Source organism: Centroberyx gerrardi, chromosome 1, assembly GCF_048128805.1.
Source record: "Centroberyx gerrardi isolate f3 chromosome 1, fCenGer3.hap1.cur.20231027, whole genome shotgun sequence".
NCBI lineage: Eukaryota > Metazoa > Chordata > Actinopteri > Beryciformes > Berycidae > Centroberyx > Centroberyx gerrardi.
Window position 1 is genome coordinate 16683530 of NC_135997.1, and position 276676 is coordinate 16960205.

General features: G+C 41.7%; 11 protein-coding genes across 25 annotated transcripts; 3 read left to right on the forward strand and 8 right to left on the reverse strand.

Annotated features, from left to right (window-relative positions):
• Positions 1-881: 881 nt before the first annotated feature.
• Positions 882-33973, reverse strand: rnf111 (ring finger protein 111). 3 transcript variants are annotated; one of them, XM_071903658.2, is made up of 15 exons: positions 33899-33973; positions 29529-30491; positions 26016-26148; positions 15469-15623; positions 11475-11669; positions 10295-10689; positions 8300-8558; positions 7115-7487; positions 6879-7004; positions 6574-6691; positions 5961-6041; positions 4726-4821; positions 4336-4422; positions 3798-3901; positions 882-2437 (listed from the first exon to the last, which is right to left on the reverse strand). In XM_071903658.2, the coding sequence occupies exons 2-15, from the start codon at positions 30406-30408 to the stop codon at positions 2320-2322; spliced, it is 3120 nt and encodes a 1039-aa protein (XP_071759759.2). In that variant the 5' UTR covers positions 30409-30491; positions 33899-33973; the 3' UTR covers positions 882-2319. The 3 variants fall into 3 exon arrangements, with proteins under 3 accessions (XP_071759759.2, XP_071759760.2, XP_071759761.2); XM_071903659.2 differs by lacking the exon at positions 33899-33973 and adding an exon at positions 33503-33605; XM_071903660.2 differs by lacking the exon at positions 4336-4422.
• Positions 33974-38040: 4067 nt separating this feature from the next.
• sltm (SAFB-like, transcription modulator) lies at positions 38041-52825 on the forward strand. Of its 4 annotated transcripts, none has more exons than XM_071903644.2 (20): positions 38041-38177; positions 40677-40764; positions 40865-40920; positions 43212-43239; positions 44297-44960; positions 45564-45607; positions 45783-45889; positions 46568-46717; positions 46925-47037; positions 47117-47280; positions 47376-47476; positions 47594-47653; positions 47742-47887; positions 47971-48178; positions 48558-48682; positions 50090-50263; positions 50988-51302; positions 51423-51561; positions 51916-52127; positions 52340-52825. In XM_071903644.2, exons 1-20 carry the CDS (start codon positions 38043-38045, stop codon positions 52449-52451), a joined length of 3141 nt encoding a protein of 1046 aa, XP_071759745.1. In that variant the 5' UTR covers positions 38041-38042; the 3' UTR covers positions 52452-52825. The 4 variants fall into 4 exon arrangements, with proteins under 4 accessions (XP_071759745.1, XP_071759747.1, XP_071759746.1 ...); XM_071903646.2 differs by having other exon boundaries at positions 51970-52127; XM_071903645.2 differs by having other exon boundaries at positions 47998-48178.
• A 2362-nt stretch (positions 52826-55187) lies between these two features.
• Positions 55188-76329, reverse strand: mindy2 (MINDY lysine 48 deubiquitinase 2). 6 transcript variants are annotated; one of them, XM_071903656.2, is made up of 9 exons: positions 75340-76329; positions 74688-74745; positions 72214-72278; positions 66242-66400; positions 65796-65898; positions 63859-64001; positions 62746-62919; positions 61198-61380; positions 55188-60208 (listed from the first exon to the last, which is right to left on the reverse strand). In XM_071903656.2, exons 1-9 carry the CDS (start codon positions 76249-76251, stop codon positions 60020-60022), a joined length of 1986 nt encoding a protein of 661 aa, XP_071759757.1. In that variant the 5' UTR covers positions 76252-76329; the 3' UTR covers positions 55188-60019. The 6 variants fall into 6 exon arrangements, with proteins under 6 accessions (XP_071759757.1, XP_071759755.1, XP_071759756.1 ...); XM_071903654.2 differs by having other exon boundaries at positions 61192-61380; XM_071903655.2 differs by having other exon boundaries at positions 55188-60196; positions 61186-61380.
• Positions 76330-78629: 2300 nt separating this feature from the next.
• Positions 78630-131078, forward strand: adam10a (ADAM metallopeptidase domain 10a). Its single transcript, XM_071903661.2, has 16 exons — positions 78630-78986; positions 88974-89124; positions 106775-106893; positions 110243-110401; positions 118773-118873; positions 120284-120442; positions 121625-121717; positions 122155-122338; positions 125723-125886; positions 126054-126237; positions 126366-126516; positions 126642-126825; positions 126967-127078; positions 127525-127745; positions 127939-128065; positions 129063-131078. The coding sequence occupies exons 1-16, from the start codon at positions 78935-78937 to the stop codon at positions 129167-129169; spliced, it is 2268 nt and encodes a 755-aa protein (XP_071759762.2). The 5' UTR covers positions 78630-78934; the 3' UTR covers positions 129170-131078.
• Positions 115013-116821, reverse strand: LOC139915160 (E3 ubiquitin-protein ligase TRIM39-like). The gene has a single exon (XM_071903664.2). It carries the CDS (start codon positions 116656-116658, stop codon positions 115261-115263), a length of 1398 nt encoding a protein of 465 aa, XP_071759765.2. The 5' UTR covers positions 116659-116821; the 3' UTR covers positions 115013-115260.
• Positions 131079-134362: 3284 nt separating the features above from the next.
• On the reverse strand, positions 134363-142811 carry lipca (lipase, hepatic a). Its single transcript, XM_071903640.2, has 9 exons — positions 142730-142811; positions 140648-140835; positions 139648-139827; positions 139359-139476; positions 138982-139215; positions 137140-137382; positions 135881-135995; positions 135160-135378; positions 134363-134477 (listed from the first exon to the last, which is right to left on the reverse strand). Exons 1-9 carry the CDS (start codon positions 142809-142811, stop codon positions 134363-134365), a joined length of 1494 nt encoding a protein of 497 aa, XP_071759741.1.
• Positions 142812-148232: 5421 nt separating this feature from the next.
• aqp9b (aquaporin 9b) lies at positions 148233-159220 on the reverse strand. Of its 2 annotated transcripts, XM_071903637.2 has the most exons (7): positions 159201-159220; positions 158033-158114; positions 156961-157087; positions 154059-154196; positions 153656-153774; positions 152483-152700; positions 148233-148395 (listed from the first exon to the last, which is right to left on the reverse strand). In XM_071903637.2, exons 1-7 carry the CDS (start codon positions 159218-159220, stop codon positions 148233-148235), a joined length of 867 nt encoding a protein of 288 aa, XP_071759738.1. The 2 variants fall into 2 exon arrangements, with proteins under 2 accessions (XP_071759738.1, XP_071759737.1); XM_071903636.2 differs by lacking the exon at positions 159201-159220 and having other exon boundaries at positions 158033-158134.
• Positions 159221-161971: 2751 nt separating this feature from the next.
• Positions 161972-182371, forward strand: aldh1a2 (aldehyde dehydrogenase 1 family, member A2). The gene is made up of 13 exons (XM_071903638.2): positions 161972-162120; positions 171255-171359; positions 171749-171889; positions 172203-172332; positions 173890-173951; positions 174756-174884; positions 175825-175938; positions 178998-179100; positions 179907-180091; positions 180337-180501; positions 180655-180812; positions 181949-182023; positions 182256-182371. The coding sequence occupies exons 1-13, from the start codon at positions 162004-162006 to the stop codon at positions 182326-182328; spliced, it is 1557 nt and encodes a 518-aa protein (XP_071759739.1). The 5' UTR covers positions 161972-162003; the 3' UTR covers positions 182329-182371.
• Positions 182372-219842: 37471 nt separating this feature from the next.
• polr2m (RNA polymerase II subunit M) lies at positions 219843-225151 on the reverse strand. 2 transcript variants are annotated; one of them, XM_078283397.1, is made up of 4 exons: positions 224874-225151; positions 222124-222714; positions 221708-221945; positions 219843-220681 (listed from the first exon to the last, which is right to left on the reverse strand). In XM_078283397.1, the coding sequence occupies exons 1-4, from the start codon at positions 224981-224983 to the stop codon at positions 220538-220540; spliced, it is 1083 nt and encodes a 360-aa protein (XP_078139523.1). In that variant the 5' UTR covers positions 224984-225151; the 3' UTR covers positions 219843-220537. The 2 variants fall into 2 exon arrangements, with proteins under 2 accessions (XP_078139523.1, XP_078139525.1); XM_078283399.1 differs by having other exon boundaries at positions 221708-221930; positions 224874-225150.
• A 919-nt stretch (positions 225152-226070) lies between these two features.
• Positions 226071-237307, reverse strand: myzap (myocardial zonula adherens protein). Of its 3 annotated transcripts, none has more exons than XM_078283392.1 (14): positions 236824-237307; positions 235853-235933; positions 232323-232409; positions 231249-231413; positions 230957-231049; positions 230718-230831; positions 230463-230615; positions 229494-229619; positions 229048-229176; positions 228776-228870; positions 228548-228653; positions 227767-227850; positions 227452-227558; positions 226071-227347 (listed from the first exon to the last, which is right to left on the reverse strand). In XM_078283392.1, exons 1-14 carry the CDS (start codon positions 236887-236889, stop codon positions 226906-226908), a joined length of 1848 nt encoding a protein of 615 aa, XP_078139518.1. In that variant the 5' UTR covers positions 236890-237307; the 3' UTR covers positions 226071-226905. The 3 variants fall into 3 exon arrangements, with proteins under 3 accessions (XP_078139518.1, XP_078139520.1, XP_078139514.1); XM_078283394.1 differs by having other exon boundaries at positions 227452-227513; positions 230463-230627; XM_078283388.1 differs by having other exon boundaries at positions 230463-230627.
• Positions 237308-241077: 3770 nt separating this feature from the next.
• On the reverse strand, positions 241078-274613 carry cgnl1 (cingulin-like 1). The gene is made up of 19 exons (XM_078282626.1): positions 274492-274613; positions 270410-272150; positions 270045-270139; positions 267999-268104; positions 267562-267663; positions 267094-267236; positions 265085-265223; positions 263842-264054; positions 250848-251054; positions 250618-250722; positions 250347-250499; positions 249996-250166; positions 247083-247244; positions 246696-246785; positions 244322-244405; positions 243960-244084; positions 243120-243228; positions 242844-243007; positions 241078-242730 (listed from the first exon to the last, which is right to left on the reverse strand). Exons 2-19 carry the CDS (start codon positions 272096-272098, stop codon positions 242580-242582), a joined length of 4008 nt encoding a protein of 1335 aa, XP_078138752.1. The 5' UTR covers positions 272099-272150; positions 274492-274613; the 3' UTR covers positions 241078-242579.
• Between the last annotated feature and the right edge of the window lie 2063 nt (positions 274614-276676).

The following is a 276676-nucleotide window of genomic DNA, read 5'->3' on the forward strand; positions in this document are numbered from 1 at the left end:
AATTCCAAGATACTGTACTGTAATCTGATTGATATTACGTTCATGTTTCTTCCATTTTCTGTTAAGGTAATTTATTGAAAGCTATAGAGCTGAAGTCCCTGACACTTCACATGCCCTGAAATGTCATTATTCAGACTCCATCCTTATTTTAACCATTTCATTCTGCCTATTAATTTTCCTACTATAAAGACAGTGTACCTTTGGAGTAAACGTCCTTAATTATAAAGGTCACAATTTTTTTTTCCATTAATAACTCAGTTTTGCTCAAATCAAAGGATCAACAGTGGCAATCAAGGATTGCACCAGAAGAACCTACAGCTCCCCACCTTCCTGTAAGGCACCTATTGCTCTGTATGTCTGTTGTTTATTGTGCCTGTCTTATGGATTTACTGTATGTTTAATACTTGCTGCAAAACCAATTGCCTGTTGGGACAAATAAAAATGAAAACTGAACTTAAAGTAGGAGGAAACAGGATCTGAAATTGTGCACTTTCTTACAAATATAATCCAGAAGAGGCCAGTAGTATTACTGCAATACAGAATGCATCCTAAATCCAGGAATAGGTATTTGTCTGTGTAACCAGACAGTCAACTCTTTTGGGCCTTTACATTTTTCAAAATATTGCATTTCATATGGGCTGAACTGAATGCTCAGTCATTTACAATGCATACTTGAGCAAGCACAAGATGTTACAAGGTTGGGACTCTAATATACATTTTCACACTCTATATTCAATACTCAGCAAGGCTTTCAAAGCTCTAAAGGCACCACACTATGCTTGAACAGCAACAGCATGACAATTTCTTCAATTCAAGAAACCAACATTCACTCATTTTCAAACAGAACACCAAAGGAAAGGACTCAAGAAAGAGTTATCCAAGTTTATTAATATTATTTTTTAAAACTAATATAAATCCCACAGAATATGATCCTGGTGCCATTAAGTCAATGAATGCATGGATACCTGCTTTAAGTACTGCATTCCAACACTCCATTCAAAATGTTAGTTTTTTTTCTTCTTTTCTTTTTTAAATATTCATCAGAGTGGAAATACATGGCCTCAGCGCACTGTCGTATTCACAACTACACTCCTATCTTTTTCTCTCTTGTGCAAGTCTATGCAAGTGAGTTAGTCAAAGAGTATTAGTGTTATCCTTTCCCCAGCAGCACAAACGGAGACTGCTGCATAATTACAGAGAGACAAAAGAGAGGGTGGATAAAATGATGATTTGGATTGTGAGAATAAACAGCAAATTATTACCCCGAATTGAGCTGTGTATTTCCCTCTGAGCAAAGAAACAGGGATCAAATTAAAAAAAACAAGAATGAATAAAGCCAATGCCACTGTCAGTATCAAATCACAAATGATCTAAGGTTGCAGGCTCATGTGAAAATTGTTACACATGTTTGGGCCTGAGATCCCTTTGTAAGAACCCAGCTCACCATCTTGGGCCCCATCTGCAGGGATAAATCCCAACAAAACGCAGACAAGATTCACAGCAGACCCCAACAATCATTCAACTTTAGAAAGAACAGTCAAGAGAGGGATGTGACATTCATTTTTCTTTTTTCCTCTAAAATACATTAGATGACTTGTTAATGGTGTTTAGTCAAAATGAAGGTGCAGGAGGGAGGTGTAATGGTAGCCAAGCATGTGCATATTCTGGGAGTGAGGTGAACATTGGAGTTTATTTCCACTCTAGAAATACTGGGTGTGCACTAATACAGCAGCTGATCTGTTAACATATTTTCCTAGTTAGGAATGTCTTGATTTACTTAAAAAACATCTTTCACTAACAATCCACATCTTCTAAACATAAACTAATCAATACAATGACTGGTAAAATGAATCCTGCAATGTTTTTAAAATGGAGGTTGACATTCTATTCCAGTAAAGCAAGGCATTAGGTTTACAGAAATGCTTCTTTACTAGAGCAGCTATCCTCACCTGCAAGTTGTTAGGCCGTGTTAAGCCCACGTTATATGTGCAAAGAAATGCATTGCAAGGAAACATGCAGAAAACAAAACAAAAAAATGACATTTGAGGAAACAATCAAAAGCTACATAAAAGCTTTATAAATACAATAAAATTTTAAACCCTTAATGGAGAATTCTAGCTGTTGTAATAATACGTGATAGCTGGCACTCTAGGCTCAATGCTTTTTTGTCAGATGTTTTTTAATTTTTTGTTTTTCTCATAGTAGAGCTGCGCAGGTAATTCATGCCATCTTTGGTTGACTGCAGTACTGAAGAGAAAATTAAAATGATCAACAACAAAAAAGAAAATTTCAACAAAAGGGTTGTTAGAAAAAACAGCATCAACTCTCAGCAGACAACTGCGCCTCAATGTCCACTCTGCAGATGGGGCACTTCTTATTGGTGAGGAGCCACTGGTCCACACACAGCTGATGGAAGAGGTGCATACATGGTAGGCGTCTGGAGTGGGAAACAGAGAAGTATGAAAAACAGAGAAGGGACGTCGGTGTGCTTATAAACCGCTTGTCAGTCACATTTAAACAAAATCTGCATTTTTTCTTTTAGTATTTCACATATTTCTTCCCCATTTCCATCCCAAATAAATACAAAACAATTACTTCATGCTTTTATAACCAGCAGGCTAAGAATACTGCCAGGCCTTTTCCCTGGTCAACCAAAAAGTGCAATAAATCACTTCCACTAGAATAAAGCAGAAATAAACCACAAAGAGAGCAAGTTGTCCCTATGGTTGAGTTGCCCCCATTCCCCCAAAGCTGCTGCCTGTTAGTTTTACAACTGATTTACAGATTATATTATTAGTTATTTCTTGCCGTAATGGTTTACCCCCTGGCTATCCATGTGATTTATTTTTAACGCTCCTAGCAGGGCCCTCAAATCTTTTAGCTGTAAACTACTTTTCAGTCCTCATGGTCTTTGTCTCAGAATACCCTACAAACAGATCTGAGGGTAAGCATGGGCCAGAGTCAAATTTTATAAACTGTATTACCAGTCTTTTTTGCAAAGAACAGTTCTTCTTCAAAGAACAGAAAGATATACATTTTATGTTAAATGATTGTGAAACCCCAAGATACTGTGCTTCATTTTGATATCGAATTCTGAATGTGAGGACTTGAAATATGATCAAACGTCTATTTTGATGAGAAAGAAAAACAATCAGACTGAAAAAAATAAATATAGCCTATTTGTTACTGTTGAGACAGTAAAACACAATTTACCAACAAGCCAATCTTAATAAAGGATTTACAAATTCTAGATGTCAAAAAGTTGTCTTAGTGTTTCCCTATAATGGCCTTCACTCATATTACTTCAAGGTATAAACCATTTCTTTGTCAAGAAATACAGTCAGTTTGTTATAGATTGAAAATCCAAGGTCATACAAACTCAGTGAACTGTATACATACTGATATGTAAATTTATGAAAACCCTGCCTCATTTTGGTTTACTACACAAAATCAAGGGCAAAAATCAAACGTGCCATTCATAATTAATTTTGTACCAACAGAGGGCAGAAAATCCTCTTTAAGAAATATGAGTGAGTGAGTGAGTGCCAAAAGGTTTTCCATGAGTCCAGTAATTTTGAGCCACTTGGTAGATGGTTTTTCTGCTGATTACTATACTTTTGGGTTTTGAAAAATAATCTCTAGAGCCCATCAGGAGACGATGGCAAAGTAGAACAACCGTACGTGACATCCCACATGTCTGCGTTCACATGCTCACACTCACGCGCCCATGAAAGCATAATTGAACACACAACTGTAAGCAGCAATAAGTGCAAACACCCAGGAGATGGGCCATTTACCTGACATCCTCCCCTTCCTCCAATATTGACAGACAGATGGTACATTTTTCCTCTGTGTCTTCATCTGCCCCCTCATCCTCGTCTTGCTTACCATGCAGCTTTCTCTGTTTGTGAAAAACATAGAATACATCACTTCAGATATGCGGCATCAATCAGCAAAGTTGCCTCAGCAGATTCATCACATATGGGGGTTATTCCTAGAGCCCTAGAGCATTTATGATCATTTTCTGTAAAATACTAATAAAATTGCTAAACTAAAACACTGTGTTAACATTACAAATACACAATATGGCCTACAGGGGGGTTACTATGTATAGAACAAGCATTTCAACACAAACAAACATTATATTCCTTTATGGACAGAGAGAATGGTCATTTTGTCCTGGCAACAGAACAACTTTCTATCTGTTGTCTCTATACTATAGAAGCAAATGTTATTCTAGAGCCGAATTCCCTGGCCCCCACGACTAACGCTAACATCTACTGTACATGTGAGCAGAGACATGTTTCCAAATTGATTTGTTCATTTATTTCTCACCGATTCTGGGGTTGCGTGCATATTTTTCCCAATAGATGCCCATGCTTCAGGGGTTAACTGTTCGTCAATGTCTCTCTCCAACACCTTCTGTATTGGGTGGCAGGGTGTTAGATTGCTTATTTAGATACATTTGGAAATCTCTACGGAAATCTTTCCCCAACAATGTCTTTATAGCTGCAATTTCTGATAAAGACACTACAGTACTTGACTAAAAGCTGGCAATACATCAGGCTTTTGAAACGAGCACAAAAGACCACTGTGCACTCTGTCCCAGAATAAACTGTTACAGACATGCAAAAATATATATCTACAAACTCCGTAAAATAACATGGTCATGTACACCCACTTATGCAATCATAGCTACACACTTGCACACACCCATATTCTCACCTTTTTGTACTTGTGTGGGTAAGTGCACCTCTCTATGGTTCCCTGAGAGGCCCCTCGGTTCACAGTCCCCAATCGTTCCTCTAAATGCAGCAGATCCTGAATGGAAAGAGTAAAATAACAGACCCACTATGAGACTGACAACTAACACACACACGCACGCACACACACGCGCGCGCACACACACACACACACACACACACACACACACACACACACACACACACACACACACACACACACACACACACACACACACACACACACACACACACAGCTTTTGTTCTGTTGAGGATGCAATTACCCTTGCCCTGCACGAAGTTGCTGCACACCTGGACAGACGGCACACTTCTGCATGGATGCTTTTTAGAGACTACAGCTTAGCTTTTAATTCAGCAATCCCCTCTAATTTAGTGGTGAAACTCCATGACTCAATATGCAAATGGATTTTAGACTTTTTAACGAATAAACCACAAAAGGAGAAAATTAATGATCACAAGTCAGTCATGCCTGTTCTGAGTGCAGGCTCTGCCAAAGGTTGTGTATTCAGCCTTTGTATGTATGCTGCACTGCACTGCCTGATGTGACAAATTTAATCTACTTGCAAAATTTGTAAAAATTTAGATTACTTCCTCTCCAGGATGCACTTGTGCACCCTGGGGCTTGTGGTGATTCCACCCACTGAGCCAACAAGCTGTTGGCTGCTCTATGGTCGAGGAAATGAAGCAACCACAAGCAAAAGGGGGTCAAACAAGAGCTTTTTCCAGTGCACTGCAGTGTTTAACATGGCATTTTCTTTGTATGCACTTGCACTATGTTATATTGTGCTTCTGACAGCTTCTGGCAACTGCATTATGACTGTAAACAGAAGCTGAATGTTTTTTTTTTACCACTACTCTATGTTATGTTCTTATTGTACAGAATAGGCCTGTTCAGTCTTGTTATTGATGCTGCAGTTTTCTCCCTTCTTCTCTTTCCTCCCTCTCCCTCCTTATGAGCGCTGCATTCATCCAAATCCAATGTATGCATCTTTAATACCTGCAAGTGGCAAATCAACTTTAACTTTGGATGCAACCATAGGAGATTACTGTGCCTCTCACCTGATCAAAACAAGATCAAGACAATGATCAGTTATGTGGTGATGAAGACACAAATACGGTTTGTATTTGGTTTATTTGTCCTGGGACAGATACAAACACATTGGCAAACATGCCAGATGCCTTTTGAAAAAACCTTACCTCATAAGTTCTTCCAAAGCCAGTCATTCTAGATGAGATGTACCGAATGTGCGGGTAGGTCACTTCAGATATGCCAGTGTGCTGTGAGGGAGGATGCACAACATCAGACTTTATGTTTAGCCTCAGGAAGACATTTTCTCACAGGCCACCATTGACTCACTGACTTCATGTCCATTCATAATGGTGAGCTCTGGATGGTGAACTACAGACACTCTCAGGAGCTCAGAAGACACTTGGAAAAATCCAACAGCACCCTGACTCTATGTGCAGTATGTGTAGATGTGCTGGTGGCAGAGAACTGTTTTTAGAACACAACTAACGTTTGGATGCTTTGGGGGGCGGCCATGGAAAAAAGCAATAACGTCAGGAAACTGCCAACTATATGTGCATGGTTTGTCTCAAGGCTTCTGGATTTGTTGAGTGTGCACTTGAAATGCCTGATGAGCCACTATTAATTGCTAATGCATTATTCATATGGTTCACCAAACCATCCTTGAAATAACTGATGTTATAAATAAGGGCCTAACATCATTAATCTAAGCCAGACTTCAAATAAAAGTGATTCTTTCTCATTTATGCTAATATATGCATGTGTGCTCAGTGTTTCTCTCACCATGAAGGGGATGGGGAAGTGGTGCAGTCTGGGGGGAGGGTGGTAGTGGGGCAGGTGGGAGTGCAGGTGCCCTGAAGGGTACGGTGCCACAGTCACTCCAGCCTCTATGCCCAGCTCCCTATCGACAAAAACATAAATAGCAGTCATCATTAAAATATCAAATTTATTTCTACCGCAGGTGAAAACAACACCAAGAAACTGCAGCACCACACTGAAACTGATGTTTGATTTGCTGATATTCAACCAGGATTAGGTTAGGATTAAAAATTAGTCATCCACCAGGCCTCTCTGTTTTTGATACTGACCAAGCTGTCCTCTGCTCAGGCTGGCGAGGGTGGGATGACATAGTCTGTGGCACGTGGATGTGGTGTCCATGGCCGTAGTTTGGGTGCATTCTGTGGGGGTGTGGAGGAGGACGCTCATGTGCTCGTCTGAAAGGAAAAGAGAACAGCGACTCATCGAAGAGAAGGGATGCTGTCATTGTTTAGAACAGCTACTCAGGGTGGGGCAAGGAAACAAACGGGGCGATGGCAGTACTCACGTGGGGTGCTGCATCATCCTGCGCCTCTGGACCTCCATCCTCTGCAGTATCTCATGTTGATGGAGCCTCTGCACGGACGCCCCCAGCGCCGGCATATGGTGCGGCAGGGTCTGGTGATCCGTAGGCAGGTGCTGGGCCAGTGGGGCACTAGTGCTGGAGAGGTGGTGGGCAGGCAGAGGAGGGGGAGGGGCAGGGGGCACGGCGTGGCCCGAGGGGTGGGATGGCAGGGGCGCGTGGAAGGCGTGGACAGGGTGGGGGATGACGTAATCGCCCTGTGGAGGGGGCTGGGGTGGAGGTGGAGGTGGGGGGTTTCCATGGGAATGGGGACAGGCGGAGGGAGGCTGATGATGCAGCGAGCGTGCTAGAGAGCCATCTGGGTTGGAAGAAAGAGAGAAGAGGAGGAGAGGAAACATTTAGTAACCTCCTTTCTTGCACTACCCCAGGATTAAAGGGATGACTTGACATTTTGAAATTTAGTCTGTTATTTCTCTTCGTCTGGCACTTGTCAAAATGTGAGGGAAAAAGTTTCTACATTTGTCCTTAAGCTACCAGACAAACATCTTGGTATTTATTCCTCATGCAAACCAAATGTTGCTGCTAGCACCAAGCTTGTTTGTTAGCTCGTCATGCTGAGAATGCTTCAAAGACACTTTTTGACTAAATAAGTGTTGACACAGAAATGTTTCCTCAATGATGTGACAGGTTTCTGGCAAAGAAAAATATGAAAATTCGAGATATCCCATTCTTAAATAGTAACCTCATTTATTTAATGATGCTTCTCTGTGCAGACTTCCCTGCTACCTCTCCAACCACCAGCCGGGAAGAAGGGAGGAGGACAGGTAGGAATGAGTGAGGTGAGGTGAGGTGAGGTGAGGTGAGCACAGGCAGTTCTTCCAACCAGCTGCAACTAACTCTCTGACTACATCCCCACCAGGGAGCCTTGCCACACCGCTTCACTCTCCATACTGAGCTATTCTGGGTAGAATGAGCAATTAACCGCTCCTGCCTGGTGTAGTTCCCACAGCACTTGGCACATTAACCATCAGGCTCTGTTAATTACTATTAGCACTAGGTTTCAGGAGTGCAGCTGTCTGCATAATTTTGCAAGCATGGCTCTAATCAATGCATTTTCAAAATACAGCAGTAGATCTTTCAATGTTAAAAATGACGATGAGGTGTACTCACAGGAGGGGTGCATGTAATGTCTGCAGGAGGACAGCTGGGGCTGCGGCTGTGGCTGGGGCTGAGCCACCAGTGAGGAGTTGAACGAGTCCACCGCATTTGGCTGGCTGGGCCCAGGAGTGGCCTGGGAAACATAAGCAGGAGGCCGCGAGGTGGAGCCCGGGCAGCAAGGGTCAAAGGCCGAGTTGCTACCATGGAAACCAGCCCCGCTGTTTCCACTGCTCCGCACGCTGCTGTTACTCAGGTCCACTGGCAGAGTTTGCTATGGGAAGAGGACAGCGGTGTTAGAGAGGGAAGAGGGGCACACTGCTCCAATGGTGCGTTAAACCAATACGTCATTTTGAGAGCATGAGCTTTTAGAACATACGAGTTATGAGTTCATCAACAGTCAACCACAGATATCCGGGTATCTAATGTGATGTGCTAACTTGCTTTCATTTTGAAAATGTAGGTACAAAACTCATATACAATCCAGTCCTATACAATACAATACAATAATTTTGGATGAGGGCGTTACAACAAGTTAAATGTGTGAATGCTGCCAAGTTGTCGCAACAACACTGTCACCCTGTTCTTTCGCTTCTTCCAATATGACGTGAATGCAGCACAAGCCTGCGTTGGCCATTTGTTTCTTTAACGCCTGTGTTAGCTTTATGGTTGCCGGCTACCACAGCCTCAGGCTAAAGGCCATTTCAAGGTAGACAGCTCATCAAGATGAGTGACACGTGTTGGGGTGTGAACTTGACCAACTGAGGGGGAGAAGGGTGGGAGAGGGGTGGGACTAGCAATACACTTCCTGCCTCAAGGGAAAAACCTGCATATTGTAGTTTTGACGCATTAGAGGAGGAAGTTAGGAGAAATCATGGGGGCAACAGTTTTAACACTTTGATACATAAAACATGATCTTCTCACTTCATTCAGGCAGTATGCCTTACTGTAAGACATACCTGAGGGCATTTTCTGCATACAGTCACCCCTCATCAAAGGGCGAGGGATTTTGCCCTGTGCCTGCAACGTGTAAACCAATTCTTGATGACCCATTTTTGAATACTTGCCCCCAAACCCCCATAAATTATTGAGGATCCAGTGTACTGAGACAAAGAGGGGGAGTGAAGGCTGCTGAGAACGCCCCTAACCTGACCTGCAGATAGACGTCCCATTACCCCAACTAAACAGGATCACTCGCTACGTTTTAACAAGCCTGTTACCAACACACTGCTCCACTTTGATGGTAAATAACAAACTCTGTAGCTCTAACAATGTGAATTATTTAGTGCCAGATTTTGCTTGAAGGCAGGCTTCTAACAAGATCCTTCATAATCTTCATGCTAAGATCTCAGCTATTTGCAGGTTTATGGCCTATGGCAGGTTGGTTGTCGGCCTTTATATAAAATATATAGTATGACAGTGTATGGCTAGAGCTGCTGTGTCCGTGATAACAACAATATGCAGTACCTCTTCAAGAAGGAACATGGCTTGCAATATTAATACTACATAGGTAGTGAGTCCAATATAATTCAATTATAAAACAAAGTGATTAATGGAAATGTACTGTCTTCCTGTTTAAAGTGGAAAAAGAGGAAGCTAAACTTTAATGATCCACAAAGCATTGAAAACAAACTAGTGAGAACAGGTAACCATAAAAATATGTAATATAACTCATTGCGAAACATAAATTACTCTTAACTGGGAAGTGTGCCAGTTTGGGAGACCAAAACAGCAAGCAGAAGTGAACTAAGACAGCCACCATTCCAACAGACAACAACAGAAAATAAAACAATGAAAACGACAGGGGAAAAGTGGAGATTGGCAGTAATTCCCACAGAAATACATTCTCACAATTTCCCCTCTAGGACTTCGCCCATTATTCCTCACATAATTACTGTTTCCTTGACTCACCTGACACACAAAGGGTTCTGAAAAACATAAAAGCAAATGAGCACTGTGACCACTGTGCACATCATAACTTCTCTGGCGCTGAATGCAGCATAGGCATACCTGGTCGTGGTAGTGGGTTGTGGCGCTGCTACTACTGCTGTTGCTGCTGCTGCTGACTCCAGCGCAGGGCGCGGGCAGAGCAGTGGGTCGTTCCACAGGGCAGCTCGCCTCCTGGAAGGGCAGGGAGGGTGGGGGCTGCGGGGTCGGGTGGTGGAGGTGGTGGAGGAAGTGGTGAGCGTTGCTGTGGCTGTGACCGTGGCTGTGGCCGTGCTGGGAGCTGCCGGTTTGCTGGGAGGACGAGGCCTGCAAGCAGCTCGAATGGGAGTGGCTCAGGGACAGGTGACCAGGGGAGGGGCCTCCACACGGGGAGTGCTGCTGACAGCAGGACGGGAGTCTGGGCATGGCCGTGCCGGCATTCTCCCCCGCTGTACTTGACAAACTTGGCCTGCTGTCATCTGATGAGAGCAGGATAAACATACCAGGTCAGCATTTTAAAGCAATATTCCACTTAGTTTTAACATGGGAATTATTCGGCACTTGACCGCCATCAAAACCAGACTATAAACTACTCAACAAGAGCGGATGCAGATGGGACCAGTTTGTAGCATTCAGATTTTTACTTCCCATTAATTTGAATGAGAAAATACATTTAACACGTTGGTGAACAGATTCAACAACAGATCTCGCTATTGTGATTTTCAATGGACTGTGGGTCCAGTGTTTTAGAACATAATTTCACCGAACAGCATTTTTATTGATAGAAGAGAACATAGCGGAGGGATACCATTTAGGAGAGATAGTTCCTGTTTGGGAGACCGGATCAACTTTTATTTCTAAATACTAATTTTAGTGTAAACCAAGAATAGAAATGCTAAATGACGACGGACCCAGGATGCTTTGTTGTCTTAAAAGCGTGATCTGTTACTGAATGTTCACAAATGTGTTAAATGTAAGTTTTCAGGGTATTTCTGTGGCCTCATTCAAATTAATGGGAAGTAAAAATCTGAACACTACAAACTCGTCCCAGCTGCATCCGATCTTGGTGAGTAGTTTATATTATGGTTTTCATGGTGGCACATTCCTGCCGAATAACCCCCATATTAAAACTAAGTTGAATATTGCTTTAACTGACAAAAATATAAGAAAGCAAACACCAAGCAACAGTCTATGGTGAGATGAGACAGTGAACAGACACCAGACAACATAGCAGCTGGTATCACTATGCCGTGTCCTGCCTTACCCTCTGTGGCCGTGCGAGTCGAGCCACTTGACCTCTGTGCGTGCATACTGTCAGGGAGCGGGCCTGGGCAGCTAGTGGAAGGGCCTGGGGCATCATTGAGCTCTGAGGTAGAGGCATGATGGGAAGATGATGACGAGGACGACCTGACTGTCTGAGGGTGAATGCTGCCAGAGGTGGTTGGCACAACTGAGAGATCTGGGGGGAAAAAAAGAGAAAAAAGTTTAAACAAGTGCTAATTTGAGAGGGAGGAATGGTGACACTCACACCCAAGAAAAGAGCTGTGGATCTCACTCCTCTAAGCTTCTGTGCAATAGTAGGAGGGAAAGAATACACACGTGCACATGGGTGGGTGCCCAAACAATATTACAGTTTACTTTAATTTTCTCTTGAGTCACTGGTTGAAATGAAAATGTCTGTTTCTAGAAAAAAAAATACTTTTCATTTGCAATATTTCTGGACAAAATATCAGCTAACTAAAGTAATAGGGGTGGAGTTGATATGTTGGGGCTGTGAGGAGCCGACAGACCCTTCTCTGTCCTTGGGGACTGACTGCATGCCTGTGGGTGTCTTTCCATTTGTCCAATTCAATCTGTTATAATGGAAACTCCATTTCATCTACTTTGCATGCTACTTTAGTTTTCAAATATCATTCAACAGTGGGCAACAAAACCTCATTCATTCAATATTGCATTAATACATGTCTACATGTAAGCCTACTGTTTAACATATGAATGTATGCACTGGTATGTGTGAAATGGAATGCCATGAAATCAGATAATTTGTGTGACCAATTAAAATCCAACTGGACACTTTGTCTGGAAAAGAATAATCCTAGTGCGGACTGTGGCATGTGTGTGCTTGTCTACAGTGGCTTAGCAGCCAAGGAGAAGAGCAGACCTTATTAGCATTCCAGTGTGCGCTCCATCTGCTTTTCATATTCACAAATTAATTTCTCCTCCTTCTCCAAAGAAATGCAAATACTCTAATATCTCAGTGCTCTACTATTTTGCTATCAGTCATGGGCGTCGGCTGATAAAGAGAACCACATTGGACTTAAGTCGCACAAATGCCTCAGGTTAAAGAACACGCTTGTAAGAAAAAATAAAGTACTGGTGTACTGTGAAAAGAAATGCAAATAAACACGGCACTGCTTGACAAAAAGCTAACATACACCAAAGATCCCTTTATTCTTATCATTAATGAGTGATCATTTGATGCTTAGAAACTGATGCTTAAAGCCCAATAAGCTTAAAGCCCATTTTTATTTTGCCAGCTGGACATGAAGTACCCTTTGCTGGAGGCTGTCATTAGCTCACTTTGCAAGACTAAATTTCATGATTACACCATTTCTGGCAAATGTTTCATTAATAATTGCCATGTACCACATTGCTTCTTGTAGTTAACAATTTAATGTCATTTTGAATTATGGCTCACCACCCTTCAAGTCCCATTTAGCTTGAAAAAGTCCAGGATGTGAACAGTGACTAAAAAGAGAGAGCCCCATGTCGACCTTACTTCAGTAAGGTCGAGATGAATGTTTATAAGTTGTAAGCATTTCGTTGCCTTGGCACTCACATCTTGAATTTGATTATGAATATGAGGGCTAATGTTACAGATAACTTGGTATCAGCTTTTGAAGTTCCATCTTCAAGGCAGATATTTATGAATCTTCTGAGAAAAGGGATAGTGATCCAGGATAGCTGGTCCTGTCACAGAAGTCAATATGATCTTCATGAGTCTGCCCTAGCTTGCCAAAAAATGCAAAGCAAGGTTTCAAAGTAACAGAGAACCTTGCCGTGGGCCAGCTTTGGTGGAGCTGGACTCTTGTAGATATTTATCCTAAGCACTGCACTTTGACACCAGACCATCTATTTCTCCATATAATGTAGACATTTTTGATAGATGGAGTTTCTGTCCTCATAAAAATGCATCCCTTTACTGTTTATTGTTTTATGCTGAAATGCTTACAAATCATATTTAAATGTTTTTAGAATCCACAGAGAATGTAGCAGAAGGGCAAGAGTCAATACCTTTATTGAATTCATTAATTCAATTCGTTTGAACTGCCAATTCCGTCCATTTGTTTGTTAGATAAAAAAAATTATTCTTAGTATTCTTAGGAAAGACGAGCTGTGGTGTTCCCAGTCCTATCATTTTGTATTTCAAACATTCATGTATCTTTTTAAAGGGATGTATGATGTAGAATAAAACGTTAAAATTATGAAAACCAACATTATATACATATCATTAATAGGCAACTTAATAACAATGGTTGCACTGAATATGCTTTATTCCATGCGGCCATCAAGCACAATGGTGTAACCATCAGTCAAATATTTTGCATAGCAAAATGTCCCCCTATAGCTTCTGTATAATAATAATGATCAGTTCAATGTTTCCAGTACAGCTATAGATGAAGGTCACACTCATCTTCCAATCAATCAGTTTTATCTTACTGTATTTCATTCCTTCATGCATATTTTATTGGGATGTGTTGATTACATCTTACTTTCTGCGGGTTCGCAGAGATTAATAATTGTGGGTGTAATTATTTCAGTAAAACAGGATAATTGTTTGGACTGGACATGGAGATGATGTGCAAAAAGCCTACTGCCTTCACATAATATTCTCACGCTAATTTCACATGTCTGGCAGTCAGAAAGTGTATGGACAGCTGCTTAATCTGCAACAGCTGATTTGTGTGCAGGAATTGGCCTGTTAACAGTGTAAGTTGAAAGAATAACAGGGGAAACAACAAGTCTGTGCGCAAAAAGACATTCCAAGCATTTTACCAGTCCTATATGAAGCTAGGACCTGACTGTAGTCATTACAATTTGGTTGTAACTTTGTGAACAAATAATAAATTTAACTTGGAAAATCGAAATTGAGGTTAGACTATAACATTTGGGGAGCATTCAGGACCATTGCTCCATCTAAGATGATATTTTGGTGACATTTAATTCATCATATTGACCAAATAATTATCTTGTCAGTCATCAGTCATTGCTCCACTTGTCCACTGAAATATAATTGTGGGTTTGGAAGCTCTGGAGGCAAATTATATTAGATGCAGGGAGTTTGCCATATCTTAGCCAGCGGGGAACTGATTGTCGTTGATAAGGTTTTTGAAATTAATTACAATTTAAAATGAAATTTAACAAGAGGCACATATTAAACATAACTAGTTATGCTAAGTAGGGCATTAATTAAGCTAATTAATGATTTTGAATTAGTAAATATTTCTATGTCAACGTACTTGCCTTCACGTAACACATGGGCAGTATTAATATGAACTCTGTATCTTAAAGCATTAAGGAGTTAAAGAAGCTTCAAGAAAATTAGCTTTTCCTCATTAATATGGAAATTTATGCAGCAAGGAGCTCCAAAATCTAATCAGATCATCTGCTCTATAGGGGGAATCTGTAGTGTAAGTATGATGTTTCTATCATGTATTTTTCTTTGGTTATCGTGTTCACAGGCATGTGTCTACACACAGACAGACACACAGACGACATAATGTCCCGCCAAAACTGACCAATGCTTATTGCTGAACATTTAACTAAACTACATCTATGGTTGAGTTCCTGTATGGTGTCGCACATACATTTCATCTTCCAGCATGAAAATACCCAGACATGATATCCATTGCACTTTTGTGTGCCTTTTTTGCACAATTTAAACCTTATTTGTCTTGGTCATGTTTTGAATCTTTTTCTTAAACATTTTGTAAATAAAATCCCCATTGAAAGACAATTTTTACCTATAGGCCAGCCACTACCGGGCTCTGTAGCTGGCCTATAAAGGTTACTACCACAGGCAATTCAGAGACGAACAGTTCAACAAGGACCTGAAGAAAATCCTCAGCACATGTAGTTAAATAAAAAAAGATAACAAAAATAAAAGATTATAGCTGGAAGAAGGATTGGCATGACCTTAAACAGGGAGACAGTTAAACATAACTTAGATAAAGGACTTCTCCTAGGTTTAATCTTACCATCCTCATCGACAGTGAGGTCCACCACCTCCCCCGCGTTCTGGCGCAGTGGCTGGATGACAGTGGATAGCCGGTGGCGTCCGCGAGGCTCCTGGAGCCGGTTCTGGGAGCAACTAGTGGCCCAGATCCTGCCAAGACCCCCCACTGAGCGAGACCTGTGGACATACAGACATATAAACCATTATTGTCTTTTGCAGTAGGGGACCTATTTCCTCATTGGTCTGTGACTAGAGGCTGCTGGTACAAAACTAGGAGAAAAGGCAAGGGAGGGCAATTGTGTTGTGAGTATTTAGACCTGGTCTTACAACACAGCGAGCACAGTAACACACTTGTGAAGTCTCTAAAAACCAAGACAGTTGAAACTTGGACTGAGTGTGTGACGATGAGGTTATCTGTGACTGACCTTAACCTTTTGTGGTGGAAAAAATATTCAAATGCAAAGCAATACTTACTCTCAGCGCAATGATGAAAATCCTGCAATTAACTCTTTTAGGCATTTATTTCCACATTATGCAATATCAGCAGGTCCCTCCAACATATCTTAAAACCAGTGTGACTGGATGACAAGAGCGTTCAGTGTGTGTGATACAACATTCTGTGTGGGACTAAATGCAAACACCAATGAATCTGACAATTCATTAACGACTGTCATTAACGAAAACCTACAAAGCAACTGTGTTTTCTAATCATAGAAAGTTAACCAGTTTCTTCTTACGACAAATTAAGTCTAATTTTCACTGTGCCAGTGGGAAATGTGCAAAATATCATTCACAGCTGAACAACTGCAGATCTTAAATTGATTTCAAAATCACTAAGTCTTTCATGTTGAAGTTGAAAGGATCCTGCAACAACAGCAAGATCTTCCAAGGGGCAGCCATGCAGATGCATGGTACATCCTACGATAGAACCTGCTCAATGCAGCATGCTTTTTTATGCTGGTAAAACCCATTGTTTGACCATGACTCAGCTGGCTGTTGCAGAATTACACCTGTGACAGAGTAACCTAAGATTTTCATAGCTTTGATTAATTAAGGATTAACTTGTAAATACTAATAGTACTGTAAATACCATTATTTATCACAGTTTCATGTATTAGTGCAGGGTTCTAAAGTGCGACCATTTTATGACCAAATGTGACCAAACTTGAAATTGTGCAAGAGAGGGTGACCCCTCTCCTATTTTCTGTTCTGTTGTAGCCAATCAAATGTTGGCTTGTCTTTGTTTACCCCAAAACTCTTCTTTTAAGTGGTTTAGATCAAACCCTCTGAGGCTTTCTTTCATAAGAAACAATATTTTCCTCAAGCGCTGACTGCCAATAGCATAGCATAGCTGATAACTGGATTATTTTAGATTCAATTAATTTTTGTTTAGATTTTTTGTTTTACAGGTACCAATTCTATCTCCATACTTGGTTTTAGTGCTGTGCCGCAGCATGGCTTGAAGTTTCTGTTTATCTTATCGGCAAATAATGAAAAAAATTAAACCTAAAGAACAATAAAGCAACAGTAAGCTTGGGATTCTTAATTAGGTGTAAATGTACGTGAAAGTGCTTTACATTTTCTTTTTGTGCCGCAATTGATCATATAATTAATAAAAAAGCGAAAAAGCGCTGATGTTCTGCGGTGGTCTTCACTGCTTTTTCTGTAAAGTGAGCACCAAATCAGCCTCACTTTGGGAGCTGCTGGGAAACATGGCTGGAATGTAAATAAGATCCAGCTGACATGATGGCACAGCAGCTAACTCAAAGACACATACACACAAACACATTCACACACAAAATCACAAAAATACCAGATATACTGTTGTTGCAAAGAGGAAAATACAGCTAAACAACTAAGAATGGTTTCTGTAATTGAGTTAAGCTTCTTGTTGATCAAATCAAATTAATAATCCTCTGTCAGAGCTGTAAAAACAAAATGACCAAATAGTAGTGTGGACATCCTTTCATGTACATAACTCACAATTGCATTAAAGCTATGTTTAAACATATGTTACATCTATGAACAATCTGCTTTTACAGAAACTATGGTTAGCTTGTTCTCTCAGAGCTGCTATCATTGAGCTCTGCATCCACCCCACCCCCCTCCATTTAAATCTTTCCATTCTTTCCTTCCCCTTCCTCCTATATCTCTCTCGGATATTCTGTACTTCTCTCACCCTGCCTTCAACCCTCCCTCCTTTCCTCCTTTTAATTTTCTCTCTCAAAGGCTCCTGTCGCTCTCTGAGACCAGAGTGAGAGGCCAGGGAATAGCTGCATTTCCCCTCACAGTGCCGTAAAGCAAGATGAGCAGAGGGAGGAGGGATGAACCCGGGGGAACGGAGACAAGCGACTGTTTGGGTGCCGTAAAGCAGGATGCCATGGAGCAATGTGGCTAGGGGATAGCACCACTGTTCCCAGAGAGCTTTTAAAAAGAGAGACAGGAGTAGAGGGAAATGGCATCATATTTGAGTGCCCTGTAGCAGCCCTGTTAACCACAGCTTGATCATAACTATGGAGCTTATTATAAACTAGTTCAGTGATTAAAGGCCCATTCCACTGAAAAAAAAATTGTTCCACCTCTCTGAAGCATTTGGGCTATACATTGGCATGAATAAATATTGAAAATCAGGGTTTGTGATATTTTAAATACAAATTGCATGACCAAAACTTCAACTTGCTCCTCCTGGTTTCAAAATCAGCTTAGAATTGGGTGAAATTCTTGACATATTTTACGTCAAGAATTATGGTAAATGTCATTGGTTGCATTTTTAGTCCTGCCTTTCCTGGTCCCAGCAAACACACCACCCTCGTGCTCACTGTGTGGGAGTGTAACTGCATTCATTGACTACATTCTGAATTTGACAATCCATGGTGTTCAGCAAGTTTGTTAGGTTGACATCTGATGCCATTCCTTCAGTCAACTCAAATAAGAAACTATCTGCAAGAAGCCACTGCTGTTTATTAGGTAATGTTAGCTTTCATATGCTAGCATGAACAAAGCCCAGTTTCTGAAAAGGACCACAACCAATAATCATCAATAATTTACTCCACCACTGTTGGTCGGGTTGGAGGAGGATTGTGAGGAAGCACGGTCAGGCTGGCCTCCATCTGGCCTGCCAGACCCAGGAGAGAGTTGAGGGATCCCCAACCCGGACATTGTGGTGGCTTGTTAGCATTAGCAACATGCTATAGACTGTGCAGAGAGTGAGTGAGAATCCACAGGCCAACAGCTGGCCAAGGAGGGCTCCTTTTACTGTAGTGTCGGCTGGTCTTTGTATTATTTTTAGCATGGCACACTGGCTGCATGTCGTCTAATTAAAGAGTCATTTAATAATAAAGTGTGAAGAAAAGTGAGAAAGTGTAACAAGTGTAAATGGTAAAGCAGTAGACGAATTGTGAGATGGAAAATTAATAGTAAAACACATTAGTAAACAGAATAACAAGAAGTTAAATTGAATGCCTTTTTGAAAATAATTTTACAAATATTTTGTTTTATTAATTGTGTCATTTAAATGCAAATTTAAATACTCCCTTTATATCCAAACAAAAATGTTCAGGATCTTGCCAATAATCAATGAAGCCAGAGTGGGAGGACACATGGGTTGAATGACTGCAAGATTATATGGATATAAGGGCAAATGCACTCATATGAATAGTAATGAGCAGTAAATAGTATAGTCTGGTTAAATTATAGATCTATTCTGCATTAAGCAGAATGCTTAATTAGGCTTGCAAGAGTTTGACTTTGATCACATTCCTGACATGTGCTTCAACTCAGGAAATGCCATTCTCACTGCTGCTTGTGATAAGGGGGATTCCCATTAGCTCATACTGCGGTCCATCCAATTTCCTGTCGGACACGCTGCACAACAAAGTAAATGGAATAGAGGAGGAGGAAGCCTATTAACTTTCCTACTTCACGGGTTAGCAAATGCACACTCATGCCCACATGCATGCATATACACCCACACTTGTGAGAACACACAAACACACAGCTATGGGGGTGGTATGAAGAGGAGGGATATGGGGGTTGTGTTGGGGTCTAATTGGCCCAGGCTCCTCAGCTCTGGGCTGATCCCAGGGAGCAGGACTGCCCACTAGGGAGGGGTTCCTAATTACCCACAACTAGACCTGGGATTATTTTGTAAATATCTGTTTACCACCATGGCCCCCTGAGGGGGTTAGCTGAGAGGAAAACAGTACATAGTAAACATGAACACTATGGGAATGGGTGGCTTGGCAAAGCTGAGGTTCTGCCACCCCCGTGTGATGTGAGCCAAATACCTGAGTGCTCAGGGGAGGCTGAGGGCTGAGCACTGTGGTAATGTGGGGTGAACCGCTGGGACCAAAGCTATGGACAGCAACGGCTGGGAGTTGGGGAGTTGGAGGGGAGGAGTTAATACAATGCAGGAACTGCACTGCGTAAAAGTGGTAAACAGGTTTGGGCATCTGGCTTTACACTTAAGTATGAATTGAGTCTTCACAATATAGACAAAAAATCCCATTGTTATTATTTGATTATTAATGCAAATGGAATTTGCAATTTAAATTTCAACATGATAACATCAGAGTCAACATGTCATACTCCCTTGCGACAAGGCCAAAAGCGCACAGTTGGCAATCAAGTACGACAGATCATGAGTTGAAATGTATTTTTTAATTTTAAGTGTATTTGTGGTAACAAACTGAAGGCCTCAAAACATCCACTGAACACTACAGCCGTCTCATTTTGCAATTGGCTTCCTTCTTCTCTTGAAGCACTACAGGCCACAATGTCCTCTGCTCTGGTTCAACAATGCCTCTGATAATTGGCTTCAGATTGGTCAACAACTAAACATCTGATGCCCATGGTGAAAGTGCATACACCCTGTGAACCACAACTCCCCAACAGAAATGTACATGTCTAACAGGGTTGTTTAATTTATTGCACGTAAAAGGAACTGCCACTTAAGAAATTAGACTGGTTTAGATGTTGCATGTTAGTCATTTATTTATCAATTTATTTTTTGTTATTTTATTATTTGTGTAGTGCTAATATGAATTTGGTAAAACCATTTTTTTATTATTACACTGTATTAAACAGTATTGCACAGTAATAAATATACTGAATATGTTGCATAATCATTCAACTATAAGTATCATTGCAATTAGAATGCAATATCATTCTGCATTTGATAAGTTTCTTAAAGGACAATTCCAGTGTGACAGGAGTTACCCCTTACTGTTTTATATCATCACTTTGCAAAAAGCGATTGTCAGCTTCTCATTCATAGTAATGGTTTACCTTTACCGGCTGAATTAGAAGTGTCTGGAGTTGTTTTCTATGCTGTTGGAATGAAATGGGAGTCGATAAGACCAAGAAGTACAGCAAAACTGATTTAACAATCTCTTTAATTGTGGTGCGTTCATGTAACAATCCTGGCATGTGCTGTTTGAATGGAAATGATAACAGCTCTTACATGTGGCGCACTGTGCCTACATCATATGACTTGTTTTGATTGGTTTGAGCATTTAGTGTAATGCAAGGCGGCAATGCCTCCAAGTGAAATTGCTCTCAGGGAGATGCCAGACGCATCTCGCAGTGTGACCGACTCACAAGACTCATCTGGCTTGGAGGTAACCTTTCTCCTGCACTGGCACAATGCTAAAACAATGCTAAAGTGTGCTGATGTCTGTCTGATGTGTGACTACAAAGCTCCTAACATCAATGCGGTGATCAGCAAGCTAATAGTACATAAACATAAAATATAGGCCAAAAGAAAATGTTTGAGAATAAATTAATCTAGTAATTAGGGATGTAGATAACAAGTAGCCTAATTTAGTAAGCAATTTCTCTAAGCGAATACTATTTGATTACTCTTTTTTCTGGTGCGTGGGGTTTTAGTGAGTGAATGAGAGCACCAACGGCTGAGAGGACAGCTCCGTGCTAGCAACGGTAGGATGCTTTACTTTTAGGAGGTTACGCATAAAACTTAAAAATATACCACATAATTTGCACTTCACAGTGTCATTGGACTGTGTGAAATGACTGACTGATTGACTGCGTGGGTTTCTTTGCATCGTGTGCATGGTTAGTAGACAAACTAATGCTGGACTAGCTAACGTAGACGGCAATGATAGACATGACAGCCAGAGGTGCGGAAAGACTCTGGCCAAGCTTTGCTGGGTGAGTTTAGTTGTTTAATAAAGCCCTTGTGCATTCAAGAGGTGTAGCGTCACTTATTTTGTACAGTTTTAACACATAAGAATAATACATTTATGAAAATTATCAAACACAGACACAATGTCAGTATACTATGCATGGGTGGGGATCTACCCTGGAATCCAAATGACAGAAATCTGTGTTGTAGTAACAGAAAACTTTAATTTCTGTGCTAATGGCTGTTAAAAAGTTTAGTTACCCTAAAAAGGCTGGGGCCGTGGTGTGTGTGTGTGTATGCTGTGTCTATACTGACATAAGGCACGCAAGCACGCACAAATTAGACCCACGGCGCTGTAAACAAAGCTTTCATTGCTCATCCTGCTGACCTTTGACTCCCCACCCTCCCACCCTCCCGCTCCCCAGCTGCCCATCCCCCCTCTAGGAGAGGCACATCTCTACATTCTCCAGCGAGCCAGGACATCTTTGAAAGTCAGAAAAGCAAGCAGATAAGACAAGCACCATTCCAAGCTTGGCGTAGTGCTCTATCACTTCCTGGAAGTATTTTCAAATATTACGGCTAATATAAATGAGGGAAAGAGGAGGAGGGAGAGATACTGTGGTGGGAGAGATACAAAACGGGAGAGATAAAGGTAAACAGAGAGACAGAGACAGAGGTCTAGGGATTGAGCTGCATAATAGCCTACATGAAGAAAAAGAGGGATATTGAGAGGAAGTCTTATTAAGAGAATGGAAATAAGATTCTCAGATGGGAAAATGGAGTGGGCTGCAGAGAATGACGGTGAGAGCGATTCTTACGTAAATGTATTTCTATCACACTAAATATTTAGCACTTCTCCTGAGAAAGAGAGCGTCTTGTTCCATTTCTTAGGTCATTCACTCATCTATCCCCTTTATGCTTTGAAAGGCCAGAACAGACAAGCCTGTTCAACTTATCCTGTTCAACCAAGTCCTGGAATCTGAACGCAACTAAAGAGACAACAGCCAGGGAAGAAATTCATATTTCTTCACCAACCTGAACAGAAACCAGCAGCAGTTATACACTAAGACTTGAAATATGTGGGTTTAATATGCGAGTGGCACATGACAAAACAAGCTTCCAACCTCTGTGAATTGACTAGTTTGGCCCCACCACCCAAGTTGCCCATCCATGAGACAAACTAAGATTAATTAATTTAGAGTCAGACGAGCAGCTGGCTTTGTGTGTGGTGTTTCTAGAGAGAGTTAAGGGACAGGGGCAGTGAAAGGACTCAGAGAAGGCCCGTTTTGGTGGGACGTGGCTTCACTGCTATAAACAACCAGGCATGCAGCTCCACTATGCCTGCATTCTCTGGGCGATGTAAGTAGAGCTATGGAACCCATGAGCAAAGCAAATCCACTGGAGCACTACACTCAGCCCCCCCACCTGCTCTCCCATCATCAAACACAGGGTCACATCGTGAACATTAGCAATCAGCAACCTCCTCTTACTCCTTTTACTACTCCCCTTCATATTGGCTACAATTATATGCACAAGTACAGACAGAATATTTCTGTTCACCTGTAGTGTCTCACCCACAGATAAAATGGTGTGCCAGCAAAAAGCATGACAAGCTGTGGCCACCAGCTCCCCTCTTTAACAGTGGGTTACTTCCAATACAGGGGAAAGCAATGATAATTCCAATAGTAATAGTGTGTACTGCTTGCCACCATGTTTTTTTGTTGATACCAAATGTACCTATAACCCTGTGCAAGTCTGTGTTTTAAAATGAAAGGACTAAGATAATTACAAGCCACAGTAACCTTTTTAATATCGGAGTAAGCCAAGCATCTCAACTGGGTTCCTCATAATCTAAGAATGAGCCTAAACGTGTTATTCTAACCGAGTTATGCCATTTAAATGCGTCAAAAAAACCCTTAAGGTTAAGAACGTCATTCTCCATGCATGTGAACGTCCCTTCTCATCTGCATCTCGTCTCCTCTCATCTTCATGACCATGGAAACAGACTGTTCATTTTCTTGAAAACTTAGTGCTATTAGTCCCCTCCCACTATCAAGAAAATAAACACCTCTCCACCCCCAAGCCCTGGATTCCACACACGTACGCTCACACTCACAATTTAAGGATGAGTGACACTAATAGTCACAGCTAGAGAGAGCGAGTACCATTGACTAACATCAGATTTCACATAGAGCACTCCAGCCTGGGAAAAGCAGCCATCAGTAGTACAGTTTCAACTTACTGTTTTAGAGAACAAAAAGATAAATAAATGACTAGCCTAGCAAACAACACACAAAACAAAGCAAAACCAATATGATTTAGCAGTACTGGGAGAAGAAAGGGCTCTTCCTGCTCAAAAGAAGGGGAAGCAATGCCACATGACCGGTCATGCAAGAGATACTGAGAGGCTGCAAGAAGCTTCACCGCAGCCCCAGGCTCCAGCAGACCTGTTTACTCACTGGGGGAGATGGCTCTGGAGTCTGGACAATACAATACTGGCAGAGTGGAGGCCAAATTTACCCTTCAGTTTTTCTAAGGTGCTTTTTCTAGCGTGTTCCCACCGGACTACTCTGTGACAAATGCGCTTGAACATGTTTGTCTCAACTGCTGTGATATACTGAATAGTGCCAACATATTTGTTGGATTATAATACTCCTAATAGCAGATACAGTGCATCAAATTAAGGTATTTCTGCAGTTGCTCTGTCAGATCCTGAGGTGAGGGCAATGGTGGCAAAACAGACAAGTGACCCTTTTCATGACGGAAGCAAAGCAGGCTGAAATCCTACCAGAACAGCGACAAGACATCACAAACAGAGAGAAATTAATTTGGGTTGACAAAGTGACTTTGCTAGCAGGAGTGAAATTTATAGTCCTTGCTATATTTGGTAGCTGAGAGTGGGATAATCAAATCAAGCTGGTGGAAATGATTGCACCAAGCCACCTCCAATAATAATTGGGGTGGAGAAACTGACAGGAGAGGGGAGACAAAGGAAGAGTGTTGAGGACATGAGGGAGTACCAATAGTCCGACAGTAAACATCACTGATTGGTTGCAACGGTTATTTGACATTATTGAATCATCAATTAGTATTCCCTGATGTTGATTCTTTGTCAAAGATAATCAAGCCTACTTCCGCTCTCACTTTTCATTTGCATTTTGAAAAAGGCTGAAGCACACAGCAGTTCTGAGGATGACAAGCCATCAACACAAAGACTTAAAGTATAGCAAGTGTGGGAATGTAACGTAGTAACATGCACATTGTGCACCATTGACCTGCCTTACTACAGCAGTGCAACAAGTTTACTCCAGGTGTGTGAAGCAAGCTAGTATAAAAAAAATAGGACTTCTGGTCAGAATTTTAAATATGAAACCCATTCTGATGAATCAGAGAATCTTTAGAATCAGAGCTCTGGAACTAAGAGTGACAAATTTTACGCTATTATTTAGAAGGCAAAATGACCTTACTTGCGGTGTTATTTTGGCCATCTCTAGCTGGCTTGACGATTCTACTTTAGCGTTTGAAAAGAAAAGAGCAGAGCATCTTCACAGTAAGTAAAAATCTGTTACATTAGCACAGTGTTAACTTCTTTCAGAATGTAAAGGTTTATAGCAGTCTGATGCAACTTTCAAAACGCAATTGTTGGCTTCTCAATCACAGCGATGAATTACCTTTACCAACTAAATTAGAAGCCTCGGGAGTTTTCTATGCCGTTTGGAATTGGATGGGAGTGAATGAGCTCGAGAGATATGACAAAACTGATTTTAAAATATCCTTAATCGTGGTGCATTCATGTAAAATGGTCAGAATTAACATCAAATGGATGGAAAACATAAAAAATTTGCAAAAAAATCCAATCACACTGGAATAGACCTTTAATCTTTTAAACACTGTAGAGCTCTCAACTAGTATTAGCACAGTGCTATCTACAGCAAATGTTGGCTAAAGTGCAGCAATAGCACCGATAATGTAAGTTTCAGTTTCTATCACCAAAGGCTATACACTTAATTAGGTATTTGGGCAGCCACATACTGTCTAATGTTTTGGCTCTATAATTTTATTAGCCTACTTCACACAGGAAATGACACAGTGACTATGAGGTTAACATATAGACTGTCAACTGTGATTGCATACCTTCCTATAATGTTTCTTTCTTTCTGTTTGTGTATTATGTGCTACACTGTTGTTGTCAAGGTCCCTCTATACAATGACAACCACTGCTGCCTGCCTGCCTGCCTGTCTGCTATCTGTCCATCCGTCCATCCAAACACGCAGATGTAAATCGTATTCAGTTTCATTCCATTAGCATTACCTTAGATCAACAAAATCCTTTTGTTTTCAACATAGCCCCGATCCATACGTCCTATGAGTCCGTGACAACATCAAACATAGTCTTTCAATGCTTGCTGACAAGTCAAGGTGCCTACCTGAAGCCATCTCCTACAGTGACGATCTCCACCTCACTGTCTGTGGAGGTGACGTTGATCTCCTCACTGGCGGGGACAGGGGGAGCTGGAGCTGGAGTCGCCTCAATCACCACCACATCCTCATCCAGAGCACCTGAAGATGCCACAAGAATTCAATGTTATGCCTATACATAACATACAAGCAGAAAACATTCTAATACAGTTTTTAATCAACAGAGAATACATACTTAGAATGAAACCCCTTAACTCACATCCTTTACAATCTTTTTTGTGTTCCATAAGAACCAACACACATGATAAATGACAAACATAATAGATACAAGTGTGTGCATGTTGTCATACGTGTTTATTCACACACACAGCACGTAAGATGTACTCCCCTCTTGTCCTGCTTTCATTTTCCAATCTGACTCAAAAAGCCTCTCCCCTCAATGGTTTCGTCTTAAACCAAGAACGTTGTGGAAGTAGATAGACAGTGTTTCTCCAATATCATCATGCAGGCTAACAGTCTAAGCACTGGGCCTAGGAGAAATGTAGGTCAGCAAATCCTGCTCCACACTGTTTGCAGTGGGACTGGCTTTTTTTTCAGCACCATTACCAAATCTGCCCTGTGATTGGTCCCCTATGGTACAGCTCTCACTCCAGCCCCGCCTGGCCTTGATGTCAAGAGAGGGCCCTCGGGTGTGTTCAATAAGCCTGAACGTTTTAAAATGTTGCAATCAGAAGGGAAAGAGGAGGCTAGTTATTTTCTCACCAACAACCATAAAAAAGACATTTCTTCTAATCATGGATCTCATTTCTCAGTGTAAATGACAAATTTGCTGACTCATGCATCTGCTGTACGAGTCAAGGTTTCAACCTCTATCTCACATTCTTAAGCCTCCCATGTAAATCTCAAGCCAAATGTTCATGGCAGATAGCAGATGTCATCTAAATAATCTAAATAATTGTAATCTTAACCAAGAACAGACACAGTTCGGATACATTAATTCAGTGTTAACGATTGGGTAAATGAGTAGTCAATGTGCCCCACACTTGTTTATCAATTTAGAACAACATGTGCACAGTTTTCACTTTGGCTGAAATGAAGGTGGAAATCTCATGCTTTACAGCTGGCAAGAGCTGGTCAAAAATGCTTTCGATAAAATAATTGCTACATTAGTCATGCGACTGAATAACAAACAAGTTTAACTGTGCGACATTACGCTATAATGGTGTAACAGGTTGTGTGTTTGTGTGCAGTGACAAGTGACTTGCCATGCTCCTGAACTCCATAATTCCCCAGAGTGATTTCTATTCTAATGGTCTCCTGAGAGCTGCTGCTTAGCACCCTCTCCAAGCCTACCTGACACTCTGGTGAGCCTTCATGCTGTTACACAAACAAAAACACCTTAAGACCTGGTAGAGAACTTGAAAAAACATGTGTAGTGTTGCATAAGGTGATCAACAGATACTAAATTAAATACTACGAACACAATTATAGAACAAGTATTTAACCAAAATGTAAAAGGTCCTGAGTGACCACTTTTTAAAGTTCAATCTAGGTGGCAACTTGATCAGGTACTAAGTGGCTATGCGATTTGTTTGAGACTGAACACGTGTATATAATCTTTTTTATATCTGCTATTGATGACAACCCAGGTGATGTGTGCATAAGAAAACTCATTCTGCATTCAAGGCTCAACGTGAATTTGAATATGAGATGTGCCCATCTTAAAAATTTTTTAGCTTAATAAATGTTAAAACATTGAGTTCAATCTCCTGTTGATCTCAAGTCAGTGGTGCAAAATGAGTCTTAACAAATGTAAACAGTTCATGCTCCAACTCTGGCCAATTAGAAGGCTGTTGCCTCTTCCCTCTCTGTTGTAAACAAAGGTCTTGTTTTCCCTCCGAGACCCGTTGTTTCCATGTGAAGACTGTAGCACAGAGCTCAAGAGTGTCTGAGTTTTCTCAACCCACCTGCCTCCCATGATAGAGGCACAACAGCAGCCTTTCCCCTGAACCCCTCTATCCCTCCTTAGGGCCACACTAGCAGAAATACTGGTATGGCTACATGGCTGCATGAAGAAGACAATGAACTGTGGCAGAGGTGAGCCTTATCCAAGGATAGAAGTAAACATTCAGTCCTCTTGTGAATGCTGCACCATTTCAGCTCAGGAAACAGAAGGTGGTTAACATATGCACACTGGGCTTGTGCCACTTCCCTGAGGATGGGAGAAGCAAGCTAGGGTGCAGATTTGAGGAAACCTGCTGTTTGACCAGGTAGAGGGCTGTGGTTTCCACTACAGCCTGCTAGGTGTGGGTCCCTGAAAAGTGGAGGGGAGCTGTAGACATTTACCTACCAGCTAGCCCATCAGCAGTGCCTTCACACTAATGATCCTCATGGACCCACACCTGCCCAACCCATTCCAAACCCCAACAACGTAACATATACAGAAAATATTCCTGTTTTTCATGTTGTCACCTGGTGTAGTGTTTGGTTGGAATAAAAACTGTAGACTTGTGGCCCTCCATGGCACATGGTTGCCTATCCTTGCACAAAAGGATGATCGGGTTGATTTACACCAGATTTGCCCATCCCAACAATGAGTTCATCAGTCCAGATCCAACGCTTGGTTGGGACTGACAGGACCAACAACTAATTTACATGAAATAATTTGTATTTGATTTGATCAATTGATTAAAAAAATGGGAGGCTTTTAAGGTGGAGGTGGTCTCAATGTTTTCTAGGGTATGGGGGAGTTAGTGATAGCACCTGAACTGTTAACAAACATAGCTTGTAGCATAATATACATGTAAGTAGTGCTTATACAACAGAGTGAATTATAAAATGCTAGAAAATGTATTGTCTTACTATCATAAAAAGATTTAGCTAAACACAGACAGACATATATTACCATACAGCAGTCCATGCAAAGTACTGACTAAAAACCCAGAAATAAGTTTTGCCGTCATGTGACATGATGGAAATTCATTTGCATATAACAAGAGGCTTAGTGGAGTTGTGAGAAAAATCACTGCTTAGATGAAGTTACAGTTAACTTTTCACAATAATACAACTTACTGTATACTTCCTTTTATTAACTGAATATTGCTCAATAAGGAACAGATTTGATTTGTAGAAAAAGGTTTTGACTACACCAAAACAAAGTTTGATAGCACTCAAGTATAGAGGAATGAAGTGTGTCACCCAGACTGAGTGACCTTTATTTGGCTGTTGAAGACCACAGCGTCATGGTGACCACGCTGTGGTAAAAAGGTGTCTTCTAAAACATAGCATTTTGGCATGAGCATTCCCTGTTGTTTTACAATGCCCTCAACCATACGATATAGCCTACATAAATCATATCTCATGCTGTGAAAGAAAATATAAGAGTTAAGAGTTAAGAATTAAGAATTAAGAGTGCTCTATATGTGAGGCACCGTTTTCCCCTTGGCAGGCACGTCACTCTGGATAATATCGTCAGCTAAATGCCTAACACGTAAAATATAGAATAAAGGCTTGTAATTTACCTGTGGCTACAGCAGCACTGTTGGGCTGGCTGCTGGTGCTGCTGACATCTACATATAGCTCATCTTCTGCTTCTGTAGAGGAGGGGGAGGACGACTCGCTGCTCAGCTCCTCACTGGAGCTACTGGTGCTGTGGAGCAGCGCGTACTTCCTACGTGCAATCACTTCACGTTTCTTCCTCTGGAGAAGCAGTCGCTCCTTTTGCTTCTGAGTCCGCGGGGCCCCTCCAGGTGCCGTTTTCACAAAGCGTTTCCTATGCAGAGGCCGCCGGCTGCTCAGACATGGCCGCTTCAGCAGCACTGGCTCAGCCTCTGACCGCACCCACTTATGCGAGCGACTGCCCCGAGTTCGACCCAGAATGGGGCGCAGCCCAACGCCGGTCCCCCCTCCCGTTGTCAGGGCAGGGGCCTTGTGTTGGCCCCCTGTTGCTCCAGCTTCCCCCTCGTCCTCCGAGCTGAGAGTGTCCGAGTCTCCGAATCGCAGGCTGGAGGAAGGGGAGGAAGCGCAGTCACTGAAAGAGGACTCGTGATTGTGTTCATCTTCACTGGGGTGCTCTAAGAGTTCTACCCTGGGTCGCTGAGGGGCCAGTGAACTCTCACTGATGTGGCCCTCCTTCAGGGAGCAGTCTGAAGGCCCTGCCTGTTGGCTCTTGCGTTTTTTGCGCCCAGGGAGGCTCCTTTCTGAGTCTCTGTGTGTCCCTGTGTCCCTCAGGGACCGATGCCTGGACTCGGCACACAGCGTTGCAAATTCACTACCTGCCTTGCCAATCACCTCCATGTTACCAGGGAAGCTCTTGGCTGCCTCCATGGGCTCTGGGTTGACCAGTGGCTCCTTCAGATGGTCCTGTCTGCCTGGGGCCTCAGATGGCACCTCACTCTTCATGGTGGCAGTTCCGTCCTCACAGAACAAACACCAAGAACACTCGCATCAGTTCCTAGGCGTCTATCAGTGGCATCTCACTAAACCTAAAGTAGGGTGGAGTGGGGTAGAAGAAAAAAAAGAAGAAAGGAAAAGAGTTACACCTCAGCGGCACAAGCCACAACGTCATGCATGAAAGGAAATGAGCGATAGATTATTTTGTCACTGGCAGGGTTCAGCTAGTCAAATTTTCAAGATATTTTAGTTGTTAACACAGTAGATTTTTGTTTGCAATTGGTTCCACTAATAAAATGTCAGTACATCATTTTACTTCAGTTGTGGAATTTATTCTATGACTGTGGTCGACAGTTTGATGACAATTGTTGACCTGCTAACTGCAATCACCAACTTTGTACAGCTTTTATTTGCCTGGTCTATGTTCATGTAGGCTACTGAAACTATGAAACTAAAATATGTTTTCAAACTTAGTGTAATCTCTTCTGAAATTGTTAGAAAACTGATTACTCTTCCATCATTTCACAACTTTGATGGTAATAAAATCACTCACTTTATGAAACAAATATTAAGTATAAGTTATGACTACTTACATCTAAGTTCAAAATTATTTCTGTCATATTATAAAAATTAATCAGCACTTTTCAAAACAGTTACAAAGCACTTTAAAAAGACTAAAGAAAACTGATAAAAATCAACAGCAAAAGCAATAAAAGCAAGGTAAGAAATATCAGAAAAAACAGAAGAATCACAAAAGAGAAGCCACAAACAATTAACATAAGGGCATTACAAAAAAGCAAGTCTATAAAAATGTGTGGTCTCTCTCTCATTCACATTGCCTTTCCTTTGATCAAGCTCCAGGTTTCTTGCTAAGATGCAAATAATGTGGTCACTGTAGTTCTTCTCTTCTGTAGTTCTGTCTGCACTTGAATATGTTTAACATCCCTCCCTTTTGAAAACAACTTCCTGCAATGCATATCAGATTTATTTTATTGCTAAAATTTTAACTCTGATTATATACATTTTTAAGACTTTTTAAAACCTACCAACTTGTACACAGGCCTCTAAATAAACATGAATACACGTCATTATTTCATGATGTTTAAAGTGTGGCAAGTTGGCAACACATTTATTCACTGCTAGCCATTATCTGCGTGAGCACAAATTAAGACAGAGCGATCCAGGGTTGATTTGAGATAGAAAATAAATAGCCTAACCGCAGCCTGAGTCAAATGTGAGGGCTGAGTCAACTGTGACGCGTTTGCTTTATTGTCGATTCCAGGCATTGCATGAATCAGACTGAAAGATAATCTGGATCTCAAAGGAAAAATCCACCATAAAACTAAATTCACATGTTATTGTTATGATTTTGGGACAGTTCAGTCTAGTTTTGAACACCAACAGCCTACCCTACCTCCCAAATATAGAAGTAAGAGAGTCACACTTCTTCACATGATGTAATCAAGAAACAAAATCCTGGTGCTACTCGATTCCCAAGGAATGGGAAGCTACATCAACTATTATGTTTTAGGGACATATTGTACTAACCCTGTCCTGCATGTGACCAACTGGAGGTGCAAGTGATATAATATAACATAAGAAAATAAAACCAACGTTATTGCTGGTCCCATTCGCAGCTTTTGGTGAAACTACACAAATCATGGCATTTGCCTTATTTTGTTTGCCTTACTTTCCAACTCTGCTTCAATATCACTGTAAAGAATCTGTGAACACCACTATTTAATTTCATAACTGCAACAAAATGAATCTTAATTAAAAAATAAAACCTGCATGACATCATTAAAAAAACAGACACCAAATTACTGCATTTAAGACATTTTAATGCTTTTTAAGCGCTTAAATTTAGCTAATTCATGTCTTTTTAAGGGCGTGTGGATACCCTCTAATAATAGTGTACTCCCTGTCATATTTGCATATAGGGATTAAAAACAAATAGTTCAATAGTTCAATAGTTCAATCAATAGAGATGCACCAAGTGATCAGTAACAAATGACTATCAGTAGTTCTTTAATCCAAATAGGCCTGTGATTGGCTTACAGGTGATTGCCTACTGTGACACACAAATTCAGTTTTATGAAGTGGAAAATGCAAGCTGTTCGCATCATCACTTTGTCAACAAGCAGTATGTTGCACTGCATTACATTTGCTACAAGAGATAAACTAGGGACTACCACTATCAGTAAGCACTCATTTATTGATTCACATAATTTCATTTCAAAATAACATACCAGTTCTGTCACTTGAGCTGAAATAGGCTAGGTGTCAGAAGGACAACTTTTGTGAAACATGTCTGATGCAGTTGGCAGAGTCTGAGGATGCTTTTCTCAAGCAATACGTGAAGATATGAACTCAAGCCCCAACCTATTCTCCACTGAGACTTTATCTACAACCCACTGATGAGTGTTTAGACCTTCAGATGCCACAGAGCAAGCTGCGCAATGACATGCATGAATACAGGGGCCTCAAAGGACAGCCCTGAAGGCAAGCTCCCTGTGCACCAAGGATGGATGCAGATTTCTAAGGAAGAGGAGAAAATGACGATGATGGGTTGCAGATAATAGAGCTAGTTACAGCTGAACTAGTTGTAGGTAGTTACACGAGATAAGACATGGTGCTATGGAAATGGTAGCAATAAACCAATCTAAGATGTACGACTCAGGACTGCTGAGCTGCTGGTAACGACACCCGCTGTGCTTTCTGTCTATGCAACGGTATCAGCCGTCCTGACTAGGCAAGCAAAAAGAGAGCAGGATAGAATTATTCTGCTTAAGAGTATCGAGCCAGAAACCGAAGGCAGTAAGCATAGTTTACTATTTTCCTTCAACAACGCTTACAGTTAGCTCGGGTACTGCCTGCCTGTTCCCCTCAAACGCTAAAATTGTGTAGTGACCAAGTGACTAAGGTCATGGAACGTAAAAACTAGTGTTAGTGTAGAAGCACTAAAATACGGATAGCTAATGCTACATAGCTTATCATTACTATTATAGCCAGCAGATGAAGAAAGAAGGAAATGGCAAACTGGACAGTTAGCCACCTAGCCTAACACATACTCTTGAGAGAAGACAACAAAGACAAAACATACCTGGGTCTAGTCCTTTTCAAAATTTGTCACCGGCCTTTTTGTAACATGTAAGGTTAATCCCAGCGGGAAATTATGATAAACGTTTAAAACAGACGGTTATCCAAATGTTAACCCCAACTATTAAACTAGCCTGGCCTGCGTACAAATCGCGATCCGAGGACGTTAGTAGCTGGGATTGTGAAACTGACAACACAGTCCCGAGCTGAGCCGAGAAGCAAAATCGAAGGCAACGGGCCCTGGTTGGCGACGAGCTAAGCTAACGTTAGCTACACTTCACTGATCAAAGACCCGATTGCACTCAATAATTTTTGATGTTCAAAGGAATCCTATAAAATCTTAACAAACAGTATGATCTCTCTAGTATGTTTTCGATATGACAAGATAAAAATGTCTCACTATTAGCCCTCGACGAAGTTCCCATTCCTGGTCTTCCGAGGCATCCACTGTTGTTTACCCAGCAGGTCGTCTATTCGCTGGCTACTGCTACAACACAAAAATTCTGCTCAGATCCACACAGCGGCGCCAGACCGCTGCCACTGCTTCACGACACTTTGCGACAGTATGATTCCATGTTAATTTATTTTAACATTTTCTAAGTGGAGAGTGTAGATATCTCCCTCTCTTATTCCTGGTTCATCGTGAGACAAGATCATCCGTGCAGTCTTATACATCTGCTCTGACGAGCTGATAATGTAAGGTGGTAGGCTACATAATAATTTTGCATGTATAATTTCCATAAATCATCATTCCAAATACGAGCGCGCCCACTAGCGGATTCAGCGGGGCCGTGTGGAAACTAGAGCCCCTGTTGGTTGTGTTCATTCCTGATAAAGTCATTCCTTTTCCCTCTGACAAATACAATTTCTCATGAATACTTAATTGCACAAACGTTAGCAGAGCAGTCGTTTTCGAATAGATAAGGTTGTAAAATATAACCCACGATAAAGGTCATAGCATTGTAAAACTCAATTTCATCTTTAGTATCCTGCAAGAAATTGCAATCAATAAAAGGTTGTTTTCTCTGTAAATTGCATCACTGTCATGTTTAATTCAGTGTCATTGACATTACACACAATATCCCAACCCAGAATGTCCAGAATGCAGGGAATCCACATCTGCTGCCCAAAACAGCAACCCAGATTAGAGCAACGACCTCTGATTTACTATTTGATTGTGTTCTTTTAATGCAATTAATTTTGTTTTAATTGCATATTCTTACCTTTCTATTTTTACTTGTTTTTATTCTTTTAATGCAATGCATTTTGCTTGTTTTTTTTAAAAAAAATTTTATTTGTTTGCCTTCTATTGATGTAAAACTCTTTGAGTTACATGTTGTGTATGAACGGTGCCATACAAGTAAAGGTTATTATAATTATTATTATTATTATTATTATTATTATTATGGCTAATGCATCAACCCAGATAGCTGAACATCAAACACTTCACCTGTTCACTGATCTGTGCTACAACCCAGAATACATTAACCACACCATGTGGAAATATGGGAGGTTAAATTGGCCAACTAAGACAAGGAGCATCTTTTGCACAGTTTTTTTTTTTTTTTACCACTATGATATACATTCAGACAGATGAGGTGAAGAAGTTTCGATACTCTGAGCTAGCCAGCCAAACTTCAACAGCAAGGCTGGAAAGCCTGTGAAAGTTGGTTGTTGTGAATTTGTAGTTGCATCAACTGCAGGTGGAAGTAAGGGAGATGTTATTGCAGATTACAAGAGAACAGTTTCCCACAATTTATTGGGTTAATCTACCAAGGCACAGTGATACTTTTCCCATGAAAAGAGCTTTAGCTTCTACAAGGATGCTGTAAACATGAACACTCAGAATGGAAGTGTGGATGGATGGGAAATGACCTGGCTGTAGAGACAGGTCTGCTGTCCTGCAGTACTGATCCTTAGATGTTTGCACCATGGTTGTTTGCTTATGCAGGTGTTGACTTTTATATGTTGGGACTAAAATGGAGAGACATGAAATGTATTTGGCACATCCTTTCTGTAATAATGTTGACAGAATAACCTGATTACATATATTATTAGCCTATACAGATGGATCTGATCTTTGTAGTAATGCTTTAATATGATCAGATATATATTCAGCATTGATGAGTTGTCGAGATTTATTGTACAACATTGTTCAAATGTGCTCAAGACTGCTTCAATTTGGTGTTCATGTGAGATTTATTTCCCTTCACAGCTCATGTTGGGGTGTGAAGGGTCTCAAAATTGAGCACATTTCGCACTCTTTTGTGTCTTTGACAGGCCTCAACCACGGCTCGCTCACTCAGTGTCCTGAGCTATTCTTAATATTCTCAGTACTGTGCACACAAGCTGTCCTGATACGTTAAAGGACAAGTAGGGCAGAGCATCTGTTACATCATAAATTATCTTATCCAGTGAACATCAACACTTTTCTCTTGTGTAAGTAGAGAAAAAAACATGTAGCTATAGCTGAGTCAATCACCTGCTCCCCTGCATATCTGCATCCTGATATAGTGAATAACAGCCGTACAAACTGTTTTTCTCTGACCTTCTTACATTGTCAACATTAGTCAGAATCATTATTCCAAGCAGAATCACTGCAGATGGTCTTTTGCTTTGAGGACCCACACATGCGAGCTTGTGTGATTGAACTCTACCAACTGCTGTCTGCCTCTCTGCCTCATTCTTGACTGGAGTCTACTGTTCCTTGTCCAGGTGGAGAGCATCTAGTCTTCTGATCCATTGTCAGGTGTTAAGGCTCAGAAAGGAATATGGCTGTCCGTGAAGGAAAATCAGCGATGTTTTGTAGGCTGCATCTGACACAGAAGGGTTGACGATGGGCTGAAGAAAGGAGGAAACTCTGCAAAGCCCAGTTTGATCTGTACATTTTTCGATATTTTGCTAAAGATAATGTCGCACACCGTTAACCACAAAGTCTTTTTTTAACTGTTTTTGTAAGCTTTTCAATGTAAGGCTAAATGTCAGGTATGAAGCAAGCTTCTCAGTAGGTCGAAGATGTTTTGCTTAGACTTAGTAACCGCAGGATATGTTGTCTACTTGAAGTGATAGCCACAGTTGTCAGTTTGGTGTTCGCGTGAGGTTTATTTCCCTTCACACCCTAAGACAGGACAAGACGTGCATGTAGCTCTCATGTATGCATAGTGCACAATGTGTGTAGAGTGACCGAGGGCCTGTTAATGGGATCTGAGTTGTTTTCGAGGGTATATTTGGTCAGTGAGTCTGGTCACAGTTGTGTTATCAGTCACCTTGTCTGTTTCCTACCATCAGCCAGTCACAACAGGTTACAGCTGTGGTCTGTGTATCAGAAGTAGCCCGCGGAAATGGTTGTTTGGTGGTTATCTGACAAGATTGTGAAAATGTGTCAGGTTGCAACATCCTGCAGATTTGGTAGTAGCTTGGGTATAGATGTGCAAAGTGCAACTAGGTTGATATATCAAAAGATGCATAAATTACAGTTGTGCAGAATACAACTTTGATAAATATTGATTGACAAGATTGATAAATAGCCTGAAAGGCTTATATTTGTTGCTATGTTGAGATGAGGAATGTTCAGTCAGACTGTCAGTTCATGGTGGTGTGTGAGAACACCAGGGCCGTACACAGACATTTAGAAGCTAGGGCTCAAGTCAACAACAAAAAAAGACACCTATTTACCCCCTCTTCTGTTTCTTCCCCTGCTCCTTTTGTACCAATTGTATATGCAAATGTCTTCCCTTAGTCTCTCCATCCCAATATTCCTTCCACTTCAGATTTACTCTTTATAGTAATTGTAGCATAGCCTATAAGAGTAAGTCAGCTTGGTACAAAGGCTAGTCTACTTTTATTTGGATATCAGTCCATATTGGAATAAATGGAAATGAGATGGTAGATGCTTCAGCAAACACACTTTAAAGAGACATGTGATTGACGTTAACATAAAACATAGTAAAGTGGAAGCAAGTCTGGAGGACACAGGACAGCAAATCAGAAGTGAACATTGGGATGGAGAGACTAAAGGAAGTCATTTGCATACCATACAAAATACAGTTGGAAGAAGGACTAAGAAACAGAAATGAAGAGATTGTATTTCAAGGTTATGGATAGGACATAGTAGGGCTACATTAAATAAAACGTTGTAGGCCTATATCATGGGGAAACATCCAACAGGCCAATGCGAATATTGTCAAGAAGAGTCAGCAGAACATGCTGTTGTTAGATGTCGTAGGTAAAGGGCACGGATGGTTACAGATTTAAGACAGGCTGGCATGCAGGACATTACATTAAAATGGATACTGTATTTTACAGAGAGCACTTTAGGATGCAGAATTGTATTTTAATTTTTAAGGGAAACTCGTTTCGTGCATAGGTTTGTAGGCTGTAATATCTGGTCGTAGAACTTGGTTGTACCACGATTCAGAAGGTGGCGGTAATGGGATGCCGAAACCCTTTAAACTTCACGAAGAAGAAGAAGAAACAGAAGAAGAAGAAGAAAAAGAAGCAAAACTGCGCGCGCACGTCCCAACTCCCAACGATTGTGAGGTAAAATGGCGTCGGGTGCCATTTCCACGGAGTGTAAGAAAATAGCAGAATTGCGAGTTATTGATCTTAAATCCGAGCTCAAACGAAGAAATTTGGATGCGTCCGGTGTAAAGAGTGTTCTTATTGCCAGATTGAAACAGGTAACTAACTAAGCTTTCTATTTGTGCAAGACTTTGGGGAAGGATCTGGGGAATGCGATGCAATGGAAGCTAGCTAACATTGTTATGGGCTCAGACTATTTCCTGTTAGCCAGCTAGCTAGATTGACAGCTATATCGTCGAAAGGTTTCGATTCATTTATTTGGGAAGGTAACTACCCGTCAAACACATCGGGGACGTTACTTACGTTAGGTCAATGTTATTTTCTGCGTGATGTTATTAAGCTGGACCAGGTGCAAGGATTTGTTTACACGCATTTGTCCTGATATTTATCGAATAGCTAGACGGGCTTGCATCGTGAATGTGATTGCAGTGGGGTTTGTAAATTGTTGCTAGGTGCAAAATTTGCAAGATGGGAGGTGGGGCGCCCAAACGGGTCTTGGCAAATCTAGCGTCAGTCAAGAAGACTTGTGTGCACGGGCTGTCTCTGTGTTCCCTGTGCATGCGAAAGGGCAGAGCATGGCAGCAGCACTGGAAAAATCCGGGGTTAGATTCCCAGCGAGCGTCGGCCATGCTGAGAATGTATGCATTCACGAGCAAGGCGCTACGCAGGAACGCGTCCACCAAATGGCTTCTGGTATTATCGTGGTCACAAGCTCGCGTTATTTACTTATGCGTAGCTGGATTCAGTAGGGCCTTCGAGTTTGTCTAGTTTGATCATAGAACGGGGAACAAACATGTAGGCCACTCGTGAAAAATGCGTCTAAACCGGGATATACTCGAGCCCCGATACGTGCCCTTCTTTACTACACTAGCGACATAGAGCTCCCATCCAGCTGTACGTGACAGGCTGGTTAGGACTAGGCAAGGGATTTTGTAGGACTGTGAGTGAATGCACAGCATCGAACATAGGAGCTGTCAACTTAAAAAAAAACAGTTGTGTAGTTACAAAATTGTTAATGCATCATGGGAAATCTGAATTTATCAATTACCACGACGTTTCTCAAATCTGAATTCACAGTTAAGATATCAACATGCGCGTTTAAATGGGAATACTGGTGTGATTTAGAGCAGTGGTTCTCATCCTGGGATGGGACGCGTGATTTTTTTTGGGGGGGGGGGGCGGGGGGGTCGCGAGATGGTTCATGTGATAGGAAAACAAATTTCTACTACACAAATTTGGGTCATGAGCATCATTGCTTTGTTTAAAGGGGTCACAAGCAAAAAAGGTTTAAAACTATTGATTTGGAGCTGTAGCCCATTTACTACTGTCATTGTAGTTTACATTTCATCTGAGTGATTATCATGAACATAAAATAACAAAATGCAGATTTCAAATGAGTTTACAAGAATGAAGTAAAAATTTGCACAGGGAATGACATTTTTTCTTAATGAATGAAAATCCATCCATTTATTTAATTGAACCTGCTGTGCTGAACACACTTGATTGACCTAAATTGCTTTGGTTGAACAATTAGTTTCCCTCTTTCTGGCCAAAAAATGAAAGCTCACCATTCATGCCCCTGAGCAAACAAATTCATCAACTGAAATGATTATCTCCGTCTCAGCTCATGGATCAAAAGCTGCCAAGCTTAGCCTACCAAGAAAATTACTTATCTCTAAAGTCAGTGAAGTCTGAAGGTTTGGAGCTGCGAGTAATAGCCTGTTTTACAATCTTTGGATGGGTACAGATCATAACAAGTCAGCCAAGATATCCTTATAAGCCAAAGGTGTTTCATAGTATCGGTATCATTATTTATGTTGTGTATATGTTTAATATCTTGGGCTGCCGACATTGGTGGATTCCCTTACTATGTTTACGCTTGTGTTGAGACACTATTGCAATTCATGATGCCAGATGGCGCCGTAAAAATTTCCCACATATCTTACCTCTAATTACCACTGAGAAGTTGAAGTTGTTCTATTTTTCCCAGTCGGCAGTTTGTATTTACAGAAGATCTGATATGACATGAACGCAGCGTCAGAGTACCTGAATGGTCTAGGCTACTTGTTCTTGGTAGTTAAAATAACATGCCCGCAATATATTCAAATTTCAGGTGAATAATCGGAAATTGGTTGTAGGCAGGTGCCATTTCAATGTGAGTGTTATTGTGTTGAAAGGTGGCGTTTTAAGCACTTTTTGGGTATGACTGTTAGAGATTGCGTTGGCCCTCTGGGTGTGTATTGGAGAGCTAGATGTAGGCAAAGCTCTACAGTGAAGTAAGTGACGGAGTTTTGAACACAATCGTCATCATGATGGAAACAGAAACTAGGAACATAAGGCCTAGTTTGAAAATAACCAGAATTATCCTTTAATGTTGGCTCCATCCTCTCTGGCTCAGTAACAAATGTCCACTCAACAGCACAACTTAATCCATCTAGCTTAATAGGTAGATAAGCTCGCGGACGTTTGCTGGACAATCAGAGGCAAATGAAACAAGCCATTTGGGACATTGTGTGAAGACTGGTCATGTAATGTTAGCTGAAGTTACTATTCTTGCCATGCATTCACTTCTCTCAATTCTGTTACTTTTTTTAAAGGCTGTTGAGGATGAAGGCGGTGACCCAGAAAACATTCAAATCCAACTTTCTGCTGACACGCCCACTCGGAAAAATGCAAAAGCTAAAGGTAATCTTTTGATTATGTTGGAGTGGTCACGAGGAAGGTTGGCTTAGTACGTCTATTTGTTTTTCTAACTGTTGCTTTATGTACCTTTTTTACTTTTTAGGGAAAAAGATGGATTCAGACGCTGATAACACGGCGGAAGAAGACACATTTTCCAAGGTGATTGTGGCATGTGCTTTTTGTTTGTCACAGCTCTGTCCCTGTTTTTTGGTCTTTGCCTTAGCTGAAATGTTTAGACACCTCTACCCAATTTCATTACAGGGATCATTAATTAGTTTCATCTTATGAAATCTCCACGTCCAGAGAGTCCCTGGGTACAAACAGTGTTTATCACCTCAGGAATCTAATTGCTGTTTATTTGTCAGTGATGTGAAATTAGCAAGTGAATTGTTTTTGCACTAATCTTTTTAGTGAATTGTGCGTGAGGATGATCAGTTGCTCCTCCTGATAGGGCTGCACAGGTGCACACACAGCAGTACACCTTTTATATGAACCGGGTCCTTTGATACTGTTAGACAATTAGTGCTGTTGATTATTTTTTTTTCTCCAAAAACACAATTTAAAGAATTACCACTGTCAAAATACCACTCAGATAATGAGCTCAAAATTAAGTTATTAAACCTGTAGTGTGCTTGCCTACCTGACTATTTTTTATTTTGATGGAAAATAAACAGACCTTTTACAAAGCAGCGTTTGTAGCTAAGGCTGCTGCAGTAATTGAATAATAGAGCCATTGTGATTATGGGAGGCAACCGCAATTATTTTGCATAACCACGATCATTGTATTGTTTTCCTCTTCCATATTATTATGTTTTTTTAAAAAGCAAATATGTTTGCAAATTGGTCAAAATTTATATCCCGTTGCCCACTTCAGAACAGTAGTGTGTTGAGGCACACAGAGTTCCTGGACACAAAACGTGGGCTATGTCAGTGGATGAACTGAAAGCATTCATTGTGCTTCCATATTTCCGTGTAATATATGTGGTAAAAACATGAATATCGACAGCTACTGGTCAGAAAAGTTTGAACAGACCCGTTTCAGACAAACCATGCCAAGGAACCACCAGAGAAATCCTGCGAGGATGTGTGTCAGAGGAATAAGAGGAGAGGAGTGTGTGTGTGTGTGTGTGTGTGTGTGTGTGTAAAACCGCTTTCAAAGAAGGATTAAATGGGCTGAGCTGATTATATATGGATCTATATTTGACATTAAGCAAATCTCATAATACTGCAAGGTATAACAGGATATGTGAAACAAGTGCGTATGTAAATCCCATGCCTGTGCAGGTTTTCTAAATACAGTACCAGGCAGTTTTTTTAATACCTTATATTTCGTTGCTGTTTATCATTTAACTACTTGGTTCTATGTGTTTTACTCACTCCAGCACTTTTGGCGATGTGCCTCTAACATATTATATAATCAAGTAATGGCTATGCCTACTCTTTTTCCCTGTATATTGTCATATTTTAGAAATGAAAATGGATGGTTTGGATGTGTTTTATTTCAAAGAGTTAAGTTTTACAGAATGACATTTTATTTCTTGTGTACATTAGGTTATCAGATTGCTGCAGATGCAGATATCAGCTGTAATGCTGTGTGGTCTGTTGGCATCTTTGCTGGTGATTCAAATCAGCGTTTTTATCTTGTGTGCGCAAACAGTTTGAAGTTTACCAATGCTGTTTTCCCTATCATTGTAATGTTGCACAGTGACCAACATGGATCTTGTTGCAAAGCCACATATGACTTCACCTATCAACACGTTGCTTATTTTTACTATTGTGACCTATTTATTTATTTATTTGATGTGCTCAGTTTATTACTCACTCTCCTTGGCGGAAAAAAGACTGTTAAAATTGTTAATCGCAATTATTTGTGAGACAATCGTCATTACAAAATTTTATGATCGACAGTCCTGTTTGTAGCCACCCAAAGCAGGTCCCACATCCATCAAAAATGTAGTGTAGCCTAACTCACGTTACTAATCAATCATTTCAATAAAGTAGAAATGTTTTACAAGAACTTGCAGCTAATGTCAACATAATAGGCTTCCTGATTATGGGGCATGCAGATTGCATTACATAAATGGTTTCTGATTTAGAAGGAAATTATTTACAATGGCACTTTGTTTAATCATCACATTGATGAAGCTTAATCTGCTTACTGCTGACAGGTGTTAACCAGAAAATATGCCCACATCTGTCTAAAATAATCCTGGGCTCTGTCACCTATTCATTGTCAGAGGAGCATCTTTGGAATTCAAAACAGAGTTGAAATTAAAACTGTCAAATTCTGCATCAGGCTATTTTTAAGAATATGCATACAGTTATTGGTAAAGCCGCTGATATACTAAAAGTTGATTGGTTGTATAAACTTAGTCAGAACTAGCTTTCCATGCTCTGTCTTTTGCTTTGAAATCGTTGTTGGCTTCATCTCAGTGTTTTCTTTTTTTCAGGACATCGAAGAGGATGAATCAGAAAAAGGTATGTTTGTAGTCACACCGATGTAAATTGCTAACTTTAAGGTTTTTTTTTACAGGTAGCAATTTTAATATGATGGCAAGAAACTCTTCCTGAGTAGAAGGCATATCATGCATCTGGTGCTATTTCAAGCTTCTGCTGGCTACTTCACCATCTAGGTCGCAAAACATTAAAGGGAGCGCAAAGGACATGTTTAAGATCATTAAGCACAACACTGGTTTCTGAAGACTCCCTTTTTGTAATTGACATGCTACATGAATCATTGAGGTGAAGTGGGTAGCTCAAGGACTGCTTGACTCCTCGGAACATTTTCCTAAAGATGCAGAGTCCTGGGTGGTCATTTCAAGCTCAAGAAAAGGGATGGATTCACTGCAGAAGGCACCCATTGACGTTCCACATCTTGCTGCCACCTGACTGCAGCCCCAGCATGATGAGCATGATGAGCACGGTGAAGAACTCGACACGGAGCACGGCCCAGAGACTTGGCAAGCGATGGCCGTTTTTATACAGATGATTGGGCAGGATGCAGCAGTGTGGATTTGATGATGAAAGAGGTTTTTCCCCCTCCAAATGCTGAAATCTGCTGATAAGGCAGACATTGATGACATTGATGACATTGATTACCGATGAAGTGAAGATATGGAAGATTTTCATGAACTCTGAGAGGACTTTCCAGATGATTAGACTGACCAACTGGGGATGCATTTTCCATAATGGAAGAAATTGACTGATGGATGAACTGATGACATTTTTCATCGTTTGAACTTGAGCCTTCGGTTCCCCCTGAAGAAATTCCAGGCCTTTGAGAAGTCATCTGGAATTGCACATTCAGTATGGATTGTGACTCAAGTATTGGTGGTAACAAGACATGAAGAATACTGAATCATCCACCAGTTTCAATGAGGATTGTGTGTTTTGTGTCTTCCTGTGGTGTCTACGCCCTCGATGACGACTAATATTTAATTTGCTTTCTATTCTACTTTCTAGGTCAAGTAACATGCGACATGTCAATGTTAAAAGTTGTGTTTTTTGCCATGTTTATCCTTATTAAATCCCTCAGATGTAACTGATACAGATGATGGTACTCACGAAAATTCAAAGCCTCCGCCCTGTGAGGACAGCCTCGCTGAGCCTGAGGCAGAGGCCCTGGCTGAGGCTGAGCTGGAGTCAGACGCTGTGATGGTGGCTGAGGCTGATTCAGAGCCTGAGCCCGAGCCCGAGCCTGAGTCCGAGGTGGATGCTGAGCCAGAGGCTGAGGTGGATGCTGAACCAGAGGCTGAGGAGGAGGCTGAACCAGAGGCTGAGGAGGAGGCTGAGCCAGAGGAGGATGCCGAAGAGGCCGAGATGGACGCTGAAGCCATGAATTCCTCTAAAGAAGCCGAGGACGATCACCTATCCGTCTCAATCCCCAACGAAGATGCCATCACACTAGATGTCGATGGCGACGATCTCCTGGAAACAGGTAAACATGTGAAACTTCCAGATCCAGAGGCCGAGAAGGGCATTGACGAGCCAGAGGCCTCTGCTGAGACGGGCCCAGAGGATGACATGAAGGCGCAAGAGACAGAGGGCCATAAAGATGGTAAGAAAGATGATGGACCCAAGGTTGACCCCATGAAGAAAGACAGCAGAGAGGCCTTGAAGAAAGCCGAAACGGGAGACAAAGAAAAGGATTCTGGGAAGAAAGGCCCCTCCGCTACTGGGGCGTCAGGTCAAGCAAAGAGGTTTGTCTTTCTATGTCAGTTCTTTGATACTACTACCAAGTTCCAGCTCACTAAGAACGCAGCATTGTGGGTAGCGTCAAGATTTTTTATTTTTGTTTTTTTTCCTTAAGGGGAATGTTCACTGATGTACCTAATCCTGCCATTTACTACTTTAATTTATTTTTCTGAAGTTGGTTAAATTGTGGCATTAACCAGGAGCCGAAAAACACCTGTTACTTTCACCTTTCCAGCAGTTGTAATGCCTTTTCCAGTTCCTACGCAAGGCATTGTAAAAGAGCATTAGTCCCCGTGATGGCAGTTTTTTTTTTTGGTCAGAAATGATTCGCTGTGAAGTTGATCACACTTCTGAAGATTTCATTGGTCCAGGGATTAAATTGGCTGACAACCTCACCCATCTCACCAGTGGAAAAGCAATGAATGAAAGAAGCCTTTGAGAGATTTGTTCAGATCCACGCCTTGCCTACGGGGATTTTTTTTTCTGAAAAGTATTAAATATGATGTTTTATTCCATAAGATGTGTGTCTTTATCACTTTATACCAGGGTTTTCGTATACTGGCACTCATTTCATCTGTCTGTTTATTGTTGCAACATTTGCTTTGTAGCTCTTCAAGAGACAGAGATGGAAAAGCTGCAAAAGATGAAAAGGGTAAGAATTTTTAGGTCCCATGTGTTTTCACAAATGGGAAACTCAAGAAGGCATTTTTGCTCAGTTTATGCAACTTGATTCAGGGTTTTAGTAGTTTTCTCACCTTTTTGCAGTACCTGTTTTTTTGACACCCAATGACTGCTAAATTTGTATGTTTTGGAAACCTCATTCTCAGGAGGCAGTAGCAGCATCAGCAGCTCTTCTCGTAACATATGGGTGAGCGGCCTGTCTTCTAACACCAAAGCAGCTGATCTAAAGAACCTGTTTGGCAAATATGGGAAGGTAAATATCTTTTGAGGTTTTGTTGGAATGAGTTGTTACCTTTTTAAAATGTGTGGAAAATGTTCTCTTTTGCCTCAATGTAAAAGGAAAGTGCAGCAAAGTACCGATGGTTGACATTTTCATCTTCACCCACCCCTATCATACTTAAGCCTCACTATGTTTGCTGTGTAGGCAATGCTGGGCGATGTGTGTATGTTTATCAATCTTAAAGACGATGCTGAAAAAGAGCATGTTCAGCAGAACCTTTTTCCTCGATAATGGTTAAAGTAGCAAACCACAGTGACCAAACAAATTTATAGCTGATGGAAAAAAAAACGCACTGTATTTTAATGATATTTGAGCAGATTTACACCAGACATTATCTGCTGACCACTCGTAACCCAGCTGAGCATAATAGATGGCAAACCGTTTAACCAGCAGCGAAGGCAATGGTTCGCACTCCAAATCATAAAACATTAATCTTTTTGATTAAAAAAAGAACTTTTCATATGCAGCTCTGTGGCAAAAAATGTGGTGTAGTGCTGATTGTAGTCAAGGATGAAATCTGAATGTTCTATGGCATTTTAACTGGAGGAGCTTCACAACTTTGAAGGAAATTTCAGTTTCCCCTCACATTTGCCCCTTAATGGTGAATGGACAAGAACTTGCTGCATCACACTTCTGTTTTCTTGCCAACAGGTTTTCAGTGCCAAAGTGGTTACAAATGCTCGCAGTCCTGGTTCAAAGTGTTACGGCTTGGTGACAATGTCCTCCAGTGCAGAAGTGACGCGGTGCATCTCCCACCTTGACCGCACCGAGCTCCACGGACAGCAGATATATGTTGAAAGGGTAAGCTGGGAAGCAAAAGTTAAGAATTCTCAAATAGAATATGAGAATATGTTTCCAGTTTTTCTGGAGAGAATCAGTAACCAGAATTATTTTCAGAGACCTTGAGTAGTCTCATGCTACCTTCGTTTAGGGAAAAAGTTTTGTGGGCTTTTGTTAAATTTTATTATGTCCCAAAATGTGACAGAGACTTGCTGTATTTCTTTATAGGCGAAAAGTGATCCATTCAAAAAAGAACCCTCAAAGAAGGAAGTGGAGGACAAAATGAGTTCCAGCAAATCAAGTGACAAACGCAGTACCACAGGAATAAAGATGACTAACAAGTGGGTGAGGAAGAAGTTGATAATTTCACCCATAATTGTTAAATGAAAGCAGGTTTAACTTTTTTCCCCCCTTGTGTAGAGCCCCGCCATCCTCCAAAAAAGAGGACAAGAAGTCGGACAAACCATCAGAGAAAGACAATAAAGATTCATCCAAGAAACTGGAGTCTAAAAGTGGAAAATCTGAGGCAGCTTCATCTAGCTCAGGCCAAGATTGTTCCAAGAAAGATGACAAAAAGCATGGCAGTAGGTTTTATTCCTCTTCGGATTCAGCAAATTTTCTGAAGTTAATGGAGTTAAGAGATGCCAAGCATATGACTTTTGTGTGTTTTTTCCTGTAGGGGCAAAGAGCCCTGGGAAGATGGTGGTGATAGATCATGCCAAAGGAGATCCTAACTTCGGCAAAATGAGACCTTTTAGGAGGGGAAGGCATTTCGAAAAGGTAATGTGGAACCAGGCCTTTGACAGCTGTGTGTTTTTGTATTTGATTTAAGTATGTATTCAAATATCCTTTGTCATCACAGGGTGTTAAATGTGATTCTATATGATCCTTTTTCAGCCTGGTTTCTTCAACATGAATATGCAGCGCCGGCCCAGATGGTTGATTCCTCCTGAAGAGGTCTGAAACTCTTTATATTTTGGACATATCACATAGAAGCATTTTGTTTAAAACACTTCACCTAAAAGCTTTTATTTTTTTCCACCAGCTGGAGATGATGAAAGACAAGGGGCGACCTTTCCCCAACAAGGGAGGCAGCAAAGACATCCTGCCTTTTGAGAAGATGAAGGAGCAGAGAATGCGTGAGCGTCTGGCTCGTCTGGAGCGTGTCCGCAGAGCCATGGAGTTGCGCAGGTAGTTCTCTAGAACAGAACAATACTCAAACATATATGAGCAGAGTCAAAATGGTGAGGTGCATTTATGTGTAATTTCCGTAGTTCTGAGACCAGTGATTCCTGTCTTAGGCGGCGGGAGATCGCGGAACGAGAACGTCGGGAGCGTGAGCGTATCCGTCTGTTACGGGAGCGTGAAGAACGGGAGAACCTGCTCCGGGAACGCCAGAGGCTGGAGATGGAAAGACAAAAACTGGAAAGGGAGCGCCTGGAGAGGGAGAGGCTTGAAAGAGAGAGGATCCGTATAGAGCAGGTACCATGGGCATGATTTTGAATCACCATATTAAAGGCCTCCAGTAAACACATCACCCCATTCAAATCTCTAGGCATCTCTGAACAACAGAGTCGCGATCCCAGACAAAATTTGTGTTGAATTTCAGGTCCGCAGCAGGGAAATCAAAGAGGGATACACAGTTGTGTCTGTTTCAGTTGGCAGGAATCAGTTGTTTGTCGTACGTTGCCTTGTAAATTGCTTCCAAGTCTTGTTTTGAAACTTTTCCAAATTGTTTCTTTTGAGGGGGGCTTTAAAGCAACCGTAGAAGATCAGATTAGCAAAAGTTTCGTTGTATAATTATATGCAGATCTTTGAATAATTGAGTTTACTCAGTGCATGTTAATGTCGCCTCTTTCAGGAACGGCGTAAAGAGGCAGAGCGACTGGCACGTGAGCGCGAGGAGCTGCGGAGGCAGCAGGAGCAGCTGCGTTACGAGCAGGAGAAGAGAAACAACCTTAAAAGAGGCCGTGATGTGGAACACAGGTATACACACACTTTGTGTCTGCAAGCATATCCCGCCACAGTTTTATGGTGTTTGTATGATTAGTATGACCAAAAATGCTTGCATTTGTGGCGGCTTGTCTGGAAAAATTGCAATATTTTCTTTCTGTGAGGAATCCTGCTGAAGAAAGCCATTGTGATTAACAACAATGCTAAGCCATGGTTTAGCATGGGACTCGGGATCCAAAGTAAAGTCAAGTAACAGGCCCGCAGGCAGGGAAATGGAGGGAGCTGCCTGGCCAATAGCCAGCTCATTAAGGCCATCAGAGCTGCCAAACCACAAAGCAGAACTGTGTTGGAGTGCCAGATTGCCAACAGTGACTTGGACATTATGACAATCATTTCTCCCACTCAACAGCTTGAAGAAACACATCTGTTAGACATCGCCCTACCACCAACAGTTTTCAGATGATGTAGCCCAGTGCCCCCCCCCCCCCCCCCCCCCCCCTTTGAAGTCATCGTCAGAAGAGAAACTACACTCAGACACTGTGTTGAACAGCTGGCTCTAGTGTTCAGCAGTATATTAGACCGTTCCCTGTCCGGTACCTTCCTCAAATCAACTAGTGTTCCTGTCCCCTAAAACAAGGTTACCTGCCTCTGACTACAGACCACTGGCACTGACCTCAGTCATACTGAAGATCAATGTAAATGGTCGATTAAACCGAAACATTTGCACTCGGCATCTAGCACATTTCTGCACTGCATTAAATGAGGACATGATCTTGCACTAACCAACTGGTCTGGATGCTCCAGGTTTTTTTTTTTTTGCTAGTGTGGGGGTCTCTATATTGTCTAATTGATATCACTTGACCTACACACCTATCAGTCTAGTGAGTTGGACTTCTATAAAGGCATGGGGAGTTAAGGTTGTATATATAATGAAACAACATGAACTTCATGAAATTTGTCTGCAGACTTGAGCGGTGTCAGTGATGTTGGTGCTAGAGAGTAAGGGTCACAACAAGGACTTCAATCTTTTGTATAATCTGTGGTTATAATGGAAGGCAGTATGGCAGTGTCAACAAAACACTGACGTCAGTACAAATCATGAATAGCCATAAATGATAGAAGACCGTGCTGCAATTTTCCCCGCAATCAAAAACGTGCTTCCTGCTTTCTGGCTATGTCACGCCTGTCCCCAGCCTCTCTATGTTAAGATGAAAACAATTACGTTCTTGTAGGGTAATAAATAGCAAGCATAATGTTGTATTTAGTAGAAAACGGAACGTTAATGATATGGTGGTACTGAATATATCTTCAACATTTTCAAATACCCTGGTATACGATAATGTTGGAATACTGCCCAACCCTAGCCTCAGATGTAAACATCCAAAGAGAGATTCACTGGTAAACTCATCACATGAATTATGTCTGTATTTAATGTTTCAGTCGGAGGGATGATCCCTACTGGAATGGCAACAAGAAGATGCAGACTGAGTCTGATGTCCGTCTGAGCCAAGGCTCCGACTACAACCGGCAGCAGAACCGCTTTTCAAACTTCAGCCCACGAGAGAGGGGTCGCTTCCCAGAAGCTGCAGCTGAGCAGCCCAACACCTATGACAGGTAACTGTTTGCACTGTAGGAATTCAAGCTAGCCCACTGCGGCGATGTCGCCCACTGCAGAAAGGACATTTTTGGAACACAATATTTCTGCCATAAGGCACTGTCAACTGTTCCCAGTCTAAAGCATTATAATAGTTTTTTTATAGGATTTCTAGATTGTCAATTTTGAGGCTGAACTTTGAGGGTAAGCAATGAATAATGCTTGTGCTCAAGAACTAAGTGCAGTGCACATGGGCACTTTTTGGAAGGTGTGAGGTAAAACTGGCTTATTGAAGTTGCCTCTTGCCTTTCTTTGGCGTATTGTTGAGCAGTCTGCTCTTATAAGGCGGCTCCACCCTGTTTCCAGTGTCTCCATTATGAAAGTGTCTCCACCTGTTACATGTGTACAGTAATAGGTTTTTGGATCTTAAAAAATAACTCAAATGAAAACTTCAAGAATTGATCAAGATGAACTGGACCAGATAAAAGGTGTTTTATGAATTTGAGAGAAAATGATTCAAACCTGCCATGGCGAAAGATCAATCATTGGGGGAAAAAAAAAAATGTTTACACTTATGGTATTGAGTATCAAGTAAAACGTTGTAGCCAGCAAGGGTCCACCTTACTCTTAAATCTAAACTGAAATGTATTTGATTGTTGCTGGCTGCATAGTTCAGTTTTCTTGATGGGGGTGACCTCACCTTTTTGTCCTTGATTTGATTTATTTTTTTTGTTCTGTCTCTAGACGTAACCGGTTTGACAATGAGCCAGAAGTAAAGAAGAATCGCCCTGCTCCTCACAGGGAGAGTTCAGGGTTTGAGCGCTACCCCAAGACCTTTGACACAGTCCGCAGAGCGGAGCCCCCCCCTCCTCCACGGGCCGACCTCCGAGACACCGACCGCAGGGACAGAGACGAGAGACGGCCTGTGCCCATGCCGGAGCGTCCTGTAGGAGCCAGAGCAGCAATGCCTGGCATGTCACACAACCGCTCGCCCAGAGACGGAGGGCATGGGGGATGGAAGAATGATGGCGGCATCAATGCCAACAAGGGAGATATACGGTAAAAATATTCATGGAATGCTTGAGCGAGTAACATTGTCAATTGGCTGTTGTTTCCCTACAAGTGAAAGCTAACTTGTTATTTTTAATCTCTTACCTGCTGTCATGCTGGGTTGAGCAGCGGAGCTGTGCGTATGCGTCCAGAGCGCTCAGGCAGAGACGGGCCAGGCCCCGCCCTCAGAGGGGGGTCCTCAGCCAGCCGGGGGAGGAGCAGCTTTGGCGACCGAGAGGGAGGAAGACCCATGGTGATGGGAGACCAGGTCAGCATACCTCCTGAATTACAGCTGTCTATGCATCGTCTTAGGTCCTCGCTATAGCGTCTCACCGGGGTGTTTGCATGTCCTGGAAAAAGTCTTAAAATCTCTTAAATTATCTGAACTTGAGGCCTTAAAAAGTCTTGTACAGTTAAATATAGCATTTAAGTCTTGCGCTCAGTTTTAGAGGTCTCAAAAAGATTCATTTCTTGGTGTGCTGTTTTACTGGTGAGACATCGGCCCAGTCTCAGAGATATATAATTTGCTAGGTCTACAATTTAAAATTTTATCTTTTGTTTTTTCACCTGCAAAATTTGTGTTCTGTCATTCTAACCGGAAAGTCTTGTGTTTAACTTGCAGCTAACAGCTCATAGAAGAATGGCCCCTGGCTCTAAGTCTCTAATGTCTCCGCAGCCATTTGGCTCTGGCCGCCAGGTGGTGGTGGAGCGGCACGGCAGGGACCAGGGTCCGAGGAAGGAGTGGCACGGTGGAGCGGGTTCCCAGGGCGGGGGCTTCCCTGATAACCGCAGGATGGGAGACAGCCGGGGCAGCATGATGGCTCCACACTCGAGGTAATACCACAATTGCATATAATTGATGAGAAAACCCTTTAGTTGAGAAAACCCCTTGTTTTTATCTTGTTATCTATTGCTGCTGGTCACTGAGAGTTACCAAACATAATTTCGTTGTATGCCTACAATGACTAATAAAGTGTCTTATCTTATCTTAGTGTGTCCCAATTGCTCAGCAATCTAAGATTTGGGCTTTGTTTCTCTCTCTTCAGCCATTCCTCGTCTGGTATGAACCGAATTGTACAGATCACCAACAACTCCATTTCCAGCGGTGGCAACGTTGGAGGATTCAAGCCCTTCAAAGGAGCGCCGCGGCGGTTCTAACTGCACCCAGATTCGACCAGTCTAAGCCACCTGACAAATTTGCAGACTTTTCCGAACTTTTTATTTTTGGAATATCACCTGTTTTAGTTGGCGAATTTCTGGCCACGAGGTTGATATGAAATGTTTTTATTTTGTATAGATGAGTGTTTACCTCAGTGTAGGGTTTTCCTGACAGTTCTGCTGTGACGTTAAACAACCCTGTGCACATATGTTTTACTTAAATTTAGGAGGATACTGTACAGCCCTAGTTCTTTGTAACAAGTTTTCATGTGACGTTACTTATCAGCTCCTCCTGTATTTGAAAGTGTTGTATGTAAATTTTCAGTAAATTAGTGTAGACTTCATTCTTCTGAAGGTAAATAATGTCACGCTCCAATTTCCTGTTTCACTTGTCTTTTTTTCCAGTGTATTTTAGAGCTTATAAGGTGATGAGAGGGTTAATGCACTCAAATTTGAATGTTTCCTCAGTGAAAAGGATGGGGCAGGGGACATTTTTGAAAGTACACAGTTGGGGTGGAGGTCCTGTTTTGCAAAAATATATATCGGTCTGTTCTATCTGTTTTTGTTTTGCTAAAATTGATGTCAAACTGTAACAGCCTGCATAGTAGCAAAATACTTTATCTCATGGCCCAGGAGCTTGTTAACAGGCCTATCTCTCCTAAAATAGCTTTTGAAGTTCAATCTCCCATAATTGCAGGGCATTCAGTGGTATCTCTTCAGACAAGGATTAGGTCTAGTCCTAGACTTAATGCCCCATTTGAAGTGACCCCAGGCTGTTTGGTTTTCAGAGCCCCTGAAAAGACCAGACCAAATAGTTTTCATATTTGCTCATTGTCATTCATGTGTGCACCATGTGAGATGGTCAATGACAACGATTCTGGTATTTATGACTACATCTGATAATGCTTGAATCAAATTCTGTCAGTCATTTTTTTCCCATCATTCCACAGCTTGAAGTGGCAATGTTAGACTTTCCACAATTGGATTTCATAAGAGACATGCTATTAGATGCATGCATCCATGCATGAAGTACATTGATGGCATTATCTAGAATCTCTGAGTCTGCATGAAAATATGCTGACTGAACATGAAATCTGCACCTTCCTTATTAAGCAGCAGCAAGGAAGTTTGAGGCAGCAGAGCATGCATTGTAATGTAATGCATCAGCTGTGACTAGATTGCTCCAAGCACCTTTGCACTGTCATTGCTTGCTTGGTAATTTCAGGTTTTTTTGTTTTTTTTTATTGTAGTCTAAGGTCACCTTCAGTTGGACCAAATAATATTTCACATACAGTTTGAGAGTTCTCATTTTAGCTCATCTGAATTTAACTAAAGTCTGTTTTTTCATGGAGAAAGCTTGGAGCTACCATCTGACTAAATAAGGGATTGAGTTAAGTCTTGTTTAGTTTGCCAGATTAATCCATCCTTCAGGAACTTAAATATTTTCGATAGCATATTTTTTTCTAAATTAAATATTCCTGAAAAAACATCTTTCATTTGGGACACTTAAGGACACAACCCGGTAGTCTGGTTGAAAGACTTTTAGCACATAGCTTGAATAATTGGCTTCTAAAGCCCTTTTTAGTTAATTTTTGGTTAAATATGGGGGGGCACTAAATGGCGAAGTTTTGAGAAAACTTCACAACATGAGTTTGACACTTTTTTGGGTATCACAGAGAGACTTTAGATTTCTGCACTCTTCCAAATGTAAGCAGTGATCATGAACGTCATACAGGGCCTTAGGAAAGAAGTCAACCCCCTTTTCTCATGTTTTGTGGTGTTGCAGCCCAAATTCAAAATGCATTAAATAGTTTTTTGTCCACAATCTACAGAAAATACCTCATAACAAAGTGAAAACATGTTTAGAAAAATGTGTAAATTTACTTAAAATGAAGTTCAGAAATCTCAAATAAGTATTCAACCCCCTAAGTCAACACTGTTGACTTAGGGGAAGCTGTAATCGCACCTTTGGAGCGATTACAGCTTCATGTTTTCTTTGATACGTCTCTATCAGCTTGGCACATCTGGATTTGGGGATTTTTTTCCATTCTTGCTTGCGAATTTGCTCAAGCAAGGTCAAGTTGGGCTGAAAGTGTCTGAACAGCTATCTTCAAGCCATTCCACAGATTTTCAAAGGGATTCAAGTCTGGGCTTTTGGCCGGGCCACTCAAGGACTCTTGACTTTGATCATTGTCCCGTTGGAGCTTAATTCACCGCCCCAGACTCAGGTCTTCGGCACTCTGAGGCAGGGTCTCCAATAACTTGCCTGTGTTCGGCACCAGTCATTGTTCCCTCTATCCAGGCCGTGCTGCCATGCTGCTACCACTGTGCCTCGCAGCAGGGACGGTGTCAGATGGGTGATGAGCTGAGCCCGGCTTCTGCCAGATATTACGCTTTTTCATCACAGCTGAAGACTTCAATTATGTTTTATCAGACCACAGAATCTTTTGCCTCATGCTTTCAATTTTTCACATGACTTTTTGCAAACTCCTGGCATGCTGTCACAGAATTGGATTCAATGGGCTTCACATTGTAGGAAAAAAACAATTAGTGCTATATACCTATAAAAATGTATGCTCCAATATAAATTTCAAATAAGTCACACACAACATTAACCATTGATATAAATGTATGAATCAGGTTTTTGGTCAAATTTGTCTTGAGTGTGATTCTGTGATATATGCCTTACCACAAACAATGACAACAAAGCAACTATTGATTTTAGTCTTTTATTATCCTGGTACTTCTAATCAGGTTGAATGTCCCTCGTCTATAAGGCATTTTGTTATATATATCACCATATACATTTTGCGACTGTACTGTGAAAGGCTACATACATTATTTGGTCATTTATGTAAATAGATGAACATTTAAACCAACACAAAAGATTTATCCTCCCATATTCACAACTAAACAGGTTCCTTTTGCTTGTATTTTTATATAAGTGAAATATAAACATAATGGGCCATACAACGAAACTGATATTCTTGGGGTAGCTAATGAGATTTTACTCTGCCTTATGTTTCATTCAGCACTATACATGCACCACAAAATAACATCTGGGAGTTGATATTGCATTCAAGAAAACTTCTCACTTCAGATTGTTTAGCAGTCTGGATGCACATGTCTCATACAACAAGAATAAACATCCTCTCCCTACTACACAGATGACAACACTCAAGCCTTAGAAAACAGCCTTTTCCTCTTTTATGTCAAAGTATGAGCATATCACATTACATTTGTGAAAAGCTATGCAATTAAACAGACTTTGACTGGACTGGAAAATAGCTACCTGAATTAGGGATGCACCTATACCATTTTTTTTGCTGATCAAGTAGAGTACCATTTGAGCCATTTTCTTTATTGCAGTTTTGTCCAATCTACACATTTTCTGTCAAATTGTGCAGAGAAACTTTACATAGCATAGACTTATGTAATCAAATTACACCCACCTATCTTTTTTTTTTGTAAAGTAATTGATAAAAAACCTCTCAGCATCATCAAATTAACTGTGTGCTGGTACTCAGGATTTGTATTGATAGCCTTCTGCCTGGTATAGATGCACCACTAACCTGAATATATCAAATTGCAGCAAGTTCTATTGAAATGGTTATATACTTTGTCAACAAATACACTCCTTAATTTTAAGCCAAAACAGTTTAACAGCCCTTTCATACTTTTACAAATTAATATTTTATTCAACTGGCTTGAGAGCAACGGCTACGAAGTCGAGATAATTCTTTTGGCCATTACTTTTAAAAGGTACCCAAAGAACAATAGCACTCTCGCACAATTTCTGTTCTGTATAAAATGAGGTATGTTTCTTTTCTCTTAGTGCATATCAATGTAACAGTGCAAAACCAATTACAATGACTACATGTTCAAAGACCACCTTGTCAAAATACTAATTTTACAGCATTTACCCCACGATCACTTTTACAAGGCATACAAGTAATCACTTGAGACATTGAACACACAATATCCTTCTGATCAATTAATCTTAGGAACAAGGGTGAAACTGAAATGCACATTACAACAAAAAGATCAAATTCTGGTAATAAGTGTAATGAATATGAATAGCAAGATAATGCACAGTAGTAAATCTGAAAAAAAAAAGAGAAAAAGGTGTGTGGCATGCCTCTACCTCTCGCTCATACAAACACCGACAAACAATCTTTCAGATTGATGAAACTGCCCTAACTGAGGTTCCATTTTTAAACTTCCTTTGGAATGTTTAATCAGCATGATCACTTTATGGGCCGAGACATGAAGGAGGTAAAACTTGGGAATTCGGGTCCCAATGATACCCTAATCTGAATTTAGTCATGAAAGGTTCTACAAAAAATAGCACATTGCTGCAGACTGTTGCCGAGGAACCCTCTCCTCTCTCCTTACTGCTTCAAGCTATTTTTGAGGATCAGATTTATGGTTCCTCTCTTACTATCTTCTTCTAAGTGTGTATTTAAAAAAAAAAAAAAAAAGCTGCATGGAGAGAATTGACAAGGAGTCTAGGAAAGACCAGAGACTAAAAGGATGTATTGTAGACCATTTCCCCTCTTTGACTTAACTACTACGGTAGTCATCACTAGTATAAAGGACAAAGCACACCATACAATCTGTACATACTTAACATAGTGTTCCTTTTTTGGGGGGGTAGTCCAAGTGAACACAAGCGGAGCAGCTTCATCTATTGTCCTTTAGTGTGGACTTCAACAATGAGGGTCTTAAATATTATAGTGTTAAGTCCTCTTACATGTCAAAATATTCCATTGACTTCCAAAGCTATGCACAAGTTTCTTCAAACTATAAAGTTGGCCTATAATCTGTTGTGTGTGTATACTACTGTGTATACATACACACTTGTGATTGTGACTGACAAAGTGACTACAGGCCAAGGTACTGCCGATACAAAGCATACCATTTGAAAAAGATACTCGAGGATATGTCCCTTCAGAAAAGGCCTGAGAGTATTTCTGATGTGTGTTAAAATGCATGGATTGTCTCATTCTGGTAATACGCCTGTTTCCTTTTGTCCTATAAAATACTTTGAAATGTTGTAAGGCGTTTTATATACAAAGTATAGCCTTGTGAGGGCCAAACAAACAGGGAGATCAAAGTCCAGCCTCCAAATCAAGCCCATCAGAGAGGCGTCCCATAGGTAGCCTGCTGCCCCCATCACATCATCTTGCCAGGTAGGAAGCAGTCCTTACAACAGTAGGCTTGTTCTTGTTGAACAAAAACGGTAACAGACAAACATGGAGACCACTTAACAAGCACTGGAAGGAACTCCTACTACAACTGTCTTTCTTGATCTGACAAATAAAAGGCTTGAGTCAAGGCATCCAGCTGGAATGTATAGATACAAAAGTTTCTCAGGAGGCAGTCCCATGGTAGGATAATGGCACAAACTACCAGCCAACTCCACTGTAAGTGTGCATAAATCTGTACATAGTGTATTTGTCTGTTGCGGTGAGGAGCGCACAAGTTAAAAGGTCATACTACGGAATTTCAGTATTCAAAAATGTTTTTCCTTTGCCCTAGGACAGCTCAATTTGTGAACGAACTTCCACTATTATCCCCTGTATTCCACAAATGAGTGACGAGTTTGTCCCTCCCTGAATTTGAGATGTCACACTGATGTGCAGTTCTACTAAGAACGGGCTAGAAAAGGTGACAGTGAGGTTACCCAGGGGAAAACTGCTAAAAAAACGAAGCTTGTTTGGGTTTACAGCTCAAGCAAGTCAGTTTCACATCACTGCAACTGGAACGGATTCAAGTTGTAAATCTTGATGTCACAGATTAGAGGTGTGGATTCAGGCTTTAAGAGGGAATTCACAAATATTAATTGAACTTTCCTAGACCAGAGGAATGGTGAACTCCTGAATTGCGTGGTATTCCTCTTCAACACCTAGCCACAATAGGAAATCCTACACCCAGAATGCAACAGGGGAGGTCACGGTGGCGTCTGCACACACACTACATCTCTTTAGCGAGTGGCCAGAAGAGACTGACAGTGAGAATGGGGCGAGGCGCTGGGCCTCTCAGAGTGTTTGTATGGGATACTGCCATAGCCTTTAAACTGGTAGCAATCTAAACTGTTTCCCACAAGCGGCTTAGTGCTAAGATCATCTTAGTGCCATTCTAAGTGTTAAGATGCTTTTTGAAAACATGGTGAACTGCATCCTGCAACCCACTCCACCACTGCATCCAGTTCTTTCTCACTCAAACACAAGGTCAGACTCTTTAGTTAAGATCAGCCACACCGTCCTGCTGGACTGTCAGTGTAACGGTCCAGAAACTAAGCAGTTGTAGTGAAGAATATAAATGACATTAGGATTGTGACATAAAAACATTAAATGTCCCATAAGTGTAGCTTAACTAATACAATTTAAAATATTTGGCTATTTCCAAATTTAAATTGTTACATCAGCAATGCTCAGCAAATGAGACATGTATACCATACACATGATTATACCATATACATAGCATATGTGTATATACCATACACATGAAAACAAACACACATTCACATTCAAACAGAGCAGAATACAACACTGCCATACTCTGGTAAGGCAAATCTGAACAGGGCAAGTAGTGATGAGGATTAGTATGTAGCTACAGTATCTGGCAGCTATCTGGCATTAGTAACCCTTTAGAAATCCACATGATTTGGGTACATAGTGTTTAGAAGGGGGACACAAATGTTGTTACATTAATTTCCAACAGGCAATATTATGAGAAAATCCCTTTCAATTTACACAAAAATAAAACCTCTCCCAAAAGCTATCTTTCACACAGATACATAAATAAAATGTGTAACTTGGCATCATTTAGAGAGGTGTAAATATTTCACACAATGATGTTCTTGTTACCTCATCTCCAAAAAAAACAAAATCGCATGGCCAAACTCTTGATTATTTCAAACCAAAAAGGCCTAAACAGGCTCCACCAACCAATAGCTAACTGAACAAATCCTAAGATGATTTATGCATCTCTCGCTCAAAATATCTTCAAAAACTCAAATAAAACAAAAGCCGGTTTTATCTATATATGTTCTGTAAATACGAATACAAAAAATAGCTTATAAACTGCAATAATGAAAAATGAATGACAATGGTTTTCTTGGAAAAAATACGGTGAGAGGGTGACATTTTGTTTCTGTAGATTTTGTCTTTTGCTATAAAATATACCACCCCGAATAAACTTGACCCCACATCACAAATATAGTGCACTGTGCGACTTGTAACAAAGTTTGGCCAACTCTACGAAAGATAAGGGGTAGTTGTGTCCCTTCCTCTGATGTCCGGGTTCCACTGAGGATAGAGGATAGCAGGCACCAGTGGTTTGGGAACGGCAAATCCTCTGTTAGTCTTGTCGCGTCTCTCCTCCAGCTGTCTCCCTCCCTTCTTGCCTCTCTTTGTCGTCAAGTGGGGGCTGTGCGTTGTGTGTCAAATCCATGGAGAAACAAATGCTGTCCCCTTTCTCACATAAGCAAATGCACAAAACACACGCACACACACACACACGCTCTCTCTCACACACACACACGCACACACACACACTGTATGTTACAAAATAACACATTTGTCTTTATCCTTCGGTTCTTTCTTGGGTTTGCGCTCCCCAGCAGAGGGCTGTTTCCCCGGGCTGGGCGTGGCTCCGGCTGCTGTTCCCGTCCCGGCCCCAGCTGCCGCTCCGGCTGCTCCCACCCCGCCTCTGTCTGCCTCGTCTCCCCCCGCAGGCTCCTGCTGACCCTGCTGCACAGACGGGACAGAGGAGAACGGGACAATCAGAGAAGCTGCCTGGGGGCTCGTTACAAACCGCAACGTGACACTGCGTCTGAGACGTAAAATACGCTCAACTCCTTCTGATCGGGTCATCTACGGGAATTGTGTCATCAGTGTACTGTGCAGGGTTGGGGTCAATTCATGAATGAGCTCATCAATTCATCAATCAATTCATTTCAACTGAGGAATTGGAATTGGAATTTGAAAAAACCTACAGGAAACAGAATTGGAATTGAATTGCAATTTCAGGAAGTTTAATTAAATTCAATAAAATTCTATGACATTTTTGTTTTTTTCTTACCACATATCTGAGATTACACATAGTGTTATACTGTATATTATCAATACTGAATATCATAAAATGTTAGAAGTACCTTTCAGGTGTTTTTTAAAACATAACATGTAATCGTAATACATACATTATGATTGAATGTATTTGATTTGTTTAACTGTCTTTTATTTGATTCATTGTGTTTGATTTATAATGTTTAGCAAGTCAACACAACCTCTCTTAGAAGTGATTCTGTTTCCTGTCATTCCAATTCCATTCCAATTCTGTTTCCTTAGAGCTGGGTGACATTCCAATTCCAATTCCAACTCCAGGAATTGAATTGGAATTTACCATGCATTCTCAATTCAATTCATGAATGGCCGCACCCTGGTACTGTGTATCGGACTTCTATCTGCAGCTGGAGGCGCAGTAAGTGGGGAGACTGTCCTTCAGTAAATCCCTACTAGTATCACAAAAATAAGAATAACCCTTTTCCCACTTAATTCCTCAATTAATTGCTCAATGTGGACATCCTGTTAAATCCTCCATCTCATTCTGAAGGACAACATTTTCCACCTCGCGTTACATGAAATGCCCCACATTGGTTTTCAGTCTTACTTCTCCTCCCTTTCCCCACCTAACCCCCCCTATCTCCCTTCACACACCCCCTCCCCACCTGTGCCTGTGCCGCTGCGGCTGCGGCGGCCGCCTGCTCCTGCTCCTGCTCCTGGTAGTACTGGGAGGCGCGTCGGTCCTCCTCCTCCTGAAGCTTTTTAGCCAGCTCTAGGTCACTGATGCCCTCGGGGAGCTGCTCCCACTGTAGGTCCTGGCTCTGCTGCTCCTGCTGCAGCGACAGCGCCATCAGATAGTCCTAGATACACACACACACACACACGTGCACAGAGAGAGAGGGGGAGAGAGAGAGAGAGAGAGAGAGAGAGAGGGAGAGAGAGAGGGAGAGTGAGAGAGAGCGAGATAGTTGCTTTTTTGGTGTTTTACGAGCACACCTGTCAGTGTGACGACTACTTACATGCTGTATTCTGATATGCAATAGATGAAATCTTTTTCAGTCCTTAACAAATACTGCACACACATCCAAGCACACACACACACACACACACACATTTTAACCCACACACAACCACAGCTGCACCAGCTCTTAGTAACTCAGCCATCTGTGTCTTTATCTTCAATATTTTCCATTTGTTGTGTTATCTTCAACATGTTCTTTTTGTAGTAATTATGTGTTCTATTATCTTCAATATGTTCTATTTGTTCTATTCTTTTCTACATTATATTCTTTACCACTGCAGTGCAATGACCCAAATTCCCCACGGGGATCATTAGAAGTTTCATCTAATCTAATCGAATTGATCATGAGTGTAGAAAATTGTCTCAGCTGATTTCCACGATAAAGCTCTCTCACTGATAAGAGAGACTGGGCTTGTGCAAACGAGGAGATTAAGAAGTGATGTCCTCCATATTCTTATGTGTGTGTGTACGTGCGTGTGTGTGCGAGCAAGGCAGACAATGTGTCGGCCAGCCTGTGTTTGGACCAAACTGGCCAACCAATGAGCAGACAGCTGTGAAACCAGTAAAATGCCTAGGAGACCAAAACCCCATGCATTATTAAAGAGGCCGTTGAGGAGAGTGTGCTACAGCTATGCATGGGACAGAACGGAGGGGGGCGCCATGCATCCCTGCTATCTGCTTTACAGGCTTTCAAGTGTCTAACCAGTGGGGTGTTATGTGTGTGTGTGTGTGTGTCCGTGTGTGTTTGTCTCTGTGTCTGCTTAAAATGCACGTATGGGGAGCTTTTACACATCTATTATTGAGGAACTTTCCCTTACAATTTTGTCAGCCTGGGATGGTGTGCAGTTGAAGCAGAGAAGTACAGACGGCCACTCTCAAATTCACTTGATTTCCCTTCCTCATTATTTATGCATTTTGATGACTTTGTGCCATTCCCCTTCTTCTCGGGTTTTGATGTCTCTTGTGTTGTTCTTTTGTCTCACCCACATACACACATACTCCTCCTTCTCTCCCCTTTCCCCCCAGTGTTTATATGATTTCTGCAAAATAACTACAACTAAAAAAAAACACGGAGCAGCAAGCCTGAGGAGAGTACAGCCGGGGCACTGAAGATCTGTGTAACATTACCAGGCACAACATGCTAAAGTGTTTCAGGGTGGGTAAATGCTGGGTCTGCCAGCCTTGCCTTCATCAGTGTTCAGACCTGGTCTATCTGGTCCTGCTGTCCGCGGTACACCGTCTCTGGATCAGAAGGAGGCCGCAACCGGAACTCCGAATCGCAGAAGTTGCCGTCTCCGTCCACATTGTGGAGGCTCTCCCACACCACCTTCTCCTCCGTCAGGAAGCCTTGGTCTGTGACCAGGAGGTACAGCTGGCCCTAGGAGACACACACATACTTAACGCATTACACATACACACCTTATCAGTGTCAAACCGCATGTAAACGTCATCGCAACTTTACAGATTTTACCGTTAGTACACAACCGGGTCTTTTAGGTGACTGGTGGTTTATCATGACAGTGCTAACAGGATTGTATGTGTGTATCCATGTGGATGTCTTGGGTACTCATAGGCCTTTATCTAAGGGTTACAGGTGTTACACACAGCTTTGCTTACATTGGCAACCATACTGTACTATTCAAAACGAATGTACGCAGGCTCCACTTCCCCTCCTGTAGATAACAGGAAAGGTCTGTCCCGGCTGCAGTGACACGGCACGGCAGCGCTGGGCGGGAGCTGTTGGAGATAGGATGCAGACCTGTAGGTGCTCAACAGGACCTCCTTAAAAGATCACCATGACTTGTCTTGGTACGCTGCATAGCCGTTACAATTAAATAGGGAGTTTTCATCAGTTTTAAGAGCATGATGTAGGAACGCTGTGCAGTGAACACTCTTAAGGGACTGAAGTGTGAGGATGTTTGACAGTTGGGAGGGAAGAGAAGCAGAAAGAGGAGGCCGCTGAAGTAATTCAGCTGTTAACAGAAAGATTATAACACTGGATAGTAGCAAGGTCCCTGTCTTTATCCACTGGACATAATGATTAGACATCTTAAAATATTGTGTTATTTTAATCAAATATCAATTAAATGCTTTGTCTTTTGTGTGAAAATCAACAATCCATCAAAAGCACAATTTCTTACTGAGTAGCCCAGAGAGAGGAGTTTGATTAATGCAGAGTTTGTAGTGGTTAGTTCACAGACGAAAGAGAAGGCAACTTGTTTTCGAGGGTGAACCTAGTTTTGCTGATGTTTGCATGGACATTAGCAGAGAACGAGACAGTCCTGGTACTGGTGTAGTCAGTACGGTGTGTTTTTACCTTGTATTTGATCATGGTGCTGAAGTGGTTATTCCTGAAGAAGACGCAGAGCTCTCCCTCCTGTACAGTGGATGTGAGCTCACACAAGCCGTGGTACGTCAGCTGAGTGGCTGTGCTGCTCAGAAACTGCTCCGCCACGATGCCTACCGGTGGCAGAAGAAGAAACATGCAGGGAAAAAGAGGGAGAGGTTGACCTTGTGAGTCCATAGCAAATGCAGCAACGTGGACCCATAACCTGTTAAGTGATACTGTAGGAGCCGTTTTGTTAATATTGACAAGGTTAATTTTTGCATGTGTTGTTGGTTTTGTCCTTAGTTCATGTAATTCATTTACAGAAAATGAACTTCTGAGAGTGGATTCATGTTATGGATTTGTTCACGTTATGATGGTGCTCTTATTTTGAAAAGTCTTACCTATCACTTACCTATTGACCTGTGCATAGTTAATATGGCGTCAAAGGTAGCTAATTTATTAGCTCAGGAAGACGCCAGTGCATAGTTTTTCCTTGTGCTTTCATTTTCTAAGATTTGTTTGTCACTTGTAAATTACCTTTTTATTTGGATCATCAACACTTTCATCAGCCTGTCATCATCTAGTTGCCATGGGCTACTGGATGCATCACCTAAACTACAATCAACCATCAAACGGGGTAACTAAGTCTGTACTTATTCAGGCATACCGGTCACGGCTTGGAAAGCATGTTGGAAACCCTGATGTGGCGTCTATAGTGGCTGTTTGAGAATTTTGATTCCTTGCATTTGGAAGCCACAGTTACAATAGTGGACTCAACATAAACGGACAGGCAGATGGTGAGTGACATTAGTGAGAAAGAGTGACAGTCAATTTGGAGTGAGTGTGAGAAACACCGACAAAATCAGTGTGAAAGACAAACAGATGGAAGAATAGACAAAGGCTGCCCTAGAAACGCTGGAATCGGCACTTAGGAGGCGAACATAACAATTTTAGCTCTTTGATTGGTGTTTGTCCCACACAGTGAAAATATTTAATAATTAAGCCCATTAAAAAGTTACAATGACAAATACAAAGAAGGTTTATGAGAGTTTTATAAGTGGAATAAGACAGCTGAAATGATGTCAGTCCATTTAAAGGCTGCTCCATTTCAACATGGTGTAAAGTGCTATTTTATCTCTTAAAGCAGTGATGGGCAACTGATGGCCAGCCAGCAGCATCAAACCGCTTAAATCTAGTCCTCACATCAATTTCTAGGCTATACAGTTCATGCTGTAAAAAAGCCTCTCAAGCCAGGAGAGAAAAAAACATCTAACAAGTTTACACTGTCCAACAGAAAGGGGTGAATGCAAGGTATCATCATGGGCTAAGACGGAGATCTTGATGGGTAGAACTGGCAGCTCCCCAGCTGACAACTAATTAGGAAGCATGATGTTGAATGAGAGAGTATTTACAGAGGAGAAGTTACACACAGCTGGTAGGGCTACTGTGAGCTGTGGAAGCAGCTCATTTGTTGAGTAGCCACATGTACTTGGCTTTATTTGGACTGGGTCAGTGGTTTTGTGCAGAATGTGTTTGCACTGGGCAGTCCAATACACACACCCCATGTAATGGATGTGCCGCTGAATGAATGTTATGCTGTAAAATCTCATTACTCTGCAAAGCTGTACTTGTACCATTAGATGTAAACAATGAAGAACTCGATACTTGACTGCAATGTGCAAACTTAAGAGAAAGAGGACATTATCAAAATGTCAGTCTCTTGTGTTTAGGCCATGAAATGAGGTTTATTATTTTTGTCACTTTATTCTTTTGCTCTTTTATATCACCTTTAACTACACAGGGAGCAAACTGAGAAACAGAGTAGTGAAATGTGGGCCTTAATAAGCAACAAAGATGTAGGAGAAGGGAGAGGCAGGGAATAGGGAAGGACAGAGGGAAAGCAATGAAATGACTAAAGCACTCACCTTCCCCTGCCAGCTCACTGCTGTCTGACTGTTTGCAGGATATTATCTTCTCTACCAGCTGGTTGTAGCTGCAGTTGCCCACTGCCTTGACAATGTCACGCATCTGAAAACAAAGATAAAAAATAATTAGGGAAAAGAGCATTCACCAAGCTTTTGTCCTATTGTATTATAAATAGAAGAACAAGCTACAATATCATGCTATAAAATTCACAACGGAGAAAAAATACAGCTAGTAACAGGGTGTTCATATTTACGCTATCACCACTGTGCAGACTTGATTTCAGAAAAACAACAAGAGGTGGTGGCTAACAGAGTATCAGAATATCAATATATAACGGTGGAAGATGAGAGAGAGAGATGCGCAGGGAGAGAGAGGAGAGGCCAAGAAAATAAGTTGGGTTGAAGAGAGGGGAAGGCAGCGCAGCAGTGAGGAAGGTCAGTCTCACCTGGGGGTCAACCAGCCAGCCGTGGTAGAGGGGGATGTCCAGCAGATCAAACACAATGCATTCTGGGGTGTACTCAAAGACGCGCACCCCTGTGAACTTCACATTCACATCCAGACCCGTCTGCAGCTTGTGCAGCACCGCCATGGCATCACTCATGTTCTGGGGAACAAGGAGAACAAGGTCTTGAATTCAGGGCATGATGATGTTTGCTTCCATATTTACACATATTATGGAAACGTTCTACAGTATGAAACACAATTTCTACACACATGAAAATTGTCCGAGTTAGATAATCCATCACAGTAAACATGAAGCCTTAATTTGGTTTTGCCAAAGTTTCTGTTTTATGATTATTTCACTGTGCTTGAGTTGAGCGTGTTCATATCAGTGCGCACATTATGTTAAACTCTGCTTACTGTCAATCACCTGACACCCACAGAAAGAAATGCAAGTTTCCGCCAGTAAATACTCCCTCAAAAACATGTCGCCTAACACGCTTTGTCACATCCATGTCTTTTTACTTGGGCCGTCGTAGGTTTGACACCGTAATGTTTGTATTTTGAAATGATGAAAAACGAGTAAATGTAAATGACTGGGGCAAAATGTAAACTAGACGTAGACAGTAGACAGGCTGTACCTCTAAATGACACCCGCCTTCTCCTTTAACTGCAAGGAAATGAATCTAAGTTCACTATTTAGCTACATCACTTGACACACAACTTCTGTGTAAACTTTAAGTCTCATCAACATCACTAGATGAGTGATACTTTCCTTTGATATAATCTAGCAAGCCCTAAATGCTGCCTCTTGCATTTCAATGGAATTTCAGTTGCAGGATGAAATATATTACTATGTTTCTGGTTGTAACTGTGTAACTTGAGGCAGGGAAATGGGTGAGCAATGCTTATGGTTGATATACTATTTCAGGGCTTAAACATTGAGCCTGAGAATTAGCTATTTATTCCACATTGTAACAGAGGACTATAGGGCAGAGTCCATCCTGTAGCTGAAATCCCACTGAGATGTACAGTGAATAATAATTATACAAGAAGCTGCTTTTTTTTTTTTGTTTGGCTTAGTAGACCTTCTCAAAGGAAGATATCTGGTGAAGTGATGGGTCATAAACTTCATGCAGTTATTTTAGTGAGTTACCAAATATCAACTTTAAATGACTTTAATTTATTCTGTTAACTTGTCCTAATACTTATGTCATATATATTCTCTAATATGTTGTACCATGTAAGGAAATATTCTAGTTCAGGGTTTTCCCAGGTTTAAAAGGGATCTTATGACGTTGCCCTGTCATGAGGACTGGATGACATCATGTGGTTAATTTGCATGGCTGGCATCAGTCATACCAATTTCAGGGTCTATACAGGTTTCATCAAAACAAATCTAATGCTATGTGCACAACACAGGCCTTCATGCTCATATCTGATTTTTTTGGACGATTGTTCATATCTATTCTAAGATGTTTTTCTATATTATGAAATTTCATAATATATTCATTGATAATATGGTATTTATTTTTATGTATTTTGTAAACACTGTATTATGAAATTTAACAATGTATTATTCAGTATGCTGTATTTGAATATGACGATTTATACACTATGAATGGTGGTGTTTTTTTGACCAGGTGACCTATCATGTGACCTGTCTAAAAGGCTTTTAATGGAGGCGGTGTTCATTGTCTTTCATGTCCGATGAAGAGCATAATGGCTCGAAGCGTCACACAGCCAGTAACTGGCAAATAACTTTGCAGATGGGAGTAGAGCAGTGTGCGGACTCTATTTTTAATTTTACAGTGGAGATGTGTTCCACGAGCAGTGAGCTCCTCCAGCTCTGACGCTTAGCGAGGAGTGGTGAGGTGAAAAGCCTTTAGCTGGCCCGTCTGAGTGTGTGGATTAGAACGCTTATGAGCAGTGATGGCAGGATTAGCAGGACCCATGTAATGGACCACATCTCTTTACTTCAGGGCAGAAGGCTTCAGTCGAATAACAGCAGATGAGCGCTTTGAGATCTGCTGATTAGCACGCCATCACTCAGATCTGTCTGTGTTTGTGTTGGAGTCACTGCCACAGTGTAACATTAGCACAGAACAGACTCTGCTCTGGACTGTATTTGCACTTTCATTCTTCAGAGTAAACATGTCCAAGCTAGGCTGCTCTGCCTCTCTCACTCTCTGTTAACTTTTCCCATAATTGAGTTAAAATAAAATCATAAGTAGAACAAATGAACTGTGCTCCGATGTAGTTGGTACAGCATGGTGTTACAGTGCCAGAATGAGGGATTTGATTCTCACATGGGCCACCCATATAAGAAAATGTACGAACCCATGGTAGCATAAGGCACTTGGGGCGAAATCACTCAAATCAATCAATCTAATTCATTCATAACTCACCCAGGTAAAAAACATTAAAAGAATCGGCTTTCATTTCTTAACATTGTTAATGACAAGATGCACCCAGCAGTGCCTGCTGACACGTGGGAGTTCCCACATTAAAACATAATGTGGCCTATAAATCGAACTATCATCGAGCCTCAAACTGTTGGAAATAATAACTAAATAGGCCATGTTCTCTAGCATTGGGGAATTAACCGCTTACACAATCTAGCATTCTGATTTTAAATCTAAAAACTACCAGTGTTCTGCCAAGCAAGGCACTTGAGCAATACACTCTTTCACCACCGCTGTGCTAGACACAAGTTACAATATAAATGCTCTTTTTTTTGTTGATATCTTGATCACATTATTTTTATGTCTGTTGTTCAAAGAAAATCACGCTAGGGGGATGAGATTGTACAGGCTGACATGAGGCTCTGTCAACAATAAACACTGTAATCTGCATCCTCTCAGATGTTTGCTGTGTGTGTGTGTGTGTGTTTTGTGTCTGTCCACCAATATATCTTCAAAATTATTAACAGAACCATGAACCAAAAAAACCTCCAAATCAATCAGTGAGACTGGGGGACAAAAGTAAACCATTACATTAAGTCATTTTCCCTGTAGTTAATGATCAGTTTACAAGGCTATAAGTCCCACAGTGAGCGTGAGGTCCTACTATCATGAAACCAGGTATATATAAACAGCTGTCACTGTTCTACAAATTTGTCAGATGGACCGTCAAGGTAGTTTGAAAGATTTTTTGAATTACAATCTGTAACTCCACATGTTTACTTCCATGTGAAAAGATAAACCTGAGGATTTGGTCCTTTTCAAGGCTCTACATAACTTGGAGGTTGTGCTCCTGTTTTCATGTGATGGTGACAGCATCAAATAAAAAGGTCCACCATAATGCCAACTAGTTTTACTCTAGGTTTTATGAGGGAAAGAGAGGAGCCTCTGAATGGATCTAGACAGTCCTTCCTCCTGTTACATTATCTCAGATCAATACTCCATTCTCACATGCCTGCAAGCGAGCTGCATAAAGCAGTGATCTGTCTGTTTTAATCAACAGGTTACACTTGGGAAAGCACAAACAAATGACCTGATGGAGAAACACACAAGCCAACTGTCGGAAATACATGTCTGTTTTTGTTCCACTAGCACTCTGGATGTCCTTTATATTAGACTGGAAGGGCAACATTTCCACAAACATTTCGGCATTCATCATTTTTTTCTTACCTGAATTAGTTCTTTGGTACGATCAAAATCTATGTATGTTTGGAAACGTGAGAGGGCAGATAGGCTGAAGAGGTTTCTAATTTGAAAGGTTTATTTTTTATGCAAAGTCACTAAGTCACACAACAAAATGTGTGTCAATACATTTGTAAGCCTAATTAGGCTACTGATAATAACCATATTAACTGAACAAATTCATAGGCATAATAGGCCATTCTATTAAACTGGAAACATGTTTAGCTGATTTATTTTTAATTTCATCCAAAGTGCGAGTCTCTGATGTCACAGCACTGACAGTATCAGTATTTTCTTGGTTGTGGTCACTCCGATGCTGACACTTTTAAAAATTATATTTCTTTTTTCACTCATTCCCGACAACAACATTTCTATTTCAGAGTTTTTCTTCTCGAGTCTCTTTGCCATGGATGCTCCACCTTCCCATTAGTGCTTCCTACATTAGTGCTTCCTAAATGTGTGCTTCCTTAAGTCAGCACACATTTCATGGGGTTGTCAGGGGCATCTACCTATATGCTAATCAACATCAACAGACATGCGCATCCAATTCGTGAGCAATTGGCATTCATCATCAGTGACGCCTGAGCGCACGCACTAAAGGGGTTGTGCATGCATTTTCTAGGCACTTTTCTCAAGAACAAAAGTAAGAATAATTTAAGAAAACTTTTGTGAATGATGCCCATTGTTGGCTTCAGTCCATATTTTCACAGCAAATTAAATAGAAGAGGCATCTTAAGCGTAATAGTGTATTTCTTCCAATGCTTGAACACTGCCATCATGGATGAATGGTCCTGCAAAGCGTAAGAGCGCTTTAGAGCTGTGTCCATTGAGACTTTAACGCAGAACAAAACTACGCTCTCACTTCCACAGCTCCTCTGAGTAAATATTTAACAATAGCCAAAGAACATCCAAGCAATCGCTATTTTAATCCTCATATCCTCCTGTGACAGATGATGTTTTGAAGCTGAATTTATAAATAGAACTAGGCCTATCTATTATGAACTCATACAGCTCTCTTCAAAATCAGGGCAGCTTCAGATCAAATTTGTCACTATCCAAAACAAAGGCAAAAAGCAATGAAAGTACACCTCTCACGATGTGAAGAAGAGGAGCCTTTTTGTTTGACACGCACGTTAGCATACTAGAGACTCGCTCTCTCCTAGCATCCCAGATCCCTGCCCACTGTAGTCTCCTTCAAACTCCACATGCCAACCACAGCACCTAGAGCCACCAGCACAGACACACACAGGGACGTACAGACACATACAGACATCAGGACACCCATAGGAGAAAGAGCTCCGTGCTCTGGGCCAGCGTCCAGGATCAGACCACCATAATTACTATGCAACACAAACGCTAACCACTCCCTCAGTTTAACTCCGCGAGCCGAGGACGCCGCCGTTTCATTTAAGAGGATGTATTTCAGCTCGACTTAAATTTAGAAAGACCATGCCAGAGAGCAAGCTACGAGGAGGCCGCACATTATTTTTTCTCCTCTCTAAATGAGGGACAAGTGTGGATTGAAACCATTCACAGATGTGCTGCTGGTTCCCTGCCACACAAGAGTGTAGAGGAGGAGGAGAGGCAGGGCCCCTCCCACACTGTAGGCAGACAGCAGAGATGGGAAGAAGCAGGGGAGCTGGAGCTGGAGCTGGGCTTGGAGCTCCTTCTCTGAGTGCCTCTCTATGTGAGCCACACACACACACACACACACACACACACACACATACACATACACAGCCTCAGTGCTAGCCTGGAGCGGAACCCAGCCATGCATCTCTAAGCGTTCACAGCCATGTGAAACAACATGATCTGACACTGCTGACCCCTGTTGTTCCCTGGGCCTTGCAAGACACGTCTTATGTAACCTATATAGGAGTGGGGGGAAAAAAACGCTAAGCTGCAGTTTTATATGGCTTGCAATCAACCCAGTGCTGATTTCCATATTACCGAACATGCGCTGACCTCTGCAACCTCAATGCAAATGTTGTGCAAACCCACTGGCGTGTATGGACACAGCTATACTGCATATGAGCAGCACCTCACTTTGTATACTGCTGCACAGAGTCAGTAATGGCGGTGAGAACAGCAGTCACAAAATGGAAAAGCGGAGATATTTTGCGTGTGCAAGGGGAAAAAAAGGGGGACCTCGAGTTTAACTCTGCTGCTTCCACTCAATTAACGATCAGAGAGAGAGAGAGAGAGAGAGAGCGATAGAGAGCGAGAGAGAGAGAAGCCCTATGCTCCTTGAACTCCATGAACATGAACACTCAGCAGTCTGCTTACACACACATTTAATAACAATGGTCTGCAGTGATTAGGCGGGCCTTACCTGCTCATAGTTTAGCCGCTGGGCCTCAGAAATCTCTTTAGGCTTGGTGTCAAGGATGTAGTCGCCTGCAGAGGGAGAGAGAGAGAGAGAGAGAGAGAGAGAGAGAGAGAGAGAGAGAGATATGTCGCACGAGATACAAAATAAGGAAGCTAATTAAAGGAAGGCAGAGACATGGGCAGGGAAGATGATGGATGGAAACAATCCCCACCTTGATCAGCAGGGATATGCAGTGATTAACAAAATGGCTTCACAACTCAAGCGTTTGTACAGAACATGACACTACCGACGGCAGATGCTGTGAGACGTTTCTAATCCCCGGTCCCGCCGGACAGCTGTTTTTGCAGGAAGGGCGGGTCCCAACATGTGGGATCAGCCGAGTCCCTGTCCAGCGGGGTGTCACCTGAGAGTTGTGTCGACTCAGCGAAGACAGAACCGAGGGGCAGAGACCGTAAGCCGGCACCTGCCTGGCTCCTGGTCGCCCTCAGCCTGATCGGCACTACAGACGAAGGGTCACTGTGCTTACCGTCATATCATGTATACGGCAAACCAAAATCTAGGCTTTACAATAGATCAAGGGTAGGCAGTGATTTTTCAAGGCAGGCCACATACAGAATTGACCATGACACCTCAGGCTATTTTGAACACCATATTACTGATATGATTGTTTTGTTCCTTATACTGCAGGAACCATTTAAAGTAATTCACATAGTAAATAGAAATGTCATGAAAGTCCTCTACAAATATATTCTTCTTCTATTGTTGTTAATGTTCTATTGTAGTCTACTCCTGTATTTATGAAAGGAGAAAGGAGTCTTAATGTATTATGAACTGGTGAATGTGAATGTATGTATAAATCTCTCACGCAACTATCAGCAGAGCTTTCATTGAGAATTACGTAAAGGGACGCCATCGACCTGTTGTCAACATCAGACACATGAAGTTAAACAGCTGCAGAGGGAGAAAGATACAGACTGCCATGCTGCATCTTAGCTTGACTTGCAAACTGATTTCATTAAAGCAAATAGAATGAATGCAGTATATCCACAAAAAAAATTGCCTATTTTGGACGTTTTTTTCCCCCCTAAGTAGCACTTTACAAATAACATTGAGACTGAAGCAATATGATTATAATTGGCTGGCCCAGACAGGCAGGGCAATTTCTTTATCCGCCACGCTGTGAAAAATAACTGCCGACCTCTGGACTAGCCTGTCAATGCACAAAATAAAGCTAATGTTACCATGAGCAAGTAAACAAACGTGATTTTGCTCATTAAACGGTTGTTGTGTACAAAAAAACAAACTCCTCTGATTTGATCTCCACCCTCCATGCAGACTTCGGTGCAAGTGAAGAATGCTCCCAGCAGGGGGCCGACCAGCCGAATGGCTTTTCGCGGTCCACACCAGGGAAAACCCCTTCGCTCTGTCCTCCAGTGAACTGTGGTCCTCCTCCCTGACTGGGTCTCGCTCTCTCTCTCTCTCTCTGCTGCTGGATCGCCGGCATTGCTCCATGGTGAACTGCTGAAGAACCGCCACCATCCTCTTTCATACCGCATCTATCTCGCCCTCTACGCTTCATCACCCCTGGCGTTTGTATTAATGCGTTGTGAAGAGCAGGGTCGAGTTCAGGAGTTATCTAGCAGCTCCTGACCATTACACAAGATGAATCGCTTGAGCAGGAATCGAAAGAAAGCACGAGACGTCGCTTTGACTCTGAGAAATTCGTCCTCAGAAATGCAACACAGATGCCACGTTTGGAGAAAAAAGAAAAATGCGCGGAGAGTAAATACCGCCAAAGTCCTTCAAGAGCCGGGGTGGTCAACACACACAGACAAGTTCAACAATCACATAAAAAGGAAAAATCGACCCGAAAAACAAGAGTTCACATGTTATCTTGTGATCTGGAAGAGTTTAGTCTCCTCATGCCAAAGGACACTGACAGCTCAGATACTGCAGCCAAACAGAAAACTGCTGAGAGGAGACAGTAGTGGGGACTGGCTCTATCTCGGTGAGAGTGCCTGCCGTAATCAGACACTCCACTTTGATATCGTAGAGACGTTCGAGTTATGAGGGGCGGCAGGAGGCGCAGCATGCCGCGCAGGGAGAGGAGGTGGCTCCTGTTTCCTTGACAAAAGCAGAGGACTGGCGCACCGGGGATTCCCCTTCCTCTGTTGACTCTGGAATATATATCTGACCTTAAGCAAGTTTGAGGGGACATGAAACACAAGTCATGTTTACAAGTGAGGACTCATGGGCAGCGCTCAATCTACTAAACCTGTTATTTTCTGCAAGGTGGAAAACAGATCAGGAGGGGAGGTGTGAAGCGAGGTTAAAAAAAGCCAAGCAGAAAAAGGGCCAGATCCAGCGAGGCAACACGGTTTGTTATTGTTATTATAATGATTTTTTCCCCCCTTCATCAATGATGGTTGTTGGAGACACGCTCTCCTGTAACAGGTTTCACAGCTACAAACACTCACCGAGATATTCCATTAGTTGTTCAGCGGTTATAATTTCCATCATAGGTGGCATCTTAACCTGCAACAGAAACACATGAGCACCCATTCATCAAACAAAGTGCTACAATAAATGTTAACCAAAAATAGGGCCAAACAGACGTCTCCAATTACCGTTGGACCCAATGTCCTGCAGTATACAGGAAGGAGCAGTTTAACAGACAGAAATTCACTTTCACAGAAGGTGCTTAGGGATGCAGAGGCACCAAGTTTTAGTTTCAGATGTGCATCCATACCACCCATCTCTTATCTACCATTAGTAATTCTAAATGTTTTATCAATGATGCAAGTCATACAACAACAGGCTCACATCCAAGATTCAATTAGGGAGTGCAGACTCTTACAAGAGAGGGACTGGGCTATATCCACAAGCTTTATTTTCTAAGATTATACTCATAATCTGACAGGTAACCTCTAACCTAACTGAAAAAACACACACTTTGGAGAGATAGAGCACTTTGATAAAAACAAATTCGTTTTTATTTCATGATCTCACTGCCCTGATAGAGTTCAGGGAGCACTTATCACTTATCTAACTTATCCAAGATGCCTATTTGTGGTAAGTCAGTCCCTCTATCAGATTCCTATTGATTGACACTCATCTCAGAGCCTTTACCTTCCATGCGAGCAGAAGGACATTCATAATTGCCAGTAATGGACACGGGCCGTTCTCGTTCTGGGTGATGATCGGCGTGTTCTCATCCTTCCACTTGATCCACTTGATGTGGTATATGGACTGCCCGGCGGCCCGGTCCTTGGCGCACGAAACCTTACTCCCATCCACCCCGTACTCGCTCTGTAGAGCCAAGGCCAGCCCTCTGTCCTCCAGCCCCTCGCTGTTCAGGTCCGAGCTGGGGCAGGAGTTGAGGTTTGAGAAGGACTCCAGTGAATCTATGCTTCGAGATTCCCCAGCCAGGCTCGGATCAGGGTCACTCCCACTTGGCAATCCCTCGGATATGGTGTGATCACTGGGTAGCCCCGATTTGACGTTTCCCGTTATTGTATTGTCCGGACATAGATGTGTCGGTTTGGCAAGTTTCGTCTGTTCGATTTCTGCACAACCCGAAACCTCAGCATCCGCGTCTGTGTCCCTCGCACCCGATGCCCTGGGAAGAGATGAGGGCAGGCCATCCTTTTTGTTGTTTACTAACTTTGAGGTACCACCCTCGCTATTTCCTGTAGCCAGTACCACCGAGTCATGTCCCATCCCGTTACTGATCTGATCCCCCGACTCCGACCACGATCCGCCCGCCTCGGTGTCCTTTCCCTGCACCGGGAGGATTTCGATCATCTCCGGCATGTCAGATTTCTCAGCGCTGGAAATGACAGTAACGGCGCTGGGAACAGTAGCGGTGCTGTTATTACAACTAACGTTAACCAAAGTACTGAGAGGAGGCTCACTATTCTTGCATTTATCGGTTGCTCCTTTCATCCCACCAACAGCCGTAACATCGTCCATCTCTGCTGCAATGGTGGCACACAAAGAACTCCCCTCCATATCTCGATGCAGGTTTGCATTTTTCTCCATTTCGATTTACAAACTGTCGACAGATTTTAGCTAAATTGCAGCTCTAGCTTCAGTCCCGAAGACGCCATGACAACTCCGCGAGTGACGTCATCAGAGTGAATTGCTTTCAGACCGAGCAAGGGGGCGGTAGAAAACCAACGGCAAGCGGTGATGTGTTTACGTGTCCTCGTAACCCGTAAACTCTAGAACGTTGTTGCCTGTTGGTTGATTACATTTTAGAAGTCTCAGCAGTTAAATTAAAGCTGATGTTTTATGATGTTTCATACAAACATAAAGCCTTGTTTGCGATTTTCCCAGCCAAGCACAAAAGTCACGAATCATCGAGCTAGCCCAAGTTTCGCACTTATATTTACAACATCTGGCCTGGATCAACATGGGTGCAGCTTGATATGCAGAGCAGACACAAGCGCAGGTGTTGGCCCGTTTACGAGGACCATTGAATGCAGCATGAACCTGCCGTGTGTGCGTGCGTATGCATGCATGCGTATGTGTGCACGCGCATGTGTGAGGAGAGTCGAGTTGTTTTGACTGCTCAGAACAATCTACATGCACTGACTGGAAACAGCCACTTGGTGGCAGAAGCTACTCGAGCGAGCACAGAACAGCTAATTCAGAAACTTTCCTGTCTGAAAATGGGATCCCTGGAAATCCCAATCAAACTATAATTGTGCTATTATTTTGAAATGGAAAAGGTTCACAAACAGATGTTTGCATGGAAGTCACTGAGAAAGTCATGATTTTTCCCTTTATTGTACAATTATACACATGCAAAGAAGAATAGTAACACAGCCACGAGCAATATGAACAGGACACACATAAAACAGTGTAACTTTGTACAATGCCAGGGGTCTTATTTCAACAATTTATGTTCAGCAATCAGCAATTTGCAGGTCTTTGCCTTTTTATTACTGACATCATACATAATGCTCACGGGGTCACCTGATAAAAAATTGGGAACAGCCTGCCACAGGCATATTTGCAATAGATGGCTTTCAAAACAGAATATACAACTAAAAATATTTCCGTGTTTATTGTGAATTTAACATTTGATTTGTTTTCGATTTATTTTCAAATTTTAATTTGAAATGATGTCTGCTTTATAGCGCTGACAAGTCTAGTCAACATAACATTTGACTATAATTGGGGGGCACAAAAAGCCTACATGTGAGAGCAATTTGAAATTAGCAAATATTATCAGCTAACTTGATAGCTTGATCTAAAATCTTTAAACTTTGCAGATGGTTTGAGATGTGTGTCTTTTCTCTTCAACACTATGCTTTTTATATATTCTACTTTTTGCCTGTTCCTTTTGCATTCGGTTGAATGGTGTAAAGTTCAGGTGTGCTGAAAGACATTAGCTGGAGTGGTTATTGCTGTCTTCATTTACTCTAGCAGGAATTATAATATACATAGTGGGCAATGTGTTTCATAGACTTGCTTTATGTTTTTCTGAACTCAGTTTCATTTGAGTTGTTTCGACATTCAGTTTATCAACTACATTTTATTTTCCTCAAATCATGCCAATACTTGAGACCATGCCAACGCTCACTCTGTAAGCATCTGGATCAACATGGCAACATATTTGTCTGTCTCTGAGTACCAACTTTGTAATGCTAACAGACATTAACAGACTGGTTAACATTGCTTGCTTGTTAGCTGTACCTCACAATAAAGTGGATGCCCCATGAGTCTGTAGAACATTTTAGCAGAACAGAAAAAACAATAAAAAGCAAATTCAAAATAATACATTTTTAAACAGATTTAAAAAACAAAACAAAACTACATTGTAAATCTGACTTGTATTTTATTACTCATGCCATGGCTCCAAGCAAAGACCAAAGAGTACTAAGGAGTGAAGAGCAGACTGCATATTTTACTCTCAGTGGAAGTACTGTCACTTCAATTAAACTTCATTTACTCAAGTCAGAGTAATTAAAAAAAAAAAAAAAAAACAAGTCAGAGTAATTGTCAAGAAAAATACTGAAATAAACCAACTAAATTAATACTCAGGCAGGCACTACACAGTCACCTTTGGATGGAAATCATTATGATTTTGTACATCTCCCAAAAAGATATGCCCCAAAATGAACTGATTACTTCTCAGCTAAAAGTAGGAGTAAATACTTAAAATACTCAAGTTCCGGTAAAAGGACATACTTTTAGAAGTACCTAAAACGTAGTGTTACTCAAGCAATATACAAGTACCGTAGACTACTCCTAGGTTGGTAAACACGGAAGTTTACGCATTTACCAGTTTCTAATGAGCGGCCGAACGCACCATGACATGAGTCATGATTTGCGGAAGTAAACAATTCAAGGGCTGGTCGGGGAAAACATTGGTCCAAAAAGGGAGTTTGGTGCCAAGCACTGGTAGCAGTCAGTTACACTAAATGACTTGTCGTCGTGTAAGGCTGAATGATTTACATGAACACAGTGGGATAGGGATGGGCGTGACCAGTCCCTCTTGGCGAAAATAAAATCTCTGGCAGACACCGGAAGGGAGGGCCTGTCTGTCTGACCGTCTGACGTCAGGCTGTTGGAGACAGAACCGGTGTTGTGATGGTAGCTCACTAAGTACGGAGGGGCGACTGTACCTTTAAGTGAAAAACGAAACAAGAAAGCAAATTGCGCTATCAGTGTACCGCTTAGCTAGTTTATTTGGCTTTCAGGGAATTTAATCGATATGATATTGGTTAAACTCCTTCTCATGTTTTGCTGCCTACAAGATATTAAAGGTAAGTTTGTCATTGATTCACAGGGCAAGGAAAGTGTTCAGTGATCGCTAATGGAGCTAACGCTAATCGGATCTAGGAAATATTCCAAGCAGTTGTACTCTGTGTGGCTATCTAACTTAGCTAGCTAACGTTAACAGTAACTGTAACGTTAGTGTTAGTAGCTGCTAACCTGTGTAACGTTACACGGGTTACCTGGGCCGAGGTTTGCCAATGTTGATTGGATAGTTTGGTTGATACTGGTTGAGTCTGGTTGATTTGGTTGATATAAAAACAGCTTCTTGTAATTTCACCCTGTGTTTTGACAGCTTGCAAGCCGAGTTAACTAGCGAGACATTTGAATGGTGAAGAAGTACTAGACTCGGAAGTAACAAATGGTCTTTGATAACGTCAAAACAACTAAGCTTAGCTAACGTATTCAGTTGGACACCAACAGCGAAATGACCACGGACTGCTCACAGAAGTGATTAACAAGCGGAATACTGTTTTGATTGTCATGGGAACTAACGTTAACTGCTAGCTAGCTATACAGCGTAATCTGTCTGAATTTGGTAACAACAACGTTGTATGTATTCTAAGCTAGCTTGCTAACTAGGTATGGGACGCTGTGCTGCTGCAGCGATGGACAGCTATCAGCTTTTGCACCAAAGCATATTTTCAAGCTAAATTTAACTCCATCTCCCACCTGGCCTGTAATGAGTCTAACTTAAAACAAAGTTTTGTGTGCTAGGGGCGTTGTTTACAACAGCACCATGACCCCCAAGACCAGTGCTATTGGTTTAGGGGGTCTTGATCTGTGGGACAGACCAGTTTTCTTTAAGGGTTCTTGCCCGAGGGTGTATGACAAGCTGAGTTAATTACTTTGGCTTTACTTGAAATAAAGAAAATAAATTGTCATTGCCTATGTTACCTTACTAGTAACTAGTAATTACTGCTTCACAGTAAAATTGAGTACTTCTTAAGATATTCTCCGGGAACAATATTATTGCTGCTTGAAACCCTCTAGAGTTTCAGTGTTTTTGAGATTTTCAGATTGAGAACCCAGCATCACTTGTCACTTCAAAGTGCAGGGTGAGCTGAGGAAGTGTGCAAAAGCAGGGCATGAACAGCAAGCAGAATATTTTTTGTTAATGCATGTACTTTAACACTGGTGCAAAGCAGTTGCTGAAGTGCTGAGTGAGCCATGTCAAGCCAGGATCAGATGTCTCATTTGCATAACGTTAGTAAGACTGATGGTGAAGTTGGAAATCACTTGATTAGATGTTGTGGGCTAAGCATCAGTACAATGTCAGGGTCGTGTGGGTGAGCAGAAGCCTGATCACTTTACACAGCAGGTTCTTGGACACCAGAATTCAGAGTTGCATTTTGACTTTGTCCCCCAGGAAGAAGTACATTTCTTTCTGTGCAGTGTGTGCTGTGATTTTGTTTCTTGTTTTTACTGCTTATGCAGTAGGCCATATGTATTGATTTGTGCCCTGACAACCAAGGTGCATGCCAAATCTTTTTCTTTGTTCATATCAAACACTTTGTATTCAAAGTGCTCTATAGCAAGAGAACTAGGTCTTTTCTACAGTACTATCCCCCAGTTGTTATCGGTCACGATTTTTGTTGTCTGTGCTTTGTTAAATATGTAACGGAGTGGTGCACTTATAATGGAATGGAATTGTGTTGAACTATATGTACCAAAAATCTTAAATTATAGCTGGTTTCAGATGGGTTTCATGGTGCTTCCTTATGTTCATACACAAACTAACTGATCTCGTGTTTATACCTTCACTGGATAAGCCATGATTAATCCACAGCGCAGCAGCATTGCATTCTTACTGTGCTGCATGACTGACAGTCATAGGAAGTTCTTTATCTGCAGCTGTGTGGGTTGCAGTGTGAACCGTGCGTGACAGAGCCACTCCTTCCTCTCTACTTCTAACATCCACTTAGCAGACAGAGCAACATATCTGTGCCACAGTTGCAGGAAGTGGTAGCTGTGGGTATGTGCAGAAAAACAAAGAGAGACCTTTTGAGGTGATGTCAGTTGTCATTGGCATGTTGTAGACTTGCTGCCAGGGCTGTAGGAAATGACACAAGATTCTGCATCGACTCAAAATGGACCTTTTCCCTTATAAAGGACCAGCTTAGAATCTGTGGCACCTGTAAAACATGAATTCTAAAATATTTTATTACAGTGCACAAGTGCACTAGCGCTTTATAGGATATGCATGATTGGAGTGAGTGAAACTGCATTGACTTTAAAAACTCCACCTGTTAACACCAAAGTCCCGTGGTAGTGCAGTGTTGCTGTAACTAAGAGAATCACTGAACAAAATATTTTATTCATATAGGGTACGTTGACTTAGCCGCTACAGTTAGAAAACAAATTTGAATCCCAACCTGCCTGTCGAATGTGTCAAAAACCGCACCTCTATTTATTTATTTTTACAGTCGATTGACGTGAACGCATCACTTCCAAACCTTCCAGTACATTTTGGAATGGTAGAGGTGTTTAGACAGAGCTCTTTTTACTTTTACTCCCTTAATAATAAATGCAAATATTTATTAATTTGAATGACTTGGATGGTAAAGGAGAGTGTGCATATATACTGCATATAATCACCTGTCATTTGGTGGTGTGTGTATTTTTATACCACCAACAGATAGGAAAGGTGGGAAAGGAGGATGATGTCCAATCTGAAGCCAAATTGTTGCAAATACCTGCTGTACACCTCATTCCACTGAACCACAGAGTGCCCCCTAAATGAATGAAAAACTTGACAGGCACGCATACAATGCTCCATGGGGTTAAAATTGGATTGTAAATGGTTTTAGCCACATGCATCAAGAAGGAATTCCAGCAGTGGTACACAATCAATAGAATATGTTTTTTGCATTGCTATATATTTTTCTGAGGAAGTCAGGGGTTCAGATAAACGATGTCGCTTCTGCTATGCCCGTTATCACTAGGCCTAGCCTATTATGATGGTAAATTGCATAGAATCCACAGCGCTGTTTTCCTCGAGTAAACTAACCTGGATTTTTGTTATGGACGACCTTTGTCAGACTTGATGCATGCAGGTTACAGCAGCCCCGCTAGTGTTATTTTGATGCACAATGTGGAGGAGCGACATTTGCGTTACCCTGAGCTGTGAGATGTCTTGATGTGTCATGATGTCAGGCAGTTATATTAGTAATGTGAAGGTGGGATGAGTTGTGACCCGCGCTGTTACCACTTCCTCTGTTCCTGTCAGTGATTTCTTCTGTCAAGCATTGCACTTCACTGGGGCTGAAAAGCACCTCACTGAAATCATGTTGACGTAGCCCCTACAATGAAGCTGACTGCCAGTGTTTTCTCAGCTTGTCACTGTCAGCCCAAGAAATTTGAGCTACTAGCACTTCATGAGCTAGTCCGTTCAGGTCCAAATAGAGTTGTATGGACATTTCCTCTTGTAAATTGAGATGATGTTACTTAACTCTACCAGTGTTTTCATGTGCCTTGTCACAGTTTGTGGCTTTATCAGTTTAAATGGCAGGCAAACAGTATCCATGTATGCATAGTAGAGATGTGCAAAAATCGTTTTTTGAGAATCAACATTCTTTGTCTTTTACGAACGACCATTCCTCTCTGTCACCAACAACGCTGACACCACTAAAGTCTGCAGATAAACTCCCCAATCTGTCGTTTCATGATATACACACAACTTGTTACATCTTATTCACAAGCTGTCTCCATATTCCAGTGAAACCCTTAAGGCATCCACAAGTACCGATGTATTTAAGTATTTCACTTCAGGGTGGGTGAACTATCCAAAAGTACTTCATCTTAAAAAGGAAAATTTGCTCCTGATTACCGGGCAGTAAGATAACGTTACTTTTATAAATTGTTGCCACATGTTTCTCTCTTTATCAATGGACAAATGATGAAATTTCACCCCCCATCCCAAAATGATTTTTACAACTGACGGCACTATTTGTCCATATTAGACGGACATGCACACAGTGTGCATGGTGTAGATGTGATGACTTGGATTGAAACATAGTTTTTAAATGTGCAAGGAAGGGGCAAATACATTTTAAATTGTAGTGTACGTCCTCGTAATGAAGAAGAAAACTGCAGCAAGTACCAGGCCCCTGTGTATTCCCAATAGGAAGCAGTGGCACAAGATGCTCAAATGGGACAAAACCAGCCCCCCCTGAGGAAGGATTTGGGAAATGTTGGTTGTGGCTCTAAATCCATTCTAATTTAACCTGAGGATAATTTTTTGTCTGCTTCCACATTTCAGTGTCAGCATTTCCTGCAGGAAATGTGTTAGTCAAGGTGGAAGTAGCTGACTAACCTAAATAGATAACAGGCACACTTAATGTTTTCTATCTGCCATCTTTCTGGGTAAATAAAGTTGCTTACATTAGTTTGCACTGCGTTGAAAAGTCAAATTCGTATCAACTTACTTGTAGGCTAACAGAGGTAGGAACCTGTAAATGCAGGGGGGATTTGGTGGTTTGCAATGGCATGAGGGAAATAATTTAAAGTTTCTAATGTACTTACTTGCTAACAAATACCAGCATTTTAGACAGAGTATGCTGATCTTATGTACATGTCTTCAACATTGGCTTAAATTGTGACGATAAATTTTACTTACACGATGATATACTCCCAAAATAATATGGTCCTTATTGGTCACAATGTCGCTTTTGGCCAGCAGATGTTGCATTTGGAAACTATGTTCAACATGACTTTGGGCTCAAAGACAGTACACGCATAAATAATAAGGTTTGGATTCTTGTCAGGTTTTACAGTCACTATAAAGTGCTGTGGGAACCACTGAGTGTTCAAACATCAAGGTAATTTAAATCGATGACGGAAATTCCACCCTTCCCCATTCCCTCCCTGAAGTATTCTTCCAATTGCCCAACTCTAGTGACCAATCTGTTTGTTAAAGTGGTAATCTGTGAGGTTTTTTTTTGTTTTTATGTTGTTTTTTTTGGAGATGTCTTTGATGGTCATTTTACACTGCACTTCCCAGAGATCACTTTACTATGAAGGTAAATAACTCTAAATAAATTGTAGACTTGATGTGAGAACTTGTAAAATACCAATCAGAAATCGGAAGACGAAGCGCACTTTTGCTCTGCTCCATGTGCTGTCCTCAGGATGTCCTCCATGTCTGCAAAGTTAGATCCGGGGTGAGGGGGGGGGGGGGGGGGCTTACAATCCAACTGTCACCACTGTGTTGTGTTCTTTGTGTTTGTGTGTAATGCATACCACCAGCGCATGCAAGACCCCTGCTGTGGAAAACAGAGTGGCAAAAATGTGATATGAGCGACTTATGCTGTAACTGTGAGCAATAAGTTGCGGGGGGGGAAATGCTTTTGAGGTGTGAGGCTGTGCACCTGTTAAAAAATGGATTGCTGTTCACACATGCGCTGTCGAGTGGCTGCCTGCCTTTATGAGAGCTGCACTGGAAACAAAAAAATGTCCTGAAATTTTGCTTGGATTTTCATAACAAAAAGATTTCCAATGGGAGTAGACTTATGAAAATGTGGGGTGGAACCAAATCAAAACAAGATTATATAGCTGCCACATCCTTTTGTGACTTTTTTTGTTGTTTGTTTTTTGTTTTTTTGGAATGAATGGCGGTTAATGTGAGGTTTTGTGCGTGTTATCGCATGTCAGAAATCCCAGACCTCACTGCTAAGTTATTATGCAACTAACCATCTGTTAAGCAAATCAGTGACACAGCTTTGTGCTGCCACGTTATTGCATATTAATGGAGCTGTCACGTCCTTCTGAGGAGGCTGATCTGGGCAATCTGAGCTGGCAGTGTTTGTGTTCGTACAAAAGCACCATATTCCCTGATTAATTAAGCCCTCTCACATCAGAGCCCATCCTGTTGTTTTTCAGACCGGTTGTTACAGTTCAGTCTAGATGTCGCCCGTCACTGTGGAAATGGTAGCCTGGTAAGACCATCCTGATCACGTGACCTCACATTCTGTTTCGCTCCACGGATCAGTCTGGACTTCTAGCCGCCCACATCGATTTCCTGAAATTACAATGTAACCGGGCCAATCAGGGACTGCGTCGTAGTTGATGACGTGAAATACAGGCCGCCGCTGGCAAAACAGTAATGCCGTCTCCCGAAGCAATGAGCGGTAACGTTAACGTTAGTAGAGTAAACACAGCCATAAGTGCAGTTATTGCAGAAATAGACTCAATAACAACAATTAAACAAGAACAAGAGTATGCACTAGCGGAGGCAAGTACTCCCGCCCACTGAAATCGAGTGGGCGGGAGTACTTGCCTTGACAGACAAACTCCTTCAGCCAATCAGCGAATCCAAATTCAAATCCACACGGAAGAACGGCGAAAACGTCTTTTCCGCCGAGAAACTCCGCTAGTGCATACTCTTGTTCTTGTTTAATTGTTGTTATTGAGTCTATTTCTGCAATAACTGCACTTATGGCTGTGTTTACTCTACTAACGTTAACGTTACCGCTCATTGCTTCGGGAGACGGCATTACTGTTTTGCCAGCGGCGGCCTGTATTTCACGTCATCAACTACGATGCAGTCCCTGATTGGCCCGGTTACGTCATCAACTACGACGCAGTCCCTGATTGGCCCGGTTACATTGTAATTTCAGGAAATCGATGTGGGCGGCTAGAAGTCCGGACTGATCCGTAGAGCGAAACAGAATGTGCGGTCACGTGATCAGGATGGTCTTGCCAGGCTATGGAAATGGGGCTAGAGAAGCTGATTGTTAGAATATTTTCTCCCTGCATTCATGAACATGTTTCTGCTGGCCTGGTACAGCCTCTCCCTGTTTGGAGAGGTGTCACTCCCACCACACTGAGGCCTCACAGTAGGAACAAAACAGTGTAGCACATACAGGCAAAGTGCCGTGCCTGTGTGTGTGTGTGTGTGTGTGTGTGTGTGTGTGTGTGTGTGTGTGTGTGTGTGTGTGTGTGTGTGTGTGTGTGTGTGATCAGTCACTGTGTGGAACATTATCCCAGTTGGCCTGTGGGAGCCCCTTACTAATGTATTTTGTGCCGATTCTAAGGTCATTATCCCTAAAGCTCTGAAGCGCAGTGTCTCTCCCACCGTATCAAACAGAGCGTTTGCTAATGAACTTACTTTCCAAAGTTTTATTTTAGCTCATAGCAAAGCTTCTCCAGTTATAACCCAACACTTCAGACAGATGTAAGGGTATATAATAGCATTCAGTATTGCCATGGTATGTAGACTAGCTTTTAAACGGCCTGCAGCCAGTTAAGTCTTAAGTGAATACTAAGCTAGCATGATGACACACTACTGAAACAGAACCTCAGTGACCTGGTGTGGCCCACATGCTCCTCACTGACCACTTTCTTGTCTTTGTTCAAACAACAAAACTATCCCTTATGAAAGCGTGCTGGATTAACTGTGTGGGGTCGCGTTCATAATCTGTGTAAGCCTGTTAAGCATGGCTAGCGAGTGACAGATTGTACTATAGTTGGCCACTGTTGCAGAGATTCATCCCCGCTTCCCCATCCTGGCTCCACTGATCAGAGATGTGTACTTGCAGGTGGGCGGGTTGCCGGAGTAGGGCAGAGCGCAGCCCGGTGTTGAGAATCTGAAAAGGTTCCCATCACTGTCACACCGCTTTAATGAAACCGAGAGCGTATGTCTAAATCTCTACGTGTGCTTGTGCAGCGGACCGCCCTCCTCTCAGGATCAAAGCTTACATACTTGTCTTCATCAGGCTTCATACAGATTGGAGAAGATGAGCTCATTTCATTACTCATTGGAAGTTCTTTGAATTTTTTTCAGCTGTTTGTCCAAAACTAGTATTGACAAACAGACTTGACTTGTACAAGAGAGCATCCAGTTCACAACAAATATGTTTTTGATATCATTTTTTGGCCAGGTATAGGCCAAGGGTTTCTCCTATTGCCTTTGCAGAGGAGGACTGCTTTAATATTTGTAATGCAGCTAAGTCACCATAGGAACAGTGAGTCAGCAATTCCCAAGAGTATCCAATATTCCGCCCACCTTGATGATGGCTTTTTGTCATGTTGTTTACTAGACAAATGGGAGCCACTGCATCTGAAAACTCTTAGAAGTGTAGCATTTGTGCCCAGAAAGTCAAGTGGTTAAAGCTACGATATGCAACGTTTTTGAGATGACATTATTTAACAATATTATACCTTATCAGTCTCTGTGTGTCTGACCCTTTGTGCACATGCCCGTTTGCCTGAAATTGGCTTTTCAATGATGTCTGGGATGTTTTTTGCAACAATGGCAATCATAGCAACAATGGCGAAAAGCAGTTAGAAATGAAAGAACAGTGAAACTAAACGTGCGGCAGACAAGACCCGTTCAAAAACACGTTCCTAGTCTTCTTCAGTGCCTGTTGTGGCTTTATGGATGCCCGTTTCCTACCAAACATGCGCCCTCACTGGTCCAGGACCAAATCCCGTCAGATGTTTCCCCTCTCCTGTCAATACTTTCCTATTGTCTGAGTAAAGAACAAAATACAAAAAGCGTAAGGGGACCTCCCAGTCTTTCTCTCTTTTCTAAAGGCATTTTCATTGAGCCATCAGTCCTTTGGTTCACAGTGAACGGGGTTGGAACAGTAAAGATAGTGACAGGACTCTGGGAATAGGGGCGTCATCTGTGTGTCCCTTTATGAACAAGCAGTACCACTGTTGGTTCTCCCTCCACAACCAGATGAGGTTTATTGCAGACATGCAGGTGAAACCAGGGTCTGTCTCTCTGTCTCTCTCTGTCTCTCTCTCTCTCTCTCTGTTTCAAATGTATCCTCTGAAATCTCTTTGCTTGCTCACGGGGCATTGATAGCAGAAGAATTCAAAACAGAGTTTCCAGACAGAAAGATTTTCTTTTAGAAAGAATTTGTTAGGATAGGGCCTTTCAGTCATTTAAACCCCATTATTCAAAGAAAATGTATATTTATGTTCTGGTCTCTTACTGATGGCACGTATTTGCGAGGGCCTCTGCAAAGGGTTCAACATGAGGCTCTTGTGACGCAAGCATTGCCACCTATGTATGACAAATCAAGTTGTGGGTAGGCATGAATGATTAGTTATGACTTGGTAATCACACAAATGAGGGGAAAAATGGCAGGGAACACAGAAAAGAATTGTATGGCCTCAAATCATTGCATAAAGAGAGGCTTGTTCTCACCACAGTGTAGGCTATTCCACAACAATGCTGCCCCAGCAGTATTACTGTCAGATATAAAGGGCTTTTAAAAACATGGTGGGAAATATGCACTCATAAAACCTAGAGATAAAATATTGGTAGTCTCCTTAATATGTTAATACAGGTCTCTGCTTATGGGTCCAATTATTTTGACCAGTTGCATTTGGGAAATGTGCGTTATTTTTCTCAATTCAATTCCATGTCGCTGATGTCAAATAAGCAGCTCACAGTCTTGTTCCTTTAAATGAATTGCTTAATTACTTGCGTATGCTCTTGCATACCATAGCAATTTATCCAGTGTACCAGTGTACTTTTTGAGATGGAAGTTTCTTCAGGACGGTGTCAGTACGAGTCTATGATGATTGTCACTAACATCATCTGGCCCAGGGATTTGAAAACCTAGTTGAAAACCACATTTCTAATGCATACGCTCTATAAACTAGGACATTGTGAACCCTGATCATATTTTTTTTTCTCTCAGTGCCCACTCATACTTTTCAAGGGAACAGGATTAGAACAACACCTATATTTAGTTGTCACAGATTGTTTACATGCTGTGCATACGTACGTTTGACGTTGATGGCACAAAGCTACACAGTACAGAATGACTGAAGTTTCTCATGAGCTCTAATCATAGACCTAAAGTCACTCCTTTTATCATATCTATCATATTTCTATATAAGATGGATAGATATTGAGACTTACAATGAAATACCAAAGTAAAATGTTGCTTTCCTTCACTGCCTTGCAGCAAATGTTTGATTTCTAATTTGTTTTGATCAACCACTGAACTCTGTTTCAGGTCAGAGTGGGAAACCTTTGAACAAATACATCCGGCATTATGAGGGCCTGTCGTACGACACAGAAGCCCTGCACAGCAGCCACCAGAGAGCCAAGAGGGCGGTCTCTCCCCAGGACAGGACCCTGCAGCTGGACTTCCATGCTCATGGAAGGTCAGTTAAAGTGCAAACACAAACACACACACCTTCCTCCACACTCATTCACACTCCCATCCTGCTTTCTAACTTAACCTCACACCATGCAGCTTGATCTTTTTTTTTTTTTAATGAATTTGTGTTCACTGCTTACAATCTACTCAGCAATATTTTCTGTAAAAAAGCAGCAATCATTTTATTGAGTGGATCTAAGGATAAATATTGTACTTGTACTCTTACTCAAGTATATTCTCAGGAATAATGTAGAGTACTTTTTATTTCAATACAGTTTACCTGCACAGTTTTTACTTCCCATTTATGCTTGATTCCATTGCTCTGGGCAGAGTTGTGTTATTTAAACCCATTAGCTAATAATTTAGACCGTATTGCATGCTTAGCGGTGCCTTTTGTGATTACCCTGCCATGACAGTTTGTGATAATTGACCTGCATTTGCATAAACAATTAGCAGGTCAAGCAAAGCATGTGAATCTTATTAAGGAAAGGAAGTTCTCCCACTATTCTCCCAATAATAGCATAAATGATATTTTGGTTAGATGTGACATATCATTTATATTTATATGACTAGATTAGATTATTTCCTTGTTGGAAGCATCAGGTTATGGAAAGAACTGTAGCTTAGCCCAAGATACTGATAAACAGTGCTAGAACATTGAGCGGTTGCATAAATACTCAAAAGTAGAGCCTGTATGTCACAAGTGTTCCAGAAAGGCCTTCATGTGGAGAAAGTGCACACTGCTGTCTTGGCGCAGGACAGCGTGCAGGAGATGTGTGAGATTTTGGTCGTGGTGAGAAGTTGGAGGGAACATGGATGACCTTGTTGAGTGGCTTCTGTTACCTTGTGTAACAGACACCGGCCCTGACAGCACAGGCTCCTCTGGGAGACCCAGCGGCAGCACTGTGGTTATCTGAAGCTCTAGACAGACCAGACTAACCACATTACTGCAAGCTTTAACCAGAACTTTCCCTTTGCCTTTAATCCTACTTCTGACAGTGGAGCACCCTTGCGTCTTTTCCACCCTTTTCCGATTCCGTTTTTACAAACATGCAATTGGAGATGAGTTCTTGTCAAGGCCAAGTTAGTTTGAATATAGTGGCGCCATCCCTGTTTTGGAAACATTAGATTACTTCAGGCAGTAACACTTTTTAAACATCCTCAGATTTGCGTCTGTGGAGTTCTTGTCGCATGGTATAATGTGATAGCAGGCTGTAGCAGAAAGTGTGCAAGTAAAATGTCTTGAAGTGGTGAATTAAGAAAATAAAAGTTAATTTTGCGTTAGCTACCAGTGGTTTGTGTTCCTTTGCAGAATATTTAGGAAGTGAAAATATAGTTTACGAGGTCCAAGGCAAAACAAAATCTGATTTTGTGACAAAATAACTCGGTGAATAAACTGCTGCCCTGTTTAATCTCTCTCTTCCATGAATTCCTGCCATCCTGTGCTCCTGCAACCCATTGCCTTTTACACATGCTGCTTAACAATGCTTGCGAGGACATTGTCAGGCATTGTATACTTTTAGAAATGACTGTATTAACTTGGTCGTCAGAGAATGATGGTATTGCCAAACGACACCTAGGATGTTCTAACAACAGCCCCGTTTAAATTTCATCATGGCAAAGGACAAGCAGATGTTGTGAAATGTGGGCTAATAATTTGTGTATCAGGCTGCAAACAATGCTATTGCCTAATCGATCCTACTGAGTCAGACTAACTCAGAGTCTATTAAGTCTTAGATGGTTGAGTTTCCATGAGTGAGGTAAGATGTAAAGAAACAATTGATGTTTGGTGATTTTTGTGCATGAACTGCAAAGGAGGTTACTGCCCCTAAAATAAATAGTCTAGTGGTCTCTGAATAAAGTGAATGTACACAAACAGAGATGTCAATACAAAAATAGAATGTAAAAATGTAGGATAAGTCCACCACATATTCAGGCACCTAAACTTTTATACAAGCCTTTTTTTTTTTTCTCTTCTGGAGCCCAGGTGGATATCAGTCTCCTTCTCTTGGTTGTGCCAATTTTAAATGAGGCTTCCACATCTGCTGTCTGTGCTGGATAGGCAGGCTGGTCTTTATGTCAGTGACTGTAGCCCTCAGTCATCCCTCACAGTAGTCTGCCCTGCTGCACTAGACCAGAGCTTATAATTACACAGTGCCCCAGGACATGATGTAGAAAATGTAGCTTCTCTATAGCTGGCTTGTCTTGACTCACCTCCAATACATCCGTAGATTGCTGCTGCCTCTGATGTGTACATGTGCTTCACCATGTACACACTGTCTTGTGATCCCAGCGCAGCTCTGCGGCTGCAGGCAGTATCCCTACTAGCAGGGAAGGTCTTTCCCTCTATCCCCCTCTCTCTTGCTCTCATATCTACCTGCATTTGCCTTTCTCCCTTTGTCTTTATTTGCCCTGAAAATAGTTTATCCCAGCAGCCCTGTCATTTTCAGCAAGCTCCCTCTCCTTTCCCCTTCACCATCTATTGTGGGTTATCAAATCCCTGTCAAACTGATGCTTTTCTGTCCTTTTGTGCCCTTGTCACCGTCAGCCTCGTAGAAACAGCAGGTGCTGACTATGTTTGTGAGGTAATTACGAACAACTTTCAGCGTCTTATTTTATAAGCCGTCGGGTCTTTGTTGCATTTGTAAACAGTCCTCATAAGTCCCCAGTGTGACCTTTACAAAGAATGCCTTCCTGTGGTAATAATACATGGAGTGGTCTTGACATTAAGGGGTTTCCAAGGCCACATATGTTATTTATCTTAAGGCCCTGGGAAAGTGGGTTTTAATGGCCTTTATCTTCTCCTGAGGTGAAAGTTGAATATCTTTTTACCCATTCTCCAGATTTGAGAGACCAGAAAGGTGATTTATTGGATATAAACACTGTTTTTTGAAGAGGTAGCCGAAGTGTCCTTGGATCTAAATCAGGATGAGGAGGGTGTGGAACTCTTGACAAATCACAGATTTCAGTTTCCTGTTGCTTTAAGTTACTTCATCCAGCCATGGTATAATGAGGATCTTGTAGCAAGACACATTAATTGTTTTGTTCATTCATTCTTGCACAATGTCAGAATTTCCAGAATTTGTGTTTTCCATAATAGTAATATAATTGTTATTATCGGATTGTTGGTAGGTGTTTTCAGTTCCCCACCTTAGCCAACGAACCAGCACACCAACTTTAAAGCCATGACGTGGCTCATGTGGTGCTAGAGGCTGAATGACACTGTGGCTGTGAGTACAGACTTGCCAGCAACTTAAGTAACCAGGTTAACTGATTATGCCATGGAGATGAAGATATAAACTTGGTCAAATTTTTTAGTATGCCTCACAATTACATAATGTGGCTATTCTGTAATAACACATAAACACAAAACACAATGTAAGAACAGAAATGTAAATATCGTATAAATGTTCATCTATGGGTAAATTGCTAATTTATAGTGTTAAAGGTTTGCAAGTGCACATGGCCACTTCAGAGTTACTGTGGGAGTGAGATTACCCAGCAGCCAAGTTGCTCTGTGTTGCTGGCGGTCTGTAGACACAGAGAGAGGCTCAAGTTAGCCGGGCTTTGAGATGGATGGAAACCAGCCAGTGGCCATAAAGCTTTTATCTTACTCCTCAAATCCTTACTGACTTCAGTGGGTTTGCTTGTGACTTCCTCTCCACATGCGCATATGCACGGCCGCGCACATACTCACACGCACGCACACACACTCTCCCTCACACACACACACACACACGCACGCACACACACACACACACACACACACTCTCCCATCTGTGAAACCCAAGGCAGGGCTGTGTGGCACTATAGAGGTTTGTTGTAACAAGAGAAAAGCTTTCTTGTGTATTCCCACTCACATGAGTGTTTGTGGCTGGATCAGGTGACGACCGGACGAGGCAGGGCAGACGGTTCTCTCTATGGAGGGCCTTTTACAGAGAGAGATGCCAAAAACTAGTCAAGCAATGGCCAATACAATGGTGGTGTGAGTGACACAATGGAAGTTTCAGTTTAGTGTCTAGCTTTGCAGGAATCAGACTCATTTGTCAGACAGTCAAACTAACAAAGAAATGATGGATTACTTGGCAATGATAAGAGCACAGCAGTGTACAGTTTAGACCTAATAGCACAACAGTATTCATTTTAGAGCTAATAGCATTCTCCAGCTAGCTCTCAGTGCTAGCTTACAGCGGTTACAGTGGCAGGAGGCCCTTTCCTGGAGTCAATTTACTGTGTTATCCTAGGCCACTATTCATCCAGTGTTCATGTTTCTTTATATGTGTGAGGGTGAGTGTGTATTTCTGGCAATTCTCCTGTCCATCTATCCCAGGACAGGATTAACTTGATAAGCCAAAGTGATACCGCATGCCAGAGGTCAACCAACAGGAGTATGTGTAACTGCTGAGTGACAAAACAACAACAAATAACAAAAACAAAACTTGACAAAAAAGAGTCAGCAGCGTTGGCTGATTGAATAGAGCTGAGCGTTGGTCTCCATAAAGGACAAGTTCTCTGTTGTTTTCTTCTGGACAGGTCCTTCTAGGAGCAGTGAAGACAGGCATGTGTGTGATGAATTTGTGATGAGCCACTGTTTATTACAATAATGCACTGGTAGGTTTGAGTATTGAGAACCAGTGTCGAATTAGGTATTGGTTCCTGATTGTTCAGAACTGTAACACTCCTGGACAAATAGTTCTGCCGTATCTGCAGAATGAGATTGCAGATACAAGCAGCCAAAATGAGGTTTCATTTCTGGCCTCACTCTTTGTGATAGTGTGAGTCCAGCAATCTGGGAGGACCTTGGTGTTGAGCTGCTGCTCCTCTATATTGAGAGGAGCCAGTTGAGGTGGTTTGGTCACCCGATGAGGATGCCTCCCTGGGTGCCTCCCTTTGAAGGTGTACTGGTTACGACCGACTGGGAGGAGACCCTGGGCAGACCCAGGACGAGCTGGAAGGATTATATCTCCTAGCTGGCCTGGGAGCACCTGGGGATCCCCAGGAGGAGCTGGAAGAAGTTGCTGAGGAAAAGGAGATCTGGGCTGCTCTGCTTGCCCCGTTGCCACCGCATCTGACCCAGATAAGCAGTTAGAACATGGATGGATGAATAACTTCTCCGGCATTCCCTTTATAGCACAGCATAATGGTGCTTCCTAGCAAGCCCCTAGCAGTGATGGCGTGATCCACACTCTCCGTTTGTCTGTGCATTGAAAGTGTCCGCCAATTTTATTAAAGCAGACGGAAATACAGCTACATACAGTTTATGTTCCTTGCAATGGGGCAATACCAGCAATCTCATGAAACACGTGAAATTCCAGCGTTAATTTGAAGCAGTGCAGTGTTTTTCTGCTTGATGAGATTCCAGAGGGTGACTGACATTTCGACTAAGCGTCTTCTTAGTCGAAAGGTGCTCCAAATGATTGAATTCCACAGTACCTGGGCTGTAGGCCTAGAGATAATTAAAGGAAACAAGTAAGGCTTGGCTGGTCATTCACTCCATCAGTGTTAGCTGCATTGAGAGTGAAAATCCAAAGAGCTTCCCTACGTAGTAGTTTGCTTGTAATGTTGCCTCCTCTTGGGGGTGGCTTGACCTTTTCTATGCTTATGAATTTTAGGGAGGAGACAGAGCGAGCCATGGTTTGCTTCAACATAGTGTTGCGTCATAGCATAGTCAAGGTTTGTATTGTGTACGATGGTTTTGTATTCTGCAATTCTCACCTCTTTTTTTTTTTTTCGCGTGCACTCACCTTGCACGCTCAGTCTGACCCACATACACCAGGCCACAAGGGCATTTGAGCGTATATATATGTAACATGGATGGAACATCGATTAATGAATTAATTCATTTCTTGTACTTTGTTCCATTCAGAGGATGATGAAAGAATTTGAACAATGCGTGCAATAGCCACAACTGTAGAAACCAGCAGGTGGACCCGGTAGCCAAGTATGCAAAAAAATAAATAAATAAATAAATAAAACTGCATCAAATAATACACAACAATGAAAGCCTTGACTATGCTATGGTGCGACACTATGTTGAAGCAAACTATGGCTCGGTCTCCTCCTTAAAATTTGTGAGATTGGTCGTCAACTTGTCAATCAAAGCTCTGTTGTTAATGGAAATGACACACACACACACACAGTTATTGAGACAGTCGCTAGATATAGTGAAAATGCAGGTGCAAATTGTGAATTTTTGAAGGCAAGATGTTTTCAGTGAATTTATTGCACTTTTAAGGTAAGTTGCCAACAGGACAAACTGAATTTAAAGTCTCCAATATGGGTCTTTAATGATTTGAGGAACAAAATTATTTTACTGAACATTTTGACTAGTTTTTCACTATAACAGAAATTCTAAATGATATCCAATATTCTACTGTTTTTAATTGTGGAAACTTGGTAAAATTGCGATATGTGATTATATTTTATTAATTGTGCTGCTCTAGGATGCACCATAAATCCCCTCGCCCTGACCACTGTACCGTAGCTCTTATCTCTCCTAGGTAAGTTAGGACTTGTTCAGAGGAACTGACAGATTGGCAGGGATGATGTGTGTGTTCCTGAAGGTGCCTGTATGTGCACATCTTTGTCTTCTTCTGTTTGCTTTGAGGATTTGCGGGTTATGGACTGTCCTAGAGCCCATTTCAAAAGAAATCTACCTTCTTGTATTTTTAATTTAACCAGTTGATCTGTGAGAAGACAGGGGATGGAGAAAGGGAGACCTACAGAGAGAGAAAGAGAGAGAGAAACCTACTGATGGTCTAATTCTGAGCTTGAGCACTCCCCATTTCTTGAGGCTGGCCTGCTTACTGAGCAAGCTGTATGACTGTCAGAAGTCAGTGTGTTCAGCATTCAGGATAGGTCTGAATAATTTATCAGTCAGCTGCTGCCTTGAGTTGAGCAGCACTGCCTTGATCATAAACCTCTCCTCTTTCTCTCTGTTGCTAGCCCTGCTTATTTACCTGCATGTTTTTGTGTGGGACTGGCACCATCAAGCCATTTTCCAATTAGCGCAATATTCTCCTAGTTTTAATTCATTCTCTCGCCTTGCTCTGATTTGGTTGATTACGTTTTCATTTTGCCATAATGGTGCAGCCCTAATGTAGACATTTGAAAAAAACACTCTCTGTCTCATGAACAAAAACTCACAGGTTGGGTCCCTGTCAAAGTATCTGTGAGCAGAGCATGGAAGCTTACCTGCTTACTCATTTTAATATGATTCATGCAGAAACTAACACAGCGGAAGGCGCGTGGTCAGAGTGATGTAATTGCAGCTCAAGTAACTGGGCGTGTTGGCTGCATTTTGAGAGTGACACATGAGGTCGTGCGCCACCTGAAATCTAAAACGTGGATGGCATTACAGTTATGTAGATGTGCCTCCATCATTGGGTGAACGACGATGAACTGGAGCCACTGGATGAATCTTTGCTTTTGTTTTTTTCCCTGATTGAGGGTTAGGATAGCTGAATTTTCCTACAGCGTCACCAAATCAGTTTTTCAAATTATTTTCAGGTGAGCAGTCATGAAAGAGCAATGAGCATGAATGCCAAGGTACACGGAAAGCATGTCTGCATTCTTACGGAGCTCACACACATCAAGCCACTAAAAAGGCATGAACCAGGCATAAATCACTCAGGATAAGAGTCTGATAGATGCTCAGAAAACATAGGATACACTAAAAAAGATTAGTTTTCAGTGGCCATTTGATGACTAAATGGTCCTATAGAGAACCATTATTATTATTTGATATATAGCCACTACTGTTTGAGCCATTTGAATATATTACTTATTACCCTTCTCTGCTATTTGAAGAACTTAAAAAAAAGTTTGACTGTTTGTCAGGAAAAGTGCTAAATATTGTCAACTAGGCTACTTGTTACAAACTGGTTCCCATCTATTTTTAAAACTTTTAAAGCTATTGTATGACCCTTGCTGAAAAAGCCCACTCTGAACTCAAGCCCTTTGCTTCATTCATTTGGGCTAAACTGCCACATTAGCAAAAACTTGCTCAACATTTCTTATCATCTGTTACTCAGATGAACTCAGAAAAACCTAAAATTTGTCTTTCTTGCTAACACAGCTGAGACCGCTTAAACCACTTTTTTGAGTGGTTTAAGTACATAAAAGAGAATATCCCAATTATTCAGAAAGGAGTTACTCCTCTGGATGCATACACAAAACCATTCAAAGAGCAAAAAAACACTCCCTGAAGATCTCCTCTTGGACAAAACCAGAGAAAAAGATAAAAGTAAAGTTTCATCATCTAATATAATCATTGTGCCACAAAAATATGGGTAAAGATACGGGTAGTCAGAAAACATTGGCCAATTTTACAAGTGGAGCCATTGCTTGCCAACATACCTCCACCCTTTTTCCTGTGAAAACCCAAGAGTCAAACGAAACCACTTGGTTATCTACTGTTGGGATGCTTCACAGTTATGCCTTCTGTCCAATATATTGAACTGTTTCTAATCATATAGACTATGAAATTCATAGCACAACATCAGAAATTAATATGTGAACTGTCAGTGTTTATTAATAGTTGAAAATAGTGAATTAATACAATAACTCTCACATCACTCTCAGAATGCTGTGTTCAGAAAGGAGCAAAATTAAATTTGCATGTCTCTCTTTGTGCTGCGCTCCCGCCAATTCTGAAATTAAAAACAGCAAGGCCACTTAAGAACGCATGGGCCCGTTCTGTATTAAGAAATTAAAGACCAAATTCAATTACTGTCGAATGGCACATGAGCATAGACAACAAATGTACACCTACAATGTGATCAGTGAAATTAACTATTTAGAATGTCTATTGGCCAATTATGATGGGTGCATCCCTATTGTGTTAGGTTGCGTTTTGCCCTAACTGTTGATGGGTAAGAAGCCTATGAACAACATAGCATTACAAATCCAGGTAAGGTTAGGCCTGACCAATGATAACTCATATTACATCATATTTTAAGCATTTAGGTGACCCTCTTAAACAGAGCGACTTCCAATTAATGCAACAGACTAAACTTGAATCCTTATAGCTCCAAAATGATACACAATCAGTAGTAAGGAGTGCCTTGGCAGTATTCCTGTCACAACAGAAAAGTTGCATATTGTAGGGTTAAAGTAACAAGGGCAAATTTGTGTTATCTAAAATGCTTCTCAGTCAGTATTGCTTTTCTCTCAAAAACATTTTACTCAAATGCTTAGATTGTCTCTCACTCCAGCAGAGCAATGGCTGGCAGTCAATAATCAGAATGCTGTGCAGCTCCCTCATAATGCCGATTAGATTTCTAACTAAATGGCCTGCTTGTGGATTCAGCTGTGGCTGTGACCAGTGTGCCATGGTTGATGCATGGCAAGATCTAGCTTGTTATGAGGGGGAATAGATGAAGTCATGAGGTCATATTGATTGTTGCAGAGGCCATTAATAAGGCGGGGAGAGGCCAGGAACTGTAATGGGTGTGCCAGGATGAATAGCAAACAGAGGAAGTTATATTAAATCTATTCTCAGATCATCTCTGTGCTGCAATGCTGGCTTCAAAGAATAGGTCACACTGCGCTCTCTTTGTTCCACATTACGTGCAATGTTTCTCTCCTCCGCTCCTTTTGTTTTCTTTTTGCTCACTCATGCCCACATTGTCCTTTTCCTTTCACTGTTCTCCTTCTCTTGGCTTCATCTGCTATCTCACGCTCGCAAAGGTTTCTGTTCTTATCCTCCTCAAATTGTGCTGTCTCTCTCTTTCTCTCAATTTCTCTTTTCTTTCTTCTCTAGTTCATGTTCTCATCCCATCTCTGTACGTATGCCTTCAGTGTATTAGGCCTAAGTCTGTTTTCACTTCTTCAGCCCTTCTCGTCCTCTTAAACACACATGCCCATGCTAAGCATCCGTGGCTAAAGTAGATATTAATAGTGTGCTGAGTCCCTGAGTGGCTCAGGAGGAATTACCCCTCTCGTCCTGGCTCTTCCCCCATATTTCACATGGGCTGCTGTGACAGAACAGGTTAAAGGAGCGCACAGGCAGGGGCTAACTGATGGACTGGAGACGGCACTGGCCTTGACCAGTTGCTTTCAGTGAGTGCGTTCAAGTCACTGCACATGTTGGAGAGGACCAGACCATAAAACACATTTTACAGTTTAGCCATTCACATTCAGCCAGTATACCTCATCCATCCAGCCGTCAATAATATGATACATTATTGGTCAGAGCGCAGGGTCAGCGACAGAGCAGCACCCCTGCGGCTGGTTGGGATTCAAATGTTTTAGCCAACACTTAAGGAGAGGCCTGTCACTGCGTTGTTGAGATGTAGAGATACCAGAAAGAAACATGGCATGGGGCAGGAGGTAGGCCAAGGCCGGGCTAATCTGTCCAGAACAGCAGACACAACAGGCAGTTGAGTGACGTGTTGATGAGACATCGCTGAAGTTTGGAATCTCCACATATATATGTGGAGGGGATGACGATGAAAACAATGGAAGGAGTGGTGATGATTGCAGTAGTACTTACAAAGGCTCTTTCTTGCCTGGCTCACAGAAACTTTATGTGAAAATGGGGAGTTCTACTTCTGTTTCAGAGACAGTGGATGGCCAAAAAATATACTCAGTGGATGCTTTTTTTCGGTTTTAGGAAAGACAGAGACAGAAACAGAGTTTTGATAGCCTACACTAAAGGCAGTTGATTAAAAAAGGGAGCCAGATGTAGATTACTTCAAAGGAAATCATTCTAGACAACTGTCTTTCAAAGATTTAATCTGAAATTGTCCAATCATACTTGTAGTCAACATGAGAGACCTTGTTTTGGCCTGTTGTGGACTGAACAGCCATGGGAGGACAGGCGGATGTGGTACAATCAATAAATGGTTCATATTGAGTGAGTAATGTGAAGTGAACCTCATTTGAGTCATATCTGCGGAATGTTCCTCCAACCTGAGGTCAAGCCACGTGATGATCACACTGGAGATGCCTGGTAAAGAGCTTACCAATGAACTATTCATTCCATTCCCCTGGTTTTCTGGGAAGCTAGTAGGTCATATGCATCTCATGTGATGCCTTTTTTGTCTTTGACACCGTGCTTACAGTAACAAGAGGATTACAAAGAAAGCACAGCATGGGTGCACACATATTTTCATGTGCTTTTCCTCATGACATAATTCGTCCTCTAATTCACTGAGCAGAGCATTACACTCTTATGGGAGCCTGAGACACATTTGGAATACTCTCTTGTTTAAAGGCGGGGCCAGTAGAACTTCATTCCCGTATTTCAGAGTTTTATGTGACACCACCTGGCACGATGAGCGAGCGACTGGCATCGCATGACACTGTGCACCTTGAGCCAAAAAAGTAAATGACAAAGCATTATTACACACACGCTGAGGAAGCCATTGCCCGAAATGTCTGTGTCTTTCAGTGGACTGTTGCTTCAAAAATAATGATAAAAAGATAATTGAAGAGAACTGTGACTGCTCTCCCTACATATTTATTGTCTGAAAGCATTATTACGGTATTTTGAATCTTGATATATTACCTCTTCACTAGACGTTTCTGTTGGATATCTGCTCTAATTAACTAGCTCACGCATCTCTGCAGTGAAAATATGACTTTATTATTTGTGTCAATTACAGGCAACTGTATGCTGATCCAGAGACTCTGAAATATAAACATCATTACTTAAGGGTCCCACATTCAGTTTTCATGATTTTGTTGCCAAATATACCTTGGCTCAGGATAACGATAATGTTCTTCATCAGTTAAATTGAATGAATTTGAAGACTAAGTCCTCACAGGCAGAACAGTCACAATGCTGGACCCTGATTGGCCAACACTAGCTTCTTTAAGTCAAATGAGGTAAACCCACTTTCCAGTGGGTGTGTCAGTACAAATGCTGCAACCTTGCCTGAGGATTGCAGTAATTCTTAAATGAGAGGATCCAATCAAGACCATGTCGGGTTGTAATGTGTTTACTGCCCCTTTAATCACTACACACAATGAGTGCACAAACCAGAATGGGGACTAGGTACACCTAGTCTTGTTGTTTAGAGGGATTAGGTTCCTCGCTTTTGGTCTGAGTCTGCAGTTGATGTTTTGCATGGCAGCTGTATGGTTTGTGTTTGTTCAGGTTATCTGGCATGCACCTGCTCTGTGCCTGAATGATTAAAGATAATATTGTGTGTTGCCCCTCCCTCCACATCTACTAGACTGAGATGAGCTGAATTACTGCTGGGCCCAAAGGGATATGAGTTTTTCCAATCAATCCTTTTTCTGTCAAATTTCTATGTGTCTCAGCTTTCCAGTGTTTGTGGTCCTGTATAGCTCATTGGTTAGAGCATGGCATTAACACTGCTAGGGTTAAGGGTTCGATTCCCACTTGGGCCACCCAAGCTAGAAATATATGCAGTCATGTTACTGGATGGTGCTTTAGATCACCATCATAATTATCATAAGTGCAGGGACATCAGCGCCGTCTTGGTCCCCATGGACAACAACTACCACCAGAGGAGAGGAGGGACGAAGTGTCGGGACCACAAAGGACACTGATACTGCCCAGTGCCTGAAATGAAAAGATACGTAGATGGATTGATTGATAGATGCACCCATACATACAGCAGACAAACGGGTGCACACAGACACGCAAACTACACTCCCATCGGCAGGCATTAGGTAAACTGGAACACAGGACATAATCATGTCTCAACGATGCAAATGCACGTACTACAATTTCCGCGTCTGCCGTTGTTAATATAGGTTAAATTTTAACAATATTGCGAAGATGGTGAAACACAGTTTTAGTAATATCCTTCATATGCAACTTGAATGAGAGAGAAGGAAAGAGAAGAAAGAATTTTGATAGAAGGACTCTGGGAAATCACGCAATTATCAAAATTTAGCATTTAGTGTTCTCAAACAGATAGCTGTGCCCAGCTGGTCTAATAACCAACATCTGTTTTGTCGACACTGAGAAGAAGGATGTCCAGGGACATCCACTGTTTGACTTCAGATAGGCATGCCTCTAAGTTTAGGAATTGGGAGTGGTACAGAGACTGGGAGGAAAGAGCTGGTTAAGAGAGGAGGAAAAGCTCAGAGGTCAATATGGTTATGTTTTTGTAAGGTTGGGTGTGGACCCATAATGACTTATCCCATTTTTTTAACATGGTTCAATGGAGTTTAATTTAAAATTGTCGTAATAGCACAGTTTACACTATGATTCACTAGTGTAATCCGAATGAAATGGAAAAAAAAATGGATTAATTAATGTCTGGAGGAGGCCAGGCATGCACCTTGCTGCCTATTCAGATGAACATAACAAGATGGACAGGTAATTAAATCAGGGCATTTAAATGAATTTAAATGCCCTTTTACACACACACACACCACTACCAGACACTGTCACAAGGTGTGTGTGTTGCTGGGGCTCTAGAACGACATGTTTCAGTGTGTTGTATATGCAAGTCATTGGAGACAAATCTGTTCTTACCCCTGAGACCCTCTACCATACCTCCCTCTCTCACTCAGTCATTTTCTGTCTCTTTTTTTCTCTCACACACACACACACACATATACACACACACACACACGCACACACGCACGCACACATGCACACACACACACACACACACACACACACACAGATGGATAAGATCTGCAAAGCTGTGCTGGCCCACTTTGGTATTACAGGGATATCATTGCAAATTCCTTTGGCTCTCTGCCTTGTTCATAACTTGAATTTTTGTCCTGGGCCACACATACACACACACACACACACACACACACACACACCATTACCTAACCCTCTCATACCTACCTACCTTTTAGGTACTTGCGTGACTGTGACGATAGCTGTGCTGTTTGTAGGGTTTTCTCATACATAGTAATGAGCTGTTGGCTCAGAAAATTAGACTGCATTCACTGACTTTTTTTTTTTTTAAAGGGAACTGCCACCCATTTTAAGAATTCACTTTATTTCTGGGCCCCAGGATGGTTCAGTCAATATTTGTGAACTTGTACCACTCTTAAAGCTAGACATCAGAGAGGGAACCCCTTGAATTTTTGATGTCACTGGGATGTACAGTAAAATCAGGGGCTGCTCCATAGACAATGAATGGGGCAGTGACTTTGTAGAGCCATAAATTGCTGAGTTGAGTTGTCACACCAGAATTCTAGTACTGATAACAGGAATGTACCAGAACTTAAACCTCATTTGGGTGCAAGAACTCAAACACAAATCTTATGGCTCCACAAATTCAGTGCCTCGTTTATTGTCTGTGGATCAGTGCCAGATTTTACATCCCAGTGACATCACAAATTCAAAGGGCTAGTTCTCCAGTTTCTAGCTTTAGGAAAGAGTGGTGCACATTTACAAGTATTGATTGAACTGTTCTGGGGCCCAGGAATAACATGTGAATTCTTCAAATGGGTGGTATTCCCCTTTAAACCTACAAGCTATACCCTCTGTACATTCGGGTATCTTTGCGATAGCTGGCTTCACAAAATGTACCAATGGCAATCCCAGCTAACTGGTCTCATAAAAGGTGGTTATCAACTCGCTCTGTCAACTCACTATTTTCTAATCCAGCTATGAGCATGTTCACATAAAAAAGGGACGGTGTTGATAACAAATAGCCAATCACATGCAACATAGACAGCATGTTGTTACAGCAGCAAAAGTAATAGGATTCAGCAGGGAAAGAAAATGGAATATAAACACACAACTACAATATAAAAAAAAAAAGCTAGGAAAAATAAAATGATAAAAGTAATAAACTAGACTATAAATAATTGTGGGGTTATGTAAACATCTGCTGCCGACAATTCCAACACATTAAGCAGACTATTATAATGAATAAATATGAGCAATACAAAATCATAACAGCTAAAAGTAATGCTGCTGCCAAGGCTGGAGAGGATTGCTGGAGGAAAACTGCAGATAGTGTAAATGCGTAAGTAAACAGTCTCATCACTGCCCCGTCATTAAGGCACAGTGGGTATACTTTTCAGTGATACAATGTTGTGTTGTCACATTGAGGCTGTGAGAAGATTTTCTCTTCACAAAGTCCGCCTCAAGTTCCCTAGGGGTGTACTGATGGAAATATGGGTGCAGGCTACCGGTTAGGTGTGCAGCCTAAATTATCACGGTGATGTACCCCTCTTACAAGTGAGCCACCGTAAAAGCTGAGGGTTAAGCCCAAAGTTGGCTTGCAGACCCACTAATCTTGCTTCATGGGACAGGCCCGTGGAGGTTTGCATGATGAGATTCCACAATAGGCATGATTAAAGCTGACTCAGACTCAAAGGGGTGGTTCGTCTCAGGGAAAAGAACATTTGCTGCTATTTTTTGGATGATTTGAAAAATGTTTTTTTTTTGGTGTGCTGTACACTTTTGTACCTTTTTTCAACTTTTTCCAATCAATTCATTGGAAATTGGCCAGTTTGCACCAACCATTCACATCTGTTTGAATGTGTACATTCAGCTGCTTGAAAGAAGAGTCATTCTGTTCTTCAACTATAACTATTTTTCCAGTGATTGGACAAATCTTGGAAACCACTCATGTTTTAATCTCATGAAGAAAAATGCTATTGACATTTAAACCAAGGAAACCTTGTTTTTGTGCTGATGGATGATGGATGTGTCTGAATGACTGGCCACCTGTTTAAAACCAAATCAAATAAGCATGCGAATAAGGATGAGAATAAGGTGCCACGCCGCTGTTGTGGGGATTTAGTCACTTTGTTGACAATGTGAATAGCTGGAAGCCAAATCTTATTCAGTCTAATTCAATCTTTTACAGTGATTGCTATTCATTATCAGTCTCAACATCAAATGAAACCATACTTTTTGAGAAAGCAGTATGTTTTAGGTCTCTTTCCAAAGCTTCACCAAGATTGTAGAACCTACCTGTCCGTTGCACTGTTTTCAACTCATTTATTCAAGACTGTTTTGGCCGAACACACATACCTTTTCTACAATGCCCCGCTACCCATTCACACAAACATATTCCCAACTGGTAGCTGCTCAACACAACCATAATATTCTAATGTTGGAGCAATGCCAATGAAGCAGTTGGTGGTTAAGTGCATCGCTCAAGGGTATAATGATGGTATTTTTAAAGGAAGGAGAAGGCATTACTCATTCAATTCACCCACCTAGTTTCTCTCCAGCTGGTACCAGGATTTGAACTAGCAGCCTTCCAGTCACAAGCTGGAGTCGCTAACCTTTAAGCTACCGCTGCCCTCCACTCTGCAGCACTGTCCGTAATTACAAGCATCTGCCTTTGCTAGTTCACTTCAGAGAGGCTTGTTATGTGCTGTAGCCACCAGACCATATCTGTGACTGAAAAGGGGCACACCCATCGAGACAATCTGTTCTCTCCCTCTGTGTACGACCTCTTACTCCCTCTTCTCATCACCTTGTCCATCTCATTTGCTTTCTTATATGCTCATCTGTTTTCACCCATCCAACCCTGGACAGTTCCTCTCACGCTGTACTCTGTGCATGTTCACTTTGTCTCTGATTGCCAGGCAGTGAGGGATTCTGGTAAAAGCTCGCCTCGCACACAGCTGTCTTTCTGCCGTCAAAGCTCTAAAAATACTGTGCCACATTTAGAAATGAAAGTCTGAAAATCGGCCTAATTTTCCAACCAGCCGGGTGATCTCCGTCTGCTGTCTGTTGGGGTGTGTGTGTGTGTGTGTGTGTGAGAGAGAGGTGTGTGAGCAGATGCTGTAGCTTATGTATTGATCATATAAGTTGGTAGGTACAGAACCATGGGTAGATATTCTTGAATCTATGCTGCATTTCAGTTTGCTTTGTATTTCTTTCTCAAACCACAATGGATTCAAAACATTTTATGGCAGTGTTGAAGCTATGATTGGATGTGACCCAAGAAATCTGAGAATATTAGCTGTTGAAGTCAAAGTCCTGCTTTGCCCACTTATATGTACAATGGACCTACAGTATGTACCATGGATGGTCATCTTAGTGAGACTCTGAACGCTGTTGGCCTGACTGCATATTACCTGTGTAGCAGTGTGTATTGTGCTGTCCTGAAAATATTGTTTCATCCAGTCTTTGAAGCCAAATGCAACTTTGCACTTGGTGGCTAATGCTTATCTGGCTGGCAAACAGAAAGAGCATGTGAGCAGTTTAATTTGCATTCTATTTTGTTATTGCTCCACTTAATAAAATTATTTCATGATGTTTTTTGTGGAAGCAACTGAAAAAATGCCAAATTAAAAATGTATCATTATTAGGGCCTCCTACTGTTAATCTGATATTGTAAATGTTGAAACATGTATTGTGTATCAAACTGAACCATGAGCTCAGTGTTGCACCAAGAACCTGTCAATTCATTAAAAAATTCCTCCACACACACCTCCCCCTGTGAGAAAAGAATTAAGGTTGTTTCCCTGGCTTTTTCTTCCTGTTGCTGAAGGCCTCTGAAATGAAGAAAATCTCATCTGCTTGTGTTTGGAGACATTAGTTGTAAGGCTTTTTTGCTTGCTCTCATCTTTTGTTCTCTTTGTTCTCTTTTTTTCTTTTTTCTCTTTGTTGCTTTCTCATCTTTTTTTCCATATCTGCTGCATTGCTATTTACACAAGTATGAGGCAAAATGTTAGAGGTACTACATGGAATCTGAGGGCTTTACTAAGACATTTTTTTATGTTCTTCTCTTTAGGCATTTCAACTTGCGGATGAAGAGGGATACGACCCTGTTTTCCCCAGATCTCATCATAGAGGTATCAGGAGAGAAGACACCCGTTGATACCTCCCACATTTACACTGGAGAAATCTTTGGTAAGTCCAGCAGTTATTTTCAGAGCCGCAGAGGTGCAATGATCATTCTTACCAGAAAATGTCTCAAATCCAATTTTGGTAGTTTTCATTTTTCATTTGAATTGAAAGTCTGCATCATCCCTTATGAACCCGAGCGAGTTTCATGACCCTAGCAACCAAGGAGCAAGGTTTTCATCTAACAGCATTGCTATTTTTGTATGATCAAAGTGTGGGTGTGTACGCACAAGTGCATTATAGAATTGTGTGAGTATTTTTCATTTGTGGGTGTGTACACAATGCGGATACCTTTTATCCAGTTCCTCCTCCCACTGCTTATCCCTTCCCTTCCTGGACCTCTTCCTCCTCCCTGTCTCCAGCAGAGCTCAAACGAACAAGAGATTAAACAAGGCTGTTTGTCCTGTCATGTGATCTGTGTGTGTGTGTGTGTGTGTGTGTGTGTGTGTATGTGTGTGAATGAGAAAGCGTGAAACTGAGATGCCAGTGGGCTCTACTTCCCCTGCTTTTTCTTGGACATTGTGATCTCTGATGAAAAGACGCTGACGCTGTCCAAATGGTCCTAGTAGTAGCTACTGATCAGACTTTTTAGCATTCTGAATATTTTAGTATAATCAAAATGGTTAATAGGCAAATTTTCTCACAAGACACTAAATAGTTTGCTTTTATTCAATCCCTTGTAGCTATGTTTTGCATGTTATATCAATGCAGATTAATATCTTTATTGTCATCATTACTGACATCAAATCTGCCTTTTGCTCCTTTACTTGTGTAAGTGCTTAAACAGTTTGACTAAAGGACTGTTATGTTGTATTTTAGCTCTCAGATGTGATGTGTGATTTAGCATGTCGGTCTCTGGTGTGACAATGAACGAAGAGGCAGATCAAGTGGCCAGGAAATCCCTGCTAAATGTGGCTGCAGAGCGATAGCAGTCTGAGTTATATTGAGTAGTACTGTATTGTCATTACTGTCTATTTTTAAGTAAGTGCGGTTGCACATTTCTTGGATGTGCAAACTTTGCCATCAGGCTCTGTTAACACGACTGACTTTGACAGATGCAAACATTTCTAAAAAAATAGCTGCAAACAGAGATGCCGGGGTTTCGAGCCCATGTGAATAAGTGAAATATTGGTTACAGAGACGTAAACAGATGCAGTTATGCACCAAAACAATCATGAACAATCATAAATATAAAGACATCAATGCAACCAAGTCAGGCTGGTCTGTACGGACACACAGTACACTGGGTACTGGTTGTGGGGTTGGAGTGCAGAGAAAGGCTGAGCATGATCTCTCTGACCTTTATAACAGTGGTGTTTGGGACAGCAAGCTGCACCTGAGTTTGACAAGGAGATGCGCTTGGTTCATATAATGGGGTGTGCCAGTGCCAATGGAGTGTATCGCTTTCTATCTCTATCTCTCTCTAAAGGCCCTAGGTCAGTGGCTTCCAGCTCCAGTCCTCTGGACCCCAAAAACTGCTGGACAGATCCGTCAGAAAACGGACTGAATTCTTGACATATTGCAAACCTAGCTTGTGCCAAGTCCCACAGTGGAGAGTGAGATGAAAAAGAACAAATGAAAATCCCTATCACCCACAACACCCACCACAACATCCATCAGTTTGCGCTGCTGAGTCCCTCCGTGTAAATTGCTTAGCCTCCTCCACAGAACCAAACTTCTTTTCTTTTTTTCTCTCTTTTTTTTTTTTAAGATTATTTTTTGGCATTTTTGTCTTTATTAGGTTTTTTTTTATAGTGAAGAGAGACAGGAAAGCGTAGGGAGAGAGAAAGGGATGACATGCAACAAAGATCCCAGTCCGGATTCGAGCCAGGATGTCACGGTAACATGGTATGTTACCGTGACATCCTTTTTTTTTCAGTGGATGCAGTGGGCTTGGTCTGTCACTGGGCTGCCCTGCTGGAAAGCATCCTCTCCAGAACTTCATTGAGCATATCAGCAAAATCCCTTCCACGTCCTCTGCGATCCCAGAGTTTTGAATATTGTTCCTTCTGGATTTGTTTTGGAGGTCTCATTCAGAAGAGCACTCCCTACTCGTCTTCTCCAAACTGGTCAGGGACTTGTGTGCCCCGGGCCGGAACATGAAACCTCCTTGGAGGTGAACAGTGTTAGCTTCCTTAGCTAGGCTAGCTGTCTTACCATGAGTTGTTGTTTTTTCTTTCCCCTGAGTCGGAAGCTTCATATTTAATTATAGACTCAAAGCCAGTTGTGTTATCTCTCAATCCTCTATGCCACTTGTTTATTACTTACTTGCTTATTACTTATTACCTACGCATTGCCACTTCTTTTTATTACTTTTGCTGCTGCAGCAACCCAATTTCCCCACAGGGATCATTAAAGTTTCATCTCACCTTTATGCAATGTCTCTCAAAACCCTTTATTTCTGGCATGATGTTTTCTAGAAGATATATTTGTGGAAGAAACTGTTGTTGATCTTCCTAGTTGTTTTCACCACTGGTGTCAGTGATACTATTTCAAACTTCTACTTCAGTCTCTCAGTGTTTCCTAACTAAACCAGCTCAGACAGAAAATGATGAAAGCATGTTGCTCTGTGGGACAAATGTTTGCAAAGGTCTGCATTCTGCTGTTTTCATTATCTCCAGTGTAGGAAACAGTAATCACCCAGCAGAATGCACTGGGCTTTCTGCCTGTGGAAAGACAACCAAACTTGAGATATGCTGGCTGTGTTTCTCTGGCTGAGCTCAGTTCAAGTGGCCCCTCAGGAAAAGATACAGTATGTAGACAAAAGATGAAGTTTTGCCCAGCTGTTTCTCAGTATAGGAGATAGCAGCGGTTATGTTGTTTTCTCTACTGAAAGGAGAATATCTTTTTGTTATTCAACACTTCATTCAGTTATCCCCATTCTTTGAGTTGTCCATTATCATACTTTAGATTTTCTCAGAATTGCCTGTTGTGACAACAGGTTAGTTGTTTTTTCACTACGTATTACTGCAGTTGCTATCTCTGTTAAAACACCTGGATAATAAAGCATACCTTTTTAATGTGCTAGGCATTTTCTTCCTGTTTGTGGTTAGCTAAGAATATGTGGTAGTGAATCCCTTCTGTAACTTAAAGCTATGCCTCTCTTTATTGTTTCCTTAATTTCTTCAGAAGAAGTTGTGTAACTTACATGATCAAATATGGTTACCATTCTTTGAAATGCCTGTCTGTCAGGTCAAATTCTGGTGTTTGGGTTTTGCTTGAATATTTAGACCAGGAGCGTTTCATTGTGCATATTACAGTACAGGAGTATACTACTTTGAGGCCTATGATAGGAGTGTTGAATCTTCTCTAATCTGTCCCTCTCTCCTCCTCTTCCTCCTCCTTTGTGTTTCAGGTGAACGGGGCACCCTGACCCATGGCTCTGTGGTTGACGGGCGCTTCGAGGGCTTCATCCAAACCCACCAAGGAACATACTATGTCGAACCCTCTGAGAGGTACCTGAAAGACAACGATGTGCCCTTCCACTCCGTCATCTATCATGAGGATGACATTAGTAAGTATCTGCCGCCAAACTTACTTTAACAAAAACATTCCAAATATAAGAGTTAAGAGTTTTTTGGTTTTGGGCTGGTTTTTTTTGCAACTGTGTTCACAGTCGATAGCTTGTTATTTCCCCAAATATGTCCATGGTCATTTTTGATCTGTATTTCATGTAATACATTTTGGTTTTAACTGCTGTAAATAGCAGTACCAAAACTCTGACACGTGTACTTCCACACACTCAACCCCACACACCCTTATTATGTACATACACGCTCTCTAGTGACAGAAGAGTGATGCTATGCGGAGTCATGCATATGATGATGCAAGGGCAGAGGGTTGGACAGAGTGATGGATGGATATGAAGATGGATGAACAGACAAATCAGTGGGAAAGGTGTTGAATGGATTGGCATGTGTTGTGAACAAAGGGATAGATGGTTAAGCAGTACATAGGGAAGCCTCACAAGCTTGGAGTGAGCGTTATCTTTGACAGACTGGTACCAGCAGGATTTTGGCTCTGGGCCACGGACAAGGTGGTCAATATTTACACTGGAGGCAGGATTGCAGCGAGACCCTGCATAGGCATGGCCCACAGCCATAGGTAAGGTGGCCAACTGAGAGGTGCACAGTCGGGAGACAGCAAGCTTCCCAACCTTTTCCTCAAGACCAGACAAGTCTGGAAATCTTTGGAGCTAATTGCTCATTACAGACAGGTAAGGTGTGGTTGTGGGCTAAGATGTTGTGACTGTAGACTCATAGCTCCATTCCAAAGAACTGCATTTAGCTGGCAGACAGGCAGTAAGTCTGATAGGAGCCCCACCCTTGCTCTGGTGTGGCTGATCACTGCCAGGCACTCCTGGCTGCTGCTCTGTAAACATTCACACATTCACACATGCCGAGGAGGCTAAAAGTCAGGGTTTTTCCTGCTCTGTAAAATCTTGGGCCGCTGAAGGAAAATGTAGAAAATTGAATTTAAATAAAAGTCTATTTGAGAGGGGCCCAAGAGTGGATTGGGATACGATTAAATCTTCCACCCATAGAGGGCGAATGTCATCCTATTAGTTGTGACAGGAGAGGAAGCTGGTGGGAGCAGCAGGTGGCCGGCCAAGAAGCATACAATTTATGACTTCTTTCAACCTTTGAAGAAATTAATGGTGAATGATGGTGAAAAGCCAAGGTAATGTTGGAAGTGTGCAGTTAACATGTAACATTAGGGGCAGGGATCTTTCTCGCTGGTAGACCTTCCTGTGAAGTCAGACCGGCCGCACTGGAACACTCTTGAAATTCCTGCTTCTATCCCTTTTTTCACTTATCCCATGAAGTCAGTTCATCTTCCTTTTATCCCTCGACTCCCTTTAACACCTCTATATTTAGAGTTGTTTAGTGTTCACCCCGCTAGTTTAGTTCATTTGGGAAGGTGAGAACCTCTCAATCTGACTTGGGAGTGCATAAAAAAAAAAAAAACTTAGATCAGGTAAGATGAAACATTAATGATCCCTGAGTGGAAATTAGGCCATTACAGCAGCAAATAAAAATAGGATACAGGAAAGAAAAATAAAATATAGGAACACAGCAGACTGTTATATAAATATACATCATCAACACTTTCAGCACAAGAACATGCACCCAGGACGTCGCAGCTAGATGCATGCGCCCTAGACCCCTAGGTCACCAGGACGCCCCACATTTGACTTTTTAAGATTTATCTCATATCTGTCTTCCATTGGTGACGTCTCTTGAACAAACCTTGACATTCAGGCTTAATCACAGAAGTCTCCACCTGGCTTTTGATGCTAAGTGGGAGGAATGGTGGACAAAATTGAAAAGGCCTCGTTTCTGACTTTTGGCTTTTCTTGCAACTTTTTTCCTTTTTTCCCATTTGCAAAGGCCTTTCGATTTGCACTTGAATAAGAGGGCATTCACTGTAGGGACAATGAGGGCCTTCTCTGTCAAAATTGGAAACACATTGTCGGAGGTTGAATGCATTGTTTCAGTGCGTGTCCAGTCAGTTCAGTGACCGGCACAGGACTATTCTCTTTGCTGAATGACCAGTGTGCTACATAGGGGCCGCTGCTGAATCTCTTGCACCGCTGTTATGAGATCGTGGGTTTTGCAAACATAGGCTACTCAGAGTTAGATGACGCATTAGTTAAAAGCAGAAACCTGCATTATTACCACACCACATTCATTTATAGGCCCAGTTAAACAATTGCCCTAGACTTGCCCACTGCCCTAGAATCATATATGAATTGAATTAATATGAATTTTTCATATTGGGATTGGCATCATATTTTCATACTGGGTTTGCGCTGCCCATGTTTAATTTACTTTCACTATGAAGATCAACTCCTGTTGACAAAAAATAGTTTTCTCTCATTTAAAAGAATTTTTTTGGCATCTTTTGCCTTTATTAGGCAAATGAATTCAAGTGGAAAGAGACAGGAAAGATTAGGGTAGAGAGGGCCCAGGTCTGACCCAAATCCAGGACATTGCAGTCACATGGCACACACCCCAGACCATTGAGCCACCAATACACCCTAAAATCAATTTTTGTAGTCATGCCTTAGTACACTAGTGTGTGTTTTTTTTTTTGTATGTGTGTGCATGTGTGTGTGTGTGAAATTCTACGTAACACATACGCAACACAAACATTGACACTGACCCCCACCTCTGAGCCTCATGACTAGAGGTGTTTTGTACACATGAAATGACTCGTATATACTACATATGTAGAGCTGAATGCAAAGTTAGTTGGACATAGGCCACAGCTTGGCTGCTGTTTCAGGAAGGCTGTGCTGGCCCAGCATCATTTATGCCCACGACTTTGATGGAAAAGGTCTATACTATAGAATAAACTGTCAGAGAAACTGCTCCCCCGGCACTTCTCTGCTGTTGAGGAGTGTGAGTTGAGACAGCATTTCTTGGAAAATTACAGGGCAATTGACCTTGTCTTCTGTATGTATTTGTAGGAGGGAGTCCAAAGATGCAATGGCTATTCATTGGATTGAAATTCCAGTAATTTGTAAAAAATTATATCAGTGAAGGCTGACAGGGGTTTTATGACATAAAACTGTGGTGATTGATCAAAATTGGAATCCCTTGCAATATCTGCTGGGATCAGATAATTTTGGTCAAAATGCAAGCCCTGCTAAATATTTGCAAGGAACAATTAATATAATATAATATAATAAAATATATAGCGGGGGCAAATGATTTGATAGTATGAGAGTATAAGCTTGATTCATCATTTTGGAAAAGTGCTGGCCTACATCTCAGATAGAACATTTCAGTCAGATCCTGCAACTGCAGGTAAAATGGTGCCTGACACATATTGCCATTTGAAAAAAAATTGCCAATTTTGGCTTTATGGTGTGTGTGCAACCAAAAGTGGTGTGACACACCTTTTAAGCCCTTCGCAAAAAATTACATGAAGTTTGGTTGCTCGAACATTTAGGCATTAAGGAATAGTGCATCCCTTCCTGTTTGCATGTCTACGGTGTCATTTTTTTGTGTGTGTCACAGGGAAATGGTTACAAGTATCGCAATACTGTCATGCAAAGATAATGTAGGCAGTTGAAATATGCTGTGGTGGAGATTGACGAAACAGTGAATAAACCGTCATCAAAGTACAGTACGTTACACAAAAAATGAAGTCTCCATGGTTACGTTATCAGCAAGTCTCTCTTCCACCTTAACTGAAAACACCGTTAGACAGACTCGACTGCTTCCTGTTTGGCTGCCTCACATTCAGATCAATATCTCTTTATCTGTGAGAGGCTTATTTGTTTAAGGCAAAACGTGTAATGTCAAGGTCCTGGTAAGCTACGGATAGCTGTGTAAAATCCAGACGTGTCTTTGAATTAGTAAAAAAAAAGTTTTGTTTAGCAGGTGCTCCCATTCCGCACATGTGTAGTATGGTAATATTGTAATTTTAGACAGTTATACTTATTCCCTCTTGCTTATCTTTGTTATTAGTTCAGTGAAGGTTCGAGCCAAACATATTCAACTTATAGGCCAGAACTTTATTTTCAAATTAAATTGCGAAATGAAATATGTACATAGATTTATATTTAGTATATAAAATAACTTTTTACATGAAATGAAAAGATGCAGATGTGGTTTTTGTACTGTATTTTCATTATTTTATACATAGCTCTCTCATCCACCACTGAAAGTGATGCACGGGTTAGAGGTCATGCAGCAGCAATACATTGGCAATAGTGGTAGCATACATCCAGACTGAAGTCTTTGGTTGACACAATGATAACACTTCTACAGACAGGATCCTCTCTATGTTGGAGATGTTGAATGACAAACTATGAGATAATGTTTTATTTCCCTAAATTGATATATAGCGTTTTGCAAATGAACACTTCAGCTGAGCCTGGCTATGTTGCTGTAAAAATTACAAAGAGAAGACAAGTAACAGTGGAGAGAAACTCTTAACAACCTGGAATAAAGGAAGATAAATTTAACATTTCAGATGAAGAACCAAATAAATCAGGTTCACGTTTTACATGGAGTCTAGATATAGAGAAAATCCAGTTTTAAGACTTTATGTGTGTGAATAGAGAGAGAAGTCAGTTTGACTATATTTCTGAATGTAGGGAAAATTGAGTTTAGCACATAGGCTTGTCTACTTTATTCTTTTTTGATTATTTACTTTGTTTTATTTACTTCTTTTTACTTTATTCTTTTTACTAAAGCACTTTAAAGCTGCACTAGTCCAGGTTCTACTGTAAAACTGCCACCGTCTTATCAGCTAGTTACAGTGCAGCACCTAACCACCATCATCATCATCATCATCATCATCATCATCATCACCAATCATTATCAATCATCATCACTCATCAGTCATCAGTCATCATCATCAGTGCTGTTCCACTGTTACAGAGAGCTTCACTGGTAATACCTTCAGAGGGAGTTCATCCCAAGTCTCAATGTATGGAAACAGCCTGTCGGTGAAAGTGTGTGTGAAGGTGTGTATGTGTGTGTTGGTATCAGGATCGGAGAATGACAGCTTGCCTCTGTTCCAGTCCAGATGCACTCTGATCCTCTGGAGCTTCTCCCTGCCTGGGAGATCAGTGTCTGGATCTAGTGGGGAGAACGCTCTGTATTCACCACAGTAGTACCATATTCTCCATAATCCAGACCATATGTCCCCCTTCCTCTGGACAGACTCTGCTGCCACACCCAGTCCCCAGTCTGTACTGTGTCCAACCTCAACATCCCAGCTGTGAGTCCCCGAGTTAAAGCCCTCTGAGCCCAGGACAGAGCAATAGTAGTCAAACCTCTCTGGATTGTCAGGACGCTGCTGTCTCTCTCCACATCTCGCACTGGTCAGATCCTCAGACAGGAGGAGTTCTGGATGAGCGGTGCTTGGGTCCAGAATCACAGGAGTGTAGGAGACAGTGTCCTTCATCCGGTCCCAGACTGTGAAGCTCAGGTTGCCCAGGTGTTTGGCCACGTCTATCAGAGCTCCTGAGACCAGCTGTGGATCATCCAGCAATGGGCGCTGGACTGTATCCATTGTAGACTTGTAGTTTTGGAGGAATGAGACGTCTTCAGCTGTCAGCTCCTTCTCTATGGCTCTGATGGTGTCGGAAAGGGCTGCTATCGTTCTGCTCAGGCCCTCAGTCTTTTCCTTCATCAGTCGACTCTTCTGCTCCTCTTCCTCCCTCAGCGCAGTCATCCTGGCCTTCTTTTCCTTTTCTAGAAACTGGTGAAGCTTCTTAAACTCCTCCTTAATCTGCCTCTCTGTGTGTAGGACCTGGACCTTAATGTGTTCTGCTGTTAGATCAAAGCTTCCTTTAACGTGATTAAAGAGCTCCAGTTTGTCCTGTAAGAGATTCAGTGATTTCTGGACTTCCTCCTTGCGATCCAGTGCAGCTTCGTCAATCGTTCTGAATCTGTGGTTGGTGTGTTTTTTTGAATCTCGACAGACGACACACACCGGCTGCTGATGGTCCAGACAAAAGAGCTTGAGTTTCTCGGTGTGCAGACTGCAGAGAACCTCAGACCCTGCTGAAGCTCTCTGGTTTCTCGCCAGTAAGAAGGCTTCACACAGGTTCTTTAATGCCAAATTACGAGGTGTTTCACTCTTTGAAGATCTTCTCTTGCAAACTGGACACTCGTGTGCTTGTTTCTCTGTCCGCCATTTGTGCAGACAGGCTTTACAGAAGCTGTGGCCACATGCCAGGAGGACAGGATCTTTAAAGATGTCATGGCAGACAGGACAGGAGAGATCCTCCTTTGATCGGGAAGCCATTTTCTCTCTGAGTGTAGCTAAAAACACACTGGGCAGACCACTCAAACAGGAAGTCACTCAGTTAGTCACCGAACCACTCCCTTCTCTGGAAAGTTCCCGGAAAGTTGCTTTCACTTTGAGTAAAAAAAACTCCATTCAGTGTGTGGAGTCAGGAGCAGGTTGAAGTGGCAGTATCCCAGTATCCCAATATTCCCAGTATAGAAGAGGCGGGCTGTCCTCCCTCAGTGGAAGTCGTGGGTTTGATCTCAAGGTGAATCTTATCGTCTGTCTTTCAGTGTGTGCGTCTCTTCTCAGTGAGGAGCGGAAGAATGATGACCTCCGTTTCCTTGTTTCTCTCAGTTGAGTCAGATAACGGGTGGAGCATTATCAGGTCAAGAGTGAGTTTTATTCCAAAATAATACTCTCTCCTAAATGCTCAACTGTTAACTATAATAGACCAGCAGCCTGTTGCACCAGCTGCTTGGCTGAAACAACCAGTTGTATAATGTTCCATTAAAGTTGTAATATGTAACTTTTTCACATTAAATACCAGTAAATAAACAGGATATATTCTGCATCATCAGTCTGTGTGTTCATGCCTAGATCCCCTGTTTGCCTGAAGTTGCCTAAAGAGCATTCCAGAAATGGATAAAACCCACATACTTTAAATATGTTGATACATACACTACAGTGTGTGTGGTCCAAATAATGGCAGTAATTCAAAGACTCAGTTACAGATGCCACCTTTTCACTGCCAATCAAGAATACTAAACTTTACATATCATCCAGTACTACAAAACAATCCATTTCATTACACTTCACACGTATTTGTCTAGGTTTGATTTAGTTTTAGTCACACAGTGATAGAATGTTAAAGTGAAGTGATTAAAAAAAGTGATAAAATGATTATTGCAAAAAAGGGATGAAATGATCATTGGGAAAAAAAAACACACAAAGAAGAGATCAAACAACATGGTGGAAAAAAGTTGAACAACAATAAGATCCATAAAAATGACAAGGCAAATAAAAATAGATTTGACCACATGATTTGTGAAACCATCTCCCCAATGGATCTTTCCTCTCTCCATATCTCACACTAAATTGTTCCCAAAAAAACCCTTCAGTTCCTCCCCTGGTCTTACTTTATTTCTCTTTTTAGCACTCCTCTCTTAAATGATCATTCTATGGTCACATGAACATTGTCAGGACATAACAGCACTCACCCTTACACTACTTACTATTACTTATAAATTCAGTGATCTAGGAATTTTTAGCTTATTCCACTGTTGCACTTGTCATAAGCCCCGCTGTATAAGAGAGCCAGCTAAATGCCAGTGTGCTGTGTGGGGCAGCAGCAGAGGTGATGATGATGTGCCCTAAGACTGACCCCATCTTGTTACTGTGATCCCAGAAAGAGCAACGTCCCCATGAGACCACATGTTGTTGCTGGAGTGATGAGCATTGTTTCTATGAAGAGGGCAAGAGTGCAGTCATTGTGTACACACTGTACAGGCTAGATATGGATAGAGTGGAGATTGTTTGTGTTTTTAAACACTGCGGCAATTCCCTGAGGAGTCCATCACCTTAACGCTAGAGCACTGTTTGACATTTCTTGATCTGAATTGGTTATTCCAAAAAGGGATTGGAAGTCCCATTTATCCGCTCAATTTCTTGGAGGACTTTAAAATTGCCCTTTTAAAATTGTGTTGTGTTTGCAATGCAGACTGGACTGTTTTCCAGCCCATCTAGTGGAGTGCAAGGACTAGTTTAATGCGGTATGTGTATTGGCATGGACAGAGCTTTGTTACTCAGCAGTTGTAGAATAGAAGAAGGCTGGGTTGAACAAAGGCTAATTTTTTTTTCAGTTAGTGGAGGCATGTAATGGTTAAGACCTTGTTCTGCTGGGACCGAGAGTCGGAAGAAAGAGATAAAGGAGAGCGGGAGGGGAGACGACACTTTCGGATTAGTGGAAAATCCCTACCACTCAAGCATTTTATTAACTGCAGCTCTTCCCCCCCCTCTCTCTGACTGTGGGATCCACCCACCGCGGCCCATCAAACGTGACTCTAAAGAGATCCATAATGGGATGTAAGCTCTTTCCAATCATTCCTCCCCATCTCTCTCCTTTCTGCCAGATTATCCGCATAAGTATGGCTCAGAGGGCGGCTGTGCTGACCACTCAGTGTTTGAGAGGATGAGGAAGTACCAGACATCAGCAGCAGAGGAGCCAGTCAAGGTGAGTTCTTGCATCACACCAGAGCGCCTCCCCCACCCCCAATTCAACTCACAGTTGGACAAGGCCTGAAAAATTAATAAGACCCTATCCCACATCTAATGCACCTTACACTCCCATAAGTGCATATACATGTATATTTTTTTAGCATAGGTCGACACAGTGTGAATCAAACTCCTACCATTGGCAGTGTTAGTGTCACACACACATTAAGCTATACAGTACATGCAAAATTTCTGATGGACTGCTTTAGTGTGAAGCCCTGTCGGAGTGAATGATGTGCTTTAAAAGCCTGAGAGCTGTGTGGATTTCACATTGGGACTGGACTGTCAGGCTGTGTTCACTGGAACTGTAGTATGATATTATATGACTTTTTCAAGCTGTGAATCACATCATCTGATGCCCTTTCTCACTGGTACAATTGTGTGTTGTAGGTTATTTTAATATTTTTTCATTAAGCCTTTCATTCTGTGACAGATATTGACTCATATCTTGCTCATAGGTGGTTTGCGCACACACGCACGTGTATATACACCCACACATGACGACGACTGCCGTGCTTTCATGTGTGTAGCATGTGTGTTGGCTGTGACTTTGATTGCTTTACTGTTTACTGTATTCTGTTGTTTTTAATGTGTATGTTGTTGTTTCTACTGTCCATAAGCATAAGGCACTAAGCACATTGTGTATATGTGTACTAGATTACTATCTGTCTATAGGAGAAAGCCGGGGCACAAGCCTTTCATTGTATTGCCATATTGTTTTTTTAATGCACATGACAATAAAACTTGAACCTGAGCTTGATCTGTTCAGGGTTAAAATAACAGCAACATTATGCTAAAAAGGAAACATGGAAGTGATTTGGCTAGAATATGTATCCGCTCTGAGAGAGAGCTTTTTCGATTGCTCTTTTGTCTTAATCCTGCTAAATTATCAGCCACAAAGAAGAGGAGATGACTGAGTGTGAGTCATCCCTAGCATGAAACCTGGAGTTTTCCCTTCTGGAAAGTTCTGGAAGACTTATCTGTATTAAAATTCCCCCCCTTCTTCCAACATGACTAGACAATCATGGTCAAGCAGCTTGTTTTCATTCCTTTTGTGTTATCACATTCAGGGCAGGAAACTCAGCTTCTACACAGTGGCTGATGATTTCTAACATTCACCAGTCATTTCCCCCTATTTAACCAGACAAATGTGTTTTTTCAAATAAAAAAAAAAAAGAACTACCATGCAAGATGGTTGCCTACCTCCCTCAGAATAGAAAGAACTTACAAGACATATTCAGAAGTTACTAGCATTTGGCTGGTGGTTAGTGTTAATTTCCCACCCCAGCCTCCTCATTTCGTGACTACCTTGCCTTCCCTCTTCTATGTTCCTCCTGTTGGGTCCTGACGGTTGTTGTTGTTGGTGCAGGAGGTGAGCAGTGTGCTGGAGGAGGAGAGCTTCCACGGTCCAGTCATCCTGAGGAGGAAGAGGGCGGCGGGCATAGAGAAGAACACCTGCCAGCTCTTCATCCAGACTGACCACCTTTTCTTCAAATACTACGGCACAAGGGAGGCTGTCATTGCTCAGGTATACACCCATGCATAAACATTACTTCAGTCTGGATGCTTTTTTGCTGCCCGTTATATACACACACATATATATATTGGAGAACATATGCCAATCAGACCATTTTCTATTTCAGTTGCTAAAAAGATGTCACAATGTAATAGCAGTATTTGTAGAATGGCAGCATCTAGGAATGTTTTGCACTTTTTTGTTATTGTATCCTTTTCCTCAATTTACTGCATGTATTAAATTATTTTTTGCATCATAAGCCTCTGGTTCGACATTCTCCCTGTGCGACCTCTGATTCTCTTCTTGATATATTGCTTATTATTTTGGAATTTATGCACCATTAGTTGACCATTATATGGGCTTGGTTCTTAGAGCAGAGCAGACACATCTCATTTTTATTTGCATCTATGGACGGGCGAGAATGGAGCTTAACCTGCTGGGATTTCAGGGCTCTCTCTCTCTCTCTCTCTCTCTCTCTCTCTCTCTCTCTCTCTCTCTCTCTCTCTCTCTCTCTCTCTCTCTCTCTCTCTCTCTCTCTCTCTCTCTCTCTCTCTCTCTCTCTCTCTCTCTCTCTCTCTCTCTCTCTCTCTCTCTCTCTCTCTCTCTCTCTCTCTCTCTCTCTCTCTCTCTCTCACACCTCTCCACTTATTCAATAAGAGAAACTCTGGATTGAAAAAGCTCAGGCTATTCATTGCAGTGAAAATAGCAGAAGCTATAGTGTTTGTGCGTAGGTTTGATGAGCTGAGATTGGCTACACCAGTTTCCTGGCTGACAGAATGAATGAGTGTCATGGACTAATGATTCAGTGTAAGAAAGCCAGAGAGCAGCATATGCGGGGCCATTTAAAGAAAGATGAAATGGTCAAATTTCTGTTCTCTGGACAGATTAAACTATTCTTTAGACAATTGTTTCACCATGGGTTAGATAAATATTTTGTGAGGGATAGTTAAGTTTTAATAGTGTTTTCAAATTTGAGGAACATAGCTATGAAAGTATTACTGCAACTGTTTTAATTTGACAAGACAGACACAGTGTTGAGCTCATTCCCCCGCTATTCAATACCAAATGGATAAGGACTGTGTATTTAGAGAAATTGTTTGTGATAAAACTATTCTTGGTTAACAAGGCTGTGCTGTCAGGGTGTTCCTGTTTTATTTGCATTACTGCTAATCTAACAGCTTGCTTTCTCTGCAGATCTCCAGCCATGTAAAGGCTATTGACTCCATTTACCAGACCACAGACTTCCTGGGCATCCGAAACATCAGCTTCATGGTCAAAAGGATTAAGGTGAGTTAAAGCTCCATTAAGGGTTGATTTGAAGCTCAGGTGAGTTCCAGCTGCCATCTGAGTCTGGACCTGTGGGCCAAGTCGCTCTGTCAAAATCAATTTATGAAAACACCTTACCCAAAAGGGCTGAAGCTGGCAATATTTTAATTGGAATAGTTTCTAAATACCTTTCTCCTCAAATAGGAACTGCCATAGCTAACTTTGCAATGAACGTTGTGGTGTAGACACAGTGCAGTGTTTCCCACAGAATTTTGGCAAACTGTGGGGGGGTCACCAATGGGGGGGTGTTAATACCATTAGTAAAAAAAAAAAAGCTATGTTTTTTTGTGCCAAGGACCTCTTCGTTTAATTTTTCTACTCTCTCACTTTATCAGTTTGGGTATCTCTCCTTTCTCACTTCTCTTCTGTAATGGGCCAAATCTCTGTTCTCCGTTCAGATAAACACGACCCGCGACGAGAAGGACAAGTACAATCCTTTCCGCTTTGCCAACATTGGAGTGGAGAAGTTTTTGGAGCTTAACTCGGAGCAGAACCACGATGACTACTGCCTGGCCTACGTCTTCACTGACAGGGACTTTGATGATGGGGTGCTTGGCTTAGCTTGGGTCGGGGCTCCCTCAGGTCGGTACAATACACACACACACACCCACACACCAGAATGTGAGAGTATATAATAATAATAATGATGCTTCTATTGATCCCTGTAGGGAAACTCTCCGCCCCCCTCCACATGGCGGTCAGAGCACAGGGTCAGCTACAGAACAGCCCCCCTGCTGTTCCCATGTGCTAGGCATTTTCTGAGTAGTTTTTTGCTGACAGGCTCAGATCATTTCACCTGTACTTCTGACTTGTTCATTTCAGATGAGTTCAGTTTGGGCTCTCAGGTCTCAGCAGGTCTCAGTAGCAGAATTGTGGTTATGAGCAGAGGAACTTGAGACTGGACTGCTGGTTGCCTTGCTCAGCCGTCCGCATCCTGGTACTGATGTTCATTGGAATAACGATTCTCAGATAGGACTCTGTCTCCATTAACCCCGGCAGACCCTGATAAGCGTTATCATCCCGGTGACTGCATTAACCCCCCACCCCACCCCAACACACACACACACACACACCACATCAGTAAAAGTGTAATTTTATTTCCAAGGACAAGCCAAGCGAATGCATTTTTAAGTTGTGGGATTTTGTCCTGTCAGCGTTTCGCCTCTAGATTCCCACTCTGTCCGTAGGAGTTCGTCAGAGCTGCAGTGCTTCTCACACCAGGTTCACCCAGGGACAGACAGAGAGCCTCACTCGGAAAAGGATTTACTTCGAAAATGCAAGCGAAAGCCAAGATTTGTAAAGAATTGATCTTGATGCCCAAATCAACAGGTTATATTGATTTCATTTTTGTGAAGTGTCAAAGGCTTAAACTAATCTATATCATTATTCATAGTATGAACATAGATATAGCTATCTTTTTTTGTATCATATTCTTCTAAGTGATAATACAGTGGAATCTAGGACTGTGTCAAAAAGCATTTACAGAAATGAGGCCAGTAATCTTCTATAATAGGCCTGCGCCCCTCGATGGAGTTTCATAGAGGTAGAGGGAAGATACAGGCAGAGAGTCCATGCAGATAGAAGTATTTAAATATTCACTTCCTTTTTTTCCTGCAGTGCTCTGTCACTCTAATCTCGCCCATTCTCTCCCCTGTAGTGCCGGCCTGTTAGACTGCTGTCAGCCCGGAGGTTATAAGGACAAAGGGAATCAATGCAACAGCCGCTTGGCAAACAGGCAGCAGTGACCCAGTCAGGCACACTTACAGATACAGACACACAAACGCAGACTCACACACAGTTCATTTTTCATTTCAATAAATCTCTAAATAAACAAAACCAGTAGTGAGGCGACGGTGTTGCTACAGGAGTGTGACGCGGTAATTACCGAGCCCTGAAGCCCAAACTCTCACCTCTGAATGAATGTTCACACTTTTGAATAACATGACGATGCAGTGAGTGACTGGGGTATGAACCCAGCTCTCCTCAGTGGCAAGGAGAGCTTAGAGATTTGCTGTGGCTGTAGTTTGGATAATGCTTTAACTGCTTTTTGTGTATGCTTTGCTAAACCTGTCCTGACATATTAGTAGAAAACCCCTGAGAATACTAGATCTAACTGATCAACAATCAACCATAGAACAGAATGATGTAGGACAAACATCAGGAAGAGCAAGCAATGTGTATGTTGTATTTTTTTCCCCTCTGTCTGTATCTATCACAGAGTGAGTAGCAATAGTGTTGACGTATGATTAGCTAACAAGCAGTGTTTACTTGATGATGTTTGCAGCTGGTTATTTATGTCAGTGGCACTGCCTCAGGCTGTCCCCCATAGTCGAGTTCTGGGTGGTTTTGGTTGGCTCTCCTGCCTGTGTCTTTGATTAAGTTCAGACACCACACCCGCAACACGAAGAAAACAACAACAAACTCTCAGGCGATCAATATGGGCAAATTAGCAATGCTGTAAGCTGAATGAATCGATCCGGGACAAGAGATGGAGAAGGAGAGGGGAGGGACTGAGCTGTGTGCTGAATGCGTTAGCAGAGTCGAGGAGAAATGGGCATCAGGGATACTGGTCAAGCACAGCTAATGGTCTTCTTATTGGATTTGACTTGGCTTCAGCGCAGCGGCTACAGACACATATACAGTCATATACACTCACACACATAGTGCACACATCATTTATTGCCTTAAGTGCTTCGGTCTCATGTTTCTGTGTGGCTAGCAGCTGTCTCTGGTGTTGCCTGCTAATGACTGAACGTATGGCTGATGGGAAGTGAAAGCTGCCACCTTCCCTGCAGCCCGGCTCCGGGGCTCTGCTTCTTCCAGCCATGCTTCCTGGACTTGGATGCAAGTGGTTTCCGAATAGCAGCCCTGCCATAAATACCGGCTTTTGTTGACAGTGTGTTGGAAATGTTTATTCAATTCTGTGGTGATTTTTGAGGCCGTAGTTTTGTGGTGTTTCACAATTATCCTGTATGTGTCCATTTATCCTTGTCTGTGAGTTGCGCCTTGCGATTAGCGTTCCTCATTGCCGATGCAGTCGGTCTGTGTTCAGCGTATGTTATGATTCTTGACTGTTCCCTTTGCCTCATGAATTAATTTAGCATTTTTTGTGACCGATCCACCTGCAATTCAGGCACCAACTATTTAGCCTTTTTGGAGCTCTTAAGTTAAAGGGCCGACTTTCCCAAAAGAACATACTTACCCTGCTGACTTACAATAGCTTAAGTCGATCTTACTGATGAGATGCTTTTGAGAAACTGGGCCTTCTTTTGGTTGCCTCTTTGTGTTTCTGACATTAAAAAGACACTAGTAATGTTAGTAGTATTTAATTACTTATTGACACCACCAATTTTACACCTCTCCTCCAAACAGGTTTTTGAACTACTTTCCCTCTACATGCAGAGCAATATGTATCTTTTTTTTTTTATTTCAGGGAAACTGACACTGCAGAGACTTGGCTCATACATCTGTCCATTTTCTATGCAAGAGTAACTTGCTGCATCTGTCATTGTTAGTTTATGGTTCAGTGACTTTCTTTGAGTGTGGAAGTACATGAGTAGTGTTCTCTGTGACTTGTGGAGCAGCGACCCGTGGCCCCCTGCTGCGGCCGAGCTGTCCCTCTCCCCTGGAGAGGTTCAGCACCACCTGGCCACTCTTTTGCTGCTCTGTGTGTGTGTGTGTGTGTGTGTGTGCTCATGTGTGTGTTTAACCTGCAAGAGTACCTGGCTGAACGGTTCAACTGTCCAATCCTGCTATTCACACCTTGTCCCACAGGAGCAAGCATGTTTTGTTTTTTTGGTTGAGAATGTATATTACTTCCATTCGATTTTTTTCCCACTGCTTTGTTGTTGCCGTTGTTGCCAATTGTTAAAAATACAACTATAATTCAGTGTGTATGCATTTTTCTTTGCTTTTTGGGTAGTATGATATTCCAATGCTCTGTTGTTTTTTATTCTGCTTTCCCAGGAAGCTCCGGGGGAATCTGTGAGAAGAGTAAGCTGTACTCTGATGGGAAGAGGAAGTCTCTGAACACAGGCATCATCACTGTGCAGAACTACGCCTCCCATGTCCCTCCCAAGGTCTCACACATCACCTTCGCTCATGAAGTTGGCCACAACTTTGGCTCTCCTGTAAGTACTATGATCTGAACCTGGCCTTTACCAGTAGGCTTCTCTCTCTTGTGTGTAAAGTGTTTTTCTTACCAAGCCGTGCAACATATTATATGTAGCTCTCTCTCATATCTCTCAACCCTCTCTTTTCCTTTATTTCTTGACCTTATTCACCTGTTTTTTTACAGCATGACTCTGGGACAGAATGCACCCCAGGAGAGTCTAAGATGCAGGACAAGAAGGAGCAGGGCAACTACATCATGTACGCCAGAGCCACATCAGGGGACAAGCTCAACAATAACAAGTTCTCTATCTGCAGTATCCGCAATATCAGCCAGGTGCTGGAAAAGAAGAGGGGAAGCTGTTTTGTCGGTAAATGCTCTCTTATGATCAAACTATTCTGTGTGTGTGTGTGTGTGTGTGTGTGTGTGTGTGTGTGAGAGAGAGAGAGAGAGAGAGCGAGAGAGATACTGTCCTCACTGAATCATGTCTGTCTGCAGAGTCTGGCCAGCCTATCTGTGGTAATGGGCTAGTGGAGCCAGGGGAACAGTGTGACTGCGGCTACAGCGATCAGTGTAAAGACCAGTGCTGCTTTGACGCCAACGAGGCTGACGGCAAGAAGTGCAAACTCAAGCCTGGAAAAATCTGCAGGTCATTAGCATGCAGCGAGACAGTTAATCAGCACACATATTTTGTAGCATTTATTCAAAGTAAAAAAGTATTTTTTGTATAACATTTGGTTGACTGATTGCATATTTGTGAATCGTTCTTCACAGTCCCAGTCAAGGCCCATGTTGCACACCAGAGTGCAGCTATAAGGGCACCAATGAGAAATGCAGGCTGGAGTCGGAGTGTGCCCATGAGGGCACGTGCAATGGAGCCACTCCCCTCTGTCCCACCTCAGAACCAAAGGCCAACTTCACCGCCTGCCATGGAGAGACACAAGTCTGCCTCAATGGGGTAAGTTGGAATCAGTTGCATTCTTGAGTGAGCGTGCGCTTGTTTGTGTTTAAAATAAAAGGATTTGTAGAGCTGTAGATGTCTTGGCATGACTCATGACTTGACATATCTGATTTTGCCTGACCCGTCTGTTTTGCCCAGGGCTGCTCTGGTTCTATCTGTGAGAAATACGGTCTGGAGGTTTGCACCTGTGCTGTCCAGGAGGGCAAGGACGAGGCAGCTGAGCTGTGCCATGTCTGCTGCATGGAGAAAAGTGAGTGGCAGCCTACAACACTATCGCTGAATCAAAACACACAAACACATTTTATTCATCCCAGAAGGCAGTTCAGTTGTTACAGCAGCAACACACACTGGAAACAAAATAAACATCAGAACAAAATGCTATAATAAAGCTAAAACAATGCTTTATTTGTCCCACCATACAATCACCTGACCTACTGACATATCAAAATATGACACAGTGCTCACAGTAATTACTTGTTATTGTGCAGGACTTAATTGATGAGGTTGTTTCTCGATGTGTTCACATCCATGACTCATATTTTTCAGAAATATTTGCTGTGCTCTAAACTCTGTCAAACTTCTTCAAGTCTTTACAGATCAGTATTTTATTTTATCTGTTTGAGCGCAAAGCTCCAGTCTGACAGACTTAGTTATCATCAATATCAAAGAGATCACTCACTCTCCCTCTGCCTACAGTGAAACCCAACACCTGCAGCAGCACAGGCTCAGAGAGATGGGCCAGCTTTTTCAACAAGAAGATCACTACACTGCAGCCCGGCTCACCCTGCAATGACTTTAAGGGCTACTGTGATGTGTTCATGAAGTGTCGTCTGGTGGATGCTGACGGGCCTCTGGCCAGGCTAAAGAAGGCCATCTTCAATGCAGAACTCTACGAGAATATTGCGGAGTGGATAGTGGTGAGTGTCCCAGTACAAGAATTGCACTTGCAATTCTGTCCAGTGGAGCCAACACAGCCAAGATTGGTCAACACAATGACACACATACATGTATATATCCTGTACAGTCCTGTGCATTTCTGTAAGAAGTGTTTTTGAAATGGTTACAGGACCTTTATTTAGATGCCCTCTAATACACTTGTGTGTTTTACAGGCTCACTGGTGGGCAGTGCTGTTGATGGGTATTGCTCTCATCATGCTAATGGCTGGCTTCATCAAGATCTGCAGCGTCCACACCCCCAGCAGCAACCCCAAGCTGCCCCCACCAAAGCCACTGCCAGGTACATCTTCATATATGTGTGTATGTCTCTCTGTGAAGATCAGCAAACCTCTCCCCAAGTTAGAAACAACAGAGGCACGACATGATTCACAGAGTCCTGCACAGACTAACGTTGGAGCTGCTCCACTGATAGTGAAGTGGGCGAGCAGCTGTGTGGGCACAGTCACCTGACTCTGCAAACTCAGGCTCCAATTCATCGTTAATGTTGCTGCCCTGGTTTTCTGGTTTGTTGCTTTAGGAGAGAGTTGCTCCATGTTCACAGACGGTGATTGCAGGAAGACAGGATTAACATGAATTCTGTTTAAGTAAAACTTGTGCAGTTTGCCACATAATGCATTTGCAAAGCTAACCAAAACTATTTGTAAAGTTGTGAGGCAGCTTTTCAATGCTACGCACGGAGAACTCCCACTCTAAGTAAACTGTGATCCTTTGTGTTGGAGCTCTTGAAATCTGTGATCACAAGGCTTTCTCTGACTATTGCCAGCAATCCTAGCTCATCAGGATTATTGGCTATCCAGCTCACTTTTGTTGCTTTTTGATCTTCTTGATAAATGAGTTGTGTGTTTATAAGGCTGTGTTGGTGATCCTCATGGCATGAGGAACATTTTGTATGTGATCCCTGTCTTTGTCTCATCATCTGCTGTGTGCACCTTGCTGATGGTGTAACAAGAACGTGTGAAGAGAAAAATCATTGTGGAGTAACATTCGCTTTCACAGTTGTTGGACTTGAAAAGATCAGAATCAGAGTCAGAGTCAGAACTTTAATTGCCAAGTACAATGTAAAAGGAATTTCTCTTGTTACAGGTGTCAACATACAATCTAATAAGAAAAATGTACAATACAAATAAAAGATGTGCAGTTAGTTATGTACAGATATGTGCAATGAGTATAAGTACAGGTACATTATATGATCAGTGATATGTACAGTTAAAGTGCAGGTAATAATAGTAAAAGTAATAGTGTGTGTCCAGCCTTACTGAGATGTCTGTGTCCTTCAGGTACATTGAAGAGGAGAAGAGCCCAGAACGCAAACCCACAGTCCCAGGCGCAGCGCCACCACCGCCAGCCCAGAGAGAACTATCAGATGGGTCAGATGAGACGCTGAGACACTGGTCTTCTCTTTGCCTTGGTTCTTCCTAGTGCCTACAATGGGAGCACTTCACTCCAAAGAGTTACCTTTACCACCACCTATTGCAACATTCTGAAAACTGGCAACTGAACTGATTTCACTGGACAAAGCCCAAAGTTTCCTGGGCCTAACAAACTCACCCAGCACCTCTGCTCTGAGAGCCAGATTAGCAGTGGTTCACACAGCTTTTACAGGAAATAAATAAGATAACTTTTTCAAGGAGGGACAGGAGGAGAAAATCACTGATTTCTGTTATGTGGTCTTTATCTTTTCCATTTGAATGCTTTTTTTTTTTTACCGGAATGGAGGAGAGAGAGGAGGAGCCTTGTGGTAGAATCCTCTTCTTCTCTCCTCCATTCACGCTATCCTTTCTCCTGTTTTTCCTCTCTGAGGTGCTGCCATCATCAGCACGATAACAAGACTGCAAGTCCCATGAGTTTTTTGCTGCCAATCAAAACCAGGAATGAGACATTGTATTGGAAGAAAACTCTTTTTTGCCAATGTAATTAGATTGTTTTAAATCAAAACACAATGGAAAACTGAAGCTTTTATTTCTAAAGCATACATGTTCTTTCTGTGTGCAATTGTACAGACGTTGCAGTATAGTTTTTTTTTCCGTGTTTCATATGAATTTGATTTTCTGTCTGATGATTATTTACTGTTTTAATTCACTTTCTCAGGATTAATAAAACAACAGCAAACAAGTGTATGGGGCGGATCTGGGAAGATGGCTGCCTGTGTATTCCAGGGGCAAAGTCCCTCCTGGCCACTCCCTGTGGTTCACAGTCGCTGCCATGGGATGTAGATGGTGTCTGAGCAGCCTGGTAGAATGTAGCAACAAGCTGAATAAGATTATAGTGTCATCTGATAAAAGATTGAGGGTTGTGGAGGTGATGGATGTATATTTTCTGGTGTGGTATGGTTTTGCAGGTGGAAGGTGTTATGTGGCTACGTTTACATAAAGGTGCAGGCTGAAATGAATGGTAAAAGAATAGCTTTTTTTTTTTTTTTTTCAACTTTGATTGTATCACACCTTTATTGTATCACCGCTGTTTCCCCCTGACTGACCCTTGCTTTGGCACTGATTTGTGACACATTTGTAAAACAACCACTTTATACTACAGATGTGCTCGTCTGTTCATTCCAAGTGAATGATTGATGAGAATAGGGAGACAAAATGGGGGAATCTATTCTATTGCTTTAGTGCAGAAGGCTGTTGGCAGACTAGGCTGTTGGCCAAGATGTTGATAGATGTTCTCCTTCAAGGCAAAGGCTGTTGGCTGAAGTCTGGGGACACAGGTAGGCCATATGTAGGGAGTAATTGTAGGATAGAAAGCCACAATGTCCCAGTCTGATTGTCCTGGCTGTATTCTCACTTGTTCTGTTGTCCCCCTCTGAATTACAGACGCTTGGGGCTGTTCTTAAAAAAAAAAAAAGAAAGTTGTTTTAAAAACCACTCCAAGCCAGTTAGTGGAGTCTCCTGGGCTTCGGCCATGCATTACAAATGTAATGATGGTTTGCCAGATGAAGAACCAGGCTGGTTTTAATGTGATTGTGGATTTTGCTTTTAGTGATTTTACTTGCAGTTCAGATTATTTGTATATGTGGAAGAACTGAATCAATTGATGAAAACTAGAAATTCTAATTTTATTGTGGCTTCATTGCTGTGAGTGTCCAGCTGAGTTCAGCTGGTGTTAACTGAAATTTACTAGGGCAAACAATCAACTATCTCTGTGTGTCAGTCACCCACCGCTGTCCTGTCGTCTCTCTTCCTGATCCTGACCTTCATGATCAGGATTTACTCAAGGGATTTTCTTACCCACTAGAGACCTTTGTTTTTCCCCCATGGTTTGTGTAATGACATTAAAAAACGTGCCTACTCGGAGTAGAGTGTGATTGAAGTCGGTGTTTCATTGCCACTGATCTTTACCAAGGCAGAACCCGTAGTGAGGTGGCAGTTCATCCAAAGACTCTCCTCAGTCTGGACTGCTGAAATCTAAAGAGGGTTGAGGAAGCGTATTGGAAACAAAGTGATTCGACATAGGGCTGGGAGATAAGAACAATATGATAAGTTTGACAAGAAATTATTTTAATGTATGATATTTGTCAACTTGTTAAATTAGCAAATTGATGTTCTTCGCATTTAACTCTTTCAAATAATGATCCCTAAGTTGTTTCATATTTCATTTTGTGAGACATTTTAATTAGTATTTGCCTTTTATCATTAATTAGACAACAGAATTGTGTATCATGATAACTTTATTATTACTTCATCACAATATGATTCTATTGAAAGACATTAAACAATAATATTTTATTATTGCCCAGCCCTAATTTTGCTTGACTTGAGTTTCCAGCGACCTCCGGCCGGACGAATCCATAGGTCAACTTCACTGACAGTCGGGTGCGAATACAGGATACTCTCCTGAGTTGTGTTACTGGCAAAATATAGAAATATATGTATAGTTTCTTAAAATTGATTTGGGAGAGAACAAAACTTCTGGAGAGAAGACGGACTGAATATTTTTTTTCTAATCCTTGGAAAGAGTTGTATCCAGTATAGCTGCCGTTGTATTTCATAGCAAGGTGTGAGGATAATGTCTCATTATCCGTCAGATAGATTCTATGCAGTGTATCACAGAGCTCAACAGAGACATAAGTAAGCCTCCTCACAGAGAAATGCCTTCATTGTTTTCTCCCAAATGGGTACATGGGAAATTCTATTCTGTTTTCATAACAAAATAGTTCTCCATATCCATGTGCAACAACAAAGCTTCTGAAAAGAGAAAAATGTAATCCTCTTTTGGTTTTAAGAGATATTTGTTCTGTCTATTTGGTGCTAATGGTAATACTTTTTCCTGGGTGGGAATATAAAGAATGTTTGTCATTTTCTTTTGCAAATTGTAAAGCTTATTATAGTGTGAACTGCTTTGCTAAATCATCCTTCTGTCATTCTTATCTTTTTTCTGTTGGTATGGTCTGATCTGGGCAATAGTTGGGCGTTTAGGGTTAATCCTCTGGGATATGAAAATTCTTTCTTTCGCATTTCCTGCTATACGATGTTGAGAAAATCTGCACTGAAGTGTAAGTGATGTAAACAGAGAGAATCCAAAATGGTATAAGTCCAATACTACTGTCTGATTTTAATGTCTTCTGTGTTTTATACTGTGTCTTCAATGGTCTTTTGTTTTTATTGACTTTTCTTTCTTTTCTGTTGGTTCTATTTTCCCATTCTGCTCACTTTGAAAATTTTACTAAAATTGCAAAAGTATTGTGCAAAGATGTAATTTCTTTTGAAGTACTTGAAATGCATTAATAAAAATAGACTTGATCAAAATGTCTGTTGCCCTTGTTTGTACATAATGGCAAAAGGCGGGCTGACTGTGATCTCCTGGCTGATCTACTGACGGTTTCTCAGGTCAATGAATGCATCTTTAGGCTAATTTGTAAGTTTGTTTACATCTGAATTGTTTTTCAGTGTAGCATAAATCAGTGATTGGTCAGATTATGGTGCTGGTGACTCGCCAGGTTCAGCAGGACAGGGTTCAACTCTCAGCAGGTCTGGCTTTCCAGCTTTTCTGAGCTGACTGCTTATCTTTCCAGCTTTCTCACCGCTCTGCAGTTACAGCCTGCTTATTTCTCTCTGACTCCACAGCCTGCTGCCTGAGCTTGGTGCTTTCTGCACTCGCCACTTGTCAGCTGCTCTGAACTGCCTTATGTTTGTGGTTACTGCCTGCTTTCTGGACTTTCTGTTTTACCTTTTGAGCTTACTGCTTGCTCTCCTGCTGCCTGAGCTGTTGAACCTCGGAGCGGCTTTCTCATTCAGACACCTTTATTTTTGTTGCACATTTAGAACACTGTTTCCAAGCCAAGTCGCCAGTGTCAGTCCTTTCTTACTATCTTGGACTTTTTGGTGTCAATCTAGACATAATCTACAGATACTGCACACAACCAGCTGTACATGCATTGGGAAGAATCAGACCATAAAAAATAATAGAAAAGAAGAGAGTGTATCTTTATTGCTCTGATTTGATAAACAGAGGTGTATTTGTCTTCTTATTGGTAAGACTAATGTAACGTTTTAGTGCCAGTGGTGTCCAGAGGCATGCTCATTCAATTTTGTTTATTCAAAAACAGCATTTAGATACTTTTTTAAAAGGATGACATGGATAATGTTTTTTTTACGAGGACACACTGGATCTTACAGAGGGGGACTTGCTCCGTTACATTCCAGTTTGTGGAAAGCCACTGCATCTTCTGTTTCCATGAGACGCATTAAATTAAAATGCGTCTTAGCTTCACACATCCTGTGGAAATAAGGTAATCAAAAACTCGTTGAACTGCCCACTTGAAATTGTCTGGTTACATGATATAAACTAACTTTCAAAACATAGTGCCCATGTGCATAAAATTAAACCTCTGACTACATGTTCACTTTCTATGGTCAATATTTGCATTGGCAAACCTTCTGAAGTATTTAGAGCCCTAAAAGGCTTAAATCTGTAGTATCCAGAACACTGCTTCTGAAACAGCTATAATTTGTCAGGCCTTTGGAATCTGGCAGTAAAAATTTTTCCATGTGCCGCCTATAGTTTGGCCATTATTATGTTTATTCCATAATAATAAACTAGACAGAAATCTAAAAATAGGGTGGTTCTTAAAGCTGCACTGTGTAGTTCCAGTGAGAAAAAGTGACTGGTCCTAAAATCACAAATAAATGCTTCGAACTTATTTCAGATCTCATCACATAACCAAATAATAAAACTTTGAAGCAAAGTGATCCAACAGTAAATCTAAAGGAGACTTCTGTGTGTTGTAAATGTGATGGGAGTGTGGGAACGCCACAGCCACACGGTTGGTTTCCAGCTTCAAACAGTGTTCCAGGGATCCAATTTTCCTATTAAACTTTCACACTTTATTTATTCAGTACTAAAACTATACCATTAACTTGTTTGACAATTCATAGGTTCAAATTTCCTTCCTAAAACTGCACAGACTCGCTTTGAGGAGTTCATAGAATTTCATCCGGATGTGAACTTCACAAGTGTGAGGTAACATTTCATTGCCCTGCCATCAGAGATCTTCGATCTGTTGAACAGACACACAGCTGACATTGCAGCCTGTCTCCTGCAGCTGCTGATGCACAGACACAAAGGCTATCACAGTCCATTAGCTGTGCTTTCTCCGGCGCTGTTTCGGGCTGTCTTCTTTGCAGCGCACAAATACTTTATCTTCCGACACCTCGACATGCTGTCCGTCATTTGTCATGGCACAGAAGGTTGTCCTAAAAAACAGAAACCATGTGCGTTATTGATATGGCTTGCTTACTCTTTATTGGAACAGTGCTAAAGTTGGATGTGATTTGAATGGAGAAGAGCAGCAGAGAGCAGTCAGTCTGTGATGATAAATGTTTCAAATGATGTGTGTTGGGGAAATAATCCACTAGGTGGCGTTAAAAGTCTACTATGCTGTAGAGGGATTCTACTGGATGCTGTGAACAGGCGGTTGCTGTTGTTATTGGAAAACAGAGGCAATCCGGTGGTTTGTTTGAATTGTTGTGTATATGGGCATTTGAAATCATTAGTCATGATTTATGCCAGTAAATGTTAAAAAAGGGTGAGAGTGCTTCAAGTAGTTTCCAATCCTTTGTAGATCATTTGCAGGCCTTAATCCTTTGATATTTGGCTGCATAGCACAGTTTACTGTACAATATAGCACGATATGTGACAGCTGCTTTAGATAAAGCATTTAATGTTATGCATCTCCCTCTTGTGTTGCCTGCTGTCTCTAATTCTCCAGGTGGGTGGGCCGTTTAGGTATAATGAGAGGACCAGAGCCAAAAAGACATGTTAACAGAAATGGAGCTTCCTCTGTCTGGCTGCTGCCTTTTCACACTCTGAACTCTAACGCCCCTCTGTTGACTCTATCCATCTGCCCGAACAGCATTCAACCTCACATCAACGTACCTCTCTTGTGTCTCGCCTGCTTTGACGCTGATCTTGCCCACAGTGAGCAGAGGTTTGCTGCCCGAGCCGCCCCAGGGGATCATGGTCTGCATCCGGTTCCACATGCTCTTCCACAGAGCGAGTCCCTCCCAGTGGAATTTGAGCAACATCAGATCCCCGATGTCTCTGTCCAGGGTGATCAGGAAGGTGTAGGTCTTGTTGCCCCAAATCTCCTCAATGCTGGTGGTGGAGAGTTTAAAATGACAGAAAGCAAGAAGTAGAAAGAGAGGGTTAGTTTATTAGAGTGGGGGATTTCCACCAACAGGCCATCACAGCTTTTTGTTTCAAAGCAAAGACCCTCTGTTGTGATATACTGAACTAAAGTAGGACGGCACATGAGACTCTCTGCCTGTAATGCTCAGGCTGAGGCTCTTTGATATACAGAACATGAAGGATAACGCAGTTGTCAGGGGATAGTGTCCCTTTATAATACGCACACAAGTGAATTATTTATTCCACCATCCCCATTTATAGTTCTTTCATGCGGCGGCACGAGCTGTTGCCATGTGTGTCAGCTGCTATCCTTGACTTGCTCTCATTCTTATAGAGTTCGGAGCGCAGCTGCATATTGCATGTATCAAGGACTGAGTATATACCGAGTGGAGAATCACCAAGGGACAAACAACTCGGCACAAGGCAACATAACACATGTAATGCAAGACCGATGGGAAGTGGCACTCACAAGGTGATGGGGAGATCCCCGCTTTCCTCCTTTGTTCCGGTGAGAGAGATGGTCAGAGACGGCTCAATCCCCTCGATCTGGTTGACAAACTGTATCCTGAACTGGTAATGGTAGACTGCAGAGAGGGAGGCAGAAGTCAACTGATGAAACCATGACAGGCTACCAACAGGCCAAACATGACAGCTTTTCAACCTGGTTGGGCAATAACCCCCTATTCTATTCTATATTTAAAATCAAAGCACCTTTGATAACTATTTTACAACAATCAAGCCGCTTGAATCAGTGTTATCCCAGTCAATATTAATGGCTTCCAGTACTGAGGGCCAGACAGTCAGCATGGTGTTACTATCAGCTAGCACAACTCTTACTTGGCTAATTGGTTTCAAAGGAAGAGAAGCTATAAAGTGGTTTTTGTTGGCTGTGCTCCACAGAGGAAAGATTAAGTCTGTTTCAGTGAAGCCACAATATCAGATTTCTAAGCCCACACTGCAAAACTATCCAACAGACCACCATGTCACATCTTACCTCATTACAGCACAAGAAAAGAGTCTAGTTTAACTTCAAAAACCTATCCAACACTGGTATTTTCTAATCATTGCTTAAACTACAGTACATTTAAGTCTCTAAAATGTACCTTAATTATTTATCTCTCCATCGTTATCTCCAACATGTATCTCCAAAATCATACTCATAGGGTACATTTCCCTGTAACATTTAACTAATTTCCAAGGAAATTATGCAATACTGTAGGACTTTTTGTTTTGGGGCACACAGTGACATAAGCCGAGCACAAAGTATATTTGTTTAGACCAGAGATTCCACATACACTACCAGTCAAACCTTTGGACACACACATTTTTCTTTATTTATTTTTTATTTTATATTTTTTTTAACTATTTTTCACATTTTAGAATAATAGTAAAGACATCAAAACTATGAAATAACACAAATGGAATTATGCAGTGACCAAAAAAGTGTTAAACAATCAAAACTATCTTATATTTTAGATTCTTTAAAGTAGCCGCCCTTTGCCTTGATGGAAAGTCAAAGGCTTTGGAAAGAAATTCATACATAGGCATCAACTTCACTATTTATATTTGCCTAAAAAAACTAATTTGAAGTATTTAAGCATAAGCCTTTAGATCAAAATGGCTTTAAGATAATGAAAAACATAGTCCATTCAATCAGGTGTGTTCAAACGTTTGACTGGTAGTGTATGTGGCTGTTGTTTTGGTTGAATGTGAGGTAAAACCACATACGTTTGTAGGGCATCCGGGAGCGGGTTTTGAGGTACAGCCTCTTGCTGGTGCCGGTGCGGACCTTCTTGATGTCGTAGCCCAGTGTGTTGCAGCGGTTCTTTCGACAGTCCAGGCAGACGCCTTTGTCAAAGGCGCTGTTGTCGCTGCACCTGTAGGCCATGCTCTGCTTGTCTTTATTCAGGAGGGAGTCGATGAAAAGGTGAACCGAGCGCTCATGAGCACATTTCACTGTCTGCTCAAAACCTAAGAGGAAACAGAAATGTGGTGGAAATTTAGAAAAAGCCTTACATATTGACTGACATAATGATCTTTTCAGTTATCTGAAACACCCTTGATGTCAGTTTCAACAGATCATTTCCATACGCTGGGTAAGACTTATCACAGATTTATGTGCTAGTTGGTTATTACAAAACTCTCCTGAGAATTCAAGGCTGTCATAATCTCTATTTGGCCATTATCTGTGGATTAGGTTCATTATCCCCAAAGCCAGACCTCTGTCAGAGTGTCCTCCTGTCACATCCCCTGAAAGCATCTCATTATGTCTGATACTGGTCTGGTCTAAAGCCTTTTTCTCAGCAGGGACACATCTCAAGTTCCTGAGGAGATTCCTGTAGCCTGGAGGCAGAGCCTCTGAAGGATGGACGGAGCGGAGGAAGGCGCATGTTACTAATTAACTCATGAGGATGACAGATGCTTTAATGTGGTTCTCACTTTTATATTCTGCGGACATGTTTTTGATTGAGAAGAACCATAAATCCCAGGGCCACTTATGTTAGATTCAGGGGAATTAAATTCAGATGGCTGAACACCGGAGGAGAAGCTGTCAGAGAGCAAAAGATGAATTGTTTCCCTAGATACCCAAATATTTAAAAAATGGAATTTCATTGATGAAAACTCCAAATCTGAAGAAACTGAGCTCGCTTCTCATATGTTCTCTGTTTGTGTTTTGAGGTGGCAAGTCTGATTAACAAAACCAGTGTTACCATAGAGCAAATGAACAAGCCGTGTTTAATGAGCAGAACACTCCCCTGATTTGATTTACGCATTTGCTCTTCAGATACAGGCTTCCTCAGTAATTAATTACACTTGTAAAAAGCACCCAGCCGTCTGAGAGGCATGTCTGTGCTCAGGCAGGAGGAAAGCCTTCTCTTACCTCTGCCTTTCTTCTGTTATACTCCACCTGACAGGGAGTCTGTGTCTCTGCATCACTGCTGTTGGACAGCAACTACCAGCCTCTTAAACACAACCTCTATCTCACTTAGGAGCGTCCATATAGGCCTTCAAATCACAATATCAACTCTGCCTCCCTCCCACTGAAGGTGATGAAGAATAAATGTGATGCTTTACTGCCTGGATTATTTTTTACATAGGACACCCAAATAATATGAATTTTAACAAATCCACAAAATTGGGAAGATTTTTGTTCCCCTGGTTCCCCATTTGGAGAAATGTTATATTTTTTTAGATTTGATTTAGCACAGCTTACCACAATGGTTTTATTGTTCTGAGGGGGTGGGATAAAATTTACAAAACCTATGGTCTAAATACCTTTCTCTCTCTCTCTCTCTCTCTCTCTCTCTCTCTCTCTCTCTCAATACAACACCTTATAGTTTTAGTTTTAGTTTTAGTTAACAATATTAATGTTTGGGGATCAAACCAAAACCAGAATTGGCACAGTCTCTGATTCAATAAACATTAAAATTACCAGAACTATGCGAACAGAGACGCTGAATTTTGGTTGATTTTCCCTTTGTTTGAAGACAACCCACAATATGCCGATTTTAAATCTATTTTTTTCAAATTCTTATTCTTAGGTGTTCTGACCCGTGTGGGTTACCTTACCAAGGAGCCCGTACTCGGATATGTGTTCGTAAAGGTTCTGCAGGTCACATCCTGGCTGGAAAGTTCCACCATTGGGGTAAAAGTCATAGTGTGCCACAGCCTGCTTGATGCCCACACTCAGGCCCATGCGTTCCTGGGTGAAAGTATGGATGGCATCCACAAAATCAGCATCATCGGGAGACAGTCTGTCTGTGGGAGACATGCCCTCAAACAGCGGCCCCGCTGGATCCAGACCTGGACACACACAGTTTGTAATGAAGAAGTGGCTTGTTACAGGACCACCAGATAAACTGATGGATTATCTGAAATGTCCTATGGAAATTAACATTCAGTTTGACCAATTGCCTTCAACATTTCTCTCATTGACAAAACCTCACCAGTAATTCTTCCAATCCTCTGTGAACCTTCCAGATAGCTTCCAGCAAATCCAGAGATGTGAGCGCCGAGGCTATAGCCAATCAAATGAACCTTTTTGGCTGGAAACTGGTAGTACTCCTGTTGGTGATTTATGACACATTAAGACACGTGCATGCATGGTGTTTTATACTGCTTCTTCTGAAAGTTTGAAATTTACCAAATTTCAGAACACATTTTATTTCAGCACATACATGGCGATTATGCTGAAAATAAAGTGTCACTCAGCAGAAAAACATATTATCTGCTGACCTGAAGCGTCTGCAGCAGGTAGGCTATGTCCTGTCCCACGGCGCGGGTGTTCTGTGCTGCGGTGGGATAGTGTTGGTGGGCCAGGGAGAGCCAGTCGGTGATCACAACGTTGACGTCTCCTAGTTTCGTCTTCAGGGCCGTGGCGAGCCTGAGCACCCAGCTCTCCATCATGCCATCCACCTTAGGAAACAAAACACTGATTTTCTGTCTCTCATCTAGAGAAAGTACACTGGTACGCTCTATACCCCAGGTACTCAATTCTGGTCCCTGAATATCTAGGGACCTCAACTAAGCTAGCTAGCTAACTAACTTCCTTGCTAAATCCAAGCATCAATAAATAACCGTTGTTCCCAGGGTTACTAGCTAATTTGATTTGATTTAACTGTTTGATTTATCTGAAGTCCTCACTTACTATATGTTGAAGTAACATTAGTTTTATATGCCAGTCTTCCAGGTAGAGTTTCCCACCCTGACTGTTCAAAATGGCCGCCATGTGAATAAGATCAATACCAGCGGTTCTCAATCCTGGTCCTCAGGAGCCAGAATCCTGCTGGTTTTCTACTCACCTGGTAGTTAGTTACATTCACCTGGTGTAATCAGGGGCTGAATGAGACCTGGGAGACCAGGTGAATGTAATCAACTACCAGGTAAAACAGAAAACCAGCAGGACTCTGGCTCCTGAGGACCATGAACACCACTATACCTTTAAGTCACACTGAAATGAAAAATGACTTTTTGGACTTTTAGCTCATTCTAACTATCATATCATACACATATTTGACAATTCATGACAAAAAGGGACAAAAATGTAAATCTTCGCATGTTCATTTCATATTTTGGTATTTCTTCTCCTATGCAACTTCTATGACTGAAAAATTAGTTCAACTGTGCGATCTTCCATGTTTTATTTCTGTCGTCGTCTGCTCATCCCTATGCAAATGTCCTGTATCCAGTGGTTTCCAAGTCACTGAAGTAAGCGGAAAGTGGGAGTTGTCCTTACCGACCATCCATGAGTGATGATGATGAGGGGATGACTGCTGTTGAAGCCACAGAGGGGCAGAGTGTGAGGCTGCAGAGGGTCCAGTGTGCAGCTGTCCTCCATAGACTCTCCCTCTGAAAACAGCCTGAAGACTGAATTGCCGACGTACGGCACTTTCATCCTCAGCACCCCCCTCTGCTCTGTGTCTGCTACACATGGGAATACAAACAGCAGAGAGAGGAGTTTTCTGTTTGCTCTGGATGATTAGCTGCACATATCAGACATGCTGGGGGACTGGATATATTTACTTTGAGGTGAATTATTACAAAGATTCACTTTATTTGTCCATGGCAGAGTGATGTAAATGTATGAATTCACGTGCCTCACAGAAAAGGCACATGCACTGTACTCAGCCCAGGCAAGAACGAGGGATTATCTCTCTCTGTGCATTGATTTTCTTTGTTACTAAGCGCTGATTTATTCTAATCCTTTTCTCGTTTTGGATGAGCAAATAGTAAATCTCATCAAAACAACATTAATACATTTTAGCGAAATGATAATGCTGTGAATCCCTCTGTTTATACTATTTATCTGAGAGCAAATGGTGAAAATGCCAAGTATCATCCCTTCCTTTGTGACTCATTTGGACTGTAGCCTGCCGATGGCCTTTCAGAGACATTTTGCCAGGTCATGTGAACCTCTCTGGCAGAGAGAGAAAAACCCTTTCAAGTTGTTACATAACAGCTCCCTCCCTTAACAGAGCTGGAGCCTCAGTTTAAAACCTCACTCACTCACAAAATTACACATCTTTGACCAAAGACATTTCTAATTACCATTCCTTATGAGTATAGTTTGCATAAATATAATTTGTCATTCATTATTTTCAGGCAGATTTAGACATCCAGCCAGATAGCGAACATTCATTGATGGTTATTGACCATCCGCGCAGCATTGGCTGCTGGTGTGTGAAGTCCATGCTGTTAACATATCCACAATGAAAGGAATCCCTCAGTTCATTAAATCCCACTCTTCACCTTGTCTCTTGACTGTTATAACTGTTGCTATATGAACATGGGATGGGAATCTGTCTGAGAGCAAATAAAAACAGTCTGGCTTATTAGTAACAGAACCCAAACATACTCTATATTCAATGGTTTTCTAAGTGGACTTAGTACATTGTAATCAATGCTATCCAGCTTTGCCAATAATGTTGATTAAATGGTTAAAAAATGCTCCAGCAGTGCCTGCCTGTGGTGTGGTGTGATTAAAGAGGCTCTGCATATTCAGAGTGGGCTTTTAAGCTACATGTGGCTCAAAGATTGCTATTGCTCTCTACTATTTTATCTTTATTTTTTAGATTGAAAATTTTTTCACTGTCAGATTAACTCAACATTAAGACACTGACTATATGTGACGCGGAAATATGATTGAGAAAAACTGTATATTGTTTGTAAACTTTGAAGCCAAATGTGTTTGTGTTCCCAGTTTTGGTGGGATATGAAACTTGTAAAGAGATCAATTTAAAAAACGGTGTTTAAAGTGGAAAAAATAGCATGGGTCAATTAGCTGTTTATCAATATGTTCCTCCCAGCACAAAGCTCTGTAAACTCCCGCTCTCTAATTCAGTCTTCTACATTTTCCACAACATGCTCTGCAGTCTCCAGCTGGGCAGTTTGTGATTGCAGCATGGTGCCCCCTGTTGGAAAACTGCCACCAGGAACTTCACTTTAACTACATCTTGATTTAATGGATTAAAGGCATTTTTTTTTTTTTTTACCTTGAAATGTATTGTCCTGAGCTTTTGATACGAGGACTGACAGTATGTGATGGCTAAATATAAGTTATACATTTTACATTTATATTGAGGCTGGAAAAGGTTTTTGGGTAAACACTGGGTAAAATCAGACCTGTATTTTGTCATGATGAGATACTGTAGGTCCAAATGGTTTATTTCAATCTACCAGCCAAACTCTTCAAGAACGTTGTGTCTTTGACATTCAAATGTAGTTTTTTCATGTGAATACAAAGGCAGTCAAACTGAAAAAACATTTGTGAACGTGTTGCATCTTTCCTGTGATCGTTTAAATGTGACAATTCACTCACCTGTTCGATTTCCCTTGATTTTCTTCCCCTCACTCAGGTGATATGTGAGCAGCAAACAACACAGGATTCTGAGCACAGCCATGGTGTCACTATCAACACAAGCACTTAGCTAATCCCTTCGACCCAACACCTCTCCAGTGTGGAGGAGAGAAGGTAAATATATCTAGTGAAGGTAGAGCCTGTAGATGAGACTCTTTGTCTATGGGTGTAGGATTTAAGTAGAGGTCTTTCAAGGAAGTGTTATGAGGCAGAGAAAAAGCAGAGAAGAGTACACATTGTACCGGACTGAGAGGCAGGGGAGGCACAGGAGTAACGGTTTATGGATAAAGGGGGACTTGGTCTTGTCCTGATTGGCTGTGGGCCCGGCTGCATAGCTCCAGCAGATTGTGAAAGGCCAGAGGTGGGAGGTGGGGGGTGGGGGGGGGGTGTGTGTGTGGTACAACGTGCTGATAGTGAGAGGTTTCAGTGAGAGGTAGGATAATAAATGACCCCAGATCCTCCCTTTAGACTCCTATCTACAAGTGTTACTAACAGCCTTTATGTTGAAATGTTCTTGTGTGCTTGTTGAGGCTACACAACCAACATTTCTATACTATACTGTACTATAGCCTTGGCGTAATTAGATCTGGGATTTCCCAGCATTGGTTCAATATGTCTTTGAACTCATCTAAACTGTTGAAAAGTGGCACTTTGTTACAGTATAATAACTGTAAGAAATGCAACTCATTTTGAGACATTAACAAAGAGATGCATGTTTAAAAATGTCAAATTATGCAAAGATTATTCAGAATTCAGAGATCTCAACCAAACATTTGAGGAGCTTATTGATCAATGTATATTGTTCAGTATCTTTAATCAAGGAGATTTTACTTTACAGGTGACATCTACTGTCTACATTTCACAAGATTGTCTCAAGAACCCTTGTGTATGTTGTCATGTCTTGTTATTTCTAAAATAAGCAACTGGCAAAAAAAACCTCTCGTGTTCAACTCAACGTTGCTATTAATCCCATTCTACAAATATTTGTTGGAACAGAGTGGCACAGCTTCTCCTGGCTGGCAGCCATTATCTGAACACCAGTCATTATGTACTCAATCATGTACTTTTACACTGGGACACAATAACCTGTCACAGGCATGGAAACGACCGACTTATCAATCAATGGTCAAGTACAGTGTCACTTAACCTCGGCAACCGATACACTTACAAATAACTTTATACATGTGCATTACACATGGTCCATACACTACATGTGAGGTAAATGATGTGTGTAAACACAGTACACACATAGTCTCATAGAGATCCTTAGCTGTTTCTTTTGTAATGATACAACACTTATACAGTCAGTTACACTACAGGCTTCTATAAGAGGTTCAGCCTATATTCACTTTTAAAAATCTTTAAAATTTTGTCTTTCCCACTAATAAAACTGATATCAGCCCAAATTTATGCAGTTATCAAAGGGTTTAAATTTTAGCTGCTGAAAGGTTTCTCCAAGTTAATTTCCCTATTGAGCTCTACATAATAACATTAACCAGCAGTGTAAGTCTTACTGCTAAACAAATGTCTCCTAAACAGTCTCATACTATTAGATTCATAATGTATTGCAGTATATGTTGTTATGCCCCAATGGATAATGTTGCATTGCATTTAAAGCCAATGGGAAGTCACTTTGCAATCTCTGGTTTTCAGCTGCACCCCAAATTCACTTGAATACTTAAATACCATCAGTGTGATTCATGTTGTTTTAGTGGCAATCAATAAGTTATGAGGTCATTCTAAAATTCAAACACAGACTCTGACTGGATGTGATGACATCGGACACTGATTGGCAGAGAGCACCAACCTTGCCATTAAAATGTCATGACACTGAATTTGAGTGGGTAGAAATCAAGTTGATGGCAAAAAAAACAAAAAACAAACAAACCTCACGCTATTCTGTTTGATTGGATGCCAAGATGTCTTTATAGCACATCAATGCATTATATTTTGAATAATCTTTGGTCTCTCTATATAAACTCTAACTTAGTTTGTGATTTCCTTATAGCATAGCACACACACACACACACACACACAAACGTGCACACACACACACACACACACACACACACACACACACAGACAGTGTTTGGAAAAGCAAAGGTTCGTGATGTTGTTTGCTCTTCCAAACTGCTCACCTGCAGATTTGACATCACACATTAAACAAACTGTGACTTTAACTCTTTTGGTGCCGGACTGAAACAGCAGCTAGAAGCTGTAAAGAAAATGTCTTACAGTAACTGCTATTCTGTCCATGCTTAGTTCAGTAAACAGGAGGATGAACCTCATGGGCACACACCTGAAGCCTGAACTACAGCAACATTTGTGTGTGCGTGTGTGTGTGTGTGTGTGTGTGTGTGTGTGTGTGTGTGTGTGTGTGTATGTGTGTGTGTCTTTGCTTCTATGTGGGAAAGGGAATGACCAAACATGCAACATGCAGATACACCAGTGTTTCCCATTCAGATAATTGGAAAATATATCCAGTTCTGTGAGAATGAATTCAGGTTGAATTAAGGTGAAAAGTGCATGTAAATCAGCTGAATCAGCTGCAGTTAATTCTTATTCTGTGTGTTTCGGTCTCGTATAGCTGGTATGACCCATTAACGTGATGGCAGGTTATTATTCATGTCAGAGACAGGATGCATTATGGGGAAGCACCTCGCCTTGAAACCACTGAGCCTGAAAATCCACACTTCATCTATTCTCCATGATCTTACATAAGCTTTTCCAGTTGTCTTCCTTTAAAATTTTATGCATTCTTGTTGCAGTTGGCGATCTAATTGATGATCGCAATTTTACACACATTTATTTTTCGGATTACATATGGATGATGGAGGCTTAGAGTAACAACCGATGCTTTTATTTGTTGTAATAATGGGGTGCTTCATTTTAGTAGCCTCAATGTGTGTGTGTGTGTGTGTGTGTATGAAATATAGTCAAGTGACAAAAACTATACATTAGAAAATGTGTACGTCAATGAAACATCAATTAACAATAAACATAATTTATTGTTTTTGGAAAATCTACATAATGTGTAAACAAACACAAGTCACAACAAACTTGTTACTTTTACAAACTTTATTCCATCGTAAGTAAGAGAATTGGTGTAAGAATAGATTTTGAGGAAAGACAGCTGCTAGAAGGCTAGCATTCGAGAAAAAATATTGTTGGAAAACTGCCTTATAAAAAGCAACATAAAACAGGCAACAAAAACAACAGCAAAAAACAATAAAAATATAAAAGTTAGTCCTGACAGGTTGCAACTCAGGACAGTCATACCAACATCACTGTATAGGACGAGGAAAGGACCGGGAGGGTGAAAGCACTGGATGAGTAGCAAAAACAAACCACTTCACTGACTAGGAAGTGAAGGGGTTTAGGGAAACAAACACGTTCAACAGCTTTTTTAACATACACATTAAATCTAGTTCAAAAGTAGGCCACATACAGGGTTTGGAATGCAACGAGCGTGCCATGCGTCAAAATGGTTTTGGGGGAAGCAGTTCTGGGAACTGAGGATACTCTATATACTCCATATATACTGCATGTTCAACCCGGAATAAACAGCACAATCTCTGTTGGATGGAAAGTACATGGTGGCACTGGCTTTATTCCCCGGAATGGCATGATTGTTTTTCTGTTTAACACAAGGTCACAAAGCAAAACTCTTTGATTTGGGTGATTCTCACATTGATAAACAAGTGTCCTATGAATTGCCCCACCTTCCTGGTGTTCAGTATAATCTCACAGTTTCTGTATTTCAAAGCGGTGGTTCAACTGACAACAATAAGACGTGATTCATCAGCATAAGCCAATGAGCAGTGGGGTGAAATGCTGCATCTCACAGTGATACCTACAAAATATTATCCATTTTTCCATGCTGGGCCACATGTTACAAGTCATACTATTCTAAAAATACATCTTGTTGACATTGTATTGTGTTTCTCGTGACAAATTCACAGCTGTATACACAGGAGTTTGAAACTCAAACCACATTTATTAAAGGAAAATGCCAGTGTTTTCCACCTATTGGATTTTTTCCCTTCATCACACCTCTATTTTACATTTGTCAATTTCCCTTTGAATAGCTTTGTTGTTAGCATTTGGGCAGCGTCCCTAGTAGGTCACGTAGTGATGATGTCATTTACCAATGCTGGCATAAGTCAGCACCAACTACAGACTTGGAGCCGAGCCTAAACCAAGCCAAATATATTCTTATTATACCTTTTTTTTCCTAATCCCTGGACACGCTTGGAAGAGTTTCTTATGTAAACAATTATTGCCAGAGGTTGCATATTGTTCCTCATGCATTGATTCAAACACTACTTATCCAGGAATTCACTGGCATTTACAGAAGTGTCTGCAGGATGTGGACACTTAAATTTTTCATGTTGAATTATGGCTTTTCAAAAACAAGGATGTTTTTAACCAGTAATGCAATTACGTTATTCAACAAAGTAATGCAACTTTGGGTGTTACAATGCCACGTATGCACTGGACAACAGGGGGATTTGAAACAGCAGAGAAATAATGGAGATGAGTGGGAAACTCAACATCTATACTCCGGTATAATCCTTTAAGGCTGAATTTTCTGCATAACTGTATTATAATATAAAAACTACTGCTGAGAAACCAGTATCAGCATTTCAGAGCACAAGTCCATAAATGTGTATTTACACACATGCAGTGATTAGGAATTGCACTGCAGGGGGAGCAAGTCACATACCTATGACAATTAAAAGAAGTGAAACAAAGTAGGGAACACACTCCACAAAGCACATCATTACATAGCACATTGGCTAAAAATATGATAATTTCCTACATTCTCACAAAGTTTTAGCAGCTGTGCTTAATATATTTAATGCCCGTTTTCTTACACAGTGAGTAGTAAAAAAGTGTAACTGCTGTATAGAAACTTGGCAAATATTTCTAACCAGAGGTGAATATCCCAGTTAGGAAACAGGACACTATGGGAATGCTTTTAAACTATCATGGAGAAGAGACTCTCCATACATGTTTATATTATCACGTAATTAGAGGGTATGCCTGAGATATTGGATAGTTAAAATCTAAGCTAGAAACAGTTTCAATATTTTGATATTTGAAAGAATATCCAGGGCAGAGAAAGCCTGATTTCTATAAATAGACAAGGTAAAAAAAAATCACTATCACTTTTTAAACTTAATCTTAGAAAGGCTTCATAAAGCATTCATGCATATTTTATAAATGACTATAAAATGAAAGTGTACAGTCATTTAGGTAATATACTGTATGTTCCTAATATTAAATGCCTTGTACGATTTTTGATGCACATCTTGTATTAAACCATTATCAAATGTAAATTCTCAAAAAAGCGACTGAGGGATAGAAATTGCTTCATTTAGATGAACATTTTTGCCTGTTGAGGACGAGAAAGGGAGACAGCTGCCATGACTTTGTTGCTTTGCAGCCCTCGTTCTCCCGTTTAACTCATAGTTATCATTTCATATTTGTCCTTGACGTTGTTCTCCTCCTGTTTTTCAGGCTCTGGGTGGTGCAGCTCAATGAAGACAAAGTATATGGCAGCGCCCACCGCTCCGCCCACCATGGGCCCCGCCACAGGAATCCACCACCAGCAACCTCCAGCTCTGCAGACACAAGAACACACACACACACACACACACACACACACACACATTGAGCTATTTACCTTGCACCAAAGACTATATTGAAACTCGGTATTGTTTACTCACAGACTACCGCACATAAATTATTGCTGCACCAAAAGTATATCATAAGAAAGTTACTAATCATCACTAATGGTACGTACGCCTTTGCAATAATTGCTATAGTACCCTTTTAATAAGAAAATGCAAATGAACAACAACATAACTTATTATATGTTATTTATACAGAAGCATGTCTCGATACAACTTTTTCAATCTCAGTCCCCTTTCATTTCAGTGAAGTAAAGTGCATCTCCAATCTGTTTCTATATGATTATATTTATGCTTAAAAGATGTTACTACCATCTTACTTAGTGCTAGTTATATTGATAAGCAGTTATCCCAGATTACAGTAAAGTCTCAAGCTCTCTGCATATGTCTTCATTCTCACTCGACAGTGCCTGATCTGTTTGACCTCAGAACGACTCTTTTACCTTGCCAGAGGGAGATTAGCGTCCCGCTGGTCATTGTGGCTGTTTTGAGCCTTTACTGTAGGTGAAAGGGCCTCAGCTGACAGAGCTAACGCACCCTGGCACAGGCAGGAAAGTAAACAAGTGTCTGAGCAGGTCGTCTTTATTTCCAGCAAGTATTCAGGAAGTGGATGTAGACTACAGAAGGGAGGCGGCTGGATTATAGACTTTAATCTATGGCCACAGCTAAGATGATCAGGCCAGAAGACAGACAGACACCGGGTCACATTGACGCCATGTGGACGAACCGCGGAGCCAAGCAACACTCTTCACACTTCCTACTTCCTGAAATGGGATTTACAGTAAAGAAATCCTCCACCTGGCTTGAGTAGAACACACACATTTTCAGTTGAAATGCTTCCCGTTTTTTTTTTTTTATTATAAATCTGACTTAATGCATTTCTCTTAGCGTTGTGATTACAGAACTGCAGGGACTTTCTGTGTTTATATCACAAATCTAAAGGGTCAGATTATGTCAGATTTAGCACATACGTTATGCTTGATGTAAACCTGAGAGTACCAGAGGCTTATATATGCATTAGGCACACTAATCGTAGTATATTTGTAATGTCATATGAGACATCTGATGAGAGTTATAGCTATGGTATGGGGAGTTAAGGGGGTCAGGGTTAGGGTTAAAGTATCTGTCCTGTAGCAAGTCCTTAGACTGCCTTCAACCACTTTACATTTTTTCTTTTTAGCATACCTTGGCAAAATGTTTTTGAATATGGTCTCAAATATTTGAACAACTAAAACAGCCTCAAAAGTGAAAACATCATTTGCAAGACTAATCAAGTATTCCTCATGATTTTTTTCTAAATACTCAAAAGTATTACACAACCTTTACGCTCAGTCTGCTTTTTTACTTTGCTATCCCTGTATGTCCTCTATTAAAGAGTGATTAAACAGACAGAAAATGCCTGTCTCTGCCCACTTCGCAATTTTGAAAAATACGAAGTTGTGGCTGGCGACAGGATGGTGGTGGGGGGGATCGGGAGTGTGAGTGACAGTGTGTCACTCCCCCAAAAGATTTGCACATATAATCCAGGAAAACACTATGCAATATATTGTCAAGATTACAACAAGGACGGATGTGTTTCATCATAAAATTGCCCTGAACATTGATTAACAGCTGAAAAAAGTGAGTTTAGGGTTTCATCCCCTTTAAAGTAATGAAATCAAGTTTTTATAGATTCTAGAAATAGTTCTCAGAGAGTTGCTTATTTGCATTGCTTATACTCATAGTGACATCACAGGCTTGAATTGGCTCTGCCTTATGAACTCTGAATTCAGGGAATATCTGTATGACACAGTTTTGAAGTTTAGAAGTTAATTGGAAGATCAAAGAATTTGCTTGTATGGATTTCATAGAAATCATACTTTAATCATAGTAAACCATCATAAAAAGGGAGGAAATCAGACCAATCATAGTTGGACCACACTGTTTATCTTAAATGGATAGCTGACACTAAAAGTTATTTTTTCAGCTGAAAAATAGTAGATATGGTTGTACAACAGAGAAAGCCATTAATCCTGTTCCCAAACAGAGAGAGAATAACTGATAAAGGACTGGACTCATGATTCAGCAGAGCGGTACCAGCAAACCAAAAAGGCTGCAACTGTTGTAGTTGCAGAAGCAGAAGCCTGTATGGGAGGAGTTTAGAGAGAGGCTATGGAGTACAACTTTTGAGCAGCGTCAAAGAGGTTCTGGCAAACCATTCGGCGACTCAGGCGAAAACAGGACATTGTCCAGGCTGTTCTCAGCAAGGGGCGGGGAAATGCTGACCTCACCTGGGGACAAACACTTTGAGGAACTCCTAAATGTGACAGACGTACCCTCTGTTCAGGAGGCCATGCTGGAAGAATCTTGAAGGTCTGAGCCCATCTCCTTGGCAGAGTCCACTGAACTACTTAGAAAGCTCCTCAGAGGACAGGTGCCAAGGTTGGACGAGATCAAGTCCTGAAATGCTTAAGGCTTTGGACGTCGTTGGGGTGTTGTGGTTACAGAGCCTCTGAACTGGCAGACAGGGGTGGCGATCCCCATCATTAAAAAAGTGGAGCAGAGGGATCACACTGCTCTGCCTCTCTCAAGGAAAGCTTAAGCCAGTGTTCTGGAGTGGAGACTCCAGCCAATGAGACTCGGGGTCAGGAGGAACAATGCAGATTTCGTCCTGGTCGCGTAACAGTGGACCAACATTTTACCCTTTCACAGATAATTGAAGGGTCATAGTAGTTTGTTAATCCAGTATACATGTATTTTATGAATTTGGAAAGGGCCTTTTACCATGTTCCCCATCTGGCTCCAGAGTCAGCTGTTGGTTGAAACAGCTAGGCGTCTTGCTGCTAACAATGAGTCCTAATGGGGTTTGTCAAAATATCTCCAAAAAAGCTGTTTGTAGGCTCCACAGGGGAGTTGAGAGTAAATTTGACATGATGAGTTTGGTAGAAGACTATCCACTGAGTGGAAATGGTGCGGTGCTGCTGCTTTCCGAGCTGTGGATATAAATACATCGGTTGGTCGCCATATTGTTTTCACAAACTGGCAAACACACAAACTTTTTTGGTGGTATATTGACAAACCCTGTTTGGACTCATTGTTAGCAGCAAGAGGCGACGGAGTTTGCCGTTTCAACAGCTGACTGAGGAGTCAATATTCTCTGTGGGTCTAAGTACTACAGATATGTAAGAGACAAATTAAATATAGGTCCAAAATTGCTGAACTTATCTTTAAGTTACTTAAGGAAAAAGTTAAGGGTAAATTAATTTCTGCACATTGAGGTTGGTTTCTGAATGGATTACATATTATTCTTTAAGGATATTTCCACCATTACTTAAGTAAAATATTTTGTGTGCTTCCAAAACTGATTAAAATATGGCAGGTTATCTAGTATAAATAAAAACAAACGGTACCAGGAACAGCTGTGATGACTGGAGGAGAACGAAAGAGATCCAGAAAGAGGCTGAGGAACACACCATTGTGCCATTTTAGTCATGAAGCACTGAATATTTAATAATTACAATGTGCATAGAATCTCACTCAGTTCACTTAAATCCCACACTCCTTTTTCAAAATGCAGGGAACACACACGTGATCATTGAAATATTAATTCAGATTGTCAAGAGAGCAGAGATGGAGCTATAAACGCCTGCTCTTCCTGTAGGGGAGGAAAGAGGCCAAGCAGCCACATGGTTAGGTCCCTAGTTTCTCACATCACACACTACTGTAACTCCCAGGCTCCAGTGGGTATAAGAGCAGCAGCATAACGGGCCTCTTGCGCTCTCAGGCAGGTGGCATGCTCAAGAAAGGGCTTTCCTGCTGCACCTTCTTCCAGTTTTCATGAATATTTCAGATACTAATCCCAATTTGGTACTGCATGTTAGAGCTTATGGAGGCCAAAATAAACAATTAAAAAGTGCAAATGGCATGAATAAATGAATAAAAAACATTTACATTTTTGCAACCCTGCACTTTAGGAGGTGTCTTAAGTTATTTTATATCTGTAAACCTTTCTACATCAATGACGGGCATGGTAAATTACCTGAAAACGTCCATGCCCCACCCAGCCACAGCAGTGAAGAACCTCGGGCCGAGGTCTCTTGCAGGGTTGATTGGATATCCGCAGTTCAGGCCCATCGACACTCCGATGGCCATGATGATCAGGCCGATGCACAGAGGCTCCATGCCTTTTGGAGCACCAATGTTCTTCCCGTCAGTGATGGCTAGGATGCACAGGATCAGTGCCCCAGTTGCAATTACCTGCACAAAAATAAGCATCAGTCAATTATCATCACATCAGTTGCATTCACATAATTCATGGCTACACCAGTACACAATGATTGTTGGACTGTGAAAGAGAAAACTCCTGAACAAATGGATGGGCAAAATAAGTTCTTGTTTTTCTTGTTTCTGTTGTTATTGTTTTGAGTGGATGTTTTTCAGTTACATCATCTGTTGTCTGCTGACCCTTGCCCTCTGTTATTTTGCCTAAGCCTATTAAGAGGCTTCCCCTTTCCCCTGGTTGAAGGCTGTACAAGGCAGCTTTAAAATACACCCCCATATGGCTGTATATTATGAAAAGACCATGCCGTGGCATTATCAAAGGATACGATTCATCTCTATCACACCTTAAATAAACCTAGGATTTAAAAGTGTTTATTTGGTTATTTTGGTTAATAGTTAAATTCTACTTTGACCCCTTAATGTCCCCTTTCTGTACACAAATACACAAACTAGCACGTGCCTGCTCGACTCGTGGGCATTCAGCACAGATGGTAGTTATTCTCAGCATCAGAGCAGTATTGTTCATACTTCAGCAAACAACACACATGTCCATTTATGCTTACTTTTATGCCCATGACTGCACTAAACGCATGCTCACACATGCATGTATGCTCTAAAAGCTTCCAGAAATACAATATGTTTTCAAATTTTTTTTTGCTATCAGTCAATATTTCAAAAATACTGATGATTACAAACAAAAAAAATGTTATTCTTAAGAGGCAAAAGCCCACCAAAGCTAATAACTTAAATAAGATTCAAAAACATGCTTTACTTTCATGTTATCAAGCAGTTTGCAAGAGTATCATGTTTTCTCCATGATGTGCATATTGCATTTTCTTGGGATGAAACATATACATATACATACATATACATATACAACATACATATACAACATATACCCACATATACATGTTGGTATATCATACTTTACCTGATCTACGAATCCATTTATGACTGAGAGATGTTTGGCAGGATAGGATGCAAATATGTTGGCTGTGGCATTCACACCGGTGACAGCGAGTTCTCCATTGGTATATTCCATCAAAGCATCTGTGGAAAAAAAACAACAAAGCTCGGCATGCTGCATATTATATGAATCACTATAGCATGACCTATATCAACCTATATGTCTATTTATATAATTATTACTCATAAGCTCAGCTAATGTGTGTGCGCACATGTTTGTGTATATTGTGTGTGTATGTGTATGTGAGGTAGAGTATGTAGAGGTAACAGGCATGTCTCTTTACAGAATGATATTTGTTACCATTTGCCACTTCATATCAAAGACAGTTCTGGCCGCAGGGCAGTGACGACATTTACACTTCACCCACCATAATACAACCCATAGACAGCACAGGATCCAGCAAAGGCACCCAGGAACTGTGCAGCCACATACACAGGGAACTTCTTTATAGGCAGCTTGCCCAAGATCACCATGGCCAGAGAGACTGCAGGGTTCACATGGGCTCCTGGAGCAATGGACAGACAAAAATTGCATTTAAAATTGTGACATATTTTACAAAGGTGGGTAAGAGAACAAAAATGGAGATGATTAAAAACAGCAGCAAAACTCGTAACTCAAAAACAAAAACATAAAAAACGAAACAGAAGAAACATCAAATTTCAGACATCACTTGCCAAGCTGAAGAAATGGGCTTCAGCAAGCATTTCAAAAGCAAAAGCAAAATCTCTTGAAGTGTCTACCTCTCTTACAAGATGAGGTAAGCTGGGTTCAATGGGTAAAAAACAGCTTTAGGTGACAGGGTGTGGTCAGTTGGTTGTTACTCAGATCCGTTGGTGCTCATTGATCATCTCAGCTGTCAGGCAGTTCTCACAAAATATCCATGGAGTTTGAGCGCCTTCAGAGTATTTTCTATGCAAACCTACAAAGGCATGTTTGGACACATTCCAGCCAAATTTTCCTGGGCTACGCTGGCAGTGAGGGGTCATTTATTTAACACTCTGGGATGTTGGCTTTGACCTCGCCGCGGTAACACCACTGGGGGTATCAGCCATGCGCCCATTGTTAATCTCCCCATCCTGCTCACAAACGCCGACCACGACAGCCAGCTGAAACTGCCAGTCTGAATTGCATCTGACATAATCTGCCTGAATCTGCTTAAGGCACGCGTAGACTGCAGGTCATTAGAGTGACCATGATGTGTCACACTTACGGTACACTGTCATTTAAAATCTGAGACTACAAAGTGAAAAGAATTGTGTTTTCTTCTTGGACGGGGCCGGCCTGCCAGGGAAGCCTAGAAAGCAAGGCTTCTCACACCTGACCCCCCTCCTCTCCAGAGACCCATGCCCCAGTAAAGCTCATTAGTCCAATACCTATGATCATCATCAGAGATGTCACTGAACAGTGTGGAGGCTTCCCACTGCTCCACGGACCCCAGGGTTGAATGGCCCAGTCATGCAGCAAAACCACTCCATATATTAACCCCACTCTCCTCCTCATGCTTTAACTATTCCTCTGAAGCTTTATAACTCTGTCCCCTTCATTAAACATGGGGGGGGGGATCTCACACTGTTACATGAGTCAGAATGATCAGAATAGCCATAGGCCTACAGTAAGAGGGAGATGAAAAGCCCTGTTTTACTATGTACCATAATAAACTCTCTATATAGAAATTACATTTCTCAGTGAGTCATTTAAATCTCTCCAAATATACCATAAACATTAGTTTTCCAACCCTCTGATGTACTATAAGATACTGTAGGGAAAGAGGAAATGTTCTACACTGGGACTATTTGGCACGAAATACAACGTCTGTGCTCACTCTGTGCCAGCATGTTTTAAAGGTTATAAGCACATTCAATTTGGCTCATATAACGGTGATTACAGCTCATATGCCACAGCGTTTAGGTTGTCTCTTTTGAGTTCAAATTAAAAGCTTACCTTTGACGATGCTCTCTCCCTTCCCAGTAGTGATGGAAATGACTGTGATAATTTTAAATTACAACTCATCGGCCCATTGCAATCATAATGAAACCCTTGATTGCTGATTAACAGGCACTCACCATCTTGGCTCAGCCAGCCCATGCGAGGCACTGTGACATTTAGAAGTGATTCCCCCTATCCCTATCATTGCTGGCGAAGCACTGAGGGCTTTCCTTGTTGTAATCCTCAAGGAATGCACCCACTAAAGTCCCCTTTGGACATTAGGACACAACACCTCCAGCCTTTAAACCTAGCCTACATGCACACATATGCCACTGATACTGAAAAGCCTATGGGAGAGTGTAATCAAATAATAGCTCTTTTAATATAGTTCTCTTTCTATCAACCCTTATTTTTTCAATTATTGTACTCAGCTCCAGTAGTTGTTGCCTTTGGTACCAGAAACCATCGCACACTGTGATACACAGGATGCTATATGTTGAATGTTCTCCATTATGTAACATTGCACGTTCATAACAATGACCTACATTGGTATTCACAGTCCATTACTGTATAGTTACATGTTCAGTCAGTGCAAGCATAGATCACTGAGCTAATGCAATGGTGTCATTGATCCATGATGAAAGAGCAGTACTGTTAGCTTTCCTTTTTGCAGAATTATTTTTTATGAATGTTTGATATGTTGTAATTGTAGACGGAGGCACCAGTGACACAGAATAACCTGGATGTTTAGTATCCAAGAGCAAAAAGAGAGCCAGACATCCACGGCCAAAGATCACAATAAGATAAAGCATCTCCACCACTGACAAACAATGAGTGATGACCTTTGTTACCTGCACTTGTTTTTTTGGTGGCATTTTTGCCTTTATTTGATAGTTCAAAGTTGAGAGAAACAGGAAAGACTGGGAGAGAGAGGGAGGTGATATATGACAAAGGTGTCAGGCCATGGTGCATGTACCATGTACACGGCATCCTGGGTATGAACCCAGGACGTTGTGTTTTACATGGTACATGCCTTAGACCACTGAGCCACCAGGACGCCCACCTGCACGTGTTTTTGAACCCAATAGTTTTTCTAGGAATTTAAGGACAAATTGTTTGTAGACTGAAATGACAAATTACCGTGTTTTCCTCATTTCTATTTCACCAACAACCCCAGTTAGCTGAGAAAAAGTTTGAATTTAGAGAAGAAAACTACTTGACAACAAACACACTCCCAGAATCAAACTGTTGACTCTGGGGTGAGAACTGCATGATTTAGAAGTGTAAAAAGCAAGGCCACTGAATCAGCCTGAGCTCCTACAGTATGTGTACACACAAAGTACCTGACACTCCTCCTGCCATGTAGACCGCCATCATGACTCCCAGAGTGAAGCCGATGTGGATAGTCAGCGGCTCCCCGAGAGCCCCTTTACTCAGCACCGTCTGGGCCACCGACCCACATCCAAAGAGCTGGGACACAGACAGGGACAAAAAACACAGGAGAACATTGGGTGGAGGCAGAAAGACTCATTGTTTTTAATTATTCCAATTATACCCCGCCATTAACACTAGCCTTCTTGTCCAGCAACAGCCTTCAACTGCCACAGACAATTTGTCTACTTTTTTGTCTACTGCTTGGAAAATAATGAATCTCCCACTTATTTTATAAAAGGCAGAAGTAATTCAGACCAAAAAAAAGTGTTGAGAGAAGGGCAGTCATCCAAAAATAAATTGGGCCTGTGGTGGAGGCTGCATCACCCCACTGATGTGGCATCAGTGAAACACAGTCCCATTAAGCCTGCTGAGACAGAGGAACTGCACTGAGAGGTGACAGGTGGAGCTCAGAGGTGACAGGTGGAGGGCAGGACAGTCTAGACTACAAACCCCTAATCACTGAAAAGCAGCCAATTCTCTAAAGGAATGACAGGGAAGCACATAGCAAAACAACATAAGAACTACCAATCTGTATTGAGAATTAAACTTGGTGATCTAATACATTCTATTTACATTCACACCATTACATTCTACTGCCTAATTAAAAAATATTCTATAACTTAATAATTGATTAGACAATTTAGACAAAAAGACATTTGTAATGGTTTATAATTTCTGTTGAATTACTCTTTTGGATGAGTTGTTAGGCGAAAGAAAAACAGTCCCGTGTCACTCACATCTCGTTAAGTTTTCTAAGCAATCTTTGTCAGGAGGAAATTATAGATGACGGAGCACATCAAAGAGAATGTAAATTATTTTCAGAATATACTATTCAACGGCAACATCTGTTTATCGAGAGAGACATATATAGAAGACAGCAGTTACCGTCCCGTGAGACTCGCTTTGACACCTTATTATCATACTGGTTCAAAGCTTTAAAGCGGCTACGTTAAGCAGATGACAGGTGCAGAGGTTACTCACTATTAGGACGAATATCCCCAGAAATTCAGCCAGGAACTCTTTGAAGATGTCCTGCCTCAGGGCAAATCTCTCCTTTATTTTTCTCTTGCTCTCATGTTCCATATTTCTGCAGATCCTTGATGTCTCACTCCGGCCGGAACAAACAGCTAACAAGTATGAGTGAGTCTCTCTAATTGTCTATGTAGGCTAGCCGCCTCCCACTCACTCGGTGCGCTCGTGCCGTGTAGCCCTCACCAGGCTGACATGCCCGTTAGTTAAGCCCGTTTCATCTTCTTGCTCTTCATATTTTCCCGTCATAACCACAAGGGGTCTAGTTTTTGGGGCGTAGGTTTCAGATTAGGCTAATTGCACTGCTATCTATGTAGCTATTCAGTCATCGCGCGCACTATTTAATTGTGACACAAAAACAAACGTAACTACATCTTAGAAGGTTACTTTACAACTGTAAAGTCTATTATCGCGCAAAAAAATATGCCACAGAAAAGCATTAAGTAGGCTAATAGCCCACTATAAGAGATTATGGCTATGCCACAAGTAGCCTGGCAAAGGTCACTATAAACTCACCGCTGAGTATCACAAACACACTGTAAGTGCCAAAAAGAATATAGTGATTTTTCGTTAGGGATGCAAAATGAAATGGTGAATAAAAAGAATATATGAAAATTGCACTCACATAGGCTATAGTCTATCACCACTAACCATTATCACCTTCAAAATAACAAAAAAGCTATCAACTCCATAATCCCAAAAGGTAAACAGTTAGATTTATAGGCTACTGTAGTTTAGGGGCTTTGTTTTACTGTATATAGCCTAGAGATAATGCTTTGCTTTAATGCGTTTTATCACCCGTCAGTTAACCTAGTGAATCAAGCCTTTCCTTGAAAATCTACTTGAGTTACTTTTGAGTTAATTTTGGTTATTTTGTTGCGTTAGACACTATGGTAAAGTTCGTTTTTAAAATGGCCATTCAGCAATTCAACGCAAAAACTAAGATGAAGAGGGGGATGTAACCCCCCCCCCCCCCCAAAAAAAAACCTACTATCATAAGGAGAGGATAGTCAACAGACCACACACTTTTCAATTACATGAGGGGTTTCATTCTGAAAAACGCTCTCTATTTTGAACAAAAAGATTGTAACCTGATGTGAATTGCTCAATTTATTAAAACACAGATGATTGTGTTGCCATTTTGTACGTGAACAGCCTCACATTAGCTAATAACTTCACTAGTATTTGATACTTTTTTGCTAGCAATCATTTCGTCAGTATCAAATGGTGCGTATCTAATTTTGGCATTATAATCTTGCCAAGTATTTTTTAAATAAAAGCCCGTAAGCAAAACTGGGAAAAAGTAGCAGTCCATTAGTGAGGGATAAATTGTGTACAGACACGGAAAAGAAAAGGGTTATAGTGAAAAAGAATTAAAACTAAAAGGTGAAGACTGTTTTTCATTCGCTCCTTATACGAATATAGCCATGTGCTTAACAATCCCCCCCCAACAGTTAAAATGATAATGAAGATAGAAATTTAATCTCTGAGTGACTAATAGACTATAAAACTAACTTCGCCGCAGTAAAAACCAAAACTACATTGAAAGAAAATTTAATGAAGGAGGCTTAATGAGAACTCCAATGATTCAATTTGTCTCCCTTTATTTTTTGTTTTCCATCCATTTAGGGGGCGTGTGGATCGTGACCATTATACAGCAATACAGCATTTAGTTTAGTTTACATTAAGAAGTCTGTGATAAAAATAGAAAACAGAGATAATAAAATATAGTTTAAAATTGACAGGTCATAAATAGGCTACCATGAATGTGTGTGTGTGTCAGGTTTACCCTGCTGTTTGAAACCTTCAGCTGCTAATAAGACAACAGCTGAAAATCATAATTCTCCTCTAAAACCTCCCTCCTCCTACACCAACTTCCATCACTCTTCTTCGGCTTCCTAATCCTCCTCTTCTCATCTTCTGAAGTGTTGTTTTTAACGCCCTTACTGGAGAAGCAAAGTCCCCAGACTCCCTTGCATTTTTGGGGGGAGAAATTCTCTTTTCTTTTTTTTTTTTTCTCATGTATGACCATTAGAAAGCTTGTGCCCCATGCAGACTTTCCCATCCCGCTCGAGGATTTGAACCGGCAACCTTTAGAGATCAAAACATCATAAACAGGCCCACTCTCTCAGTTTGACACTTTAATTACATGTTTGTTTATTAGTAGTAATCATGTAATCATCTCATGTTACCGTTACCGTTTCATCTTGGCATTTATTGTAGGGCCAGGATGAAGTCTGTGACCATGTCGGCAAAAGAGCCGAGACCCGGTTCATCCAACAGAGGGAGCTCGATGAATACATTTGAATTGCAGGCTAAAGTTTGTCACTGTCTCCCGGTATGTCTTATCTTCCGTTCACTGCGCTTTGTGAAAAGGTGAGGCGACAGGGAGAGGATAGGATGTTTTGAATACATTAATCAATGTCACTTTTTCAGGCATGTCCTCTTTGATGTGAACCAGACACTTTGAGAGTGTCGCCCATGCTGTGAAAAAAGGGGCGATGTGCTGATGGAGAAAAAGCATCCTCCTCCGGGGATTTGCAAATTATAGGCCCGCATCTGTCTCCGCACTCCATTGTCCTGTCAGGCAACTCAGATTATAAAATCCCAAATTTACAAAGCTATTAGACTTTTCCGCTAGGCCGTGGGTTGCCAAGATTATTCTTATAGAGGATTTTAATAAGCCTGCATTAAAACTGAATTGTTATTCCTCTCGTCCCACTGACCAAATGGAAACGGCATTTCTCACTGGATTCAACTGCTACTTTTTTAACATCTGACAAGGTTGAATCCATAGTTTAGCACAGACAGGCTCTTCTGATATTCAAAACTGTAGAATAAAGAGTTAAATAACACGCGCTGCAGCCTTAACTACTGGCTGGCTATTTATCTACCTGGATAAGTTCATGAATGTTTGAGGACATGCAGTTGTTGTGTTAATATGTGTGTGTGTGGCTTTGCTTTAATTCCTTTGGTTTGCTGAGACAGCCACTTGAGCCGGCCTGCAGTTAAGCGGTGGATGTTTATTGAGAGGTTTAAAGAGGGTGCTAGAAGGAATTATCACCTGCAGGACACTTCTCTCTCATCAACACACTAGGAAATAGTGTCAATCGTTAGTCCACATTTACATAACATCTCAGACCGCGGGGAGGCTGTGTTAGGCGGGCAGACTGGATGGTGATTGTGGCAAACCGTTTTACACATTCGTGACATTTGTCCACCAAGGCAAAAACAATTTAAATATGAAGGTGCCAGCAAGTTTGTTTACACTCAGTGCAGATGTGAAGATCATGTATGTTAATAGTAGACTATTGCTTCACTAAGGGTTTTGGAACATAATTATTGTCTGTTTCACCAAAAATGGGTATTTATAAAACTTTGCAAAACTTCTGAATCATTTAAACCTTACAGCCCAATAAACATATACAAGTTATAGGCTACTTTTAGCGTATGGACAGGCTGAAAGGAATTCTATTTATAATTGCAGATAAAGCTATTGAACTTCATTCCTGATTGCCATAATCTTCAATCCCAAACTCTTTTGGTAAGATTAATGCACATCACTATATTTAAATAGATTTAAATCATAGTATTCTGTGTTTTATAGGCTATAGTCTTTGACAAAATCTCAGTTTCTTTACAGCCTTTAAAACATCCGTTGTTAGTAAGTGAAAGCAGTGGAAACTCCAGTCTACCGGGAGTGGGGTGGGTGGGGTGGATGTGTTTCTCCTCCTTAACACGCATGGCTGAGGTCGTTTATGTAAATGCGCGAATTTAATTTTCAAAAGGACAGCCCTTTTCTTTGCCCAATGAAAATGAACCGCGGCTGACACCTGGCTATAAACCCAGGAAGGAATCCAAAGTCCTAATCAGAAATCTGTTGAAAAAAGCAAGACGCGCAGCAGACGAGCGGAGACGGAGTGATGACTTCCAGTCAGATCGAGATCCCAGGAGAAGTGAAGAGCGACCCCGCTGCTCTCATGGCATCCCTCCAGCTGATGCCCTCGCCGGTGCCCAACCCGGAGATCAAGCACACCAAGGTCTGTTTCTCACTAAACTCTGCTCCCGGACACGGAAAGTTTGCATTGTGTGTAACGACAGCTTTTTACTCGCAGATGTCTGATGTCCTGACAGACTTCACCAAACTAAAAAGTTGTGTCTGTCAGCGGCAGCAGGCTGCAGTAACAAACCGCGTAGCCTAAATCAGGCGGTACGCATAGGTGATAAAGTTGTGCTGCTTTTAACTTAACTTGTAACTTCCAGTTCAGACCTAATAAGCTGACGACTGCATCTTGTAAAATCCCATCTCAGAGTTTCTCCATGTCCATGTGCTCAGTGTAGCTCAGCCTTCTTAGTCTTTTCTCTCAAATCCTCATTTCCTCCTGGACAATATGACAACGTAGATTGATACAAAAATATTTTGTGAGTTTTATTGATTTTTGCCTTTACCGAGATCTTTTTACTTGAATAATTTCTCATTTGATTGTTAAAAAAAAATGCAGTGGATAATCACATTTTTCAGCTGTAAGTCATTGCGTCATTGAAGTTAATCTTGTCCAAAGCCTGCACACCAAAGATGAAATCATCGAGATTATAATCAAGACGAATCATTGATTTAGCCTAGCATATGATTTGGCAGGCTGCAAAATAACCTTGCTGTGTCAACTATCCTGATGATTTAAGTAGGCTCAATATACTAATCAAAGGGTGTGTCGCGGTTTGATCGAGTTTTAAGAATCAGCCGTAGAGAACCAAGGCTTTTAATGCCAACCAATAAACATTTAAATATATCACACAGTTACGTGGGGAGATTTTTTTAGTGTTCTTATATATATGTAGGGTAATTTTTTTCTTATTCCGTAGCACCTGAAATGCAAAAACGGACATTTAAGACACAAGCCTATATTCAATTAGGCTGCTGCGTGAATTATGAGAGAGACCCATAGGAAAATAATGTATTTTTCAGTTAAAGTGGCCTCATTAAAGGAAATAAGGAAAAAGTAGGTAATCCAATAGGCCTGTTGAAAATAGCAACAAGTATCAGACCATACTGTAAAATCCTATTTTTCTATGATAGGCTTTATTCTATTATGTTTAAGTTCAAAACATTTCTTGTGGTACTGAGTTGAATAGCTCTCTATTTAAATCAATGTTTTATAAATATTAAAGTGAAGTGACATCTAAACTCACTCACACTCACAATGGACATCAATGGGAAAGGCTGAATTTGTGTAAAAACAAAAACAATCTATTTTTTGCATAGCCTTTTCTTTTAATGACATTATTGATTACAACATTTTTAGGATTTCCAAAAGTGTGACAACTCTCAGATTAGTCTAAAGAATTGCCTGTTGTTTGAATGAGGCGCTGCAGTTCCATTGTCTCTTGTAATTATATGGCAATAAATACAAAGTTGCTTTAGTGATGAAAGTGGCTCGTTCTCACACATAAAAAAGTCTATATTGTGAGAGAAATGTCCTGATATTGTTATCAGAGCAGTTTCTGGCCACCTCCTCAGCAGTGTGTGGGTGGGAGAAAAGGGATGCAGAAACAGCTGGAGAAAGGAGTTTGAGTCAAACAAAGAACATTATTCTTATTCATTAGTCTTGACACTTTCCCCGTTGCAAATTATGTAGAAAATATACTCTAACTAAATGGAGGCATTAATCAGAGAGGCATTAATTAAAACATCTAGCCATATTTGAGGATGTATAGGCCCTATATTTTGCGATAATGCGTTTCAATATTTTGCCATCTAGATAAATAAATATGCCTACCTACACAATAGCATCATTTGAAGCATTAATAAATCAATCATCTTATTAAATTATTAACTTATTAAAGATTTAGAGCCTAGAGAGTGACTTTTGGCCCTTCACAAATGCTGAATTAGTGAACACAGACTATTGAAAATTGCCCTCTTATGAATTATTTTGTAGCCTGTTTGTTGCCCATAATAACATCTTTGTGAAATGTCTTGATAGTGTTTTTTTTCACATGTTATGGACTCATTGGGACACTTTAAAGTCAATTTAAGTAAGTAGTTTAAGGCCGTTTAATACAACAGTTTTGATATGATTTTTGTAAAGCTTTACACATGCTAAACTGATTTTGGTTTGCAGACTCTTCATCAGCCTAAACAGCCAGGATATATTGCCGTGTTGTTGCCATAGAAAGAGTCTTTTAGTTGCAGAACAAGTGTTTTTATGATTGTGAGATTAAAGGGCAGGTCTCATAGAGGGCAGATTAATGATAGTGTGGTGTAAGTTCATTCAGTGCTATAATTGCTCTGTGTTAACACAAACCTCAATGTTTTAAGTGCAAAGGGCACACTGCTGCAGCACCGTAAAGAGTGCTAGCATGAGCAGGGAGAGCTGGGATTGTACAAGCCCGCTCTGTCACGTTATAAGCTTTCCATTCCTTCACAGTGCCGAGTGCTGCTTAAAGCAATGGACACGACGGTGTACAGCAGAAAATTTAGGGAGCGACTTGGTGAATTAACCCCCAGGAATTTGGATCATCCAGTCCCTGTTGGCTTGGTGGACACAGGGGGCAGGAGGGCCCTGATTTATGGGCACCCCTGGGCTCTCCTCACACCCTGTTCCTGTTCTCCACCCCACTGGCTGCTGGGGGAAGAGGGAACGCTGTTCACCAGCCTGGTGGATGGAGCTGCATGCTTACAGCACAGATTTCCCCCACATACTGTTTTTTTATTTTTTCAGTTTTTATGCAATACAAACCTTTTTCTTACTTATATAAGAACTCAAAGATCTTGATAAATTGCAACGATTAACTCACCATGACTGCACAAAAAAATCACCATTCTTTGTTTTGCAAGGCAAAGATTACACCTGAGTGGCCCTGGAAACATAGATATGGCCGAGATCATTACTTAACAGGTTTGCTTCAATTCCGGAGAGGTATGAGATAAAAAGGCGTTATTGCAGACAAGGGTTGCCCCTTGTCCTTTTCACCGAGTCATGAACTGTTCACCGTCAAAGACACTTTGTGTGATTGTGTCAGTGAAGCTATCTTCCTTGCTGTGTGCATCTATATACAATTATGCAGATGGGGGTCCTGTGAATAGTCTACTTACATCTCCCTGTGCTTTGTTAGCAGAAGCGGTACACTTTTCACTCTCCCTTTCTCTTTTAGCTAAAACCACAAAGAAGAAATCTTTCTCTCGGTTGTCTTATCCCCTGCCCCCACATTGCTATTGCTAGAAGGCTCAAACAGCTGGGCAGCAAGACACAGAAACAGTTTCAAGGTTGATAGTACCACTAAGGAAGCCATAAATTAGAGAAGCCTGATGGCTATTTATTGATGTTTTTCACTTGTGAAAAGGTAGAGGAGAGAAACTCTGTTGTATGTATAATTAAGGCAAACAGAGGAAGCTTACCCAGTTCTTTACTGGGTGATTGCGGTGGCCTTGGTGGTTTCTCACACCACTCAGTGATTATGTGTTGTTAAACCAGACACTTATAGCGGGATAAATCTTACAGGATTGGAAAAAACACACACCTCTGGTTCATTTGCTTTTGCTTTGAAAGAACAGTCTGTAAAATTTGAGGCAAAAAGGCAACAGAAAAGTCAGTTTAAAAAGTCAGTTTATACTCCCAGTCTTTATTTTGATTGAACTGCACCACTAGCAACCATAAAGCACGAGAACAGAAGCAACAAAAGTTAATGTTAAACTTGAATCACTTGTGGCGTGATTGTAGTTTAGTTCACTGATAAGCATGTGCATGCTGAAATCAGTGCTGAAAGAATTTGTTTTGTAATGCAGATTTAGTTTTATCACTAATCGTCTAATAGGGCAGTAACATAGAAAAACAGTGCAAACCTGTATGACGGCTATAAAGCGTTCACAGGCATGCAGAGCCAGATTCAGTGACCAAATTCAGTGGCCTTGTTCATTGTGCTCATACAGATCTCTTAATCTAATCAACAGTTATAAATTTTCTTTGTTGCTTTGCTCATGGTGCCTTTAGTACACTTTCACCATAGGAACCTGTGCAAAGACCTGTCTGTTGAAGACCCGTGTTTTTGTAAAGTAATCTATGCAGAGACATCCACTCAGTTTGGATGAATAAGAGGCCCCATCAATCTGTCACTGATTGAGATAGTACAGATGGAGGCTTGGGGCTCCCCAATGCTAGGTGCTGTCCACCAGGGTGTAAATTATGACCCTGTCTCACTGTGTGGGTTAGTGGCCCTGCCTCGCCAGAGCCTGACCTGCAGTTCTGGAGTTTTTCACTTCAAAACCACCATCTTACTGCGATCAAGATCAAACAGAGCCAAAGTTAGGGGATACTGTGCAACTAAATGATTTATCACAACAAGCACAGCTAGAATTCTCTCTCGCTCCCCCCCTCTCTGAGTCTTTGCTTACACAATCTCCCTGTTCTCACACACATGGCCACATACTCTAAAACACACATCTTTGATTGTGACAGGGTAAGTGTGCACCGCCATTAATATGTCCATTGGTGTGAAATGCCTACTTGTGCAGTGAGTGTAAATTATCGTCTTAGCAGACACGTCAACATCGTGTCCCCTGTCTCTTAATCACTGTTTAAGGAAGACCGGTGACAGGGAGGTTACCCTGTTAACTTCCCATACCTTCAGTCTGCTGCCCGCTTGACAAGGAACGTGTAAATCCTTATGGTGTCATTATGAAAAACACTGGGCTTCATAAATCTGTTTGAATAGGCTCTTTCCCCCGAGAGCAGACACAGAAGCGCTTTTCTAGATGTTTACTCAGAGGTGCAAAAGCATCAATGCATGTATTTCCTGAAGATTTCTTCTTTCTCCACTGATCCCATGAGTAAAAAATACATAAACACTAAAACTACACTAAAAGTTCTTCTTTAAACATTTCTTTGAATTGAAATTTAAAGAATGGTTAAGGGAGAGGAAACTCACTCACCAAACCAGAATTGAAAAAATATCAGTTGTGCAGTGATTTAATTTCATTGTTGGTGCATGCAAATTAGAATGTAGCATTTGTCTTGAAATCAGTGTATTTTGCTTTGTCTTTAAATCTTTTTCAACAATTTGAACAGTGGATTTTAGATGAACAAGGCTCTACTATATTCTCTCTAGTAAATAATCTAGTGATAAAACAAGTTCTCTGCTCTGCTCGTATATTTAAAAATGGAAAATGGTCCAACTGTCAAAACCTTAGCGTCCAATAACAGCCAGCAGGTCCATGTTGAAGATCTTGGGATGCACCTTGGGATTGATTTCAACTACTGACATGATTTACCATGAAAGAGGCTTAAGTCATGAAACATGCACCCATTGGATCAGAATCTGTCCAGGATTTATGTCTTCCCTCTCATGCAGTTAGATACAAAGGTATTCAGCTGGAAAAAGCGATGGTAATGTGTAATGCCCCTTTTTGGGCTTCACAAACTGGCATTAAGACATTAGCATCATATAGGCCTACTAAAGGCTTTACAGCTCAACTGGCACACCAATGGTATCCACTGCCTGCCACGGTTTCTGACTACTGGAAGAAGTGAATAAGAAGTTAATTCCAATCACAGTCTTGCGTTAAAGTTTTGTTTCTCACATAACTTTAGAGTCAGAGTGAACAACTCTCTCACCACTTGCCCACACACAGGCGAGACAAAGACGTTTGCCAGTCGGTGACAGCGAGGTCGCCCTTGCCAAACGCAGGAGCGCAGGGTGGCATTGTCTCTGGGTGTGTGAATGAAAAACATGAAGGCTCCACGGTGTCAGACATGTGGAGAGGAGTGGGGGAAAAAACACCAGCTGGTCTCCAGTTTCACATGCTCTCCGCTCACTTGTAACAGTAGTAATTATAAATGTTTTGAAACGTATCCAGAAACAGAAAGGAAATAGAGGTCCTGTGATAGGAGAGGATATGAAACTTCCTGCGCAGACTAGGGTTGCAGGTGCCCGGGTAGGATCCGTCTGGCTTTGGATTCTTGGCGTGTTGTGTATAAACACACACATATATAACCCTCCTCCAAAAAAAGACAAGAACTGAGTACCATTACATATTCCTTCAGCCTGAAGCATCTGAGCCGTGAGAAGAAGCAAGCAGCCAAACAGATGTTTTGCTGGCTGCAGTAAGTATTTTGGCATACCCTGCTATCCCTTACTTCCCATTGCTGTGCACTCCCAAAAAAACAATTGAGTAAACTTATTAGCACAAGAAATCCAGCTAAGTTTGGTTAAGTCAACATGCAAATTTCAGTTAAATTAACATCCCACCAATTTGCTACAGCACGCACTGTAGCAGTGCGCCTGTTGAAGTCATTATGTTTCATTAAAATGTACAAAATCTTTCACAATGGCAGATAAAACTACAGCATCTCTGTCAAATTAACTCAAATGCCTCATTTAAATGAATGAATAACTAAGTAGGAACTAATTATTAGTAGTTAATTTGAAACTGTGAGCATATAATGGCAGAAAAATGTATGCTCACTTTTAAACATGTTCGTGTCTAATCTTTTTATCATCCAGATAGCCAGGCTCTCTCTGGATGATATGACTGACAGCTTTTGCAGGAAAGCATGGGAGTTGCTAAATGCTTGCAGCTGCCCTGTGGCCCATGCATAAAGTCTTGACCTATCTGCTTACTGTTCTGCTCCCATCCGCACCAGGCCTCCTCGTTGTGTGTCGGGATCACATATCACTGCTTTTTTTTTGTCAGTTTTTATGCATTTTTATTAGTTTTTGAGATAAAGCAGGCAGTGCACAATGTTTACGTGGGACTTTTCTAATTTAACAATTTATATTGATCTTTGCTTTTTCATGCCAAGATTATTCTTAAAACAAAATGTGGGATAAATTATATAATGGGGTTACATTTTGTAAGCTTTGATTGCAGAGTAGAAAATAGTTTATTTCACAAATGTTCTTATCATACCTTACAATGTTTGGGTTCCAAGTTAATTCTTTGCACTCATAGGTGATACTGAATTTTATAAACATGAAACCGTCATGTGAGGTGATAGTAATGGCCCCACAGGGAATGGGAAAGAAAACACTATTTATCATTTGAAAATGTGCACTCTTGCACTTGGTTTTTCATTCTTGTGTTCTTTGCCCCTCTTCCAAATGATCCTAAAAGCAATTTTAAGAAACCTTGAGAGTTGATTTATAACTTAGTCCTGTCATCTTAATCAAGTCTCTCAATGGAACGAGACAAAAGTCTAACACCAGTCCGAGCCCAGAGAGGGCCGAGCCAAACGGCGGCTGACAGTTGTCCTTTTCTGGCCGTGATTTAGATGGCGGCCTGGTCCACTGTTCTCGTGCTTCATCCGTTCTCCTTTAGCAGTGTCTTGTGAGAGGGGTTACGCCATGCATAAAGCTACCCATGGTCTGCATTCTTGCTCAGACTGTTGAGGCTGTCAGGGGGCTCCTCTGATTTAGGGTGCCCCACTACAGTGGCCCCTATAAATTTAAAAACTAATTCTGTGCTCTACAGGACTTTCTGTTTTTGTAGCTGGCCCTCTGCTCCTTATCGTTACTGACAATTTTATGAAGTGCCCTTAATGAGCGGCAGATTAAAGGTGGAAGGCGCCTGAGAATACCGGGCTGGGAGAGAGAGAACCCTCTGGTCTGTGTCTATCTATTGTCAGCGTGTGTGTTTGTGTGTGTGTGTGTGTGTGTGTGTGTGTGTGGGTGGGTTGGGGGTGGGGTGGCGGGAGTTGGGGGGCTAGTACAAAGGAATAGGAGAGGAATGAGTCTGTTAAGTATGGTTCTGTGCAGTGGTACACACAGATACTGAACACCTTAAACGTCTGCATGTGAGTTATTCATATGCAGAGTTCTGCTTCTTCTTCTAGGCCATGATGGGAGTGAAGAAGGGGGGAGGGAGGCAGAGCGGCGTGTGCACTGTGACTTGAACAGTTTTCAAACCGCTCAAGGCATTTTATACCTGCTAGAAAGTAAACACGCCTAACAGTTTACAGCCAATTAAATAGTACTTACAGCTCTGAGTTTATGGAGGTAAACATGTTGGAGAGTTAGGGAGGCCTGGGCCAGCGGGACACTTGAACCCTGCTCTCAGGTTCGCTCTCAGTGTATCTGCACTCCTCTAAAGTAAAAGGACGGTAAGAGCATATGTATACACAGAGGGATTTGTGCCAGCAGATGTTCTCCTTACACTCTATCTATCAGACAGACTGACAGCCATTAAAAACAGTGTGTGAGTAGTCTGCCTAATGGATCTAAACATGTCAGTGAGGAAGGAGCTTTTTTTTTTTACCGAACTCTTACATAAGTTATATTTGCAATTTCACCTCACACCTTGTATGTTGCTCCGCTTTTCATCACCTCGCGATGGACTCATCATTGGAAACACTCTCTAAAACATTTCTTTGAGATAATTCCCAGTTTTCTTATGCCATAAACATTTATTTTTCTTTTTGGTCCTCAATAGATGTTGAATGTGTCCTGTTTGGAATCCCAGGCGGTTGTTTAACGGAAGGCTTGCTTTAACGCATCACAGAAACCAAGCGCGGCACGTGTTTTATGATCTCGTAAACGAGCAGCGATGTTGTGAAACGTGTGTCTGTGCTTGAGGGAGGGAGTGGGGGTGTCTGGTGTCTGATAGGGATTTATCTGCCCCCCACCCCTTTGTCTGGATGGTGGAGCACTCCCCAGAGAGCAATGCTGGACAGGCAGGAATCTCTGTCCAGATTTCCAGAGATTCTCCCATATCCCTTACACAAGACCTTAGAAGTACCGGCAGGAAGGGCCGCTGCCTGTGGCCTGTTAGTCTTTCACAGTCTTCACTACAAGCACCTCACTGCAGTCAATGTAGTGCAATGAAATGATTATGCAAAATCACAATTATTTAAAATAACAAAGGTCGGCCTTATTAGGTGCCGTCGTTATCTCCCACTCAAAGCTCAGAACATTTTCAAATTGTATCTCTGCAGTAAATACAATTGGATTTCTGCAGTATTTCCACTTGTGCAGTTTTCATTTAATTCTTATGAAGAAACTACATTCACCCCTTCACATCCCATCTAGATTCACTGTGGCCCCTCATGCCTTCACCAGTATTAAAGAGAGATGGAAATGGCAGATTAAGTTCTGGAGAGTCATGCTTGTGCAATCGGCGCTCCTGTTTCCCGTTGTTTTGTGTCTGTTTTCTAAAAACTGCATGTTTTTCCCTCCCCTGCAGATTTTCATCAACAATGAGTGGCAGGACTCTGTTAGTGGGAAGGTCTTCCCCGTCTACAACCCAGCCACTGGAGAGCAGATCTGTGAGGTCCAGGAAGCAGAGAAGGTACTTTACTGCTCAGCATAACATCTTCTGCCTGCCTTTTCCAATGAAAACAAGGTTATCTTACTCCAGATATTTTGACAATAAAAAATGTTTTTCTTCTCCCTACAGCCTGGCATCCTTTTCCTTCACTGTGCATGTGTGAACTGTTTGTGTCCAAAAAATTAAGAAAAGCAAACATGCACTATGAGTTTAGTCTAATGTGGTTTGGTGAGCTGGCAGTTGTTCTGGTCCTTCCCTAATTCATCACCTCTGGGTGGAATAAATGAACTGGACAAAATATTTAAGCGTGAACGGACAGACAGATTGCATTAGTCTCAGGGAGTGCAAAAACACCTGTTTACTGGGTTAGGTTATATGATTAAAATGTTTCCCTGTTTTTCTTCTCCCAGGCTGATGTTGATAAAGCAGTGCAGGCGGCTCGCCTCGCCTTTTCCTTGGGCTCGGTATGGCGGAGGATGGATGCATCTGAAAGGGGCAGACTGCTGTCCAAACTGGCTGACCTGGTGGAGCGGGACAGCGTCTATCTAGCAGTAAGTGGACAGACTATTAACATTACTCTGAGCCTGTTAGTCATGAAAGAATTACATGGCTTTTTATTTTGGTTGAGAGAGGTTAAGTTACTTTCCACATGGCTATGATGACAATAAATCATTTTAACTACTTGATTATTACACTTAAAGAGAACATGGTACTGTAACTTAGGGGCTATATTTGAAGTTTGGTGTTATCTTAGTGTCCCGTTTCACCCTTGGGATAGTGTAAAGACTGGAGCAGAATGGAATTATATAAGGATCACAAGGTTATATCACACATTTCTCAACCGTCTCCCCCATCTCTCTTCAGACTATTGAGTCACTGGACAGTGGGAAGCCTTTCCTGCCCACCCTGTTTGTGGACCTCCAAGGAACCATAAAGACACTAAGATACTTTGCTGGATATGCAGACAAGATCCACGGCACTTCCATTCCAATGGGTAAGACCACTTCATGTCCCCTTAGCTCCCTTCAAGTGCATACAGAGGAGTTTCTAAGGGTCACTCTTCAGTTTCAATGAAATGGAACTGAGGCAGATTATTGAAGAGGAAGAAAGATATTGGAGGATTGTAGGTGGGTCAGGACTGGTAAGGTGACGATAAGCAGAGAAGCAATCTTCTCTCTAGGGACCATCTAGAGATGAACACTGGGGATCGGCACAGAGGTAACAGACCCACTCCCTGGTCTTTTATCAATCCAAACACAAACGTTCGCTGTCCTGGGGAGGCTGCCGCCAGTGCAGCCCATTGCACGCCTGTGAATCAGGTGAAGGTGGGGGTGGAAGAGGGGAATGCTGGCTGGCTGTTTCAACAGGAAGCACAGCAGCTTTTCTAAAAAAAACTAAAAAAAAAAAAAAAAAACACGTAACAAAGAGACAAAGCATTGGCAACCTCCTGACACCACTATATTGTCCCACTCAAAGCTTCTCTTGTATTCTGCAGCCAAACCAACCATGGTCAGCATTTTCCCAGGGTTTTGGTTCAAGCTTTAGTCCTCTAGTAGAATTTCAGAGCAAACAAACAAGTGTATTCCTGTAGCTTGTATGAGGTGGACTTGTCACTCATTGTATTTGTTCACCTGACAGGGTGAAGTGAAGGATGGCGGTCTTCTATAGTCCGCTTTGGCTTCTATTCCTCTTGTATGTTGTGTTCAGATTGTGGTGTTAACTTTGCATTATGGACAGTATCACATGAATGGGGAGTCTCATTATGTTGAGCCTCTCTGGCTACACAGTTTTATCTAGTTTACATTACATGTTCCAAATTGAAAGATAAGGCATCTGCAATCCTCTTACTTACTGGTAAAACAAACAGTGCTCACAGTGGAACTCTTCCTGCAAATTGAATGTCTAATAGGTTATAGTTTTATCCCCCAAACAAAAATGGCTCAATATTGAAAGACCCAGCATCCAGTTTGGGATCACAGAAAAAAAAGTTGAAATATAGGAGCCTTTACTGCAGTTGAAAACGATTATCTGGCTTGCTATCTACCATTTACCACCCAAGTCTAAATGCAGCATGAGGCAATGTTTCATCAGATAAGGACTGTTGTAATAATCAAACTTGCATTTTTACACACATTTCTCAATGTCAATTGTTTTTAGTAGGATTGTGGGGAATGAACAAGCATGGCACACCCTCAATAAGTACCTCCTTTTACTGGAGTAATGCAAGAGGAATGAACAAACTCTTCCAGCTTAACACCCATGGTTCCCTATGACCTAAAACAGTTACACACATGCCTTTGCTGTTGGATGTTTGAAGCGTAATTTAATCTCTCATCAGGGTAATGTAACCAAGAATGATGTGTGTGGTTTCATTTCGAAATTAACACGTTGCGTCCATGACAGTGGGGATATCAACTAGTGACACTTCATGCATTGTTCCAACTTAAGATTACTAAAGGTACAACTTCATGACCCTGTTTTCTCTTTGTGTGTGTGTGTGTGTGTGTGTGTGTCTGTGTGTCTGCTTGTCTGCACGTGTGTTCCTCCACAGATGGAGAGTATCTAACATTCACCAGATATGAGCCCATTGGAGTTTGTGGACAAATTATCCCTGTGAGTATGACCTTTCCTCAGAGTGAGACGCATGACGGATACAGACAGACATACAGGCACGAAGAAAAATAGATTACAGTGAAAGGGCTGAATTTAAGAGGGATGTTGGTGATTGGTTGTCTGGAGGTAAGGGACAGAGACCGAGGCCTGTTTGTTGAAATATATTGCACAGTTTCCTGGAATTCTCTGATGCACTTTTTAGGTCAGTGTGTATTTGGGTAAATCCATTGGCAAACCCAGAAAATTGTGGCGGTTGAGTGATAGAGAAAGAGAGAGAGAGAAAGAGAGAGAGAGACAGAGAGAGAGAGAGAGAGAGAGAGAGAGAAGCAGAGGCAAGAGTTGAGGGGTTTTACATAGTGAGTTGGAGCAAAGGAGAATGGTGAGAAAGGAGAAAAAGATCAAGGAGGAATAGACTCTTCAGAACAGCGTTGATTGTGCAACAGCTTCGAAAGTGTGTGGTTCTGTGTTGAGCCCCATGGGTTCCTGTGTAAAGCAGAAATAACACAGGCCTGTGTGTTGTACAGTGATATGGGTCTATTGCACATATGTTGCAATTTCCCTGCTTTCTCAGAATACTGTGGGAAGAGAAAATACTGTACAAGTGCCGAGAACATTTTCTCACTTGACTATGTTTAGACAGAGTGAAAATGAGAGTAAGTGACTGAGAGCGATGAGTTATTGAGTTTGACTGGTGACCACCCAGTGTGTCAGTCAGATGCATGATGTCCTTTTCCTGTGCGTGCGTGTGTGCGTGTGTGTGTGTGTCTGTGTGTGTGTGTGTGTGTGTGTATGTGTCGCACACAGTGGAACTTCCCCCTCATGATGACAGCATGGAAGCTGGGTCCGGCAATAGCCTGCGGAAACACTGTTGTCCTGAAGCCTGCTGAGCAAACCCCACTCACCTGCCTCTACATGGGAGCGCTCATCAAGGAGGTAAATGACAGCACAGCGCCAAAACAATCACAATCGCTCTAATTTTCCCAAGCACAATGGGTTCACGAGGAATTTAACCTGCGTAATTGCTGCTGAAACATTAGAAGACAGTTACAGAATACATCACATACATTGCAGAAAAGACAATAGAGTCAACATAAACTACAAGGATACATTCAAAGCCAAAGAACTGTTTCAGTGCCGCAGCATTGGCATTCTTGGTAAGAGTAGTAGACAGGGGTGCAGTGCAGAAGTCAAGTGTACCATAAGGTTAAAATTATGAATACGTTGAACAGAATAGGAACAGCGTAGCCCGACAAGTCAGACCCTATGGGAGGCGTAGCTTGCGTAGCATTCCATGGGATCTACGCATTGGCTAATTACAAAATATGTCTCCCGGCGAAAACGATACGTTACTTTGACTTATGGTGTGTGTGGGTCTTGTCTCTCTCCCAGCAATATATTCATGACGATGTTAAGACAATAATGTATGGGAAAAAGCAGATTTACTAGCTAACATCTTTCCCCAGTGTGAACATAATATCTCGCGCATGAAAGCTGAATTTCAAAATAAAAGTCCCCCAACCCCCCTGTACAGTGCGCTTACTCGCAGCTCATTGCCTGTGTAACAATCATGAATACGTCAAACACAATAGGAACAGTGCAGTGTCACATAGTACTGTACAGCAGAGAAACCCAATCATGTCATACAGCTCCCACTGTCCACATCCTCCATGTCTTCTCCCTGTACTCTCTCTGCCTCGCCCCTTTCTGGAGACTTTGTGTCTCTTGCCCTCTTCTTTTTGATGTTCTATCCATTCTCTCGGTCTGCTGGTAGGGAGGTTGGGTTGGGTCCGGATTCCCCCACACTGCCTGTGGTTTTGCTTGGCTCTGCTGTCATCTCCGCTAACGCTTGTTTCCTCTCATATTGTTTTGACAGGCTGGGTTTCCACCGGGAGTCATCAATATTTTGCCAGGATTTGGGCCAACAGCAGGAGCTGCAATTGCTTCGCACATGGGCATAGACAAAGTGGCTTTCACAGGATCAACTGAGGTAATTTCCCCAATAAAGTGGCTCAGATCAACAGTTGCTTACTACTTGCTTTTGTCAGCTAACCAAAGTGACACAGTGACCAACATGTGCAGAGCATAAGAGCAGGCTGTGTAATTAGGGGACATTGTGTGCCTGTATTGAAGTCTAAATGACAAACAAATGGGGTCTTACATAAGCTGCATGCCCTGTCATTACTCCCCATGACAGGGAGCTCCGAGTTTATCGCAGAGCACGTGCGCACACTTGCATGCGCACACACACACACACACACACTCACACACCGTCAACAGCATACAAACATCTCTCTGACAACGTCTTTTCTCTCCTTCGCTCTCTCTGCTGTAATAAGTAATGTACCTGTGCCTTTCATTGACCTTATTATCAGGACACACACACAGGAAAAACCCTTGTGGCTTCACAGAGCCGGGAAGAAGTTAATGGAAAGCCAAATCATCAAGGGCATACCATGTTAGGTGTTGAGCGCTCTGAGGTGTTGTGGTCAGGCTGCATTCCTCAGGCCGGTGGGAACGGCCAGAGTGACAGCAGATTCCATTTCTGCAGATCATTTTTATAAACATCTGTTATTTCTAACCACAAACTAACCCCCTTAGTAAAAGCACGTACAGCAATCCTAATGTAGAATTTATGTTTTGATGTGACCAGCCTGTATTTCACATGTATCTTCGGTAAATGAGCCAGGTTTATGTAATGCTTGAAATAGCCTTGAGGTTTATAGTAAGTCTGTTTTGACTCTGGTGGTGCGTCAGAAGAGAGGGGCACTATTTCAGCAGTGTGTATATATGGGCTGTGAACAGCCTTCGATAAGCACACACAGGTATAGACATCATAGATTACTGTCAGTGATGTCAGTGAAACAGACACAGTAACCAAAGCAAAATACTGAAAACATGATGAGAAATATTTATCTCAATTTGAGGCTTGAATGAATTCCAGATTGAGGGACCGGTGATTTTTTTTTATCCTACAGTTTGTATTCCAATATCTCAAACAGGTATGTGCGGGTGATATAATATATGTGATGTAGAAATCCTCTCAAGTGTTAATAAACACGATAAAAGTGACAAGGAAAAGGGAATTTATCGGTCCATGCCAATAATCTTGAATATTCCTTGAATAGTCTTTCTTGTGATTTTACAACACAGTATAAAATAGCACATGTGCTCTCTCTCTCACACTGCCTCTATCTCTCTTTCTCTCTCTTTCACACACACACGCACACACACACACATGTACACATCCACCTTCTAACACAAACATCTTCCTTGTTTTATCATCTGTGTTGAGTGAACATTTCCTTTGTGAGTGGCCTAGTTTTTTTAACTAGTTTTTCTGTTGTTTCCTGTGATCTGGAGTCAATTACAGAGCGAATGAGCCAGTGCTGTAAGAGCCTGTTGATGCCCAGACAGTGAGTCACCGTACTGTAGTAGCAGTCCCACTGGAGTTAGTCGGGGGGGTGGGGGGTGGCGGGTGGGGGGATAGCGGACACAGCATCTCCTCACAGGCTGGAAGGTGGTGCCGCTGTAGCTACAGGTGGATGTTAGGACCACAACTCATCCTTGTACTCACACACATGTGGCTGTGACTCCTCACGGAGGAGGCTCGCAGCCCAGCGTGTTCCCCTCACCCCTGAGTAAACACACGCTAACCTCCCTTAGTCAGCCTCTTTGTGTCTCTGATCAAAGACAGAGACAGAACAGATTCAGAAACGGTGAAGCCCAGCCAAGCATTGTGAGGCTTTTCTACAGCTATGGTAGCAGTCACAGCAGAGCACTTAATATGCTGCTCTGTTCTGTTCTATTCTATTCTATTCTATTCTACCAGTATCTTTGAGAGACGCAGACATTAGAGGAGATAGTGAGAGAAGATGAGTCTCGCTCTCTCTTTTCCATGTTGGAGGTGGGTTTTGTTTTTGGTTGGCCATAGAAAGACATTTTTTCCCCTCTATCCTGTCCTTGTCTCTCTCTTGGAAAACAAAACAGGCTGTATGAGTAACAGGAAGATCAATGCTTGTTTGTGTAGGGTTATGAGGGATGCCTATTGGGTTTCTCAGGCTTGTTATCTATTGGAAGTATACGGTATACCATGGTGTTAAGAAATACACTGCAAAGAAATGTCCATCTTAACAAGTCATTTAGCCTATTATCCAGTCTTAAAATCTTGTTTTGTTAAATTGCCAACGGGGTGAGATAATTTCCAATGCAGTTTTACCTGTTTCAAGAATTTTTATATCTTGAAATAAGGAAAATCACTCCATTCCTATCATGATAATGCCGTGTTTGAAGAAAGAAATTCCTGCAAAAGGAGGACTTGCACTGGAAGTGATATGATCTCACCCCTTGTTCTAAGAAAATACAAATACTTTAAAATTTTAAGACTCAACACTGGACTAGGTGACTCATTAAGGCAGGTTATTTTTTTTTTTTTTACAGTGTAATGGCCACATGAACACCATGTTCCATCAATAAAACATGTGATACCAGCTGGGTAGCTTCAAATAATTCTCATGAGTGATATGTTTTCTCAGTAATCTCATGCCACGGCACAAGGAATGCTGTTCCTAAATATCTCAGTTGTGTCTGAAGCTTTCGGTTATGTGATATCATCACTCTCCATAAGGAAGGAATTGGGAAATCGGGGTGTTGAGAGGAACCACACCAAGTCCGCTGTCCTCTTCCATATTGACACACCAGACCCTTTTTAAACCAAACAACTCCCCTCTCTCAGCTAGCTAGATCCATCTACTATCATCACTGGTCACCACCCACACAACTTGTGGTTGGTTCTTCCTGCCCTTCATTAGACATAAGATGCTGTTCAGTGCTGAAACATCACTTTATTTTCCTGTTGCCTTGTCCAAAACCCTGTAATAGATATTCAGTCTGTGTGTTTGCAGAACTCATGTTTCAGCTGGCCTACCGGTGCATTCCCTGTTTGGAGCTAACCAACCTCTTAAGCTATTTAATGGCTCCAGCTGATTTACTGATCTGGCCACAGGCCTGCATCTCTGTGAGTAAACCCCAGCTCTGTTTCCTCCCTAGGTTGGCAAGCTGATCCAAGAAGCAGCTGGGAAGAGTAACCTGAAGAGAGTAACGCTGGAGCTGGGAGGAAAGAATCCCAACATCATATTTGCAGATGCTGATTGTAAGTTTTCTGACACAGTTTTATTCATTGTTCCATTTACCTGTCACCCTTAATAGGTGGTCCACCAGATGGACACAGGTGTTCGCAAAGACTGCTGGTTCAGCTCATAGCCTGTCCCAGAGCGTTGGACTTAACCTCTATCAAAGAGTGTTTTGTTTAGTTATGTGTCCTATTGTTAGGAACTTCAATCTGAGAAAGTGGATGCACATACATGGACTGAGACTCTTGCCATGCTCAAAAGCTTTGTAGTGCTCTGAAAACTAGTGGATGGATGGGTTTCATGTAAACTCTAAGTGGCTCACCAAACTGGGGGTGCCACGGCTTTCAAATGCTTTCAGCAGCCGTGAGAGGGGCTCCCTAAGGCCTGTAAATCAGGAGAATGGAACCTGCCTCAGTCGGCTGCTTCAGCCGAGACCCATAAATCACGGGGCTCCGTTAACCCCTCGTGCGCAACAGCGGGGTCCTGTCTCTCAGGTGTCAGGTATCAGATTTGCACAGAGAATAGCGCCTATAACTGTGGGGGGAAATCTTGTTTAAGTAACTACACAAGAGAATACTTCATGTACTACACAGTTGTGTACGCAAGGCAGTTTTTACCAAATGAAGTTAATATCAACCAAATGAAGATAATGGTAGTTTTTTATTAGCATTCAATTTAAACCAATTTTTCTTTCAATATCCCATGAGATTTTTTTAATAATAATTAGTTTAATACTGCTTTCCATAATGCTGTTTTTTTTAATGAACAAGCAGTTCAATGTAGGTGTTAATGAACTAAAACCCCTTCTTTGAACCCTGTTCTTCAGTGGATCTGGCTGTAGAACAGGCCCACCAGGGAGTGTTCTTCAACGCAGGCCAGTGCTGCACGGCAGGCTCTCGCATCTACGTGGAAGAGCCAATCTACGACGAGTTTGTTCGCCGCAGCGTGGAGAGGGCCAAGAGGAGAACAGTCGGCAGCCCCTTCGACCCCACTACTGAGCAGGGTCCACAGGTGAGAACGACGACAAAGTCATTTCATATCAAGTACACATCATGAAAACACCCAGTTGTTGAGAATTTGTATTTTGTTGAGGATAAATTCTGTTTTCTTTCTCTCCATTACTCCCTCTCTCCCCCCTTTTCTCTCTGATTTCATCTTTCACTCCGAATTTTCTCTCCATTTCTCTATCTCCCTCTTCATCTCTCTTCCCTCTCCCCCCGCCTCGCACATCCTATCTCTCATCTCTCCTCCCACAGATCAGTCAGGAGCAGCAGAATCGTGTGTTGGAGTTTATCCAGAGTGGCATCAGTGAAGGAGCCAAGCTGGAGTGTGGAGGCAAAGCTCTGGGCCTGAAAGGGTTCTACATCGAGCCCACCGTTTTCTCAAATGTGAAGGATGACATGCGCATCGCCAAAGAGGAGGTACGAAGATAGTGGACAATGACTGACAAAGAATTAACTAATAGCTAAGAATGTAATGCAATATCATTGGTTTGCGGCTTCACACCCTCCTGTATATGACTAATAGTAGTGTAACAATGTGTAAACGCCCTGTGCATTTTTGACTATTTACAGATTTTTGGACCAGTACAGCAGATCATGAAGTTCAAAACTATTGACGAAGTGATTGAAAGAGCCAACAACTCAGATTATGGCTTGGTTGCTGCTGTATTCACCAATGACATCAACAAGGCCATGACCATATCCACAGCCATGCAGGCTGGCACTGTGTGGTAAGTTTTATCTGGTATCATCTTAAGATGCAATCTGTAATATTGCAGAAAGATATGTTTTTCACCACATCTGTAGAATCTGGCCATTTCTCACCAGCGATGCACCTCAGCCCTTTGTTTCATATCTAGTCATAAGTTTCATCTCCTGATTAGACTTCACCCTGTTGGCTTGGGTCAGAACTTCAAATTTACCTCCAGTTTCTCCTCATAGACTGAAGACACACTGCCCTCAGGCTACACCTTCCCCTCACTAGCCCAGGCCCAAAGCTTGCCCAGTCTCTGCTCTTCATTTTGCTCTTAGCCAACTTCACATTTTTCTTCTCAGCATATTGATGTTCCTTTCACTTGTTCTTTACTAGGCTGCTTGCAATTGGTTACTTAACAAATACAGATCTTTTTCTATTGATAAAAGCGTTAAATTCTAAATGTTACTGCAAATTTAAGTTTCTATCATTAGTTCCAGAGGGTTTCAAGCAGGGGGATGGGTCAGATTTCTTTAATGCTGCCTGATGACATACTTTTAGATAAACAACCCCTAGGAAAGATCTGTTGCTTCATATCACTTTGTCTGTATCTCTGGAGAAATATAGCATATCTCAACATCTGAATTCTTTCTCTTGAACCCCCCTGAGGAGCAATAAAGAGATGCACATGAGAACATACATCTGTATTGTAAGAAGTGCTCGAGACAAATAAGAAAAGCATGATATCTCATTTGTAGATGGCTACACTCACAGACTGCTGAGAGATATCTGAGATATTTCTGCTTAATGATCCATTGGAGACTTAGAATAGAATAAGTGCATATTAAGATGTGAGAAAAAAGTGAAAGAGCTAAGTGAGAAGCATGATATACCAGAGTGAGACAATCCAAGGCTTGTTTCTCAGGAGCAGAAGTTCAGAAGTACGAAAAAAATATTTTAAATAAAACTCATCTATGTCTAGAAGTAAATGAAAGGAAGAGGAGATCTTATTTAGGATATTGCTTTCCTCTGGGAATTGCAGTTATATTTTTAACTGAATGCAGCTGTAACACTACTGCTTTTGACAAAATCATTGTGCAACAGTATACAATAACTAAACAAACCACATGAGTCAAATGCAGAAGAATGATCTATGTTTTGTGTATTTCCTAGGATAAACTGCTTCAATGCTCTGAGCACACAGTGTCCATTTGGAGGATATAAAATGTCTGGCAATGGACGTGAATTGTGAGTATGACTTTTGGTTGCTGGCCCACTAAATATACACAAGATATTACTAATATTGACTGTGTGCTTTGAAACTCCACTTGCCAAAATTGCTTAATATAAATCTTTATGTAAGAGGAAATTACAATATTTCTACACTTCTACTCCAAAAGTCTGCAGGAGCGTAAACACAATATTTCAGTGGTGCTGTCTAAATCGGACCTGGCACTAATTAGCCGTTGTGTGTTTTCAGGGGAGAAAGCGGCTTGAAGGAGTACTCAGAGGTGAAGACCATCACTATGAAGATGGTGGCCAAGAACTCTTAAGGCAGCCGCTGCTGTTGGGAGGAGGTAGTGACTTCCTCATCGCTGACCCGCCCCCCCTTGGCCGGTCCCTCCACGGTGGTAAACCACATTAACCATCCCGACTAGTCATCTCCATGGGTAACTACAGGCTGTGACCACTCGCTGCCCCCAGTCCCTCCATCAACACCGCCTCGCTTGCCACGGACAGTTAGCTAATCCCTGTCCAGCTGTCTCCACCTGCCTCGAATTCGCAGACCGTCTCTAGTCTAATCGACGCCAACAACCACTGAACGACCCCCATATGCCTCCTCCACTAACGACACTAAAGCACTCGAAGAGACGATGGGGGAGGCTGTTCCGACCACGAACCCCAGTAACCCCCCCACTCCCCGCCCCACCCCCCACCCCCCACCGCTGTACCCCGATCCACACCCACGATGCTGGACGCTCAGAGACGAAATCACCGCACTTCCATTCAACCCTACATTAGCAACTTGTCATGTGCTGGGAGGCAGTATGGTTTTGTTGTACTGTGGGGGCATCATCGTCAAAACCTCATACTAAATTGTATGTATCATTGTTTTGATTCACCAGGTAGAATTTATGCAAGCACGTCAGCTCATTCAAGACCACTGAAGTTTCAGTCTCGGCTATGAATGGATGAGTCCATTTAAAAATGTTAATTCAGAATTAAAATTGATGATTTCTAATTGTCTTTGTTTATATTTTAGCTTTTATGACTTAACACTGTATGTCAACCTTTGACTGATGTAAACGTGAAAACAAGATTTTAACCTCTTAAAAACATTTTACTCTCACCTGCTAAAAGAGGAGTAGATGTATTTTAAACATTATGTAACAGATCTTCATTGATGTCCATGTATGTTCATGTTTATACAATCATATGCTATAAAATTATAAGAGCTAAAAATGACCATAGTTTTTTTCAGTAAAAACTTTTTTCCTGTACAACTTTTTCACTGTGTGTTCTCTACATTATCATAGGATGTGATATTATTGTGATGCAGCAGTGTCTTTTGCGTCAGTTGCTCAGTATTCGTGTCCCAGCTCTCTCAGCTCCTCAAGAGGTTACACAATTTAGTTTCACTCTGACTTGACATCTGAGCGTGTTGGGCGGCACATAGTAAGGGCAGCGGCGGGCCACGTCTCATTTCATGTTAATGATCAGCTGGGTGATAAGAACTCTGCTGCTGAACCACACAAACTGGGTCAAACACAGGTATTATTTAATTATTTGTATTTGAAAATGCTTGTTTTGATGTATTTGAGGAATTTGCAAATAAACTGGCCCAAACAGATGATTTAACTGAAATATTTGTAAATTTCAAAAGCATGTATTTGAGTTATCGAAGTAATTCAAATAATTGAAACAGTACTATCTCAAATACTAGAATGCAGAGACGTTTATGTTTCTCGTTGTGTCGGCTCCACCTTCTGGGCAGGTATAGTCATGACCTCATGGTGATCAAGCACACTTACCACACATCTTGAGCTGCTGTGTAAAATTACAGTGCAAGCTGTGTATTAACCTGCATTGTGTTTATCTCATGCTGAAAATCCAACTGCTCTGAAAAAAATAGGTTAAGTGCTCATATAATTTTTCAGTCGAGTGACTCAGTGGCTACATTTGCATGCAAAGTAACCCAACTAGTGGCCATACACTGGTTAAGGTCTTATTCAGACTGAACTGTTTACATGAACCTTCGATACCCATCGAAAGGTGCGGCCGCCAGATACCACCAACCTCTTTGACTGAGCAACAGTAGATTACTCCTAATACATGGCAAAGGAACAATTATCTCAATAGAAATGTGTGCGATTTGGTGACAGTCTCAGTCTGAGTTTGTGCAGACAGCGAAAAAGTAAAAGGAATAAAATGTTTACATGACCTACTATAATATCGGAGAAAGCCAGACATCTTAAAGCTGCAATATGCAACTTTTTTCACATTAAAATAACAGCAAATAAATAGGATATATTAAACATTATCAGACTGTTCTGTCTGTGACCCTGCATGTACAAACCCAAACCACCGTGAAATTGGCTTTTCCATGATGTTTGGGATGTTTGGGGGCGTAAACCATTTGTTGTGGGCTTGGGTCTTATGGGCGTGGCCAGAGGTGAGCTGGGTTGTGTCTAACAATGGTGCAAAATAGTAAAAAAAGTACAGTGATAAAGGCAGCAGACAAAGTCCTTTCAAAACAAGGGTGAACATCAGCATTGCTGTTTTTAAATTGCAGATTGGTTGCTTCTGTAACGCCTGTGGTGGCTTTATGGATGCCGGTTACCTCAGCCTCAGGATAGATGCTGTTTCAAGGAAGACAGCTCATCAAGATGAGTGACAACTATTGGGAACTTGACCAACTGAGAGGGAGGAGAGCGGGACTAGCAAGCCTTAAGGCAAAAAGTTGCATATTGTAGCTTTAACCAGGTTTCTCATAATAAGAGAAGAGTTTACACACAAGTTGTGACATTTACATGCATAACTCAGAACTGGGTTACTAAGAACGAAACTCTCCACCTATGTAAACACAGCCGCTGAGTCAACAGAGTTCAGGCAGTAAATATTGTGGTACTTGTGGATTAAAAGATTTAATACATATATTCTTTTTTCCCCCAAAAAACTCAAGTTAAAAATGCCATAAAGGCCACAAAATATTTTAACGACATATTTGATCCGAAGTCTGTTGCTTCATTGAGAAAAACAAGGATTTACTCTTTCACACACACGCACACCCATCCCCCCCCACACATCCCCTCTCCACACACACACACACACATACACACACACACACACAAACACACACACACACACACACACACACACACACACACACACACATCAATAACAAGAAATGTAGCTGTAGCTTATATTGTTGGAAGACAGCTAAACTGCAGAGGCAACAGACAAACTGTTGTGGGAATTATTTGTATGTTTAAAATTGAGACTTAGATCAGTTCAAAGACAATCATAACACTCTTCTACAGTATTTTGTATTAAAGGATCATTCAGGACATAGACACTGGTTAATGTATATTGCTGGGAGAAAGGCCTTAAAATAGGGCTCCTTCATAAGAATGGTAACTTACATTAAATTTGCTCTTTGTACACACACAGATAAATTCAGTGCCATCTGTCATGTAGCAAATTTAATATGTAATGATTAAAGAGAGAGGTGAGGACAAGCGCCCAATGAGAAGGGATAAAACAACAGAAATATGAGTCGTGTTGGTGGAGAGGAGCTGTGCAGATGTGAGCACCCCGCGCTGCAGCCTTCCCTTGGCAATTGTCTTTTGAATTATCAGCGTCGATTTTCCCACAATTCCTCTCCCTGTTGGTATCTGCAGTCTTTCCAAGGGGAAGATGAAAAAGTGATCGCCTTATTGCAGCACTCTGTTAACACAACAGGGAATGTCAGCGCAAACTATGGACACACACTCTCAAGTAAAAAAGTGCATCTTAGACCCTTTGTGTGTCGTCCGGCTTGCCTCAGTAGGAGAACCCATGTAGGTGAAATGAAGAACCACTACAGTGAAGCTCCTTAGTTCTTAGAGGGCTCATATGCCCAGGATTACCAAGAATGCCAAGAAAATAGAATTGCAAAATAAAATTAAGTTGCAAATGTATTTTGATCTTCTCAATTCAAAGACAACTCATTGTTTTGATGACCTAAATAAACAACATACTTTCCATCATATTTTCCTCAGCGTTCTTATAATAAGTTCAACGTGGAGACTGGAATTATTTAGAATCACTAAAATAATACAAGATGAGCAGAATATCTTGATTAACCTTTTTGGATTAATGTTGAAGTAAATAATTAGAAACAGTGCTTTTTAGATCTTCAAGAGCCTTCTCTGGAGTCTCTCAAGCACAAACGCTTGTCCAGACGAAAGCCGAACCGCACCTCCTGACTGGGAACCCTTCTGGAAGCCTTATTTTTTAGTGTGCACAAGCATAACCCCGCAGTTAAGGACATCAGCTTGGAAACAGACCACACACTGACAGGGACATTCACCCTTTGTCCAGATGGACCCTTATCCTTCAAAAGCCATGTTTATAGCTTCAGTTAATATTCCAGCAAGATAGTGATGCTTTTCTTATTATCTGTTCTTTCATAATATTTTCTCACACGAGTTAGCAAACCAAACAGTGATGTCTTTCTGTGTCTGGTCGATCGTGATCAATGCCCTCTGCTCCTCTTCACTTGTCACTAGGATTTCTTTTTTTTGTTTCATCTTGGCTGGTGTGCAGAACCGAGTTTTAGTGAGATGTATTGCATTGCAGCACTATGTGTGTGTGTGTGTGTGTGTGTGTGTGTGTGTGTGTGTGTGTGTGTTTGCAGGAGAGGTCTGATCCTCCTCAGTGAAACGTTGTGCAACAGTCTTTGTGCATACCTCTCATTCCAGTGTAGTGTGAGTCAAGGCTCACTGAGCGATCGGTTCTCCAGAGCACACACTCCTCCACAGAGTGATGCGGTGACAAGCGAATGTGTTCGTCAGACTGAAGATGACAAGATTAGACTGAAATTAAAGAAAATATTTCTAAATCAGTGAATGTACAGTATGGAATGAGAGGGTTTTTTTTCTTTTCCTTTGTGCGCTATTAGAGGCTTTAGAGGCTCTAAACAGTTCTTAATGGTTTTGAAACCCAGAAAGGGATTGAAGTTATATCCTGTCATGTGTGAGCAGCACAAAATTTGGGAAAAAAGGATATATACACAAAAAACAAAGCCTTGAATTTGAATTGTGGTGATCAAAAAAGGAGTATGAAAAATTAGTATCAGGTTTGATGACACACCTAAAAGACAACATCAACACTGAATCTTCATTTGGTGGCAGCTCTGCTACCAATTTTGTGTTTTAGAATGCTTTCTGTTAACATTGTGGTCTTAAACAGACTATGTCACTTTATTGTGCATCATGCTTGAAATCCCACAGATTTAGACAGGCTTTTAGTCAGTAGTCAACAGTCTGAAGCTGCTTTTTGACTTAGGATCATGTCTTGAATAAAAGGCCATTCCTTAATGTACTATGTAATCAACTTTCCTGTATCTATGCCCTGTTCTGTTAGCAAGTGGTGAAGCCTGGGAGTGATAGATTAGATCCTGTTTGAGCTGGAACGATTCCCACTCAAGAAGCCTATTTGCTGTATTTTTAAGTCCACTGTGCTTCCTGAATGGACAGAATAAAGACAAAATGTGTTCCCGAGTGTGCGGGGGTAACAGACAGAAGAGTCCTAATAATAATAATCATAATCTTAATCATAATCATAATACGGCCATTGTTATGTGTAAAAGGTACCATTGGTAACAACCTTACGAAAATAAAAGGACAGTGATCCCCTGTCATGAGTACATCTATATGATTAATAGGTCACTAACACCTCAAGTTTAATTTATAACATAAAACATATTTTGCATTAAGAAGTGATATCCTTAAAGACTGGTCAAGCCGTTATGGGATATATAATGTATTGGATGATTTAAGCGGTGTCTTGGAATTACTCCAAGGTTAAGTGGTAATCCCATATCCATCAACACTTGAACCCCAATATAAATGACCTGTACTATGTATTTATTGGAAGGAGCACTTATGGAGCTTGATAAGTATCATTCACTAACCATTACCCTATGCTCAGAAAAATGATCTATGGGAGCCATTTGCATGCTAATCTCTCCATCTGCTCAATAGTCTTAAGGGTTCAATTTTGCAGCACAATTTCTTAGATCCAACCAATGAGATATAACTTCCTTAAGAATAAAATGACTGAAATGATCTATCGGTTTTCCATGGTGTGCCAAATACATTCTGGGACTAATGAAATGACTCATTTGTACCATAAGGACTTAAATGAGATGGTGACATTGCGGCTTTGAATGTCATCATAAAATTTGTGCTTGACATGTCTATTGCCAAGCTTGAGCAGTGCTTTCTTCACTACAATGGGGGCAGAGAGGTAGGAGATGACACCCATCAGACTGACCCCGGGGAGAGGCTTTAATACTTCCCTCCTCAAGGGGGAGACACCTAATCCTGTACACCTTCAGCAAGACGCACTTCACATGGTTTTGACTGAAAGACAGGCTTCAATGGACGCCTGGCTTGATCGAATGGCTGTTAAACTTGAAAGTATAACATACTCTTGAATGGGTAAATAAGAGGTAGATGTTTCAAGTTATTTTGGTCAAGACGGATCTCCAAAAATAACCCTGAGTCTGTGGTTTCCATTCATGATGGTGTGGTAATGTCAATGTAATGATCACAATTTTCACAGCGTTTGATGATGTTGAAATAGTTTCCATCCCCGGCTGATGAAGGACATGCTGATAGAAGTGTGATGTAGCCTACGAATCATCTCTCTGTCTGTCTGTCTCTCTGTCTCCCCCTCTTTCTCTCTCCTCTCTCTCTCTCTCTTCTTAAGATGCGATGTAGTTTGCAGTCTAACACAAAACAGAGCCATTTGTTTGAAAACACTCCTGTCCCTGTATGAAAACACTTAAAGCCCACATCCAGAATTTATCTACATCTACTGTAAAATTTAAAATACATCACGACTCAAAAAGACACAACAAAAAGCCTCAAAATATATGTAGAATGCATTGATCTTTATGCAAATAAATAAAATCAAACCATATCTTAAACAAAGGTTGTAGTGGAGCTGAAGAATTTCAATAGAGGGCATTGCACAGCAATCACCGATTAGAGTGGATTAATGGTTACATTTGGATTTTTTGACATTTGTATTATCCAGGAGTTTGCATGTTAGTCAAAAATATTATGGCTGTACATGATGCTATGAATCTTCTACACAAGCACTTTACAACACTACATGCAAATAAGAAGTGACAGTTATCCAGACTTGAATCATATTTTTGATATGTAATTCCCTCTCAGACCACCAAATCTGTTTTAAGAATATCTTGATGGATCAGCCTCCTCACACTGGGTGAAAGAGTTCGCATTCCTGCATGTACTGTAACATCATTGGACTGGACACATACAGTACATTACCAAGCAGCCCAACATCTTTTCACACTGTAGGCTTTGGTAACAGCCTTCACAGCCCAATGACATAAGTTTTACAGTTTGCCCTGAGCTGGCTTTGTGAAGCAGTCTGATGCACCATTGACCTGGGCAGCCAAATCAGGATGAAACTCATCCGTCCTGGCGAGGCTGAGAGCCGTACTCATCTCAAACAAGAGGACTCTGATGCTAGCTCCTGGTGCCTCGGCACGCTCGGACATCTCTTCTACAAACATGGGGGCTACGGGGACTGGGAAGGGAGCTGGCTGTCTCTCACAAAGCACAAAGTCCAAGGGCTTGTGTATATCTCTTTCCTAGGCAGGCGTAATGGAAACACGAGAAGGCATCAGCGAGAATTCGCTGGATGTGGGCTTGGCCAAGACAGACCGCGCAGACATCGTGTGTGCGATTCTTGGACAGGGTTCGGCATCCTGTCTAGGAACACACACAGCAGTGTCCATTGTTAGTATTACTGGCAAGGCGTGTCTTCTTACGAGAAGACAAATCAGCAAACAAGTAGGTAGTATCACAAGGAGATGCACCCAAAACACCAAATCACAGAGGCAAAACTGTCAGTGTCCTGCTGATGGAGTACGCTCACAACAATGGAACAGGCCGGCTGCAGGAACCAAAGAAAATCTGCAAGTCTCTGCAGGGCCTGAAGTGAGGTAAAGAACACAATGAATAAGGGTATCAGTGCGCATTTTGTTAAGTCAAGTCAACTTTATTTATAAAGCACATTGAAAAAACAACTATAACTGACCAAAGTGCAATTACATGTACAATTTCAAAAAATAAATATAAAATAACTCTTGACATTCAATACAAGATTGGGCCTGTTGGTATGATTGTAGAGACTTAAACTTAAACTGATGGAGTCAAAGGTTCAAACCCCTTCCTATGCATTGTGCTGACTGGCACCAACTGAAAGGGAACCATCTCTTTTGGAGTGGACACCCACACACACACACACACACACACACACACACACACACACACACACACAAAGACACAGTCATACTTTCACTAAAATCTCTCTTCATGCAACTCCAGTCTCATTTCCCCTAACCAGGGTCAAACTTGGGCTGGACTTGGTGTAACATATCTGTGGTAAGAAACATTAATTCCAACATGACTGGTCACTGATAAGGTTAGGATAGGTTGAGTCACTGCCACAGCTTTTCTGCTAAGTCATTCAACCAAAGTCACGATGATGCTAAATGGAACAAAAAAAAAAAAGGTTTGATACCTCATGTGTGATTTCACAACTATCAAATGGATAGCAATGAAATTAAAATGAAACCTCCCAGGGTAATATTGAACTGGCATCATTTCTGGTTTGATTTTGTAAGTTGCACTTTTATGAGAGTGTTTCACCGTACTTTATGGTATGGTTCATCTCTCTGCTGTAGCATATGGTAGGCTACATTTCAGCAGTCCTTCAGATAAATTAATGCTGAACACTTTTCCTATAGGAGATTGAGCTTTGAATTAAAAAAAAAAGAAGTCAGCTTTGATCTTTCCCTCCAGAATAGTCATACAATATTAACATCTTGAAACGATCCAAAACGATCTTCCGCCTGATAGATTAGATAGTGTTGATTTTTCATTACAGATGATGAAAAGCTCACGCTAATGTAGGGAATGAATTAGTTTGTCCATCCATCCATTTGTCTCAATTTCATCCATTTACAGTGCGTCCCATCAATGCAGAGCCATCTCACAGAATGTTCCATTTGAAAAAGCTGTTATCTTTAACCCCAAAATGACAACTATTACTCCATTATAATAAATTACAGCTCATAACCAGATATGCCAAAGGAAGCAGCATCCTGTCCATGCAACCCATTTGGAGGGAGTGACTATGCTTTTAAGGAAAGCAAAAGGGGAAGAGAATAAGGAAAGTCTTTAAGCCAATCTGGGTCTCTGCCAACCTGACTCTAACCTTTGCTCTTTTGGTTTGGGAGTTAGCTAGTTTCCTTTTTCCTCTGACATCACTCTCCAGGATCCACACAATGATAATATGGCCCCAATTGCATGACATTACTGCTTCCTTGAATGCACATGGGAGAATTGTGTTAAAAATCCCTCTCGACTACAGGCTAACTGCAGTTTCCAGCAAGCACCAGCTGCACAGCTGGTGTCCATGGGAGAGACAGAGCGGATACACAAATTCCAGACTGTTATGAGCCAGGGAAATACATTTCCTTGGGCAGGATTTCTCTTACAGTACACTTGCAGCCTATGGTGTGTGTCCTTACTATTATGGCATCGTATAGCAAGTACTGCTCCCCTTACTCCTCAACCACAAACATGCAACTATATCATTTAACAGCATCTAACGTTGCATGACCACTCTTGTGTTGTAGCTGTATATATATACTGAATATCTATAAATTTAACATTAGAACAGAAGACTCTGGCATGGCTACAATGTTAATTACAATGCATTTTGCTTCCCTAAATAGATGTATCGGTACTACTATTTATGATAGAGCACTACCTTCAAATTAGACATACGTTAGAAGGGATTCTGGTTTATTTACAAGTAAATGGATTTAACTACAAACAAATTGGAGTCATTCTTTGCCAGCTTGGAGCACTGAACCCCCTGTTATCTTACTATACAAGCTCTACATTGCAATAAACCTTAGTGAGCGCTTAAACTCCTGTGTCTAATATATTCAGACCCCCAGGGAGTCTGGTTCTAAAATTTAAAGCAAATTGCTGCTAGAAATAAGTGTTTTTTCTCCATGTCTCAGATCTTAATTTGTTGTTGTAGCCTATTTCAGAAATATGAGCCAAATGCTAAAGTAAAGCACACACAAAGAGGGAAGAAAAAATGCACCTTGTGTGATTTTTTTAATGCAAGCCAGATGTGAGCCGGGACCATGGAAACAGGTGATGATAGCATTACGCTGGGATTGCAAACAGATGGAGAAAGGCTTGAACCTATTCTTGTGTCACTGTCGGGGTCATAAATAAAGATTTTTTGTGCTCTGATGAAATTATTTCTGTGTAAATAAGGCTGGAGCAACTCTAGGTGTTGTGTAAACAAGAAGAGCTACGGGGCCTCTCTCGGGGGTCCAAACTTTTTAGAAGAAAACTTTTTGGAAAATTCATTTTATTGTAACCCAAAGGACTGCTGTGTCCATTTGAAGTGTTGGCTGGCTGGCTGGGGTGTTCACACCACATCAAAGTGACAAAGCTGAGGATTAGCTCAACTAAGGCCCAAAAGACCTGTGTGACACCATGGTTCAACATATACATCTATATGTTTCCGTCTATGTGTGTGTGTGGGGGGTGGGGGTGGGGGTGGTGGTGCATGTATGTGTTTGGGAAAGGCTATCAGCAACAAAGTCTTATTTTTCAAACTCTTTCACCATGCTATCCAGCCAAATTGGACCCTCTAGCTTGAAAAGCAGGGAGAATCTTCTCGTTTCCCTGCCTCCGTCAGTCTGCAGGACACCGGTCTGCTTCACATCAGGTGAAAATATTGCTGTGGATGGAACGTCTCCAGCAATCAGCCTTGATGAAGCGGCTGGTGGAGCTTCTCCTGGGAGACAGAGGAAAGCCACTGTACGTGTTAGACTGGCCCCAGAGCAGGGAAGGACACTGTGCAGACCCTTGCTGTATGGCAGGCTGGCCACCCCAGAGAGACGGTGATTTAGCCAGCAATTACATCTCACAGGACACCCCCCCCCCCCCCCACGCCCCCCCTCCCTCCGCAACCCCCTCTCCACCCAAAAAACCGGCTGGAATGTTCATCTCGTGACCTCATCTCCTCATGAAGTAAAGTTTTGCATGTTAAGTGAGAGCGCCTACTCAACAATGATAGAACATCTGCAGTTTCATAAATTTTTTTTAAAAAAAAGCCCAAATGTAGCTGAATCAGGACCTTCGGTTTGAGTCACAACAAGTTTGTGAGGATCAGGAGTTGTAAAACGGTTTTTATATCAGTTTAGAGAATTATGAACAGATAGAGTGACTTTGGCGGCTTACAGAAAAGGGGATTGTAGGAGTGACATTTTCCAGGCTATCCCTGGAGCTACCACAAGAGAGCACAGCTGGCTGGCTCTCCCGCTCGCTGGAGAACCTCCCTTGTGTCACATGCAAGTGTAAAAAGCCCAGGCCTTTAGCACAGACTGGAGCGCCGGCACAGCTTCAACCAAGCACCCCAAATGGGGCCTCCCATCCAGCCATTTGGGAGAGTGGACTTTCACAGTAATGGACACATAAGAAAGCGACACCTCGGCCCAGCATGGTGCCACTTGACAATGTGACAAATAGTGAGCTCTTAAATCATTAAATTACAGAGTGAAATGATTTATTGGCCCCTGTAGCAGACGGCGTTATCCAGGGAGCGTTAAAGATGCTCTCTGTTTTAGATTTCACACATTCTGTAACATGTTTATGCAGCTGGATTGTTTTATTGGAGCAATTGAATTAAGTTGTGATAAGTGAGCTAAAGTACCATGCTCAAGGGTACACTAGAAATGCCACACCTGTCAGTGCTGTGGGCTCTGATGGGTTTGGCCACACGCTCTTTAGAAATGTTAAACTCTAGCAGGATACTTTAACTAACCATCAAACATGGCCTTCGACATTCATATTTCAGTTTCGCGAATCGACTTACAGTTTTTAGGCCCCTATGTATACGCTGTAAAAGATGAGGATATCTTTATTAGTCTTTATTAGAGACTATTACCACACTCTCCCTGGATCTTACAAGGCCTCGTACACAAATAGATTTTGTTCCCGTGCTTTCCCTCCTCCCGGAGCCGTGGATTAAGCGCTACTATGCTGTTATAAAAGGCAAAGCTTAGTTGCGGTCTGTTCGAGAGGATCAACTCATTTCCTTTACCTCGCAACACAGTGCGGTGAGAGCAGGACTTGTCTCGGAAGATCAATGTCTTCTCTTTTGTCGCATCAGTCATGCAGCTTCTGTGTCCCACAATGGCGTCCGGGGCGGTTGGCGGGGTGGTGTGATGCCTGATTGGAGAGCACAGAAGACCACCTGACCTCCCACCGGTGCCTGGGGAACACACACACTGCTGCCTCCAAACCACTGATTGTGTCTTTTTCTGTCCCGGTGACAGCAGATTCATTTGAATGTTCTTTATATCCCCTCCCCCTCCTATAGAGTGAGTTAACATGTATTATTCTGCTTTGACGTACCAAACCGCACGCACTATACACAGTAACAGGCTGTTACATGTCCCAACTCACTGGTCCCTGCTCAGAGGATTCTTTGAAACACTGAAATAGAGACGGCTCTTTTCAATTTCGTCGAAATGATAAAGCTGTTATCCATTACTAAGTCCATTCATCCATGCATAGCCTTTCCACCTGCCCATCCATCCACTGTACCTCTTTTTCCGTTCATCCGTCTATTCCACCCATATATCTGTCTACATTTCCACCCATCCATCTCATCTGAATTGTTATTGGACTCTTCAGGCTGCTTTGTCGTCTATATCTCATAGCTGTTGAAGGATGTTTGTCTGTTCATATCACGTTTCATATATTAGGCCTGTGTGTAGAATTAGGGAAACGTTTATGTTGATTTTTGTATTACACTTGGGATATTTATGGCTCACATTACCTCTGCAGTTGTAAAGAAGAACATTAAAATAGATATAAATAATAATTGAAAGTTAGAGACTATGGGACTGCATAAAAAAGTAAGTGAATTTCTAAGTGGTTGATTTGAGTACATTAAAGCTGCTTATATGTTCTGCCTGTACATTTTATAACCTGAGATTCATACCTTTTTCCAAAATGACACCCGTGAAGCTACAAAAAACAAACTGAATTAGATCTGACTGTTTATCTTTCTCTCAAACCCTCAAAAGTAGCGTTGCATCTGATTTCCGATCCGTGACAGCTGACGAGAAAAGAGGGGGGGACCAGAGCTTCACGTGCAACTGCACATTCTCATTAAGACGGGTTGCTAAGACGAGATAGAGAAACAAAATAAACAATCACTAGCTGCACCATTCTTCATCGAGTGCAAGAATGTTGAGGCTGTCCGACCGCTGGGATCCTGGGGCCTGGTTAGTGATGACACTTCTGATCTATTTTCTCTGCAGACCCTCAGCTTTGACGAAATCCAGCATCAGTGGATCTCTCACACACACACACACACACACACACACTCACTCACACACACACACACACACACACACACACACACTCACCGGCCATTTGTTTTGTTAAGTACGTGCTAAATGCTACAAGGTGATTATCAGGGGAGGGGGTGCTGCTCTGCGTTTTCTGTAGGAACCAAAGAGCTTTAATAATACCGGTATAAACACCTTGGCCGGAGTCGCTCTCACACGACCCTTGAACTTCACGGAAGTGGCTCAATGTTGCCGAGCCCTGCCAACAAGTCACAATATGGTTCATTTAACAAGCAACAGATATCCAATTTAATATTTTAGATGGAAACATTAACAGTAAAAAAATTTGAGACAGGAGACTGTCTAAAAACCATTTTATCCTGAAGAAAACGATGCATTTACCTTCTGAGGGGATGTTTATGTTCACAACTTTGTCTTGACACAAATTACATAACATTTAAAAAAAACTGCTGGTTTAAAATCATTGTTTAATAATATAAGGGCATTGTGGATATGGGTGCTAATCCTGGCTAGAGGACAGCAGAGGGACAGTGGGATGAATTTGGAGATAATGTGCCTGCCTGAAGACATAAAGATTCATCCAATAAAACAACCAAGAATTGTTTGATTGTTTTTATAATGAGGCAGAATGTTAGTCGATGCAAATTTTTGTATGAATGAATTCTTAAAAAGCCAGCTGTAAACTTTCTCAGTCTCTATCCTACATGTTCTGTCCTGTTGAAATTTGTATTATTACATACAATACATTTCACCTGATGATTTTTTAAAAATATAATATAGCATTGGTAGGAATAGGAAATTAGCTAGATTATAGTTATCCCATTTGCTTAATAAGTTTGAAGGCATCAGTGAGTCCTGTGCATGAGGCTCCGGCTAAAATAAGGCTCCCAAAGAACCCCCTTTTTTTTCTTCTTTTTTCAAGTTCATTTATTCAGAATTGCCAGCGTTGCTTTTTCTACAGGTCTCCAAAAGACTGGTTTTACACTGTCTACACGCATTACTCCCATAGTCTGTTGAAGGCTGATCCTGTCACCCACATCTTTCCTGCAGCCGGGCCACCCAGCCTGGATGTGCCTACAACATGTCATCCCTCTGTGTGGTCCTTAACAAAAGAGAAACAGAGAGACAGAGGGAAGCACAGCAGTGCCAACCAAGAGAGAGATGTTTCAAAATATGACACTGTCATCTCTGGGAAGGGAATGGAGGGAAGAGAAAAGGGGAACAGTGTGTGAAGAAAAAGTGAGCAAAGAAAAACAATGAACAAAGTGTGGAGAGAGTCGGAGGTGAGTTCTGCAATGGAGTGCAATGGAGTGGAGTCGTTCGGTGAATTTCAACTTTAACTCAAAATGAAAACATAGCATACACAATAAAGAACAGAGTGTAAGCTTCTTTAAAGATTACATCAGGGGCAGAACATTGTAGTATTTATTTTTGTCATTGTAGCTCCAATATTACATTTCCCAAAACTAGACAAGGTTGTTACTGATGCCTTATTTGGTCATTATTGTTTCTAGTTTAGTTTATTTGTACAGCGATAAAACTCAGTGATAAAATTCAATGATTAAAACACAGAAAGAAAAGAAACAAATTACTGATGTGTGCTGGTGAGATAAGAACCCCAATGGGCTTATAAAAAACATCTCACTTCAAAACAAATACAAGAAACGTAAAGAATTATGTTTTCCAATGAAGACTAAATACCAAAAGTAATTTTGTACAATAAATTTTGTTCTTTTTTTTCATTGTCATTAAAGGCACAGTAATTATGATTCTGCAATACAAAGAACAACAAAGCACCATTAAATGCACCGCAAAATAACTGAATGTATGTCAAAGAACCATTACTTTACTTACCACAGTACGTATATCACAAAATACTAAACAACCACAAAGGGCTGCAAAAAACACAAAGACGGAAGAGAATTTTGATCAAGGTGGAAGTTTCCTCTCTCTATGAGCTGAAAATATTAAAATATGTCATGTTAGTGTACTTTGTGAACTGTGTGGTATTGTGCAGCACACTTTTGCCACTTAGTGGCTCTTTGTGGAGCTTTCCAGTATACTTTGTGGTATTTTGTGGTTCTTTCTGGTTGCTTGTTGGTTTGTGTGACAATAATTGGACATTAAATAACCCCCACTGCCTGCTCACAAGATGGATATCCAATGTCTTGAACGTGTTTTGTGTTAGGGAACCACTTTTGGAGGTGACTGATGCCAGCCTGCCTGTGTGATTTATGCCACATTACATTATAGCATGGAAAGATAAGAGTGGTGGAAACAAATGATCTCTTCTAGCACAGGACACGTCTTCCAACTCTCCATCTTGAAAAGCTTATCTCTCATTACTGGTGCTGAAGTAAGCTAGTGGAGCAAGTTGGAGTAAAGTACACACGATACATGCAGTATATACTATTACCAATGGCTTATTTTGCACACTGATTATTGCTTGAGTGTTTGCTTGCAGCTATTGACTGCAATGCTAATTAATAATGTAACTAAAGTTTTCACATCATTCAATAAAACATGTCAGACATTCATATAGTGTGGATATTATTGGCTCCTTAGACATGGTCGCTCTCAGGCATCAGCTTACATTCTCCATTATTTATAGTTGAACAGCTCATGCTTATTTGTTTGAGGGTGTGGCAGGTTATGTCACTCCATTTACGTATCAGTACTGGCAACACTGTGTGATTGCAAAGTTATCTCGAGGATGTGCAAAAGCACCACAGCAATGACCACTTCTCACCAAATATTTCACCAAAATCAACAAAACAAGAATATTACGACTTAAATATTGATTGTGAAAGCATCCTGTGTTACACATCACTACAGGAACAACCAGAAAGTTGAATCTGCAACACTGACCTACCCAGTCAAAGATTTGTAGGAACACACTAAGTCCTATCTACATCTAATCGTAAAGTAACAGTTGAAAACATAAGCTTAGAGAGACATGGCAAACGACCCATTTGGAGGAATATAAATGAGAGAAAACTTTGATCAAGAGATGCAAAAAAAAATAATTGGAAACATCTCCCTATGCCTTCTCATCTGTACAGATTAAATAACTTTGGCCTGGAAATGTAAATTGAAAGCAGTACCATTGCTGATTGTCAACAAAATGAGGAACAATACTACTGGCAAGCTAATGGCTGCTAAACTAGAGCTAAAAGAGATTGTATGCTGTGAAGCTAATATCTGTTATATTATTCCCACTACTGAAATACTCTTCATTATTGGAGTTATTTATTCATTTATTATGCACTGATTTATATTATTCTATTATGAGCTGTATTATATTATAACCTGTAGTTTGCTCATGAGCTCATACTGTAGCTAACAGTCCTCTGCTCATTCACCCACCAGTCCAAAGTTGTTGCCACCACCCTCTATCTGTGTGGTCTCATCGAAGCAATGAGCTTTTGTTCTGAACAGTTTTGGCACTTTCTTTTGCTTAATGCACATTCATTTCATATTTAGAAAGTCTATTATTTTTCATTTGATGCAGTCACTTATGCTACTTTATGGTCTTGTTCACCTCACGGGTCAGAGCTGTTTTTATTGTTGGTGTTAAATCTTTGATAGCAAACCCCTCAAGACGGATCCTGAAACTGGGCTCTGTAAGATTTCTTTTTTGAACCATGGTTTTTTGATTGCACAGGAGACCTTTTTCATCAAATTGTCTTGCAACGGCCAATCGTCTGAATCCGTTCTCCCCTTTTCTACACTGTGCAGTGTGGTAGGAATTGAATCTGAACATCATACACATACACCACACATCACACCACCTGTTAATGCTTTTGAACTGTGGGCTCTTACTACCTCCACCACATTGTTTGGATGTGATCACTTGATGTTAATTGTGAATGTTGTGACCTTTACCGATACAGTTGAACACTGTGAGTAGTTACTCTTGAGACTATTGATATTTAATATGGATTTTGAACACCATTCTAAAATGTATATTGTTTAGATAAGATCTGTTTACAGGTGCACCCAAAGTAGAAGCTCAGAGTTTTCTTTTTGCATTTGAATTTCCATTGCTAATAGTAATTGTATTTGGTCAGCTTTGTTTCTTTGATTTATGTTGCTTATAGCTGAGGCCGGCCTGCACACATGCTGTCGACCCAATAAAAAATGTAACTGTAATTTTAGTGCCCTCTTTCTTACTTGAATAGAGATTTTACACAATCATTTATGTATTGAGGCAGTTTCATGACCACTGAGTCCTTGAAATCATTTCAAACCCCAATGATTAATGTCAAAAATACACGGCCATCAATGAGAAGAAAAAGCATTCTTTTCTTCATTCCTGAATAACTTAGGCCTATTTTGTGCAGCTAGTTTTTGTCTGACAACAGTGATATATCTTATGTTGGTCTGGCAGCAAAAGATCTGTGTTTTACAGACATTTATATTCGTGAATTTGCTGCTGCCCTCTTTCTTCCTCCTTGTAAATAGTAGTTTCTGGAATCAATCACAACCCCTAAAAAATGAGAAGACTTGCTTAACGGAAAGATAAAGGGTGCATGTATTAACAGTAAAACAGATGGTAATGATTTGTTGATATCCAAACTGATATATAAGGCTTTGGGGAATGTTGTGGTTACAGAAGGGAGGAAAGGGCGAAAATGGCACTGTCTAGCAAACAGGAGAGGAAGAAGGTGTATTAGGTTTAGATTTTTTGGCAAGGTTGATCTTTCTCTGGGGAAGAAGGAAGATTCTGCGGCCAAAGATGAAAGACAACATCTAAAATATGGTTTTGCCCGGATGGAGCTCATTACAGGTTGGCTCTCCACCTGTAATCCAGAGGTCAGAGTAGGGAATAGACAAGGGAGACTTTGTGTGTTGTTACGTCTTAAAGACGCCCAACTTTGGTTAATGGCCACATTACTTATACTGTTTCACAGGTACATAACATTCCAAAAGTTCATTCTGTATAGGATCTTAATGGCATTTTGGATCTAAGTTCTCTACATAAACCATCCTACTTACAGTGTCACGTCTTCCACTCTTCTCTTTTCTATTTTCTCTTCTCTTTTCTCTTCTCTTCTCTTCTCTTCTCTTCTCTTCTCTTCTCTTCTCTTCTCTTCTCTTCTCTTTTCTCTTCTTTTCTGTTCTCTTTCTTATATTATCTTCTTGTCAGCAAACAACAAAAAGTATACCAATGTACCTGGCATATTTAATTATTACAGTTTAGTGAGATGCAGCGAAGTGGAATGATTAATGACTTATATTAAAAAATTATCAGGAGGGTAAAGGGTAAGCAAAGAAATGTTTTCATATCAGAGGGAATGAGAGTATCAAATTTAGCTGCAGGACCTTGAACTGGTCAACTATCTATCTTGCCCAATACAAGGCTCCATTCATCACTCTTGTGATATTCAATATTCATCAATCTTAGGCAAGTAAACCTCTGTAATATGCAGTAATTCTAACATCCATAGACAGGGCCTACTTATTCTCAGTACACTAAGCGATAATGGGAGAGAGGAACAATAAAATTGAAGATAGTGGGAATGGAGTAAAGGTAAAATAAACTGAAATGAAAAAAGGAAAAGAATTATAGTATTTTTTTAGGATGGGGACAATAGGCTAATGGGGGTTGGGGTGCCCATTTAAATTTCCAAATTGTAATCTCGTTATTCTTTACATTTACATTTCTTTCAATTTGAGCTTTTGTGGCAGCTAGCATTTGCATGTATTTGTAAAATGTAGATACATAATAGGTAGCAGCTGAAATGGATATAGTAGTTTTAGCAGAGTATTCATTCTGATGGCCTGTATCCTTCCCAAGACAAGGCAAGACTTTCCATTTATCCAAGTTTGTGCAAATTTTGTTTATGAGCTTGGGGTGATTTGCCTCATATTTCAAGTTTCCCAACTGAGCAGGCATAACAATGTATAGGTATCTGATACATCCAGTGGGCCATTTAAAACATAACTCCTTAGTCTGCACAGATATCTTGCCTGCTATCTCCATGGCCTTTGTCTTCTTATCAACATTTACCTTGAATATTTACCTTGAACATTTACCTTTAGTACTGCCCATACTCTCTAATAAGCTGCATGAGGTAGGGGACAGATGTAGTAGACTCAATTAGGTACAGGAGCACATCGTCTGCGTACATAGATATCTTGTCCTCCACGCTGATATTTATACTCCGGACGTGTCTCTCCTCTGTTATTAGCCAGAGGCTGTTAAAGGCTCAATACAAATATCAAATAACACAGGAGAGAGACTGCATCCTTGCCTAGTGCCCCATCCTAAAATAAAAGAATTGGATATAATTCCATTGCCTCAGACTGACACCCTTAGATTTGAGAAAAGACTAGATACAGGCCAATTCAGGCCAAAGCCAAATTTGACCAGTGTCTGGAACAGGGAAATCAAAGAGACATGGTCAAACGCTTTTTCGGCAATGGAATTATTGCTTCTACACCTGTATTTTGGGAGAATGCCATGACATTGAGAAGTTTTCTGTGGTTGATGCCAGAAATCCACCATTTCATAAACTCTGTCTGGTCTAGGTGTATAATTGTGTGAATAGTTTTGTTCAATCTGCGTGATAGAATTGTGGTAAGGATTCAATAACCATGTCTTTATTATTAACCATCACCTGTATATTGGATATAGCCTACTGTCTCCTGCACTAATATGCAAGCAATCACTCAGATCAGCTCCCATGCCCATAATACTTAAGTTTCAGGAACCTTAAGTGGAACTCTACTTTTCCAGGCAATCATTTATTGAGGCCTTCTTTGGCTGTTTTCAATTCCATCAAGATTGAGATTGTTGCTGTACATGACGTTGTTCTAGAGCACTGATCCTATGTTCAAGCTTAACTCTATCTGCCTCATTTCTTCTTCTCTTTGTGGATGCATAGCCTATTGTACGACGGCAGTGTGGCGCACAGTTGGAAAGTAGCTGAGTAGCAGTCATGTCTGCACAGTCGGGAATTAATTTAAAGCAGTTAAACAGCAGTAATGTTTACAATGCAAGAGTTTGGAGGGGTGACAGTTGCAGAGCTAATTACAATACACCTACTACTAGTCAACCCTTAGGTGAAAAATCCGTGTCCAATTTGTGCTGTTGTCATAGAATCCAATTCATGGTGGAGGAACGTGATCTTCACATTATTCCTATCCACAGCATGTAAATCTGCGTTTCAGACTTTGTGCTCATTTCACAAATTTCTATGAGATCACGTTATCGTTCTTCCTCTGATTCTTCCAGGGTGTCTTTTGGAAGCTTTTCCCACTCATTTTAACTACTTTTGGGTGCAATAATGTAAGAAATGCTATTCACAGTGGTTTGGCGGAGCAGCTATTTCGGTTGGTGACGCCACCGGAACCCCAGGATCTCACTTTCGGTTCATTCTTGCCATCACCCCTCCCTTGTTTGAGAGAGCCGAGTAGCAAAGAAAGGCTCTGCACATGATGTGTTTTTCTGGGCAGACTTGGAGGAGTCAATTTAACGGTTGGGGATTATCATTTAATAGCACTCCACTGAGAGGCAAAGGTGTTCATTCTATTTCTCAATGTGTTTTTGTTTGCCCCATTGTTGACATGTTTCTCGGCTTTAATGGGCAGCAGTGACAGGGAGCCTGAAACTTGTTGCTCTGTAAACTTGTTGCTCTGCAACTAAACATAACTGGTGAGTAATTATGTGTATGAAAAATGCAATCCAATGACTATATTGAACGATTGTATATACTATTAAGGGAGGACAAGAATAAATAGAGATATTAGCTAATAACAGCAAGCACTTCGACTTCATTCATGTAAATAAGGCATGAAATAACTAACATTAATACTGTACGTTGATGGCAGCACAATTCCACACAAGGATTTACTTAATTGCAAAGGTCACAACCTGACATTTCTTCTCTCAGAAGTTCTTTCAGTCTAAACCTCAAGATTATTTTTGGTTTTGTAATCTGCGGATTCTCACTCCAAAGTGTGGTGAATCACAGTAACTCAACTCAATCCTCACATCACATGCAACAGTCTTTATCAGAGATAATTATTGCTGGTGCATTACACAATACACTACATACAGTATGTTCAACCAGTACAGTATGTCCAATTCAGTATGTGGCAAACGCACACACAAGTGACGACATGAGAAAGTGAATGCATGTAAATTTGAAACAAGGCCATAATATCAGGACATTATGGGCGAGCAGCTGGGTGACTTTCAGCCACTAAATGGTGCTGCTCTGGTCTGCTGAGATCCTGCTAATGATCATCCATGTGAACTCCATATCCTGTCCCAAGCCCTCCAGCCTATTTATCTTTAGATGCTCTCTCTCTCTCTCTCTCTCTCTCTCTCTCTCTCTCCCTCTCTCTCTCTCTCTCTCTCTCTCACACACACACACACACACACACACACCCACTTCCCCACTTGCTCTCTGACTTTCCCTTCCCTTTCCTCTCTCTCTCAAACATACATAGACAAACATATCAAGCGTTCATTTAATCTCTATTTTTTCTTCAGTGCTTTCAAAATAACAAACAAAAAGTTATCCATACGTTAGAGGGCAACAAACTGCAAATGCCTGGCCAACAAGTAACAACAGTGTGTTCCCCATCATTTGCTGTGAAAACAGTTCCTCTAGCGGCCTCCCTGCCCCCAGCCTGCATTCTCCCCACTGTAAATCATGATGAAATGGCTTGCAGGTGTCAGGATTAAAGAATAATCACAAAGGACCTTGGGCCACAGACGCAGTCACAGCTGCCTCTCTCCTTTTGCCACGTCCTTTATTGCTATTTGTTTTTGTTTAGTGAAATGCTCTTGTAGTACCAGTGAGTCCTCTGAGTCCTCTGACCTTTGAGTAAAGGCCAGCTTACAAAGGGTGGTGACCGTGGTACATGGAGCTCTTCGGTAACTGCTGAGTTATACAGTCCATCAAGCTAGTGAATAGGAAAGCATATGTCTCTCCTGCCATCTCAGGGTGTTTAACATACCTGCCTCCTCTAGGTAAACAGCATAACTTTCACTTGTCGTTGCCTGTAAGAGCCAACATCGGCTCTGCGCCAGAGGTTCTGGAATCAATAAATACCCGTCAGTTCTCAGCAGAGAGAGGAGCGAATGTAGAATGGATAGCTCAGAAAATGTGTCCTTACTGTATTTGACTGTGGTGTATCATATACTGTCAGCATATTCTGAGGATGAACCAAAATGTTTCATAATGTCTCAATGTATGTCTCAATAATGTCTCGAGAGAAACGAGAAAAGCACAAGGAAGTTCCTTCTAAAACTTGGATGTCTATACTACATGTTCTTTAAGTTTTTCAGTTTCTCTCGACTGCTGTTGTACTGCAGTTGGAAGGGTAAAATGGTTTGGTCAGTTGTTTTCCTTAATTGAATAAAAACTAAGCCAGCTTTGATTGTGTGGGAGCTGTCTCCATGGAAAGACATAATCTGGGTGCGTTATGAAGTGCTTCTCAATGTAAATTCTCCCTGACACATCGGTGAGCATGTAGCTCTAGCTGGAAATGACGACAGTCACTGATATATTGAGAGGGACTAGTGAGTAACTTACTGAACAATAATTCCATGTATAGTATCGGCTGCTCCTATACGCGACATCATTTGTAATGTCATATACTGTAATCTTGAGGTCTTTAATGCCATTTACCTGCCAAAACACAGGATTAAATTGGATTGCATCATGTGATCTCCAAGGAACATGCCATGAAACTTATTGAAAACATAATCATTCACCGAGACTTAAAGGAATGTTTCCTTCAAAAGCTCACTGACATGAAAGCAGGGAGAAAAAATAATAACTTTTGCGGGGAATTTGGGTTAGTGTGTAGGTGTGTCAGTGAAATGGGACTGTGCAGATCAGGCTGCTGAGCACGATTTGTTGGACCACATGTACTCAGTTCTTGCACTAAATAGGCAAGCCAGTCTAGGGTGTGTTCGAAAATGCATATCAGCCACACTTAACATGCTATGTGTGACGAAAGATGAGTATGTAGATGTTAATAGACACACTAAGATGTACTGTAGTTCAGATGCATTGAATTGTCTTGAAATTGCCTTAAATAGTTTGTATTTAGGCCAGTCCTGATGTGGGTGGGAGTGAATGAGCGAATGTGGTGTGAGTGTGCAACAGTGAGTGTGAGTGAGGGTGAGTCCTGACCCTTGTGTTGCTGTATCATCTGTATGCCGTTTTTATCACACTTGAGCAACAGAATTTCCCTGAAGTAATAATAAAGATTAACTTGTACCTTGAGCCCAAAACCAGTAAGAGGCATTATGTGTGGCTGTTGCCTAATGATGACCACCACTCCTGCAACCACGGCCAAAGGGAAAAGAGATATCTGCCGGGGTTAGACAGAGTGCGACTGGGGTTTTCATCCAGGAGATTTATATCACCAGCTCAGTATATACAGAGGGTGGACAAAATAACAGAAACACCACATGAAAAAGGACTTTAACTTTGAAGTAACTAAATCAAAATTACAAAGGCAGCTACACAGGTGAGTCACATTACGTTCACTGCCAATTAGAAGTATGTGTCAGCTTCAAAAAAGGTCTGACAATCATCATTTTTATACCTGAGTGTTCAAAGCAACGTAAAGCAAATAACAGAGCTCTAAACTGCCCAAACTCCCAAACTGCAGGTGCAGGTCACAAAAACTGGAAAATTATTTAATGCGGCAAGGGGAACAATTCATGACCACCACATATGCCACACATGGACAAACTGCATCGGTAAAGAGACTGGTCACAAGTTGAAACTCACCACAAAACTATGGCCTCAAAAATGACCAGAATTGAATCATCACCTCTATGACAATCTCAACAAAAACTGTACATTGTAAGCTTCACAAAGCTGCTAGTTATGGCAGGGCTAGCGTTTCGAAACCGCTTGTATCCAAGGCCACTGCACAAAGTTGCATAATCTGGTGTTAGGCGCACAAAACCTGAAAAAAGTAATATGGTCTGATGAGTAGTCTTTACCCTCTTTCTATGGGTTTATGCTTGGAGAAGGCCAAAGGATGCCTTGAAACCACAGTGGATCTGTAATAGTAGGGGCATTTAGTGGGAGTTGTTCTGCATGGCTGTATAACAGCCAAGGAATATGAGGCCATTCTACAGGACCAGGTGCACCCTATGGTGCAAACACTGTTCCCTCATGATGCTCCCATATTCAAAGATGATAATGACCTGCATGCTAAACAAATTCATGAGTGGTTTCATGAACATTAGGATGAAGTCAAACGCTGTCCATGGCCAATCACCAGATCTAAACATCATTGAACCTTTATCAAAAGTTCTGGAGCGCAGAGTGTGAAGCAGATTTCCTCCTCCTTCGTCCCTCAGAGAACTGAAGGCTGTTGAAGAACAGTCCAATATCCCACTGCATATCCCACTGCAGTTCAGGACTTGTATGACAGCATTACAAGGAGGACTGAAGCTGTTCTGAAGGCAAAGTGTGTGTCGGAGGCTTGATCAGGACCGATGGTTGACAAAGATTATCTGATAGTGTGATGTGTTTATGGATTCAATCTCAACCATCCTGATCGACTCGCAGACTGATCTGAGCCACCCCAATCCCAACATCGATACAGGAGACCGGCAACAGCTAATGAGAGCCAGGTTTACAGTGAGGTGAGTTGGAGCGAACTGAATCTGGCTGTCTGCCTCCATTGTTGTTTTAAATTGGTTTCACCTTGGATCACGCAAGTTCCTGTCAGATTAGCAGACCTGAAGTCAGTGACATATTAGGAGTCAGCAGGCTATTCTTAGTTGTAATACTGCAAGTGTGTGATCGTCAGGTGTGAGCATATTTAAAACAGATCCAAAAAATTGTGTGAAATCTGTGTATGATGCAATGAAAATAAGTTTAAAATTATTCTAGTGTGTCCTCAGCATTAGCAAACTGCGGTGAGTGTGAGTGTGAGTGACAGCACCTGTCTGAAGAAGCACGCCATGCGGGATGTAAAACACGTCGCAGAGGAGTGGAGCCTCGTTCTCTCCCCCACCTCTTCTTGACTCCACTACTCCTCCACACTCTGCTTTTTATTACCCGGTGCCGTGGCACCTGTAGGGGCTGAGACAGGGATGTATACACAAGTCAACCAAGACCATCTGCAGCCTGTAAATGTTTGCCAGAGTGTGATACATTCTTCATTGGTCATGGCCCTCTTTCTAATGTTGTTATGTTTTATGCTGACAGAGAAGAAAGAGGAACAGGAAGACAAACAGCCTTTATGAATTTAGTTAAGTGGCTGCGTAGATGACACTCTACCCTCAATAGAACCGAATAATTTTCTGCCCCGTATCTCACATGTGTTATTGTTATTATGTCAAAAGAGATGGTTTGTACATGGGGTCTAGTTATTCTGAATTTCTGTATTTGATAATATAAATTGGTGAGAGATGGGAAATATAGGCAAGAGAAAGGAGAGGTGAAATGTCAGATTCAAACCCACAAGATCACAAATACACAGGTTGCAACCCCCCTGCTCCAACCCCCAACCACACACACACACACACACACACACACACACACACACACACACTATTTGATGTTTTGGCTCTATACTGTCATTACTTTGGATGTGGAATGGCAGTGTCATCGAGATCAAAGTGCAGGATGTCAGCTTTAATTTAACGTTACCTTTAAAGAGCTACAGGCCTTTTTCAATATGCCCTCCATTCACCCCAAAAATTCTTTATGACAAAATAAAGTGAAAAATGACTGACCTTGTTAGCTAGTTTTGAAGCTTTGAGAAACTAGGATTTGTTCAGTATGCTAATAGTAGCTTGATAGCTTGCAAGCTAATTGCTGGTGCTAAGCTAAAGTTGACCCCCAGCTAATGGCTAATGCTAGTTCTACCGTCCACTGGATTTACTCCACTGTTGTTGGATAGGTTGGAGGTTGATGGCACACGGTCAAGTTGGCCTCCATGTGCCAGGAGAGGGATCCCCATCCTTGACCTTTGTTCTGGCTTGCTAGCATTAGCAACATGCTATCCATGATTTGCAGTGTCAGTGTTGACGCCGCCATATTAACTCCCAAACAGTTATAAGCACAGACTGCAAGCGACCATGGACAAGCAAACGCCTGACTGAGAAAAGGAAAGATGTTTTAAAAAGACTGAAGTAGGCATTAGTGCCAACTCAGTCACCGTCGTCATTGCCATCATCAAGATCATCATAGGAACGACACCCGGTTCAGGGGCGTCAGAGCCGTCTCGGTCACTACCACCAGAGACGAGGAGCGAGGAAGAGTCAGAGGGACGCTGATGCTGCCCATACAGCAGAGGAACTCATTCACTCAGTCCCACGCACACAAACAGATACACACCAACATGATCGAACAGGGGCACACAGACTGGGAAACAGGACACACAAACAAAAACTATCGCTGCATGGGGCATCCTGCTGGCTCAGTGGTCTTAAAGTCGAGATGAAACGGCATTTCGAGAGTATCTAACTTCCGTATCGTGACGTATTTCCGAGTGAAACAGGAAAGACAGGCGGGACATAACGTTGGGAGGAATTTGATTTGAACGTTGAAAAGTGGGCGTGTCATAACACCCGAAGACACACCGAAGTACCATGCTGTTGCTAGCTAGCTAATGGGTGGATGTCATGATATTATTGGTTGAAATTAGTTACGGGCATGCTTACGTAAGCACACGGCATATTTTGTTTTACAGGAAGAAAACATGATTGAATTTTGATATAAGAATACAAAGAAATTGATTTTTTGTATATTTTTTTGGCATATATTGGTATATAGGTGCACAATATGACCGGGGATGTGATCTAAAAGGGTTAAAAAGGCATTTTTCATTTCATCTCGACTTTAAGTGCATAAGCTACTGTAATTGCATTTCGCCATTTCACTTCAGGGTGGGTGAAGTGAACTATCCAAAAGTAGTTCATCTTCAAGAGAAAAACTTGTTCCTGATTACCAGACATAACATTAATTTTATATCTGTCGCTGCTCACTTCTCTCTGTATCAGTGGGCAACAATGACATTTCACCCCCTCCATTCTGACACGATTATTACAACCAACGACTCAACATATGACAGCCTTTAATTTGTACACAGTAAGTAAAGTGCGTTATTTAATAAAATAGTGATGGTAGGCACATTCTCTCACTGTTTGTTTTTGGAGTTGACCTGGGAATCGGTACGGTGGCATTAACAGAACAGTGACATCATGGCAAGTCCTGAGGCTTGTTTGAGATGAGTTTCGCCTCGAATGTAGATGAGATTAGGTGAGTGCACTCAGGGGAGGGGTCAGAAAGCTTGCATCACACTGGACAGTTCTTTGTTGTTTCTAGAAATGGCAGACATCTTTGTTGCTAACCAAGTGGAAGGAAATCCCACTATTTTTACATGAAGGCTGTATGAGAATTGCTGGAAATACTATAGCACATGACCTCAAATTTATGTTAAGTGTCTCCTCATTTTTTAAATAGATGGATACAGGAGGGTTGAATACTTCAACATGCCTGTAGTTTGTAGAATGGATAGACCCACAGAGTCTATTACTTTTCCAATCAATTCCAGTGATTTTGACCCAAATTTCAATATAGCATGTCAGAGGGAAGTTGACTGAGATTGCATTCATGGAGACTGCATAAAGACATGAAATTGTAAATGTCAGAATTGTAAATGTCAAATTTATTTGTTTTTATATAACAGCTTTTTATTGAAGTCTCAGAGGGTGTACAAAAGATCTAGTGCCCAGAAACAAAGAAGGAAACGTGAATATCAGAAATGTACATTTATTAAGAATTTGTTCACTGCTTGACAAGTTCTTGGAGTTTAATATCAAGGAATAATGAGGAAAAATGTTAAAATCATACTTTTCTGAGCCAATGGGTGCTCACCTGCATCTGCCACTGTCGTTTCTCATCATGCATGTAATTGAGGCAAAAAACTGCTCTCACCTGGGTCCCGCCAGATTTCTGTGGCTCACACAGTTGTTGCAGCAGCAACTTAGACAAAATTACTAACCATCATGCAACAGCGTTGATTGTGCAGGTCTAGCTGAACTCAAACAAGCCCATGGATCGCCTACTGACTGCAGACAGAGTATCAGCTGGCCAATCAGAGGCCCTGTTACTTTTCTGTGGGCTGGACTTCGTGTTATCTTTACCTTGGCACACTGGCTGCATGTCGTCTAATTAAAGAGAGTTGAGGCTTGTGGACCAAGCAGAAAGTGAAAGAAATCGTACAGCAGACAAATGAATTGTGAGATGAAAAATTAATAGGAAAACACATAGTAAATGGAATAACAAAAAATAAAATATAAATGTGAATTATTTTTATTAATGTATTAATTGCATTATTTAAATGTGAATTGAATTAATCACTTTAAAGATTGTTTTTAATGTATCTAATTCATCAGTAATAATTAATCACTGAACTAATTAGGTTGTTTGAACACTTCTCATTTTTATTCCAACCCTTACTTTTACAGTTGTGCCTTTTTGACAAAAGAAAAACTCAATTTTAACGTGTACAGAAAAGTACACTCTTTTAAAATATCAAAAGAGTTGAAGAAATAAATGAACAATAAATTATATAAATGAGAAATTAAATGATGATATGGCCAACTTTATGCTTGTATTCACCTTTCTGTGTTTATTAAAAAAAATGTGTGCTTATAAGAATTGTTTACATTTCAGGCTGAAAACATGGTTTCCTTTTCATATGACTAGGTATGTTAAGCATAGACAGAACAGAAAATTATATTAACTTATACTTGCTGAGCTACACAGCTACCCACAGCTTTTAGAACTTCGCCTATAGGCTTCTTGACTTTAATTGGATTTCCGCACAACTATTTATAAATTGAGTTTCTACATCGGAAGCAGTAACACTGCTTATCCTACTGGAATTTTCCGTCTTTGAGCTATAAAGTCCAGTGTTGTTGATGAGGCCTGGTGTCTAACCAAAACACTTCATACTCTGGAATATATTTACATAGTGAAGGAAGTCATCAAATAAGAGGGAGTAGTATGTCTGACAGGTTCTCTCAGAGAAAACAAAACATTAAATAAATAAACAAGAAAAACAGTCTGGGCCTCCCACTCCCACCCAGTCTCCTCTGGTATCTCAGACTCCTTTCCAACCATCCTGTGGGGCCAGAATCGTGCTGCTGAGTCTGCGCTCCAACGCACCATACTGCAATCAAAAACACCTGGCCTCAGGGCTTGGAATGGTCACAACATTACGGCATATAAACGAGCCAACAACTCCATATAGAGGCCCCATAATTGTTGGACTGAAGAGGATTGCTGCATTTGTATTTTTTTTTTCACTGCACGGTTTTACTACTGCTGTAAGACACAAAGCCCAGGGCAGAACTTTACTGTCTGATACAGACTTCATAAACACAATCCCACAAACAAATAAGAATTATACTGAAACTCCACTTCCTTCACTGACTCACCAGAGCCGCGGGACTCTGGTGTGTGTGTGTGTGTGTGTGTGTGTGTGTGTGTGTGTGTGTGTTTGTGCCATGGGAAATGAAATGAATTGTCCCTCAGTGATTTCCACCATCACACACACCCATGCAAGTCCCTTTCACACCTGCCACATCAAAAAGGATTTGGCAACAATAATCTTACAGACGTTTTAGTGGTTATATTTCATGACAATTGAAATGAAGTTAGCGCTCTCAGTTTCTAAGGTCTGGCAAAAGTCTGAATAGATGCTAATTTATACTTCTGGTGCTTGTTAGTTGGGATGTTTACAAATCAAGGGGCATGATTTCATTCAAGCAATAATGAAAAACAATATTACATTGTATTCATCCTCCCTCTTTGCTGGACAGCTCTATATTGATGTCACAAACAACACCGGCCAGAAATTATAGGTACTGTGGGTCTTGATTGCCACAACTGACACTAGCCACAGTCATCAGAGCTTTATAACATCCTATAATAAATCTCCCATCGGGCAATTACTAAACACACTGAGATAATCAAATGTTATCTGCCACGTTTATTGGAAATGTGTGTCAGATAATGGTGCAAGGCAGTACAAATATTGAGTATAGATTTGACTCAGAATCAGCAGATTCCTGTATGAACACATGCAACTGCTTTAATAGGTACAGGTGGCACTCGTATCATGGTGTGGAAGCTTATGACATAATTCTACTGTAAAAACAGGTGAGGGATCAAAATTCCACCAATTACAGAAGAGCAGGATTTAAAATAAAATAAAAAAACGAATAAAAATGGCTCAAGAAAAGAAAAAAAAAAAGTTGGACAAAAGTGCATTGTTGTCGTAACATTAATCTGGATACAAGAATAGGAATTTTCCTGCTCATTATGACCAAGCTGCTGGGCAAGAGTCTCTGGTTTCTCTCCCCTGCCGTGCCCTGGCACCCCGCAGCATCCCCACGGAGACGGCTTCCTTGCCGTGATGAGCTTTTGACAGGCCCCAAAACAGCCTGCTTAATGCTGTGCCAGCCCAGACATGGGGCGGCTGGGATGCTGGCAGCTTCTTGGCCCACACCATGCAACCCATTTTACCCCTCCTTCTCCTCTCTCTCTCTCTCTCTCTCTCTCTCTCTCTCTCCCGTTCTTTCTACTGCCTCAGAATTGTTATGCAAAGCTTTCCAAGCAGTGATTGTGGGAGCTCTTTCAAGCACAGATGTATCTAGATCGTATTTGTACAATCTCCTGATGTAGTGAGAGATGGAGATCCGGGCGGAGAGTTGGTGTTATCTGGGCTGAGAGGCCAGGTGCGAGGCTGTGGCCCACTAGGGGCCACACCGGGGACACCGACCACACCTGGGACACACAGGGCCTCACTATCTGGGATTAAACAGTAATTTTAGCTCTTCGTCGCAAGTAACTGCTGACAGCTGTTGATCCTTCAGATTCCCTCAGAAATGGTGACTCTGACTTTACAATTTGTAATACTCTTTTGGTTGGGATGTGTTCCCCATGGTTGCGCTGCCATTGCTAATATTGACAGTGACAGAGTTAAAACTAGAGAAGAATGTCATGAGAAATTTTCTCATGACATTGGTAAATTTCAGTAAATGACTGTTTTGTGAAGACGGAAAATGAGAGCATGAGAATTGGGCATGAGAAAACAGGCTCCTGCTGCGGAGACTACGAACAAAGATACACTACTGCCATCCAGTGGTAGACTGTGAATACTGCAGACAGAGGGGGAAAAAGGATGTTGTCCATCTGCTGCAACAAGAGTGACTACACCAGGATAACTCATTACAGCTATACCATGCCTTTTCCATTTGTGGTCAGCTTTACTGCTTCTGAAATGTAAACACTCTTCCAAGGAAAACTGTCACAGATCACTTATGTTGTGTTATTCTTATCTCACAGAAAACCTATGGGCCGGTTTATTGGGCATAGAAGCCTTGTGGTAACTTAACTATAGGAAAAACAATTGTCTCGATGGAAAAATTAGGCTTAAGCCATGTCTTAGAAACAAGACCATTAGCTATGCATAAAATAAAATAACAGCATATGCTGTGCATTATATTACACTTCACAGAGTTTACAAAATATTAGAAACACCTGGTGTCTCAAGTGAAAGCTGTGATTCCTCATTGATTATACATATTGAACCCACTTCAGTCAGTATAAATTAGGTGGAATAGACAGTTTTAAGAGGGATTTTTAAGTTGTGAGTCAAGTGAGACATGGGCTGTGTGTATGTGCCATTCAGAAGGCAAATGGGATCAGGCAGGATTTAAGTGTCTTTGACCAGGGGATGACGGGAGGTGCCAGGAGCACGGGTTTGAATGTGTCAAGATATGCAGTGTTAGTGAGTTTTTCACACTCAACAGTTTCCCATGTGTATAAAGAATGGTTCACCACCGAGCAAGTCAATGGTCAAAAAGTGCTCATTGATGAAAGAGGTCAAAGGTGGCTGACACATATTGTGTAGAGCAACAGACTGGCCGGTACAACAGTGATTCTGACTTCTCACCACACATGGGATAAGGCAAATGTGGCCAATGACCACACAGAATTCCACTTCTTTCACTAAAAAAAGAAACTGTGGCTGCAGTGGGCTAAGGAAATAAAACACTAACATACTGGAGGGTTTGGAAACTGTCAGCTGGTCTAATGCATCCAGTTTCCTGGTCTTAAGGAGCAGGGTGTGGAGAAAAACACAAGTATGCATGTGTAGCAGGATGGCAAAGTGAGCAGAGACTGTCCTTCCCTCCCGGTTCAAGCGCCTGTATTGGCAAACATCCAGCCTGCCGAAGTGCTGTTTAGCAAGCAAGTTTCTGTAGCACAGTCACAACAAAGTCACAATATCATTATTATTATCCATCATGCCAACCTTGCAAGTGTATCGAGTGTCAGTGAGATGAGATTGAATGAAATATTTGGAGCAGAAATCCACCACAAGCTAATCTGATACAATTTTGGTAAGCATGCCAGCATGTATCAACTTTCATGTGAAATACTTTCGACACCTGGTAGAGTCCATGCAACAATGAACTGAGCCTGAGAGAAAAGTGTTCCTAATGCATTTTACTGTATGCTGCTGAGTGTGTATGTATGTAAGCATTAAACTGACAACTATTCCCTACTATGGAAACACTGCTTTCTTGGTATACTCCCCCATAGGCTGTAAACTAAACATGTCTGGTGAATACTAAAATTGAAACAAAAAAAAGAAAACAATCTTAGAAATCTAAAAATACAAAAAGCATCCTCATGAACTGGGTGTTCGCGTTTTGCAGTTGGCACACAGTCCCAGAAACCTCTGTCTTTATTTCTTTATTAGATTTATCCACCAGTCAGGGGATTTGTTCTTATCTACATTACAGTTCTGATGGTGAGACAGCTGCATGACTCTCCTGCCTGTTGCGGCCACATGTCATCCTTCTGGCAGTCAGCAGGGATGACATAAACCATGTGCTAGCTTCCTCTTAGAGTCTCACACCAGTTTCTCACATTCAGAACTTAGCGAGTTGACTGGAGACCTCGGCACAGTCCTGTCAGGAAAGTATTTACTTCCCTCCTCCTCCTGTCAACAGAACACGGCTACAGAGTCGCACAAATACACAGTTGTTTGTTTCACATTCACAGCTCATGGCATTTGCATATGAAACATTCGTTCAACTTTCACACTTGAGATAAACACGAATGAGCTCCAGCTATCAAAACACCGCCTTTCTTCGACCCGCTTTGTCTTCCACACATCAAGATTCATTACAAGCGCACCCTAAAGTGAACAACGCTGTACTTCATAAAATGGCAAATATTCGACATGTACAATTCATCAACAACGCACGTCTCAAAATGCCAATGAACGAAATGAAAAAACCTGTTTCACATAATTCAGTTCCAGCCCAGTAAGAGAGGGGAGAGCTGGTTCTAATTGGGATGAGGAGATAAACTGTAACCTTATCTGCAGAAAGCTGCTGTGTGCTGCATTATTTCATCTCCTCATGTGCCCTGAAACAATATGACAAAAACATCAGATGGAGTGAATGGAAAAAGCATGACCTCAGACTTTGTAACCTGGCAGATATAATCCAATCATTCTGTTGAGGGCCTAACTCGTGTTTAACGCCAGTCTATACATCATGCTGTATATCTAATGCAGGACCGGGCTGGCTGCTCTTTGAAGAGGCAGTTTTGAAATCACATTCCATTTTCCCCTCCCAACAGCAAATTATTTCTACTCCCGCGAGACGTGTGATTTCGGACTCGCAGTTGGAGCAAATCACTTGCAGACTACTTCATGAGGACCTTATTAATCTGAGGCGAGGGGTCTGGGATTCACCAAGTTCAAGTATAAACAACCTCGTCAGCGGACAAACTTAAAGGCTGTGACTGCAGAGTGTGTGCTTGGTTCCACCTCAGCGATATCAGCGTGCCTGAGAGAGCCGTGTCTGAGGTCAGATACCATGGGGTACAAGCCACAGCAAAAAAATGTGCCCCCTAATTGGTAACAGTCTCCGAATTTATGTAAGCAAGGTAGGCCCTAATTAATCCCAGTACAATGAGGATCCTCTCTGGAGCGTGCTCATGTATTTGTTATTGGACGTCAGAGCAGGGCCGCTCTGGAGCCAATCAGATACAATGTCTAAACACACTGCAATCAGATGGTGCTTTTTTCTACAGCGTCTCCCGCCAATGCCTCAGCCACAATGACAAAAGGTTATCAAGGAGCATCTAGCACCAGACTCATGAACTCACCCTCATTTCCCCCAAAACTTGCCTATTTCCTCCTCATTGAAATCTCAGAACCAGGCCTCTAAAGTCTTGTGAGAAAGTTGGAAGGGGGATGATGGGCGAGGCTGTTTGGAAAGATGCTAAACGTAGCTGGCACTTCTTATCTACTGTACATTAGCAAACTTGAGAAATGGTATTTGCCATGTCGCATCAGCCTGCTGCCGTCCCATCAGCGCCTGCCATTCCCAGCAATAACATGATCCAAATGCAGTCCAGATGTCTCAGACATCAAGCTTCAATATATCACTGCCCTGCATTAATCTTATCAAGTGTGTCACAGATTTCCGCTTTGATAACATCACACAAGAGTTTAGAAACGGCTAACTCATTGCCCTCAGCTGATCACAGCACTGGAAACAAAACACTCTGGAAAATATCAGCATGCCTAACAATAGTCTAACAATATAAAATAGTTTGCAACGTTTTAACACTGCAGAAAAGCTTGTACAAACATATTTTCCTATGCGTGCAAAAAAATAGTGTTTTTTTGAGCATTAAACTTTCTTGAAGTCCTTAAAGGGAAAATCAAACCAAAATGAATTAAATTAGATTAGATTAGGTTAAATTAGACTTTAATAATCCTGATGGGGAAACTGGGTCATTGCAGCAGCAAATAATAGAATACAGCAAAGAAAACATATTATATAAGTAAGAATAGAGCAAGTGGGGGTGGTATCAAACATAACACAAATTGACAATGACAACACCAGAACATATTAGTAGAAATGTATAAATGAAAATTACGAAAATATATGAATTATAGCATGCATGCAAGGTGTGCAAATATATCAGCAATTGGACGTACTCAGACAAAGAAAATGAATGAAAAATATAAGAAAAAATCTGAAAATAGATTCAGTATCAAAACACATGAAAAATATCAAGATATATGCAATATCAAATATGAAAACATGAGAATATCAAGAAATTATATGTGAATTTACAGTATATAAAGAATGTGAGTGTATCATATTAACAGGTCTACAGAACCTAATTTGTCTGAACATAGAAAAATGTGCAATGCACGTTGTTATCTGTTCTCATTATCAGAATACACATAGGCTATAGATGATATGTACAGGAATGTGTCCAGAAATAAATACTGACTCATATGAAGAGAATGTACAGAAATATGTGCAGATCAGAAATTGTGCGTGCTGATGTACAGATTATTACACACTGAAAGATATAATAAAATTCCAGGATGTAGGTCATGTTGGCAGTGCAGGCAGCCTGCTTCAGCACCCTCCGACTTGGCAGAAAGTCTGATGGCTGTCGGGACAAAGGAGCACCTACACGCTCCCTGTTGCACCCTCAGGATCCTGAGACAGAGGCTGAAGACGCTCTGCAGCTGCATCAGCTCACCATAGAGGAGATGGGAGGTTTTGTTTGGGTTGGAGTTCAGTTTAGTCCTCCTCCTCCACTCTGCTGCTTCCTCAAGGTTGTCCAGGCTCAGCCCTGTGACACAGCAAGTCTTTATCACTTTATTTTCTTCTGTCTGCTTTTTGCTGCCTCCGCAGCACACCACTGCAAAGAACAGTGTGCTGGCCACAGCTGATTTATAGATATGTTGTCAGTGAAAGACCTGAGCCTTCTTAAGAAGTACCAGTCTTCTCTGCCTTCTGTTGTGCAGTGCCTCCATGCCATCAATCCAGTCCAGTTTGCTGTTGCAGGACTGCACCATCTCCAGCTCCTCACCCTGAATAGTGACAGGTAACAGTGGCTTCTTGCTCTGTTGGAAATCCACAACCAGCTCCTTTGTCTTATGGATGTTGAGCTGGAGATACTCCACATATAGGAATGCATTTAGGAATTAATATTTCTAAAGTTTCTATTAGTTGAATTACAGAATAACACCATTATACCAATGTCTTCTTATTGTTGTGTTAGAATATACAAAAATATCATGGTTTTGTCACTTACCAAAGTTTATGTACAAGCAGCTCCTCCAAGGGAATCTCATGTATGATAATGAGCTCACAGTCTATCTTGGTTTAGGTTTAGCCAACAACAAAAAGTGTAGTTAAGGTTAGTTGAGGATAAGAAAACAGGATGTTGTGCTTTCTGTGTGATTTCCTATAAAATACTCTGAGATTTTAGTTAGACTGTTCTTCAACCAGAAGGCCGTGTCAGCAAGCATCCACCCTGCTGAGCTGTCCTTGAGCAGACACTGAATCCCCTGGAGGGGGGCAAGCAAAAAGAGAATTTTGCTTCGGGAATCAATAATGTATAACATTAGGTGTGTTGGACCACCCTGAATCCCCCCTAAAACACAACTGTCATTTGACTTTGATGATTTGTTTCCTACTACTCAATAGATGACATTATAAGACTCCATGCAATAATTGGCTAATCACTGCACTGATTCCCTTTTCTCATATAACTCACATAACTCCGCTTTGCGTTGTCCAAACTCTCTGTCATGCTGTGTAGTACCTGCTGATCAGGATGGCTGTCTCAGTATATGGAGTCTAAAAATGGTCTGGTAGGCAAAAGTTTCTTCACCACCTGCCAGGATGTTATACTTGCGAATCCAAAAACCTTTCAGTACATGTGCAATCCTAACAGATAGTGCCATCCCTACTAACAGTGTTGTATACAGTAGCATGCAGTGTGAAGAATATGAGCAAAAAACGATCTATATTACCGTGTGACAAGAGTGATCGTAAAACTAAGCAATCACATAACAATGTGACACTAGAATATATATCAGCATTTGGGATCCAGTAAGGTTTGAATGAAACATGTTGAAATTGCAAGGTAGCATGTTGGTATTTTTTCCAAATACTGCACAGTACATCACACAGTATGGCTAGTTCACTGTTCATTCACTGTTAGGAATATGTAAGTACTCAATATATTTCAGATACAGAAATTTGGTATACTGAAAAAAGAAACCTATAGATTCTCAGTTAGGTTGAGCACTCAGACAGGGCGAGCATGTTCCTGATGCCCTCTTCATGAAACAGTTTAACATCCTGGTGTTTTCAGCGCACTGAAATTAAATTTTAAAAAAAATTACTAATCCATTGTTAGCATACTGAAAAAAACAGTGAGCAGGCACTACATAGTCTCTGTAATTCAGGCATAAACTGGAACGTCACAAAAAGGATCATATGGAAAATTAGATGTATTTATTCGGTTCTGTTTTAAACATTTTAAACAGTCACCTGATGTGCCAAAACAGTCCGCTACACCTGCTGATGAGTAGGCTGTTTGCACACTGTATGAAGAGTGTAAAATAAATAGGCAATCCTCACAGTAAGTACTTTCAATAATCCATATTGCATTATGCAGTGCATAAAATTATCAACACGCTACATGAGAATTTGAACATACTATATTGAAAACATAATGAAGCTGAAACAGACACATGGGCAGCATCACACTGTTGATTTTTGATTAGCATTTTGCCTAAGGCCACACAAGCAGACCCAGAAAACCACAACCTCCCATTAAACCAATTTCAAATTTAGTATACTAAAAGCCTACTCAGCAGCAGGTACTGCACAACACAGTTGAGAGGTACATTATTATTCCTGTAGGGCACTGAAGCAACTGAACCCAATACTGACTGGATGACAACTCAGTAAGCCAGTTTATCAACCCACCATTCAAGTTCCTTAGCTGAGAGTCTGGGATACCAACTATGCCTTCACAGTGCACCATGCAAATGGCCATTTCCTCTCTAAGAATGCTTGTCCTTGGAGTGAAAATCCTCTTTGATGGGCCCTGATTGCAAGGTCCAAAGCTTGCTGCCCACAGGGCTGAGGTCGCGCTGGATTCCCCAGCGCTGGCCTTCAAGGATTAGTCTTCCTCTGAGGAGAGCTGGGCTCCATCATCGTGAACCTCTCTGTAGGCAGCCATGGGGCCGCCGTCAGGAGTGTAGGTCCCCATAGAGATCCTCAGCCCCTCAGACAGTTTCTGGGCTGCCAGCTTGGCATGCAACTCCTGAAATTAAACACAACACAGAGAGAGAAAGCTGACATGAAAAGGTTTGTAAACACAGAGACCGAGCACATTATTATTATGAAGCACAGCCATGCTACTGAACCCTTAATGAAAGTAAAACTGGTAATAAGCTGTACAGATGCCTCTGCTCCATATTCATTATTTTTGATGTGAACAGATACAGTGCCTATAAAGGTTAAAGAGCAGAGCATTGGCTTTAATTTGAAGGCTTTTATAGCCATAGTGGAAACTCTGACTATTGGAGGGACCCAACATGTGGTCTTCCACCTATGGACTGGTGTCACAAAAACATCATGAACATCAAAACCTCTGCTTTTAAAATTCACATTTCTTGACCTTTCAACACAAAATCTTTAACAATCCGATATGGACTTTTAACAATGGAATACACACTTGGTGCATTTATTTAATTGATGCAAAAGTGATTTCATTAGATGTTCAAGTTCATTGCATATTGACACCAAAAAACACTATTGGCAGATACATTTGTAATTGACAAATATATTCCCCAATTATTGAGAATTATTGTCTAGGTCTACCAGAGATTAACATTTATGTCTACAACTGGAATAATTTGCACAGCTCTGTGTGTAGTATCCAAAATTACCTTTTTCCCTCAGCTGCAAACGGCTGTTAATCAAAAAAATTCAGTCAAGAAATAATTCCAAGATTCCAGGAATAATTCCAATAATGCCAAGAATAATGTTTACTGGCCAAAATAATTAATATATATTTTTCACAGAAATATGTCACCCTACCCAATTTCAAAGCTATTTTGCACATAGAATCAGGTGTTTTGTAATTCATCGTAGCTGTATATAAAAGAGGCATTCAAATGACCCTTATTGATTTATCCGGCAAAAACAAATTTTACCGGCATTTGGTGGTTTGTGGGTGTTAATTTCGGACCCTGTCTGTGTGTGCCATGCGTGTGTGTGTGTGTGTTTATGCATGTGTAAAGCTGAACCTCTACAGCAGAGAAAGCCAATCAACAGCAACACTAACCTGCTGTTTCTTTGTTTGTTCCCTAAGGAGGGCGCCCGACTCTTCCAGAGACAGAAGCTGGGCTGGGCTATGCTGGAGGGGAGGGAGTTTGGCTGCAGTGATGTCATCCAGGTGCTTCCTGTCCCGCTCCTTCCTGGCTAGTGTGGAGAGCGGTGATGCACCTCCAGGAGACTGGCTGGGTGACAGGGATCCTGATGGAGAGCTGTCACTTCTGGGTGGCAGCCTGGAAACAGAGATGCTACGTGAGAAGATTTCAGTTCCCATCAACCGAATGATCAGCAGTATGCAAACAGCAGAACCATCACTGCATCAATGACATGGCATGTTAATGAATGACATCTACATAATTTGAATCATGTTTTTCTTTATCGTAAATAGTCCACACAAGCAATCTTTATCAAACCCATCCTACTCACTGATTTAGTTTGAATTTTTGTTTCCTGGTGGCTGAAATCTTCTCTGTTTTTTCCAGGACCTCTATGTAGTGAGGCTTTTTTGGTGTCTGCTTTCCAAGAAAGAAATTGTCTGTTGCAGTGCTGTTTGATGGGTCTTTGGCCTCTCGACTGAAACCAGTACTAGCGGTTTCAGACAGTCTGACCCTTTCCAAGGCCTCCGCAAGGTCGCTCTCTTTTGTCTCGTCAGAGTTCAGAGAGGCCCCAGCAGAAACCGTCTCCATGGTTTCACCAGCAGCCGCTCTGGAGACAAACTGGCCTTGTTGCTTGTTGTTTTGCACATGAGCTGAGACAGGTGAGGTCTCCTTCTCTTGGACCATATCGACTGCAGCAGCATCTCCTTTCCTATTTTGGTGCGAGGTTCCCGGTGTGTCGTGGACTGCAGGTTGTCGTGAAGTGAAAGCCTGCTGGTACTTGGACTGTAACTCGCTCCTGGCACAAGACAGCATGCTTTGTCTTCTCTCTTCTTCATCGTGGTGTGCGATAGCGAGGCGAACTGTCTTTGCAAAATCTAATATCTTTTTCCCTTTGTCTGGAAGACTCTGTAAGAACCTCCTGCAAATAACACATAATCTTGTTATTTCACATTACAAAGTAATATTCAAAGCAATCTAGGTATTCAAGATATTGTGGCTTACACATTGTCATTACAATTCACAGTATATATTTGCCACATGTGGTACAGGGCTGTAGGCAAATTAATTTGAGAGAATAAGACAACTGTCACAGGTGTGTTCATGTTGTCTGAAGTGTAATGAAAAACAGGCGGATGAGGACCTATATAAAGATCCAGAGGACTCAAGATAAGGTTTATGTGAGTATTTTTGTGAGTCAAAATAACAGCATGTTCAATAACAGCTGTTTTAGTCAATATACAGAAAATTCCTCTAACATTCACCAAACATGTTAGACGTGTCATTATGCTTTTTACAATACCGCTTTTGTTGATCAGATCAACGGACAACCAGCTTTTGTGTTCATTTGTAGATGCTGTAGCATCTGTCAGTTGGTAAACTGACAGATGACAGAAATCTGAAAATCTCTATAAGACACGCAACTTCAGACATTTGGTGGAGGAATGACAGACATGCTCAAAGTTATAAACAGTGCTTGCTTTCAGGAAATAACATGTTTGTGTGCTGTAGCCCCAAATAAGACAATATAATAACATAAACAGAAACAGGCGAGTCTCACTTGTTAGCTTACTTATTCTATTGTGAAAATGTGACTTTTATATTTCTGTGCCAGAGACCTGTCACTGTTTCAATTCCTTGGCCGCCGTTGATAGAGGTTGATAAAAGTCATAATGCCCTTTTAAAGAAACATGTTCTGAAAGAACAATGCCTATCCAGTCATTTTCCATTTTCCATTACAGGCCTCTCAAGCAAATTTTACTGGCTGATGTGATCACTGTAATGTAATAATCAAATGGACAAAAACATCTCCCATCCTCATAGTGGGGATGACTGTAAAAAGGCAGAATGACTTTCTACTTGTCTACTTTGTTAAGTGCTCACATGTCTGATGTTGACTATCAATGTGGAGGCATCAATGCCACTTTTTCCAATACACACATATGCAGAGTAGATATCAGATACATTGCCTTCGTTGAAAAGTACAGACTTAAATCAATTGTTTGGGATCATATGACAAAAATTGTATCATGTGTTTTTTCTATCAGTTCATCATTTTAAGACAGTTGGACAAGATATTTCTCCATGAACACCGATGGAAATTCAGGCAGCTAAAAAGAAAGTCCTCTAGAGAGAAGCATGTTGGACTTATTATCTGGTAATAGCAGCAAACCCACACCTTTTACTGGTCATGTATTGTTGATGTCTGATTTTTGAATAGAATTTTAGATTTTGCACTGCTTTAGCCTGTTTTTGAATGAGATACATCAAGCTTCCTCACATACAGTAATTTTCCAGTAATGCCAATAAACTGACAAGTGAGAACTGTTGGTTCCTGTTGACCAGTATGGGGCTACAACACCCAAATACACTTTTCTGGAACTTTAGACTATAGGGTTGAGCATGTCAATCATTATGTAGTGCATTGACAAAAAAAATCACCATGTTAAGACAATATTAATAGTTACTTATAGCCTAGATATCTTTCCAGAAATCTAACTGCTGTTTGTCCAGTATAAACCAAACCATTTGCTCAGTTAATCCGGGGTTAGTTTTGTAATACACCTAATGGTCATGGTAGGGTGATGGGGGCTAGATGCTGATTCCATTTATATCTTACCACGTTACAGATGACTACTAACTTGAGAGGGGCTGAGAATCAACACTTAAAAATTAGCAGCAATAACGGGGAGGTGGGGCAGAAATAACGCGCTTGGATATGGGTTTCTCCCCGACAATGTGGACGACACATGGTGATTAGAGCAGTAATACATAGGTAATACATTACTCTGATGGGCAACATTGCCAAGAAGTTGCGTTAACATTAGTTGCTTAACGTTAAATCACAATTCAACAGACCTCATTACAATTACGGTATTCAAATTTTGCAGTATAACGTTACCGAGGTTACCGTGATTATCAGTAACGTCTCTTCTGTCCATACACGCACATGTAACAGTGCTTGTTTATCGTTACAACATTTTCAAAATCTATGACAGCCATTTTGGGTGTACTGAAGGAAGTTCTTCTGCTCCTTGTGGTACACCAGGAAGTGCCACATCCTGACATTTCTGAACTTACTTGTTGGATAATATCTTTTCCTGTCGCTGAAGTATTTCAGTGAGCTCTTCTTTACTCTTGCATCTCAGGTCGCCCACTTGTCCCTGGCGCTCTGTCCACGGCGAGGACATAACGGTTAGCTAACGACAGCTATTAGCTACAGCCATTTAACTAAACAGGACAGCCCGAAACATAAGCTAAGCTTTTTTAATCAGCATAAAAAACACTGGTTATAAGTTAACTGACTCATAAATACCGTCAGTTAACTGACTCTTTAGAGTAGAGAGCTTAACAACAAACCTACGAAAGTGCCAGGTTCACTAAACAGCCAACAACAGTTCAAAGAAGTAGAATTCTTCTTCTATTGCGGAAACAGGCATGAGAGGTGAAGCTCTACCGCCACCTAACGTACAGGACAGTACAGTACACTAGCAGACTGTACTTTATTATAACGAATAATATTGCTTGCTGTACATTTGAAGTTCTATCCTTATAATCCTGTATTCTGCTCTATCTTTATCCCCATTCCACCCATTCATTAAATCTATTACACTGCACATTCATTCAGATCTTACTGTCAATATCTGAAGACCTTCTCTTACAACTTAGTGAAATAAACAAATCTCCCCACAGCATCTATACCCATCTCTTGCCTCATTGGTATTCTCTGTATCCCCACTGCACAGTTTATAACTATTGAAATAAAAACAATAACTATTGCTTTATTTGGATAGGCACGTGTTCAGTATCAGAAACAAGGTTAATGGCAAGGTACATTTACCAAGACGCTGCTAGGAGTTTGCCTGGTGAGTAAGTTTACATGACTGAAATGCAATAAAATATACACAGCCATGCAGATGTGTATATACTATATGTGGTATGCAGTTGCTTAAAAAGTATCCACTTAGCCTACTTGACTTTTTGCACATTTTGTTATCTCACAAAATAATTTCTAAATGTATTTATTTGGAGTTTTTTGTATGAGCTCTGTGCTCACACTAGAAATTCATTACAAAACATGAAATTCAAAGAACAGAAATGGAAGGAATGCAAACCAGTTGTAAAAGACATATTTTCCCCAGTGTTAACAGGATCATACACAAGGATAAAAGAAATCTTTAGGTTGTGCCAACCAGTGTTAACAACAATAAAGTTGTCATATAGGCTCCATGCAAAGGTTATATGTATTGGTGGTCTCCAATGAAACAATCAAGATGGTTGGGTACATATATAGTCTTTATTTTCCAAATATACATTAGCCTCATGTCATTAGTCGCAATATGATATGTATCGTTCAGGAAAAGGCACATCATAAAGCTATTCCTTCTTTGAACATAGTTCTGGCAGTGCAGACATCAGCTGGACAATACTTGTGCCTGTGGCTCAGGAATGGCAGTCACTTCTATAAAGTCAATATTTCCAAAGTTATTTTGTGGTTTTGTTTTTTTTTTATCATTAGCATATAAATTTACTTTACAATTTACCCAGTTGCCATTTTAAAGAGAATAACAGATGAAGTCCCACCACCAATATGGGATATCAGATATTAGGTTGTTCACAAAGGCACAAAGCATATCAATAAATATTTTGTACATAATCTGACAATAACAAAATAATATTTCATTTCATTTGTACAGAGCAAATATAAAATGATAGGAAAATACACACATAAACCTTATAAACCTTCATACATGGTTTGAATGCTCATACCTCCATGAGCCACACAAGTAGGCTACATTCACTGTAAACAAAACAAATACAGTCCTTCAGTATATTATTTACAAAGCATTAGACTATTTACACCCTACATTATGCAACATTGTATTATCATTAATTAATAGTGCGCCATGTGCTAATGTAGGCTGAAAACCTCCTACATAAGATTTGGAACTGGAATCACATTTTCCACCATATGTGACAGAGATGTGATTTGTATGCGTGTGTCTAGACAGGAAACAATAGGAATTTGACTTTTCAAGACCAGATATGTGTCATGTGGTGATTTTTTTAATTCCAATTGGCAATGAAAATAAGACCAAAGAGAACTGAGTTTTCAGGAGTCATCTATCTTTATCTTTGCTGTCATTTCCATAAGTTTCATGAACGGTGTGTAGATTTTAGATGGACTTGATCTCGCTCGAGACGACGACGGGGACGGAGTGAATTCCTCCAGACTGGGGCGCGTGTCTGCGCTCGGCGCTACGACAGACCCGTCTGTGCTGGACTGGACTGGGCTCACGGGTTCAGATTCAGACGACTGTGGGCTTGTTAGTGTTCCTCTGGACGTCGGGGGGCTGGACTGCAGAAACCGGCTGTACTGAACAGGAGTGTACCTCAGTAAACTGGACTCCAGTCTGCTGGGAGGTGGGGTACCTGGTTTGAACGTCCTTGGTTGGGTTGGGGTTGTCAGGTAATGGGTTGGATGTTGCATGAGTTGAGATTGAGCTGGCTCAGACTGAACAGTAGGTTCGACATCATACCTTTGCACTTCACTTCTGTGGGCGCACAGTCAGACAGCAGAGTGAGAAGCAGCCTCAAGAGGGAGTGCCACACAACCAAAAGGTACTAAATGTGGTTTCATTAACATAGGGCTTTTTACCTGGGGAGCAGATCACAGCCTACTCCTATGTCCCTGGTGTGCAAAACCTCTCTTGGCCTATTCTGTGTGGACATAAAATACTTCAGCTTGTCTTCTAATTCATTATTCTAGGAGGGAAAAGGAAAACAGGAAACAACAGCGTCAGGTCAGATCCATGCAGAAGACTGAGGTCGCTTCAAGTATGAAAGTGAATTGATAGATATAGTGAAATGGCACAAAGAAATGACACGCATGCAGTCATCTATAGCCATAGATCACCACACCACACCACAATAATCACATAAGGCAAGCAGTGAAGCATCGTCATCGTCTTACCTCACACTCCACTATAGCAATTCTGTCCAGAAGCTCTGAGATGAACATATCCTTCTGCGCAACTTGAGCTCGAAGTGATTGAACCTTCACAAGTTCAACAAAAAAAAAAATTAATAGAAAGCAATGATTATGTGTTTACAGTCTGACCTTGTCTCTGGTCTGATCTTATAGGGACAGTTGGTAAAGATGAGCCAAAGAGGCTGTGAAAGATCAAAGTGATGAACTATTATTCAGTGCACAGAAAACAAAATTTCAGAAGCAACTGTTCAGAAAAACTGTTGATTTCTATTGTGTTTTTTGAAACATGGTTGTCATGATTATTGACACCTTTTGTTGCAAAGTCTTCCTATTAGCTTATTCTTTGCTAAAATTTCAATTTTCTTCAGTACAACACTTCATGTATAGCCCTGCTAGATCATGATAGATCATTACATGGAATATAAGCAATAACTGTGGTCTGCATGCAGGTATAGGTTTTGTGCAGCCAATAAATCCAAAGGACTAAGTGACCCTCATTCCAGTTGAGGAGCCTTTTGAGTTGGAATAGGTCAGGACTTATTTACAGTAATTCACTCAACCCTTTGTTGATTTAGGATCAGATTAGGCTTTTATGTGCACTAAAAGCATCCATACACGAGATGGCAAACAAACTTTAGGCCTCCCACAACTTCAACTCTCTGTATGTATCTAATCCCCACCCATTATCAAAACATCAGCTGGGAACAGGAGACTTAAAAGTGCATGACTGAGCTGTACCAACAGAAAAATAAATGCTCCTAACCTCCTCGATCATTCCTTTAACCTTCCTCTGCTGGCAGAACACCATGTCATTCAGGTGCTTGATTCTCTCACGGAGATCCACTGCTTCCCCTTCCAGCTGTTTAGACCTAAGGGAAGACCAGTAGTCAGTTCGCCCCATGTATAAACTAATTACACTGCTGTTTGCACTCTACTTCCACTGGAATCAAACAACTGCTTATGTTTGTGTATCTGGATATTAATTTTCTACCTCCTGGCCACAGTTGTATCAGTTATGTCTGTGAGCTCCATCAAGCGGAGACGTTGTTCACACTCCTGCAGTTTCTTTAGGAGTTGACTCTTTTCCTATGCAAAAAAAAAGAAAAAAGAAAATGTCTTTATTTTCTGCAAAAAGACATGCTGTATGAATTTTTGAATAGCTTTCCTCTTAAATGTTATAACTTGATGTTTTCCCCCATGTTACAACATAATTAGCACTACATAATAGTCAACTTGTAATTTAAAATTCAGCCTTTGCCTTACTTGTCCCATACAGTCCAGAAGACGCTCCACCTCACTGATCCTCTGGTCCCTCTCAGCAATCTGGGCCGCTGCAATCTTAGCATTCCTCTCCGCTTCCTCTAGCCGCCTTATATACTCATCAAGTTGGGCCTGGGTGAAGAGAAATACGGTTCGGTTAGGATATGGAATTGGTTTTGCAACTCAAATGATCAAGAATTTAGTTATTTATCTCCATTTCTGGTTGTCAGTTGCACAGGTTTTTACATTAGAGGGAAACTCACTGCATTATCATCTTTGTAAAATGTCTCAAAATGAAAATCTTTTGAGATATTTCATGTTTTTTATCAACCTATCTTGAGTAATCCTGACACATCTATAATCTAATAAGTCTTTATTTCTATTGGCATTTAATAAATATGCAATGTGCAGCAGCTAAGCGTCATGGATAAGGACTGAGGAATGTAGACCTGCAGGTTTTCAATCTCCTCCCTGTGTTTCCGGTGCTCCTCCAGCAGCCTCTCCTCATACTGCCTCTGCAGCCTGGTTGTGATCTCCTGCACCGCCTGGCTGCTGGCCTCCTGCGACGACTCCACCTGCACAATCCACAGCACAGCACAAAGTCTTACAGTGCCCAGCTGATTATCCCATATTGATGGTAGAAGAAGAAGATGCAGATGCAGCGGATACCTTATTGCAAAGAGATGATCTGTTACATTTATCAAATCTACTGGATGAAAATTATGCTTTATTCTATCATCCCTCATATCTCCCGTTTGTTTAAAATAAGTGTTATTCTTGCAGTCCTGGAAAGTGGCAGGTTTTTTTCTCATCACTTGGATGGAAGTGGAGATCAGTGTTCAGAACTTTCTGAGACTGTTCGGATAATCAAGAAAGTTAGAGAGTGAGATCAAATTTAACCTATAGTTTTAACCTAGAGGAGGCAGAGATGATGAAACTGATCAGACATAGTGAGAAGCTAATATTTATGTTAGGTCTTGAGGGCGTTAGTTTGAAGTTATGTAATATAAAAAAATCAGAGCTATGAGATGAGAAGCTATGTAAAGCTTTCTCCTCTTATTGTTTGTTCAATAAGTGTCATGCAGTCACAGCGTGCATCATAAATTCTCTGCTGGCTGCATCACAGCTTGTCCCTCTCTGCCTTCATGCACTCATCAAACACTGTTATGCAATCGGCCATTTTAGCACCCACTTGTCTTGGCAGCTGGTTCACCAGTATTAGAAACACATTATCTCGTCACTTGTGTCAGAGTAGGTGTGTGAGTGTGTGTGTGTGTGTGTGTGTGTGTGTGTGTGTGTGTGTGAGAGAGAGAGAGAGAGAGAGAGAGAGAGAGTGAGTTTCGGTTGTGTATGTGTACGTGAGAGTGAGTGTGTCTATATGTGTGTGTACAGGCGCTTGCGTTCATGTCCAGGATTACCTGTCGTTTCAAAGTTTGGTTTTCAGCTTGAGCAGCAGCCAACTGCCTCTCCCTCTCTTTCAGTTTTTCTTCTGTTTTCTCACAGGTGCTCCGCAATCTCTTCACCTCATCCCTCATGTCCACTCTGTTCTGACAGTTCTCCAGAAGGGATTTCTGCGAAGGAAACTACTTTTATTCATCACACCAAGCCACGCCGTAATGGCACACAGCTGTCATGAAGCAGGCCTTCTGAGTTCAGTGACATTGATTGGTTACCTGCAGGCCGATGTTAGCAGATATAAGGGAGCTGTTCATCTGATCAAAGCTGTCCATGGCTGCGGTCCGAATCTTCACTTCTGTCTCCAGACTCCGCCGATGTGAATTGGCAGTCTGCAGAAACACATGGCACACTGCATTTTCATATCTATTCACAGCTTACAATTCATGGATTAGAAGTGGATGAAGGAGTTCTGAGCAACTAGCACCCAGTCACATGGTACTGCGTATGTCATTACCCTGATTTCTTGTGACAGCTTCTGCATTGACTGCTGCATTCCTCCGAACTGTCCGTACATCCGCTCTCTGACCTTCTCCAGAGAATCTCGCACCTTTTGCGATACAGAGAACATACAAATAAATTATCTGTCTATTCATCCACAGAGCAGAGCAAATCCATACATGCGAGTCTTGCGCAGGTGAGTTGGTGCTAAGACACTGAGTACAACTGGCAGGTGAACCGAAGGCCCTGCTGCTCGTTTATCTCCACAATCAGCTTCAACGTCACTCGTCCCGTCAGTCTCCACTCACCTCCCTGATGTACCTCATCTCATCCTGAAGGTGATTGACCGACCACTCGCGCGCCATCACTTCCTGCTGTCTATCCGAGCTCGTCCTCTGCACCACACCATACACCTTGGGCCCATGGTGCTGCGGCGAGGTCTCTGGCACCCCATTGGTTATGGCTCCGAGGTGCTGAGGGAGACAGGATCGCCCAGGTCAGGTTTCTGTAGCCACCCTCCACTGGGGCTGTCTGACGCTGTCATTGTGTTTGTGTATTTGTGCGCCTGTGTGTGCACGTGCATGCATGCGCTTGCAGGTGTGCGTAGTGTATGTGTGTGAGTGTGTGGACTCGTGCACACACTTGCATATGTGCGCTTGCTGAGGTATTTCCAGCTCTGCTGCTGAGCACTCAAAACAGGAGGTTGGGAACTAGCAACTAAAAAAAAAGTGCAGGGTGCATTGAGGGTGTCATGTTTCTGCAACCTAGTACAGGAGCTGCTGCCGCTGTCTGCCTATTGTACCTCTCTCTACCAGGCACGCAATGAAAACAGATGCACACCAGCACAGGAGTAGTGTAGCACTTCAAACAAGGCAATAACAAAGTAAATGACAATAAAATCGATGTGTACAGATAAAATACAGTATTGTATTAATTTCTAGAAATATTTCAATGCTGTACCACAGGAAGCAAATATTTACTCTGGAAAGTAGGAAAGAACAATGAATTCCGGATATTTGTGATCTCTTATCTTACATATCATCTTATCTGTTTTCTGCATTGTCAAACAACTCAGAGAAAAAAATATTTCCTGACCCCTTTGTTATGACTGCACCTCTGAAGTTGCCTTCTATAAACTAAAAAGAGACAATAGAGACATGAAGCCTGTTATATTCATCTACAAGCATCTGTATATGTTGAATATCCAGTACTGTAAAAATGGCTGAATACATTATTAATGATAGCATGAAAGCGGATGCATGCACAGACAATGTGGTTTACCACAAATTCAGAAAAAACACCAGTGTAACACCTGCTAAAGCACGGCCAGTATCCTTCATTGTGTCATAGCTATCATTCATGCGGTGGATGCGGCTGTCTACCTGGTCAGGTGACTCCCTGCCAGCTGGCCTTTCTCTCTGGATCAGCCCATTTTTCTTCTTCCATGTCCCATTGACAACCTTGTCATCCTGTAGAGGAAAACAAATACTCAGGATTATTGTTGTGGATGATTTTCCTCATTCCAGGTCTAGGGGCTGCAAGGTTCAGATGAAAATGTTGATAACTGTTCTTTTGTGAAAACATTCCACAGTACTGGAAACTTATTAACAAAGTTTATGTGGCAACGACTTACTCTAGCCTCTCATTGTTTTCCCTTTATGCAGCAACATGCACAAACTGTTTCATCTCTTCTCCTCATCTCTCTTTGAACAACATCACAAATGCAAGCAAACAACATTCTGGCCAACTAGATTTGGATTTTGCCTTTAAATGTCTTCCTCAACATGGTAGTCTCAGTCCCCTTAAGTCACTCCATAGGTAACAACAGTCACTCAAGGTGGTTAGTTGGGTTCAACCATGTGTCCTACGTCAACAGGCACCAGTGGTGCAGGTGGCATTCATGCTATCGAGGACTTGGCTTCAAACCAATTTTAAAAGCAAAAATTAAACAAAGATAGATAGATAGATAGATAGATAGATAGATAGATAGATAGATAGATAGATAGATAGGTAGATAGATAGATAGATGTTAAAGTCAAGCCACTCAATGCAGAAAACATCTGAGATATCTTGCTAGCAGTCTTTAAAACAGGAGAGGAAAGATGTTCAAAGATAATTTCTGATGTCTTCTTTTGGAGGAGAATATAGCTTCTCCTCTAAATAAACATGAAGCTCAGCCAGGACCTCTTGCCTAGAGAAAGAGGCGTCAGCCCCCCATCCAGCAGAGATAAGAGTGAGGAGGAACTTGAACAATGACGCCAGTGTTGTCTCTTGGACAAAGCAGAGCTTCACATTTCTACACCACTTAATCTACAGAGGACATGCTGTTGAGAAATGGCGAGGGCCTTCTAATAGGCGGATGTGAATTCCAACAGATGGGAGGGAAGAATAGCCATCATTATGTTTTAACAACACTAGGCCTGCTGCTCCGAGAGCTCAATATAACAATGCTGTAGTCTATTCAACTTTGAATTTTATATCACCAATATTTGACTATGCTGGTAGACAATGTTTACCTGGTTTTGTAGCTGAAACTACAGCCATGTAATTTTGAGGAAGGAACTATGTGTGCAGCGCATACAGTTTTTTGTTTGTTTGGGATTTTTTTGCCCGGAGGAGCTTGACCTGCTCAGAGAGGTCACTGACTACTGGAATTATGTAATCATGTAAAAACAGAAAAAACACTCAAAGAGGCCACTAACATGTAATCTGTCAATGCAGTGTCAACATTTTACCACGTCATTTCTAGCTTTGCCACATGGTCTGACCTGACTGAAGGACTTGACTCCTAATCTTTGGGATTAGATCCTTATTTGCTTCCCTTAGGACACACACACGCGTGGAAGTTGTGTTTCAAAACAAAGACCCTCAGCCCATTGGACTGAATCACGCTTTGAAGAGACTTTCTTTTGACTGCAGCCATTGTAGTAATGAAATCCAATGCTGTAGGCATACAAACTTTTATATATGTAACAACTCTGTGTCTTGGCTCCCTGTATGTCTCATGGTGCGGATGCATTACATCTCATCTAGGCCATAGTCACTGGCAGGACTGTGTCCCACGATGTGTCAGGTTGCAAGACACGCCCTTTTTAATTTTATGGTGGATAACCACTTTTCCCATCGTCTTTACTGAAGCATAATATATCTCAGGCATGGGAAGTTGTGGTCATTTCCTTCCTCATACATTAATAACCCTGTCTTGCCTTTTTCCTGTTTCTTTTTCATCTTTCATTACAAAGTCCCAAACATTCAAAACTGTGCACATAATACGGGAGTGACCTATATTTTACATTCCACTAAAGATTACATCTGAGTTCAACCACTGAGCAGCTCCCACAGAAATTTGTCTAAGCACATTGGCTTAAAAAGGGCATGCATGCTCAGCAAAACCCCTCCCTGTATAAATAAAGGTCAAAAAAGCTGCCCTGGTGCTTTTGAATACTGACCAGGCATTTAAACAACAGAGTTACGAGTCACATCAGGTACAGCAGCAGGCGGCACCTGTAGTGTTTACACTGGGCCCTTTTAAATATTCTGTTTTCTATTTATCATAATCTCTACTTTTCCTCCAACCTGCTAACACCCTTTTCATGGAAATCTTGGCCTCTGAAGTTGATGGGCTGTAATAATTAATATCATACGCAATATATAATGGCCGTACTCCAGAGTGCTTGGTCTTGTTAGTGATGTCTGCAAGGAAGGCATGACTTGCACAGCTGGTTGGGGTGCAGACTGGCCCCACTGTCCTCACTGAACACACACTGCAGTGGTGTGTCATCAATAAGCACATCTGCTTCTCCACTGTATCTCCACTGCGTGTTAACTCTTGACCAGACTGTCTGTCATCCGTTCCAATAGTCATGGTCACACCCAACCAAAGGGAAGCGTATTCAAAGATTACAGCAAGCTGCTATCAGCTGCACTGTGATGTTTAGTGTGGGAGTGTGGTGATTAGCTGAACGCTGTGCACCATCATACCCCAGGCCAAGGTACACAGAAGATACACCACTATGCTCCTCTCCCCTTCCTGCATATCCATGTAAAACGTCCTGAAACCTCCCCAAGTATCACACACAGTTCCCACACACTGTCAACCACTGACATCACCCTCCAGACCACACATCCTTAACACAAATAAAGGCAGAGGCAGAGCCACCTATAGCAAACACCAATGTAGCCTGCAGCGTGTGCTCAGAATCATAATTCACAGGGTTACATTGCGTAGTAACAGACTAGAATAACATACTGTGCATAATTACTGGACTTAAGAAAGCAAATTTAGTTGTTGTGAGTTAGTTTTATGGTTTGTGTAGTTGCCAATATTTGCGCTATATTGTTTCAAGACTATTAAAAAAAGTAAGGCTGTCATGTGTCGTGCCAAGGTGAAATAAGAAAAGGAGATGCCAAACGTAATGTCTGTTCAGCAAACTTATTCTACAGTAATACTTTCTCTTGCATGGGATAGATTTACAATGCAAAGTCAGAGTAGCGCTTTGAAGAAAACGTGAAACAGCTGTGTGTGTGTTATTATATGCACACACCCTCCATTGTTATGATTGCATAACTGGTCCAGATGACAAAATACACATAAATCTCAGTGGTTCCACCATTTTTCTGTCTACCTATCTGTACTGTATAGAGAGTTAATGTTGTTTTTATCAGTGCCGGACCAAAACCATTATCCCACATCACACTTGATCGCCATGTGTGGTTGTTGATTTGAAAACTTGAGAGAGACACACAACTTGAGCTGGTTTGTTGACTCTAACTGAGTTGAACTTGAGGACATGTGGTTTAAATTTAACTCTATCCACTGAAATTTAACCTATCTAAGTGGGGCAGTCAAAGAGGCCGGAGCATAACATGATGCTTCATTGTAGAATTTCAATGAGGAAGATATAAGACTTACTGTGTCCGCGTTTGTATTTTTTGGCTCTTTTTTCCCATTCTCTCCAGCATGTAGAGTCAGGCGGAGACGTCTGATTCTCCTCTGAGAAATAAGAACAGACACAAGGCACATTTTATTCTCCATGCATTATATTATCATCAGAAAAGATTAAAGCGTTTGTACTGAAACTCACTGATACTCAAGCAGTGAAAAGTTCATGGTGGACAAATCTAACAGACCTCAACAGTCCACTACCATAGGTTTATTTACAGACAATGACAACAGCAGCAGACTGCAAACAAAGTTTATGTAAATGCTCTGAAACTGAACTAGCGATTCACATGTCCTGTATAATGGATGCTTTGTTCAGTAGTATCTGAAACTAAGTTGCCACCAAGCAAAAAAATTCTACTATTCTAGTGCAATATTTTGAATGTTCTTATTTTTAAGGCATGTTGTTAGAACAGACTGTATTTTCTTAGTGCAGTGGTTAGATTAAATGCTCAGTTTATGTTGATTTATTTCAATAGCAAGCTATGGGGATAACTGTAAATGCCAGTTTAGTCCAGTTTAGTCCTGTTTTATCACTGAGAACTGTTTAAATAAACATGACAGCCCTGCCTCCCGCGTACTCAGCTCTCATTACATGGTCTTGCAAATGAACACATTCTATGGCAAACATGACATTTCAGAAGATCAGTGAACAGAGGATGATTAGCTGGGATGTGCACATGCTGTGGAAATTTATCTAAACACATGCAGATAATACAGAAGTGGCCACAGCAACAGGGGACAAACAGAAGAGAGAGAAAAAAAACACTGGACTATGTGCAGAAAACACTGAGAGAGAGAGAGAGAGAGAGAGAGAGAGAGAGAGAGAGAGAGAGAGAGAGAGAGAGAGAGAGAGGGAGAGAGAGATAGAGAAAGAGAAAGAGATAGAGAGAAGGGGGGGGGGGGGGTCGGGGGGGGGACTGCTCCCTGGGACTTCGTACCTGGGACTCTGGAGAGTCTTCTGTGGTGGTGGTGCTGACTGTTCCCGCCGAACCGTAGCGAAGCATGTCTCCCCTTGTGTCCACTCCTCGGTTCTCTTCCTCTCCCTCTCTGGCCCTCCCACCCTTCCTCTCTCTCTCTCTCTTTCCTGAGTTCTGCTCAAACTCACAGAGCGACCATCTGCCCCCCTTTGCCCCGGCCAGGGAAGAGGAGGGAAATTCCACTTGTGTCGGTCCGGCGGTGGGAGTCCACACCAGGCCTGATATTCCCCCTCTGTCTGTGAAGGTGCAATCCAGTTCCTGCAGCAACAGAGACCTAACTATGTCATTGTCCAAGTCCAGCCAGACTGCTGCTAAATCCACCTGGCTGTCAGGCTTGTCAGTCAGTCGCTCAGCAACCACACTGCCTCTCTGTCTCTCTCTCTCTCTGTCTCTCTCTCTCTGTCTCTCTCACAGCCTGCCTTCCCATCAGACCTGTCGGGCCACATTTCACCTGCTCTGTGCCTCTCACTTGCCCTCAGAGCAAGGCTTTCACAGGGCGGGTCCTCTGACTTGGGCTGGGACAGGTGGAGCACTTCTTATCTGCAGGACTGGCTAATAGGAGGAGCTGCTACTCACAACGACAACACTTTAACACTTGCTTAATCCACAACACGGGGGTTTTGACTATATCTGTCTGTCATGGGTGTATATATACAAAGCCTTTTTAAGGGAAGATTTAAGGGAAAATTATCTATAACAGCATTTCTTTTCTGTATCACATAATATCAATATAATATTTACTGTGTTCGTGAACAATATAAACATAAATAAACATTTTAAAATTCATGTTTAGCTGCTACATGCTCTCTGTTCTTGTATCAACAGCTTGGTCAACCAATTTGAGAGTGAAAATGTCTTTCCAATGACTGTCTATTCCAATGAAATAAGTATAAATAAAGTCAGAAGCAGGACCAAGGTAGGGGAAAAGTAGTAAACGTGGTGCTTTACTTTAATAAATCCCACCTGTACAGTGACTCAATAGCAAGGTTAGGCCAAGCATCTGTTGGTTCTGTACCCGATGAATTATTTATAGTGTTGATAGTGGAGGGGAGTGAAAGGGAAGACAGCAAGGCAAAACATTATTTGTTAATGTTTTTATTACCTACTGCCGCATATGTCTTCCCAAACCAGCTTGGTTTTACATAATTTTAATGGGATTTGTTGAATTTGTCCTCATCTTTTTATATTGACCATAAAAACTCATTCTGTCAAACAAAAGACAGTCACACTCCCTTAAGTTGCACTGACAGCCAGATCACATTCCTAGTATGGATGGCCTGCAGTCACTCCCTTTTAATAGAAACTAGAAGCAGAACACAGGAATGGGGAATCAAGTTGAAGACTCAAGTTGCCTAGCAATACAGTGTGGAGAGTTTATTATTTCTCAACAGAGATCCATTGTAAGGTAACGTAAAGATAGTTAAGTTAATATGAAAAGAAATCCTCCGAACAATATGAGAGGTATTTCCACAAGGCTAGAAGGTTAATTAGTAACCAGACATCAAACAAATGGGGTTATTTACTTCTGCAATCAGTGAGTCAGCCACTCACTGGGCCTCCGTCCAAATCCAATGTCATGTGGAAATCCTCTGTCATAAACATGTCAGATTCAGTTCCCTTCCGCCCTGACTGTAGTCTCACTCTGGTTTATTTTTGTGAGAGGATCTTGATTTACCACTGACTTAATTCCACCAGGCCGGTCTTACAAGAATGACCAGATTTGCAAGGAGTAAATCTGACAGGACTAAAGGACTCTTTTACTCAACTCCTTACCAGCTACTCTGTGATATTTTAATTCATGGCAACAAACAAATGAGCAAAATGTGCAGTAGCTGCCAGATGAAGATTATGACTTTATTTTGTCTCAATATTAGGTTGTGTGTATTCTTTGTCGCTGCATGCAGGTTACAGTAAAGGTTTTTGATCCTCTCCTCTCTGTGGGAGTGCACAGTTGCTTAACTAGGCTTTTGCTGTTGTAACCAGCAACAATAGCTGTTGTCTGCCCAGCATCACTACACCTATGGAATCCTGTTTGTGTTTTGGCAATTACTTGACAGAGCAGTACTATTACCCCTGTTGACAGACAAATATTACAGAGCTCTCTCTGATGGACTGTCACCGTTTCACAATGATGCACTGTCGTCAGGAATCTCTGTGGCATCCGAAACAGCACAGCACACCAGTTTCACAGTTTAACGTGTGTGATGTGAAACCATGAAGGAGGTTGTTTTGATTCAAGGAGTTTGCATTTCTGAAGAGCTCCACATGTTCTTCACAGCTGATTACAGTTATGAAAACAAGCTTTGTAACTTTATCAGAATTAACTCAGCTAAGGCAAATATTCTGTTGATAGATGTGATGTTGAAAGAGTCAATATATACTACAGTAACTCCAAACATACAAGCCCTGAAAGCAGGTTTATCCTGCTGTACTTAACGCATTCATTGCCTAAGGCTTCCGCAGGGTTTTCAGTTTGGTGTGTCTGTAGAGAACCTGAGTAACTGTCATCTGTATTTCTTAAAACAATAACACAATAAACTTCATGGGTGTTGCTCTGAAATTAAGCTCTAAGAATGTCATCAGTGAATTCAGAGGAAACCTTGGACCAAAGTGTACTGTATAGCTTAGAAAAAACAGTAAAGTTATCTACCTATTCTGACATGCTACTCATGAAACCAGCCATATATTATAATCACTCACAAAAATCTTAGCTAACTTTTAATCATAAAGCTGGAAGTGTTTTGGGAGTTATGGCTGCTGGAGTGGGAGTCGGCCCACTCTCTCTCCCTCTGGGTCTATAGAGGCCTGATAGCCTGGCTGGGTGATGAAGGCCAGCTGCCAGGAGCCAAACCCCCACTTACAGTTCATCAACTGTTTACCACTTCATTATTAATGCTCATACACATAGAAAAGTAATGGGGCACATCAATAAGCATGGCTTTCCATCAGCAATGTCAACTTTTTACTCACCAAGAGTCTCAAATGTACAAATCCTCATTATTTCTCTGACCTCATACATGGACAAAATAATATGTAGATCTCCATTTTGTAAATATCTATTGTCACATCTATCTTCTATTACTTCTTGGCTTTTAAAATCGTAACCAGGGAACTTGAAAACACAATTTCCAGGCGTCAACAGGCGTCACATACTCATGACTTGTATTCAGTACCTACACCATCACTACAGCTGGGGGGCAGCACAGTATCACGCAACTGTTTCCATGCTCACAAGTTGCTTTTTTGTGTCCAGTTACATCAAACTGCCAGAGCTGAACCTGAAACTTGTATGTCTTCTACTGAGAACTGAGAAACAATGAGAGCTCTATGTGAAAAAAACAAGCTTTTGAATAGTCTAAATCTATAATTTTATCGCAGAAAACACCCACGTCCCTCCATGACAAACTTAATATTTTACATTCCATGTGTTAATGTTTCTCAGCTGTCTGCCCCCGTTTCCCACCAGTCACTCTGCATGAAGTCAGCCAAGCACATCAAGGAATTCGAGGAATGATCACCTTGTTAAGCGTACTCAACTATTCCTTCCCGGGCCCTGCAGCTCCTATTAGGTTGCTGCTTGGGTTGACAGAGAAAAGAGAGAGATAATACCTTCGCACTTAAAAGGTTGATTTGTTTGTTCGGCACAGAATGGCAACAAATGAAGGTCATGCCCTGAGAACAATAGGCAGCCAGCCTTGTTAGGAGGATAAGAAAGCTTCGTCTCTTCACCCCTTTTTCTGCTGTAGTCAGCTGTAAAGCCGCCTATAAAGAATGTCTTCATATGGGGCCTCTACTAGCCCCCCCACCCCCATCCCCATCCCCATCCCCAACCCCCGCCCAATAATTGTGTTCCCCCTCTCAACACCAGAGATCAATTCTTTTTTTTTACCCCAGGGATTGAAGGGGGCTCTGTGGTGTGAGGCGCTCCGGCCCAAACACAGGACGCATTATGCTTCGTATGTTTCAGTAGAAAAAAATACAGTCCCACTGAGCACGAAATTAAAGATGAAGAGCTGCTATTGACACAGCTGCTTTGATTTAAAAAAAAAACAAATGAGCAAAGTCAGTTTAGGGGCATCGCTAAGTGCAAAGACACCACACAGATCAACCCAGTCAAATACATCGAAACTCCTTTTTTCAATTCTTAAATGCTGTAAATCATAAAAGAAACGTATCAGTTGTCAGGATTTATTATTGACCAAGACAATAAGCGTATGAGATTAACTAAGAGTAATTTTTATTTTAGTCTCAGCAGGATGTTTAGTCTCAGAAACATACAAATGTGTACAGAGAGGTAGTGGCAGGAATTCTTGTGAATCCACTCTCCCTTCACAGGCATCAGACTCGGCCACCTTCAATAAAGAGCCAATAGAGAGTGCAAATCATCACAGTGTAGCGAAAAGATCGATTGTCAGTTCAGTTCCCTCATTCAATTAACTCGCACAGGAAAATTAGAGAAGGCACACAGATGCTCGTTACAGGTTCTGCGCGGCCTTATGCACACAGTGGCACATTTCAAATACACATATATGAGGTCAACAAAAAAGACTTATACCATGTTCAATATTAACACTGAAAAAAATAACCACAGATATATAACTAGCTTCTCAAATCATAACATGTCTCCAGTATAAAAATGTCTCCAGAGATGAAATGCTATTGCTTTATGCTGCTTTGTTCAACGCTGTAACTGCTAGGAGTTCGATTCAGAATCACAGACCAGTATATCAATAATCAACAGAAGTAGAAAATATATAGGAAGGTTAATTTGAGTATCTCCATATGATCACATGAAACACACACAGCCTTTTTCCAGTATATGCTTAATGAATACTGTCTATTAATATTAGGAGTCAAAAGCCTGGCAGAGTTCCAAGTTATTTCTCTGTAGATTACAATTTTGTGGACGAATGACTACTCAACAAATTATATAAAATGATATAAAAATGGATGTGTACAAAATCCCTCATACATAGTTCCCTAAAAGCCTCACTGAGCCAGGCTTTTGTATTTTCAACTGTGAATAAATAAAAACATTTTGGCTGAACCTGTTTAAGTCCTGGCACTCTGCACTTCATATCATCGGATTCGTCCTTCATTCATTACAAAAGTACAACATTATTGGAATGAATGATACAAAAATGAATATTCAAATAGTAATAGTTTCTATCATATATGATACTGTATGCAAATTTAACATATTTGATAAGCATAAAAAGTAGGAGTTAATAACTTCATATTGTTCGAATAGGCAGTATCGGTTATGTTTTGCTTTACAGTGCATTAAAGGGTGCGCTTTTAAGTTTACTAATGCTAAATTAATCATTGACAAGCATGTGTAATTCATTAATTAAGGGAAAATCCACTCAGAACAGGATTCACATACAGTGTATTATTCTATGATCTTGGATAGTTAAGACTTGATATGTGAACAAACCTAGAAAAAAAGTCAAGATTCTTTTCAGGATGTCGATTCTTTTCAGGTTTGATTAACAGGAAAAAGATTTGAACTCTGTTTTAGGGCAGATTTTCACTTTAAAAACACAAATAATATTTCTAATCACCTTGTCGAATATTCACACGGTTGTTACAGAGTAATATGCACGATCTTCCGAAAGCACATGGAACAAAATGTGTTCATTTCAGGAGGGATTTCCAGTCATTTGGTCCAACAGCCATGCGTATGAAGCAGCTTGATTCATGGCCTCAGTGTTCGTTTACAAAGTGAAGGTGGACATGATGTTGTCCTGACTCGAGGAGCGCTTGTACCCGGAGGACGAGCTGAAGTACGTCTCCCCGTCGGTACTGATGTCATCGTCGTCGTCGTCATCCAGATTGTTCAGCAGGGGAGCGGAGTTGGTCTTACGCCTTCAGTGAGAGACACAGAGACGATTAGAAAGAGGATACCCAGTGTGTTCGCATGTTATTCTCAAGCATTTTTCATTCTATTAAGGACGTCATATTCTAAAAAATGCGTTTACCTAATCTCACTTCGCAGAGCTTTGAGCTGGCTCTGGAGCTGCTCGTTGGCCTCCTGCTGCTCATCCAGGTCTCTCTGCAGCTTCTTCTTGCCGTGTTCCAGCCGGTCGATCTCCTCCTCAGCCTCGTCCATCTGCCTCTTCAGGGCCTTAAGACGCAGGTTCAACTTCCAGAGGAAAACGGCATGCAGTGGGTTAAAACGGTCGAAGATCAGCACAGTAAATACTTTCACTATGTGGTTGAAGGATGGATACCAGGGTCTGCTGTGCACCGCTTACCTGGTCCTTTTGGTCTTGCATTGAGTGATGTTCTTCATCAACCTGCATCACCATCTCTTTTACCTTCCTCTCCAGCCTGCGGTTCACCAGCTGCAGGTTGGCACGCTCCCTGCAACACATGCAGCATGATGGATCAGCACATGTAATGCAGCACATCATGCACAGAGAAGAGAGGCATTTAGCTACATGACGGGCCATTTACATATTAGCGCATACTGACTTGAACAAATCTCAGAACAACGCAAAGAATGTACAGTTGGTCTTATCCACTCCACTGAAACAAGGTTATGTTTAATAGGGTCAGACAGCTCCTGTAAATGAGTGAAGGATATAGCAGTCTCTATACCTATAGGTCTATATACCTTTAGTACACAACATAATTATGAGCTTTACAAAAGTGCCTCTCGCTCCTATATAGGCACAAACTTTGTAACCAAATACAAATAAAGTCATCCACACACCAAGAGAAAAAAATATGAAAAACAAGCAATTCTCTTTTCTCTTGGTGTGCCGACTACTTTACTTGTATTTTGTATCAGTTCTGTGTGTCAGTTCTATTGGTCACACGCACCCTACTCAGTCAGAGAGGAGGAGCCTGGCTGAGCACAATATTTAATTTGCCTGTTGAACTGTACCAACTTTGCAGCCTAAATCCTCCAGTCTCTAAGTGCTTGTCACTTTCATCTAAAACCTAGAAGTTGCTATTTGGCAGTGTAACCCAAACTAAGCAAAACTCTGAACTTTTCTATCAAGCTTCCCCCTAATGCTCTCCTCTTCCACCACCTCAACTCTAACCTCACCACACCTCAGCTCTCTTCCCCATCCAAACCATCGCCTCACCTTTCCTCTCCCTCCAGCCTCTCCTCCAGCTCCTGTACGCGGCTCTCCAGCTGGGCCACCAGGCCCTCTTTGTTGGACTTCTGGGAGCCCTCTAGATGGGACACTCTGCTCTTCAGGTCTTTGTTCTACAGAGGACACAAGTAACAAGTAAGATGCTTGACTGGAATCACAAATTTAGGGGCCCACCATAACAGTATATCAAAAGAGACATAAGAAATTGATGTGGGAATGGAGAAAATCGATTGAGAAAGAGGACAATGAAAAGAAAGAGACAGAGATGAATGAAATGAGTTGGGGCTTTGGTCTGAGTTTGGAGAGTACACTCTGTGTAGTTGTTTTCCTGCAGACAGGAGTGTGTGTACCTGTCTCTCCAGAGCCATCTTGTCACACTCCAGGTCCTGTCTGCTAGCCCTCTCCTGCAGGAGTTCATTCCTCATCTGCTCCACCTGTCAAGCAGAGCCCAGACACTGTCATCGCTACGGTCCGCACAGTCTGAGGACAATTATTATCAGACACTGCCTGGGTCTCACTTGAAACGGAGACCGCTGCAGCACTCAATGAGTCAAAATGCTCAGCAATAGAAGTTTCAGTGAAGACTGAAAAGTCCCTTTGGTGGGTTGGAGAATCTAGTTTGGTTGCATTCCACTTACAGCAGAAGTTTTCATCACCTCTCAGTGATATGGGTTAAAACTGAGGTGATAAATCAGCGACAGCAGTTGCTGAAAATATACTGTAGCTGTGGACTTTGAAACTGTGCAAAATGTAAATGTTAGCTTTTAGACTTGGCCAAACTTTTTTGAAAAAAAAAAGTGTTTTTTTTTTACAGTAGGTTGTGTGGGAATGTACAATATTAACATTTGCCAGGTGTCAACATATATCCAATCACTACATACTAAACTAGCTGGGACAGAACTGGCTGCATGAACATGATTGCTCAGTGACACTCGTGGCCTAGTTCAAAAGGAGGGAGTAACGCAGGAGGATGAAAACTAATCGATACAGCGGTGATGGTTCTTTCTTTGTGAGGGGAGCTTAGAATTGGTGATATTTTATGCCAATTAGTGGGTGACAGTGGGCTGCTCTGATGAACGATGGCCCCTATAACTGGTGCACCCAGCACAGTGCTTGAGGGAGCTGAATCAGCAGACTGGAACATACAGCGAAACTAATCTGCTTTGTGAGAGACGGCAGGAGAGGAGAGGGGAGATTACTCTCATTTAGACAGGAGAGGAGCACCTGGTGCCAGGAGAGACGCAGGTGTTCTTCCTGCTGCCTCTGCTGCTGCTGCACCCCCCCCCCCCCCCCCCCCCCCCCCACACACACACACACACACACACACACACACACACACACACACACACACACACCACTACCCCCGCCCCATCCAGACCCCATAGCCATACAGCCCCCCTCGCTTCCCCACAGACGTTAGCACACACACACACACACGCACACCACTCGCACTCAATCCACTCCACTCTGACTGCACAAAGCTCGAGTGTTGCCTTGACAACCGACCTCAGCCTCATGCTGAACCAATGCCACTTTGTCACAATGCCACTCTTTTCTCTCTGCCAGGAATTTTTTTTTTAAAAAGGAAAACCATTTAAGGAGATTTAAATACTCTACTCAACCACCCCTTTTAAGCCTCTCTTCATGTCGCTATTCACTTATCTAAAATTTTGGTCAGTACCTTTGAAATTGTGTCAGTTCCAGACTGTGGTGAACCCATGGCCTCGCCAAATCATATGGGCCTTGCTTCAGACCCCATATGTTACAGTTACATTAATAAAGAGTTGCAGAGGTACAGTGGTCAACCCTGTCAGATAATCACCACTGGACCATGTGTTACATAAGGTATATTATCTACATTAGCTAAAGAATATTTGGGCCTTAATAATAATTGTATTTACACCAATGTTATTTCCACCAGAAGAATCCAGAGCCAACATTCTCCTGCTATGATTAGCAACCAGCCTCAGACAAACAAACAAACAGCACTTCTGAAGGGAAATGTAGTTTATCTGCATCTTAGTTCACAATGCCTCCATCAGCAGCTTTATCAGCGAGGAAGGAAAACTGGAGCATTTGCTCGCGCAGGATATGAAAACTCAGATCAAGCACAAGAACTGGATTTGTTCTCAAGATGCAGTTACAGCACGTAATTTACAAGTGAACTCCACAACCTGAAAACTTGAGACATTTGGCAGCTTGCATATTTTGGCTCAGGCGGTGCATTAAGAAGGGTCTTTTGTGACTGATGCATGAAAATTGGATAGACGCTGTTACACCACGCTGGCAGGCCGCCAACCTGAATGATTATGCAAGATCATCTTACAACGCAATAACCCCTCCACTTTATCCAGACCAGAAATTAACTGGGAACTGTGGACTGCAGGAAAGAGAAAAACACCCGAGTGTGCACATATGCATCAACAAACACACAGAAAGCACTGATATAAGCCATCAACCTATGAATCATGTTAATCCAGGTTACTCTTGCAGGACTACATTTGAGATTTGAAATGGTTTTGTGTAGGTCCAGTATTCCTTCCCTTGAGAGATTAGTGGTTACAGTCGTGATGTTAAGGTGGAAGACAAAGTAACAGGAGATCAGTTTGGGTTGAGATGGAACAGAGACAGGACTGTGTGAGCATAATTGAACACTGACAGCGGGTCACTGAGACAGGTGAGCATTGAAAATGAGTATGTGTTGAGTGTGTGTGTGTGTTGTACCTGCTCTCTTCCTCGGTCTATCCTGTCCATCAGCTGGTCTCCACTCTGACGCTCCTCATCCAGGTCCAGCTCCAGCTGGGCCATCCTGTCCTGAACAACAGCAATCACATCCACAGTGTCAGTGGGGATGTTGCTATATGAATGGCTTTTTTCTATATATGCATATGCTAGGAGGCATCGCTTCAAGCTAAAAAGTTTGAGAACCACTGCATCATACTATGCTAAATGATTGTCATCAGGCCTTTTGCTATGATTTGACATCATATTTATCTGCTAGTAACTATGAAGTGTGTGAAATTACTGGGATACATATTATTGTTAATGAGAAGGGAGAAAGAGACGCATGCAAAACCTTTATCAGTGGCTTTACTTGACATCATACTGTACCTCCATGAGCTTCATGTGTCGGGATTTGTCATCTTTAGTGTGGGCGTTCGCCTCAGCCTCCAGCTCCAGATCGTAGAGCTTCTTCTCCAGACTCTTCTCCTGGAGCACAGCCTCGTCTCGCTCCCTCTTACACTGCCGCAGCTCCTCGTCCCGCTGTGACAGCTACAGGGAGGACAGGCACAACATCAAACAACATACAGTTAGTGCATCAACATAATTCAACACGTGGAAAATTACGGGACCATCATCGCTGATTATGACCAGCACATTCAAATTTACAGTATAATTGATCACTCTGTAATTTTACAGAAAACATTTTTTATGATATGATGATGAAATCCGGAGAAATCTGTCTGTCTCGTTCAAGGAGGCTTCAGCAGGCAGAATACTGTTGCTGTAAGTGGGGATTGAACCCAGACCCTCCTGTTGAAATATCAATCTCCTTAATCACTGCGTCACCCTGCTTCATATCAAAGTATTACTGTTGCAACAATGAGCATGAGCTTAGTAGCTGCTTAGGGAAATGAATATACAGTATGTTTCTCCTGGGTGACTAATGGAGCCAGCACACCTAGTGTTTCCCCCATGCTCTTTCAGCAGCAGTGCCCACCACAGCTGGAAAATTGCCCTCACTGCTTAATGCGAAGACAATGAGAATTCATCACCCGGCCTTATTTGTCACCCAGAACAAATATTTGGCCATTACAGTAGAATTGTTCCATATTTCATGACATAAATACTTAAATAAGACCTAATTTGAGCCACGGAACGAAAATTGAGCATACAAAGTGGACCTACTGCTGTCTGCCCAATGCATGCTGGGATAGCCTCCAGTTCCCCCCCCATCCCCCCCTCCCCCCCCCCTCCCCGTGACCCTAAATAGAAATAAGCGGCTATGGAAAATGAATGAACGACTTAATGTAGTAGACCTAGCGAGTGAAAATTGCTGTGACTTCTCTTTACAGCAGGTTTGCAGCCAAGGCTTATAATTTTGCTGAAGGTCTGCCAAGTCCAGCCGGGCGGAGACTGACGGGGCTTTGGAGAGCGACTGGAAAAGCGGCCTCACTAGACCCAGTTTGGAGCTGTGGGTTCATTAGAGGTTTCTCGGGAGAGGATGTGAAGTCAGCCAAGCCCAGCTTTCACAACAATGACATCACAACAGCGACTTCCTCCTCTTCCTGCCCACCAGCTGGACAAAGACACATCAGCATGGATGCAGACGGGACACAAAGGAACTACCTGGACACTGACCTTGGCCTTGCATGGGGAAATCTACTCACCAGTGCATGTACAATCGAAAGCCCATATCGGTGAACAATGAGGCTGAGTAACATCCATACCAGACAAACAAAACTAAGAGGGGGATATTCATTCGTTTTCATGTACTCTATAATGTTTTTTCCCTTTCAGAGAGAATTGCTAGATAGAAGTACAACATCACATGCTTATATATGTATATTTGAGCTATATATATGAATGGAAATATAATCTTTAATAGTGTTTATTAAATGGAAAGCGCACTTTGGAGAATTAAACGAGCGAGTTGATATTCCTCTTTCTCTACATTACCATATCCAACTTCAACCCGCGCTACTTTGAACTAAACTAACACAGTCACCCTCAGGTTCAAATTTGCCACACGCAGCTCCGGAAGAGACAGCCGAATGTCCCTGCTACAAAAAAAAGAGGAAGGATCATATCACAACACCTGTTCTGCTCACCACACCTTATTAATGGGATATTAATTCTTTTCAGTTTTCAGGGACTGGAATTGGCAAGAAAGGACACTGAAACTGGATAGTATACTATATCTCATACTTCATCTGATACTGATTCTATCACTGACACGCTCTCAGAAAACTGCAGATGTGTCCTAACCCAGCAGGACATCTAAAACCAGTGTTCTTCTATGAATTACTGTGTTCTTCTATGTATTATTATCTCCATTATGCTTTTGTCACCTTGCACTATGCCTTGATCTTGTTTATGTCTGTGCTTCTACATGGGTTCCAACCCCCTGCAGGTAGAACCGAAGGCTTTCCCTTTCAGTTCTTTGTTTTTGTAAAATATTATATCCAATGTTGTCCTCGGGCAATTCTATTTGCAAAACCTCAAAAAGGTATTTGCCTGTCTCTAGGTGGCCATTGTAAATATGTTCTCAATTGCCCTTCCCAGTTAAATAAATATTAGATAAATAAATAAAATAATATAAAATAAAATATAAAGGCCAAATAAGCCACACCTTTCCCAACACAAATTATTCACATTTGGCTATTCCTACGCTGAACAAAAACATTCCCAACATTCCAAAGTGCTGACAAGGTTAAACTTCTCAAACGCAAACAAAGAAAAGTGGCCAGCGGTTTTGCTGTTATGGTATTAATTATATGGTGCGAGTTGGCCAAGGTCACCCCGGGATTATAAAGAGATTCATCACAATTCCCTTTATATTCCAACGTCGAGTGTAAACAAAATGAACTCACAAGTTTCATAAGGAACAGAGAGAATTTTACTCCTATTTTCTCTGGCTTGACTTGGCTCAAATACTTAACTCTAATTGCACCTCCACTGACCTCCGCTGAATCTCCTTTAAACCCTCAACCTCAGCATTTAGCAGCCTCTATTTATTTGACCGGACCAGTTTGCGCCTGGAACGGGCAGCGGGGGGCAGAAATTCCAAAGTCATGACATCAGTGTGTGAAAGGAGAGGATGATGTTGGCGGGAGGTGTCACACTGCGTTGAGTCAGAACAAAGGCTCATCATCTGTTGTTCTGCATGGGAGTGCTCGGTTGGCCCGACTGCTGACAGCCGTGCTTTGGCCACTTTAACCACGTGAGCTGTGTGAGTATTTGAATCTGCCTCTTGTCTCTCTGTAAAAGCCCATGACGCTGTATGAGACCGACGCAGCCTACCTCTTCCTGCAGGGTCTTAGCTGCCAGACGAGACTTCTCCAGCTCTTGTCCCCGCTCTTTCAGCTGCCTGTGCAGGTCTGCCAGCTCCCGACGGTTCTTCTCCTTGTAAATATCGATCTGCTCCTGCAGCTCCTGGGTGGACGACTGAGATGCCTCCACAATATCATTCATCTGCAGGGAGAGCGAGAGAGAGTCAAGGCCAAAGAAAGAGGGAAATATGAGGACATTTAATAGAGCTACAATGAGGACAATGTGGCTCAGGAGGCTACCGACTGAAATGCAAACAAAGTATGGGATATAAGTAAATATAGAAATGTAGAGTAAGTGTAGAATAGACTCCAGTAGACTCACCTCCCTCTGAAGTTTCTCCACTGTACGGTCCAGCAACCTCCTCTCATCCTCAATCTCATTCTTGGTGTTCTTGAACTGCTCCTTCTGAATCTTCTCCTCCTGTAACCTTTCCTCCAGCTCCCTGTGTTCACTGCTCAGTTTGGTCAAGTTCCTCTATAGAGGGTCACAGTATCAAAGATGTCAGGTCTACCAATCAAAGCTCTTTGAACTGTGCTTAGGATATACATTTTCTCAAGTTTCTCCACACACGTCAAGATGTTGTTAATCTCACCTGTACATCCTCTAACCGGACGGTCAAAGCACGGTTGGCACGGGACATCTCCTCTTCTTGCTCCTTGATTTCAGCCAAAGACTCTTCCACCTGCTTCTTCTCTCTCTGTGAGCGCACATTACGTTATATAAGACTTGTATAATAAAATTGTAAAATATGTAATGGCGATGTGGAAACTTTACCAGGCACATTTTAAAAACAGCACAGCATCAGTTGCAGTCCTGCCTCACCTCCAGTCTGCTGACTCTGTCCCCCAGCCTGCTCTCCTGCAGCTTGGCCTCATCAATGATCCGGTTGAGTTTAGCCACCTCATTCTCCAGCTCCTGTGCCCGCCTGCGCAGTCGCTCGGCCTCCTGGGTCAGACGTCCTGCTTGGCCCTCCACCGCACCCTTGGCTGCCTCCACTTCAGCCTTCTGGCGGGTCACTGCTGCACTGCTCTGGAGACGAGAACAGGACACAAAGCTTCAGCACAAAGGAAGCAGGAGTCTGTGACACTTGGGCAAAAAGTGGAACAATATCGCATGATGGAACATTTGAGACTCCCTCAAATGTCTGAGCACTAGAAATGACTTCTTGTTGCATCAGTTTCTCACAGCTTTTCTTGCTGTGGAGATGCAGAATATCAGTGTCTTTTTTCACACTTCATAAGGAACTCGCACAAATCCAGGACGATAAATCCGAGCTTTCATTAGCCACTGCTGATATACAGTGGCTACCCACACACAAAGTCAGCATGCCACTTGCAATAGGCTGCAGAGACAGAGCTAAAGAACCTGTGAATCCTCAATATCCAACATCTCCACCCAACACGTCTAGAGGGTTGCTGGGAGAAGGGCTTTTAAATGTGTTTACGTGACCACTGCCTGTCCCCAAATATGAAGAACTTGAATAATATCCCAGTGTTGGCCAGTGTTAGTGGTGCGGTCGCTTTGTCTGGACTTGGGTGCAGTGGCAGAGAGAGTGAGGGAGAGCGAGAGAGAGAGAGAGAGAGAGAGAGAGAGAGAGAGAGAGAGAGAGAGAGAGCGAGAGAGAGAGACAGACAATGAACTGTCAATTCAGTTCATAGCTATGAACAGAATTGCAAAATTTAACTGAGCTAGTAATGTTACTGAACTGCTTTTGATTATACTATTGTTGATATGATTGTTGATATTCGTTAGATTACTGTTTATTCATTATTAGTCAATGTTGCAATCTTACCCCATTTGAAATACTGTACTAGAGAGAGACAGAGAGAGAGAGAGAGAGAGAGAGAGAGAGAGAGAGAGAGAGAGAGAGAGAGAGAGAGAGAGAGAGAGAGAGAGAGAGAGAGACAGAGGAGAGAGAGAGAGAGAGACAGACACACAACTGACAACAACCACAGTACTCAATCCATACAATAGATGACAGGTTTCAGTTGTGATGACACCCATCCAGCAAGCGACGGCTTTGTCAGACAGCAGACTTGCAACATGTTTGCTCGGAAACAAGAATATCTAGAAAAGAGGAGGAATGCTAGACGACAGGTTTGGCAGTTTCCCGTGTATTCGAGCACAGTGGGGAATGCCCGCGCTTTTACACCCACGGAGACGGAACCGCAATCTGTGACACCTACAGTACACCAACGTACACTCCAGTGCCTAACAACACAGCTGAAACTTGTGATGCACAGATGAAAACTTTTCAGGTTTTCAGGTGCTGATGGAGCAGATTAACACACAAAAGGTTCAGTGGCCGTCTTCCTGGACAGGCAGGATGCTCGTTATCACTCATCACACACAGCCGTGACATGTGAGCAAGCATGCATGAGCGCACAAAAGAATAAAAGCACGCACACACACACACACACCCTCCTGCCTTTACAAACCGCCCTGTCTTTCATCCATATACAGTACTACTAACTTACTGTACCCACTTAAGTCTGACTCATTCAACAGAAAAACCAGTTACTAGTTGTGATGACACACTATATGGTAGCACAGAAAAACGTGTCATCATTACAAACAGTGGCACTAAACAACTGCTTTGTTATTTTCATGCAGTGTAGTTTTAGATTTCTGCAAATAAAATCCTTACAGTAGACATCCGACTGGTAAAATATAAATAATTATCAGCAGGAAGGAGAAATAAGAAACTATATCAATAGTAAGCCGCAACCAGAGGCTTGTAGCAGCCATGGTTTTTCCTCACAGTTCATTTGACAATGATATACTCAGAGAAAACCCTTCATGGGTTACCTTTAAACAGCATGAGAAATACCAGACAGCTAACGTCATGGAACAACAGTTATCACACCTGATATTAGCAGTCACGAGTCTTTATCTACAGCAGTCACAAGCCTGAGTGAATGTGTTTCTGTTCATTCCTCAGCATTCAGTGTCACTGGGCATTATAGTTTTGAATGTGGTAACTCATTGACAAACATTTTTTTTAGTTCCTGCTGGAAGCCAAAGCTATTACTCTTCACCTCTTAATATAAACCACCCCCCTTTCTCTTGTGACTGAGATGAAAGGATGAAAGGTATTTGTTGGTCAGCTAATGTTGTTGTCAGTGTGTGTGAATGGAGGCAGACAGCACTGCAAGTCACCTGCTGTAGCAGAGAGGTGACAGGTGCCACCCGCCTCCGCACTGGCAGGCCAGTCGGACCGGTTTCCCTCGACATCACACTGCCACCCTCATCTCTGCCTGCCTGGGTCATTTGGTGTGGCCACAGCAGTGAGGAGGCTCGTAACAAACAGCTTCACAGAGGCCAACTAATGAATACAGAGTTCACACTCGAACGACGCAGCTCCACCTCTGAGGATCAGCTAACCAAATGAGAAAACATCTTTGTAAACTGATGCAATTCTTACAATGTTTAGCAAACGTGTAAATACAAAATGAAGTGAGAATTCCTGCTGCATTTGAAGGAACTTCTGTTATCCATGGTGGTTATTATACGGTTTATACTGTGATTGTGTTGAGGGTGGAAGGCTATAGAAAAAGGGGTTGGGGGACTGGGGGGACTCGGGGTACTGAGGGGGTAGACATAACTTTCACAACAATAATAAAGCACTGACTCTGTGAGTTTTCAGCATTCCCTTTTCACACATAACAAGTTCAGCCCTCACCCTTCTCCGACTGTCCCACTTCCCACACTGGGTCAGATGGGTAAAAAGGGATGGGGTGACATGGCCTTGGCCTTTTCTGATAGAGTGCTTCTAACAAACTTGGCTGATGATTTTGTTTTGATTAATGCCAGAAATGTTTTCCACTAATACATCCATGGCAGTTGTTTAAGCAGTGGTTGTTGATTAATGCAGCATTTTACTGAAGTTGGTTTTCAGATTCTGTAATAAAGTTATACAAATAAAATTATCCTGCAAAATAATCTTGCACTGTATAACAAACATTTGTAAACATCAGCTGCAACATTAGAATAATAAATAATGTTGTTTTATTAACAATTAATGTCAGATGAAAACTAAGTGCACTGAGCCAACTGTTGTTCTATAAATCATTTCTTAACTATTTATTAGGCTTAAATAACTTTATGTTTTGACTATTCGCCATTAAAAGAAGCTAATCACTTATTAAAACAGTTGAAAATACTATTGTTAAAGATTAGCTAACAATTACGGAACGATTAGTACTCACAAAACAATCATTAGTTTAGCTATTAGATAATGACTTGTTTGCTTAATATCTACTACTATTCACTATCACCTCTTATCATGAAATGTATTAAATAAAAATTTAACAAAGACACTGTCGAAACAAGTTGGCCTCAATGTATCAATACAATACCATAGGAGAAAATATGGCATTATCACACCCAATTGATTTTTCCCCTGACCTAACTGAGGGTTTGACTCGGGATTTCTTGTGTACTCTCAAACTGTTTGTCTAAAGTTGGACATTAACTAACATTGTGCAGCCTTAAAGAGCGGCACACATGCTGTAGTGACGTGTGTGTGTCCCAGGTTGAGTGCTGCGGTCAAACCTCAGCGCTCTCAGTTATTCTAGGTCACTGGGGATACGGACCGCCTTCCAAATCAGCTTTGACACTTCCAGCATAAACAATGGAGTTGATGATCCAAAAGTAAATACCACTGCAAGAAACCTCCAAAAGTGATCCACAACCCAGCAGAGTATCAGTGGTTTTACTGTACGTGTTCACATGTACGAGTACAGACTATCCTCTCTACATGAATAAAGATTAATCCCACTCTAAATCTATCAGGCATAACAAGTTTTGATTTAAAAACACCATAAACAACTGCCGATATACAGACTGCCATGTAAACACTTGAGCTATAGATAACCGAGTGCAACCATAACTCTAAAGAAAGCTATGGGAAGGGAAAGCGATAACACATTTTGACGAACTGAACACTTGATTTTGTCTTTAGCAGCCCACAAGTTATCACAGGTGCTACATGTAGCATTTTTAAATATCAAGATATCATTGTCAGATTAATTGGGATACCAGTGGTATTGTCAGTGTTAGTATTTAAGACGACATTTCCCATAAACCATTGCTTCCTGTCTCAAAGAGGATGTTGCTACTTGTCCCACCTCCCCCTCACTGTCGTCGCTCCGCATGTCTTTGTTTTCTCTTTGGCTTTACTGAAGAGGATAAACATGTTGGAAGTGATTTTTCCATCAATCTTTCACTCGTTCCACCATCTGCCATTATGAGAATGTTTTGTGCCATAAAGCAATGTCCCTATGTGCCATAAAGCAATTCAGCATATTTCCAGCAAAATCTGACAGAGAGTGGCACACAATATAAAATGCAGTGTAGAGACCAGTAGAAGCTGTTCATCTTCCTGGCGACCGTTTGTTTACGGTAATTATACTAAAGTCTCAAAATTAATGTGACGGTAATTTATTGATGTAAAAATGCCACATATAGCATAACAGATTCCCTGCAATGCTTCATTCACTGTACTCTGTAATATAATTTAATATCAAATTGGCAAAGTAAAGCCTTTTCTTTGAATGCAGCCACCAGAAGGCGACAAGACGACTCTCCCGCAAGTTTGCCGTTTACCATTTATATCACAATCAAACACAACAGTAATCATACCAAACCAAAAGCATTGCACAGTTCTACTGGTTACATAAAATGGCATCGGTTGATGCGTCAAACATATTTTTTAGCTCCAGTACTCAGTTTCACTGCAACAATCACTGACAAAATGATCGTGGTGTACTGAGCCCAAACCAGGACACACAGAAAGACAGGATTTCCCTCTGCAGCAGCTGCAAAAACATGCTAACTGTGATTCACTCACACAGACTGGCCAGCAGCCACACTGACCAATGAACAAACAATTGGCCAATAACAAATACATGTTATTACAAACTACCTTTACGACTTGCTTTGTAAAAATGCTACAATATGTGAAGCGAGGCATCATAAGCTTTGTAAGTTGTAAACTGCGTCCATACAGAGAGCAAAAGGGCGGCGAGTGTTGCAGACAGGTATTCTTGTGTTCAGTAGGCCAGTGAGCTACTGTTGTGTCCATTTGGGAGGCGGGACGTAAAATAAAGTCACCTATCCCAAGTTAAAGGTTTCTGACAGCCAAAGTGATGTAGCCGAACTGTATCAGGGTGCTGATTTTGATCCATGTACCTTTGTTTTGGAGGCTAGAACACAGAATACAGGGAGGCAGGGCTAGATACCGAATCACTGCTTAATAAAGACGGCATAAAACTAGCCAAGGTCATGCAGAGTACAGGTCATTTCCTGCATGGTATCACGTTATCAGTACCTGACACTCATATCAGGAAAAGAAATACCACAAGTGTTCACAAGCTCTTCTCTGGCAATGAAGAAGCCTTGATTTGTTTTGCCAGCATGAAGGTATGTGTTACAAATACAATAGCTTCCCTCATTAAAAAAAAAAGCACACAGACCTAAGGTGGACTGGAACAGAAGGCCTGCCGTGGACTGAAAGGACGGCTTGAGGTAGAAATTAAAACGTGATAGCTGAGAAGCACTGGCCTCTCTCTAGTCACAAGAAGAGGCCAGTAATCAAATCTTGTCTTGTCCTTACAGAAATGAAAAGAGAAACCTCATTTAAAAGGAGGCTCTATGCTTAGCCAAACTGCAGGTTTGCAGGGGCGTTTGGGTTTAACAGGGAAATGAATAGACCAGTTGAGTGAGAAAGCAATCATACAAAAGCTCTGAGGGACACTGGTCTTTTTCTGATTTAAAAAATTAAATCAGAGCATTAAAAGGAGAACTGTTTCCTAAAAATCACCTTTTGCAGCTGGACAGATCCTGGTCAAATTGGCACCCGCTGGCAGCAGATATTCCAAATGTATCTGATTTCAGGGAAACTTGAGAGAATGTGCTGTTGACACTTTAAACTATTTGCTGACAACTACTGCCAGCTACAATCAGCATATCAAGACAAGGTTGGTCTGAAGATATGAAAATACTATCTACACTATGTGCCTGCAGAGTTCACTGTCTGTTCCTACAAAAAAATGTTGCCATGTAGGATGTATTTCATCACAGTGCAACTAGCTTGCAAGATTAGCAAAACAGCACATTCATCAGTTCAAGTGCACAGACTAACATATCTGAAGTTATCTAGGGTATTTTTTTTTGTAAAACATTTGGCAAAACAGATCTCTGTATAAACAAATAAGTTTCTATAATGATGTACTGCTGGATCATGCAATGTGAAGATAGAAAGTATGATGTAAGGCACAGTGATAAAGGTACCAGTTCTTAAAAACCTTACAGTAAGTATGGAGCATTGTCGCAAAAGACAGAAAGAAAAGAAAGTCGGGCCGGATTCAGACCTTGACTTAAGCACCTCACAGTGGAGCTTACTGCTTAATTTATACATGCACATATGCACTTATAATATTTGAACAGTAACAATGGTTGAAGAGCCGCACCAAGGGCCGCAGTCGCCATAGACACTTTGATTGGCTTGCCAGAGGCGGTTCTGATGTTGATAAATATGTAATCAAGGTGTGTCACATTACAATACACAGATTCTGATTCTGTGTCAAGTCCATTGATATGCACCCATCCTTATGCAGCCAAAACCCTTCAATATGTCTAGTGCTCTAAACATGTGCTGACGTAAAACACCAAATCTGAATACTAAGAAAAACCAAAGACATCAAATGTCATATGAATTGTCGAGTCACAAACCTTGAAGCAATAACAAGTAACATTAAAAGTAAATAAATGTTCAAAAAATAATCAGAATCTCAGTCCACTAAATCCTTCATTGAATGGTTGAAATATGATTTTATTCACAAAGTGTTTCTTCCCTCGCCTTATTCCCACACTCATACACACACTGATGCAGGCATATGCCGCTTCATCTCACACATAAGCTGGTTGAATTTTTAAGGGATCATCAAAAAAGACGGCCCTACCAGGGAGCGTTGTCAGTGCCAAGCTATCACTGAAACATGCTGAGTTTAACAGACCCCCCGCTGCACCCAGTGTTAGTACATGGACAAGGCTTGGACCACTGAGCTGCGCTGTTTTTTGAGCCAGATTTTCATATTGTAGGCTTTCCAAACATTATCGGTGCCACTGACTGTGTGCATTTGACCAGCAGGGCGCACAAGAATAGATTTCTAGGAATAGGAAAAGACGTGAACATTCAGCTGGTATGTGATGCAGACGTAGCTCAAAGTTTTAATGCAACTGGAGAGTGGCTTGTTAGTGAGTTGAGCAGAAAGCAGAAAAAATTCTTTCAGAGATTTCCTGAGTAAAGCCCAAATCATTTCAGATTTTGTACAGTAGGCCTATGTTTCAATCATGCACCACCGTCCTTACCAACACTGAATCAAAGGTGCAGGATATTTAAAAGTAATGCCTCAGCAGAAAGACAAAAGAAAGCAGAAAAGTCCATGGTCCAGTTTTCCACCATACTGATGGGAAGGTCAAAGAAGAAAAGAAAGAAGAAGAAGCCAAGTTTTTGAATAAATCTGTGTGCAAGGGAAAGCATGCCCCAAATCCACACCCCAAAATAGTCCAAGTCCAAATATTAACGGTGCAGATTTCAATCCACACTTTATGTCTGAATCAGGCCCATACTGAGGTACTATACCAGTATTGGCACTCAGTGCAACACCACAGTTGACATAATGCCAAATGGGCAATTACAAAATCAAAATTCCATTCAAAATGTTGGTAGCTGCGGGAATTGAGGCCAGAGCTTTTCATTTGTGCGAATGCCAGATTCTGGTAGGTCGTTGCTTCATGGTCAGGCGGGACGGAAAAAAGGCAGACCACCAAACCATGAAAGTCAATAAGACATCAATCACCAGTCGAATTTGTAGCAGAAAAAACACCTACAGCTTAGTGCAACCTAAAATGAAAACATACGGATTCCCAAAAGGTCAAGACTGCCCTGTAAAAGCATTGCTTGATGAATGCAATGCAAGCTTTTTGCCACTAGCCTCAAATCTTCTGGGTCATCTCAATATTTCACTGCTCTCCTTGGTGTATTTGTCTTGACTCTGAGGTCCTGCAAGCTGTTTTGGGAGTACAGTAGGTTCCCACCACATCAGCCCCAACAGGCAGCGAAGCAAAGGACCAATAAACACAAATATCCAGGCCACTGCCTGGTTTCACACAGACTTGACCCTCATATAGTGGCGGAGCAACATTCTCTCTCTGACACCAACAACATGAACAGTTACCACAATGGCGCAATGGGCTACTGGGATTTTAGTCTCCGTTTTGTAGAGTGCTTAACGTTATCAATCTAAGAAGTCTTGAGAAAAGTCATTTGAAGCCCAGGAAGACAAATTATTCCAACAAGGATAAACGTGTTTTCATTCATACCGAGGCTCAGTCCTTGCCATCTCTCTCAAGATCCAGAAACTCTCCCCATCATTTCCTTCCTCACTCACTGCCTTCCTGCTCTTCCTTCCAGTCGCCCGCTAAATCAGCACCTTACAGCTATGCTGGGAATACAGTGCTATCATCAAACACACAGACTCCTGTGGGAGTCTTTACTTTCAAAACAAGCCTAAGGGGAACTGCTCTCTGGGCAACACGAGTTTGATGATCAGACAGTGAGACTTCAGTTCACAGAGAAAATAGACTGGCAGAGATTACTCAAGAGGCGAGCTGGGATATGGCACAGGCCAGAAAATGAGCTGTATTTAGGTAAATGGGAGATCACTATGGAGTCTTGGGTGTGGAATATATGGAGGTAGGAAATGAAAACATATTTGGGACTGAGGTTATGATAGCATGTGTGCTACAAGGTGTGGCTCGGGGCTCCGGGTGAAACATAACAGAGCTGGAAATGGTGTGATAAAGACTAGGCTCTGAGTTTAGGGTTAGGCAGGACAGCTATGGCTGAGCCCTATTAAAGCATCTGACATTGAGAATCAGGAATGCCACAGAGATGGAGATGCAACAGCAGCAGCCTGAAGAGGCATTAAAGAAAAGATGGTAGCCCCGCCCACAGCTCAGAGCTGGTGCACTGTAACAGAGCTGGAGCAGAGCGTCAGTTGGGTGCACATTCTCCACACTGACCCTCACATTCCTGGAGACAAACCCTTCTCTCTCTACTCACTGCACCTCGTCTTTGCACATTTTTTGCATTCCAACATATCACATTGGTGTGAAAGATCCAATCCACTAGCAAATTTACAAACGTTTTTGTTACAGAATGTGAAGAATTCAGTCGGGTACTGTTTGTTAAAGTGAGAAAATGCAGGATATGTTCTTGAGAAAACACACTCAAGGTTTTTCAACTTTGATTCCACACATCTCATCTCAATAAAAACACAATACACCCTTCAACTGAAGACACAAAACAGGCCCCCCGCTCTTTTCAGAGGGATGGCCACGCATCCCCTTTTCACGGCATACTGACCCACTTATTCAGCATATCCCAACCCCCGCTGCTATTATTGTGTGAAACAAACTCATCATTCATCATCTACTGCGGTCCACAATTACCCCGACTCTTTCAGAGCGCAGAAAGAGGGGGAACGCAACACAACTCAGGAACGACAGCTCATTAGATTAGTGATGGCTTGCCACTGCAATTAACTAGCATACAGAGCAATTTAGTGCTCCAGTTTCCAGCATTCTTCTCTGCATGGGCCCTTCTGATCGCTGCTAATGTCAGGGCCACACAAAGGGGGAGGCAGCACTTCAGTTGGAGACAGGGCAGATTAATAAAAAGATGCATAGTTTGCACTGGCTCTCTTTTTCTCTTTCTCTCTGACACCCGCTGAAAGTAGTAGTGTATGTGAAATCTTAAGCAGTATTTCCTTTTAATGTCAGGTTTTCTCAAAATCTGTAGTTCAGGTTATCGGCCACTTTACATGCCGCCGACTTTTTGGACCTAAAAAAAAAGGTATTTGTGCTACATTGCACAACAAAATGTCTTAATTACTCTGAAAATAATATTAGAACATTTACTATTAGATGCCATTAATTAATTGTACATGTTTTTACATACTTTATGCATGCTTTTTTACGCATTCTGCAATTTTCAAATCACCATAAAACACTTTAAAGTATGCCTAAAAATATTTTGCTACAGCTGTTACGTCTCACTTTCTAACACTGGAGAAAGCCAACACTGGTGTCTCTTTTATATGCTGACTTATCTGTTGCACATTACAGACCCTTTTAAAAAACAGTAAACAAATACATGACAAACACAACACACATCTAAAAACACATAAGCTGACACCGGTGTTTCATATTGTCACTTTTTGGGGGGATGATTTGTTTTTTGACTGGCACATATTAAGAGGGTAAAGCCCTGAAAGTGTGACTGTGAGGATGGAAAACTCTTGTCTTCTGATTGAACATTCATAGGAGGCATAAAGAAAAGGCCCAAAATAGTGAGAAGTCTATTATATCCTTCAAAGAGAAACAAACAATGGCTTCATCTGGCAACATGTTTACAAAGCATTGAGGATAAACCCCAGATGACATGCTCCCTCGGGGGAGCGGTACCTCTGTTCTACCAGAGGAAATGTTCTCAGACTCTTGATGCAGAGCGCTGTGCGGCGGGCGGCGGCGGACCCCCGCCAGGCCGCAGGAAGCCCAGGACAAGGACAACTTCCACTCTTTGACACAAACAGGACACACGTGAGCCAACCCACTCAAAACAATGTCTCTTCAGTCCTTTCTCTCCGTGCACCATCCCTCGCCTCATCTTAACCTCACGCCCCACCCCCACCCACCAACTGCATTTTGGCTGTCCCAAAGTCTAGATTACAGACAAAAGTTGTTGATGTGTAGTATTGAGTCCCTAAAATTTGGAACAACTTTTCTGAGGAAATACAATTGGCAAACCTCTACATTTCTATAGAAAACAAATTTTTATCAACTCGCTTTTCATTAATGCTCTCATTATGCTACAGAAGTAATGATGATTTGTTTGGTGGGAGTCCCATGAGATTTCTACATTTTGCTGCGTAGGCCTTTACAAGTCAGGATTATTAGCAATCCTTTTCATTTGAATGTGATGCTGCACTTGCTGAGAGGACGTTAGAGCCTTTAGTGTTGCAACTTGTATGTATTCTTATTACAACACCCACACACCCACACACACACACACACACACACACACACACACACAGACACACACACAGGGATAGAGAGAGAGAAACAGTAATGCTTCTTTTATTATTGCTTATTGTTAATATGGTTAATATGGTCGTTTTGTTCCTTTCATTTTATAGCGCTTTGTAACTTTATAAGTGCTTTACGTATATTCATGGTAGTATTTCCTTCTTTCTTCACAGCCTGCCACTATAAATTAACTTTTCAATAGTAATCTTAAAAGTTAGGCAACTCAAAAGAATCTCATACACAGATAGATTACTCATTGCCCAAAAAAATATATATTTAGGGGATAAAACTTTGTTTTTCCAGTAAAATCCTCCTCTCTAAAGAAACAGGCTTAGATAAGCAACACCTCCACACTTGACTGGGTAAACAGAATCCAATGTGTTCCCATGAAAAGTGATGACAAGATATAGTCTTTTGTTTCCTTTTTATCCGTTTGTCCAGTTGGCTCAGTTTAACTGTCTGAACTCAAGCTGACCTTAATTTCCACTTAGGTGGCTTTAAAGAAAGGAAAAACAATTTAATCTGTATTGTAGATGATTGTTGTTTATATTCTGTATCTGTTGATTGTCATAGCAGGTCTGTGTTCAGCAAAATATTCAAATCTTAACAAACAATTTTGTTAGGGCAGTTACATCACCATTAAAAACTGGAATGTTTTAAGCTCCTTATTATCTACGTTCCCATGCTACCAAGCATGACCGATCCCACTGCAACTGGAAACCATGGAATCTCTGAGTTACAGTATAACTGAGCGCTGTAGATATACAGTACATCAGCAAAACCGTGCTATGCTTATCACATGATCAAATGTATACCTGCACAGGTATAGCTGGAATTTAAAAGGGTTAACAAAAATGTGGGAGGAACCTTAAAGAGCACAGAAATAGTCAACTGTTAACTTGTTTTTCAGCACGCACCCTGGGTTATGGTGGTAACAATGGGAGCAATCACATGTGGTGAGAAAAGTATCACACTGAAGGACAGGGGAGTGAAGCAACACGCAATATGGATGTAGAAGAGAAGATTTTGATTCTTGAGCTGTGGTCATAATTCAGCCAAACCTCACTAAGTTAGAAGATAAGAGTCAAAAATGTTGCTGTTGTTGACTCTTCCTGGCACTCTGATATTGGAAATTCGCCTGGGACAGTAAATTGTCTGTTGAAATCTTGCAATCTTACATTTGTACCATACGCAAGAGAGATTGCCAAAGAAACAACCATTCTTTCCTTCCTTTCCTCCTCCTGCACATCCTTTCCACAGAAATACACAGATAATTCTCAACTAATTCAAAGGGACAAGCTTTCGAATAGCTTTTGAGCGCTTTTCTTATTCTGGATACATCGTGCCTATTGTATCTGTTACTAAGACTAGGTGATCTCCTGTTGCAGAGCTGTGAAGCTTGCGGAAAGGTGTAAATAATGTCACTTCAAAGCAGCCCCTAACCTCTGCTGCCAAACATATGGCACCACTTTCAATGCAAAACAAACACCGTTCCAGTTCCCCTGATGCAATACTTATCTCTACACCGCCTCTCTGACAGGGTGTGTTACTGGAATGGGGGAGGAAATGAGGAGGAGGGAATGCAGGGAGTGCAAAACTGGAGGAGTGTGTGTATGTGTGTGTGTGTGTGTGGGGAGGGGGTGACAAAGAGGAGGCGTATTACCTGCTTTGCCTCCTCCAAGGATGTGTGGAGCCTGCTTATCTCCTTCTCATACTGCTCCCTCAGCTTGTCCACCTCCTGGTCGTGAGTCGCCACTTCCTCCTTCAGCGCTCCTTTCAGGGCCGTCAGCTCCCTCTCCCTCCTCCTCAGCACCTCCTCCTGCTCCTCCTTGGCCAGGAGGACCTCCTGCAGCTCCACCTTCAGCTGCATCAGGTCCTGCCGACGAGAGACGAGACAAAACGCTATAGAATATCACAGAGAAACACAGATTATGTAACTCTTGCATTATGGCAGCAGAGTTTGAGGCATACTGTCACACTACAGGTTTGATTCTGTGCCCAAACCAGACTGGACCTGCCATGAATAAACCGCGATGAGAGGCGTTACAAAAGTGACTTGTCTGTTCCCTAAACCCATGACGCTGTTAGGGAAACTTAACTCCCATCATGTTCATTTCAGATAATGTCATGTCAGAAACACATACTGTATTTGTTCAGACTGTTTGTTCTGTAATGTCTCCAGTGGGAATTCTTTCCAGATCGAGGCCCCATCATATACAAAACAGGTTTTTGAGGTTTATAACAAAGGTTTTCCGCAGGCTAAATTGCATTCAGTCTTATGCATGTGTGAAGATGCAGATCAGTATGACTGACAGACTGTAAAAACTGGTTAAGCCCAGTACCAGAAAGATATGAGTATTTGTACATTGGATGTGTCTAAGCATAATATGGTTGAAACCATGTGAAATAGGAGTTAACTCTCTTCTAAGTTGACCTTCACCATTTGGTTTTGGATACTTTTCAAGAGGAAAAGAGCAGAAGGTTAGTGGTTTGAACGGTGACGCGTTCTAGGAGCGTAAAGTCCCCATGAAATGAACTCCCATTACTTTTAATTCCTGGAAAACAGAGTATCTTTCATGGTGACCTCATGCTGCACCAGTAGGCGTAAATATACATTTCTAACCAATAAAACCCATCAGACTTTTGAACAATCCCGCCACTCCGCACCCCTCCCATCAAACAAAATTTCTCGCCTTTCTCTCCCTGACTCGTATTCCATTGGTTTAGACTTTTGAATGATCCCTCGCTGCATTATGTCCCGCCCCAACATCCTGTTTCAACAGGAAATGCATCAAATCAAGGAAGTAAAGATGCCATTTCATGGGGTCTTTAAAGGGGTTATGGGTTTGAGCAGGAAACCGTGTCATTTTCTGTCTCCTCTGAGAACAGTGAGCACTGTGCTTTACCACCATCATGGTGTCTTTCTCGCCATCAGCGGCTGACTTCTTGGCGATGTCCAGCTCATCATGCATCTCTGACAGCTGGTCCTGCAGGTCTCTGATCTCTGTCTGGTACTGCTCCCTCTCCATCTTCACCTGGAACAGCCTGCCAGACCACACAGCACACAGAGTCACAACACAGCACAGGGACACATGGGAACACACACACCTATGCAAGCACACACACACACACACACACACACTTGCACCTTAATTCACACATACAAATGGCAGCACCTGTGATGTGTCTGAATGCTTGGCCTACAGAACACAGAGGTTAAAAGTAATATCTGGGCGCTGGCCAGCCGATAATGTCGAAACTAAACCACCTCCACATTACAACACATGGGGGGTGGGGGGTGGGGGGTGATGAGTGACAAGAGGCTCCTCAAACAAATCATCACACAATGATACAGACTGTTTCATGAGGGGAATCTACTCCTGTTGCAAGTAACAGACTGAGAGGAGCTAAGTGATCTCCATTACTGGATAGTTTAACCCAACGTCTCTCAAAGTCCATTTCTACATACTCTAGTGTCTAGTAAAGCTTACAACTGGCCTCTGGTGGAACTACAGAGGGTAATCAACTGAGAAACAGATGATTAGTAAAACTTCAATGAAAAATAAAAACATCCTGGATCCTATGAACAGAATTGAAAAGGAAATAAAGGCCCACCACCACAGAGGGAGGCATAAATAAGATGTCAAAGCAAAAATTGGCAAAAAAACAAAAAGAGGGGTCAGCATTCAGTAGCCTCAATAAGATCTGGAAAGCCAAAAATATCACACTTAAAACAACATAAAAACCTTTAACACAAAGGTCAAAATAGTCCTGCTGCACAAATCTGAAACCTAGAGGAAACTCCAACAAACACAACCAGCAAGCTATAAATACTGGCAAACCCAACTTCCTGGACAGCGGACACCATCATCAACACCAGACTGAGACTCACCAGTCAAGAAACAATAGAATTACAACTGAAGGAGGAGGAAATGGAGCTGGACAGGCCATACTGTCGGAGGGAACAGTAACTCAGTCACCAAGCAGACACTAACATGGAGGACGAGAGAAAAACCAAGCAGCACAGAAGCAGACATGAAGACGGAGGAAGGGACTGACATGGCAACAACCGGAGTAAATGACACAGGACAGAAGGGAGGAGAGGTGATTTATCAACGGTCTGCGCTCTGACAGAAGCAGAAAGGCCTAAGTGAGTTCATCATACAGGACTTTCATGGTACAGCAGGTTTGTGACTCAGTATCTTCTCCAGGATCGACAGTCCGTGCCCCAGGCCAAGTGGCTTCATCAACAGACATTCACCATCATAAATATCAGTACAGCGCCCTGTGGGGCTTCAGTGGATGGGGGCTGGACACTGACACTACAGCAGATCGGTAAATGGTAGGGATGGGACGATACGCTTATGTCACGATACGATTCGATACGCAATATGGGGTTCACGATTCGATACAACCACGATACAATGTAATAAATAAATAAAAGTTCAGTGACAACAAAGTCGGACCGTGTAGCATTATGTTTATATCTGAGCCACAATTTTTTCTAGCGATGGCACTGGCTTACTAGAATGTAAACAATTTTAAAATGTCATTGCAAAGTGCAAATAATATAATTTGGATGGAGAGCTTGTGAAATTGTGATGGGCAAGCTGTCTCATTTGTGTTTACTACAGCAGAATAAAATGGAGCTAACATCGCGATTCATTTTTCTACGCATTGGCAGATTTTTTATTTATTGTATTGCGATATATTGAACTTCGATATTTCATCCCATCCGTAGTAAATGGAAATACAGGATTTGAAGCAACTTTCAATGCTTGTAATGCAACATTTGACCGATAACACTTCACGTTAAATTTTACAGAATCAAAAATACTCGCATTTACAATTAGATAAAGCAAAACGTCCTCATTTCTTAACTTGCCACCCTTCAGTATCGTCACTCTCCACTTACTCCTCTAGTGTGGTCTGCAGCTCAGCCTCTGTTTTGGCCAGTTTCTGCTTCAGACGCTGGCACTCCTCCTCGCTCCGCTCCAGATCCCGCTGCAGCTCCTTCAGACCTGTCGCCGTCTTCCTCTCAGCCTCCGACTGACTCTTCTGATTGTGAAATAAACAAAAGTAAATATAAATGTATCCATGTTTCCGTGCGTACACACACACACACACGCAAGCACAAACAGAAATACACTCAAACACGCAGACGTGATTTTATTTGAAAGGACATGCGTTCATTTCATATGAACAGCTACTGTAGGTGATCTTTAGCTAAGCATCAGGCTGTATTTCTGCAGTTAATCATTTATGTCTCCAGCACTGAGCAATTGGCATTTACAAGATTAGTTTCTCTTATAATCTTGTACCATGTGAGCAAGGATATTCTCAAGTCAACAAAGTTCACAGTTATCATAAGTACGTCTGTTACCACGGCTTGTTCCTCAAGGTTTCTCTTCAGTTCAGCCATTTCCTTCTCCAGCTCAGCGTTCTGCTCCTGCAGCGCTTTGGTCTGGGCAGCAAGGTCAAGGGACTGGTGGAGGAACACACACATGTTGGAGTTGGTTCTGTCTTACTAATCCATTCTAAATAAAACTGATATGAACTGGATATATGAGCAAACTGTTTCGCTTTCTCAAAATATATCATGATTGAGTGACATTTGAGGAAGGACTCAAACATTAGCATTCTGTTTTTTTGTAGATGGTTAATATTCAATTGCTCACAGTGTCTGCTATGCAAAGTAAACACTGCCTGTGTGCTTAGTATGCTCTCACGAAGCTAAAGCCTCAGAGCCTGAAATAATACTGTAAGCTCACAGATTTAACTGTTTGTGGAGGCCAGTTAAATGACACAACAATGTCTCACTTTGTTGTCGCCTTGGACGCTCCCGGTGGCGCGCGACTTCAGCGTCTGAATCTTCTCAAAGACAAGGTTGACCTTTCTCTTGGTAGTGTCATCGTTATCGTTGCTTCTGCAGACACAGATAAACACACATACGCACACACACACACACAAACACAGGTACGTGAACACACTGTGGTAATGAAAGGTCAAAGACCCCTCTCAGTGCATGGTGGATCAGGGCTTAATTCCTGGCTGATCTGGGAACATGGTAACTCATTCCCAGCCCTCAGAGGGTCAGGACAGATAACGCTGCTTTGATGTGTCACCTCGCAGCACAGACAGCTTCATTACACCCGTCCACTAACTATGGAGGAATCAAAAGGTCTGGGCCGGGGTTCATAGACATAGAAGGAATGGGGTTATCGTAGACTTTTTAAGACATCATTCCATTACCTGGTAATATTACAGACAGAAACTAGAGCCACAATTAGAAATGTTAATAATAATTAGGATGTGAATCAACGACAGTGTAGGTGTCACAATATCCTATACTTTAAAAGGTCACCAAATTTGTTTTTTTTTTGTTTTTATGGATTGATTGATCTTGACATTCAGACCTTTAATTACACAATAGTGGCCAATTAATTATCTGATGTATAATGAGTCTCCTTTAAAGTTCAATGAGCCAGGGTTCACAGCGTTTGGTCACCTTTATAGAACCAGCCGCACTCTAATATGTCAGATTTTCTACATCAGGCTCACTGCTCTCTAATATATCAACCAATGACAATAATGGCAAAAACCTCAAATCTCCAAAATGTCAATTTTTCCACAGCTAAATAAAGCAGCCTTGTTTTTAGCTTGACCACATCGCATTTTTGAGTTCATCCAGTGGGATTTGAAAGCCCAAAGATGGTATCCTCCAATATCCTTCAACTGAAGTGAAAACATGAAAATCACCAAAATTGGGAGTTAGGACGAATTCACATGACAACAGTGATATATTATTTCAATGAATTACTATGCTGACACAGAAAGCCAAACCCCCGCCTCCCTTTCCCTCTTCCAGATGATTTTCATTAAACCTTTATAACCCTGTTGGTGAATGTTTGTCTTCTGGGCCTTGGGAATGTGGCTCAGTTTCAGCCCAGCACTTCCATCTGTGTTTCCTTTCCTTTGTCCTGTGACTCCTGACCTGTGGCCCGACACACCCAGAGCAGTTTCCTGTTCTTTTTCCACATTATCCAAGACGGCAGCACATGCATGAAATGCAAGAACCTGCCAATTGGTGTACTTTCAAGATTCTCAGTGAAAAATCATGCATAACTAAATTGACACTGATGCAGGTGTTTTTGTGTGCAATTTAGAAGGTTCTACAATTGACAGTTCTTGACAGCAAGTCAATTTACCTTTCACTGACTTGTTAGCTTAATGGATACACTGTACTATATCTACAGACCTTCACACTTGGTTCCTTCAAAAACCTAATTGCGTTTAACTTAATCCAATTTAAACGTAATCCAACATAGGATTGGGTATAACAGTGTCTGATTACAAAAACAAATAGAAAGTTTTCAGCTCATTTCACTATTCAATAAAGAGAAAGGCAAAGAAAGAGAGGGAGGGATAGGGGGATAGAGAAACTCCAGAAACTCCAGACAGCTGAATCATTCACAGGCTGGATGGGAGGGAAGGGAGAGCACATTCCTTCACTTTTATCACAACCAGTCAGGCTCTGATAAAAACCATTTATGTGTTCTCCCACAGTGCAGTTTCTTTTTAGATGTTGCATTACCTTACAGCGCAACTTGGCACGTCTTACGTTTAGGCTGTAAGGACAACAATATGCTCGGTTCATGATTCAATAAGCAGCCATGGATTCACGCTACACTATAAGCAATGAAGCTAAAATTAAATCACAGTTTATGATTGGAGATGTTTGGGCTAGGCTTCTTGTTTTTTTTTCAGTCCTGAACCCCCAAACATTAGGATCCATGACTCTGACCCAACAAAAAGCTGTTCAACCATCATTGATAAAGAACAGAAAAGTCTGACATAATAACTCACCCATCCCTAAGGTAATTGAACAAAATTTGTTTTGCTGTCTCCTCATGTGTTTGTTGTGAAAGCTCCTGCTGACCTTTCAGAAGATCAGGTGTCGCCTGGATATAACAGGAAATGAGCAGAGAGAGAGAGAGAGAGAGAGAGAGAGAGAGAGAGAGAAAGAGAGAGAGAGATGAGAACACTGGAAACCACAGACTGGCCGAAGAGTGTTCTTCTCTTATAGAACCTCAAGACTGAACAGAGAAGATTTGTTGGACAATATACTGATATTTGAAGTCACATTCATTAACAGAAAAACTGTTGACAAAAAGATTGAAAATGGCTTGAAATGTCAGATTCAATAAGAGAACACATAACAAATCTTTTACCTGAGCATCTGCCTCTGCACTAGGCTTCTTGCCTGTGGTGGAGGAGGGCTTGGACAGGGACGTTGCCACACTGGTCAAAACCTTGCCAGGCGAAGCGGCGCCGTCTACACCGTCTTTACTCTTGAACGGTAGAGAAGAGGTGCGAGTCTGCGGCCTTTTGTACCCCTGGATGGAGCCGACTCCTGTAGAGATGGTGTTCTGAGGGGAGCCGGGTGCGCTGGTGCCGCGAGACGAGGCCCTGGAGTTGACCTTACCGTCCACTGACATCACCCAGGAGTCCTGAGTGCCCGCTGTCTTCTGCAGCCGGAGCTGTGAGGGCCGGAGGACGTGCTCCATCGACGTGCCCTGGCTCCGGCTGAACTCGTCCATGTAGCTGGAGTCTTCCCGCAGGCCGAACGGCAGGGCGCTGTCCACGCTGCGCGACCGTTTCCTGTCCTCTGGGTTAATTCTGTTCCTGCGCCCCGCCCTGCCCCTCCGCTGGTGGCTGCCATCTTTGCCGTCAAACTTCTCGATAAGCTCGTCGACAGCGGGAATAGAGCCCGTGTCTATGTCTCTGCCTGTGCCGGGGAGGAAAGGGATGTAGCGGCGGTTCTGGTGGCGGTTGATGGTGTCTGCGTACAGGGCCTCCACCTGGTCGTCCGGCAGGGCCTTGGCGGTGTTGGTGGAGGATGAGGAGGAGTGGCGGGAGCGGGAAGACGTCTGCAGGACCGGCCCGCTGGAGTCCGTCCTGCGAAGAGGAAGGACATCAGGCTCCCGGCGGCTGCGCTCCAGGCTGGAGTTGCCGCTGCTTATGGAGCTGGGGGATCGGCAGGAGGTTTTGCTCTGCTCACTTGTGGGACTCGACACTGTGGAGGGCTGAGGCTGGGACGGCGGCGCCGACTGGTGCTGTGGCTGAGGTTTAGACAGCGGCTTGGACTGAGGTGGACTCGGGTTGGCGAGGCGAGATTTGGACTGGGGCTGTGCCACCTGGGTCTGCGGCCTGGTCTGGGGCTGAGCAAGCTGGGCCGGAGGCAAAGACTGGGGCTGTGTTTGCTTGGTTTTAGGCTTAGAGAGGGCAGTCTCGGTCTGGCTCTGGGATGGAAGTTGTGTTTTATCCTGCGGTGCGGGAACTTTACTCCGGTCCAGGCTTGATGACCTGGCATGGGAGACCGCAGGTACAGCAGATTTGGGAGAGGAACCCCGGCGCTGGTTCCCAGTCTCGGCCAGAGATTGAGGGCGCGAAGGCAGGCTGCGGAGCCCATCGAGGTTCAGGGTGTTGCTCTCTGGGTCGTACGGCTGCAGTAACTCAGGGTGCTTCTGAAAGTTCAGAAGGGTGGATGGTTTCTTTCCTTGTGAATCGGCAACACCATTTTGAGGGCCAGTATGCTGAACCATCTTCTGAGACCTGTACTCCATGAAGGGGCTGTTCGAACCAGCCTCCTTGCCTCCTCTGAAATCATACTCATTGTAGTTATCGATGAAAGAACCATCTGTGTCGACGTACCCATTACTGTCGGGGTCGATATGGGACTGAGGACCCCTTTCTTGGTTGTTCAGAACTACATAGGGGTGTCCATCTATACCCTGGACGCGGATGCTGAGACCGTACGTGCCAGCTCCATTATTGTGGGCCCTGGAGGAGCGAGGGGGCTGGGTGAAGCCCCGCTGCAGTCCGCTGTTAGGAATGCCAGTCACTCTGTACGACTCCATCAGGAATGCAGAAGGAAAATAAATCCCTCTCCCTGGATCAGGTGGCCCACCTCTGCAGACGAAGGTATAGACCGGTTGTATTAGTCAGAAATGAGACACCGCACAATTCAATAATGTCAACAAATGTTTCCCAGTTACACCCTCAGCCACTAATGAAACATCAAAGCCTCATTGCATTTAATTATGCCATCCAATTTAATTTTCTTTTTTCTTGCGTGCTTAGTGCTTTGTTTGTGTAGTGAGCGCCTCCACAGCGATCTCTCTGTCAAATGCTCTGGCCACATGAAGAGTGAGCCGCCCTGAACCAGCAGATGCCTGTCTTGCCTACAACACCAACCTTGGCCTTAGAAAAATATGAGTCATTCATTCGAACAGCAAATATGACCAGGTATTGTTTAGAATGGCATAACGAGTGTGTGACTAACAGGTATGATATAACAAAATGACTGTTTACAGTGTGTGACAAAGGATATAGGATAAACAGCTTATGAGAAAGGATACTGACAGAAAGGAAACACCAACATTTGTCATCATCATACGCCTGGGAATAATCTAAGAGCTCACAGACTCTGTCATCTCTAAATAACTTTGGTGGTTGTTGTATTTAGACAAAATAAGTAAATAATAGTCTTTGTGTGTGTGTGTGTGTGTGTGTGTATACACAACTCTGTTGATCCTTGTAAATGACATTGTAATTTGCAGCCCCTGTCCATGGGAAGTGCTAGGAAAGGAGGGGAAATAAATCTTCTTCAGCTCAATTTCGTCACATTTATTATAATTGCAGGGTATTTCAGAGTGTGCGAAATCCATTTTGCAACCAAGTTAGCAATCGCTAATTTTGCTTTCTGTGAGCGGCCAAAACCTCCCAGCAGCGTTGTGAGAACACAGCTGGCAATGGCAAACCACTCACAAAATACACCGACAATTAAGGTAAACTATCCAAGATATTTATGCCCGAGAAGCCAGTAAAAACAAAGCCATCAGCAGCCGCCATGTGTTTCACTGGACAATGGGCTCTTAACAGGTTCCTGTTTGCCTTGCTGATAATGTCCCATTTCACCTCACGTTACAATACCAAGATAGACTGTGATGGGCCTGGAAGAAGGACACTGATAAGACTGACAACAAAGGCAAAAGCACAATGTCACATTAGAATGAAACAGGTTGAGACAGACCTATGGAAATCTGACACCCTGTTTTAAAAATATGGCACCAAGGGAAGATAATTCCACAGAACCTAGGTTTGATAAACAGATGAGTATTGTAACTGGTATATCCTGGTTCTGCGATTCCTCAGAAGGCAGTGCTTCATACTTTCCAACCTGCACAGAAGGGAGGCAAGAACAAGGCCAAGGTAAAGTGCCTTATCCAAGAGGAAAAGTGCTCAGGAGGACAGAATAAAGCTAAAGACGACACAATAGACTCTTTCATGCAAAGTGTCACATGTATCCGACGCACAAGGCCTCCAAGGTGTGTGCAACTTTTTTCCTCCCATTGTATTCTTCTCTGCGAGGGAGGAAACCCTCGCTGAGCCAACATCTCCCTCTGTGCTCCCCTCTCCTCCAACAACTATTGCACGACCCGCTCCCTCTCAGACTTCACCAACCCCTCAGTATGCAGAGCAAAGGTCAGCGCTGACACAGGTCGGGATGTCAAGGCCCCGGCTTTCATCTATCCAGGGGAAACTCGGCAAAGGAAAATAAAGAATATGTTTGCCCACATGTGCGCTGACTGGTTTGCTATGTCACAGTTTGGCTGAGAGTGTTTCTAGTTAACAAAGAAAACATGAACAGAACAGCAGATGTGAATATATAGAAGGTTTACACTGGAAGTCACTTGTGCTAAACCAATACAGTCACTTTTACCAGGAGGGGAAAGCAGAGCATGTACAGTTTGCATTACAGTGTACATTTCCAAAATGAAAATTAGACGTGCACTGAAGCAAATGTAAAATAATGTAATGTGATTGAGAATTTGATGTGTTTTCTTCTGGTGCACTAATGGAGAAGAGCGTCAGGTCGACCACAGACTAAAATGAAATGTGGCTTTCACACTCCATCCAGTAACAGTGCATCAGAGGAAAACCTGGTAATAACTTGAAATCCAGAGACAGCAGCAGCAGGTTGACTTGGTGCTGTTTCTGCCCATTTCACATCGCTGCTCAGTGCAACAGGTGGCATGCTATAATGAACTGCTCTAGGCTTTACTTTAAAACTTTTACTGCTCATTAAGTCACCGCAACAACTTCACGGCAAGTTCCGATTCTCTTTCATGCGTTAAATCTTCAGTGAAACAACTTTTTTTTCCTCAGCTGAATTGATCCAGCGCAGTTTAACGCTCTCACATTCCCAGCATTATTGGATGATTTGGCTCCAAAGAAAACTTTTACTCACCAGCGTCGTTTTTTCCTCCTTCAGTTTACGCAGATTATAAACGTTTAATAAAAGAGGACTTTTAAAAAAAAATGCGGTTTAGGAAAGTAAGCGTGCCAAAGCCCACCCCGCAGACTTTTCTAACTTATTTGGTCTTGTCTTGTTTTCTGAGTTACAGTTCAGAAGGACGTCCGACCCTCATCGGGGCTCCGCCTCCTCTAACAGCCACACAAACCCGCCCACCTACCTAAAACACTCCTAACAACTGGTCCAGGAACAGATTTAAAATGCCAAGTGTTTCTCCCAGCCTGCACTTTCCCAGGCCGCTCAGCTGTGGCTTTATAATAACCTCATAGCAGGAGGCTCAAGTCCAGATCAACCTGTTAGCTGACAGCTCAGCGGTAATTAGTCTCTCCAACTGAACTTCAGGTTTGATTTAGTGTATAAATGCACATCATACTGATATCATGATATCGGGGATATACGGAGAAAGTAGGTCTATTTCTTTGTTTGTTTTTTGGAAAAGGCTGGGCCAATTTAACTAGTGTTTATTACAAACAAGAGATGACCGAGTTTATTAATTTTGTGGTATGACTGACTGTTTTTCTATATGAAAAAAAAGTTTCTGTATGTGGAAAAAAAACAAAGTCAAACCTAATAATAACCCTATAACAAATCTTAGAAGGATACTACACAAATATCACAGTACAACTAAACAAAAAGAATATTACAGTAGAATCTAAAAAATTGCAAACGTGTGAGTGTCACAGAAACTCTCTAATTCCCTAGAGGACTATTAATGTGATTTTTTAAATATAAACTAATAGCTTTATAATAGCATCTTACCCTGCAGCACTAGGCCTACATCCAGACGGCTGTAGCCTACTATTTAATGCCCAGAGAAAATGGTAGATACCTGTGTGTGCTCGCCTTAAGGTAGTTGTGGGTGAAATTACTTGCACGCTGCAAACTGCAAACAATTTGCGACGCCTTTAAAAACCGAGAGCGTCATCTAGTGGATAGTCAATAGGCTGACCTGAATGAAGTCAGTTGGTTAATCAGGATCTGGATCACTGGATTGGCCAAACATGTACAGGAGTCTGTGTTGGTGCCATTGGTGCAGGGATGCATGGAGAGCCAAGGCAGTAACACAGAAGGACAAGGGACAACAGTGCAATACATACACAGACGGTAAAATATAATGTATCACCCTACATACATAGATTCAGCATAGGCAGCATGGTGTACACACTGTGGGTGCAGCAAGGGAACACTGTAGCATGAAATAGTTAAACTGAGTGGGATGAAAAGCAAGAAATGAGTTCTGAGCATTATGGAGAATGAATATTATCTCTGTAACTAAAGTGTCTTAGTGTACAAAGACTTTATGAGGAGACATTTTGAGTAGTGCAGGACTGTACAAACAGCACTGAGTAACGACTAATACTATCCAGAATGGGTTAAAGCAGGCAGCAGCAGGATTACAGTCAGTTTCATAAGGAGAGGTGAGCAGGAGTCCACAGACTGTGTGTTTGCACTGAGGTAGAGTCTGGAAGTGCTGATGCTAATTAATCAGAAAGCTTGCTCTATTTAGTCTCCAGCTGGGTATCTGCAATATGTATACACTAGAAAATCTATCATAGGCCTATTATTATGTGAGGATATTTTGTTTTCACATTTTTAAAAAGGCACATGATATATAGTTTATTGTTATTGACATAGCTTCAGGAATAAACAGGTCTTTACTCCTGCAATTATTAAAAACTATAAAATACAATATAGTAGCCTTGACTAAATATTATTTGAGTGTATGATCTGTTACTTACTGTCATAATACAAAGCTTATAATTCATGTTGTAGATCAGCAATGATGATATTTACACTGGATGATATTATCCAATGCGATTACCTTCAACTTCATCATGCCACAAAGAATATTTCACACAGCTACATTATTCCTTATAACCTTGGGAGAAGAAAACAACTATTATTATTGCAATCCTCATTAATGAACATCCATGGCATTTCATCGCTTCCACCAAGGCTTCAATCAAATGTTAAATTCAGAGTTCTTTCATGAAGCTTGTCTTTGGACAGACAGTACATAAACTACACTGTACTGGAGGCCCCAGCTGCCCCCTGCCTTTGTAGTGGCCCTCTGTTTATATTTGTGTCCGCAGAGAGAGCCGCGCAGCGCCGCAGCCTT

Excerpts from the sequence above, each read along its gene's own strand:
- adam10a (XM_071903661.2), top strand. The coding sequence starts at position 78,935 with ATGATATTGGTTAAACTCCTTCTCATGTTTTGCTGCCTACAAGATATT. Across the intron at positions 78,987-88,973 it reads CTGCCTACAAGATATTAAAG|GTCAGAGTGGGAAACCTTTG; the intron begins GTAAGTTTGTCA and ends ACTCTGTTTCAG. Across the intron at positions 126,517-126,641 it reads AAGCCTGGAAAAATCTGCAG|TCCCAGTCAAGGCCCATGTT; the intron begins GTCATTAGCATG and ends CGTTCTTCACAG.
- polr2m (XM_078283397.1), bottom strand. The coding sequence starts at position 224,983 with ATGTCCTCGCCGTGGACAGAGCGCCAGGGACAAGTGGGCGACCTGAGA. Across the intron at positions 221,946-222,123 it reads CAAAAATTCAAACTAAATCA|CATCTCTGTTTCCAGGCTGC; the intron begins GTGAGTAGGATG and ends CTTCTCACGTAG. Across the intron at positions 220,682-221,707 it reads AACAAACAAAGAAACAGCAG|GAGTTGCATGCCAAGCTGGC; the intron begins GTTAGTGTTGCT and ends GTTTAATTTCAG.
- aldh1a2 (XM_071903638.2), top strand. The coding sequence starts at position 162,004 with ATGACTTCCAGTCAGATCGAGATCCCAGGAGAAGTGAAGAGCGACCCC. Across the intron at positions 171,360-171,748 it reads AGGTCCAGGAAGCAGAGAAG|GCTGATGTTGATAAAGCAGT; the intron begins GTACTTTACTGC and ends TTCTTCTCCCAG. Across the intron at positions 180,813-181,948 it reads ATGCAGGCTGGCACTGTGTG|GATAAACTGCTTCAATGCTC; the intron begins GTAAGTTTTATC and ends TGTATTTCCTAG.
- sltm (XM_071903644.2), top strand. The coding sequence starts at position 38,043 with ATGGCGTCGGGTGCCATTTCCACGGAGTGTAAGAAAATAGCAGAATTG. Across the intron at positions 43,240-44,296 it reads AGAGGATGAATCAGAAAAAG|ATGTAACTGATACAGATGAT; the intron begins GTATGTTTGTAG and ends TAAATCCCTCAG. Across the intron at positions 51,303-51,422 it reads GCCAACAAGGGAGATATACG|CGGAGCTGTGCGTATGCGTC; the intron begins GTAAAAATATTC and ends TGGGTTGAGCAG.
- myzap (XM_078283388.1), bottom strand. The coding sequence starts at position 236,889 with ATGCTTCGCTACGGTTCGGCGGGAACAGTCAGCACCACCACCACAGAA. Across the intron at positions 235,934-236,823 it reads AAGACTCTCCAGAGTCCCAG|AGGAGAATCAGACGTCTCCG; the intron begins GTACGAAGTCCC and ends CTTATTTCTCAG. Across the intron at positions 229,620-230,462 it reads ACCAAACTTTGAAACGACAG|GTGGAGTCGTCGCAGGAGGC; the intron begins GTAATCCTGGAC and ends TGGATTGTGCAG.
- lipca (XM_071903640.2), bottom strand. The coding sequence starts at position 142,811 with ATGGCTGTGCTCAGAATCCTGTGTTGTTTGCTGCTCACATATCACCTG. Across the intron at positions 139,477-139,647 it reads ACCTGCTGCAGACGCTTCAG|GAGTACTACCAGTTTCCAGC; the intron begins GTCAGCAGATAA and ends AATCACCAACAG. Across the intron at positions 135,379-135,880 it reads GGGGATCTCCCCATCACCTT|CATTGAGGAGATTTGGGGCA; the intron begins GTGAGTGCCACT and ends CTCCACCACCAG.
- LOC139915160 (XM_071903664.2), bottom strand. The coding sequence starts at position 116,658 with ATGGCTTCCCGATCAAAGGAGGATCTCTCCTGTCCTGTCTGCCATGAC.
- cgnl1 (XM_078282626.1), bottom strand. The coding sequence starts at position 272,098 with ATGGAGTCGTACAGAGTGACTGGCATTCCTAACAGCGGACTGCAGCGG. Across the intron at positions 250,167-250,346 it reads TGGAGAAACTTCAGAGGGAG|ATGAATGATATTGTGGAGGC; the intron begins GTGAGTCTACTG and ends CTCTCCCTGCAG. Across the intron at positions 244,085-244,321 it reads AGATGGCTCTGGAGAGACAG|AACAAAGACCTGAAGAGCAG; the intron begins GTACACACACTC and ends TGTCCTCTGTAG.
- rnf111 (XM_071903658.2), bottom strand. The coding sequence starts at position 30,408 with ATGAAGAGTGAGGTGCCATCTGAGGCCCCAGGCAGACAGGACCATCTG. Across the intron at positions 26,149-29,528 it reads CAGTGCTGCTGTAGCCACAG|GTGCTCTGGATGAGGATGTG; the intron begins GTAAATTACAAG and ends TGGCATCTTCAG. Across the intron at positions 8,559-10,294 it reads CAACCCACTACCACGACCAG|CAAACTCTGCCAGTGGACCT; the intron begins GTATGCCTATGC and ends CTCTTCCCATAG.
- mindy2 (XM_071903651.2), bottom strand. The coding sequence starts at position 76,251 with ATGGAGAAAAATGCAAACCTGCATCGAGATATGGAGGGGAGTTCTTTG. Across the intron at positions 74,746-75,339 it reads TCCTTCTGCTCGCATGGAAG|GTTAAGATGCCACCTATGAT; the intron begins GTAAAGGCTCTG and ends TTTCTGTTGCAG. Across the intron at positions 72,279-74,687 it reads ACAACTAATGGAATATCTCG|GCGACTACATCCTTGACACC; the intron begins GTGAGTGTTTGT and ends CTCCCTCTGCAG.
- aqp9b (XM_071903637.2), bottom strand. The coding sequence starts at position 159,220 with ATGGCAACACAATCATCTGT. Across the intron at positions 153,775-154,058 it reads TGTCTATGGGTTGTATTATG|ATGCTTTGATGGAATATACC; the intron begins GTGGGTGAAGTG and ends TTTTTTCCACAG. Across the intron at positions 152,701-153,655 it reads TAAATGGATTCGTAGATCAG|GTAATTGCAACTGGGGCACT; the intron begins GTAAAGTATGAT and ends ATTTTTGTGCAG.